The 288,358-nt window shown below is 41.3% G+C and overlaps 1 protein-coding gene across 1 annotated transcript; it reads right to left on the reverse strand.

The window, feature by feature from the left end:
- Window positions 1-31,117: 31,117 nt before the first annotated feature.
- Window positions 31,118-195,277, reverse strand: LOC102458957 (sodium channel protein type 2 subunit alpha-like). Its single transcript, XM_075933532.2, has 27 exons — window positions 193,702-195,277; window positions 137,334-137,615; window positions 134,933-135,051; window positions 133,739-133,828; window positions 132,601-132,729; window positions 131,763-131,854; window positions 130,312-130,548; window positions 128,089-128,152; window positions 124,871-125,012; window positions 124,185-124,391; window positions 121,519-121,791; window positions 118,258-118,626; window positions 115,350-115,482; window positions 114,021-114,259; window positions 108,285-108,458; window positions 106,611-106,967; window positions 100,622-101,074; window positions 85,295-85,412; window positions 77,057-77,211; window positions 71,726-71,899; window positions 60,928-61,050; window positions 50,328-50,609; window positions 45,101-45,154; window positions 42,013-42,150; window positions 35,890-35,994; window positions 35,219-35,489; window positions 31,118-34,769 (listed from the first exon to the last, which is right to left on the reverse strand). The coding sequence occupies exons 2-27, from the start codon at window positions 137,604-137,606 to the stop codon at window positions 33,586-33,588; spliced, it is 5,955 nt and encodes a 1,984-aa protein (XP_075789647.2). The 5' UTR covers window positions 137,607-137,615; window positions 193,702-195,277; the 3' UTR covers window positions 31,118-33,585.
- Window positions 195,278-288,358: the final 93,081 nt, after the last annotated feature.

Here is a 288,358-nt window from a genome sequence, read left to right on the forward strand (position 1 = left end):
CAGGTAAATAAAAGCAATTGCTTTAGTTAGAATTGCTATAGTTACAATCATGAGGGAGTGCACAGCACAACCAAGGAAACCCATGAGATAATCTGTAGTTCACAGTATGTAAAGTTTGACACTAATGCTGGGGTCTCAGTGTTTTTTGATGTTCTAAATGTGGGTCTTCTTATCAACCTAGCAAGGAGAGTAGTGCCTGCACTGTGTAGGGATATTTAAGGAAGATTCAAATTTCACCGCAACAGCACAAGATGGACTAAAACATCAATTCTTTGAAAGAAGAGAAAGTAAAAGGAGAAAAAGTTAAAAATGTGTTCTTTGATATTGTTTTTAACAATTTTGTCTTGACATATCAGGCATGGGTTCCAGTTTGCTATTATGCATCAAAACTGTACACAAATGAGATTAACCAGTGAGGCAAGATGGACAAAATATTAAATATAGGTAGCACTTCAGAAATTTTGAAAATGTAGACTTTCATACAGCATGTATCAATAAACCAGTAGATAATTTTCTAAGGCAGTGGTCCCCAATGTGGTGCCCGCGGCCGCCATGGTGCCTGCCAGGCCATTTGTGTGTGCCCGCCGAGGGATCAGGGCCGGCCTCGCGCCCGGGCCCGCGGCGCATGGGCATTGCCGGCCCCTGGGTACATGGCACGTGGCACAGGGGCAGCGCTGGCCCTGGGCGTGCGGCGTATTGGCGGTCCTGCCCCTGGGCGCCCGGCAGCCCCAAAAGGCTGGGGACCACTGCTCTAAGGCTATGTCTACACTGCACTGCCATTTCAGGATATCAGGGTATCCCGAAATAGTTGTCCTGCATCTTCAAATCAAGCCCGTTATTTTGAAATATAATGGGCTCACTATTCCAATGTCCCTGTAAACCTCATTCCATGAGGAGTAGGAGTTGTTTTAGAATAGCAGGTTATTTCAAAATTTGGTGCTGTGCAGACAGCGCCAAATTACAAAATAAGCTGTTTTGAAATAAGATTGAAATAAGATATGCAATTTGTGTAGCTCAAATTGCATATCATATTTTGAGCTACGGTGCAGTATAAACACATCCTAAGGTTGTAAGGAGGTTTAGTGGTGATGGTGGTTTTTAGTTCACCCAGTTTTTTGCTACAAACACTCACCTATATTACTGCTATCACCATTAACATTGAAGAATTCTCAGTCGAGCCTTTCTCTCTATCTAGGAGTAATTGCAGTAGCTCTGGCTAGTGTGTACATCAAGCAGGTTTGTTCTTTCACCTGTTCAGGAGTTCAATACAAAATATGATTGCTTTCAAGAATCCTTGCAAACCTTGAATAAGAGCAGTTGGATCCTGTTGTTCAGAATAGTGAAATCTCTTCACCTTGCATATAGCTATCTTTGATCTGACAGTTCTCTCACTCTGAACAGGGCAATGTAAAATCAGCAAAGAAATATGGATCTCAATTTACGTAAGATTATATTATGTTAGGTTTTAGAGAATTTGAACAAAATCCAAGAAAATTTTTATTTCTTATGTGGAGGATAGAGTGTGTTGGTTTTATTTATCTTTTCAGGGAAGTGCTGTAGGCCATGGACTATGTCTTTGTGTCTTCTGCCACACCAAGTATACTGTGAGCACTTAAGGATGAATAATAAATAAATGTAATGCTTGTGAGAGGTGCCAGATTGGCTTCAATAGAGAACAATCCTATCTATTTATATACACAACGGGTGCAGCGTCAATGCAGGTTTGCCATCTTTGCCCCACCTATTACTCATATATTTTAAATGGGCCACTGAACAACTGTCAGATAGTAACAACTATCAGTCATGAAAATTTTGGGAAAGAGTTGAACCTGTGACCTCTATCTGAAAAGCTTTGTTTGTAGCTCCTTATCAAATCACCTGACCAATTTTAAATCCTGTATTTGGCTCTTCTTCTTATGGATTTGATTGGCTCATTCTGGTTTATAAGATTTTACCAATAATAGATCCATCAGTTTGCTTTATGTCCCCTTATACATTTTTGGCTAATTATTGTAATCTTTGTTTTCTAGTTTACGTAAAGATTATTTTGTGAAGTATTAAGATACTCTTCTCTTAGTGTAACTGACTGTGGCAGTGGCCATTTTATAGGACAAGTTAGTCTATTTTCAGAGTGCTCAGTTCAAAATACCTTCTCTTAAAAGTGTGCTTATGAGAAACAGTGAGGAAAGCAGGGGATGCCTTAGTCAGCTAAGTTATTTACACATTGATTCTTGTTGTAGCAAAACTGGCAGGAATAAGATAATTCTGATGAGTCATGAACTTAATGCCAGGAAAAAGGAGCTTGCCAATGGGATTTCACCCCAAATAAAATACTGGGATTTATTCTAGTCAGAATCAAAACTGAAAACTCTAATTTGCTTTAGCTACTACAGAGTACAAACAGGAGCAACAAGTTTTGCAGAGAGCAACAGTAACTTTTGCAGTTACTAAAACCATATTCTTATGTTCTCATATAAATTCTTATATAAATCTGGTTTCTACAACATCCTTTGGCAAGGAATTCCACAGGTTGACCATGCTCTGCATGAAGAAAAACTTGCTTTTGTTTGTTTTAAACCTGTTACCTATTAATTTCATTTGGTGACCTCTATTCTGATGTTATAGGAGCAAGTAAATAACTTTTCCCTATTCACTTTTTCCATACCTGTCACAATTTTATAGACCTCTCTCATATCTCCCCTTAATCTCCTCTTTTCTAAACTAAGAAGTCCCAGTGTTTTTAATGTCTCTTCATATGGCATCCTTTCCAAACCCCTAATCATTTTTGTTGCCCTTTTCTGAACTTTTTCCAATGCCAATATATCTTTTTTGAGACGAGGCAACCACATCAGCATTCAGTATTCGAGATGTGGGTGTACCATGGTTTTATACAGAGGCAATAAGATATTTTCTGTCTTATTTTCTATCCCTTTGTTAATGATTCCTAATATTCTTTTTGCTTTTTTGACTGCTGCTGCACATTGAGTGGATGTTTTCAGAGAACTATCCACAATGACTTCAAGATCTCTCTCAAGTGGTTATAGCTAAACTAGTCCCCATCATTTTGTATGTATAGTTGGGATTATTTTTTCCAATGTGCATTACTTCGCATTTATCAATATTATAATTAATTTTCCATTTTGTTTCCCAGTCACCTACTTTTGTGAGATCCTTTTGAAGCTCTTCATAATCTGCTTTGTTCTTAATGAACTTGAGCAATTTAGTATCATCTGCAAATTATGCCACCTCATTGTTTACCTCTTTCCCCAGATCATTTATAAATAGGCTATATAGGATTGGTCCCAGTGCAGACCCTTAGGAGATACTACTTGTTACCTCTCTCTCAATTCTGAAAACCGATACTTTTTTCCTTCCCTTTGTTTTTGTCCTTTAACCAGTTATCAGTCCATGAGAGGACCTTCCTTCTTATCCCATGACAACTAATTTTATTTAAGAGCCTTTGGTGAGGGACCTTGTCAAAGGCTTTCTAGAAATCTAAGTACACTATATCCACTGGATTCCCCTTGTCCACATGTTTGTTGTCCCTCTCAAATAACTCTAATATATTAGGAAGGCATGATTTCCCTTTACAGAATCCAACACATTTGGATGTTTTCCCCAACAAATTATATTCATCTATGTGTCTGACAATTCTATTCTTTAGCATAGTTTCAACTAATTTGACCAGTACTGATGTTAGACTTACTGGTCTGTAATTTCCAGGATCACCTTTAGAGTCCTTTTTAAATATTGGGATCACATTAGCTATGTTCCAGTCATTAGGTACAAAAGCAGATTTAAAGGATAGATTACAAACCACAGTTAATAGTTCTGCAATTTCACATTTGAATTATTTCAGAACTCTTGAATAAATGCCATCTGGTCCTGGTGACTTGTTACTGTTAAGTTTACCAATTTATTCAACTTCCTCAATGACACCTCAATCTGGGACAATTCCTCAGATTTGTCACCTAAAAAGAATGGTTTGGGAATCTCCCCAATATCCTCAGCCGTAAAGATGGAAGCAAAGAATTCATTTAGTTTCTCTGAAATGACCTTATCGTCTTTGAGTGCTCCTTCTGCATCTTAATTGTCCAGTGTCTCCCTAGTTGTTTAAGCAGGCTTTCTGCTTCTGATATACTTAAAAACATTTTGCTATTACTTTTTTTAGTTTTTAGCTAGCTGTTCTTCAAACTGCTTTTTGACTTTCCTAATTATATTTTTACACTTAATTTGAAAGAGTTTATGCTCCTTTCTATTTTCTTCACTAGGATTTAACTTCCACTTTTTAAACTATGCCTTTTTATCTCTTGCTGCTTCTTTTATTTGGTTGTTAAGCCATGGTGGCACTTGTGGCCTCTGTTTGTCAGGGGCTGGAAATGACAGGATCACTTGATTACCTATTTCTGTTCACTCCCTCTGGGGGCATCTGGCACTGGCCACTTTCAGAAGACAGGATACTGGGCTAGATGGACCTTTAGTCTGACCCAGTATGGCAGCTCTGATGTTCTTATATATGAGGCTTCTGTCTGCTAAAGTTCCCACAGTTTAAGATCAGTCTTCTGGAACAAGGGTTAGAGGATTTTTTTGAAGTCCAAATGCAAGCAAAACAGAATCAGAAAGCAGACAAGTATTAGCCCCATCTAGGATTCCAAGACAGTATCATTAAGAACAAACCTTTTTTGCTGTCACACATGTATTTAAAAAAAAACCAAACTAAAAACTATATTAAATAGAGATGTTAAATTGTATTTAACAAGGTAATCGAGTAGTCAATGGGCTTTCCATCAATTACTTGATTAGTCAATAAGGGGGAAAACTGCAGAGCTGCAGCAGGGTTACTTCCCAGCCCTGGAAGCTAACCTTGCTGTGACTCTGCCTTTTAAATGGAGTAAGAGCCACCTGGCTCAAGCCTGGTCCCCCATTGTGCCTCTGCCTTTTACATGGAATAAGAGGCAGTCGTTTCTTACTTCATTTAAAAAACAGAGGCGCAGTGTCTGGGATCGAGCATGATCTGGAACAGCTGATTCCCAGCTCGCGCCTGGTCCCCTGCCCCTGCTATGGGGACAGTGCTGAGGGGAACCGGCTTTTAAGCCAGCTTCCCCATCTTGCTGCCTGATAGAGGAAGCAAGAGGGGAAAGTGACTAATCGAGTAGTGACTCGACTACCCAATAAGAGTATGCTTACCAGATAGTCAACTACTCGACTAATTGCTTACATCCCTAATATTAAGAGAATATTACATTTATATTACTAAGAAGTCCACAGTCAGTAGAGGCCTCAATTACTGATAAGATTCCACATGCAATCATAACTCTGTCTTCTTGAATAGACGCAGTATGATGCAATCTTCAAAGACATTTGTCATGGGTCAGGACTTGCTATATCCCAGAGCCTTTTCTATTTCTCAGCGTAACATCTTCAGGTGTTAGGATTCTTGCCGTTACCTCTTTTGTGAATCTCGTTACCTCTTTTGTGAATCTTGCAGTTTTCTAACACTCTTGACTGGGTCATCAGTGTCTACCACATTGTTTGCTGACTATGATTACTTAACAGGCCCAGCTGGATTCAGATATCATGCAAGATTTCCTTTGGGATTTGTAAGCAGTGCTTGCCTTTTCCCACAACCATCAACTTGCTTATCAGGTTGACCCAAAACTTAAGTAAGCCTTGTTTATTCAAACATCCCAAAGCAGCTTCTGCCTCCCTCCTAACCTATCCTTGCTATAAAGTGCATTTCTTTATTCACTCCCAAAGTTCTTTATTTCTCTTGAACTTGGTTTCTCCAGAAGAGATAGACTTCCAAAAAGTTGATTGTCTACACTGACCTTTAATTATCTGGCAATGGGGGCAATGAAGAAATTTGTTTGTTTTACTATATGCATCTCATGTCTGTCATTTCATGCCTGAATTAACCTCTAACAATCTTATAGTGAAGAACACAAACAAGCAGCTGCAATACATAATATTCATAAAATATGACAGGCACCACCAAAATCCTTCACATCACAATCATGTGTTTTTTCTCAAATAATGGTCTGATATTGTTCCCCCCGCCCCAAAAAGTGCAAAGATCTTCCAGAGAATTAGAGCAGGGATTTCCCCTGAAAACCTCTCAAAGGCTGTGTCTAGACTGGCAAGTTTTTCCGCAAAATCATCTGCTTTTGCGGAAAAACTTGCCAGCTGTCTACACTGGCCGCTTGAATTTCCGGAAAAGCAATGATGATCTCATGTAAGATTGTCAGTGCTTTTCCAGAAATACTATGCTGCTCCCGTTCGGGCAAAAGTCTTTTTCTGAAAGACTTTTGCGCAAAAGGGCCAGTGTAGACAGCACAGTACTGTCTTCCACAAAAAAGCCCCAATCGCAAAAATGGTGATTGGGGCTTTTTTGAGGAAAAGCGCGTCTAGATTGGCCACGGACGCTTTTCCGCAAAAAGTTCTTTTGCAGAAAAGCATCCTGCCAATCTAGATGCGCTTTTCGGAAAATGCTTTTAACGGAAAACTTTTCCGTTAAAAGCATTTTCGGAAAATCATGCCAGTGTAGACGTAGCCAAAGTGTACAAGAGACCCCTGTAACTCCCCTGCAGTTTGAGGATGATGGGTGCTTAAACAAGCAGTTCACAGGGTCCTTTGCTTAGAAATTGCACAGTTTCACTATGCACATGCCATTTGGCTTTCAACAGAAAAAAATCTATTGTGCATGCACAATTTCTATTTTCAGCTGTCATTTGGTCAAATCAAAACCAGATTTCATGGAATACTAAAAAATATTTCTCCTCCATTAAGGACTATGTCCATACCAAATTTCAACTTTCAAATCTCCAGCTATTTAGGATTAGATTTGTTCAAAAAATCTTGTAAAAATGTATTTTTGTGAATAAGTATTTGTTTACTTCCTTATCACTCCAAACTAGCTAAACTGTTGTTCACCTTCAGCAAGGCTGAATAACTCCAGACTAATTGATGACAGTTCCAGAAGGGACTGAGTAATTAAGTGCAGCTAAAATGGAAATTAAATAATCTTATCTACAACAAGCATGGCTACACAGGATAACCAGTCATTAGTCAGAGGCATGAGGACATCTTTGACACAAAATTACCCTATCCCTCATTATTAAGCACTCCTGCACTTTTTTCTAAGCACCATCCAAAACATAGTCTAGAATGCCTAGCACAGAATTAAATATTTTTCTAACATTTAACCTGAAATAATTAACAAAAACAGTAGTAAAGCAACTGGTGTTACGGTCCCCAGTATATCCTTAATTTAACATTATGCCAGTTAACAATGCTTTGTTGAAATTTTTTTGCCCACTAAAATGCATCAGTAACAATCTTTACCTTTTCCTAAAGACAAAGCTGGTGGCACTACCAATGTTTATTGTTACAATAAGACAGAATTTCCTTGGGCATGTAACTGCGGAATATATGGAACATGCCCATGTTTGTCTGCTCAGGCCTCTTGATTTCATATTGCTGGTTTATAGCTATCCACACTCTGAGGAATCAGGAATGTATTGTTTTTCTCAATATGCTTTTAAGAAGTTTCAGCAGAAACTTTTAGTGGATTACTAAAAGCTTGAACCCCAACAGACTGTTTCCTTGTCCAGAACCTGCAGCTGCTTCAAAGTATTCTGGCTGCCTGATACAAAATTTTAAACCACTGCTTCTCAGGCATGGTGAGCAGCTAATCCACTTTGTCTGCTGTTCTGATGGACAAACCAGGATTAAATTTACTGAATGAGTCTTGGAAAAATGGCTTTTTCCGTTTTGCTAGCATTAGTGGAGAGACAGGTAACATCTAATTTTAAATCCTACAATCTAATTCTTTGCCACACATCGGAAACTGGGCTGGGAGCCAAGAGATAATGCAACATGCCTCTACCCACTGTCAGGAAACTACTGGTTTGAGTTAACCCTTTAAAGATTGGGAGAGGGATTTTATGGATTTATTACAGTAAGATGCAGAGATAATATATAGATACAGCCATGGCATGGATTCAGTTCTGAAATTATTTTCAGACATCCAGAAAGCTGTTTCCCCTGAGTTTTGGGAAAATTTATACTGGAGACACTTAGAGGTTATGCAAAGAAACAGGTGTACAAATGCTCCCTATCAGAAGTGAATATCACTTAGACCAAATGGATTAATATACTTCTAAAAAATCAGTATTTCTATACACAAGTAGTTAAACTTGGATTTTTTAGAAGGGATTTTTGGTCTAGTATATGTGAGATAGGCATTGTCTTTAGCAGTCAGGATTTTAAGGCAGAGACTACTTGGTAGGCACTTTGCCTCCTGAACTTAAAAAAAACAACAACAACAAAGAAAATGGAAAAAAAGGCATTCAGCAGATGGAAGAAAATGGAAGAAAGTGTTTTGCTGGTCCCCATTCAATCTCCTTCCGTAATATTTTTTCTTTGTCATTATGCTCTATATGACATGGCATTCTACTACAAATCATGTATTCTCACTCAGTGACACATAGCATTAGTGTAGGCACTTACTAGAGGACTTGCTTTTATGTGATAAACATTTATTTACATCTACACTAACTGTTGTTCTTTGGGATGAGTTGGGCACATATAGGTTCCACTTGAGGAGTATGTGCACACAATATCAGCAGTACCATTAGGGGCTTCATGAATTACTGTTGTACTTGTGCACTAAGTTGAGAGCATGAAGGAGTCTGACTGCTATCTCTCCATCCATTCCTTCACATTTCTGTGATCTAATACCGTAGTAGCGGAGAAGGTGGGAGGGTAATGGAGTGTATATGTGCCCAACTCATTGCAAAGAACAATTATTATACTGTAAGTCACAGATTTTTCTCCTTGAAGATGTAATTATTACCCAAAAATATCCTATTGTTTTAACTGACCACAGCATCAGAGATGATGTCAAAAGGTTCAAGGAGGAATCCATTAGGAAAGAGCATACTAAATTCAGGTTCCATAAAGGTACTGGATGAGACACAGGAGTGTACATGTAAGTCTCTTTGAAAATCTGGACACAAAAGAGATACACGAAGATAGAAAACTCATCTACTGAGGTGGGCAATGCAGAGATAGATGTTGGGTTGTGACTAAACTAAAGACACTAGGTAGAGGAGGTAATATGTTTTATTAGACCAACATCTGTTGGTGAGGGAAGACAAGCTTTTGAGTTTACAGAGAGCTTTTCCTCAAGTTTCACTGAATTGACAAAGCAAAATACAGGACTATGTAGCACTTTAAAGACTAACAAGATGGTTTATTAGATGATGAGCTTTCGTGGGCCAGACTCACTTCCTCAGATCAAAGTAAGTGGGTCTGGCCCACGAAAGCTCATCAGCTATAAACCATCTTGTTAGTCTTTAAAGTGCTACATAGTCCTGTATTTTGCTTCAGCTACACCAGACTAACACGGCTACATTTCTATCACTATTCTGAATTGACAAAGACAGCAGAGGTTTTCAGATACAGCAGGTAGCCTAGCATATATCTAATCTCCCAAGGTGTCCGAAGTGCTTGAGCCTGGAGTTGACCAACTATGTCTCCTATCTTGTGGTGGATTCATCTGTTAGTAGAGTGATAATCAGTGCTTTTTATTATAAGAAAAAAGGTGCCAATACTCCAGGCTCAAAGTTGTTGAGCAATAAACAAATAAATAAATAAATAAAAGGTGTGCCGGGGGCCCAAATGTGGCCGTGTCCCCTTTAAGAGCTGCATGTCCCGGGAGCACTTCTCGAAGAGGAATGCAACGTAGACATACCCTAGCTAGAGGCCTGCAATAAAGAGGAACATTGCAGCAAGCGGGCTATAGCCATGGAACGTGACATGATGTTGGCCATGCTGTAACTGCTTCGAAGAACTGCTCTTTTTACTCTTTGGCAATTTGTCTGTAAGCTTTGTTAATGAAAGTGTATTTGGACAACAGTGCCTGATCATTTGAATACTCATAGTGATATAAGTCTGTCTGCGATGAAAATATAGTTTCTTATGCTCTTCATCTTTCAGGGTAACCTTAAGGTGAGACTGCCTTGGACACGCATTGGTCATTGTGAACACTGGAGCATCTCGAACAGAGTGAGTAAATAAATAAATTCCTACTGAGTGACCTGGTAATCTCTGTCCGCACATTTGGCCATGGATAGAATGGAGATTGTTGTCTGTCTTCCCAGAACATGAGTTTACAAGATATCTAATACTTTTTTTAGCTGGTCTTGCACAAGTTCTGCCTGCACCTTTACACATATGACCTCGTTCCACAGGAGGCTCTGAAATACTTTAAGTCCTCATAGGGCATTGATGCCAGTTTTGGAATTATCTTAGCCAGAGAAGAGGAAGATATATGGGGTAGGTAAAATATCAAAGAGTTCTGCTGGACAGTCTTTCCTAGTAGTCAGTGGTAGTGCAGAAAGAAACTGCCTCCTATGTTGTCTCTCTGATGGGCACTTAGCTGTTCTTGCAGCAATCCAAGATGCCTTATAAGGGTATTCCTCTCTTTGTACAGCCCATGGTGGTGAGCCCCAAACAGGGTGTCTCTGTAAAAAAAAAAAAAAAAAAAAACCTGTTCTTGGCCTATGGTATGGATATTCATAGAGTTGACCAGTATGGTGACTGGTGACTTGAAGGATCTTGAAGAAGGTACATCTATTATGGTCAGAATCTGAAGAGGAGGAAATATAGATCTTAGTAAACGGTGGTGCAGTGCCATTAGATGCTCCTGGAGGCCTTAGCACCAGCAATACAAGGTGCTGCCCTAAAGGTGCCAACATCAATGATGTATCTGATAGAGCTGCTGGGAACAGATGAGGTAGTTAGTAGGCAGAAAGGTAAATTAATGTGGACTGTGCCACATTAATGTGCTGAGCTGATGTTGAAGGCTACATGGACAATGCCCATAGAACTGCCGGTACAATGGCAGCATGTGATTTTGATGGTACAAATGTGATTGAGACTGGGTGATGTAGTAAAAGGAGAGTCCAGAAGAGGAGAGAAAACATCCTGGCACTGCAAAGACCACTTACAGGTTCAAGAGAATGACTTTTAAAGACAACTGTTTGTTCCCAATAACAGCGGTATTGGACTCAACATTGTGAGAGCTGGGAATCTGCCTGTGAAGGCACTGGTCTCAATGGTCCTGCTGGAGCAAGAATGGTCAGTGACACCTCAGATCAATACCATTGAATGCCAGTGTATGCGACCAGACTGACTTAGTACCCTCATAAGTATGCTGGATTCTAACAGATGGATGATTTACAGAGGGCATGATTAAGGTTGATGGCTTTAAAAGGCCACAAAATGTGAAAAGTTATCTGAGGACTTTTTTTTTTTTAAACAGAAAGAAATTATGGAGAACTAGAAAATTGGAAAGCAAGACCATGAGTATTTGTTTAATAAATTGTTTGTTTTTTTTAAAAAGACTACCAACCCATACCACATGGTTTTTGCTGTATAAGTCAAAGTTATCAGATACAGTCTCAGGGACATGATACGTAGTCTTGCCACAACTGTATTCTTCAGAGGTCCACATTCCTTAGGCTTCTTGGGATAGAGAAAGAGGAAAAACAGCATACTTAGGGTGGTTTAATGAGCCTGGGTCTCTAGTCTCCCCACTTTTACTAATACAATTGCGTATGCTAGGTCAGTGACATCTCATCTCAGAAATCTTGTTAACATGAAAGCACCAATTTAAGTGAAATGTGTCATTCTCTGCCCTCCCTGAATAATACAATTTAAATAATTAGAATAAAATTACTTGTTTTTTGTATTATATTGGGTTAGACTCAATAGAATCCTAAGAAGTGTGCTGGAGGAGCATTGCCAGAATCAGTGGCCACCTACCTACCTCTTCTGGCCCCAATTTTTTAGCCCAATGAAAACATTGGCTGGCATCCTATCTACCCTTGGCTCCCCTGTTGCTTGCAATGCAATCTTGACTGCTTCTTGAAATTATTTTTATTGGGAAATTTGTATAAAATTACCATAGGAAGCATTATCATTAAAAATGCAACCTGCTTCAAAACATTTCGTAAAAATCAATGCCAGTGTTAGATGTTTCATTATTATTTATGTAGCAACCACAGTCTGTGAGGGGATTTTCAAACGGATAAAAGACAAGCCGCAACATAACCAGGGTACAGCCTAAATATAAAACAGGCAAGGGAGAGGAGGCCAGTGACACTGCAGTGGATCACAAACATTCATTCCAAAGTGCTATGATCTGGATGCTTCGTTTTTAAAAGTAAACATCCATACACGGGGCATAGGAAATGCCAGAGGAGATATCTTTGGAGAGGTGCCTTTGGAAGAGAAGATGGACGAGGAGAAAGAGAAGTTGTGTCAAAAAGGAGATTCCAGGAATATGGGGCAACATGGGAAAAATTCAGTAATGGGAGCGGAATCAGGACATTCTTCCCTGGAGCATTTTGGTTATAGTTCAGATCTGAGTATTACTGATATATTCAGCCTGTTAAAAGCACATTTCAAACTGAGGAACATCTGCAAATTATTCATTCTGCTTACCAGCAGGGGATGTTAACACCAGATACACCAGATTTAACTTCATGGCTTGCTGGCTGGGTGCAGCTATAGCCGGAAACACATTCTTCATCTCTAGCAGACAACATTTTCATATGCTCCTATCAACAAGGAGCTAATCACAATGATCCACTTTGGTTACTTCAACGCTTGTCTACTGTAGAAAGCAGAAACCACACTGAAGCAGCAATTTACATAAAGCTTGGTGCCTCATTTCCTAAGACAAATAAGTGAACAAAACTACTCTGTTAGTGTTCCACAAGCTACTTTGCCTCTTACTAAGTATTGGATTCAATTCAGGGTCCTAGTTTTCATCTTCAAAGATCTTCATATGTTATCGATTGGATTTCTGTAACACAGCTTCTCCCTTTGTATCCCTTCAAGAACATTACCATCAGAAAGGTGGTATGAACGGTACCTTGTATGAATGCCTGAAGTAATAATTCCCATTCTTTTCAATGCTCACAATTTATGGTTTATATTCTTCTAATAGTTATATGGCTTATTTAAGGATGCTTACAGTAAAGTAAGTATTGAAGTTGCTTTGCCTAAAAATACCATTTTTGGAATTAAACTGTCCCAACTGTTTAATGCTGCCTTTCATTTAGGACCATGGACTTACTGGAAAATATGGATACTGGATGGGAAAATAATCTCCTCTTCTTTATTATACCCCTCTATGCATGGTTGATACCACGCCTTTCTAAAATTTGCCTTAGAAGTTTCTTGTAGGACTTATTCTTCTCTCCTAGAATTTTGGGAGTCAGGGTGACAGAGATGCTGTAATAGATTTAAAGTACTTTCTTCCCATGAGGATGGGACTATAATGGACAATGACTATCTTACGTGTTGCAGCTGTTAATATGTACTTACCATCACCTCAGCTCTGAAACTTAGTGTGCAGATATGTTTTCAAATATTGACTATTCATAGGTGGCTATTATTCTGGAGCATCCAAGTAGTTAGATGATGTTTTCTTGTATTTTTTAAGATGTGTTAATCATAAGGGTTTTTTAAAAAATCAGCACAAGGAAATCTAATACACCCTAGCACTACCACAACGTCATGTCAAATATGTATCATTTATTTTATGCCAACAATTTCACTCATGAGGATAGATGCCTTTCCTAATTTCTGCTTTATTTTTCATTCTTTACAATTCTTTTTACCTCATCATGTTCCATAATACTGAAGATTCCCTCTGGAAAATAAGTTTTACATAAGTATTGTTCTTTTTAAAAGTCTAACTGAAACCTAGACTAACTTCTTTTATGCATATTTTAATCTTTAGACGTAGCAGTTGATTTTTATAGTTAAAAGAACACTCTCATAAGTAATCAGCAATCAAACAGTACTGTGGATAGTTCAGGTAGTTTTGCAACCACCTTTTTCAGTCTCTCCCTTGTCTGGAACTTCCAAAATACACTTTATTGCTAGGATAGGTTTGTTGCTTATTAAAGTTTTCACAGACTTGGATGCAACTGTAAACATTCACAGCCTAATGATCTGTTTATATGAACTTTGAAGTGCTGGTCACTTTAACATTTAGGTACTGTTATAAACCAAGATTTGTATCAAGCTATATCCAAAACAGAATTTGAATTCTTATCCTTCCCTTATTTTAGCTAATGGTGTCTGTCTTCCGGAAGAACACTGCTGTACTATTCTTCCATTCCATTACTGTATAAAACTGATTAAAGAGAATGAAACGTTACTTGCTTTAATTAAGAGAAAATGTTCTCTCTCTCTCGATGATATAGTTTCCAGTAGAAGTGTACTGGCTCTAAAAGAAACAGAGCACTGAGATTTGGGTTGTACAGCTTTTTGAGTTACAGGTGATTTTCAGTTTTCATTATTGGTATAAAGTTTTTTGGATTTTGAACACTGAAGATAAATTTCTACACTAATCTTTTGTGTGGTTGTGTGGAGAAGGTTTCTCTCACAATACGGACTTTGATTTAGACTCGGATATCTAGTTCTTGCTCTAGAGATCAAGGAAGACAAGGATATTACAGAAAAGTTAGATGATGTATTTGCATCAGTGTTCACCACAGAGGCTCTTGGGAGATTCCTACCTTAGAGCTACATTTTATAGTTAATAAAGTTGATTCAGAGATTAAAGGTGTCAAAAATGCTATTGGAAGTGCTGGCCCTCATTTGTCACTCTGCACTAAATCACTAGGACCAGATGGAATTTAGCCAATAGTTCTGATGGAATTCAAGAATTAAGCAAATGAGTTGCAAATATGTTACTTCTTATTAAAATAAACCACTGCAGGTAGCCATGGCTGCACCTATTTTATAAAAGTCAGAATTGGTAGACTTGTCCCATAAGATTATAGCCTAGTGTGCCTTACTTACATATCAAGTAAATGAGCTGGAAAAAAAATTAAAAACCTCCCTAAAATGCCTAGCTGAGCATACATCTGGCTGGAGGCAGACAAGGAAAGGACATTTCCCTCCATTAAATGTTTACTATTCAAGTTGCTCAAAGCAGAAGTCCAGAACATTCAGCTTCAGGACACACACAGTAAAAGATGGACTTTTGTCGAAAGCTCAGGCACTAAAATCCTCTGTACACCATTCCCGCTCCTTGCAGCAATATTTGGCAAGGTATTTATATGAGATTTTCACTCAGAACAATATAATTGGTTGAGATCATTTTACTTTTTACCACAACAGTGTTAGAGTATATTTTCATCTTTATACTGGCACTCCAAGGCAGCAAACTTCTACATCAGTTTCTTTGGCTGTCGTCCAGGAACTTCATCCCACAAATGCTAAACTAAGAAGTTATCTTGTTACTGCTGCTTTGGCTGTGGTCTCAGTGGAGAGGGTAGGCCCATTTTTCTTATACATCTATATCTATACAGAGATATAAACAGGTAAAAGACTGTCTGCAATGTTATTGGCAATAGACAGGTTTACATAGTTTGAGCTGTCAACATGTCAGTTTATTTAGTCACTTTTTAAATTAATCATCTGTACTTGAATATGGTGAGATCATGTTATTTAATCTGAACATGAAAGGCCAGATTCAATCCAGGTTCATTATCAATCCTGTGGAGAGGTTCTATAAATGCAGTCTGTGAGGAGGAGGATTTACTTGACTACTCTTCCACCTGGAAAAGTAGGGAGAGGGTTAGAGCTGGAAAGGAATCAGCAGTAATTCTGAAAAATCATGCAAGGAACACAACATTACTTTCCGCTGTAAAAAGGACTCAGATTATCATCAAAGCTATATTATGTATAACCATTTATGGTAATCTGTTACATGTAATCTGATTACTTTTTAGAGTAATTTTTTATTGTCCCTTAATGTTCCCATCAGATGCATAAAATAAACATGTTTATATATAAACATATTTCTAACATACAGATGCAATACTGAGAAAAAATCCCAAAGTAGTCTATCCCTGCTTCCCACTCTCAAACACTGGGTTCTCTCATACATTATTCACTACTCATTCACAACCAGCGCTTCCCCACCATCCCCATCATCCTAAATAATTTTTTTGAGGTTCACAGGATCTTTTGCAAAAGCCTGTCATTTCGAAAGAACTGTATCTAGACCACGGTTTTACTTTCGAAATGGCGCTTGTTCGAAAGAGCGCCATGACGCGATTATGCAAATGAAGTGTGAGATATTGAAATCCTTGCTTTATTTGTACTTTCGAAGTGTCTAATTTACATCCCTCTGTTGAAAGAGGGAGGTAGTCTAGACACAGCCTTAGATCCCACTGAAGTCAATAACAAAACTTTCAAGCAACCTATTGCTTGTAATACTGCTTGCAAATATTTTGCCATTTAACTTTCTTTAAAACAATCTAATTACCTTATTGCTGCCTCTTCCCTTTTCCTTTCACTCACCTTTTATCCCTTTCTTTTCCCTCTAACTTTTCTGTTCTATCTTCCTGCTTCTAACCTCTTCCTCATTCCTATCTTGCACTAGCTCTAACCCTCACTGCCCATTCTATTCCATTCCCTCCTCTATGCCTCTCCTCCTATTATAGCTTCCCTTCTGAGGTCTTCCTGCCATATGTCCTTCACTCCCCTCTCCTTTTCTTCTTGCTTTTCCTCCCCTTATCACCCTCTCTCTTCTTTCCTCCTACTTCAACCCACCAGCAACCTTTCTTCCCCTGATTTCCACATCTCTCTCTCGTATGTCTACACTGCATTCCTCTTTCGAGAGAGGAATGCAAATGCAGCTGAGCAAAATTGCGAATGAAGTGCGGATTTGAATTTCCTGAACTTCATTTGCATGATCGCATCCGGGCGCTATTTCGAAATACCCTATTTCGAAAAAAGAAACACTGTCTAGACACAGTTATTTCGAAAGAAAACCCTTCTTTCAAAATAACCCTTAAACCCCATTTTATAAGGGGCTCCCTGCAGCTGGATCTGATGGCTTGACGGATCCAGATCCTGCCTGCGGGCCATATTTTGCCCAGGCCTGTTATAGTTGATTGTCTACTATTACCAAAATATGTTCATGTTCCTAAGATAGTCAATTTAAAAATAAAATTATCTTCTTTCTTCATCCTTTAATAATTTTTTCTGATTGCAAAGAAATCTATTTGCTAATAAGGTTGTTTGTACCTCAATTCACTGATGCTACCACATGAGAAATGTAATTAATACTGTTGATCCAATTACTATTTAGCTGCAGTGCCTATAAAATCTGCTGCAGTAGAATGCTTCTTGGTCTTATTGATTGATACTTAAAAGGCAGATCTTTTGCTTTCACTACTCAAGTGGAAGGGAAAGAAAAGGATGGATGTTGTGTTCTATTTTAGTGAGCCTATAATTAATACATCAAGGGCCAAATTCTTCTTGCACTGAAGCCAATGAAAAAAGTCTGATTTCAGTAAGACCAGAATTAGATTCTTAGACATGTTGCAAAAGGAAAAGTACACTGAATGCTTCTAACAAGATGGACATTAAATCACTTTTTCAAATCAGCTGGTAAAAATATCTCTCAAAATTTCAATAGCCCCATCCCCATGACTAAGAATCAGAATCACCGAAGATGGAAAAGACCTATTAGAATTGTTTTAAAAAATTTCAACTCAATTGCAGCGTTCTTCATCTAATATTTCCAAACTGGTATTGGTCATGGCACTTGATCCTGTTTGGAGCAAAGGCATCATTTGTTATTGGGTGAGGGGCAATTTCCCTCCCCCCTTTTTATAGCTCCTCACCAGCTAGCACCACCAGCTAGTCTCCACCTTGCCTGTTGGGGCCACTGTTGAGTGGGCCAGGTGTTGGTACCCACTAACTGAGTTGTCAGTGCTTCTCTCCTTTCCCCACTAGCTGGATAGGAAACAGCAGTGGCAGCCTCACTGTAGCCAAGTGCAGAGCAAACCAGGCTCGAATTCCTTGAAAGTAGGAATAAGAGATCCTCCGGAAAAGGGCTTATTTTCTGGAGAATCACGTCTAGACTGGCGCTTTTCTCCGGCTTATCCCCCAAGCCGGAAAAAAGCAGCAGCCATGTAAATGCAAATGCCGCGGGGGATATTTAAATCCCCCGCAGATTTGCAATTGCAATGTGTCTCATTAGCATCCCTTTTCCGGAAAGGGATGCCAATGTAGACACAGCCTACAAGTTTATTTTGAAATAATGTTGAGCTGGAAGACTTCTTACTCCGACTCCTGTAACCCTCTTTTTACAAGAAGTAAGGGAAGTCGAAGGAAGAGTGTTTTTCCTTCGACTTTCTGCTGTGTAGACAGCACCTAAAGACAAAAGCTATTTTGACTTAAGCTATACACTTGATATAGCTGAAGTTGTGTAGCTTAATTCAACTTTAGCCTTGATGTGTAGACGTACCCTAACAGACCACTGGTGAGAGATAGCACCAGAAGAAATACAGTACATTTTTGGAAAAAAAGGAAGAATGTGAAGATGTAAGAGTTACTTGCTAATTCTGCTTTACCCCTGCTCCCCATAAAACAAAGGGACAAAGAGAAGAAAGCCTTAACTGCCACAAATGTTCATTCTTGGCACCATTTAAAAGTAATGTGAAAAAATGGTTATATTAAAAGTGTACTAATATTTATTGTATGTATATTTGGTATTCCGAAGCTTCCTATGAAACCTTTCTGTGCTCTTAGCCTTTAGCATTTCAATAGCTATTTTGTTTTTCTGCATGACCATATGAGAAACAGGAGAAAAAGTTCAGTGGTGCAGAATCTGTCATTTCTGCTTCCATGATAATTTATATTTTCTTCATTGCCATAATCCAGGGGTTGGCAATAATTTTTGATGGGTAGGGGGCAATTAAAAATGTGGAGAGTGGTCAAGGGCTGCACCCTTCCATATTAATGGAGGAGATGTGGGGTGTGGCATGGAGGTTGGGTACAGAAGGGAGCTTGCAGTAGGGGATTTGGGTGCAAGAGAAGGTATGGGATCTGGGAGGGAGTCTGGGTGAAGGAGGTGGTTGTGACCTGGAGCAGAGGAGTGGAGTGCAGGTGTTTGGGTTGTGACCTTCGGCAGGAAGGTGTTGTGACCTGGGGCAAAGGATTGGGATGCAGGATGGGATATGGGTGCAGGAGGGGGGAAGAGGGTTTGGGTTATATGGGGTAGAGGGTTGTGGTGCCAGAGGAAGGCTCAACCCAGGAGACTTACCTGCTTGACTCCTGGCCCTGCCTCCCCAACCCTGCACTGGCTGCAGGGGCCATTGGTCTTTCTATAGTTTGGGGCCTAAGGGGAGGAGGGAAGGGTGCTTCTCAAGTTGCCTGTTAAAAATACGCAGTTCTCATTGGCTGGAAACCTGCCAATGGGATTGTGCTGAGGGTGGGAGCAGTATGTAAAGCCTCTCCTCTCCCTCAGGCTTGCAGCTGTTCAAACAACAACCTCACAGCAGTCACTTTTCTCAGCAGTGTTTGCGGGGTGGGTGGGGAGGCAGGGAGCCTGCCTGAGGCTCCCCACTGCATCCACAGGCTGGATCTGGAGGCTTGGTGGGCCACAGACCATATTTTGCTCTGCCCTGACAAAATCTCTCTTTGAAACATTCACTTGGAATAAATGACAGCCATAAAAATGTTCTAAAGAATCTGCCTCCCCCCCCCCATTAACTAATGTAAAATCTTTGCAAGAAGTCATAGGAGATTTAAAAAAAATGCAGAAGACTTGGCAACTAGAAAAAATTGTTAATAATTAAAGGATGGCAGTCAGACTTAAGTAAAGTATCATAGTGATAGAAACAAATTGATTTTCTGCTGATATGGACAACAACTTATCATGAATACCTATATTACTGTAATATTCTTACTTTTCACTGTTTCTGGTTTTTACCTTTTGCACTTTGCTGAATTTGTTCCTCTCACTTTGGGGATTAAAACAAGGTGAGTTCAACAGTCTCAAAAACACAAGCAGAAAAATGCAAACACTTCATTGTTTGCCCTTCCCAAAACTGTTATCCACCATCCTTTGAACAAGAGGTTATGAATAAACATATTTCCTTGTAATTTTGATGTTTTGATAAATAACAGGAAACAGAATTCTAAAGCTAGTTCAGGACATAGAAGATTATAAATACAAACAGCAAAGCTGGTACTATGAATAGGTTAAAAAATGGATCCCAGCTTCAATATAAAAAAAGCTTGTACTTTGGGTGTTTCCAATTGCCTCTCCACTTATCTGTTTCCCTATAATCCACCTCTCTTCTGCCATTTAGCAGCCTCATTCATTCTGTGGTACTTCAGATGCATTTTGCTCAAACATACCTGGTACATTTCAGCACTATAAACAGGCACATTCCACCTTTAAACAGAATTTGCCACATTCTGCAGCAATCAAGTTAAAAACAGTGGAAGTAATAGGACAACTCATGAAAGGTGTACGTTTTGAAAAGGGAATACTAAATCTTTATATACCCTGGGTAACACACTCATGATTTTCTCTTTTAATTGCATGCCCCTTGTTTGTGGATAGACATGTAGGACTTACTACACCTCTGCATGTATATCTGTGTTGAGAGTAATGCAGGTGCTGCTACAGCACAGCACTCCAGAAATATTGATCTGGATTCTTTTTATAGACTTGTACAGAAAAAAGGCATATAATTCCAAAGCTGCTTATGGAGATGCATATTACAGGTATTTCATTACTTTTAAAAATTGAAAACACATTTCATTCAGTCTGAAAAGAAAATTCTTTGAATTACAACAGTTTCCCTTTTTTAGCCACCAGATTTATAAAAATACAATGAAAATAGCATGCAGTTTTAAAAAAAATAAATAGAAACAAATCAGAAGACAAACTATTCTAAATCTATATATTTACTAGATTAGGTAGATAAAACATTTGGATACATAGATTATGCAGAAAGGCAATTTGTTCATAGGACAGACAATAGAAAATATAAATGGAGAGACTGCTTGGCATAGCTGCCTTTTTGGCTGTTATAAATTGTTTATGAAATGTCTTTCACTATTTCCATCAAATTTTGTTCTTGCAGCAGAGATCATGTGTGCTCCTGCACGTGATTTCCCCTCTCTCCTGAGAGAGGAGAATGTGCCGCAGTTTACTTTGCTTGGGTTACACTGCAGTATGATCTGTTTTCTTGTGCAGGCACTATAAAAAGTCTGTGTTTTATGCTGCAACAGCTCTCACTTGATAGTGGAGAGAGACAGAAATATGATAAAAACCAGGAAGGTGGCACACTAGATCACAGAGATAAAACTTAGATGTGTCTGAGAAGGAAATAGATCAACACATTTGTACCATCCCCCTCTCACAGAGCATTATGTTAATAATGCAGAGGGTTGCCAGCCATTAGATATTCCTGAACTATAGATATGTCAGCAGTTTTCTCTTACCATATTGTATACAGCTACAGATTCCTTTCTGGTTGCATAGTGCGACAGCAGTTCAGTAATTCTCTAGTCCCACAACAACCAATAAACAAGCATCTTTATTAGGAATGTTTTAATTTTGTGTTATAAGAACATAAAATGGTCATACTGGGTCAGACCAAAGATCCATCTAACTCTGGGGTGGGCAATAATTTTTGATGGGGGGGCCACTCCAAGATTTTGGAAAAAGTGGTTGAGGGCTGCACTCTTCCATGATATTAATGGAGAAAGTGTGGGGTCTAGAATGGAGGCTGGGTGCAGAAGGGAGCTTGGGGTAAGGGATTGGGTGCAGGAGGAAGAGTGGGGTCGGTAAGGGAGTTTGGGTGAAGGAGGTGGTTGTGACCTGGGTCACTGAACAGGCTAACTGCTCATTAGAGGATTTAAAGTAACATTAATTCAGAGAAACGGCTGAGTGGACAAATAAGGGACTGTAGGTTTCTGACCACTGAGAGCTCTTGCTTATATGGATGCAGGAGGGGGATAGAAGGCTTGGGTACGTGGAGTGGGGGGCAGAGGGTTGGGAAAGGGAAGGGCTGGGGTGCCAGAGGTAGGCTTGAGACCCCCAAACAGCCTGCTCTGCTCCTGCACAGGCTGTAGGGCCATGCTCATGAGTGAATAACTATGTGTTGGAGGGGAGGGGGCCCGTGGTGCTTTGTGTGTCACCTGTTTTTCAAACAGGCAGCTCCCACTGGCCGATTTCTGGCCAGAAACCAGCCAATGGGATTGTGCTAGGGGCGGGGACAGTGTTTGACACCTTCCCCCATCCACTCTAGGCTCTCCGTTTTTAAAGATTTACAGCCTGGCAGCTGCTTTTCTGAGTGATGTGCAAGTGGTGCAAGTCAAGCAAGGAGCCTGCTTGGGGCTCCCTGCACCATCCACGGGCCGGATCTGGTGGCTTGGCAGGCCGAATCTGGCCCACAGGCCGTATTTTGCCTAGGTCTGATCTAACTCATCTATCCTGTCTTCCAATACCAGGTGCCCCAGACAGATTGAACCAAACAGAATCATCAAGTGATGTATTCCCTATTGCTCATTCCCAGCTTCTCACAGTTTAGAGACACCATTGATGCTCACCCTGGCTAATAACCATTGATGGACCTATTCTCTGAGGGTATGTCTACACTACCCCGCTAGTTCGTGGAACGAGGTGTACCGGTAGTTCGGAATAGGAATCCTAGTTCGAACTACCTAGTTCGAGCCCCATGTAGCCGCGCTGCACGGGGTTCGAACCAGCGGGGTTTTAAAAATGGCGGCTCCCCGCTTATGCAAATGAAGCCCAGGAAATTCAAATCCCGGGCTTCATTTGCAAGTGCGGTATGCCTACATTACCCTCCTAGTTCGAACTAGGAGGGTAGTGTAGACATACCCTATGTATTTATGTAGTTCTTTTTTTAACGCAGTTAGTCTTAGCCTTCACAACATTCTCTGTCAAGGAGTTCCACAGGTTGACTGTGTGTTGTATGGAGAAATACTTCCTTTATTTTAAACCTTCTGCTTATTAGTTTCATTTGGTGGCTCCTAGTTCTAGTGCAATGAGTAAACAGCACTTCCTTATATATTTTCTCCACAAATCATGATTTTATAGTCCTCTATCATATTCCCCCTTAATTGTTTAAACTGCAAAGTCCCAGTCTTAATCTCTCCTCATATGGCAGCTATTCCATACCTCTTATAATTTTTTTTGCCCTTTTCTGAATCTTTTCCAATATATTTAGTTTGAGATGGGGCAACCACATCTGCACATGATGTGAGCATACCATGGATTTATGCTAGAGACAATGATATTTTCTGTCTTATCTATCCATTTCAATCATTTACAACATTGCTTGCTTTTTTTGACTGCCACTGCACATTGAGTGGATGTTTTCAGAGAACTATCCACAATGACTCCAAGAACTCTCTCTTGAGTGGTAACAGCTAATTTAGTCCAAGTCATTTTATATATACTTATGGATTATGTTTTCCAATGTGCATTACTTTGCATTTATCAACATTAAATTTCATGTGCTACTTTGTTGACCAGTCACCCAAATTTGAGAGATGCTTTTGTAGCTCTTCACAGTCTGTCTGGGACTTAACAATCTTGAGTAGTTTTGTATCTTCTGCAAATTATACCACTTCACTATTTACTTCCCTTTCCAGACCATTTATGACTATGTTGAATAGGGCTGGTTGCAGTATTAACCTCTGGGGAACATCACTATCTCTCTTACTTCATTCTGAAAACTGGCCATTTATCCATACTGTTTCCTATCCTTTAACCAATTACTGACAAGACTTTTGCTGTTACCCCATGGCAGCTTACTTTGCTGAAAAGCCTTTTGTATGGGACCTTGTCAAAGGCTTTCTGAAAATTACAGGCTGAACCTCTCTAGTCCAGAACTCTCTGGTTGGGCATCATTAGGGACCCCAAAAGTGCTTCAGGAATGGGGAAAAACCAGTCCATCAGGACTATGGATACTGCTAGACCAGCGAGCCAGGCCAGCGGCTGGAGGCAGAGCTCAGCAGCTGGGGCGAAGGCCATGGCTAAAGATAGAACCTGTTGGCCTGACTGGAGGATGGGGAACTGGTGGCCAGAAGCAGAGCCCAGTGGCTAGGAGTGGAGCCCTGAATCTGGCAGCAGAAAGGCCCATATTGACCTCCCCTAGTCCAGCAAAATCCCTGATTTGGGACCAGTCAGGTCATCAGGATGCCAGACCAGGGAGGTCCAACCAGGATTGCAAATCCACTGGATCCCCTTGTCCACTGCTTGTTGACCCCTTCAAAGCATTATAGTACATTGGCGAGGCAAGACTTCCCTTTACAAAAAAACATGTTGACTCTTCTCCAATAAATGAAGTTCATCTGAAGCAAAATACAGGACTATGTAGCACTTTAAAGACTAACAAGATGGTTTATTAGATGATGAGCTTTCGTGGGCCAGACCCACTTACTCAGATCAAATAGTGGAAGAAAATAGTCACAACCATATATACCAAAGGATACAATTTAAAAATATGAATACATATGAAAAGGACAAATCAAATTTCAGTACAGAAGGGGGATGGGGGGGGAGGTGAATGTCTGTGGGCTAATGATATTAGAGGTGATAATTAGGGAAGCTATCTTTGTAATGGGTAAGATAACTAGATCCTTTGTTTAGACTCAGACGTAAAGTGTCAAATTTTAGGATGAATGACAGTTCAGAGGATTCCCTTTCAAGTGCACCTACAACCCCCAACTTAAACCTGTCCAACACATTATCAATAAACTACAGCCTATACTGGAACAGGATACCAAACTCCAAGAGGCTCTGGGAGACAGACCCATAGTCTCCTATAGACAACCACCTAACCTCAAGATGATTCTTACCAACAACCACAGGACATACCACACTAATACCAACCCTGGTACCTTTCCTTGCAACAAGCCCTGTTGCCAGCTTTGTCCACATATTCACTCTTCTGATACCATTATTGGACCTAACTAAGTGAGTTATAAGATCAAGAACACATATTCCTGCGCATACAGAAATATAATTTATGCGATCATGTGCCGAAAGTGTCCATCTGCTATGTACATTGGACAACCGTCTCAGACACTTCGCCAAAGGGTCAATGCCCACAAAACAGATATCAGACAGGCTCACAAAGAAAAAACAGTTTCTTGCCATTTCAACCAGAAAGGACACTGTCTCAAGGACTTAACTATCTGCATCCTGCTACAGATCTTTTAAATCTGCACTTGAAAGGGAATCCTCTGAACTGTCATTCATGCTAAAATTAGCCCACAGACATTCACCTTCCCCCCCATCCCTCTTCTGTACTGACATTTGATTTGTCCTTTTCATATGTATTCATTTTTTTAAATTGTATCCTTTGGTATATATGGTGTGACTATTTTCTTCCACTATTTGATCTGAGGAAGTGGGTCTCCCACGAAAGCTCATCATCTAATAAACCATCTTGTTAGTCTTTAAAGTGCTACATAGTCCTGTATTTTGCTTCAGCTACACCAGACTAACACGGCTACATTTCTATTGAAGTTCATCTATGTGTCTATTTTGTTCTTTACTATAGTTGCAACCAGTTTGCCTGGTACTGAAATCAGGCTAACTGGCCAGGAATTGCTGGGATCACCTCTGGAACCCTTTTTAAAATTTGGCATCACACTAGCAATCCTCTAGTCATTTGGTACCAAAGCTGATTCAAATTATACGTTATAAACTACAGTTAGTAATTCTGCAATTTCACATTTGAGTTCCTTCAAAACTCTTGGGTAAATACCATCTGGTCTTGCTGACTATTAGGCTACGTCTACACTGGCCCCTTTTCCGGAAGGGGCATGTAAATTTCACTAGTCGTCGTAGGGAAATCCGCGGGGGATTTAAATATCCCCCGCGGCATTTAAATAAAAATGTCCGCCGCTTTTTTCCGGCTTTTAAAAAAGCCGGAAAAGAGCGTCTAGACTGGCCCCGATCCTCCGGAAAAAGTGCCCTTTTCCGGAGGCTCTTATTCCTACTTCAAAGGAATAAGAGCCTCCGGAAAAGGGCACTTTTTCCGGAGGATCGGGGCCAGTCTAGACGCTCTTTTCCGGCTTTTTTAAAAGCCGGAAAAAAGCGGCGGACATTTTTATTTAAATGCCGCGGGGGATATTTAAATCCCCCGCGGATTTCCCTACGACGACTAGTGAAATTTACATGCCCCTTCCGGAAAAGGGGCCAGTGTAGACGTAGCCTTACTGTTTAATTTATCATTTTGTTCCAAAATTACCTCTAATGGCACCTTAATATGGCTCAGTTCCTCAGATCTGTCACCTAAAAATAGCAGCTCAGGTTTAGGAATCTCTCTCACTTCCTTAGCCATTATATGTTGGTTTTGCTGTTCTGTAATCTTATCTAGCACAACAGGTACTTGTATACTGTTATTATAAAAGGTGGGAGTCTATTCTTTTACTGATGCACATTGTAGTTTAATCGTATTAATACAAACTGAAGCACAAAATGAGCTCAATCTAGTTAGAGACGTAAAAGGTAACAAGAAAACATTCTACAAATATATTAGAAGCAAGAGGAAGACCAAGGACAAAGTAGACCCATTACTCAATGAAGAGGTAAAAACAATAACAGAAAATGTGGAAATGGCAAAGGTGCTTAACAACTTCTTTGTTTCAATTTTTACCAAGAAGGTTGATGGTGAATGGATTCCTAGCATAGTGAATGCAGGAGAAAAGGAGGTACGTTCAGAAGTTAAAATAAGAAAAGAACAAGTTTAAAATTACTTAAAAATTTTAGATGTCTTCTAGTCACTAGGGCCTGATGAAATGCATTTTAGAAAACTCAAGGGGCTAAATGAGTTTTCTAAAATGCATTTCATCAGGCCCTGTTCTGATGAAGGTCTTAAACTTCTGATGGCACGACAAGAAGCAATGGGCTTAAATTGCAGCAAGGGAGGTTTAGGTTGGATATTAGGAACATGCTACCAAGTGTCAGAGTGGCTAAGCACTGAAATAAATTGACTAAGCAGGTTGTAGAATCTCCATTGTTGGAGATTTTTAAGAGGAGATTAGACAAACACCTGTCAGGGATGGTCTGGATGGTGCTTGGTCCTGCCATGAAGGCAGGGGCCTAGGCTTGATGATCTCATAAGTATTCTATGAATAAATCTCATATCTAATAGAGCTCAAATCCTCTTGTACCCCATCCCTTGTAAAATACAAGTGGACTCAATTTGTGCATATAGCACTACCAAAAGACAATGTGTGCATATAGCACTACCAAAAGACAATGAGTGTTGTAATGTATGTGAAATTCAATAATGGGAAACGGTAGTAAGTCCTCAGAACCCAGAGCTGAAAAAAATAAGGGTTGAAATCTGCCCCCATGGAAGTCAATGAGAGTTTTGCTGTGGATTTCACCTTAATTTCATTGCAACTAATAAAAAGAGAATACTGTAGGAATTTCTGGAATCTTGCTAGTTCATATAGATAAGACCCTAATGGCCCCATTATGCTAGCGCATCTCCTTACTACTTTAACTTTTTTAAAGAACAGGATATTATAGTCTAAGGAGAATGATTGAGATCTTTGGTCTGCTGTAAATCCAAATACCTTCTAGGTTGCCAGAGTTACTCCAAAGAAAGACAGTAGGATATATTTCTCTAAATGCAAATGTACTTGCATAGTGTGAAGGCTGTTCCCCACTCTGGCACTCCGAGTGCAGAAAGTGGGGGCCCACAAGAGACCTGAAATATCTTGCTTCTATGGGCTTCTGCTTAAAAAAACTCCCTCAGGTTACAAATTCTCTGGCCTTGAGAGAGAGGCTGCCACCATCACATGTAAAAAACGCCTTCTTAGATCCAGGAAGGAAACACTTGAACTTCTTCCAGATGGGTACCCCCCCCCCCCCCCCCCCCGCTCCAAAGATCTTTTACCACAAGAGAGCTTGGAGAAGAGTAAAAAAACATCAGTCTCTGATAACTGACCTCTCAGTCTTAGGCATGCATACACAGACCTCCTGATACCTTCCAGGACACAATAATCAAATCGTCACCTTGAAAAAAGGTGATTTTATTAATAAAACAAAAAGATATATGTGCTAAAGCATACTTGGTTGCTAAGTGTTACAGAGCAACTGAGAAAAGAACACAAAGAAAAATGGTATCTTTGGGTGCACCTTAGATAGAGAGAATGGGGGGGGGGGGGAAGGGGAAGCACATGGACTTAGCACAGACAAGTTTAACTGAACAACAAAATAAAGAAAATACCTGATTGCGACTAAATATACATTTTTCCTATCTACTCACAATCAATGCTTCTAGGTCCAGTCCATTTCCGTGCCCAGTACTCCTTGTAGGCATGGTAGTTCTGCCTAGTTCAATTCGTTTTCCCCAGCTCCTAGCTTAAAAAACTCCCACAAAGAAAATAGCAAGCATATATCTTTCAATTCAAATTTCAATATCCTCTGCCATTGCAAACACCCCCACCTGAGTTTAACCCTTTAGTCATCAAATACTGTTGAGCACTCCTCCTATCCATCACACATACATACTCCTGTTACCACTAATATAAAACACACAGCAGAAATCCACCCTCCTCAGAGACATTTCACTGGAATAAAGGACATAGATGTTTAGAATTGGGGTTATAAGAAAATAATGCCTATTTAAGTCTGATTACAATTTCAATAAACATCACAACAGCATGTTGCCGGCAAGAGTAAGTCTCAGGTTTGACACTGGGTTCTCAAAGTACAAAGACATGCTACACAGGTATCTGTCAAACACAAGCAGTTTATTTTCTGACAGCTATCAGATGTTCCCCTTAACTAAAAGAACAACATGATAGGAAAAGCGGCATTCTTATATCCCTTCTGCTAGCTGGGGAACTCCGTTTCAGCTGCAGATGAAATGGGAGACTGTCTCAGCTTCCAAGGCACCGGTACCCAAAGCCCATCGGTGAGGTCCAAATTGCTGTGCTCTGGTGCAGCTTTAAATACTGTGTCTCTACCTTGTTTGTGGCTGTTTGGAAATTTCTGGGGATTACTCATGGCTTGTTACAGTATTGCTCAGCTGTACTGCTTGTCCTTTGACTTTGTTTACATGATCAGTACATTTAGGTAAACAGGATTGTTATGTTCCCACCCTTATCTACAATTCGTTCTTTGCTACAATGGCTCCACTTAGGAAGGAACAATCAGTTCCATACATACAAGATGGGAAGCGACTGTCTAGGAAGGAGCATGGCGGAAAGGGATCTAGGGGTCATAGTGGACCACAAGTTGAATATGAGTCAACAGTGTGATGCTGTTGCAAAAAAAGCAAATATGATTCTAGGTTGTATCAACAGGTGTGTTGTAAGCAAAACTCGTGAAGTCATTCTGCCGCTCTACTCTGCACTAGTTAGGCCTCAGCTGGAGTACTGTGTCCAGTTCTGGGCGCCACATTTCAAGAAAGATGTGGAGAAATTGGAAAGGGTACAGAGAAGAGCGACAAGAATGATTAAAGGTTTAGAGAACATGACCTATGAAGCCAGGCTTCATGAACTGGGCTTGTTTAGTTTGGAAAAAAGAAGATTAAGGGGGGACATGATAGCGGCTTTCAAATATCTAAAAGGGTGTCACAAGGAGGAAGGAGAAAATTTGTTCCTCTTGGTTTCTGAGGACAGGACAAGGAGTAATGGGCTTAAAGTGCAGCAGGGGAGGTTTAGATTGGACATTAGGAAAAAATTCCTAACTGTCAGGGTGGTCAAATATTGGAATAAATTGCCAAGGGAGGTGGTGGAATCTCCCTCTCTGGAGATATTTAAGAACAGGTTAGATAGACATCTGTCAGGGATGGTGTAGACGGAGCTTGATCCTGCCTTGAGGGCGGGGGGCTGGACTCGATGACCTCTCGAGGTCCCTTCCAGTCCTATGATTCTATGATTCTATGTTCCTAGAGGCTTGCTTCTGGCTCATCAGTAGTAGGGAAGGGGGGAGGCAAAGAATGGAAAAGGGGGGAGAATGCAGGCCTCACCATCCCTATACTTCACACGTACAGAGTTCTTCTGCAATTGACCCCTACACAGCACAAGATTAATGATGACAGAAATGTGCTGGCACGCTTATAGGGTACGAAGGTGTTACTAATAACCACAAACAAATGCAAGTTTATGCTAGTATGTGACAGTAGAAAATACACCGTAAAAAAGAGAACTATCATTCCAGTGTTATCTTCAGAAAACAACATAATGTAGGTTTTATACACTGAAAAAGAGTGCATCCAATACAGTAATCAAAAACAGTAGTTTTGTTTTGAACATGCAATCAGTGGTACTGCACAGCTGAGGTTTTTTGAAGTTTTTATAGTTGTATTGATAATTTTTTACAATAAATATCTAATTTTTACTATGATACAGGAATTTTAAAGCAAATTAATGTGTGAGGAAAAAACTGAAACTCCATTTAGGTAATGAACATCTGGGAAGTTCTATTAATTTGAGCTAATTAAAAATGTTAAACTCTGAGCTTAAATTTTAGCTCTAATTAGTTGAAATTCATTTCTATGCAAGGTCAAAAAGTGATAACTCTCCAGCCCATTATGTTAAAGAAGAGAGAAAGAGTAGATAATAATAATAAAAAACCCCTTTAAGATTGAATTATCCCTCTCTCAGGGTACTATGTTTCCATCCATGCATTTAGATGCCAAGAACTTCTGTATTTTGCTCAATGCCAAGTACAATGTCAAAAAAAAATACTGATAACTTTCCAAGAGCTATATGTTCTATGAAAGTTGTAAATATCTAAAATAACTACACAAATGACAAATATAATTTAACATTTGTTATTTTTATGGCAGTTGAATGCTCTATTTTCTAAATTAAATTTTCTTGTTTTCCTTAACAGTGAATCTAATAATTTTGTGGAAGATGCTATATAGTGTTGGAGGTTGGAATCCTCTTTAAGTTCACAGAATGTGTGACACCTGGGCATCAGCAGCACACAAAGGACCCCACATTGTGCCAGTGCCTCAGACATCATCTAGCGGGACCTGCGAGAGTAATATGGTAATTAAAATCACCATCCCCATTGAGTTCTTGGACCACATGCTATAATACCCTGAACAAGTGCCTCTTGTTATTGTGTTGTGATGCTATTTACTAAAAATTGAATTGAGACCACTAATTCTTTCCCATAATTTAAAAACAATCAGATAGTAACAAGTTCCTATCAATACTGACTTGAGCCATATTGTAATTAGTGATCTAATTACAATAGACCCTATTTCCCCATCATTAAAGCCATTTTCCTTTAACTTTATGAGAAACCCATTTAACATTGTGTATTAATTTTACATAATAAAACACAGATTAAACAAACACATATGATAAAAATGTAATCTTTATTCTTTCATCTGGTTAGTAATGTAGTTTACTGTTATTTATGGGGAAACATTTTCCTTCATGCAGTTTACCAGTACACTACACGTGAATAGTTTTAGTAAAAGAAGGAGTCTATGTTTAACTCCACTTTGTGTAAGAAACAAAAAGGTCCTGATGTGATGCATTACACAAGTTCACTACTTTGTTCTTGTTTGTATGAAAAAGACTGTGAATCCTATATTATATTTTGAACAGTTCTAGTGCATCATGAATCAACAAGAATAAGTCTACATAAACAGACACTGAGAAAGATCAAGGAAACTTCAGATGCAGGCAGCTAAATTTCTCCATTCTTTTTCCACATACAAAGAACAACCTATTCAGAGGCAAGTGAACTGTGGTCCCCACTTTATTGAAATCATTTCATTATTAAAGTATATTCAAGTATAATTAGAAGCATAAGCTTACAACTACTCATTTCATGTTTTAAGTTTCTTAATAGAAAATAAGTGGAAATAGAAATTAACAAAAACCTGTTTTCTAACCCCATACTTTCAACAAGTTAAGGCATTTTTTACACATCCTGTATAGTCCAATTATACACCCCCTCCACATAATATTATCTTTTTAAAATTAAAAAAAGCTCTTAAATAGCAGCAAACTATTGCTTACTGATATGAGGAATGTCGTCTGGTTGAACAATTTGTTTCGCTTTTCCTCTGACAATGGCTTCCCATATTAAGACTTCCGAACTTCGGAAGGCATAAGATACAGCAACAAGGCGTAAGATACAGATAACATGCATCAGTGACAGCCTTCAAATTATTTATAATAGTACAGAATATATGTATTACCTGTTGAAAGTCTCCAAACTAGACTTATAGTGATACAGATCTGATGAAATAAATACTGAGCTCAGGTCATTATTTGCTTGCTTAAACCACTGCATGCCACTGTGTCAAACAATGATTTAAGTATCAAAAGCCATTTCACTGACAATTACAACATCAGCCTTGCTGAGAACAGATGCATTTAAAAATACTGCAGGATAAAGCAGAATAGCTACATCTATTTGGTCATTTCAGTGTTTTGGGAAGATTCATTTCCTGTAGCAGAACACTTGACAAAAACATATGGGAACCAAATTCCTCCCTGATTTACACTTCTCTTGCCATGTCTCCCTTGTGCAACACTATTGGGAATTGGGTTGTTCGCATGAGGTATAAATCAAGGCAGTACATAAGAATGGCCATACTGGATCAGATCAAAGGTCTATCTAGCTCAGTATCCTGTGTTTTGACAGTGGCCAATGCCATGTGCCCCAGAGGGAATGAACAGAACAGATAGTCATCAAGTCATCCATCTCCTGTTGTCCATTCCCAGGTTCTGACAAACAGAGGCTGGAGATACCATTCCAGCTAATGGCCACTGATGGACCTATCTTCCATGAATTTACTTAGCTCTTTTTTTAACAGCGTTCAAATCCTGGTCTTCACAACATCCTATGGCAAAGAGTTCCATAGGCTGATTATGCATTGTTTGAAGAAATGCTTCCTTTTGTTTGTTTTAAACCTGCTACCTATTTAAGTATTTGTCCCATGGGTACTTGAAGTTCCCATTGATCTGAACATGTTACTTCCTTTATTTTAAATGAGTTTTACTCACATGAAAAGACAAGCAGAGACAGAATGTAGCTCCAGAACTTAGAATAAAATATGGAATACAGTGTTTAAATTTAATTTATGTTAAAAAAACCCCCATAAAAAACAACTACCCAACCAACCAAGCAAGCAAAAAAAAAAAGGACTTCAATTTTTGGGTATTCTTTGTGACTTTATATTTATGTTTTTGCTGGATGTTCTATTTCATGATAGTCAAAATACTTCAAAATTAAGATCCACCCTGAAACCTGGAAATAGAACTCTGCTGCTCTTTGTAACATCATGTTTTCCCCTGAATGAGCTCTAAGTACAGCCTGCCTTCATGCAAATCACTTCTGTATGAACACACATGTGGTTACAGAATTATATATTTGCACCCTTTCAATGTTCCTTACAGTCTAAATAGCAATGTTGTGTCTCCTCTTCATCAGTACCAGCTGATAATGGAAACCGTATTCTCTTAGCAAGGCTGTTATTCTACAGTCACAGTTTGATTTAGGCACTGACCTTAAGATAGGTGTGTGTGTTTGTGTGAGACAGAGAGAGAGAGAGAGAGAGAGAGAGAGAGAATGAATATATATATACACACACACACACGTAAAAACTCTCAAGTTTGGCATAGACGTCCTTCAGCAGCCCTATTGACATAAATGTCACTTTTTCAGGTTGTAAATAATTTGTCACAAATGGAATTCTTTGTTTCCTTTTATTTTTTTCTTTCTCTGATGTCCTTACTTTTGTCTTCTTTTTCTGATTTGTCTTTTTCATATTTGTCTTTGTCTGGCTTTGTTACACTATCGTAGGAAGGCGGAGAGGTTGTGGAGGGGGTCCTATCTGTTTTTTCTGCAGATGAGTTTTCACTTAGCTTATCCAGAGTCATATCGTCTTTGATATGCAGATCATGCTCTTCTTTGCAAGACATAAATGAAACTTTTTTCACTGTTTGCCTTAAATGGTAATGCCTGTAAGCTCGCTGAATTATAGTAGCAGACACCTCCTGTTGTTTTCGTTTTAATGTGGTTGTAATTGGTTCATAGGAGACTTTAGAAGGGTTGGCTGCCATAAACCGATCTTCCATTTGTATTCGAAGTGCATCCATCTCATCACTTTCCCCCAAAACACGCTTGGTAAAAGCAAACAGGATGTCAAGGCAGTGAATTCTGTCACCACTCACCAAGGGCAGATCCATTGCAATAAGCTGAAGAGTGTTTGGTTTTGCTATAAGAAGAGGAGGATCCAAAGAGGCTGCAAAATCAGACAATTTACTGTATTCTATAAACTGGGTTGCATCTGGATCGTACTTTTCCCAAACCTCATAGAACATCTCAAAGTCATCCTCACTCAAAGGCTCGGCACTCTCTTCTGTAGCGACACTGAAGTTCTCCAAAATAACAGCAATATACATGTTTACTACAACTAAAAATGATATAATAATATAACTGACAAAAAAGAAAATCCCAACTGAAGGGTTACCACAGTCTCCTTTAACAGAGCTCCCTGGGTGAGATTTATTAGGGTCACAGTCTGGGTCTCCACTGTTAAGAATTGGTGACAGCAAACCATCCCAACCAGCAGATGTGGTAATCTGAAATAGGCAAATCATGCTGTTGGGAAAAGTTTCAAAGTTGAACATGTCATCAATCCCAGCTTCCTTCTTAACATAAGCGAACTTGGACATTCCAAATATAGCATAGATAAACATGACTAGGAAAAGCAGGAGACCAATGTTAAACAAAGCTGGAAGAGACATCATCAAAGCAAAAAGCAGAGTGCGGATCCCTTTTGCACCCTTGATCAGACGCAGGATTCGACCTATTCTGGCAAGTCGGACAACTCTGAACAAGGTGGGGGACACAAAATATTTTTCAATCACCTTGTCTAGAAACATACCTGTAAAAAAAAGAAAAAAAAAAAAGAAAAGGATAGTCTGTTTTATAACAACTTAAATTTTCCATATCACACAGCATAAATGAAGATAGACCATATCTATGCTTAGTGGAGATTCTGAATAGGGAGAGAATCATAATGTATTTTCTTAAATTTTGCAGAAGAGCTTCTATTAAAAGACAGTGCATAGATGCTATATTTGTTTTGGCACTTTTTACAGTGGGGTATGAAAAACAAACTGACATTAAAATACTGAAATACTAAGAAAGCCTATTTCTTTACAGATTGCTGTAAATGTTCTAAAACATGTCTCCTGTTTATAGTATAGTTAGGGGAAGCAAAAGCTAAGTAACCATCTGATCTTATAAATATTTCATTGTTAAACCAAATATGCATAACAAATATTTGTCCTTCAATTCATTACATTCCTTTTTAATGTGATTATTTCTTACCTATTATTGAGAGAATGACAACCACAAAATCAAATATGTTCCAGCCTATGGTGAAGTAATAATGACGGAGTGAAATTAGTTTGAGGACACATTCTCCAGTGAAAAGGACAATAAACACCAGGTTAATCCAGTATAAAATATCTTTCATCTCATCACTCTCGTCATCAGTTTCTACCATCATTGTGACCATGTTAAGGCAGATAAGGACCATGATGCTGATATCAAATGCTTGTTTTGTTACAATATCAAACACAAAACCTTGGAATTTGTTCTGAAAAAAAAAGTAATAGTGAATCTGCTATTATTAAACATGTGTACGTGCGCGCGCACGCACATACACACACACACACACCCACACCCACACACACACACCAGCCTTTTTGCAGTTTATTTCTTTTTAAAGGAAGGCTTTGGAAATCAGTGAAACATAAGATTTGAGAGAGAAGAAAATAAGTGTGCTAGTCTAAGTTTCCCCCCAGGAAATGAATTGGTTTATACTCTTTCATATCTGAGAGCTATCACATGAAGAGAATCAAAGATTCTACTGTGACCACATATAAACATGCATACATTTTCATTTCCGACTATAACATTCAGAAATGTTTGACACTTAGCTTGTCATTGTGTTTTGATCAAATTCAAATGAATGTAAAATAATATAAAATTCTTACCCTTGGCCTAGGTATAGGTTTTTGTGGTTTCTTAGATCCCAACTTTTTCATTGCATTGTAATATTTTTTCTGTTCTTCTGTCATGAAGATGTCTTGACCTCCAAAGTAAAGAAATAAAATAACTGTTACAAGGTCCATCAATGGCTATTAGCCAGGATGGGTAGGAATGGTGTCCCTAGCCTCTGTTTCTCTGGAGGTGAAGGAGGGATCACATGAGGATTACCTGATATCATCCCTCCCTCTGAGGCATCTGGTATTGGTCACTGTCAGCGGACAGGATACTGGGCTAGATGGACCTTTGGCCTGACCCAGTATGGCCGTTCTTATGTTCTAGGATTAATCATGCTATCAGGGACATTATTTCACTCTGTTATTCAAATATATAATAAGTACAGAATTTACTATATAGGCATTCATTCTTTCATAAGATATTCAGGAATTAAAGCTGTACTAGTGATGTCAACATCTGTAAGTCAGCTATTAACCAAAAATGAGTTCTGAAGCTAGAAAAAGAATTTAATTAATAGGTCTTCAATTACAACAGATTAGGAATAACTAACTTCTGAATATTTGTAGACGTTAACAACTTCTGCAAGAAGAATAACTAACTTCTGAATATTTTAACAAAAATTTTCATAAATGTTATTTTATAACTTTTCAACTCCAGCCATGTGCCAAATTTATTTCTAAACTATTGAAGTCCAATTTAATTTCCCATAATCCTCTGACTTTATTTTAAAAACTAAACAATTTACTATCCCTATCAAATTCCAACATCTTGCTTCTTACTGAAAAATCTTTACCATCTTGTGGAGCATTCCACCAAGAACCTACTCTCCATTAGAGGACTGAGCAATAATTTCAGGATTTGGTATCTCTGATTTAGTAATTTTGTATCTGATAAAATCTTCACTGTTACCTTATAAGATTTTCCCTTCTCATGTTCACTCTTTCTAGAGTCAGGTACCCTCTTCTTCCTATTTCTCTTTTTTTTGTTTTTAAATACAAATGGCTCCCTGCAATTTCCCCATAGCTGTGTCCCCACACTAAAACAAAAAAGGAAAACACATGCTTTCTGCAATTGGAAAAAGCGCTACTGATAATATTCAGATATAAGTTTATTTTGGAATTCTTTAAATTCTTTTCCTCTTTATTTGTAAAAAAAAATGTTTTAGTTGTTTTCAAAGGAATGTTTCAGAGGAAACTATTTCCTTAATCTAGCCAGTCAGGCTAAGAATCTGCAAAAGAAGAAGCCACCTCTTGCCTTTGCTTTAAAAAATAACAATTCTTAGAATGATTTCTTTAAAGCTTGCCACTTGGTACAGGCTGTCAATGCCTCCAGGACCTGCTCATTAACCCAACAACTGAAATGAGACTAAAGTATTACAGCCCAAACGAGTCTAAACTATTGTGTGCGACACATAGAGATAGGAGGCATTGAGATGCACTAGTGCTTGAGGCCCTTCCACGATGGCAGGGAAATGATTAAAACAGAAATGCCCAGATAATCCTGCACCGACATGCTACAGAGGAAGACAAAAATCCGCCACCCTCACTGCCATTCTGACTTGGGGGGAAATTCCTTCCTGATGCCACATATGGCAATAGGTTTGATTCTAAGCATGTTTGATCCTTTCTCCTTACCCTTATGTCAGAGACCAACCTTGTATTCTCAAAGGCTAATATGGGGTTCCAACATGTTGACCATGGTTCAACGTAGAACAATCATTAGCTTTCTCAATCTGAGATCACACAGGAAGATCTGGGTGACCTTAAAGACTGGAGTGACAGAAATGAGATGAAATAAAGTGGGAGAAAAGCCTGTTGAGAGTCTTTGGATTAAGTTTAGATGCGGGGGTAAAAAGGGTGATGTTGTGATGGTTGTCTCTTATAGATGAGGCCTTCTTCAGACAATTAACAGAAGCTTCCAAATCACAGGCTCTTGTTCTCATAGGGCCGTGGTCCCCAACACGGTGCCCACGGGTGCCATGGCGCCCGCAGGGGCATTTCCATGCGCCCGCCAGGTGCTCGGGGCTGGCCTGGCACCGGGTGCACGGCGGGGGGAGCGTGCTCGGGGCTGGCCTGGCACCGGGCGCATGGCGGGGGAGCGTGCTCGGGGCTGGCCTGGCACCGGGTGCACGGCGGGGGGAGCGTGCTCGGGGCTGGCCTGGCACCGGGCGCATGGCGGGGGGAGCGCCGGCCCCGGGCGCGCGGCGCTTGGCAGGGGGAGCGCCGGCCCCGGGCGCGTGGTGCATTGCATGGGGGGAGCGCCGGCCCCGTGTGCGTGGCGCATGGCAGGGGGAGCGCCGGCCCCAGGCGCGCGGCGCATGGCGGGGGGAGCGCCGGCCCCGGGCGCGCGGCGCATGGCGGGGGGAGCGCCGGCCCCGGGCGCGCGGCGCTGGCGGGGGGAGCGCCGGCCCCGGGCGCGCGGCGCTGGCGGGGGGAGCGCCCCTGGGCATGCGGCTATGGGGGGGGCCGCCCCCGGGGTGCAAGTGTCCCCGCCCCCTGGCGCCCGACAACCTTGAAAGGTTGGGGACCACTGTCATAGGGGACTTTAATCACCCTAACATCTGTTGGGACACCAATACAGCAGTACATAGACAATCTAGGAAGTTTTTGGAGAATGTTGGGGACAACTTTCTGCTACAAGTGCTGAAGGAACCAACCAGGGGCCATGCTCAGCTTGACCTGATGCTTACAAACATGGAGGAATTAGTAGGAGAAGTAGATGTGGAAACCTGGGCAGCAGTAATCATGAGATGGTTGATTTCAGGATCCTAACCAAAGGAAGAAGAGAGAGCAGCAAAATACAGAACCTGGACTTCAGAAAAGCAGACTCTGACTCCCTCAGGGAACTGCTGGGCAGGATCACCTGGGATGCTAACGTGAGAGTAAGGGAATCTAGAAGACCTGGCTGTATTTTAAAGAACCTTATTGAAGGTGCAGGAACAAACCATTTCAATTCATTGTAAGAAAGCAAATATGGTTGGCGACCAGCTTGGCTTAAGAGTGAATCTTTTGCAAACAAACACAAAAAGGAAACTTACAAGAAGTGGCATATATTAGGGAAGAGTATAAATATATTGTGTGGGCATGCAGGGGTGTAATCAGGAAGGAAAAAGAGCAACTGGAATTACAGCTAGCAAGGGAAGTGAAGAATAACAAGAAAGGTTTCTATAAGCATGGTAGCAATGAGAGAGTGGTCAGGGAAGGTGTGGGATTTAATGAGGGAGGTAAGCTAGTGACAGATGATGAGAGAAAATCTCAATGCTTTTTTTGCCTCTGCCTTTACAAATGGGATAGGCTCCCAGACTACTTTACTAGGCAGCTCAGTATGGGCAGCCCTCAGAAGAGAACAAACAGGTTAAGAACTATTTAGAAAAGATAGACATACACAGATGGGGCCAGATCTAATGAATCTGAGGGGGCTGAAGGAGTTGGCTGATTTGATTGCAGAGCTGTTAGCCATTATATTTGAAAACTCATGGTGATCAGGAAAGGACCCAGACAATTGGTAAAAGGCAAATGTAGTGCCCATCTTTAAAAAAGGGAAGAAGGACAATCCAGGGGACTACAGACTGGTCAGATGCACCTCAGTTCCCAGAAAAATCATAATAGGGATCCTCAAGGAATCCATTTTGATGCTCTTGGAAAAGAGGAAAATGATCAGGAATAGTCAACATGGATTCATCAAGGGCACGTCATGCCAAACCAGACTGCCTTCTATGCTGAGGTAACTAGTTCTGTGGATATGAGGAAAGTGGTGAACATGATATACCTTGACATTAGCAAAGTTTTTGATACCATCTCCCACAGTATTCTTGCCAGCAAGTTAAAGAAGTATGGATTGGATAAATGGACTGTAAATTTGATAGAAAGCTGTCTTGATTGTCAGGGTCAATGGGTAGTGATCATTGACTCAATATCTGGTTGGCGGTCTGTATCAAAAAGTGCGTCCCAAGGGTTGGTTCTGAGATCAGTTTTGTTCAATATCTTTATTAATGACCTGGATGAGGGGATGGATTGCACTCCTAGCAAGTTTTTAGAGGAAACTATGCTGGAGGGCATAGATAGGGCCAGCATGACCTAGGAAAATTGGAGGATGGGACCAAAAGAAATCTGATGAGGTTCAACAAGGACAAATACAAAGTCTTGCACTTAGGATGGAAGAATTTCAATCACCGCTACAGGCTGGGGACCAACTGGCTAAGCAGCAGTTTGGCAGAAAAAGACCTGGGGATTACAGAGGATGAGAAGCTTGATACAAGTCAACTGTGTGTCCTTGGTGCCAAGTAGGCTAATGGCATTAGGGTGCATTAGTAAGAGCACTGCCAGCAGATGTAGGGAAGTGATTATTCCTCTTTAGTCAGGACTGCTGAGGCCACATCTGCAGTACTGCATCCAATTCTGGGAACCAATTACAGAAGGTAGTAGAGAGGGAGGTAGTAGAATTTCCATCCCTAGAGGTTTTTAAGTCCCGGCTTGACAAAGCCCTGGCTGTGATGATTTAGTTGAGATTGGTCCTGCTTTGGGCATGGGGATGGACTCGATGACCCCCTGAGTTCTCTTCCAACCCCATGATTTTAGGAAATTAACTCTCTTCAGAAGATCCCAGTCTAAAGAGAATGTTTTCTTGAAAACTCCATTACAGATGACAAGCCGATGTCCATTTATTTAGCATGTGTACACAGTAATTAAAAGCCTGTGTGATCTGACTTGGGCTTGCAGAATTAAGGTTGGGGGCAATTTTAATTGCAGCATAGACTTCAGTTTTGGGCTGGCCAATGTGCTCTCAGACCCTGAATGGTGAAAGGGTCCCAGAGCTCCAAAATCTATACTGTAATTAAACAGACCCACAACCCGAACTCCTGAGCTCACATCAGATGGGTATGGGACAGCCATGGCTGTCTAGTTGCAGTGAAGTCATACCTTGAAAGCTCCATGTGAGAAGGAGCTGGTAACAGACTTAGATCTAATGATATAAGGCCCATTATCACTTTATGAAATATGATTAACTGTTCATCAGCAATTACCTATTCATATACTTCTACTCACTCCTTGGGTGTGTCTAGACTACAGGGTTTTGTCGACAAAAGTCCACTTTTGTCGACAAAACTATACCTGCATCTACAGTACCACCAAGTTCTGTCGACAGTACGTGGCAGTTTTGTCAACGGGAGGTAAACCTCATTCTACGAGGAATAACGCCTTTTGTCAACAGAATTCTGTCGACAAAAAGTGCTATTGCATCCACACTGTGCTTTTTCAAAAGAGAGCATTTAGACTCTTTGTCGAAAAAGCGGCTTGTTTTGTCGACAGAACTTGCTGTAGTCTAGACGCTCTTTGTCAACAGAGGCTTTGTCGACAGATACTCTGTCAACAAAAAAACTGTAGTCTAGATATACCCCTTATGACAATTATTAAGAACAAATTTGGGTGATGGTCAGTGCTCTCTCTAAACTGTGGGACAGCACAGCTTCACAGGTGATTAAACAGCCCCACCTAGTCAGAGGCTCAGGGTTCTGTGCAGGGAGCTGACTGGGTGGGGCTGATTAATCACCTGCGAAGCTGTGTTGCCCTGCAGCATACAGGGAACAGTGGTGATTAGTGGTGGGATCACCAGGGCAAGTACATGGTCTGGAGCAGTGCCCAGACACCTAAAGTCACAATCTGCTTTAACATTTCTTATCAGTATGGGTATGTCTACACTAGCTCGTTAGTTTGAGCTAGGTAGGCAAATGAGGGCAAACGGAGTTGCAAATGAAGCCCAGGATTTAAATATCCCGGGCTTCATTTGCATGTTCCTGGGCGCCGCCATTTTTAAATCCCCCTTAGTCTGAACTAACTTCCCGCGGCTAGACACGGCAGTTAAACATTAATTCGAACTAAATCCTTAGTTCGAATTAACTGTTACTCCTTGTGGAGTAACCCTATTGCACTTAATTTAGTACTTGATCAAGTTATGCATTCCCAGATTCAAATATGGCCCATGTTCCCTTTAGCTGTGATGAGAAAGCTAATATAATGATTCTCATTCCCTACACAAGATAATCATTTCAAGTTCAAGTCATTTATTTCATTTTCATCTCTTCCTGATGAGTGACGAAATGCTAGAATACTTATCTTCTTTTTTTGTTGGTTGAAGTTGTCTATGATGACACCAATGAAAAGGTTCAAAGTGAAGAATGATCCAAATATGATAAAGATGACAAAGTAAAGGTACATGTACAGGTTTTCTTCATAACTGGGCTGTTGTTCTGTCTACAAAATAAAGAGAAATAGCAAAATATCAGCATTAAATAATAAGAGCCCTACTCTTTGAAGATGATGTTTCAAGTACCTCCTAAAATTCGACAATTATTTGTGCACTAGAAGATTTACCCGGCATTCCTTGGGTCCTTAATTCAAGTAAGTTTTGTTTTTCTTCATTTAAAATCATGGTTCTGAGGTGGGGCTGGGGATGAGGGGTTCAGTAAGTAGGCTGTCCTGAGGAGAAAGGACAACCACAGCCCTATGTCTCGTGGGAGAGAGATACACAGATAGAGGCTACGTCTATACTGCAGGTTTGTTTCGGAAGAAGCTTTTTACGGAAGAGATGATCCGAAAAAACTTTTCGAAAGAGCACGTCCACACACAAAAGCACATAGAAAAAGCAATGCGCTTTTTCGAAAGAGAGTGCCCAAACTGATTGGATACTCTCTTGCATAAAAGGCCACCCAGAACCACTTCATCCAGGGTTTTAGGTCACCAGTTGCTTCTGAGTGCTGGTGCCCAAGTCTCGCAGAGACACGTGCTTAAAGGGACCCTCTAGACAGCCATTTCTCTCCTTCTCCTGCATGCTTGCTACCTCTTTGAGGGACAGCAAAGCTCTCGCCGTGTCTGCTGTGGTTGCCCTGTTATTTTTGGATGCCAGAGCTTTTTCCTTTGTGCCATGGAGCTGGAACTGCCCCTGGGCGTGTGATGGCCCCTGACAGTCATGCTACAGTTTTTGCAGCACTTTGTGCCAGCTGCCTTTCTGGTCCTGCAACAGCTGAACCCTGAGCTCATTCTGGGGAACCTCTCCTTGGGTGCGGGTGCTACACTCTGGCAACTGCACCCCACTGTGGAGGGGCATTTTTGGAGGCTCAACACTAGTTTGGTCTGGTGTCACCAGCTGGTCATGGAGCATTGGGACGACCAGCAGTGATTTCAAAACCACTTCTGCATGCGGAAAGCCACCTTTTGGAGCTGTGTGTCTGGCTCACCCCTACCCTCCAGAGACGTGACATCTACCCGTGGCCTGCCATCCCCCTGGAGAAGCGGGTCGCAATCGCCCTCTGGAAGCTCGCCACCCCAGACAGCTACTGGGCGGTGGGCAACCAGTTTGGCATGGGGAACTTCACTGTCGGGGCCCTCCTCATGGAGGTAAGGCACTCTGGAGCTGCAGTCCCTGTATTGGGGGTGGGGGGAGGAAGAGAGTCCTAGAAAAGGGGGTCCCTCGGGAAAGGGAGGTTGGGGGGAAGCCCCATCCTCGGGGGCTTGTGCCATCCCGCCTTCACACAGTCCTGATGCTGAGGGGGGGCGGCCTCATAGCGGGTGACTCTTGTGGTGTTTGGGGGAGGAGGGCAAAGGAGGGGAGTCAGACATGCACCTCCCAAGGGCTTAGGCACTCCCTCTCTCATTCTTTGTTTTGTGTGTTTGTTTGTCTCCTTCTGCAGGTTGTGAGGGCCATCAACACGATCCTGCCATGGAGGGTCGTCTGTCTGGGAGACCTGGACATAACCGTGGCCAGATTTGCTTCCCTGGGGTTTCAGAACTGCAGGGGAGTGATCGATGGGACCCACACCCCAATCCATGTACCGGACCATAGAGCGGCCCAGTATATTAATCAGATGGGCTACTTTTTGATGGTAGCCCTCGGCATGTGCTCTGAGTATCATTGTGGTCCCGGGGCTTCCAAAGTTGAGTAGCCCTGCCATTACTGATCAATGGGAGCTGCAAGAGTGGAGTCTGCAGGCAAGGACAGCCTGTGGAGACCCCCTGTTCTGCCTTTCTCAGGGGCTGCAGGGATGTGCCACCCACTTCCAGGAGCAGCAATTCCCATAGGGATAATTACAGTACTCCATCCACAGCAGGTTAGGCATTTTAGAACTCACTACTCAAAGAATTATATTTAAGTGTAAGAGAGAAATGAAAATTGTGAAATGCACAGACTAGTCAAAAACTAAAACTAGCACACTTTGCAACCAGTACAAGAAGTAACAACAACCCCCCATGTATGTGTTGGATTGGGAAACGTGAGTGAAGGAGAGTGTGTGTTTGTGAGAATGACAGACACACGAACAGTGTGTGAGAGTGGCAGGGATTTGTATTGACAAGCTTCCTCCATCTCCTTCTCTCTGAATGGAGATAGGGTACAGAAGTGAGGGGATGAGGACCCTGACATTAGCGACCTCCGTCTTCTCTCTACCACACCCTGCACAGCAAGCAGGAGGCTCCCAGGGGGGCAGCTCCAAGACAGAAGAAAGGAGCAGTATGACAGTGGGTGGAGGGGCTACTAAGTGCCAGAACTTGATAGCTTCTTGGCCAAAACAGTCAGGATCACCTGTCAGAGGCTGCAAGATCTACCAGTAGATCCTGATAGTTCTATACAGTATAACTACCAGATCCAGGCACATTCCTTTATCTTGCTTTAAGTTATTATAAGAGAAAGCTGCATACCAAATTTGGTGATTCTAGTTTTTACCATTTCGGAGGAGTTCTTGAACAAATCAGCTCATAGAAAGACAGACATTTCTAAAATATATAGTAAGATTTCAGTAGACACCAGGTACACAAAGCTGGTAAATGCATATGTAACACTTGGTATATTAAAATGCAGGTTGTCTATGCACACTTCCGAGTCATACATGAAAACAGGATGCAGAGTGACAAACTTAAGTAACCAAAAAGCTAGAAAGCCATGAATTTGGTAATTCTTGAGCAGTATTTAAACATTCTTTGTTAGCCTTTATTAATCTATTTTTATTCAGTAAGTAAAATGTATTGTAAACTACTGTAAGAATTGCTTCATTTGAAACGTGCACTTCATTACTTTATAAATTTAATCTGAATAGAATATTTGCCATGTTTTAATCTGTCATTTTCACTGCCATTCAAGTTAGATATTTATGTGTACCTTAGAGTCCACCCACTCTAAACAAATAATCTTGGAATATGCTCTTGTACTTACATCAATGGAATCAACAGCTGCATACATGATATCCATCCATCCTTTATATGTAGCCTATGAAAAGGCAATGTGTTAAAATTGTGTGTCAAATTTCAGATCAAACCATATATTAACTATTTTATAATCATATTCTTATGAATGAAATAACCTCATTTCCCACACAATGTACAGTAAACTTCCGATAATCTGGCACCTTTAGGACCTAGGGGGTGCCGGATTATCAAATATGCCAGACTATAGAAAAGGGGGGACTATGAGAGGTCTGGGGTGGAATGGGGGGATGCGCCCCTCGGCGCTGTGGGACCAACCCGGCAACACCCCAGTTGCTCTACCCCAGGCATCCCCAAGTCAGCCACTGCTGAAACTGACCAGCGGCTGACTCGCGAAGCCAGGGGCAGAGCAGCTCCAATTGTCTGGCTGCCAAGAGCACTTCTGGGTTCCAGATGGTGTCGGACCATTGGATGCCGGACCACTGGAGTTTTACTGTATTTGCATACTCATAGAATAAACTAGTAATACTTAAAGCATAGCTATGATAATTTTTTTTGCCACAATTTTTGGGACAAAAAATGTCAATATGGCAGCATTGAAGCATCTCACAAATTCTTGTCAGTTTTGCCAAATTGTTTCTGTTCAATAATTTTTTTACAAATAAAAAATATTACATTTTGACATTTTCTAAATAAAATGTTTCAATTTTTCCATCCAAAAAAACTTTTCATGATCAAATCTACTTTAATTTTATCAGATATGCAACATGTTTTAAAAACTAAAAATCAAAATGAAATGTTCTGTTCAACACAAAGTAAATTTTTCTTCAAATTTTTGGTTCCCCAAAAATTAAAAAAAAAATTGTTTGACCCAACTTCACTTTTTTTTTTTTTTTAAGAAGTGACTTGTTGGTGAACCAATTAATTTCATACTTGTAGAGCTCTAATTTAAAGCTAGCATATTGGAAAGTGATGAGAAACAACAAAACAATTTCCTAATTAATTCAGTTGCTTTTTTTATGATCACAGAATATCTCTAAAGAAATTCTCATTGTCTGGATGTGTTTGTTATTTGAATTATTATGCAAACACTTCCTAAATCCAGAGATGAGCTCAGCTGTGATTAACATCTGAGCTAATCAATCATACAACATGGTAATGTTTTTGTTTCCACTTTATGACTGTTACAAATATGAAAAATGTTTTCATAGACCACCGTGTCTTTAAAGGATTGGAGCAGCATACAAAGAAAAAAGTAAAAGTAAAAGCAAGCAGACATGGGAAATTTTATGTATTTTGTAACTTTTCATTTTGAGACACACAGGCTTTGCGGTAAGCTTCATCCCTAGAAAAAAAATCTAACGTTTATTGGCTGAAGACAATTTTAATTAAATTTTCTCTTATCACATTCATATAAAGAAAGTCCTATTTGGAAAAGCTGTAGTCAAGTTTCTGTAATAGCTTCTCTTGTTCCAGGTCTGGAAACAAGTTAATTACTCTACAGTTGGACAGGCACTGTCCTCTTACCCTGGATAAATAACTGAACTGCATTTACTAATCTCTGTTTAATTTTCTGTCTGGCATTCCAAGATTTCTTTAAAAGCCACTCTGCCAGGGTTCAGGACAGCAGCATTGGGAATGACAGGTAGGTCTTTATGGCGTGTTAATGTTGCAGCAGCATCCCAGAACTAATAATCTTTTCTGGTCATTGGCATTCACAGTAAATAAGGTAAAGAGTTATATAAGTAGAGAAGGAGAGAAAAAAATGCTAAACATGTTACACATTATGTAAATGCAAGAAAATCATCATAGCTTGGGCACTCAATATAATAGCACTAGAGAGAAATAGTTTGTTTGGTTGTGTGCAAAACTCAATGAGCAAAACCAGCCAGGTAGGGAGTTTACAGATTATAGAGGATCTGGCATAAGCTGTTGCCCAGATAGAGAATGGTGCACAAGATGAAAGTATATCTGAAAAAAAGAAGAGTTGAATTATTTTGGAGATACTACATTTCATGGTTATTTGTCTTCTGAGGTAAAAATGTTGATCCTCCAATGTTATTCTCTAGGATTAGAGGAAAGGGAACATGAGGTTCATTCTGTAGTGAACTGCAAGGTCAAATATACTAATGGGCAGGATAGAAACTGCCATTGTATAAATAACATTTTACTTCCATAGTTTCCAAAAAAGAAAGCGTTCAAGAGACCAAATATGGTGCCAGGGAGAAACACACTAAGATGGAGTAAGAGCAGCTGTAGGGGCCCAAAGTTATGGAGAATCTCAGGGTACTGCTATCTCTGCTACTCCATACAGGTCACCAGAAGTACAAAGACAGCATCTGAAAGGAGGAAACCATGATTGTGGAACTTCTTTTTTCCACTGACATCAGCTGTTCAACTAGTTTAACATTTTTGGGTCCTAAAAACAACACACAGCCCAATTGCTGCAATGTATATACTGTGCAGAAGAGCCACAGTGCAGAGCAACATAGTTAAGATGGAGGGAAGCCTCTTTAATAACTACATAGTGCGCATGGACTAGGGATGTGAAGAACTAGTTGACTATCCGATAGGCAAATGCTTATTGAATAGTTGACAGGTTAGTCGACTAGTCGCTTCCCCTCCTCCCCACTTGCTGCCTCTATCAGAAAGAGGCAGCATGGGGAAGGGAGGAAGAGGAGGAGTTATTTCAAAGCAGCAGAGCCACTTGGAGCCTGGGGCCAGACCCCAGGTTCCACACAGAGCTAGTTCTCTGAAATGCAGGGTGCAGCCAGAGGAAGCTGGGGTGTCCCCAGGCTCCTCACGGCATTTCAAAGCGGTAGTGCCACGTGGAGCCTAGGATCAGCTGGCGACTCCCCCACTGACCCTGGGCTCCATGTGGTGCTGCTGCTTTGAAGCACCACAAGAAGCCTGATGCCAGGCTCCCTGTAGCGTTTCAAAGTGCCAGTGCCACACAGAGCCCTGGATCAGCAGGGGAGTCTCCAGCTGACCCAGGCTCCACATGGTGCTTTTGCCTTTGAAGTGTAGCTACACTTAAAAGGTGGAGGTGCTCTACCGACTATTCGATTAGTCAATATTTAATGCCCCTAGTATGGACAAGTACTCTCACTTCAGAGTCAGCAGAGTAGCTATAGTCCAAGAAAGAACAGCTTAACCTCTGCAGGAGGACTGTCTTCATATGTAGAAGTACTTCCAAACACTGGACAACGTTGACCATTGTTCTGTCTCTGTCAGCAGCTAGTGCTACAAGCTTCAAGGGAAGGTACAAAGAATTGATTGACAGCAGCCCTGATAGCAGGGCTGGAGCCAGGCCTGCAGCATTCTGGGCTAATGGGGCCACAGCAGCACAGCGGCGTGGCAAGAGAGGTGGGTCATGGCACCCCAGCAGGGATACAGCTGGGGCTGGCAGCTAGGAGGGTCGGTGGGGCTGGGCGGGAGGAACAGGGCCCAGGACCTCCCCTGGTCTGGCAAATTCCCTCATTTGGGACCGGTCAGGTCCCAAGGGTGCTGGATCAGAGACATTCAATCTGTAGTGACATATCCATTAGCACAAACTGCCCTTGTCTTAGAAGCAGCTGTGGCATGTGCCATTACACAGTACCATGTCAATGTGAGAAATGTCACATTGACACCAATATAGTAGAGAAACTGAATAGTAAGAGGATGAGCTCTTCCCTTCTTTCTGGGCTCTTTACTGGAACCTTCTTATGCATTTAGCCTCTCTGTAGTTGAAATGACTGTGAAGTGAAATCACTTTCAGTGAACATAAATGTGAAAAAACCCAAACCTCTGTTCAAATAGGCAAAGACCATCCTAGTGTGACCTGGGTTGATGCAAGCTGAGTTAATTTAAAGGAAATTATCATCTGGCATTTGCTCAACTCTTCTGTTAATAACTACTTATCGGATATAGGAAAACTGGTACTTCAAGAAAAGATAAACACAATAGTAATGCTTTTTGTTCTTAACACTGTAATCTCTACTATATAAATAACAAAATTGGGTAAAAAGCAAACCATACAAAAAGCAAAAACATCTAAACTTTACTAGAAACAATGTATCTATTAATATGCTGAATATATGTTAAATTGATATTCAAATACACAGTCGAACCACAACACATATAACAAAGGCAGACACACCCCTGTACTCCAGATATTGTTTATCCCTCCTTAACATTAAGTGCAGATTCTCCCAAGATCAATCTTAATGGAAGCCAGCCAGCAGAGGGCTACCTGCTACAAGCTCTAGAATTTGAGAGAATAATAATTAGCACATATTTATGTGCACAAATGTTTTCCTGGAAGCAGCCTGTCAAGCGAACCTGATTAGATATGCATGTTCCTGTCTTAATTGATTTAATTCTACAGATGGTCTGCTAGGGAAATACTTGTGTTTGGAATCATGACACTAATCGGTTCTCCTAAAAATAGTTGGCCTAGTGTTAAACAAAAGCCCAGAAAGCTTGGGTAATGGTTGGAAAACACCTGAACTGGAAGAAAAAAAAAATCAGGAGAGAGCATACAACATGGAAAAAGAAAAAGGTGTTTTATCACCCTTTTACTTGGTTTCTAATTTTAAATGACTAAATTTATGCCCCTTCATAATATTTGCCCTGAAAATTGGGCAAGGTCTTACAGTTTGCCTACAGGGTTACCATAGTAAAAAATCACATCTGTCTACTCCCTGCATAATTAGATAGTGAAATTTTTTAAAATAATAGGCAAATTTTATTAAACTTGACTCCATGGTATTGGAATGTTTTATTGAAATCTGTAGATACCTGGGATGAGCTTTAACTTCCTCCCCTCCCTCTCCCCACCAGATCTTTCATTTTTCATTTAATATATTCTGGCTGATATTAAATATCCCTCCTTTTACAAAACTTACATATTACCATGCCAAAGTGATTACAAATACAAGTATTAAGCTGCTTGCATGGAACATCATCAACATGTAAGTAAGCAAGCCCGCCATTAATCCCTGATAAACGTCCAGAATATCTGCTTTGGAACTGCATTTTTGTAAACTCCATGGAAACTTGCTTTTGGACATCATAAAAAACAGTTTCCTCCTCAAGACTCCCAAATTTTTATATTTTAAATGCACAAACAGTTTCTATAATACATTACTTATGACTATATGGCAAGATAATGAAAATGAAGAGATCCAATTTCACTTCTATAAACCATAGACTTGAAATTAAACTATAAAAATATACACCAAATTTTCACTTACTACTTGAAGTAGAGAAAGATAGCCAGCTCCAACATTATCAAAGTTTACTTTCACATTTTTCCACAGGACATCTTTACTGATTTTCATAAGAGCCTCACAAACAGTTTTATTCTCAACCTCTTTTCTTGGAAACTGGTTGCCAGTTGTGGTGTTAACACAGTAGAAAAACTTGCCAGCAAATAAATTTACTCCCATTATGCTGAAAATCAGCCAGAATATAAGGCAAACCAGAAGTACATTCATAATAGATGGTATTGCTCCTAAAAGGGCATTCACAACTACCTAATAAACAAATAGAGAGAAAAACTTGTAAGAAAACTTATGGTAGCAAATTAGGCATTCTTTGAAAATGGATAACAGCAAAAATATTTTATTACAAAATGTAGTTACAAATTATCTCATTTTTCAAATATTAATAACAAACCACACAATGACTAGACATGAAAAAGGTAAAGACTAAAATTTTAATATGAAAAATAAGTTTTTTTAAGTGGCAAGACAGAATCATACAATGTGTATGCTCTTGGGGAAAAAAATAATACCTGTTAAAGAAATATAACAGTCAAATTAATAAATGTGACAAATCATTACTGATGAACATAATGACAGATAAGGACTGATTGAGCTATAGATCTTTGCAAACAGTACAGAGCTTACTTTACAAAATTAGGATTTCAAGAATTGTAAAACACATATTACCTTTACAGTATATGTATTCGTACATTATTATTTTACTTACTGAAACAGACCACTTTGTATTATATATTCATTTGGATCACAAGAGTGCCTTTCAAGCTCCATTTGTAATAATCTTATTAGATATTTCATATGAAAAATATGATTTTCTTTTTTCAAGTGTATATAAAAGCACATAAAGACTCACTTTATAATACGATCAATATATTTACCATTATATTATAGGTAATTAGCATGGCAGAAAGAAGAGTGTCCCCTCCTGGTAGAATAATGAACCTAGTATGGTATCCCCATTAAGGCTGTTAAAGACTAGTCGACTATCCGATAACTATTTGCTTATAGGATAAAATAGAGGCAGCAAAGCGGTGGGGGGGGAAGGGCACTTCAAAGTGGGCGCTGCACAGTTGATCCGCAGATCATCTATGCGGCAGGCTGCTCCTTTAAAATGCTACCTCCAGGCATTTCAAAGGGGCAGCTGCTGTGAAGCCCAGGGTCAGCTGGGGACTCCCAGTTGGCCTTGGGCTCCCCGCAGCATTTCCCCATAACAGGGAAGTGTTGCGTGGTACCTGGGGATTCCAGCTGACCTGGGCTCCTAGCAGCATGCAGCGTAGCATGGAGCCTGGGGTCAGCGGGGAACTAAAAGTCCCCCGCTGACCCCAAGCTCCATGGCTTTGAAATGCACAAGGGCCCCCATTGGGGACTCTTGTGCATTTCAAAGCAGGCATGCTGCGTGCAGCCCGGAGTCAGCAGGACTTCATGCTGGCCCCAGACAGAGTTCCGCATTCCTCCTTTGAAATGTACAAGACCCCAGTAGGAGCTCTTGTACATTTCAAAGTAAGAATGTGGAAGTGCCTATCCACTAGTCAACTAGTCAATTGTCAATTAACAGCATTTTAACATCTTTAATCCCCATGAGAGAATAGTTTTGCCTCTTCACTCTCAATCATTACATTTCTACAAAAACTTCTACATTAGTTCTAACCATTGGGATTATCACTCCTTTGTGCAAGAATCCCCAGAGAACTGAAGAACCAATTTAGAATGTTTAATGAAACTGGAATTTTTTCCACCATACTCAGCCTTTAGGAATCTTTCTGCCCAGTATGTGTTGATCTGGTGGTGCACTATGATACCTACGGGCAGCAGTTGGTTGTAGAGCACATACACTCCAGTCTTACAACATCTAAATCCATCTTGCAAGTGAGAATATTGATACTTTAAGTTTTCTGCATATCTGGTGAAACCTAGAGAGATGCCTGGTGATTGTCTTACACTTAGCTTCATTTCAGATATGTCAGATGCTTTATGCTTCCAATTTGCATCTTAGCTAATTCTCTTGAAGTAGGGTGGACCAAAATGTTAAATGATCTCCTGACACACATGAAACGTGGAATTTTCTTTAATGATGCAATCTGCACAAGCATTGTGCCATTAATTATAAGTTTTCTAATCCGATAGAATTTTGAGATGCTGCTGCTCTTCTACAAAGTGTCAACTACAAAGAAATGATTGTACATAAATAGATGGCATGTGGAAGAAGAAAAAGTCCTCGAATGGACTTAAAAAATTAAGCTAAAGTTTCCTATGGAAAAAAATGAGTCTGATCCCAGATTTAATCAGTTGCTGATTTTGAACCAACAATAATGTTTGTAGAGTTAAGCTGTTTTCAGACCTTCCTCTATGTCTTCCTGAAGGTAATCCAATCTGGCTAATATCTGTGACTTACAGGGATAGATATTTATGACTTAACTCTCCAAAGGGTAGTCCATATTCCCCAGACCATAGTTCCTTAGCAACTAAAGTCAAAGCTAAATTGATGGCTTCCCCTTCTCCTTGATTTGGGATATTATATTTATTTCAGTTATTTATTTTAGGAACTTCAAGTAAGTTGGAAAAAGTCCACCCTATGGCATGTCGTTATCCATCCTCAGGTTTTGGATTTGCTATACCAGTGGAAAAATAGTTTTATTTAAGCTAATTGTATAATCATCTTCCTGGAGAGGGGATGTGTATATAAACTCTTGAAATGAGATTGCTTCTATTGGAATGTGAACCAGATACCGAAGGTCTGTATCTTTGTACATGACCTAAAAGCTGACAAACTGAAAAAAGTGTTCTGTAGTGAAAATGATGTGTCCTTAAGAAATCTCTGGTGACAAGAAGGAAAATCAAACAGTTTCCTGGAGATGTCACAATCATTGTTGAAGTCAGGATTTTCATAATGGATTTTACCTTCTTCATTCATTTGTTGTTTGAGTTCTAGGAGTGACAATGAAGTAGAGAGAGGACTAGCGGAGATTTTTATTGCTTAAGAAATCATATTTCTGATGTCTGCTAAAAGGCAAAAGGACCTATATCTGATCTGAGGAAGTCAGTAATATAAGGCTCTAAAATATACGTGCCCGAAAAGTGTGCCAAGACACCAACTGCTGATAAGAAGCCCAGGGAATATTTGTAACCTAGAAACCTCAGAGGGGAAAAGAGAGGGAAAACTTTGAGTACTGTGTATCATTTGAGACTCACAGTATATGTCAGTTTCAACTGGGAATGAGCTGGGAATTATGCAAATAGGTCTTAGGCCAGTGCACTAAAAATGGTAGTGTGGACATTGCAGCTCAGACTGGAGTTCCAGATTGGAACCTTAACAGGATGTGTAGGTACAAAAACTTGTCTCTCTCACCAACAGAACTTGGTCCAATAAAAGATTATTTCATTTCCCCACTTGTCTCTAATATCCTGGACCAATATGCCTACAACACTTCATACATTTATATGGCATGCTATTCTGCTTTGTATACAGTAGATGGCATGAATTAGCTACTCTTGGATCCTAAAGAATTTGTAGCATCCTAGAGAATGTTTTCAATTTCCATCACTGGATGATGATTCAGTGATATAGTCCACTTTGTAAATAATTTGTTTTGAAAGATAACGGGGTACACCTGGATATCAATGAATGTGCCAAGAACAAAGATCAACAATAAAATTAAGGGTGTTGGCACTTCAATTAAAGGAATTAAGGATTAAGCTATTCAGGCTGTGCATATTTAAGTATATTATATGAATGACATTCAGAAATATTCAAATAGCTATTGACAGCATATGAGTCCTATTTTAAATAAATCAATTTCCTTAGATGATTAAAACTAAATATATTTTAAAATTCAAATTTACTTTTCAATTTTTATATTCTGTGTACATTTCACACAGTGGGTAATGACAATAATCTGACTAATTTCACATTTGTTTCATAAGTTTGGTATTTTGCCTTCACAGGTCAAGGATTAAATTAAAAGTAAAAACAAAAATATCCCAAACTATGAATATATTTTCTAATAATAATGAGATCTGATAAAATTTGCTGTCCTCATAACAAAATGTTAGGTTTTAGTTACGTGTGTCTACGAAAAAGTTGGACAAGGCATGTTTCTGAAACACAAGGAGAAAAGTAAAATGTAAAATTCTATTTTCCTTGGTATTACCCACAACTGATGGAAATCAGAAGCAGGTTGAAAGGAAACAAAATGGTTATGTCAGATTTGGGTGTTTACATTATCGGGATTCTTGCAGGAAAACAAAGCAATCAGTTGGTGAGAAACAATGACTGTATAGAACAGGAAATAAATAGTTTTTCTACAATAATCTTGTTATGTCTTGCAGTATAGTGGCTTACAGTGTACCTTTTAAAGCAAAACTACCAGATTCACATATGTAGGGGTACATCTACACAGCTCCATGTAACTTGAAATAAGCTACGCAGTTTGAGCTATGCAAATTGAATAGCTTATTTTGAAATAGACCACTATTCAGACAAGTCCCTCAATCCTTGTGGAATGAGGTTTACTGGGACATCGGAATAACAAGCCCATTATTTCAAATATATTTTGAAATAACAGGCTTGTTGCTAAGATGCGGAAAGTTCTATTTTGGGACACTGGATGTATCCTGAAATAGTGCCACAGCCTAGACATACCCTCAGTGAGCTATATTATAGAGCAGGGGTCTCCAAACTTTTCAGCCCGAGGGCCGCATTAACTATCAAACAGCAGTTCGGGGGCCGACTACACACTTGAGGTCCAAATAAAAAACAATCAAAACATGGATGTTGTTTTTAATTATTTATTTAATATTATTTTATTCAGTTATTATTTAATAACACATTCATACACTACACATGAACACCTGTATTAGTGTGAATGGTGAAATTGTTTCCTGGATGCCAAAATAGCAGACATTTCTGGCTTTAGATTTGTTGTCCCTAACATCAACAGTGACCTGAGATTATCATCGGACAAGTTTGTTCTCAAATTGTTCTTCACGTATTTCATTCTTGAAAATGTTTGTTCACACAGGTATGTTGTTCCAAAGATTGAAAGGTACCTTGATGCAAAAGTTTTGACATTAGGAAAGTCTTCCTTGGGCAAAAACTGGTAAAAACCCACCAGTCCTATTTTGAACTTGTCCCTAAGGAGGTCATTTGCTTGCAACTCAATGACTTCCAGCTGCAGTTCATCTGGGCAACTGGCCACATCTGCTTCAAATGGGTTTTGAAACAATCTCACTTCTTCTGCCTTTGAATCCAAAAAGGTCTCCACGGGCCGGATGAGAGGGCCTCGCGGGCCGCATCCGGCCCCCGGGCCGTAGTTTGGAGACCCCTGTTATAGAGGGAAAGACTGAGTGGGGCTTCAATGGTAAGTGGGACAGGTTAGTGGGGCCATAAAGGAGGAATGAAAAATTCAAAGAGACCATGGCTCAGGAAAGAACTAAGGAGTCAAAGACTTAAAGGCTAAATTGGGGGATGGGAGGGATATTCGAAGCTGCTAAAATAGAAACTGAAAAGGATTTGGGGAAAGATTAGAGTGAAGGCTGAGATAGCTGTAAAGAGGAGATAAGAGTCTTGGAGCAAAAGTGAAAATGGCTAGGAATTCACTTGTGCGTACAAGTCTACCAGAAATGTCACAAAACTCATGACCTTGGAAAACCTTGTTTGTCTGAGCTTGCTGTCAGAATTCATTGATGCAGCTCTAGACAGAATACAAATCAAAAGATGTTAGTAGGACCACAGCAATTGACTATACTATTTTAGGTGATGTTTTACTCATATTAATATAATATAAATATTATTTCATTAATTCATGTGCAAAAGAGAGAAATGCAATTACCTCAGTCTGTAAGTATCTGTACTATGTGAGCAGAAATGAAAAACTAGTGAGTTGGATGTTTTTTCTCACTAAAGAAGAGACTTTAAGATAAACTGGAAGTGGCATTCATATTTCTGGGGAGACAAACTGTTTATACTGATATGAAGCTCTAATGTGAGTTACCTTTTTGAAATTAGAATAATTGAGCCATATTTTCAAAAATTAATGCCCATATTTTCTTCACACAAATTTTAGGTACAAATAAGTGTGGGACAATCACATGTCCAAAACTATTCTAATTTGAATAACTATTAATTCTATTTTAGACAATGACTTGTGGACACAACCAGTTGCTCTTGTGTCCAACTGACTTAAGCTGTGAGGTTATATCTACAATACAGCACTATTTTGGGACACTTGAGGTATCCCAAAATAGCTATTCCGCATCTTTTGAGCACTCCCATTATTTCAAAATATAAGGTGCCCGCTACTCAGATATCCCTGTAAACCTCATTCCACGAGGAGTAAGTGATGCTTTGGAATAGCAATCTATTTTGAAAAATATGCTGTGTAGACAGCGCCAAATTTCAAAATAAGCTATTTTAAAATTAACTCAAAATAACGCTACGCAATTTGTGTAGCTCAAATTGAATAGCTTATTTCTAAACAAGGATACAGTGTAGACTCACCATGAGTGAAAATAAGGACAGGTGAACACCAGGCTAATGATGTGATAACCCGCTTAAGAGTGAACAGGGAATATATTAATATACAGACTAAGTTACCAAGGAAAATATAGTAAACTAACTAATAAACATGTTATTTACTTTAGATATATTCCACTAAGTGCAATTTGTGCTTCACAATACGTAGATTGTACTAACTAAAGAGGATGCTCTGTCCCAAAGATCTTATAATCTAAAAAGACGCACGTGGTTACAACACAATATTTAAAAATACATACAGGTACCATATAGGCAAACACGGAATGATGTGCCATCATTGAAGCTGGAAGGCTTCACAGAAGGTTTTGATGAAGGACTCAAGGGAGGAGAGTTACAGCAACCTGTAAGAGTGGTTCACAACTAAAAGGATTATGGAGAGATATTAGTCTATAGTTAAGGCTGCAAGCAGATTTTTCAATCCATATCTGATTTTGCCTCATAATCTTACTTTTCAAAGGGGTGTTTTCATTTACTATTTAGTATGTATGGTCTTTGGTCAGAGGCTAATATTGCAAAGTGAAGTAATTCAAAACTTAGGAAATGCCAGAATGAAGGCTACCTGTTCAACCTTAATTCTAGCCCCTTGTGCATGTGCACTATGATATATATTTGTTGTGTTTTTTTTAAACAAATGCATACTACTTTTTTCCAAACAAACAAACAAACACCCCTTTCTAGGCACCTAGAATGGAATATTTCAGTTCACACTGTTAAATTTTGGCAAAGTTATACACAACTGAAAACAGCTTAAAATAGGAAGTGTTGGGTAATCCTAACTGCAGATACTACTGCTTGTTTCTGCCTTATCAGTGGGCTAAATTTTAGATCAGGTCTTGCATAAGCTGTTTCTTTTTCACTTTTTAAAAACAAATAAAAGGAAACTTTGTTTGCAGACATGTTTTTTATTTCTCGTTTTCTATTATAGGATCTGCATAGGAATTCTCTTCTTCCTCTCCCTTAAAAACAAAAAAACAAAAAAACCCACCTCCTCCCTGCCACCAATCTTCCATACAACTTCTCTTTCCTTTCCCAGAAAAATAAAGAACATTTATTAATTTGTTGATATTTTAAGGCAGGGATGGGGAACCTAAGGACTGAGGGGCTGGATGAAGCCCCTGGGTTGCCTGGATCTGGCCACCGAAGTGTAGGGCCTCCTTCAGCATAGGGGAGCGTGTGCTGGCACTCCAGCATCCCCGCTGCCTCCCTGTAGATCCCTGGTCCCTGACTGCTTTTTCTTGGGCCACACAGCCACATGGCAGGTGGCAGGAGGCTGCTGGGGTGGCAGCCAGGGCTGGAGAAGCCGCAAGCCATGTGGTGGGAGGCTGCAGCAGAGGCCGAGGCTGGAGGAGCCACAAGTCGCATGGTGGGAGGCTGCAGCAGAGGCCGAGGCCAGAAGAAAGAGGCTGCTGCGCAACCAGGACCGGAGGAGCCATAAGCTGAATGGTGGGAGGCTGTGGCGGCAGCTGGAGGAGCTGCGTGACAGGATGTTGTGGTGGTAGTCAGAAGAGTCACAAGCCGGATGGTGGAAGGCTGCTGCACGGCCATGACCAGAGAAGCCATGAGCTGCATGGGAGTCTAGGCAGAAGAGTGGTGAAACAAGTACTGAGGTCATAACTTATGGGCCTAAGACTGGGTGGGGAGCAAAGGTACCAGCTGTCTGTAGTGGTGGGAGGTACCAGGCAAATAAATGCCAGTGGGGGGAGGGCAAGGTGCAGGGTCAGACACAGGTCTCTGGACAATGTGTGTGTGTGTAGGGAACTGACAAGATGTGGGGCTGAGTCCAGGTCTCTGGGCAGTGGTGTTTAGGCTGTGGGCCCTAGGCCCAGGTCCTGCCTGTTTGTGTTTGGAGGTCAGATAGCATAGCCCTGGCTTATATACTGGTGGCAATGTAGGGGCAGATTACATGATTGGGCACAACTACAGGGTGTGTGTGGGGGGGGGTAGGCAGCTAGCCAGGTCTATACAGCTGGCTGCATGTGGTTCTGATGGGGGCACAATGTGTGTTGGGGGCAGAAGCCAGCAAGTTGGGTGGTTTTCAGGGTGGGTAAGGTGCAGGGTCATGCACCTTGTTAATTATCTGTTGTTTTAGTATTTTGTTAGTAACTGGTGGATGTCATACACCTAAACAAGTGCACATGACATCAATATTGTTGCACAAGGCAAAACTCACTCTGCTCACGGATGGAAAATCTTAGAGGGAATACTGGTCCTAAACAAACTCAATAGATCTCTGTAAGAAAAACGATATGAACACACTTTCTTCCTACAAAGTATAGGCTAGTAGATCACAACAGGAGAATCAAGAAGAATCCAATGAAGAATATCCCATTCTATCATAATTCAAGTTAGGTGTTTTCATTAGTACAAAGAATCAAAAGAAGTTCACATAACTCACATCCAAATAGAGGTTCCTTGCACTAATATAAGATTCAACTCACTTTTCTTATCATAAAGCTTTTAACTATTCCTCTGTGGACCTCACCACCATAGAAAGTGTACATATCTAGTCCTCAGCTGCTAAGGACCAGGTATCCAGAAAGAGCTTATAATGATGAAAAAGTGGAAAAGTTTTTCAGAAAAACACACAGTCATGTGCATATGATGATCACTAAATAAATCCTTCTTCCAATATCCTAGCTGCAGCATTCCAACTTTCACTCTCCCTTCCTCCACGCAATCTGAATCTTCACAACATATATAAACGTCTGCACATTCTCGTCTGGTTCACCTTGATCCCCCTTTTTTCTCTCCACTCTGGTACTGACATCTCATTTCAGCAAGAGAAACATTCTCTTCCTTCTCCCACAATACAAGAGCAATTCTTCAGAAAATCCTGGAAGAGCACTGAAAGTATTCTTATTGTTTTATGCTCACCCAGAACTTGATGCTTCTGATGGCAGTTTAGGATTTGATGATGAGGTGATGGCTAGAAGGTGTTCTCAGAGTTGTGCAAGGGAGAAAAGGGCTGGTGGAAATGGAGGAGCTTGTTTATTCTCTGCTTTTGAATGTGAAAGCAGACAAGGATGCTGCTGCAGAAAACCTGTGCTTTTTTTTAAAGCAACCAATCTAATGCAGCCAATATTTACCATCCATTACAAGTTATTTCATGTTCTTTTTCTGATGCACTTGAAAAATACACTTCCTCTTTGAACTCTTGTGATTGAGTCAGAGTTCTATATAAACTAAAGAAACATCCAAAGAGCAAAGAATAAAATAAGAATTATATTTTCCACACCACTGTCATAAAGAGAATGACAGTAGTTATTGCAAAATTCGTAAAAGCACACTGAATAAGTATTTCAACATAACTTGTAAGAGGTATGTTCATGAAACCTTAAAAAAGAAAAACATCAACAGAAGAAAAATACTAATCAAATCTATATTTTCCCATGTCAAACAGGTATTATACACTAATTCAATTTCTGTAGAAAAGAGAACCAAATATATTATGGGTAGGGAAGTATTTTTGATAAACATCTCTTACTGCAATCAGGATATTTTAGTTATTGTGATTAACTTCCTAATAAAGTAAAAGGATCATTCTGTAGTTTATTCCCTATAAATTTCCTCTGACAGCTAATAGATATAAAAACTAGATTTAAACACTTCTCATTCTACTTAATGAGTTTAAGAGGCTCCTTTTCTATACTGACATCAAGCCACTTTGCACACTATATATTTTGCATAGTTTATATACAAAGTAATTTAAAGATTCGACTATAAAAAGTATACTTTGAAAATAAGCTAATTATGAGAAAAATACAAATAGTATTAATTTACTTTTACATTTGTAACAGCTAGGAATCGACAGTTAAAAATAAACTTCTCAAGATTAGAGATTTACTGTCCCAAATAAACACAGCCAATACATAAAATTGCATATGACTAGAAACACATGAACTGTAGTTCTGTAGAGCTCAGTAACAGATGTGCAATAGAGTGAAGACAGTATTCTATTTTTTTTTATTTCTTGTCATGTTTGTACAAACTGTTGCTTTTTCTGAAATAAAGATTTCTGCTTCTTTTATTTTATCTTACCCTCATTCCTTCAAATCGTGACAAGGCTCTCAAAGGTCTCAAAGCTCGTAGTGTTCGAAGTGATTTAATTGGACCAATTTCAGAAAAGCCCAAAGCATTAGCTGTTAAGCTAACCAAAGAAACCTGCACAAATAAAAAGAAACAAACAAAGAAAAATTATTTGCATATACCTTGTATAGCCCTTTAGAAAGAGTCAAGGGCTGTGTCTAGACTGGCCAGTTTTTCCGGAAAATCAGCCGCTTTTCCGGAAAAACTTGCCAGCTGTCTACACTGGCCGCTTGAATTTCTGCAAAAGCACTGACGATCTCATGTAAGATTGTCAGTGTTTTTGCGGAAATACTATGCTGCTCCCGTTCGTGCAAAAGTCCTTTTGCGCAAAAGGCCAGTGTAGACAGCCCAGATTTGTTTTCCACAAAAAAGCCCCGATTGTGAAAATGGCGATCGGGGCTTTTTTTGCGGAAAAGCTCGTCTAGATTGGCACGGACGCTTTTCCGCAAAAAGTGCTTTTGCGGAAAAGCGTCCGTGCCAATCTAGACGCTCTGTTCCGAAAATGCTTTTAATGGAAAACTTTTCCGTTAAAAGCATTTCCGGAAAATCATGCCAGTCTAGATGTAGCCAAGATGTAATGTCTAAAAGGAGGAAAAGTTCAGCCTGGAGATTAGGAAAAGATTCTTAAATATCCTATAGTTCAAACAACGAGAACAACTGGATAATGGAAAAAAAATGGGGAAAAAAGAGAAATTCAATTGTTTGTGAATCTCTGAAGTTCTTAGTCTCTTGAACTATGATACTATCATTACATACATGCATACATTCATGAACAGGTTAGAAATAGGAAGTACAGGTTGAACCTCCCTAGTCTGGCACCCTTGGGACATGACCAGTTCGGAACCAGAGAAATGTCCAGAACATGGGAGGTCAATATTGTCTAGTAGGATTACCAACACATCCACTGCTTATTGGGCTGTTAGAAGACATTTAGGGGTAAATTAAGAGTTAAATAACAGTACAGAACACTGAGAGCTAAGAATGGTGGTGGTACACAAACTTTCTGAAAAGTGGGCATCCAGTTTATTAAAATCATTCTGATGATGGATGTATCTGGACTGGAGAGTTTTGGACTATACAGGTTCCACCTGTACTTTAGCAAAATACAAATTGTGAACTAGACTAAATAACACAAACAGTGCTTTTCTGACACTTCTACCCTTGAGAAATAACGGTCTGGATGAATCATAACATTCCTAGGAAAAATAGTAGAAGATTGGATGGTTTTCTCCAAAATTCATACGAACACAATATTTTGAATGTAACAGTGTTACTACCTTACTCAGTAATGTTTCATAAAGGGCATCATAGAGAAATTCTGGCACAATTTCTCATATATAAAGTTTGTTACACTGATGAAATCTTGTAACCTTTTAAACTTACTTTGCTATAAATTAAGCTGGAGAGAAGCTACACCAAGTAGAAAGAATCTTCTGCAAAGCAATACAGATCAATCTACACTTTTTGGTCATGTATGTATTTTACCCATTTGCCTTAAAATCATACCGGAATCTTACCACTCTCAACCAAAGGCCTTATCTGGAATCAATGGGAATTTTGACATCAGCTTGCATTGTAAAAGGATTAGGCTTAAAGTCCTTACAAACTCATAACAGTCATATAGATAAGGCCCAGTATCCTGAAGTCTGTTGAGAATTCAGGATACTGCTAATCAAGAGTTGATGTGTCAATACGTCAATACTTAGTTTGTTCAATCAAGCTTGCATATTATTAAAGACTTTATATAAAGGAGCTTGTGCCAAACTCGTTTATATAAAGGATGCTATATATTGAATTCCATAGCATCTTTCACAAGCATCAATGTACACTAAAAAGTAATCAGTTGTAGGCTATTCGGTGCAAGAAAAGGAGTTTCTTTTTCTCTATAAATATTGCTTAGCTCCGTAGAAGTCTTCCTGTTATAGGTTTACCTCCATTACCTAGACAGAGGACTGTCAGAGTAAAGCTGCTTAGAATGATCATTCACAGATCTGATTATTAATTTATTCATGGTAGGAAGTACTCCCCCTCCCATTGCCAACAGCCAATACAACAAGAAAATTCTTTCAAAAATTTTCTCAAAAATTGTTTTCAATAGCTGGGGCAAAAAAACGTTGTTTAGTTTTGCAAAACCTTGGTTAGACATAGGATTTGGAAAACCATAAATAGAAGTGGTTTGGATCTTACTTCCATTGTTATCAGCACGATCCAAGTTTATAGGGGATGAAAGACTTTAGGTTGGCTCAACTCTTTACTAAATTCAAAAATCAAGCCACAGAAGATGTCAAGCACCTGTAATTTTCTACCAAATGTAATCACAAGGTATAAGTTTAGCAGAATTTGACAATAAATGAATATATGAAGCATTAGAAAATCAGGAAACTTAAAGAATCTAAAATAACCTTCATTTAATTGAAAGATTTTTTTCCACTTAGGTTTCATTAGTTGGACTGAAAGTATTTTTCAGTTAGTTCAGAAAGCAACACAATCAACATAAGAACATACTGAAATCTGAAATTACTTTCTTCCAGAAAAGAAAAAGCTTATTTACTTTTCTAATGGGCAAGACTGTTATGGAAATTACACTACCTTAAGTATATTACTGTAGGAAATAAATATTATAATTTATTTACACAGAAACAAAATAGAATATCATTATTTCTGTTGTTATAACATAGATTGAAATTATCTGTTCACAGCCTAAATCCTTCATGAAGTATTTTACTCTATTACTATGACAGTATTGTAGTTGTGACAAAATGTGGCATAAGGAAGTTTGTTTTTGTTACTATTTCTTTTCTGGGAAATAATATTCTACATTATAGTACAGATTTGGAGCAATTCTTAAGACAGCTCTTCAGGAGAGAGCCACAAGAAGTATTAAAGGATTTGAAAATAAGTCTTTCAATGATTTGATCAGCCTGTATAAATACGCACATAGAGAACTGAAATTAGATAATATAGGGCTCTTCTAGCTAGCAGACAAAAGGCATATTTTGCTGTTACTTAACTTATAGCAACTGGAGTTTCTCAGGATGTGTGGTTTCTATGGCTATGTCTGCACTACGAGTTTTCTCAGCAAAAAATATGCTAATGAGGGACTCATTTGCATGAGTCATGATCTCATTTGCAAATTTTCTGTCGATCCATTTTGGGCTGGGGTTTTTGCGCAAAAAACAAGCAGTGCGGATGTTTTCTTTTTGTGCAAAACACCTTTTTTCACAAGATTGGTATACCTCCTTTTTTGGGGCATAAGGATCTTGTGGAAAAAAGGAGTTTTTGCACAAAAAGAAAACGTCCATACTGCTTGCTTTTGTGCAAAAATCCCAGTGCCAAAACAGATAAGATAAGGGAAGAAAATGTCACACAACGAATGCGTTATTGCTAAATGAGAAAATCTCCATTCTATCTCATGACATTTGCAGCAACAAGAAGTATCCAGCAATAAAGAATAGAAGAAAAGGTTCCACAGCCAAGATTAAAATAAAAATATGTAAAATTATGAGATCATTGTGTTTCAAAAATTTAACAGCTAGTTTTTTTTATCAGATAGTTGTACTGTGTCATTTGGTGAGTAACCAGGATCCTTAACCTATCTGGTTTTCTGGATACATGCTCTATCCTATAACACATGCTTTTTTTATGAGAATTCTCATCCAGCTACAGCAGAAGAATCTATGATAAGATGACTTCTTTTGGTTCTACTGTGAGAAGTATAGTACTGCTGACAAGTTTTATTTGGGAGCATATCAACTACTGAGTGATTTTAGTGTTAAAACTGATAACTTTCTTATGTGGTGTTAAGTCTATGGTGGGACATCAATGCATGAAACTCAGGTACAGTTGAGTTCATAGCTTTATTGTGGATTTGGAATAGTATAAAATTAAATTTCGAATTTTAGAATAGACCTGAGATGTGCAAAGACTTCTAGAAGGGGAAAAAGGCCAGCACGGGAATCCCCCGATGCTATAGAGGTAAGCAATGACTTTCAAGCTCTCTCCACAGGCTCTGCAGTGCTGAAAGCTCTGGAAGGGACCTCACAAGGAAGAAACCAGAAGGGAACACCATCTACTGGAAGGCATGGGATGCGTAGTCCTACGGATGGGGGTTCCACGGCCACCACCCCCAAAAGGAAATGACGGGTGGTGGTGGTCGGGGACTCCCTCCTAAGAGGGACTGAGCCATCCCTCTGCCGTCCGGACCTGGAATCTTGAGAGGTGTGCTGCTTACCGGGAGCTCGCATTCAGGATGTCACTGAGAGGCTTACCAAGCTGATCAAACCTTTGGATCACTACCCCTTCCTGCTTCTCCACGTGGGAACTAATGATACGGCCAAGAATGATCTTGAGCGTGTTACTGCGGATTATGTAGCGCTAGGAAGAAGGATCCAAGAATTTGGAGCGCAAGTGGTATTCTCCTCCATCCTCCCTGTTGAAGGGAAAGGACTGGGCAGGGATCGTCTAATTGAGGACGTAAATGCGTGGTTGCGCAGATGGTGTCGCAGAGAGGGCTTTGGTTTCTTCGACCATGGGACTCTGTTCCGGGCGCAAGGATTGTTAGGAAGAGATGGGATCCACCTAACGAAGAGAGGAAGGAGCATCTTCGCGGGCAGGCTTGCAAACCTAGTGAGGAGGGCTTTAAACTAGGTTCGTCGGGGGACGGTGACCAAAACCCTGAGGGGAGTGGGAAAGTCGGATACCGGGAAGAAATGCAGAGAGGAAGGGGCAAGAAAGGAGGACCCGTGTTTCGAATGGAGAAGATAGGACGATCAACTGGTTACCTATGGGGCTCGTCTACATTGGCCCCTTTTCCGGAAGGGGCATGGTAATTTTTGAAATCGCAATAGGGAAATGCGCGGGGGATTTAAATATCCCCCGCGGCATTTAAATAAAAATGTCCGCCGCTTTTTTCCGGCTTTTAGAAAAGCCGGAAAAGAGCGTCTACACTGGCCCCGATCCTCCGGAAAAAGCGCCCTTTTCCGGAGGAGCGCCCTTTTCCGGAGGATCTTATTCCTACTTCAAAGTAGGAATAAGATCCTCCGGAAAAGGGCGCTTTTTCCGGAGGATCGGGGCCAGTGTAGACGCTCTTTTCCGGCTTTTCTAAAAGCCGGAAAAAAGCGGCGGACATTTTTATTTAAATTCTGCGGGGGATATTTAAATCCCCCGCGCATTTCCCTATTGCGATTTCAAAAATTACCATGCCCCTTCCGGAAAAGGGGCCAATGTAGACGTAGCCGAAGTGTTTGTACACTAATGCGAGAAGCCTGGGCAACAAACAGGAAGAACTGGAGGCCCTGGCCCAGACCAAGAAATATGATTTAATTGGGATAACAGAGACTTGGTGGGATGACTCGCATGACTAGAGCGCTGTCATGGAAGGGTATAGACTGTTCAGGAACAACAGGCAGGGGAGAAAAGGAGGAGGAGTTGCACTATATGTAAGAGAGCACTACGATTGCTCTGAACTCCAGTATAAAGAGGGAGAAAAACCTGTTGAGAGTCTATGGGTTAAGTTTAAAGGAGCAAACAACAGCATTGATGTTGTGGATGGTGTTTGCTACAGGCCACCGAATGAGGTGGATGAGGTACATGAGGCTTTCTTCGGACAACTGAGCGAAGCTTCCAGATCGCAGGCCCTGGCTCTCGTGGGGGACTTTAATCACCCTGACATCTGCTGGGAAACCTATATGGCAGTACACAGGCAATCCAGGAAGTTTTTGGAGAATGTTGGGGATAACTTCTTGACACAGGTGCTGAAGGATCCGACCAGGGGCCGTGCGCTGCTTGACCTTCTGCTCACAAACAGGAAGGAACTAATAGGGGAAGTGGAGGTGGATGACAACCTGGGAAGCAGTGATCATGAGATGGTAGATTTCAGGATCCTGACCAAAGGAAAAAAAAAGAGTAGTAAAATACACACCTTGGACTTCAAAAAAGCAGATTTTGACTCCCTCAGAGACCTGATGGGCAGAATCCCCTGGGATGTTAACATGAAGGGGAAAGGAGTCCAGGACAACTGGCAGTATTTTAAAGAAGCCTTATTGAAGGCACAGAAATAAACCATCCCGACGCGTAGCAAGAGAGGCAAACATGGTAGGAGACCGGACTGGCTTACAGGGGAAATCCTTGGTGAACTTAAGCACAAAAAGGAAGCTTACAAAGAGTGGAATCTTGGACAAATGGCCAGGGAGGAGTTTAAAGGTATAGCTCGAGAATGCCGGGGGGTTATCAGAAAGGCGAAAGTGCAAACGGAATTGCAACTGGCTAAGGATGTGAAGGATAACAAGAAAGGTTTCTAAAGGCATGTTAACAAGAAGAAGGTGATCAGAGAGGGTGTGCGGCCCCTAATGGATGAAGGAGGTAACCTAGTGACAGATGATGTGGGGAAAGCTGAAGTACTCAATGCTTTCTTTGCCTCTGTAATCACAGACAAGGTCGGCTCCTGGACTTCTGCACCAAGTGACGCAAGATGGGATGAAGATGGACAGCCCTTGGTGGGTAAAGAACAGGTTAGGAACTATTTAGAAAAGCTAAATGTACATAAATCCATGGGCTTAGTGCATCCGAGGGTACTGAGGGAGTAGGCAAATGTCATTGTGGAGCCTTTGGCTATTATTTTTGAAAAGTCGTGGAGATCGGGAGAAATCCCGGATGACTGGAAAAAGGCAAATGTAGTGCCCATCTTCAAAAAAGGGAAGAAGGATGATCCAGGGAACTATAGGCCGGTCAGTCTTACCTCGGTTCCTGGAAAAATCATGGAAGGGATCCTTAAGGAATCCATATTGAGGCACTTGGATGAGAGGAAAGTGATTAGGAATAGTCAGTATGGATTCACAAAGGGCAAGTCGTGCCTGACCAATCTGATTAGCTTCTATGATGAGGTAACTGGCTCGGTGGACATGGTGAAGTCAGTGGATGTTATATATCTTGACTTTAGCAAGGCTTTTGATACGGTTTCCCACAATATTCTTGCCAGCAAGTTAAGGGATTGTGGATTGGCTAAATCGACGGTAAGATGGATAGAAAGATGGCTAGAAGGCCGGGCCCAGCGGGTAGTGATCAATGGCTCGATGTCAGGATGGCGGTCGGTTTCTAGAGGAGTGCTCCAAGGTTCGGTTCTAGGACCGGTTTTGTTCAATATCTTTATTAATGATCTGGATGAGGGGATGGATTGCACCCTCAGCAAGTTTGCGGATGACACTAAGTTGGGAGGAGAGGTAGATACGCTTAAGGGCAGAGATAGGGTACAGAATGACTTAGACAAATTGGAGGATTGGGCCACAAGAAATCTGATGAGGTTCAACAAGGACAAGTGCAGAGTCCTGCACTTGGGACGGAAGAATCCCAAGCATAGTTACAAGCTGGGGACCAACCGGTTAAGTAGTAGTTCTGCAGAAAAGGGCCTGGGGGTTACAGTGGATGAGAAGCTAGATATGAGTCAACAGTGTGCCCTTGTAGCCAAGAAGGCTGATGGCATATTAGGTTGCATTAAGAGGAGCATTGCCAGCAGATCCAGAGATGTCATCATTCCCCTTTATTCGACTTTGGTGAGGCCACATCTGGAGTACTGTGTCCAGTTCTGGGCCCCCCACTACAAAAAGGATGTGGACGCATTGGAGAGGGTCCAGCGGAGGGCAACCAAAATGATTAGGGGGCTGGAGCATATGACTTATGAGGAGAGGCTGAGGGACTTGGTTCTGTTTAGTCTGCAGAAGCGAAGAGTGAGGGGGGATTTAATAGCAGCCTTCAACTTCCTGAAGGGAGGTTCCAAAGAGGATGGAGAGAGGCTGTTCTCAGTAGTGACAGATGGCAGAACAAGGAACGATGGTCTCAAGTTGTGGTGGGAGAGGTCCAGGTTGGATATTAGGAAAAACTATTTCACTAGGAGGGTGGTGAAGCACTGGAATGGGTTACCTAGGCAAGTAGTGGAGTCTCCATCCCTATAGGTGTTTAAGTCTCCGCTTGACAAAGCCCTGGCTGGGTTGATTTAGTTGGAATTGGTCCTGCCTAGAGCAGGGGGCTGGACTTGATGACCTTCTGAGGTCTCTTCCAGTTCTATGATTCTATGATTTGATGACAGAAATTTCAACTGGGACTTCTGAAATGTTTCTTCCAAATTCCATTTTTGGTAGAATCAGAACAATAATGGTATATTTATGTTAGATACATTTATTAAAGGACCACCAGTTCCTGATCTGTTCAGAATTGTGGAGAGAATTATTATGCTTCCTGTTTTCCAGCAGCAGTCAATGTCAGGGACTTCAGAAGGAATTAAAAGAACAGGATATCTATCTCCTTTTACCCATTCCCACCTTCTGGGCAATGTAGGGCTAAGGACACTCAGAGCAGGTGGGATCCCTATGCATCCTGACTAATTGCCACGGATCTTCCAGGATCATGCCATATCTTTGAAACATTTTGGTCACTGGGTTTCTGAGAAGCCACCATGTCTTTTTCATAAAGGAAGCTTCATTAGTTTCTCAGAAATTTAATTATATGGCACCATATTTTCTAACAATTGGCTCTTTCCTCTTTGTCTTAGTTTTCCTGTTCTGAAAGAGAATGTCTTAAAAGTGCAAGGGTAGGGACAGACTCCGTATCATCTTCCTACCAAAGAATGTCTCTGGAAAGGGACTTTTTCTTTATGAGATGCATGATGTAATTTTTTTATAGACAGAAATATTAATTCCAAACCTGTGTTGGGGCTGGAAAGGAGAAGAGATTAGTATCTATTAAAAAGCAGGTCTTGATGGACAAATAAAAATGGCAAATTAAAAGTCATGGGTTTCTGGAAATACAGTGTGATATTTAGTCATGACACAGCAATCCCAGCAGCTAGAGATACTGAGCCATGGATAAATATAGCTGGGAAACCACTAGCTTCCTATTACTTATGAAAATTACCCAATGTATTAATTTAACATTTTAGTTTTAATCAGCAATCTCCACTTGGACTCTTCAAAGGAAGATACAAGGAGACAGGTTTCAAATTTTGGTTGAAAACAGTTTTCTTTATTTTGAAACCTCCTTTCTCTGCTTTTATGTTGTTATAGCATGCGCTTGACTGTCCAGATCTTGTGATCATGGTGTATGTGGTCTTCCTCTGCTAAAGAGCAGACCTGCTGGAACAGTAAAGAGGGAAAAGAGTCACAGCATCTGTTTTAAATTTCTTATGAGCCCCTGACTCCCTATATCAGGAGGGGGAGTTGGCCTTATGCTGTTTTTTGCAGTGGGGAGGGAGGGACTTTACCTAAATTGGTAGGCAAAGGAAACAGAGTAGAGAAGGTTAGTTTTTCAATGCTCTAATGCCGTGGTCCCCAACACGGTGCCCGCGGGCGCCATGGCGCCCGCGGGGGCATTTGCATGCACTCGCCAGGTGCTCGGGGCTGGCCTGGCCCTGGGCACATGGCGCGGCGCTTGCGGGGAGCGTCGGCTCCGGGCGCGCGGCGCTTGCAGGGGGGGGGGGGAGCGCCGGCCCCGGGCGCGCGGCTCTTGCGGGGGGGCCCCAGCCCCGCGGCTATGGGGGGGGTGCCCCCGGACGCGCAAGTGTCCCCGCCCTATGGCGCCCGGCGGGCACCAAAAGGCTGGGGACCACTGCTCTAATGTTTTTTCAGCTGAGGAAAAGGATAGAAGAGTTAGAATCTGAAATGCGATCATTATTGTATACAAATTAACAAAAATTAAAATTCTAAAAATAAACAGGTTGGGAGAAGTAGCACTACTACTTTGCTTTCTCTGTAGAAGCAAAAAAAAAACCCATATACAAACACACAAAAAGAAAGATCCAACACCTAAAAACCAAAATATTTACATGAAAAAAACAGATATGCTTAAACTGCTGATGGTGGCAGATTTAGAACTTTTGGCAGAGTACGTGTGATCTTGTTAGTTTGAATTTTTCCCAGTCTCTACAAAGACAAAAAGAACTCATGGGTATGGATTCACGTAAATGCTGTAAGACAAAATATATGCATCGGAATTTTGAAAGTACTTATGTGATTTTGAAGTGCAACTCCCATTGATCAGTGCTCCTAAGTGAAATAGGATTGAAGAAATCGAGTATCAGAGGGGTAGCCATGTTAGTCTGAATCTGCAAAAGCAGCAAGGAGTCCTGTGGCACCTTACAGACTAACTGAGGTGTTGGAGCATAAGCTTTCGTGGGCAAAGACCCACTTCGTCAGATGCCCACAAAAGCTTATGCTCTAACACTTCGGTTAGTCTATAAGGTGCCACAGGATTCCTTGCTGCTTTTGACTGAAGAAACCAATCTAAGATTTTATCATAGCTAGCAGTAAAAGAGTAATTCTATTACCCATACAAATAGATTACTTCTGTTTTAAAGTATAGTATTCAAAGAGACAAATATAGACAGAAGCCTTGCCAAAACTGAAATTGAGGACAGAAACCAAGCAAAGCCAGAAATGAGAAAGATTTAGTTTCCAATATAGTCATACAAGCGGTTGAAAAATGGGAGGGCTATATTTAAAGTTGTCTTGCAACCTCATCGAGCAGGAGTACTATAAAAATCAACGTGAAGATTACTGCTGAAAACATAACATACAAATGAATTTTTAGTGAGTCATTAAATAATCACAAGGCATCAGGGAAATGTTCACCAATCATATGATATTTTTGGTCATTTTTAACCCAGAGTACTATCCTCATTATACATATGATTAACAATGAATTATGTAGAATGGCAAACTTACAATACAGTAAAAATAGGTTATTAATAGATTACAATACATACATCAACAATCAGGAAGTCCAGCCAGCACCAGGCATTAGTGAAATAGGTTTGAAAACCATAGGCTATCCATTTTAGCAACATTTCCAGAATGAAGATGTAAGTGAAGACCTTATCTGCATATTCTAGAATGGTCTTGATAGTCTTGCGCGTTTCAATATATATATCTTCAAAAGCCTGTTAAACAAATAGTATTCAAGTTCAGTATTTATTAACCATTGCAAGTTACAATTTAGGCTGCATGGGCTGATGATAAAAAGGCAAAGATAAATTGCTTTCCAATTCAGGATGTTTTCTGAAAATAGAACTCAGCACAAAGTATATTTCTGAGATTTGAATCTTTGATAGATGATGATTGGAGTGACTACAGCAATCCTCAAAAGATTTTTAGAAAATATTCTACTGTCTTCTCAGACATAAACCCTGTGACTCAAACAAGGCAAACCTCAATTCAGTGTACCAGGCAATAGTAAACAGTAATATTTGTAGCTCGCAAAGTTATGTGCCAAGAAGAAATGAGCACAGTGACCCAATACTGGATCCTGTAACTGACACATCCCTAACCCTCAAATGACAGAGCTCATGCAGTGAATAATTACAAGAAATATAAACAAGACAGATTTCCAGGTGCCTCTTTTTAAACCACAAGCAGGATACATGATAGAGTGTCAAAATAAATGAAAAGCTTAATGGTTAGGGGATTTTGGCTACAACCCTAGAGAATTTTTAAAAATGTAATTTGGAGAATTTTGCCAGACTAGACTGAGTATCAAGGTGTGTGAAAATAACGGGCAAGTAAACATCTAATTAAAATGAAACACATATGGTATCTGTTCAAAGAAATTAGGACAATAATGCACGTAACATTGGTTTGTCTTTATACAGCATGGATACACAGATCTGTTTCTAATATGTGAATGAAAAGTACCATCTATTAGTCAAAGTTACTATTTACACAAACAGAACTTTTCATACAATAAAATTCATTTGATAGCAATTAAGTGGCTCAAAGGAGAATTTATTAATATGGTGAGAGCAAGTTAATGCCCTGAATCCCATGAGTGGATGACTAGCAAGCAGACATGGAGTCTAGACTCAACACATCAGAAATGTTAATTTTAAGAGATACACCCTAAGAAAGGTTGGGATTATAAGAAATATCAATCAGTGTAATATGTACTATAGGGACTGAAAGTTCACAGGGATTCTTTGTCTAGAGTTGCTACACCATTATGGGATTTTCTTAAGTGTTTGCATTGTTCCCTTAAAAGTGTGTTCTTGTTGCTGTCTAGCTTTTTCAGAACACAAAATAAAATTCTTCACCTGTCATCCTCCCATGTCTACCCATGCACTTCTGCTCCAAAATGGAAACAGACAGCCTACAGCCCATTAGTCTTAGTCTCAAAACCAGTTCTCCATTTATGCACAAATCTGCAGGTTTTTATATCAAAAGCTCTCTCCCTCTTTTCTTCATCTTGCAGTCCAACCACTCATCTAACCTACTATCTACCAATTTGTCACAATGTCTCAACAGCTGATTTTTCTGCCAGTACATTATCCAGTATTCTGTGTACAGTGGGAAGGGATAGAGCTGAAGGTAATCTGACAAATTAAAAAGCAACAAATATAAGGCACATGTTAAAATCTGTAAGAACTGTTATACTGGATCAGACCAAAGGTCCATCTAGCCCAGTATCCTATCTTTTAACAGTGGCCAATGCCAGGTGCCCTAGAGTGAATGAATAGAAAGAACACAAGCAACAACAAGTGATCCATCTCCTATTATCTACTTCCCATCTTCTAGCAAACAGAGATTGAGGACACCATCCTTGCTTACTCTAGCTATCAGCCATCGATGAACCTATCCGCTATGAATTCATCTAGTTCTGTTTTGAACCCTGTTGTAGTCTTGCGTTCACAACATTCTCTAGCAAGAAGTTCCACAGGTTGACTGTGCATGCCATGAAAAAATACTTATTTTTCTTTGTTTTAAACTTGCTGCTTGTTAATTTAATTTGGTGATCCGTAGTTCTTATGTTAAGAGAAGGAGTAAATATCTTTCTTATCTACTTTCTCCACATTCCAATCATGAATTGATAGACCTAAATTATATCCCCTCTTTGTTTTCTCTTTTCTAAGATGAAAAGTCCTAGTTATATTAATCTCTCCTCATATGGCAGCTGTTCCATATCCCTAATTATTTTGTTGCCCTTTTCTAATTCTAATATATATTTTTTGAGATAAAATGACCACATGTGCACACAGTATTCAAGATATGGGTATACCATGGATTTATACATGTTTTTAGAGAACTACAGGCAGTCCCCGAGTTACGCGGATCCGACATATGTCGGATCCGCAGTTACGAATGGGGATTTTCTCGCCCCGGAGGACTGGAGCGGTGGGATGCCTGGTCCCGCCGCCCGCCTCCTCCGGGGCGAGAAAAGCTTCTCCCCGTCTCCCTGGTCTGCTGGGGGAGCCAGCAGACCAGGGAGACGGGGAGCAAAGCGGCGGAGGACCCGGGCCGGACCCGCGGCGCTGATCTGGAAGTGCCGCGGGTCCGGCCCCGGGTCCTCCGCCGCTTTGCTCAGTGTCTCCCTGGTCTGCAGACCAGGGAGACGCTGAGCAAAGCGGCGGAAGAGCCGGGGCCGGACCCGCGGCGCTTCCAGTTGATCTGGAAGGGCCGCGGGTCCGGCCCCGGGTCCTACGCCACTTTGCTCAGCGTCTCCCTGGTCTGCTGGCTCCCCCAGCAGACCAGGGAGACGGGGAGAAGCTATTCTCGCCCCGGAGGAGGCGGGCGGCGGGACCAGGCAGACCAGGGAGACGCTGAGCAAAGCGGCGGAGGACCCAGGGCCGGACCTGCGGCGCTTCCAGCTGATCTGCAGACCAGCTGATCTGGAAGCGCCACGGTCCGGCCCGGGTCCTCCGCCGCTTTGCTCCGCGTCTCCCTGGTCTGCTGGGGGGGACGCACCTAGTGCCCCCGCCCCAGCAGACCAGGGAAACGTGGAGCAAAGCCCGGGGCCTGTGGTAGAGCAGGTGGGGCGCTGCCGGTTGGTCCCGCAGCACCGCTCCTTGGCGCTACTGGACCAACCAGGCAGCACCCCAGCTGCTCTGCCCCAGGAGTCCTGATTCAGCCGCTGCTGATCAGTTTCAGCAGCGGCTGAATCAGGACGCTTGGGGCAGAGCAGCTGGGGTGCTGCTGGATTGGTCCAGTAGCGCCGAGGAGCGGCCGCACTACTGGACCAACCCAGCAGCACCCGAGCTGCTCTGCCCCAGGCGTCCCCAAGTCAGCCGCTGCTGAAACTGACCAGCGGCTGACTACAGGAAGCCCGAGGCAGAGTTGCTCTGCCCCGGGCTTCCTGGAATCAGCTGCTGATCAGTTTCAGCAGCAGCTGACTTGGGGACGCCTGGGGTTCTTAAGTTGAATCTGTATGTAAGTCGGAACTGGTGTCCAGATTCAGCCGCTGTTGAAACTGATCAGTTTCAGCAGCGGCTGAATGTGGATGCCAGTTCCGACTTACATACAGATTCACCTTAAGAACAAACCTACAGTCCCTATCTTGTACCTAACCCGGGGACTGCCTGTATCCAGAATGACTTCAACATCTCTTTTTTGAGTGGAATTTAGACCTCATCATTTTGTGAGTATAGCTGGGGTTATGTTTTCCAATTTGCAGTATAATGCATTTATCAGAACTAAAATTCACCTGCCCTCTTGTTGTCCAGTCACCCAGCTTTGAGATCCCTTTATAGGTCTTTGCGCTTCTGCATAGGACTTAACTATCATGAGTAGTTTTGTTTCATCTACAAATTGTGCCACCTCACTGTTTACCCCCTTTTTATGACTATGATGAAAAAAAATGATCCCAGTATGGACCCTGGGGTACATCACTATTAACCTCACTACATTCTGAAAACTGATAATTTATTCTTATCCTTTGTTTCCTATCTTTTAACCAATTACAAAACCAAGAGAGCACCTTCCTTCTTGTCTCATGACAGTTTACTTTGCTTAAGAGCCTGGTGAGGCTCTCTAGGCAATGAAATCCACCACAAGGTTGGGACAGGTAAGAGGTATTTAGCTGGAGGAATCTATAAAGGTATGTGGTCCAAGAACCTTGATAGAGTTTTTACATTTCATTTTACATTTTCTTTTTCACCTGATCAAGCTCTTATGAAATCTGGGTTTGACCACCATTCCCATTTTCCCACAAAGAGAATAAAAGATAGATTATGACTATCCCCAGAGAGGTGCCCAAAAAAGGAAAGAATTATACACATAGGTTGCATCTACACTGAACCGTTATTTCAAGGTAACTAGCATTGTTTCAAGATAACAATGTGAGCATCTACACTGCCATTCCCGTTATTTTGAAATTATTACGAAATAACAGACAATTTATTCAGAAATCTGCAAACCTCATTTTATGAGGAATAACACCTATTCTGAAATAGCTACTTTGAACTAAGGTGTGTGTAGACACTCCACTGCTGCTATTTCGAAATAGAATAGCCCTGGTGAGGGGCTAAGTTATTCCTCCCTAATGCCTCTGGGGCTCTAAATCCAGATAGCACATCTACATTAGGGGAGCCTGCTCGGACTAATTTTGAGGCTTCCCTGCAGTGTAGATGTGCTATCTCCATTTAGAGCCCCAGAGGCACTGGGGAGGAATAACTTAGAATGACCCTGGTGAGATCTCAAACCAGTTGTGTTCAGCTATCTTGTAGCAGGTTTTTCGAAGATTCCACCAGGTTTTCCCTTTTTTATCTTCTAGGCTGACTTGACCTTCCATACACAACCTAATAATCAGGACATTGAATTATGACAAATCAATATGTAATATTATCCTGAAATAGTAAATAATTCCTCACAAGTTAATTTTTCATACTTAGTTTCTGCTATTCTTATTTTAAAATAAGCTATTTCAGAATAACTATTCCAGGATAGCTTACTTTGAAAGAGCCACACAATGTAAATGTACTCATAGGGTAGCCACATCTCTGCTACAGTGTTCTCAGCACCCAAAGGACAGAGCTGACAGAGACTTCAAAGTGGATACGGCTAGAGTAGTGACCAAGGGTTATAGCAGAAACAGAAAGCAGTCTAACAAACCCAGATCACTGGCCAGATCAGTGTGAAGATTAATCTCAGTTAATGCTAGTATAAAGCAATTCTGGGTGTCCATATGACATTCCAGTCAGGACATTTTCTATTAATATTGAAAAACCAATTCTAGTGTAAAAAACACTGTGCTAAACATTTATCTTTGATTAACTACTTTTCTAAAGACATTTTCTCTCAGAAATAATATACCAGTTATACATTTCACTTACCAGAGCACCACTGCTAAGGAGAATCATGAAGACAATGAAGGTCTCAAACCAGTTGTGTTCAACTATCTTGTAGCAGGTTTTTCGAAGATTCCACCAGATTTTCCCTTTCTTATCTTCTAGGCTGACTTGACAGCACTTGAACTTCCGTACACAACCTAATAATCAGGACATTGAATTATGACAAATCAGTATGTAAGGGCCCAAAAGTAAACAATTCCGCTGTGTAGGAAAGATAGAAAATATGGCAAAAGACCAGCTTGGCTTAACAAAGAGATCTTGCATGATCTCAAAATAAAAAAGGAGTCCTATAAAAAATGGAAACTAGGACAAATAACAAAGGATGAATATAGGCAAGCAACACGGGAATGCAGGGGCAAGATTAGAAAGGCAAAGGCACAAAATGAGATCAAACTAGCTACAGGCATAAAGGGAAACAAGAAGACCTTTTATAAATACATTAAAAGCAAGAGGAAGACCAAGGACAGGGTAGGCCCACTGCTTAGTGAGGAGGGAGAAGCAGTAACAGGAAACTTGGAAATGGCGGAGATGCTCAATGACTTCTTTGTTTCGGTCTTCACCGAGAAGTCTGGAGGTGTGCCTAACGTAGTGACTACAAGCAGAGAGAGGGTAAGTTTAGAAGATAGGATACACAAAGAACAAGTTAAAAATCACTTAGGAAAGTTAGATGTCAGCAAGTCACCAGGTCCTGATGAAATGCATCCCAGGATACTCAAGGAGCTGATAGAGGAGGTATCTGAGCCTTTAGCTATGATCTTTGAAAAATCATGGCAGACAGGGGAGATTCCAGAAGACTGGAAAAGGGCAAATATTGTCCCCATCTATAAAAAGGTGAATAAGAACAACCCAGGAAACTACAGACCGGTCAGTTTAACGTCTGTCCCAGGGAAGATAATGGAGCAGGTAATTAAGGAAATCATATGCAAACACTTGGAAGGTAATAAAGTGATAGGGAATAGCCAGCATGGGTTTGTGAAGAACAAGTCATGCCAAACTAATCTGATAGCTTTCTTTGATAGGATAACGAGCCTTGTGGATAAGGGAGAAGCGGTGGATGTCACATACCTAGACTTTAGTAAGGCATTTGATATGGTCTCGCATGATATTCTTATTGATAAACTAGACAAATATAACTTAGATAGGGCCACGATAAGGTGGGTGCATAATTGGCTGGATAACCGTAGCCAGAGAGTTGTTGTTAACGGTGCTAAATCCTGCTGGAAAGGGATAACAAGTGGAGTTCCGCAAGGGTCTGTATTGGGACCCGTACTGTTCAATATCTTCATCAATGATATAGATATTGGGATAGAGAGTACGCTTATTAAGTTTGCAGATGATACCAAACTGGGTGGGGTTGCAACTTCTTTGAGGGATAGGGACATAATTCAAAATGACCTTAGCAAGTTAGAGAAATGGTCAGAGGTAAACAGGATGAGGTTTAATAAAGAGAAATGCAAAGTGCTCCACTTAGGAAGGAACAATCAGTTCCATACATACAAGATGGGAAGCGACTGTCTAGGAAGGAGCATGGCGGAAAGGGATCTAGGGGTCATAGTGGACCACAAGTTGAATATGAGTCAACAGTGTGATGCTGTTGCAAAAAAAGCAAATATGATTCCAGGTTGTATCAACAGGTGTGTTGTAAGCAAAACTCGTGAAGTCATTCTGCCGCTCTACTCTGCACTAGTTAGGCCTCAGCTGGAGTACTGTGTCCAGTTCTGGGCGCCACATTTCAAGAAAGATGTGGAGAAATTGGAAAGGGTACAGAGAAGAGTGACAAGAATGATTAAAGGTTTAGAGAACATGGCCTATGAAGCCAGGCTTCATGAACTGAGCTTGTTTAGTTTGGAAAAAAGAAGATTAAGGGGGGACATGATAGCGGTTTTCAAATATCTAAAAGGGTGTCACAAGGAGGAAGGAGAAAATTTGTTCCTCTTGGTTTCTGAGGACAGGACAGGGAATAATGGGCTTAAAGTGCAGCAGGGGAGGTTTAGATTGGACATTAGGAAAAAATTCCTAACTGTCAGGGTGGTCAAATATTGGAATAAATTGCCAAGGGAGGTGGTGGAATCTCCCTCTCTGGAGATATTTAAGAACAGGTTAGATAGACATCTGTCAGGGATGGTGTAGACGGAGCTTGGTCCTGCCTTGAGGGCGGGGGGCTGGACTCGATGACCTCTTGAGGTCCCTTCCAGTCCTATTATTCTATGATTCTATGAATATTATCCTCAAATAGTAAATAATGCCTCACAAGCATTATTTTTAATACTTAGTTTCTGCTATTCTTCTGATGCTATATCAAACAGGGAATTAGAGACAATGATCTATCTGAGCTTTCATCTACAACTTTAAAAAAAATGTACATATAAAACCAGGAACAATTGTAGTTAGCAGAAGACAGAGACTAAATCACTGATCTTGTAGATATTTACATATAACTTTACTCATTTGAATATATTCCACATATCTATGTTTTCTAATAAAAAATATAACAGTATTTTCATTAGAATAGTGTAATTATGTACAGGATGGACCTCTCTTGTCCGGCACCGTTGGGACCTGACTGGTCCCAGATCAGGAAACTTGCCAGAAAAGGGGAGGTTACCTGATACCATCCCCTCAGCCCACTGCTGGCTCCTTCAGTGTGGCTGGGCTGTCTGTAGGCCAGCCCTAGCCCTGGTTTCACTGTCGGCTGGCCAGGAAGCTCCAGCTCCACTGCTGAATGACAGGTTGTCCAATCGGGTTACTGCTGCTGCAGCCACAGCCCCAGTCCCACTGCTGCACAGTGCACAACTCCAGCCACGCTGATTCTATCGGGCTGCTGCAGCCAGCTTCCCCTCCCAGGCTGCTGAGGCTGCAACCCCAGCCATGATGTCGGGCAGCAGGCAACCCCAATCATGTTGCCACCACCGCCGCCACCCGGGCTGCGGTGGCACCACTACCTCCCAGACTTACGTGGCCCAGTCAGACTGCCCCTGTTGGGCTGCTAAGGTTTGGGGCACACTGCCAGGAAGCAGACAGTTCCAATTGCTCTCTCTCTCCAGGTCTGCTGTGACCCCACTGCTAGTAGATTGGCAGGGTTGCACCAGGCTTCCAGCTGCTGGCCCTCCTGGCCCGGGGCTCTCTCATCCAGCAACATCCATGGTGATGATGGACCACGGATGTTGCTGGATGAGAGAATCTCAGATTTGGGAGGTGCAACCTATACTAGGATACTATAAAAGTAGTTTGGACTTAAAATATAGCTTGGAGAGGTAATCTGGTTTCTGTATAGCTTAATAGGAAAACAAGTTTTCTTTTGTTGAAAAATTAGAGTAAGAAATAAATCAGATTTTTAAAATGCTGTTTTAATACTACCCAATATATTTAAGAACCAGATGAAGCAGTGAGAGATAAAAAGACATTGTTTAAAAAGAAGGAGTTAAATCCTAGTGAGGAAAATATAAGGGAGCATAAACTCTGTCAAATTAAGTGTAAAAATATAATAAGAAAAGCCAAAAAGGAGTTTGAAGAGCAGCTAGACAAAAATTTAAAAAGTAATGGCAAAATCTTTTTTAAGTACATCAGAAGCAGGAAGCCTGCTAAACAACCAGTTGGGCCCCTGGACGATCAAGATGCCAAAGGAACATTCAAAGATGATAACGTTATTGTGGAGAAACTAAATTAATTCTTTGCTTCGGTATTCACAGCTGAGGATATTAGGGAGATTCCCAAACCTGAGCCCTTCTTTCTTGGTGACTAATCTGAGAAATTGTCCCAGATTGAGGTGTCATCAGAGGAGGTTTTAGAATAAATTGATAAATTTAACAGTAACAAGTCACCAGGACCAGATGACATTTACCCAAAAGTTCTAAAAGAACTAAAATGTGAAAATGTGGAACTATTAACAGTGGTTTGTAACCTATCCTTTAAATCAGGCTCACCAAAGGCTCTTAAGAAAAGTTAATTTTCATAGGTTAAGAGGGAAGCGCCTCTAACGGATTGATAACTAGTTAAAAGACAGGAAACAAAGGGTAGGAATAAATTGTAAGTTTTCAGAATGGTAACTAGTGGTGTCCCTAAGGGTCTGTCCTGGGCCCAATCCTATTCAACCTATTTATAAGTGATCTGGAAAAGGGGGTAAACAGCGAGGTGGCAAAATTTGCAGATGATACTAAACTGCTCAAGATAGTTAAGACCAAAGCAACCCCAAAAAGAGCTTCAAAAAGATTTCACCAAACTAAGTGATTGGGCAACAAAATAGCAAATGAAATTTAATGTTAATAAATGTAAAGTAATGCACATTGGGAAAAAATTTCAATAGTACATATAATATGGTGTGGATTAATTTAGCTGCAAGTACTCAAGAGAGATATCTCGGAATCACAGTTCTCTGAAAACATCCACTCAGTGTGCAGTGGCAGTCAAAAAAGCAAACAGAAGGTTAGGAATCATTAAAAAAGGGATAGAGAATAAGACAGAGAATATCTTATTGCCATTATATAAAACCATGATATGCCCACATCTTAATACTGCATACAGATATAATCATCTCATTTCAAAAAAGATACATTGGCATTGGAAAAGATTCAGAAAAGGGCAACAAAATTATTAGGGGCTTGCAATGGGTCCCATATGAAGAGAGATTAAAAGACTGACTTTTCAGTTTAGGAAAGAGGAGACTAAGGGGGATATGATAGAGGTCTATAAAATCATGACAGGTGTGGAAAAAGTGAGTAAGGAAACATGTTTAATTTGTTCTCATAACATAAGAACTAGAGGTCACCAAATGAAATTAATAGGTAGAAGGTTTAAAACAAACAAACGGAAGGTTTTCTTCATGTAGCGCACAATTAACCTGTGGAAATCTTCGCCAGAGGGTGATGTGAAGACTAGGACTTTAACAGGGTTCAAAAAAGAACTAGATAAATTCATGCAGGTTAGTGCCATCAATACTTATTAGCCAGGATGAGCAGGAATGGTGCCCCTAGCCTCTGTTTCTCAGAGTCTGGAAATGGATGACAGGAGAGGGATCACGTGATGATTACCTATTTTGTTCACTCCCTCTGGGGCATCTGGCATTGACTAGTCAGAAGACAGGATACTGGGCTAGATGTACCTTTGGTCTGACCCAGGATGGCCATTCTTATGTTTTTATCTACAAATACTTTCCAACTTATCCTTTATAGTGCTTACTACCATATAAGTATTCTACAGGCAGATTACTCAATAGCAGCAAACAGTGCACTATTTATCCCAACAAATATTTATTCACATAAGTAATCCCAATGAATAGAGTTAAATTTTGTATGGCACAATTCTTTGAAGTATTTGATTTTAAATGAATAACAATGTTTTATTTCAAAAATTTTACCTTGGTAGTTCTCCTTTTAATTTCTATGAGCTTTTCCCCCCTCAAATCTCCTTAAACAGGTTTATTTGAATGTTACAATTTGTAAATAAAAAATCTGTTGTACATGTAATCGCCACCAGGCAGATTCAAACCTGGAACCTATGGAGCTTACTGCAGGAGCCTCTACAGCTTGAGTATAAAGCCAGCAGTCTCTCAGCTTAGGCTTCACGGCTTCACTCATTCTTATTTTTTGCTGTAAGCAGTCTAAGTGCCACTACATGGGACAGTGAACCACACCCACTAGGTGTGTGGGATACACACACACACACACAATAATAGTGATATTCAAATTACTTTTCAGTGGGGAAAAACAGAGTTTATAGACACATACTAATTATGGTTTCTCCACATCAGGGAATCTTACCAAGGTGGGTAATTAAAATATTCAGTTCCTGTCAAGAATATTTAATAGACTCCTGCATAGCCTTCCTTATTACAGATATCAAAGGTAAATGCTGACTAGTGTGAAATGTGAGCATCTGATCCATCTTTTGGGGGATTTCTTTGGAAAATCCTATTACTTTGAAACTTATGACACCCTTTTTGATGATTTAGGATTGTTTCTGCCCACTTTTTCACTTATACACGTATAATTTAGACCTCTATTGTCCAGATTTACCTTGTCCAGCAACATCTGTGGTCCTACATCCCTGGGATGCTCCTGGAGCACTAATGAGGAAAAGAAAGGGGCCCTGCACTGAGCAATTCCCCCCACCCCAAACTTCTTGAATGCCTACAAGAGCAGTAACAGTTCCCGAAAAAGAGGGCAAGTTCTTTCGGAAACCCTATATTCCTCATTTTATGAGGAATAAGGGCTCTTCCAAAAAAGGAGGTTTTTCCCATGTTTGGCCCCATGAAGATGGGACAAATGTCGGAAAAGCCTCTTCCGAAATAAAAGCGCAATTTGAGTATCTTTTTACGGAAAAAGATCACAGTGTAGACATAGCCAAACTGATCTAAAGAAGGTGTATGTTGAAATTTTGGAAATTTGTCTTCTGAGTATGGTATCCATACTGCAAGGCTTGCTTCCACTATGAGTATACAAGGGTCTAGAGTGGAAACTGGGTTGACTTTCGGCATGTTATTTGTACTTACCTGTTTCATCATCTGAGAATGACACCTACTGCATTGCAATGGATTAGGAGAGTGGTTCCAGAAATTTAAAAAGTGATTATGAGAAGCTGATTTAGGGAATAAAACAGATGATGGCACCAGCAATCCTAGCCTTTGAAAATAAGAGGTTATGGATTACCTCTGCCAGGTAATCATCAATGGAATGAAATTTGGGATCTTTGCAATTATTTGTAGTTTTGGTAAAATTATGACCAGCTATGTCCGTTGGTGTTTTGGATTCAGAAGCTCTTCTTTGATTTTGAAGAACTGGTAGGTATGCATTCTTTCCGTTAGCTTTCCAGTTATGGTCAGTCTGTTTCTCTGGGCAGGACATTGATATGCCTATTGTCTATGTAATATAGGTGTTTAAATTTTGACCTATACCTTGTTGTGAGTACTACTAGCTGTTACTTAAAACTCTGAGTACAGAAAAGGTGGATCCCAAGGCAGAGTCTTGTACAGAAATTGTGAGCTCTTGTACAGAAATGCTCATATTGTCTTTGTCATGCTGAGAATACTGTTAATTTGGAGAAAAATTTATCTAGGTTTTCTTTGAAGCTTCTGATGCAGATTTCTCTCTCTGCCATGGTAACAGTGACTGCCTGGGCACCCTTGCTGATGGTAGACACTAGCAGATTGCTATGCTGACTTTGACAGTGAGGGCAGAAGTCTCTCCGTACTCTCAGCAACTAACTTAGTTTCCCCAAATTGTCCTTTCTCATCTGTGCATTGAGATGTATAAGGCAGTGGTGCGCAACCCGTGGTCAAGTCACAGCGCCGGGCTAGGCACCATTTTGTTTTCCTGGCTTGGCTCCTGTCATACGTGCAACAGGGGCAGCGGACCAGAACTTTAAATTAAAGGGGCCACAGGTGGGGGTTTTTTTGCTCAATAAAAATTTTCCCGGCCCTGGGGGTCGTGAAAAAAAAAAGGTTGAGCACCACTGGTATAAGGCATCTGTTTAGGATGACTGATTGCTACTAATGGATGTAACATCGGTTTCTTGCAGCCAGCAAGTGAAAAGCCATTGATCTTAACACAAATCACATCAAGAATTTGATCAGCCCAAGATGACTCAAGGATCATACCCCTGGATGATAAGCTACTCAGTAGGCTTTTCTTACTAAATATATAAAAAAACCTTTGGTCTTAATGCTGAGAGCTGAAGATTTGAAACTGCTATGTAGTATGTCTCCACTCTTAAGAGTTATGGGGGATTTTGGAAGAAATTTTCCTTCTGAAAGTGTTTCACTGGTGAAACTAGTACTGCACCAAACTTAGGTTCCCAAATCTTATGAAATTTCTTTGTTTTCATCACATTTTAGTTTAAGACTTGGTTTTAAATCAGATGTCCTCATAGAACACATCAACTGAAAACTACATATTTAATATTGTTTGAAAGGGAAGATTTCTACTTTTACTGGAGTGACTGAGAGTATAAACTTTATAGACCCAATAATCTTATCTCGAGTTTATCCAAAATGCCTCATTAATGAAAATGGTCACTTCACCGACTGTTAGCAATGGGTAAAGTTAAGTATATGGTTAAAATTTTGGGGGGGGGGTCAAGGCCTTGAGAAGGTATCCTAAAATTATGAACAACCTGTCAGCAACCAGCCCTCTTTAGCCCCTTCTGATCTAGCCTAATTTAAGCCTGGAGCATAACTGCATCAGCCTGCACTACTGGGAATTGATAACCAAAATGTTCTTTCCATACCTTCTGTAAAACAGGCCTTTGGTTCAAGTGCTTCTTCTGAGGCAATATCTGCTTTTTCTTCTCCAAGGGAAGCTATATCAATTGTACTACCGTCAGATGAGCTGTAAACATTTAGTTTCTGAAAATAAAACCCACAATATAGATTTTATTTATATCAGTATATTTATTTTGAATTTTAATTAATATTAACCATGCAACATTATGTGCAAGGAACAACAAACATTGGTATATGTGGCCAAAGAAACCTCCAGTCTCCTCCACACATACAACTAGCATTCACACATACAACTAGTAAGTGTGCAAAGAGTGCATCTTTATATTTGTAAACCCTAAGGCATGCGATCACATGAAACTGTAAAATATTTGGAGTAAAAATAGTAAGCAATTATTTTTGAACAAATGCTAGACTGTTAGTGAGTGGCCTTTCTGATATGAGGCCCACTTGAGATTTATCATTTGCTATTGTTTTCCTATTATATTTTGCTCCTGTTACATTTTGTATTCATACAAATTACACTGTGTGCTTCAGGATCATTTAGAAACCTAAAGATGATAGCAGCTTTCATCATAGCAGGCTCTGTAACCATAACATTGAAGATCCTGATGATAGACTATTAGGTTGCCAGCCATCAGGATGAAATTGTTCTCCAGAAAAATCTGGTATATATAAAACATTTGTTGTTATGTTGCTTTTTTCTGACCGGTATAAATTATTTTTAATTTTTTATACTATAAAAAGAAAAAATAAATGACTTTTACTGTAGTTTTTCCTACTATTTCTTGAACGTCAGGGTGATGTAGCTAGAACATTTATTAATGGCTTATAAAATAATTATTCATTTTATTGAATACCCCATCTCACAAAATTAGAAATAGCACAATTTCCCCTAGTGGAAACAATGTAATTTGGCATGTGATTTGGCTACTATGAAAAGCAACTTAAAATATATTGAAAATAAGCATCAATAATATTAACAGAGCATTTTAATTATTAAAATTATTCTCTCACTCTGACTATAAAACAGACCATACTTTGAATGGGACATTTTTCCCAGCATTGTGACCAAACCAACAGACACAACAGAAAGATTTGCACAAACAGAAAAATATGAATTAATAGCTCTTAATTTAAAAACTTTTTTCTTAACCCAGAATCACTGATATGTAATCACGTCTTATGATTTTTCAACAATACCTTTCAGATTTCTGAAATTTCAGAAGGGAAAAAAAGCACATTAATTTAATTTCAATAGCCATTATTTCACATTCTCTTTTGCTAATGCACATGCGTTTTCCTGTGCATTTTGAAACTACTTGTTACTCTGGTACTCATACCTGTCCTGTAAGTAAATAAATACATAAATAAATTTAGAAAAGCTAACAAAGTAACAGTAGTAGTAAAGGAAAGAGTCATAAAACTAATGTCTGAATTTGTGTTCCCCCATTACTGCAAGACCATTTATCCAAAGAAATCAAAAGCCTGTATCCTAATAATTTAAAAAAACATGGAGATGTTCTCAATAGTTAACCTTAGACAAAGTTGAGTACCAAACAAAATTAAAGTAGTTTTCAACATATCATTCTATGCCTTATTGCAATGTCATTACCATTACCATAACATCAGTAATGACTGCAATGATACATAGCTAAATGTATGTAAGGAATGATGTAAGCACACTTAGCACAACAAAAGTCAGTTGTACAGAACTAATATTAATGAATGTATGAAGACTTGTATCATTACAAGAAACTTTCTATACCTGAGAAGTGCTTACAGAAGAGTTAGAGGCATTATTCCAATTCAAGATAATTTTTAAACAAAATTTCATGTAAGAAAACAGACGTAGCAAGCAAATTATATTCATACATTAATTTAAACAAACTATGAAGATAATATTGTCTCCAGGTATTGAAGGATAGCTATGCTTTCAACAGATGTAATTAAGTTACAATATTAGACTATTTAATGGTCAGTCTGTGCTGATGCTCCAGCCTCCTCTGACCACCTGCCCTTAGGACTGGAGCACACAAAAATCTTCAAGCCTGGGCCCCCCTAGGGTCTAGTGTACAAGGGGAATGTGGGGAGTGTCTCTCTCCTCCTCAATTGGGAGACACATCAATGAGATTTTTTTTCTTTTTGGTTGCCACTTGTGTGAAGCCCCCAAAAGATTTTTTTCAGTGGTCAGTGGCCCCCAACCCAAAAAAGTTTCTCCACCCATAGGCTAGGGTATGTTCAATAGAAACCTGATTTACGAAGATATAACAGGATGCCCCAAACCTTTGTAAATATATTGTTTTTCAAATGCTGGGAAAGTTAACTTTGCTGTATTTGTGAGAAGATATAAAGAACTTAATGACAGGGTGTAGAGCAGTGGTGGGCTATCTGCAGCCCACTGGGGCTCCACCTGCAGCCTGAGGATCCCCTGGCAGCCTCTCTCCCCCACATGCCTCTCATGCACTGGGACACGGGAGCCCCACACTCCCTACACATCCCCTCTCCCTCCCAGAACTTTCAGAGCTTAGGAATCATCTGACATACACTCCATCCCCACTCCTCCTCCTTCTCCCTCCATAGTTGGAATGTCACAAATCAGTAGTTCACGGTGATCCAGCTCTGGGAGGGAGAGGGAAGAGCAGGGATGGAGCACAAGTCAGGTGATTTATACACTCCAAAAGTTGTGGGAGAGGAGCAGGTAAGTGTGGGGTTCCTGGACGTGAGAGGCACAAAATGAGGGAGGGTGCACAGGGAGGGCCACAGGTGGAATCCCAGTGAGCCACGGGCTGCTGCAGCCCACACAGGTGAAGGAGAGCCACTCATGCGGCTCACTACAATTTGTGGATGCCCATCACTAGTGTAGAGAAAGGTACTTTGATACCTTTTACTAACACAATTGAATCAGTTATTTCCTATCTGAATATCTGGAATATTGTCTCAACTATTAATATTTATATAATGTAGTATAGGTGCCTATTTCAAATTTTTATAAGAGTATTAATTAAAATTGTAAGCAAACAGCCCAATATCTACCTTTTGTCTACAGTGTTTCTGAAAACTGAAGAAAATACTGTTTCTTTACACTACAGAATTAGATTAAGCTATGGCTTTCATCATTCCACCATGGATAGCATTTATGTAGGAAAATGCTGCAGCAATGACAGGATTATGAACTGGATTATAAAACAAATTAAAAATCTTCAAAAGTACTGATCTATTGTTTTTAAAAAGTAGAAAGTAAAATGAGAGTCGTGAAACTGTGTTGTCATAGTATATTATCTATTCACACCATTTAGCAGAAAATAATTACAACCTTATATAAATTTCCTGTCACTGGAACTGTGAGTTGCTCATTTAACTACTTTAATAGATAATGTTGAATTAAAGACAGATAATTCAGGATCTCAAGCATCAACACAGGACAAGATAAATAATCATAATTATAAAGAGTATATCTATGTACATGATATTTGAGTTTAATTTATGATAAATTAATGCTAGAGAGATTACTACTTAAATGTGGGTGGTGTCTTGATTAACCCTTATTCACCAAAATAGCATACAAACATATTCTATGTAATAAGTATTGGTATAAACTGTTTTTGCACCACAGATGGCTTTATGGCTGACTTGCTTTCCTTTCTGTGGAGACAGGATGGAATAAGCCTTTTTGATTACTGTGTTTGTTACAAAAGAAGTGAGATATGATACATATAATTAATAATGAAATACTTATGTTATGCGAACATTTCTCAGATATACAGCTATAGTTGTAGAGCCTCAGAGTTATGAATACTAGTGTTACAAACTGACCAGTAAACCACAAACACACAGTCCTAGGCCACCAGAGACAATACAGTATTTTGTTAAATGTTTAATAACAGTTTGTAAAAGGTAGGAAAACTGGGTTTGTATTTGTTTCAGTTTAAATTAAGATGGTTAAGTGGCATTTTTCTTCTGTAAATTTTCAACGTTGTATTAAGTCTATATTCAGTTTTGAAATATACTTTTGAAAACAACCACCATAATGTTTGCTCAGATGTACAAACATTTCAGAGGTGTATGTAACTCTGAGGTTCTACCATACTAACAACGTAAAGTAACAAACAGAGCACAACATTCCTATATCATGTGAAGAAACAAAGTCAGACTTTCGGTACTGATTGATAATTGAACCAAATAGCTTTTAGGGATGTAAGAAGTTAACTGGTTAACTAGTTACCTGGTAAGCAGGTGGCTTATTAGCCTGCATACTAGGTAACTGGTTAATTGGCTGGTGGGATGCTGGAGCAGCCCCTGCCACCTGTGGACATAGTGCCACCAGGCCATAGTAGCCACCCTCCCAATTAACCAAATCATTTAACTTGTTAACTCTTTTAGGCAGTTTTTACATCCCTATTTGCTTTGCTTTCTATGGATTTTACATAGGGCTAACTATTACTGCAGAACATGCTTGTAATTAGGTGGTCTAGGAACTGTAGGTAACTAGCATATATTGCTGCCCATGTGGTTTATAGATACATGGGGTCATACCACTCGAAGTTACCAGGAGTAGGGTCTGCTTAAAAGCAATGCTCTCTAGTTTCAAAAAGTAAGGAAGAATGTTTTCTCATCTAATGTTTTCCATGCTCTTACTCAAAATGTAGCATAACAACATATAAAGCCTCTATGTTGAAATATACCATCACTTTTCTTAATGCTTTAATCTTTAACTTTGCCTCACTGTTTGTAGCATGGAGAAATAGCATATATGATGAGAAACCAAATATTCATGTGTTTTAATTTCCAAAAAGTCTTGCTAATATTCCCATTTCATAAAGATAAGTATTCTTTCTGAACATTTCACACATTAGCTAGGTCCTCTATCTTAGCATAGTTAGTTCATAAACATTTGCCTTCACATTAGAAGGGTCAGGAAAATGTGTGTAAATTTCTTGTCTGAACGGAATTCTAATTTTTACAGGATATGGTGGTTAATCCCCATACAGAATACAACTATTCATTAAAGGTTTTAACTAATTTCTGTTTAAATAATCAGATGAATATATTTACATCAAACACTTTAAAGAATTCTTTATTTTTATGAATTTGTTCACACAACTGTTGCCATTAATGTCAGCACTTATTAATAGTCACCATATAGTGGTTCCCAAGAGTCTGGAAACTGAATTCTTACCTTAGAATAAGGAGCAACAGGGTGGAGTAGTTTAAATGAAGGCTATTTAAATAACCTGAATTTATTTTCAATCAGATTGAGCCTTTGTAAAATTAATCTGAAATTAAGATTAAAATATATGATGTAAATAGTGACTTTTTTTAAGAAGTGTAACTGCTAACAGAATCTTTTATTTGAATTTACACAACTGCTATATGAAAACCTCACAAACTGAAAATGAATCCTATAAACATTAAAACAGTTTGGCTAGGTCTATACTCGTGGCTTCTTGCACAAGTATTATGCAAATGAGGCTAAGCGTGGAATATCACCAAGCCTCATTTGCATACCTAATGAGCCACCATTTTTTTCAGAAGAGGCTCTTGCGCAAGAAGGTGCGTCTACACTGCCCCTTCTTGCGCAAGAAAAACCCTCTTGCACAATGCTGAAAAGTAATAGGTGTAACAGCATTGCATAAGAGGGTTTTTCTTGTGCAAGAAGGGGCAGTGTAGACGCTCCTTCTTGTGCAAGAGCCTCTTCTGAAAAAAATGATGGCTCATTAGGTATACAAATGAGGCTTGGCAATATTCCACGCTTAGCCTCATTTGCATATTACTCACGCAAGAAGCCACGAGTGTAGACATAGCCTATACTGTGTATTGTTTTCCTCACATCAGTAATGCCATTAACAACACCAGTCGTTACACTGATGTTTAGCCCTCCTTAATCTAGAGGATGGTGCCTGCAATAGGGGGGAAAGGAAACTATTTAAAATGGGAAATATATATCCAGGGGTTCCCAGAAGAAATGCTAAGGACCCTTCCTGAGAAATACAATAATATACTGTAAGTGGAAACAGAAATGGCACACTTAGGGTATGTCTAGACTACATGGCTCCATTGACGGAGCCATGTAGATGAATTTACTAGCCATAGCGAAATGAAGTGGTGATTTAAATAATTGCTGCTTTACATCAAAATGGCCACCACGCTGTGCCAATCAGCAGATTGTGGGCACAGAGTGGTAGTCTAGACGGGGATCAGCCAACCCCAGAACCCTTTGTCGTCAGATCCTTTATGCTTCATGAAACAAGGCTTACAGGATCTCACGACAAAGGGTGCTGGAGTTGGCTGATCCCCATCTAGACTACAGTGCTGTGCTGACAATCAGCTGATCGGCACAGCGCGGTGGCCATTTTGATGTAAATGAAGCGGCAATTATTTAAATCGCCGCTTCATTTTGCTATATGTAGTAAACTCATCTACATGGCTCCGTTCTCGGAGCCATGTAGTCTAGACACTCTTAGGGTTTGCGTGCATTGGAAATTGAGCAACAAGGATTTTGTCATTCACAGGGGTTTAAACCTTTGACAAAAGCTTTGATGCAGCAAGTACTAGTGAAAACAGTGCAAAGCAAACACCACTCATAGGGGCTGGAAGGTTTTTGTTAGCAGAAGTGCCAACAAAAGGTGTTTACACTGCCTGACTTATAGCAACACAGCTGTGTTGCTAAAGCTGTATAGTGTAGACACACCCTCAGAACGCCTCTCTTTCTCTCTCCTCTTTAGAAAATATTCCAAGGGTGGACAGTCTTACTTATTCAGAACACTGTATTTTCTGAGGAAAATACTTTTTCTACTTAAAACATTGAGCTGCTATCACAGGCAGTTTCTAATTGATGAGACTAAATGGAAAGACATGACACAAGTGAACCATTTATTTACTTAGAATCAGAATTTGCCACCCTGAGCAGTACTTTACACCATCTTTTAGCCTAATAGCTAAATAAGGTACTAATCAATATAGGTAAATGTAACTGAATTGGGCCTTCAGATAGAAATATTCAATTGATACATTTCTTGAACATTTTGATGAAAGAGCTAGAGCACTATCTCTATAAGACATGTTGTAAGACATTTTCCATTCTAAGAGAATCAGATATAGGATTTTTAATGACACAGCCAACCATATACAAGTACTCACAAAACCCACTCTCAAAAGCTAAGTAAACTGCAGTCAAAAAATGTTATGAAGTAGGGATGTAAAATCCTGTTTAAAATGTTAACCTGTTAAACTATATGTTGACTGGTTAACTGGCGCACAGCTGTGCACACTGTGGGTGGGAGGGCTTCTCCAGCCTGATCTGGCGCTGGTTAACCGGTTACCCTGGTTAAACGCTTATCAGGTAACCGGTTAACTCTTTACATCCCTATTATGAAGAGATATATCTATTTACCAATGTAACTTCAACAAACAAGATTAACAAGAGAAAGATGGCAAGTAATTAGGAGTTTAATATTAAAAACCCAAATGTTTGTCAAGAAAAGAATTGCAAAGCTATAATTTATAATTTCACAATTCATTGCTTGGATTCCTCTGCATAACTGGCATAATTCACCTATCACCACCACTGGGAGGTCCAGAGCTGGGTAAAGCTGCCCACTAAAGGATGAGACCAAATAAGGAGACACTTAGGAAAGGAGTTGCATAGAAATCTTCCTTTGCTGGTGCTTCCATAAAGCCCCAAATTAGAAATTAAAGTGAATCTTTGTAAAATATTGTTTTGCACCTGCAGATGTGAATCAAGACCATTATCTTCTACATATACTGGATTAGACTTCTACTTTATAGATTTTGTCAATGTTGATCAATCTTAATTAGATTTATTAAAAATCCAGTAATGCAAAAATGCCAGATTTATAGAACTATTTAGTAAATGTATCAATTACAATGGTAACTGTTGGATTATCTGGATCGGTATTCACAAACAATTTTCAGCTACAGCCATAAAGTTATACTCTCCCTAAGAAGAATGTACGTGTTGGTAAACTTCAGATCTTTGCACTAATTACAGGAAGGATCTCACTTACTTAAGAATGCTCCAGAACACAAAGTTTCACATAATACACAAAACCCTGCCCTCCCACCTTGCTTCACCAGTGTGGCTGGATTTCATACTATGGCCTACTTTAGTGCATCCCTCAACCAAAATTGTTCTAAGACTTCTTTAAAAGGCAGTAAGTGGTCAGTTCTATACATGCTGGCTCCTGAATTCCATTCCCGCTGTCCGAGTCAGAACAACAACAATGGCTGCCCGTTGCAGGAGAGCCATAGCCTGTCATACATCTAAGGCTGGTATAGGGGGCTCTGTCTTTGAGGCAGAGCGCTTCCCATATAAGGGCATGTAAATTACTGATCTTCCCCTGCTCGCTCCACCCACTGCAGTGAAAGATCAACCAAAGAGCTGACTTGTGGTCAGGCCTGCTCACTCCACCCACTGCAGCAAAAACCAACCTATGGGATGATAAGTCCTCAGGCAATAAAACAGGCAGCCGAACCCTCTCACACTGGGAATCACATCGTGTCAACGCCTGGCCTGATCACCCAGTCGCCTTGCACCCCCCGCTCTCGAGTCTGTTTGAGCATACCTCGAGTTGGTCGACCTGAGTGGAGACAGTTTAGGAGCATGTGGCTGGTACTCGTGTTCCTGCTGTCTTCAGAATCGGTATAACCCCTCTCCCCCGCGATTATCCCTATCCCAATTGATTTTTGAGTTCCCCTCATTGCTTAGCACGTAACAGTAGTTTAAGAGTTATTGTGTTAGTTCTTTTAATAGTGGTTGTTAAGGTTCTTAACTGTTTTTTGTGTAATATAGTGTAAATAGTTAGACTTATGAACAACACCAGTGTGAATTCAAGTGTTTCTAACCCCTGGGCAGTCATTGGGAATTATTATGATTAAGAAAAGCCTCAGGGAATTGTTTTATATTGTTTGATGGTTTGTTTGTTTTTCATTCCGATGATTATCTGGCGACTACGCATGTGATTAGGCGCCAGAGTCATCATCAAAATAAAATCAGTTTTTATTTTTTAAACCCCCAGTCGTGGTCCCATTCTTTCCGGCATCCCTTCGAACCTCGTGTATTGCGGGGACTGACACCCACAAAAATCCTTAAAAGTTACAATTGAGATTCTCTCTGTATTCAACATAAACCAAAAGGGTGAGTGCACAGAAGTTCTGCAGGATTGTACAACCAAAGGCTATGAGCACAATTCTAAATTGTACTTAAAGTTCCATCAAATGGCAGCAAATGAAATTTCCCCACCATTATGGAAAGGATGAATGAGGGGGGCACATAGCTGGGTGTGCTGTTTTGTGCTGTGTCTTCAACTATTGTTATATTATCAGAATTTTAGGGGCTTTGACCTACAACCTTTTTTCCTGACTCTTACATATTTGCTTATAACTTAATTCAATCTCATTCTCAAAATTATTTATAATTTGTATTATTGTAGTGCCTAGGAATCCTAACCATTGACCAAGATACCATTGTGCTAGGTGCCACACAAACACAAACACATTGTTTCTATGTTCACACTCAGTGATGATGACAAACAAAACGAAGATGGATGTTTTCGTAGAGACTTAGGTTTTGATCTTGCAAACATTTTTATACTTGCTCAACTTGGTGTGCTGTGCATCTCTCTGAGCTCAGTGAGACTACCTACATACATAAAGTTAGGCAAGTGTGTAAATGTTTGCAAGACTGGGGCCTTATTCCTAAATTTTTTCTTAAAAGAGAAAACTACGTGTTAAATTATAAAAGTTAAAGCAACTAAAAAAATTCAACATATACTACCAAAATTTAAGCAGATTTTAGCAATTAAATAATTAACACAAGGAAAAATATTTACTTAAATATGCATTACAGGAATTAATATGATCTGAATGTTTGTAATTTAAAGATATCTAAAAGACTGTTAATACAAAGTTAAACAATTTCAAATATATTTTTAAAAAAATGATAATCTCTTATTTAGCATTCTTGTCACTTTATAATCCATTTTTTTAAAGAACCTACAAAGCATGCATTTTTATATCCCTGAAGTGTGATACATTAAGTACCAAGACGATGTAACAAGAGAAAGATAATCAAAAAATGTTGGGGTTGCCCCCGACCATGCTGTGATATGAGTCACATGACTCAGCTTACAGAGCAGCTGTGCATGTTTCTCCAGTATTGCAATGGATGGCGGGAAGGAATATATTACAGCTGAGAAGCATGCAGTCAATATTTATTTAAAAAGTAATTATATATGTATGATTTTTTAGGTAACCTGTGTAAGAGTGCTGACCCGTAGCTCTGCCTGGTTAAAAAGCACCAGAGCTGCATTCTTGATTGATCCACGTTCAATCTACTCCTGTGAGAAGTAAGAATGGTAGGAAATGAAGTTCAAAATACAATACCATCATTTTTTGTGTGCTGGAAACAGTTCAAATATGGCTTCCAAAATATTTAAAAATACATTTTTTAGCTATGTTACAAATATTCAAAACATAAAATTTACACATTGAGTGATTAGTGACTTCTGCAGACATATATATACAAAGACATATTTAAAGAAATAATATCGGCAGACTGACACTGATAAATGTACCTTAGACTCAATAGATTTAAAAATTATGACATACCTACGTCTATATTGTTTGCAAACATTTTCAGAACATCAGCAAGTGCTACACACTAGGTCTTTAAAAAATAAATCATTTTATTCTTTCATTTCTCACCATTTTATTCTATTCACTACAATTGTATTTAATACACAGTTTCTGAAAGTGACCACAGAACAGTCACAAGAGACCAAATTCAAAACCTCAGGTATTAATTTTGCCTATTACCATATTTAGTATGCAACTGCATTTTTAAATTATGTAATTGATAGAAAAACATGTAAATACAAAATTTAATTCTATAGTATAACAAATGAAGAAGACAGTTAAAATGAAAGTCTATACCTATCGCTATATCAGTGATCCTCTAATGCATTGTCTCTTTCACAATAAATAGTCTGCTGTTGCAAATCAGATAAAAACAAGGCAAAACCCCTCTTTCATAGGAACCATCCAGTAGCATGGAGCTACCAAAACTCCTCCTATGGAACCTACTCTCTGCCATCCGAGTATGTAGTGTTACAGGAAAAAAGATATGTAGGTTGGACATCTCTGCACTCTGTGTGCCAGATGTGACATAATATTTCCGTAAACTCTGACTAAAAGACAACCTATTTCCTTATTGACTGAAAGCATATTGCGTATAGAAGATATGATTCAGTGAATTTGTGTGTCTCATCGGCCGAGTCAATTATCCGAGTCAATTTCCTCGATCTGACTAAATTAAAAGAAAAGCAGATAATAGCACTTAAGAGTAGCTTACATATGTTTAAACTTGAATATCAGTGGAGAGCAGCTCTGGAATTTGTTACCCAAAATACAAAAGGTGGTTAATTATGACCTGTGCAGTGGCTTAGGAAAACAATTTCCACAGTGCAGTTATCAAATTTAATAAAATGACATCAGCACGATATCATTACACCTGAAAATATCCAACACTCCTTCCAAGAAAACACTAACCAATATCTAACAAAATCCATGTTAATAATATATAATATAGTTTAATTTATGTAGCACCTAAAACTAAAATATTCTAAACACCATAAAAATATAGTATAGTTAAAATATTAACATGTGTTATAACTTTTAAAAATAAAAAAGTCTTTGGTAATTTTCATGCAGGGGTACTGTATCTTGGAGGGTAAAAGCGGAAGGAGCAAAATTATAGGCCCTTTTAATTTTATATGACCATAAATTAAAACACACATTTTCATTTGAGATGTGAAGATGATACACCGGGTGTCATATGCCCCATAAAATATATAGAACAAGTCAAGTTACGGTAATGAACATAATAATATATCATCACTGTGCGCTAAATCACAAGTAAATAATAGAAACATGTACAAAACCTTTCATTGTTTAGTCTTTCAAATTACAGGACTACACCTTGATACAGCAAATGTATTTAAAAAACTTGTTTTAAAAGAGCACAAACTATTTTTACATAAAAAATCATTAGATTAAAATAATCTGTGATCCACAAATACTTGAAGTCAAAGATTTTAGAGTACCATGGTTAAATCTGGACAATTGTGTTCATCAGTTCAGAGCGGGTGCACATGACAGGCAAGAAATTATTTTAATAGTTTTTATTGCTATTTGTCATTCTTACCTAAAATTGTATTGAAGATATTCCAATTATAATATTTGTTTTCTTTCAAATATTTTTTCAGGTATAACACTAGGAACAGAAAAACTGATAATCAAATACTGAAAAAGCAGCTCTAGTTCATTGTAAATCATTGATGCTGTGATTGACTCCAACTGACCTCACAGGTCCGTAGAGCAAAAGTTTTAATAATTTTCAGGTGTTTTAAATACATTAAATTATTTTTTTAAGTGATAACCTTGTTGACTTCATTGGATAATGGGAAGCAACAACACACAAAATTGGTTTCTATTCTAAGGGCTAGAGAAAGAACTTTGTATTTTCTACTCCAGTCCTTACATACTGTGGGAGAAAAGGCTGAAGTACATTATAGTGATGTTAACTATCGTGTATTTGTGTAAACAAGTAACTTGCTTAAAATTTTAGTGATTACACATTTACAAATGGGGCGAGAGGAGGTGGGAGCTTGTGCCAGCTGCCCATGAGCAATGACTTTCACCTACTTCCCGTCCCACGCTGCCTCTGATAAAGAGGCAGCAGTGCATGGGGCAGGCGGCTCCACGGGAGCCAATATGCATGGGGAGCCGGCTTGGAAGCTGCTTCCTATGTGTACCGGCTCCTGCCTGCTCCATTTTCCCCTATGCTGCTACCTGTCTATCAGAGACGGCAGCGAAGGGGGAGCAGGGAGGGTTGGGGTAGGCAACTCCACAAAAGCCAGCATGCACAGATTGGCTCCCACCTCCCCCCCTTGCTGCCTCTGATACAGAGACAGCAAGGAATGGGCACATGTAGTTGTTAGTATTAACTGATAAACCCAGGCTTATCGGTTAATTGTGTAATTGACTATACACTTACATTCCTAGTATGTTACTGCTCATCATAACCAATATTACTTGAAAAAGTCACTGCAGGGAGCGCTGAGGAGCCAATATGCCTGCATCAGGAACTCTGTAATAATTTGTAAGCCCTTAGAGCAGGGCTGCTCAACTTTGGAAGCCCCGGGGGCCACAATAATACTCACAGCACATGCCGAGGGCTGCAACTTAAGTGTGGTTGCATATATATGCAAATAGCTTATTTCATACTGATGGGTATGAACACAAAGATTAAGGCAAGACTACACAACACACAGGCCCTATTTAAGTCAGTTCTGTTGATATTAATAAAAATTTAAAAATATTTACCCGATTTCTACCCAAATGGCAACATTTTTCATGAGCAATGACAGTCCAGAAAATTTAACTCCTAAATGCATCTCAATAGAAGACCATTTTATTGACTATTTTTTTGTTTTGGCTCCCACCCAAGGGCTGCATGTTGAGCCCCATGTAAACCCAAACTGCACTGCAGGCCACAAAGAAACAGGCCACATGTTGAGTAGCTCTACTCTAGAGGATATCACAGTGATAAGGGATAATCAATTTGTATTTGTCAAGAACAAGTCAAGCCACGCCAACCTAATTTCCCTTGCTTTGTCCTAATGTAGACGTAGAATCAGTAGACATACTCTAGCCTTATTTTAACAAAACTATTTGACACAGTTCCTTGTAACAGTCCCATAAACAAATTAGGTAAACAATGTCTAGATGAAATTACTATAAGGTGAGTACAAAAACTAGTTGAAAGACCATTTTCAGAGTGGTTATCAATGTCTCACTGTCGAAATGGGAGGACATATATAACAGAATCATGCAGGGATCAGTCCTGGGTCCAAAAGTATTCAATATTTTTATTAATGACTTGTACAGTAGAGAGGAAGATCTGTGGATGACACCAAGTTGGGAGGATGGCCAGCATTTTTTCAGTGAGGATTAAAAGTCAAAATGACCTTGATAAATTGAAGAACTGGTCTGAAGGCAAGAAGATGAAACTCAAATTTCAAATTATAATATTTAAGAAGGACAAATCAAATGCACAAATGTAACTACATGGCAAAGTGGTAAGTACTGCTAAAAGAGATCGGTGGGGGGAGGGGTTGTAGTGGATAGCAAATTGAATGAACATCAACCATGTGCTACCATGGGAAAAAGAAAAAAGTGTAATTCTGCAGCATGTTGTATACAAGACATAGATGGAATGGTTTTGCTCTACTCAGCACTGAGCTGAAGTACTGTGCCCAGTTTTGTGTGCCTCATTTCAGGAAAAATGTACACAAATTGAAAAGAATCCAGAGAAGAAGAACAAAAATTATTCAAGAATTGGCTTACGAGGAAAGGTTTTTTAAAAAACCTGGGCATAATTAATCTTGAGAAAAGAAAACTGAGGCAGGACCTGGTAACAGTCTTCAACAGGAGGACAACTTCAAAAATGTTTGAAAAGGTCACAGGCCTCCTCAGAAGGGGCGGAACCTTTAAATAGCAGGCGATGAAAGGGCCCACACCTCCCAGGCTTCACGTTAACAGGGGGTGGGACCTGCAAGCCCTTTCAATGCCTGTTATTTAAAAGGGCTTGCTGCTTCCAGCTTCACTGCTAGCAGGTTGCCTGGGAGCTGGGGACACTAAAGCCCTTTCAACTGTTTTCACGCCTTCCCCGTGGCTGTTGCCTAGTGACCATGGAGAAGGCACGAGACCTTTAAACAGAAGCAGTTGAAAGGACTTGCGCATTTCGGCTCTCTGGCAACACATTAGGGGGTAGGGCCAGAAAGTGCTGCATGGGCCAGATAAAAGAGCTAGGCGGGCCAGATCCAACCCACTGACAGACTCTTGTCCACTCCTGGTCTTCAAGCATTTTAAGGGCTGTTAAAAAGAGGAAGATGATCAGCTCCTCTCCATGTCCACTAAATGTAGGATACGAATTAATCATCTTAATCTGTAGCTAGATAACTTTAGGTTAGATATTAGGATAACTTTCCTACTATAAGGATAATTAAATCTTGGAAAAGGTGCAAAGGGAGGTTGTAGAACCACAAATCATTGAATATTTTAAAGAATGGGTTAGGCAAATATCTTTCAGGAATGGTCTAGATATACTTGGTCCTGCTTCCATGCAGGAGAAGGAGTAAGATGAACTTGAGGCATGCAAAAAACAATGTAAGCTATAACATGAAAGAGTAAAATTGATGACAAAATTGAAGGCAACTCATATACTTATTGGTATAAATATTATCAAGTCCTACCTCTTTGCTTTCCTCTAGCTCTGATTCACTGCTAAACTCTTCTGTATTTAAATGTTCAAAATCCGATTCCCCAACAGCAATTGGTACAGTCACAGTAAGGCTTGGGTTGTGTATGAATGATGCAAAATCACGGTTGCCTTTAACACCAATGCTTCCATTCTCATCTTTGCGATTATCCAGAGTTCTGTTCATTTCAGCTACAGTACAGTTGGAAGTGCAGTTGTCTTCCCTGTTGTTTAGCTGACTCACTGATTTTATTTCATCTACATCTTTTAGTCCTCTCATGAAGATTTTTTGGGCACATTCACGTGCTTTTCTTTTCACATAATCTATACCCCTCTGAATCCTTGCCATAGCAATCTGAAGATTGTTTGTTTCATTATCATCATCAGTAGCAGTAAGGTTGTCTGAACTAAATGAGCTCAGCAGCAAGGCCAAAAACAGGTTCAGTACCTAAAAACAAAGAGACACTGCTAGATCTTTCCTCTCTCTTTTTCGTATTAATAAAAATTACTTTTAAGCATACTTCTTTCATATTACTGATAAATATTTTAGGGTGTGCAGTGATTTTCCAATAACAGAACAGTTGTATGTCTAAATTAGGGATGTAAAATCCTGTGTAAAATGTTAATTGGTCCTGTGCACATAAATTAAAAAAGAAAAAAAAACATGATCCTTTTCAACTTACGGCCCTCCATATTAATGTAAATTTTTTTAAATGTTTTTGTGTCCACACACTAATAGTCTTGGTATTTTCTTAATCCTATTATACCATGTGCCTTATGCCACAAAATGCATTAAACTTCATGAAACAAACAAATAAATAAAGACCATTAGAAAATGAAACTGGATAATAATATAGACTGCTGTTCTAAATAAAACAAATGATGTACAAAAGGGCAGGAAATCTGTAATTGCAAGTATTAGTGCTAACTATCACCAGTTCTTTTGATGAAACACAAATGTTTAGAACTATGAAATCTCGAATAGAATTATAGGGAAATTAATTTATATAAATATTAAGTGGAATATTTTGTCTTTTCTTGATTTATTTAATGTAGGAAAACAGTTTAGTTTTGTTTAGCTTTGAGCAATTTTGGCCCAAGAAGGAGAAACAAAAAAAGCACATTAGGCATGCCCATTGATTCATATACAAATATCCAGGAATGTTTATACTACCATTACACCTCTCCAAGACTTTTCATGACATTTAACTGGTAATCTGGCATGCCTGTTGATCTTTTCCCAGACAAAAACTATATTAAACTGGAATTAAAGTGATAGTACATATCTGTAACAATGATAAACACGCATTACAAGCATGCTACAATTACCCCCAAAACCTGTGTTCCAAACTCCAGAGAGTTAAGGTTAAAGCTTAAAGAAATTCATCCAGGTTAATGTATGGAAATGCACAACAACCTTGCCTTTGCCTAAGTAAAATCAAGATGAAGAAACACACACACACACAAACCTTAATCTGATTTTAAAATTCAGTTTCATGTAATCACATGGTTACGACATGGCATCATTAACAGTTTGGAAAAAGACAGAGGCTTATGGGCTTGATCCAAAATCCACTGAAGGCTGCAGTGAGCTATGGATCATGCGTGTAAAGCTACATTTCTCTTTCCTACTAAAAATACATTTGCAAAACCAGAAGCATCTTTCTTTTGATTCTGATGACAGAGAAGTTTTTATCTTCTTTGGGATTTAACAAAGTAATGTGGTAGCTGAACAAGGAAAATAACCTTTTCAATTTCCTTGTTGCAAAAATTGTTATAGTTTATAATCCCATTTTTGTCTGAATAACTGTCCTGCACCTTTAAGCATGGGTGTGTGTATTTGACTGACTGGTCTAATGAAGGAAATAGGACTTTATGGCTGGGGGTGGGGGAAGATGAAAACTGCTGCACAAGGGTCCGCATGGTTGCTGACTCATCTCCGAGTAATGCAGAGTTTAAAACCGGCAGCTCTATGCCTGAAGCCTTCTTTTTACATGGAGCAGGATGAATCAAGGATATACCCTCTCCACCTTTTTAAGTGGTAAAATACCAGGCTTTATCAAGACCTGCTGTGGGCATTATGCTAGCTGTTCCTTTTACAGGAGGGCTGAGAAGGAATTTTTCTCTTACCACCATATTAGCTTGAGTGCAGTTGGGGTTTTTGCTTTGTCCACAGCAGGTTCAACAAGGGCTCTGTTCATGCATGTCATGAAGAGTGGTAGGTCATATATCACTACTCATCATTTAAGTGTAGGATAAATGTCCAGTGCAGGTGCTCCAGAGGAAAAGTATACAGTGACTAGATAAATAGCTTGGAAAAGGACTTAAAGAGGTGTCCATTAAAGGAACAGAGGGCATTTGGGTATTGGTATGGTAGGGAGCCAACCTCCCATTCTTATAGCATTACTTAATCTTCCTATGAGGCGGGTGGATGGTATGGTCCTAGAAATAAATTTGCTAGAGGGACCTGGATGGGGAAAAGATGGGGAGGTGGTAAAAGCCCGCTGGATATTTACAGAATGGACATAGGGTTACTTGCACTGTACCTTTTTATCTGCCAGGTAGTCCCAGACATCTGATTATAACATTGAAGCCTGATTAAACCCATGGCAAAGGGTTCCTGTCCTTTCAGTATAGCTAGACAAAAGCAATTTGCAGCTGCATTACTACATGCAGGCATGTGTGTCTATGCATGTATTCTGTATCCCTAAATTTAAAAAAACCCATCACTTTTTGGAGATCTTTTCATGTCAGCCATCACAATGATAAATTGGAATTGTCTGTAGGCATATTAAATTGAGTTCTATAGTCTGGGGGGGGGGGGGGGGACAGGATGTATTAGGCAGAGGTCACCCTGCTGGAATCCTCATAGTTATACCACTTCCAGAAAGGAACAATGGAGAAATCATCTAGGCCAGTGGTTCCCAACATTTTTTATACTGGGGACTGACATAGTTTTATTTGCATATTTGTTATGTAAACAGTGAATATGCAAGTATGCAAATAAAGTTACCTGTCCGCTCACCCACTTACCCTGTCTTGTCACTGCACATCCCTTTTCCTCCAACCCCAGAATCCTCTAACCCCATCCAGCCAACCCTGGTACTCTATGTCTCTGTATTATTAAACCCACCAAACCCATCATCTGATATCCCCTATATCCCACTAACCCCATTACTTCACAAGTCTCTCTTGCCAAGCTTGTCACCTCAGTGCCCATCGTCTCCTGCTTCCCACCACCCCCTGCTGCCAACTTCCTTTTGTCAACCACCTCTGCCTTGCCTGGAGCCTGTCCTACATCTGTTGTCACTGCCAACCTTGGCAAGCTGTGTCCCAGTGACCCCTGACTTAAACTGACAAACTGTCATTTCCCCAGCTCCTGCTCCACCACTCCCAGTGCTCCCTGATCCTGCCCTCTACCCCTGGTGCCTCTTGCTCTACAAACTCCATGACTGCCCATTGTGCCAAACTCTGATCCTGCCCCACTGACCCTGCAACTGACTCTCCCACAAGTTCTGAGGCCCCCAAACCTACTCAGACATCCTCAGATTTGCTGCCCCCTGAGACAGAAGCATGAGCTGTGCTGCACCTGGCTCCATACCCACTGACCTACTGCAACCCACCCCCTCTTGTCCTTTGACTTCTAGTCCCTGCCCTCCTTTAGCCCCAGCCCTCCTCCCTTAACCCCTAGCCCCAACTCATCTCCTTGCTTCCCAATGCCTAACACCCTTTGACCCCAGCCCTATGCCCCATGCCATTTGACCCTTTAACCTCTGACCTCTATAGCTCATGCCAACACCTTGTTCCCCAGTGACCCCCACGACACACTCACCCAACACCCCTTTGGCCCCACACTCCCTAGAGTGAGGCTGCCCCTTTTAGAGAGCATGGCTGTTACTGCCATGCTGGCAGGGGAGCAGCCATTGGTGGTGCATGTGCCCTCTACTTCCCCAAGCATGTCTTGTGCTTGGGTAGAGATAGGGGGGTGGAGTACGGAGCCCTGGCTGGATTGTCATCTTACCTAGGTGGGAGGCGCCTTCTACCAACACCTTAGCCCTACTGCCTCTGCTCAGCAAAATCAGTCGCCACAGCTGCTGGAGCTGAAGCCGGTTGTTGTGTAGTAGCTCAAGGTTGGCTTCAGCTCCAGCAGCCACCATGACCCCTGCACCAGTCCGTGGACTGGCGGTTGGGAACCACTGCTTTAGGCTGCTCCCTCCATCCATTAAGAGAGGTTGCAAGGAGCAGACAATCAGGGTCATCCAAAAGGAGCTGCAGCAACAGAGTCAGTCAATTGCTATGTGAAGCACAAGAAGAGAATCTGTTTCTGGATGGCCAAAAAAGCAGCAGGACCATGGACAGGTTCAGTGCTGTCAGAGAACGAGTAAGGAAGAGAGAGCTCCTGGCTGGCTGCTGAACAGAACACAAGATAGTTTGCTGGCAAAGAATATTTCAGGTATGACACCTGCTCTTAAGCACCTGGAGCTAATTTTGATGGTTTTGCAATCACATTTTCTTGCCCTTTAAAATGTTCTTTGCACCTATGTATGACTGGCAGAACCTGAACAAGATTTCTCCTAGGACTGATGTTTTGATGGGAAGAAAGGAGTGCAGGTTAAAATGTTACTCCTCTGGCACAATAGACTTTTCTACAAGGGTAAAGCGCATTTATCCAGTGTACAGAACTTTCTCAAGGGTTGGCCCAAGATTATAGCTATTATGATATAAAAGGGACACAAACAACCCTAGCAACAGGAACCAAGGACCATCACATACCCTCTACTTTCTGCTTTAAGCACTAGGCATATTTCATTGACCTTGCCTTCTCTAACAAACACAAAGCAGTGTGTGTGTGTGTGTGTGTGTGTGTGTGTGTGTTTTATATATATATGTGTATATATATATATATATATATATATATATATATATATATATAAATAAAATACACACACACACACACACGGCAAGTAGATTTCAGCCCGACGCCCTGTTTACCAGCAGTGCGCGCATGCGCAATGCGGCTTTTGCGCATGCGCAGTGCAGGGCTGGCAAGCGGCTTTCGCCGCCGTTTGTCAAGCCCTGTGTATATATATGTGTATACACACAGGGTTTGACAAACAGCGGCGGAAGCCGCTCGCCAGCCCCGCGCTGCGCATGTGCAAAAGCCACATTGCGCATGCGCGCACCACTGGTAAATGGGGTGCCGGGCTGAAATCTACTTGCCACGGGCGAGTAGATTCAATAGTCTGTCGAGTGTAGATATAAATATATATCTATATATACATATACACACACACACACACACACACACACACACACACACACACACAGGGCTCGACAATTACTGTAATCTACTCACCGGCATAGCCATGCTGCCCAGTCAGCACATGCGCAGCGTGCTGAACCGCGCAGCTGGCGAGCAGGGCTGGCCGCCACTTGGCGAGCCCTGTGTGTGTATATATATGCTACACTATCTACATATCTAGTGATATATAGTTTTTTGCATGTTATTGTTGTTTTTGGTGTGTGTGTGTGTCCCCAAAACACTAACAACAACCCTTCCACTGAATACTCTTCTCCATTAGGAAGAGGATGAGTGAACTGATATAATAGATCAGGTGTGAGCAAAACACCCTCCACGGGCCAGATCCACCCCACCAAGCCACTGAATCCAGCCTATGGATGCAGCAGGGAGTGTCAGGCAGACTCCCCTACTTGCCCCGCCCCTGCACATTGTTTAGAAAAGTGGCTGCCGGGCCATTTGTGTTCCAAAAACTGTAAGCATGGGGGAGGAAGAAGTCACCCACAAACTACTTCCAAAGTGGCCCGCCTTCAAAAATTATTGTCCACCGCTGCAATAGATGGAAGGAATTCAGGTACTATGGTGATATGCACAGCATAAAAATCAATGTAGAACAGAATAGCTATCAATAAAAAATATACGGTACAGATCCTGTTCCATCCCTTGAAAGGTGTATGTTACATACCACGAGATTTCCAATCACCATGACCATCATGAAAACAATAAGGCACATAGCTTGGCCAGCAACCTCCATACAGTCCCACATAGTCTCTATCCATTCTCCACACAACACTCGGAATACAATCAAGAAAGAGTGGAAGAAGTCATTCATGTGCCAGCGGGGAAGTTCACACTCCTCGGAGATCTTGCAGACACATTCTTTGTAGCTTTTGCCAAACAGCTGCATACCAACCACAGCAAAAATGAAGACAATGATGGCGAGCACCAAGGTCAAATTTCCCAAAGCCCCCACTGAGTTACCAATAATCTTTATCAGCTTATTTAGTGTGGGCCAAGATTTTGCCAACTTGAAAATTCGCAACTGGAAAACAATAAAGAAGCATCATTAGTAGTAATTACAACAAAGCTGTAGAACTATTCTTTAGACAATAGACTGAGTAGTCCCTTAATACACAAAATCTTAATGGTTATCTTTGTGGTTTTCAGTAATTTAATACTGTACCACCTATAAATGATCTTCCAAGTTGATAATTAACTTCCAATTAAGTCTTGTGGAAGTCCACAAAATTCTATAGATTTGCAACTCACCTTTCATCACCTTGTCTGCTGCAGAAGCTAAAGTCATGCATCATTCCACTGCCCAACTTGACATAGCAAATGGAATACCCATTAATATAACTGGCAGGGCTAGTGAATATTGAGCATGATTGGCTATTAGCATCATATAGGATGTTGGTGGAGAGGAAACAGAATATACCACACTAACCGACTAAGGCCTGTTAAGTGATTTGGGGAAATTTTCCCTAAGATAAAAAATGTTGATTAGAGGAATAATCCTCATACAATGTAGAAAAGATCTTCACGGGGTAAGTCTGGAATTAAACGCAACATACAAAACAAACAATATTTGTAGATTTGAGGAAAAACATAAATGAGAGATCTTTGTAACATATACTTCCTAATCCAGCAAAATTTAATAAAAATATTTGATTAAATTCACTTTTATTCTCAACCACAAAAGATCATGTTCATGTTATGTCACACAGAAAAAGGAGCCTCAGTCAATAATGCTTCATTTACTCAACTGCTATTCTAAAAATGAAATATTATTCTCTCAAAATACACAGCTGATAAATCAGTTTTTTAAATATTTAATATTAACTTTTTATAAATTGTAATTATTGGACATAAATACAGTATTTGAAAAGAAGAGTTCTATTCCTTTGATATAACAAAATGACATGAAGATAAGTAAGAAATGTAAATAATTTCTCCCTAATTTCTTACTTATATTTTTGTCCAACATACACTAAATAGTCAAGAACATAGAATACTTATTTTCTAATCTGTGAGCTATAAAGGTAACAGCAGTGAATTGCACAGTTATGAAGTTCTTATATAGTCATGTTAAATGCAAATCACTCTGAAATTACAATTGCCTTCATTTGAATTACTGTTTAACTGTTTCTTAACCATAAAAAAATACATATACTACTTTGGAATAATAAGGTAAACAACTTTTGGTAGACTTGTACCTAGAAAGATGCCTCTTTTTCCACTTCAGAAAAATTACATGTGCAGTGAAAATGCTTCTAAATTATATAGAACAGACAAATACTGAATTGCAAACATAATGTATTAACTGTAACTGTAAATTATTGTTTACTAATATATTTACCAATCTGAATGATCGGAGAACTGATAGTCCATCCACATTTGAAAGAAAAAGCTCCACCAAACTAAGGGTAACAATAATCCCATCAAAAATATTCCAGCCTACTTGGAAATAATAGAAAGGATCCATGGCAATTAATTTGAGAATCATTTCTGCTGTGAAAATTCCAGTAAAAACCTAAACGGAAAATGTAAATTGTTGGTGTTACACAACTGGAGAACAAGTAAAATTAGAAATAAAGAGAAGTGATATATTTTTTATAGTAAGGTGTCAGTAATAAAAAAAAAAATCTCCCAGCAAATACAAGAATATTCTGGAACAAATTAATCCCTGGTGTAATTCCATTAAGATTAATGGAGTTACACACAGGCTGAAGTTAGCCTGCTACAAAAAACAGCACAGATGGAATATTCATTGTTTTCATTACAAAGGTATGCAGGAATTTTAGTAAATCCCTAATTAGTAAAAAGTGGTTGTCCTCATTCTTCATAAAGAAAATCTATACAAATCTATTCAAGAAAGTATTTTTTATTGTTTTAAATAACTAAAGTTGACTCATTCAAACTAGGAAGGTTAAAGACCTTAATAGAAATATTCTTTTGATTATATTCTGGCCCCAGTGAATTCATATTAGTCAGTCATTATATTGATATCTCTCTCTTTAGTAACTATCGACAAATATTAAAAAGTATAATTTTAAAATACTAACTGCAATAGTAAGAATTCGAGATGTATTACTGAGACATAAAATGTTTAATAGGTAATAACTTACATCAGAATCTATAGGAACAACTTAAACCTTCCTCCCCCCCCTTTTTTTGGGGTGGGGGTTGAGTTCACTCCTGGCATTGGATGACAGAGGAACACAAATGGAGAGCGCCTAAAATGAACTGGCAATTATGAGGAGAGGAGAAGTGAAGAAACAGCTGAAGTTGAATGGGCAGGCTCAAAGGCAGTAGAGCCAAACTTTCACCTTTCTTCTTTCAAGCACAGGCTGGAACATTATAAGAACTAGCCATAGGAGGGAGCATGACTCAAATATTGGAGGTAGGTAAGTTTGAAAGTATGTTTGAAAAATTATTCAGTCAAAGCACAAAATGAGAGTTGTGACCAAAATGTGGTTGATACAAATATGTTTGGTTACCCTCCAATTCACTCCAACAATTCTTAATTACTTATTGAAGATGGCATTGCACAGTACCTAATATAGGAATGTTCCACAAAGCCATATCTAACATAATTAGAGTTCTTTGAAATGGCTCTGCATATTCCTGCTAATGGGTACTATGCCTATTTTAGCAAAAGTGTTTTTGCAACTCCTCTTCTCTCCTCAGCATCACAATATACAGAAGGTGAAGCTACAGAAAGGACAGAGTGCTATCCCCAATTCAGTTCCTACCACTGCAAAGCCAGGAACACAATAACAAGGACTCTGACAGAGAGGGGAAGGAGGATGGGAAAAGTGACAATGCAAAGCCCTATTGAAGAACTACAAGTAAGTGACATGCATTCATCTTCAGCTGGCTCTGTATATTCCCCACTTACAGGAAATATTGATAAGCCATGCTGAAACTAACTTGGAAGGGGAACAGAATACACATAGAAGCACTTGCCAAATCTAGCATCTGCTCTAGAATACAAATCCAGAGCAGCATATGATGAAGGTGTATGCTGAAGTTACAGGCACCTGCCTCAGACAAGTGAAGAAAATAACAACAGCTCTAGTAGAATGTAACAGGTGAGAGCCCTTTAACCATTGAATAGATGAAGAACAGATTCTTATTAGAATGTGGCTCCGGGAGAAATGCTAAATTAACAAATTAATGTAAAAATCAAACACCACCTTCAATAAGAACTGACAATCAAAAAAAGTAGTAAAATGTGGATCTGCCATAAGTACACTCTGCTGGCTAAAGTCATTGCAATAAGGAAGGTCTTTTTCACAGATAAATGATGAAATCAAACACTCAGCTAATGGCTAGAATGGAGTTTTTGCCCTAGAGATTCAGGTTTTGATGTTATGACTTTTTAGTTTTTGTAATTTTTTTCACTAATGAAACTCTCCCCTTTAAAAGGACACTGTTCCTGAAATCATGGCTGATACTAATGCTCTGATGCTATGGATTATGCTGCCAAAGGAGGGAATATTTGGATACACTCTAATCCTCCTATAAGATGCTGGCCAACCTTCTTTTGTTATCAGGCAAGCCCTGAACAAAAGGCAACATTTCTTCCCAAAAACGGAATCGATAATATGCCACGACTGCCTTATAACTGACCATCTTGATACAAAGAGATTATGAGAATGGGAAGTGAATCAGCCTTTTCCCTCCTGTATCACTAGGAATTGAGTATGATTGTCTGGATCTTTCCCTATCGCTGGCAGCAGCAACCACCAGCAAACCGGACTGGATTGGAACACACAGATTTGGCCAGCTGTAACATTCCATCCAAGATGGTGAATAATACCCTATTCTTGGCAGTAGCACTGAGAACATCAGATACTGGGTGGAAAGTTTCTTCCATCAGTACTAGGGATGTTAAGTAGCTAAGTTAATTAGCTAATTGAGAAGTTGATGGAAACTCAGTCAATAAGGGGAGGGGGAGCTCGCTATCTGCTTTGCAGCTCTGCAATTTACAGGCAAGTAAGAGCAAGGTGCACAGTCTGCCCATCTCTTACTACATTTAAACAGCAGAGCCACAGTGTGGTTAGCTCCCACAGGCAGTGTGATCCGGGACTAAGAAGTCTGCAGGACTGCTGCAGCTCTGCCTCCCCTGCCTGCCCCTCACCACAGAGCCGGTGCTGGCAGGAATCAGCTTTTAAGCTGCTTCTCTCCCCTTGCTGACTCTGATACAGATGCAGCTGGGGGGAGTAGGGATGGGGAGAAGTGAATAGTTGAGTAGTGACTCGACTCTCCAATAAGCCTAAGCTTATCGGGCAGTCAACTACTTGAGTAGTAGCTTAGGGTATGTCTACACTACAGTGTTATTTCAAAATATCTTATTTCGAAATTGCTTATTTCAACACAGCGCATCTACACACAAAATGCATTTTGAAATAGCATTTTGCTATTTCAAAATAGCGTGTCCACACTGAGCAGACTCTGAATCGCATTTAAGGCTGGCCGGAACCAGTTCCAACAGGGCACCAGGTCAGGACTTACTGTGTGGGACTGCTGCCTGAGGCTATCTGAGGTCTGTGCTTAAAGGAACCCTCCCTTCCCTCCCCGAACAGCCAGTTCTCAGGTTTCCCTGCTTGCTTGTCTATCTCGATGAGGGACAGCAAAACATTTTGTCTCTGTGTGCTCTCATTGCCCTCACTCGGGACACCACAGCACTCTGCAGCATGGAGCCAGAGATGCCCCTGGGCACTCTGGTGCTGCGAGCCTGGATGCACTTTCTGCAGGCTGCCATCTGGGAGGTCCATCGAGGTGCTGTCAGTATCTAGGAGGCCCTGCGTGAGAGCTTCCACCCTGAGGAGCACTAAGAGCCTCCCTGGTCTGCCCCACTGGGAGCTTGTGCCTCATTCCTCCCTCACATCCTACCACGTCTACACAGCACTTATTTTGAAATAGCTATTTCAAATTTGGCATTATTCCTTGTAGAATGAGGTTTACCAAATTTGAAATAAGCGCTCCGCTATTTCAAATTTATTTCGAAATAGTGGTTTGGCTGTGTAGACGCTAGGAAAGTTATTTTGAAATAAGGGCTGTTATTTTGAAACAACTTTGCTGTGTAGACATACCCTTACATCCCTAATCAGTACCACAAAGAGATCCATGTGATCTATCTTATGTGAGCTACCAAATTTTGAAGCTGCACAATAGGGACCATCCCCACAAGTTCATTCAGTGATAGGCCAGGCCCAAAGTCTGTTTCTAAATGCTCCTGTCCAAAGATAGGAACGCTCTTTATCTCTCTCCTCAGACAGAGCCTCAGGAATCACTATCTGTAGTACAAACTGATCCAGACACATCAAATAAAAGGATCTTTGAGTTCTCCTGTAGATAAAGTGTCACCTTTTCAACTAAGTGGGGTACAAATGAAGAGTTCATGAATTAGCTCTTAATAAGGTCATAGACTCGAAATTCTGGTCTCTCCGACAACTGGAAGTTTGTCACATGCCAATAGGGGGCACATCTAACAATGGTTCTAACTTCGCTACAGGACTCTGCATTATTCCCTTCTCTCCCTCTGCTATGGTCTTCATACCCTTGTCAAAGAGAATCTGCTCTCCTGCACCCAAGGTGCATGTACACAAGAATGGATTCTGTGAAAAGTCCCTCAGAGAAAAAGATACTCTTAAAAACAAAAAGTCAAAGAAATCTAATCACTGGAACTCAAGAAAGGAGACCAGCTACAGGTTAAATACTACAATTCTGAAGGAAGTCTAATCTGTTAATAATTTCAAGAGGAATACAGAACCAAGCAACAAATCACTCACAATTATTGGTTCTAATTTGAAGAAATGCTGAATCTACAGCTCCACTTAAATTATGTTGTGGGTGATCAGCATTTCAGAGTATCAAGCCCTATCTTTTAAAATATAGTGGAAGTAATTGTAACAGGCTCAGCCAAAAGGAAATCACAGACTATCTAATACGTATAAGTACAATGCAAGATATTAACCACTGTTTTAGCAATAAAGGATGAAAAAACCTTTTAAAAGAGTAACGGGCAGAAGAAAACTAGAATATTTATGTGCTACAGGGTTTTTTTTTAAAGCATTAAGAAGCATACAATTCACAAATTAAACCTGTAATGGCTGAGTTTTAGCTGAGTGGGTGTAAACATGGAACCCTAACAGTATTATAAAATGCCTATTTTTGACTGTCTCAATTACATCACACTCAGCTGTTACTTTTAGTAGGTCTGTTCAATGAATAAATGATCTCTGGGATGTCTATTTTCTGAATTCCGGACAGACACAATCATAGACAATTTGTGACAACTGTTATCCTTCATTATTTTTCTTTTCCTCAGATGAAATCCTTAACCTCTATTTTAGGCTCAATCTGACTACCTCTGGAAAAGTTGTTACTTTAAATGCAGGACAGATGGCTGTACCCTGTCTACGTTGGATCAGGGGCATTACGTTCATGCTCAGCAGTTCCAGACCTAGAGCCCCAAAAATTCACAATTTACAAATACAGATGTTATTCAAGATTCAAATATTCCAAATTAGAGTATTTGTGTGTGCTCCAAATGGCAATTTGTTTAAGCTATTTTGCTGCCCCAAATTGCTTATCACATTGAGAAAAGATAGAACACAAAAATCAAGAATATATTTTTCCTCTGGTTCCAGCAACAGTCTCTTCTTTTGTGAGGCCTCAAGCTTGCTCAGGGTTCTCTCAAACCTTCCTGCCTGGAGTTTTGCAATATTTTCCCTGCTTTTTTAGGATTCCCTATCTAAAAGAAATCCTGCTTATCTTCTATAATAGAATCACCCAATCCCTCTACTTTTGCCAGTTTAGTAACTCAAAAATCACTAATTAATTTTCAAGAACAAGAACCACTGAAAGTGAAGTTTTTATAAATCTTACTAAACAGCTAACACTTGTAACCTATGCAAACATATGGAAATCATATAGTTTGTCCCCAAAAATGCCTTTTTAGAGCTACTTTTCAGAATGTAACAATCACTTAAAATGTCTTTTGTAGGATAAAATAAATCAGAAATGACTTCTACTTTTAATTAAAGTTATATTCACATATCACAATTCATTTTGACAGACTTACCAAGTTTCCTACAGAAAGTACATGATGGAAGCCTTCAGTCATTGGATAATATTCCATGGCCATAAAGAGTGTGTTTAAAACAATGCAGATGGTAATAGCGAGATCAACAAATGGATCCATCACAATCAAACTAACAATATGTTTTACTTTTAACCAAGGGGCGCAACAGTCCCAGATCAAGAAAGTGTTGGCAAATTTATACCAGCATGGTGGGCATTTTTGCCTGGATTCTTCAAGTTCTACAGGAAAAGAAACATGTAAAAACAAAGTTAAGAGGAATAGCTGCCGATTATACTTTTTATATCTCAATTTAAGGTTTAAAAGTGGGGAAAATGTCAATGAAAACTATGGGTTGAAATTTACAAACTAAATTCACATTTTTAAGCCTTGCATATGTTGAGGCTTACCTTTTAGGGCTTGGCATGAGATGTGTGAATGAGGAATTGTGTCATTCTAATCAGTAAATGAAAATATTAGAATCAGGAAAATAATAGTACAAGTAGCAATATTGTATGTTGAGGATGCTGCAATGCTCAAAACAAGAATACAGTGATAAGTTCAAGAGGTAGGTTGGAGAAACCTTGCTAGGTTTTGAGTATGGTATTAATGTTGGAAAAGGAAAAAACAAGGAATCTGGAGAAAACCATCTTAAATTAATCTTCATTGAAGAAACTTCTGTTTTCTTTTGAGCTTCCCATTTTTGTTTTCCTTATTTTACTTCAATTTCAAATGTTCTTTCATTCTTAGACTAAAATATTTCAAAACCAGCCTCCAATACTGCAATCCATTCAGAAACCTTAAATTACCTACTTGGGGGCGGGGGGAAGGGGAATCAAAATAGGAAGTAGGGCTGGATTAACTTCACTGAATTTTGTAAGCCTTTACATTATTTTGGGGACTTGCAAAGCTAGTTTAATTTAACTAACATCTTAGTCCTATTGCTTTAATCCATTTTTAAAAAATTTTCAAGAATATATTTAATTAGTAGAAACAAAACTTTTCTAATTAACAGGAATGTTGTGCTAAATATTAGGAGCAGACACTATACCACGCCAATAACTAGGCTAAAAGAAGTAGGTGATCAGTATAAAGAAGATATGCTTTAATCTATTTCCAATATTTTTCTTCACCTCTGTATCATTTTCCCTGTATCCACTTTTCACTACCTTCATTTCTTTTCAAATTGGATATTTCTTCTCTGCCCACCCTCTTTTTACAGTCTTCCCAATGATAACCATAAACATAGCACCTTTCAGATGAGTCTGAAATTAAGCAAAGTAAATTCAGCCATTTGTGGTTTTATTTATGGGTTTTCTTTTTAAAACAAACCTTCCATTGTGTTTGTGATTATGCTGGCTATACTCATTGCTCTTTGCCTTAGAGTTGGATCTTCCAGCAAATCCATTGATATTTTATAAGAACTTGACCTCCTCTTCTTTATTTCTGTTCCTGTCGGGGAGCTCTGCAAATTATAGATGAATTTAATTAACTTTAGAAATGATATAAACAGATCTCCAAGACATTTTTATAACAAATTTGAGCTCCAAGGAATTCATGCTACATGCACCTTCATATCTATGCAATGTATTAGGGCAGACTTTTATTTGTAATATGAATCTATCATATTAAAAAATATTTTTCAATTATTCTAAAGTATATTTCTGGACACTACTAATACTGTGAACTTATATAGCACTTCACATTTTTAAAGTGCTACACAATCATTAATTAATTCTGAAATCATAGAATACTAGGACTGGAAGGGACCTCTAGAGGTCATCGAGTCCAGTCCCCTGTCCTCATGGCACTGTGGATCAGCATTGTGAATCCCAGCTGGCAGTTGGGAAAATTGTAACAGAAAGAAGTTAAGCAATGTGATTAAGGTAACATAGCAAGTCAATGGCAAAGCTAGAAACAGAAGACCTGTAGGGTTCTGGCTCCTAGTTCCAGGCTTAGTGCACTAGGTTAAACTGTAACACTTTACTCTACATTTCCCAAGTGGCTCAAAATGCAAGAAACTAAAACCTCATGTAAGCTAACTTTAAGACAATAATTATTTTCCTTGCAACGAAAATTTGTAAAAAAGTTTTTCTGTCTGGGTATGTCTACACTTGCACCCTCTTTCGAGAGAGGGATGCAAATGAAGACATTTGAAATTGCAAATGAAGCCGGGATTTAAATATCACGTTATGACGCTATTTCAAAATAACAGATGCTGTTAAGACGTGGATATTTCGAGAGAAAACCCTTCTCTCTAAATAACTGGTATACCTCAAAATAACTGTGCCTTAACAGTGTCTGTTATTTCAAAATAGCACTATTTCGAAATAGCACCATAATACAAATATGCAAATGAAGCATGGGATATTTAAACATACCCTCAGTGTTATTGCACTCATGACTCGGGCTCTGTCAGCGGTCGCGGAAGTCATAGATTCCATGATTTTCTGTGACCTCCATGACTTGTGCAGTAGTCAGTGTGATTGAACCCAGCGCCACCTGAGCAACAGGCCCTAGGAGCTAGTTGTCAGGCAGCCCCAGAGGTAGCCACGCTGGCTGCTGCTGAAGTGGCTCCACAGCTAGTTGCACCAGGTAGTCCCAGGTTCAGCTGCACAGGTCACTACTCAGGCAACTGGCCCTAGAGACTGCCAGGCCAGCAGCCAGTGGAGCTGGCCCTGGAGACTGCTTGAGAAGTGGTCCTGGGGGCAGTAGGAACAGTGATGGGTGGCTGGGTGTTCCAGACAGTGTCCTGAGCAGCTGCTGCTTAGTGATCCTTGGCATCTGGTGTTACTGGGCTCAGTGGCCCCCAGCAGCTGGTGCCATTGGGCTTTGGACTCCCTCAGAGCAGCACCCACCAAGCACTGACCCTCCCCCCTGCAGCTAAGATTTTATCAGGGGTAAACTGTATAGTACAAGTCATGGACAGGTCATGGGGCCTGTGAATTTTTATTTATTGCCTGTGACCTGTCCATGACTTTTCCTAAAAACACATAACTAAACAGTAGTCTTACTCGTGACTGATTCTTCTTATGAGATACTCATGGTGAAGGATATCTATCTACTTTTTATTAGCTCAGATTCAATTACCAATAAAAGTCTGACTTAACTGAGCCCAGGCATTCCAATTTATTTTTTAAGTAAGGAAGGGTACAGAGGACAAATATTGACATTAACAGACTGAAGGTGTAGCTGTACTTGCAGTCACACCTTAACTATACATATAATGAGATATTCTGTGTGTGTGTGTATGTGTGTGTGTGTGTGCAATATGTTTACAATTTTCTTCAGTAAATAAAGGCTGGCAGAGTACAGGCAGTCCCCGGGTTACGTACAAGATAGGGACTGTAGGCTTGGTCTTAAGTTGAATTTGTATGTAAGTCGGAACTGGTACATATTGTAGGGGAAACTCTAGCCAAACATTTCTCCAGAGCTCAGTTGTATTCTCCCACACCTCACTTCCCTCAGTTCTTTATTCTCAAGCTGAGGTGTCTGCTGAGAAAAGCTGCTCCGCGTTTCCCTGGTCTGCTGGAGGGCGGGGGGCGTTAGCTTTGCGTCTCCCTGGTCTGCTGGGGGGAAGCCGCTAGTGCGGGGTTGCCTCACCCCGTTTGTAAGTAGGGATCCAATGTAAGTCGGATCCATGTAACCCGGGGACTGCCTGTAGACGCACACTATGTTATTTCAGAATAATGTCAGTGCTGTGTAGACATAGCCTATGTGTCTTAGCCCACAGACATGGTAAAGAAAAGGTAAGTCAGAGGCTTGCAAGATGTTCGTCAGGAAACAGAGGCAGATGGAGTTTAAGAGTGAAGAAAATAACTGGACAGAATAGGAAGAAGGGAAGCAAGGGACACACTAAATGTCCAGGAAGTTATATGTCTAAATTTTGGGTCCTGAAACAGAACTAAAAATAGCACATTCTTCATGCTACTTTGTATTCAATTCTGCGTACATCGTTACTGCATACATAAACACTAAATGTTCACATTTTGCACTTTTAGTACATTTGTTATTTCAGCCTATTGGTTCAAAGTGTGTTTGCAAGTACATATAGTAAGTTCCAGATGAATAAATAAAATAATTTTAGGCCTATTTTATTATAATGAAAGTTATTTCAAGATGCATGAACGTTCACAGTTTGGCAGCCAGGGATCATTCCCAAAGGATTCCATTCTGTAGAAACACAGGCTGGTGCAATAGCAAAACACCATCATGCCTGAACTGTTTAAAACTTCCTTACATTGTCATCGGTAGTTGCTTTATCTATGATCACCTCTGGCAGAAGCTGTCCAGTAGGCGACAAGAGTGATGTATGTCCACCAACCAAGGAAACCACTCCATTGCAATCCACAGTACTGTGCATCTTCCCATTCATTGGAAGTCTCCTAGATGACCTGCTGCCCTGACTAATGTTACTATTGTGCCGTTCATGTCTGCGTGGCACAAAAAGAGAACCCCTTCTGCTATCATTATCTTCTAAAGTGCTATGTTCGTCATCAGCAAAGTCATTTTCTGATCCTACATCCTTTATACGACCCCTGAAGCTGAAAAGACTCGTTCTACTGTTGCGCCTTGGGGAAAACAGGGCATCACGAATGCTCAACAAAGACTGTAGGAAAACAAAATTAAACATATTATTTCAAAACTTTAAATATATAAAAACACATGTTAAGATAAAACCAGTTAATATGACCTCAAAAGTCTTCTCAGACAAGTTTTTTTTTTTAAAAAAAAGCCCAACATTTAATGGGAGTTTGAAATAAAACAGAGAAAGAGTGCAAACCAGGGATGTAAAAGGTTAACTGGTTATCCAGTAAGCATTAGCCTTACCAGCATACTTACCCAGTAACTGGTTAGCTAGAAGCTAGGCACAGCCAGGACAGCTCCCCACCCATGGCCCGGAGGACCTGGCCAGAGCATCTCTCTACCTACAGCAGGGTGTGGTGCCTGGCTGGGTTGGAGCAGCCCTGCCCATAAAGGGCTGGGCTGCAGGAGGACAGGACCTTGGCTGTATGGGCCCCTGTGTGGAGATGGGGTTCACCTATTGAGGAAGGGGAAGAATAGTATCTCTGGATGCAAACTGGTTAACCTAGTAAAGAGGGATTTAAACTATGTTTATCAGGGGATGGATACAAAAGCCCACAGGCAAATTCAAGACATGGAGACCTGAAAGGGTTAGAATCTGGTGGGTGGGAGAGCATGGATCATTATAGCAGGGACATGTGAGAGAGAACATAGTGGGAAAATTACATCAGTATCTTAAGCTTCAGAGGGCTAGTCGAGTTAGTCTGTAAAATGAAAAACTTAAAAAACATCAAATAGTCTAGTAGCACCTTAAAGACTAACAAAACATGTAGATGGTATCATGAGCTTTTGTGGGCACTACACACTTCTTCAGGTGACAGAAGTATTAGAAGTCCAGATCCAAGAATAAATAAGGGAATGGGAGAGGAGGGAAGGAGGAAAAAAAAGAAAAAAAAAAGAGAGACTGTCTTTATACTAATGCAAGCAGTATGGGGAACAAACAGGAAGAACTAGAAATACAAATGAATAAACACAACTATGACATAGCTGGTGTCCCAAAGACTTCGTGGGATAGTATACATGACTGGGTTAAAGGTACTGAAAGGTTGCTCAGGAAGGGCAGGTAAGGGAAAAAAAGAGAAAAGGTATTGCTTTGTCAAAGGTGTATACACTTAGACTGAGGTTGAGAAAGAAATAGGAGACAGATGTCATGGTAGGGATCTAATATAGACAACCTAACCAGAAAGAAGAAGTTAATTATGTTTTTTATAACAACTGACAAAATCATCCAAAGCACAGGACTTGGTGATAGGGAACTTTAACCTTTTAGATATCTGTTAGGAAATAATTCATCAGGGCACAGATTATCCATAAGTTGGAGAAAACAACTAGGGAAGAGGCTGTTCTAAATTTGATTTTTGACACACAGAGAAGAACTAGTTGAGAATTTGAAAGTAAAAGGAATCATGAAATGTCAGAGCTCATAATTCTAAGACATGGTAGGAAGAAAAACAGTATAATAAAGATGATGTATTTCAAGAAGGCAGACTTTAGTAAACTCAGGCGATTGGTAAGTAAATGTATCTTGTAGTAAAGGTTTTTGATACTGTCTTGCAATACCTTCTCATAAACAAACTAGGGAAATACAGGCTAAATGGAGCTACTCTAAGGTGGATGCATAACTGCTTGAAAAATCCATTTCCAGACAGTAGTCTCACAGTGATTGGCCCTGACTCTGTTCAATAATCATTCGTATCTTCATGAATGATTTAGATAATGGCATAGAGAGTACACTTTTAAAGTTTGTGGGTGATATCAAGCTGGAGGAGTTGCAGGTACAAAAGAACAGGATTACAGTTCATCATGATCTGGACAAACTGGAGAAATGGTCTGAAGTAAATAGGATGAAATTCAAAAAAGGACAAATGCAAAGTAATCTAGTTAGGAAGGATCAATTGCATACATATCAAATGGGAAAGGACTGCTTAGAAGGTCTACTGTGAAAAGAAATCAGAGGGTCATAAAGGATCACAAGATAAATATTAGTCAACAGAATGACACTGTTCTCAGAAACCTGAACATCTGAAATATATTATCAGAAGAGTTGTAAGTAAGACAAGTGAAGTAATTTTTCCACTTTATTCCATGGTGATAAGGATAGAGTATTGTGCCAGTTCTGAGTATCACATTTAATGAAAAATGTGGATAAATTGAAGGAAGTCCAGAGAATAGCAACCGACATGATAAGAGATCTAGAAAACATGACTTACGAGGAAAACATGACCAATTAGATTTGTTTAGTCTGGAGAAATGAAAACCAAGTGTGGGACATAATAATTGTTTTAAAGTACATAACAGGTTATTACCTGAAACAGCTGTTCATTCTGTGAAAGTGAAATTATGCATAAAATCCTACCTATGTTAAAGTGGTAACTAAAAGTTGAACAAAAGAGAAAACAAATAACCTTCCTAGGTATTCTGAGGTGAATTACCTCAATATAAAAAATGAATACATTTCCATCATTCCATTAACTTTGTGTATATGGAATAAGGCCCCATTAAAATAAAAACAAGAAAAGGATTGACAATGGTTATCAACAACTAGCATTAGATACTACTACATTATCCTAGACTAGAAGGACTCTAGAATGCCAAGAATGAACAATTCCTGGACTACCTTTTAAAGCACACAAAAGCACAGGTTAGAAAGTTCTAGATGTGGGGAAACATAGGTTTCAGTGGCCCATATTTCTGTTATCATCGCATCAAGATACTGAACAGCTATTTTTTAAATATTTATTTTGGGGAATGTTTGCAGGATTTCTTAAAGTAAAACAAAAACTCTCTCCCTTAATTATCCCTCCCTTTTGCAATCATGCAGTGAAGTCACAATGTTGCACCTTAGATATTATTACAATTTTCATGCCGAACCGATCACTGTACTAAAAAATTATAATTGCATTAGTTATAACAGTACCTGGTCAGGAGAAGTGAAACGCTTTTCATATGAAGAGAAACGGAAACCTTTCTTTCGGATACTGCCTTCTGAATCAGATTTGGGAAGCTTTTCATCATCCAACTTGTCCTCTCCTCCAGAAAGCTCTCTCTGTCTCCTTTTCTTCCTTCTGTTTCTCCTTTCTTTAGCACTCTTTGAGCTCAACTTCGATGCTTCTGAGGAACTCTCTGAGAGCCTACAAATCCTATCTTCAGCACCAAAATCTCCTAACTCAGCTGCTGCTTCTGCTATTGCCTGATATAGCAAAAGGATAACTACTTATTAAAACACTAAAATATCAAATACGTAATTAACTACAAACTCCTTTACTACTTACTATAAAAAAGCACTATTGTTTTAAAACAGTCCAACCTTGTTTCCACCAATGTATTCCAAGTGGCTTTTATTTATATGGCCAAATCCTACTAATTTCTGCAAAAAATGTCACTTGAAATCATGCTAAGTGAGGAAAACAGGATAAAACCATAATATATTATGATAGTGCTGGTCACAACTCTATAGCTAAGGTTGAGTTCCATTTTTCACTTAAAGCAAGGACTTATTCTCTTTGCTCTGTATGAAAAATACAACATCTCCTCTCTCACCTCAAGACTTGCATACTTGATTTAAAGAGTATTTTCTGAGAATTGATTAATATTGTACAATTAGATACAAAGCTGCAAATGTAATTTATTTATAAGCTGATTTCTTCAAGAATAGTCTATGCATAAGGTTTCAATTAATTTTAACTATGAGAGCTTGAATTTCTGCATTTTTTTCATTGTTAACTTCATCAGAATAAAGAAAATACCAACACAGATACTAAATTTCTTAAAGGACATCTAAGTTTGAATTAATATTAATCAATTCCCAGAAAATACTCTTTAAATCAAGTATGCAAGTCTTGATTTGAGGGAGGAGATGTTGTATTTATCATACAGAGCAAAGAGAATAATTCAGCTACATATGCAGCTCTATCTAATTTTATCTACCATTGTATGTGATTTTTATTATTATAAATAACACTCTGGTAATTTTTAAGAGCCCACTTTGTGATATCAGAGGAAACTCTACCTATCACCATCATTCCTCTACAGCTAATTTTGATTAATCAATTCTATCTGTTACAAAGAGTCAAGAAGTGAAAGACAACATATATGCCAGGAATTCTCACTGGTTGATTAAATAGCCCCATTGTCACCATTCTCTAACATTTCTGTAGCTGCATACTATCTTAAGTGCCAAGTCATTGCTTTCTTAGCTCCACTGTCCATTCAGACAGTACTGCTGGAGGAATTGATGCAGGTTCATCTAAAGAACTCTTAAAGCAGAGACCTTTGGACACAGGGAATGGGTTCACCTTGTCCTTCCTCTCTTTTCACACTGCTTTCACTAAACTAAACTAAACGTAGCCTACTAAACCTGCACCAGCCTGGCCCCTTCTCCCTCCTCCCCCTGCGAGCTAGGGTCCCTTTCGCTCTCTCCCAAACCCAGTCCTAACCCCGGTGGCTGGGGAAGTGCAGGGGAGCCTGCCCACTCCGCATGGGGCTCTGTGAGGCTCGGGTAGTGCCATGTGCACATGGCACTCCAGGGCACTGCAGCCTGCTGAGGTAGGGAAAGCAGCAGCCTGGGAGGGTAGGGGGTGCTGTCCCGGCCTCTTCCCCATGTGGTCCCGTCTGCACTGCTCACTGCCCCAGCCCTGCCCACAGAGCCCAGGGCCATCCATCCGTCTGCAGGGAGTGGAAGGGAAGGAGCAGACAGGTTGGTGTGGCAGCTCCCCGGGGAAGCTCCCCCGGGAGTATCTGCAGGGGCAGCTGGATTCCAGGCAGTCAGGCCCCCCAAGAACCCGCTGCTGGCACAAACCCAGCTGGGAGCCCTGCTCCTAGCGCCTGTCTCTGGTCTGCTGTCCCAGGCAATGCACACACCCTTTCCCCCCCGGGCGACAACAGCTGCAATGTGCGATGCTCCAGTGACTGTGCCATGTTTCTTGCCGTTGAAAGGGGGTGGAGGAAGAGGAGCAGGGATTTGGTTTAAAATAGTAATTCCAGTCGTATGGGGAAGCGGAGAGGTCTGGCTTGAGCTGGGAGGAGGGGGGAGAAGGGAGAGGGAGGAAGCAGGAGGGACACAGAGCGATGTGATAACATCACTCTGTCATTCTGCAGGAAAAGCTTTTTATAATATACTAATACAGAGAGTTTGAAATTAATGAACTCATAGAATGGTATAATAACTTTTTAAGTTTCTTTCTTAGTGTGCTCATTTATGGCAATTTAAAGTGAAAAATATTATAGTGAAGTTTTAATTATTCCAAAATGAAGCATCATAAATTCAAAAAAATCAAAACTAAGGTTACCATACAAAGAAATCTAAAAACAGTAAGATAGTGAACGTACTGTTAAGGAACACCACTTATTTTTGCTCATTTTTAATCTCCATTAAAACTTAAATGTTAGAAATTACTTGAATAACAAGACCCATTTCTAGGTGTATCTCAAGTACTATCACAATGCATCTGATACAGGCTAAAAAGAAAACAGAAGCTTTGTTGTTTTCCTAGCTTCCATTACATTATATACTATGTTTTACTAATTTATATGTACAAAGTCATTTTTTTTGGTAAAAGAACAATAATGTGTGAATACAGATACCTGAGCTTCTTCTTGTTGTTTTTTCAGCTGTTCAAGCATCTGCTGAAATTCTGCCTCTTTCTGCTCTGCCTCTTCTAGGGTTGCTTGATTCTGTTCATCATAGGCCATAGCAACAACAGCTAGGATCAAATTAATCAGATAGAAAGAGCCAAGGAAAATCACCAGAACAAAAAATATCATGTATGTTTTTCCAGCAGCACGTAGTGTCTGGGGAGGAAATGATACCACTGATTAATTTGAGAATTATACAGATTTTGAGGATTAGGAAAGTGATTATGTATTTATGTTAAAGTCTGTTATTCATATTGAATATGACGATATTTACTTTATAATCCAAAATTAAAATAAATGCAAAATGTGTGCATATGTATGACAGAAAGAGAGAAAGGTGGTTATATTTTAGGAATCATGTTTTACTTATGGGATGGATATGAAATTTCAATAATCATCTCAAAGAGGAGTACAGAGTAAATAATTAAAAATACATCTGTGTGTGTGTAACTTTTAGTTGTGTCTCCCCTTTTGAAAATTCTATTGGTCTACAATGTTCCCTAAGAACATTTTATGATTGGGCTTCTTAATTTTAATACACCATTATGTGATAAGAAATGTAAAAACCTTTCCGTCTGTCATAATTGATTTCAGATAATTAACATATCAAAGCATAGTTTTCACTACATTCTCACCAGTTGATAAAGGTTTTCCCAGTAATCTTGAGTCATCAGTCGAAACAGTGACAAGAATGCCCAGCTGAACGTGTCAAAGCTCGTGTAGCCATAGTCGGGGTTTCTACCCGCTTTTATACATGTATATCCTTCGGGACATTGACTTAAAAAATAATTAATTTAAATTAGTTTATTTTTTAAACAATCATAAAGAGTAAAAATTATCTTTCAACTGAATAACTGTAATGAATAGGAGACTCATTATGGATTACTAAATTTTACAAGTTAACAAAGAACTAAATGGGAAAGAGATTAAAGACATTGCATCATAAATTGTACTATGTACTGCTCCACACAAACAAACTTTTCCTCTGCAGCAATGATAAAAGTCACCTGCCTCTATCTGCAATCACAGAAGCTTCACCCAGCTACTGCACACTTCTCCCAAAAACTCCATGATCTCTACAAGGACACTAAAAATACAACTTTATGCCTTTACCCAGGAATTAAGTAAAAGATGCTACTGCTTCTCTAAAGAGGACTACAAGGGACTCAGTGGAGGAGAGTATGTTTTGTAAATGTAATGAAATCACAGTTCTATTAGATCATATTATAAATATTTAATGCTGAATTTTGACTGGAAGGGGAGATCGACAATTAAATTTATTTGCAATTTGTTGATCAGTCAAACTGGAATTGGTGAAGTTCTTGTATTTCAGAACTGGGGAACAATCTGTCCCACCTCTGAATTCTCTCTCTAGAACCCTACCTGTCTTCCTAGAGGGTGGTTCCTCAGATAATAGCCACTTGAGGCAGTCCAACTGTTTGCTATTAGCTTGTAGGGGAAACTTTCTAGATTGTTGGCTTCAAAACCTGAAAGATCCTATGTAAAATTTTAAATGTGCCATTCAATTCAAATCTTTTGCTGCAGAGGCTTGGCACAAAATTTAAAGATTTTCCTAGAGCTTTCAAATTGTTTAACCAGGCAGCAATAACTAGAAAAAAATCTCAAGAAGAAAGGGTCAGACTGGAAGACATGGAGGTTCCTAGAAAGAAAATCAATAAACAACAGAATTTTTATTTTTCTGTCCCTTCCATATCAGTCTTCCTACTGGAATATGGACATCAGTAGATTATCCATAAAGAGGGGATATAATTTAATTTAACCATATAGAAAATTGAAAACTAATTTAAGATTACTGGGTACCATCTTTCTCAACATCTTTCTACCAAACACTGCATCTGCAGAGAAGAGGATATAGACTCTACAGTATAAGAAACTACAGTATAAGAGTACTAAACATATGGGCTGTGGTCCAAACCCAGCATGACAATCAAAAAATCAGAGATAATTTAAACTATAAATATGTTTCTACTCATCACTACCACAGAAATAGCCTTTGAACAGAAACAGAACATAAGCTGACAATGAAATAAGTTGGAATCTGCAAGAGTCAGAAACAATGAGACCAAGGGGGTTATCTCGATGTTCCCCTATTGACTGAATTAGAGCATCAGCTGTAAAGCTCAATGATGACCTTTCCTTCTCAACATTAACTCTTTCCTTTTTCATGTTCCAACTGAATCTCGATGAAAATGGGAAGGCTGATCCAGATGACATTCCCTGGAACCTAATGCATTGTCCTGAACCAGTAGATCCTTTTCCTTTAACATGCAGAAGCATGAGGAACAGAATAAGAGCTTCTGTTCAGACCATAAGCAGACGTACCTTTCCTGAGTTTTTCTGCCTTCTTAGCAGTTCATACACACCCTTTTTTTTTTAATAAAGAATCATTCATTAGAATAGGAAGAGTGGCAATGATGGATCACAGCACTAGACAAATTATACTCCATGGGGAAATCCTGGCTTTTTCTCAAGTCAATATGGAGCTTTGCCACTGACTTCAACAAAGCCAGGATTTCAACTCATGCCTCTTTCTTGGATCACAGCCTTTAAGTAATATAGGAGCCCTGAAGTATCTCCCTTAAATGGACTCTAGAATCCTTGCCCACAACTAGTTTCTCTGAACATAGTATCAGATAGCTTCTACTCACTAGTAACGATGAATGTGTAAACAGAGGATAAAGGATAAATTTGTCCCTGGGACAGTGACTCTATAGAGTATCCTCCTCTGATAACTGAGACTGCTCAAATGCCTCAGTATAGGCAGTGCCAGAAGAGATCTTCATCTCTGTTTAAGCAGTTGCCTGGTATATGTGAGGATTTGTTTTCTTGTGATGTCTGTCTGCCATTTCTGAGGGGGAGCAGAGGTACTGTCCTTCAAACCCTTCTTGGGATGCCAAAGGTAAATATATTTTTGTTTTAACAGTTTGGAGGAGAAAAACCTTGAAGGCAGTAAATAGTTAGTTATAAATCTTTAAGGGTATGTCTACGCTAGCTTGTTAATTCGAGCTAGGAAGGCAAATGAGGTGACTGGAGTTGCAAATGAAGCCCGGGACTTAAATATCCTGGGCTTTATTTGCATGTTCCCGTCCGGTCAGCATTTTGAAATTTCACTAGCACAGCAGTGAAATTAGTTCGAATTAACTGTTACTCACGTGGAATGAGGAGTAACAGTTAATTCAAACTAAGGACTTAGTTCGAATTAACGTTTCACTGCCGCATGTAGTCATGCGGCAGTGAGTTTGGGCTAGTGAAATTTCGAAATGGCGACTGGACGGGAACATGCCTATAAAGCCCAGGATATTTAAATCCTGGGCTTCATTTGCAACTCCAGTTGCCTCATTTGCTTACCTGGCTCGAATTAACGAGCTAGTGTAGACATACTCTAAGAAAACCTGTGAAAACTCTGCTATAGAAGGAGGCTCAGAGCCTGACGTGTACAGATTTGAGGCTGGGATTTCTGCAAAGCTCTTTCTAAGCCACGGCTCATAATAATAATCTGAACTCCCATTAGCTGCTGTGGAGATGGGGAATGCCCACTATGAAGACTGTCTAACAAGGAAGAAATGAAGACAAATATTTTAAGTCATTCATAATACAACTGGTGTCAGCTGAAATTGATGTTTTGAGTCCAATACAGTCCACTATTTTGAGTCCAATATTTTTATTCTTAATTTTTTTACCTATTTAGTTCAGATGTTTTGTAATGAGAAATAAAATAGGTTGATTGACCATGGTACTAACTAGCTAAATGTATTACTGTATTTAGATTGTGCTATCAAAATGTTACATCTTTTTTATACAGAACCACAGTATAACTTACAACATTTCTTACCCTGCGTCGGAGCTATTACCACAAAGCAGGGCATCCTTTTTTCCTGTTATAGTATAAAAATGGCCTATCAAGAAACAAAGAATTTTAAAATGTTATAATATTTAACTAAAGGAATGTTGCATCTAGTTACATTGCTAAGTGCAGCTATGATAAACATCAGTAGCTGAAAAACTATTTGCTAATAAAAAAAATTGACATTAAATCTAGCTATTTACACATAAGAGAATAGGCTTACTTTCAAGATAAGATTTTAAACTAGTACACTTTAATCAACAAGAAAATAAGATAAATGTTTCTACAACTGTAAATCTAGCTTGTTAATAGTCTATAATATTAATTTCTCATTTCATTCTGATCTACCAAAAGGCATGCATGGTAGAGAGGAACACAAATATACTCATATATAAAACATACTTTTGTGTTGACTAATTCTAGTACATTATGTTTCATAAACTCTTTATACAACATATATAGTGAGCCACAAAGGCCTTTTCCTTAAAGGAAAGGACTCTGAAACTGAATACTATATTCACTAGCATTCAAAAGAGTTACTTTAATGGGACTATTGGGTAGACAAGTTCAAAAGGGGCTCATAACAAACAAGATAGCACAGTTATAATTCAGGTTACCACACTTTATGACAATTATAAAAGTTTTATTGAGAAAGAATTCCAAGTTCGATGATAGATTTTCAGGGAATCTGATCTTTATGTCTAGGAATACTGGTACTTCTGTTCTTTCTGCTAAAACATACTTTAAATCACAATCCTCTGTAACATTAGAATTCACTGTCCTTAAAAGGGTTATGATGCCACAATTATAGCTTCTTTTAAGGATGAACAGTAGGATAACAGATTAACTCTAAAAATAATCTATTTTCATATTAAAATTCCCTAAGATAAAACACATTAACATTATTAAAATCTTTATTATTTTGCCTTTGCTTAATTAACACTGACACTGTACTGCACTATTCCCCATATAGAGCAATGTATGTTCAATTTGCAGTGTTAAATACCAGCAAATAGCAACTGTAAAGATTTCTTATGATGACCACTGAACAGTAAGCAGAATTCTCTGTACAGAATTTTTCAAAACCCAAAACATTTACTATGAGGCAGTATGGGGTTTCTGACAAATATAAGTAAGGGGTTTTTGTTGTTGGAGTGTTTTTGTTTCTAATCATTATTATTACTGCTAGCCTTAAAAAAAAAAAAAAAGAGAGAGACAGAGAGAGACAGACAGACAGACACAGAGACAGAGACAGAGACAGAGACAGAGAGAGAGAGAGAGAGAGAGAGAGGCTGGAAATCTCCAAATCTTGCCGTGCTCACTTTTATGGTAATCTTAGATTACAAAAAGAAATAAGTCTCTACAGCTGATATTTCATCTAGTTTAAAAGCTTTGTTTTCAAATGATATTTCCTGGTACTTAAAATGTTAAAAAATGAACAGTGATACTTCCTCTTTTTAAGTGCTCTTGGATCTCTAAAAATCTGTAATATTAAATGGTTTAAATTCTATCTTATGGATGCCCAAATCCTATCACAGTTGATGAACTACTCTCCATCAATTTACAGAAAAATGTTAGCACATTACTTTCGTAATATTTATCTTAAGAGGTATAATTTATCTCTGACAGCCTAACCACAAAATTTCATATACCAACTTTCCCAAAATTTGGAGGCATGTGAATCCAGGGAATTAGTTTAGGTCCATCTTTAACGGCAGCAAATGAGCTGGTTATTCTTTCCACTAAAAAAGATGCTGAGTAGTTGCTTGGGTCAGACACTAGAGGTTATTGTGATACACGGATGCCATAAGATTATAGCAATGCAAAGTACACAAAGGCAGGTTTTAGAAAGATTTGGGACTGACCACAAATATATAAAAGACTGAATTCAATCTTTCCTTTTAGCCCACCTTAACCTTTTTCATGGGAAAGGGAGGATGGAAGGCCTTAAACAATGTGTGGGCTGAGGGACTTGGATAGAAAACAAGGGAAGCTGGCAGAAACACCTGGGCAGATATTGAAATAACTGTGAAGTTATCTGCACGGTACACTTTTATCTGGTGGGTAGTCAATAATAAAGTTATGACTTGATTTAAACCGTATTAAGCATTTCCTGCCCTTTCAGGATAAATGGACAATATTTACTATTAAAAAGTATTCTTCAATCATAAACATTTTAATAAATGATAGCACTGAAAATAAAATTCTTACTGTTATTCTCAGTATATGCTTTCCAGTCAAACACAGTGTCATTAATGAAGAATGAAACAAATCTATTTTCAGAGGAAGATATATTTAAGGGCCACAACAAACATTTATTCCTCAAGTTGCCCATGAACAATTGCAGCCCTATTAACGCAAATACACTCAAACAAAACACAGTCAGGATCATGACATCTGAGAGCTTCTTCACAGACTGAATAAGGGCTCCCACAATAGTCTTCAAGCCTGCAAAGGGAAAGGGATTTTTACTGTGACAGAGAACTTTTATTTTAGACATCAGTTAATATGAGTTCTTCTAACATTATTAAAGATTTCATGCATCATTTTACATCAGAGCTGGCAACAGACTTCGCTGGGCCCTGAACAATGGAGGTGGGAGGCTCCTGGCTCAGCCTTCAGCACCACCTGGACCAGACTGCACAGGGGTCTGGCAGTGATGTAAAGGGTCCAAAAATCTAGCTGCATCCACTGCCACGGTAGTAGCAGTGGTGAACCGAAGCCCCGGGCCCTTTTAAATTGTCAAGCCCTGGGGAAACTACCTCCTTTGCCACCCTCACCCCTATCAACCCTACATATATGGTTGCAATGGTTTTTTAAATTAAAATATTGTGCAATGAGTCTCCCAATCAGTAAAAATGATTAGCAGAATGTTGGTTAATTTGAAAGTATGAATGGAAATTAGTAATATATATTCCAAAGCACTTGTTTACACATAAAAACAAGAGACTTATTTGTGCTTAACATTAATTCCATGTAACGAAAAATCTTTCTGATTTTCAATTTTTTGCTGATGCATCTCGCTCCAAACCTTTGCTAAATTTTTGATGACACAATACATTGGCATAGCAAACGTAAAGATCTTGTTATACTGCAAATTTTAGCTCATGTATAATCAAACTGGAAATGGTTAGTTAAAGAAAGTCATCTTAAGGTAATAAATATCTCATGCAATGACTATGCTAGTCTTTATTAACTTATTCCTTTGTCTTTATTAGTGATTCAACTTTTTTAAAAACTGATTGAAATTTTCAATCCTGAGTATCTGCAATAAATGGTAAAATTCATAGTAAGAATGAATAAAAATAATTAATTTGGATTCTAATGCAGGAGAGAAAATTTAACATCATAAGATGCAAATTAAACAGGCTCCCTATTGCACTTTTCTCATAGAAGAATTTGTTAAATATAAAGGCTGATTGTTCAAAAAATATTAGAAAGGCATGGAATATTTAAGCCAAAATTAAAATCTAGATTCCTCTTTTTTGTACGTACAAAAAGTATAAAGGCCAAGAAGCAAGAATACATAAGTTAAAAACATGAGAATTAATAAGGACAGTCACTCAATAACAATAATTTTAAAAGGACTGTCTTTACTGCTAGAAGAGCAAGTGTAATAGAAAAGCCTTCAAGTCAGCTTCAGTGTTTGACCTAGCTCTCACCTGGAATGACTGATATTGTTTTCAATGCTCGGAGAACTCTAAATGTTCTCAATGCTGAGACATTACCCAGGTCCACAAACTCTGTCAGATATCTGTAATAGGAGAGTTCGCACACAAACACAATGACAGCAGACACAAAATTAAACAGTTGGAGATACCTGGTACCTGACACCTAATACATATACTTAGAATCATAAAATCGTAGGACTGAAAGTGGCCTTGAGAGGTCATTTAGTCCAGTCCCTTATACTCATGGCAGGACTAAATATTATCCAGACCATCCCTAATACATTTTTATATAACCTACTCTTAAAAATTACTAGAGATTCCACAAACTTCTTAGGAACTACAGAAATAGTTTTCAAAACTCCCAATATTTTGAAAGTCCAAATAGCTGAAACAGGTTAACTAATTCTGTGATATGCATGTAAGATTCCATCAGTCTTATTCAGAATTTAGACAGTACTTATGCTACTTACCTGGGACTTTCATCTAGACCTTTTTGGTGATCTTAAAACCAATGAATTACATTCATATATTCTCCTTTCACTGAGTTTGTCTTACATTAATAAGCTCTTGTCAGTGACTATCAGTTAAACATGAATTTCAAATGAAATGGACAACACTGATTTTATTTTTGAAAGCTTAATTAATGTAAACTAGGTTGGCTATATTGTGCAGTGCAGATAGAAAGATGACTTCCATTTCTGCTGTCCATTATATAGGTGTATAAAAATTGTAAAAAGATTTGGTTATTTTAAATACAACAAAAACATATTTAAAAAAAGCTAACTGACATTCCACAGTCACAATTTTTTAAAATTGTTACTTTACTTACGCAAATATAATAACAATAAAATCAAGCCAGTTCCAGGGGTCCCGGAGAAAAGTAAAACCATCTATACAGAATCCTCTTGCAAGAATTTTTATAAGGGATTCAAATGTATAAATTCCAGTAAAAGTGTACCTGAGAAAAAACATTTAAGCAAGAGTTAACGGCCCTAGTATTATCAATCAATAATGTGACCATGTAATCACCAGGAGAGTCATGCAAAAATATTATTTTTTAATGCACTGCCTTTGGTGCTACTGGATCAAGTTTAACAGACAGTCATAAAACCTTCACTACAAGATTCCAGTACATTCTAACTGACATCACTTTTTGACTCTTGCATTTAATTTTTTTTAAAGTTAATTTAGAGCCCAAAAATGGTCAGTGTACAGAAAATCTGTTTATCTAAAGAAAAGTTATATGCTGGGCACCTGCAGTACAAGTCTGCATGCATCACTCTGTCTATGAGATACAACTCTTTTTACGGTTATTTAATAATTGGCCAGGAAACACCCTGACTACACTCCTACATCTGCACTGTAAGAGTTGTCATGGACTTGAAACAATATAGAGGCAGCACAGTCAGCACCTAATGAGTTGGGACAATTATATTACTCTTCAGTGACCTCCGCAGCCAAACAACGAAGAGCATGGATGGATTGCAAAGACAGCCCCAGCCACAAAATTTGTTCACACAATGCAGAAGGACAAAAATTCTCTCTAAAAGTTACATCTATCTATATACTGTATATAAACTTGTAGGAGAGCCAGTTTTCTCAACAAGAATTGGTGCCTATGACAAAACCTCAAGTGAGAAGTTATGCAGGTTATCTGAGACAAGTGAAGATAAAATATTTATACTCTCTATACAAACATATACTGTCTATGATTAAACATATTATAGAAAATATTTTAGAAATCGTAAAGAAAATTTACATTATTTTTTATGTTGCTATTTTCATCTATATCTGTCTGTACTTAGTTAGCATAAATCTAACTGTATGACATTACAGGACATATAATAAAATAGAATAAAGATTCATCTATCAATACCTCATGTTAAATTTTCAAAGCACTATGTAAACATTAATTCTCAACATCTCTGTGAAGCAAATATGTACCTTATAATATCATTTTTACTTACTCAACAATCTTTGCCCAATCTGGAGGGTTACTCAATGTCATAAATACACAATTTGTCAGAATAGTGCACATAATAAGTATGCTAAATAATGTAAAATTTAGTCAAGGATCATGGGGTGACAAGTTAAATACAAGAAACTATATCACACAGACTTTAAGGCCAGAAGGGACCATTACAGTCTAGGGATGTTAAATTTAGATTAATTGGCTAATCAAAGAGTCAGGGTTCTTGATACACTTCAAAGGCAAAAGTGCTGCAGGGAGCACGGAGCCAGCGGAGGACTCAAGCAGCCCCCTGTTGGCCCAGTGTTCCCTGCAGCATTTCAAAGCAGCAGTGCCACATGGAGCCCAGGGTCAGCTGGTGACTCACCGTCCCCAGCTGATCCTCATGTTCCATGTGGCAGTGCCACTTTGAAACATCGCGTGCAGCCTGGGCCAGCTGGGGACAGTGTCCGGCTCTGGGCTCCATGCAACGCTGCCACTTTGAAGCACCTCCCTCCCCTCCCCCGCACTGCCTCTTTCTGATAGAGGTAGCAAGACGCGGAAGCGTGTAGACTATCCAATAGGCATTTGCTTATCAGACAGTCGACTAGTCGTTCACATCCCTGTTATGATCATCCAGTCTGACCTCCTGTACATTGCAGGCCACAGAACCTTACCCAGGAGTTAATACATTCAAGTATTAAAGTAACTTAGGTAGGGTATTTATTCTCAAGATAAATATTAACATGAAATGCAAGCTATTTCCCATGATATGGACATTTAATAAGTATTTGGTACTGTAATCCAGAGGCTCTGAGACCTCTAGAAAGAATGAAGTGTGCTCCACAACCTTAGCTAAGTATCAGCAGGCTTTTAGCTCATGTCTTTATCTCCTAAGATCCCAGGTTCAAGCCCACCTGGGAGGCCAATGGCATTAACAATACAAATTAAGAAATTTCATTAAAAGTAACAATCAATTAAATCTATAAGCAAAATGTTGAAGCAGTAGCCACAAATGCTAATTCTGTAATTTAGTAGTATACAGCTTCTCTCTCTTTCACTGAATTTATTCAGTGGTTCAATCAATGTGATTAACTAATGTGCTGTGAGGTGAGGAATTAAGAAGAGAAACATTATCTAAATTTTAAAACAACCCCATATTACTAATTATTAAAAATAAACCAGATTTAAACAAACCACATGAAAAGGATATGAATGAACCAAAATTTTAATAGCCATTTTCCTAAGGGGATGGAAAGGAGATAAAATGTACAAGGCAGGTGTGGCACTGAATCGGAAGATGGCCTTCCCTTTATTCAATACTATAAAAGTCTGGAACACAAAATGAAAAATATACATTTAGAAACTGTGAATAAACATTTTCAATTAAACATTTTCAATTAAACACTTTTCACTGTTATGTTTATGTTGCCTGATATACTGCATTGCTGTAAACACACAGATTTGAGTCTGCTGCTGTTATTCATGTTAGTCATCTCGTTTACTTTTCATGGTTTAATGGAAATACACAAACAAGCATCAAGTCATCAATTTCTACATGAATTAGGGATGTAATTTGTTCCTGATTATACACAAGTCCCTCTTCCCCACATGCTGCCTCTGTATCAGAGGCAGCACCAGTATGCACGGGGATCAGTCTTTTAAGCCAGCTCCCCGTGTGTACTGGCTCCCCTAGAGCTAGATTGAAAAACTGATTTTTCTGACATGTTATTTTCTTAAATACTGGAATTATATTTTTCCTTTGATCCTTTATGTTTCCCTTTTGATCCAATAAGATTATTAAACTCCAGTATTGAATTGTGAGGAAGTAATTCTTTTTCTTTATTTATTTTATGTGGTTTATATCTTCTTACTTGTACACTCCATCCTACATATGGTATATTGATCTAATTATTGGCTATAACCTGTTACTAAATTATAAATTTCCTCCTCCTCCACAGGATAATGCTTTATTCTATTCATTTCTTCCTGATTAAGTATTTAATGCATCATTTTATTATTGTGTTCATTTGTGCACAAACACAACCTTGGTTTTTTGGGGTTTTTTCTTTTTTTCAAACTGATTTCAGCTTTGTTTCATAATCTTCTGCATCAACTCCCCTCACCTGCCCATCTCATCATCAGTCTATGGATTCCATAGTCACCTTCATAATTTTCATCTATTAGTATTATTTTTAATATGGGAAAGTCAATTTCCCAGTTGGAAATGTATGTTTAAAAGAAATCTTCACATTTCCTCTTCATAGGCCTGATCGTGCAAACACATTCAAAGATCAGTTAATTTACTCATATTTACTTGTGTAAGTATTTTCAGCTCTGCCTGTACAACTAAATCTCTTATTTCACCATTTTAACCTCAAATACCTTTATGTAAAGAAAATAGCAGCTAGCTGATACAATTCTTTTACTGAAATTATTCAACATATCTATAGAAACAACAATAAGTTTGGCAGGAAAAATGTCTCTAGAATCAGTAATCCATAGACTACATCCTCCCCCACCACCCCAGCTCACAGCTCTCATTAGGCACTGGAAGCTGCAAGGGCCGATGCCACATATGGCTGCCTGCAGATGGTCAATGTCATCAAAATGTCTTGTGGCCTGCAATCAGATTACCCTGGGAAGCTGCATGTGGACTGCAGGTTGCCCACCACTGACCTAAGTTATGGAACTCTGGCACAGAAAAGAAAAATAAAGGTGCTTTCAATCTTTAACAGTTTTGTTTGTTTTTAAATTTATGCAGCCTTAACATGATCCTGTCAAGTTCAAATTTAGCTAAATATTTAGTAAAACAAGTATTTATAAAACTGAAGATCAACAGCAACATTTAGTAACAGGTCATGTTGGCTGGTCTTTACATACTTACAACAGAGTATATACGAAACATTTTAATAGGGCTTAGTAGAAAAGAAGGAAATTTCTTCATTGGTGTCAGGCTTTTATACTGATCCCAAACCAATTAGGTTATTAACCATTCACTTTCATATACCTTTATATTAATTCATGAGGGAATGAGGCAGAGGGACCCTAACGCTTATTTACTTTCACTCTCTATGTAGAACAAACAACAGTTAGTTAATAAGTGTTCTTAATACCTCTGAAGTTCATGTCTCTTTACATACACAATACACTTTATTTGTTCAGCCTGTCAATTTCATGGTAATTACTATGAACCAGTTAAGCCAGCGAAAGCCTGAACAAAATATAACTATCCAAATGGAAAATATATAGCACCAGGCCCTGAGAAGCAGCATACACCCCAACACTAAGTGTACAGCCCATACCCCGCAACTGGAACACTGAATCCTAGCATCAGGAACCAGGAAATAAACAGGAACAGATCCCCTACTCCAGATGCCAAGCACTCAAAGAATATATGACCATCACCAAAAAGCAGTATATCCTACCAAAAATGGAGCTTTTACAAATAAATTCAGACTGTGGCCACAATACTCAATTCGTGCATGTAACATCGTGGGAAATTTATAACCTTAATTGAGGCTGCAAAACTGGCCACTTCCAAGTTACAGGTTTTAAAGTCTAAAGTTTTAAAATTCAGAGGTGACATTCAAATAGGCTTAAAAAATAGCTACCTTTTTATTGATGTAATATGGGTCCAGGTCCTCCAATGGTTCAGACACCATTCCTGGAGGTATGTCGCCATAAATAAATGGAAGTGTCTTTCCTGCTTCCAAGTCATTGTTTGGCTTTGGGACATTTTCTTCATTGACATCATCATCTTTATGGTCTTCTTTGAGAAGATTAGCCTTTTCTTCAGCAATACGTTGTTCAATAGCTGCAAGAGACTCTCTAGTGAAGTAAAAGAAGCTGTCACGTCCCGGTGGTACCAGCACTGCCTGTGCCATCTTTTCATCCTGCAAATTTTAATCAATGTTTAGCCTTTTGTATAAGAATGTTTTAGGGGAATAGAAGACAAAAATATTGAGGAAAAAAGAGACTACAACAGGAAGAAAAATCAAAACACTCCCTGGGGTTTATGTAAAGGCTTCTCTGGTTTTACCTACCAGCAACTGAAAACGTATGCTATCTATAACATTAAGATAGAGCTTTTTCCAAACACACCCAAGGAAACTGGGAGCCTAACTCTCATAGGTGCCTTTAGAGAAATCTGCATTAGGATCCACTTCTGCCACAATATCAATGGGATTTCTCTCTCGAGGAATAGACCCGGAAGGATCAGATTTAAGAAAGAAATCACAGTCTTGAAAATAATGAAGATTATGCCAGTAATAGATAAATAGGTTTCAGGTATATATGTTTGTTACCTGCTTACAATATGAATGGACAGCTAAAAATAATGACTAAAATCTTTAAAATTACTGTTATCTGCCTAGTGATAGAAATGTAGCCGTGTTAGTCTGGGGTAGCTGAAGCAAAATGCAGGAAAATGTAGCACTTTAAAGACTAACAAGGAAGTGGGTCTGGCCCACGAAAGCTCATCATCTAATAAACCATCTTGTTAGTCTTTAAAGTGAACATTGTCCTGCATTTTGCTTCTGTTATCTGCCTCTTACTTTCTTCTAAAGCATTGTACCATAAGGTTACGTCTACATTGCGGCGCTCTTGCGCAAGAACATATGCAAATGAGGCACAGTGTTGCATATCGCCACACCTCATTTGTGTACTTAATGAGCCGCCACTTTGTGCAAAGGGCTTTTGTGCAAGAAGGGAACCCCCCTCTTGCACAGGAGCCATTCTGCCTGAAAATAAGTGGCAGAATGGCTCTTGCGCAAGAGGGTTTTTTGTGCAAGGAGCAGTGTAGACTGCTCCTTCTTCCGCAAACGCCCCTTGCGTAAAAATGGTGGCTCATTAAGTATGCAAATGAGGCACAGCAATATTCATCGCCACACCTCATTTGTATATGTTCTTGCGCAAGAGAGCACAATGTAGACATAGCCTAAGAGCTTTGAATTATTTCACAGCTACTTAATAAATAGCTAGCCATATACACTTTTTCATTGTAATCAAATTGGCATAATTTGACCAATTGACCAAAGTGACACCAATTCTTTTTGGCAAAACTGGAGAAGTAATAGAGACTTCACAGCTGAAGCCACTGAAATGAACAACAGACTGTGGCCAAATTTGCATGAAATGTATTACTTCATCTGTCTGAGGAAAACCCAAGACAAAACAAAAACACTTTTTTTAAAGTTGGGAAAATTGAAACAAACACACTATATGTGCAATGTCCCTTGCTAGTTTCACGGCTCCTTGATCTTTCTCTACAGACAGCCTCCTAGGCTACAGTAAATTGTGCTGTACCTTCTGCATATACTTTGGCCTGATTTTCACAAGTACTAACTACCTGCAGAATAGTGATAGAAATGTAGCCGTGTTAGTCTGGTGTAGCTGAAACAAAATACAGGACTATGTAGCACTTTAAAGACTAACAAGATGGTTTATTAGATGATGAGCTTTCGTGGGCCAGACCCACTTCCTCAGATCAAATAGCGGAAGAAAATAGTCACTGGCCAAGAAACACTGGAGACATTCCACAGAGATTTCAACAACCTACACCCCACCATCAACCTCAGCCTGGACCATTCTACACGAGAGATCCATTTCCTGGACACGACGGTACAAATCAACAATGGAAAATTAGACACCACTCTCTACAGAAAACCCACTGACTCATACAGTTACTTACACGCTTCCAGCTCCCATCCAGAACACACCATACGATCCATCATCTATAGTCAAGCCCTTCGATACAACCGCATCTGCTCTAATCCCACTGACAGAGACCAGAAACTTCAGGATCTCTACCAAGCATTTATAAACCTCAACTACCCACCCGGAGAAATAAAAAAGCAAATTGAAAGAGCCAGACGAATACCTAGAAACCATCTACTTCAAGACAGACCCAAGAAAACCAACAATAGAACACCACTTATCATCACCTACAGCCCCCAACTTAAACCTGTCCAACACATTATCAATAAACTATAGCCTATACTGGAACAGGATACCAAACTCCAAGAGGCTCTGGGAGACAGACCCATAGTCTCCTATAGACAACCACCTAACCTCAAGATGATTCTTACCAACCACCACAGGACATACCACACTAATACCAACCCTGGTACCTTCCCTTGCAACAAACCCCGTTGCCAGCTTTGTCCACATATTCATTCTGCTGATACCATTATTGGACCTAACCAAGTGAGTTATAAGATCAAGAACACATATTCCTGCGCATCCAGAAATATAATCTATGCTATCATGTGCCGAAAGTGTCCGTCTGCTATGTACATTCGACAAACGTCTCAGACACTTCGTCAAAGGATCAATGCCCACAAAACAGGTATTAGACAGGATCACAAAGAAAAAACAGTTTCTTGCCATTTCAACCAGAAAGGACATTGTCTCAACGACTTAATTACCTGCATCCTGCTTCAGAAGCCTTTTAAATCTGCACTTGAAAGGGAATCCTCTGAACTGTCATTCATGCTAAAATTCGACACTCTACGCGCGGGTCTCAACAAAGATCCTAGCTATCTTACCCATTACAAAGATAGCTTCCCCAATTATTACCTCTAATACCATTAGCTCACAGACATTTATCTTTCCCCCTCCCCCGCATCCCCCTTCTGTTCTGAAATTTGATTTGTCCTTTTCATATGTGTTCATTTTTTTAATTGTATCCTTTGGTATATATGGTTGTGACAATTTTCTTCCACTATTTGATCTGAGGAAGTGGGTTTGGCCCACGAAAGCTCATCATCTAATAAACCATCTTGTTAGTCTTTAAAGTGCTACATAGTCCTGTATTTTGTTTTAACTACCTGCAGTTCTCACTGGTTTCCACAGAAACCATGGGTATGCAATTCTTCTGAGAAGCAAGCCAATTCCATGTAAGGAACACTGAGAAAATGAGAAAAAGTTCTCAACTTGATTATAAGCTTTAAGTTTTATAGTTCCGAATGTTGGAAACGATAAATGCAAATGCCATGAGTTTCCTAAGTGACCTAATCATTTCATCAGTCCCATTAAGAAAAATAATCTATTACAGTTGCTATTGGTGAGATCCCAATCGCACAAAGATATTTAAATATTTAATTGTACAGAGTTGTTCCATTGACATCAGTGGTATTACTCACAGTGCATAAAGCTAAGCACATAGTTAAGTCCTTGTCAATTAGGGCCAAGAGCTGGAAAATAGCTGGGCCAATGAAGCCCTGTTTTTATGCCCTGGTAACTTCCTGGGAGATGCACTAGGACTGAATTTGTGTGTGTGTGTGTGTCCACACGCTAGACCAAAATTTCCTGCTGCCATTTTTGAGCAGAACAATGGGAAAAACAAATTATCCTCCCCACACAGACACTTTCCTCATGAATTTTTAACCACATCTTTTATAAACAGAGTTACAGCAAAAGTGACACAAATTTGAAACTGGGCACAGATAAATTTTAATTGAGGATGGGAAAGAGAGAGAAATAAAAAGGAAAGTTACAGTTCATTAATACAGCAGTTCCAAACCGCCGGTCTGTGGGACCAGTGGCGAGCCACAAACTGCTGCTTCTCAGGCTGTGCCATGCCTCCAGGCCGTGCCATGCCTCCAGGCCACACGCCACTCCCTCAGTCCTACCCACTGGAGAAGTGCATGGTTAGTGGCACAGCAGACAGGTTCTCCAGGAGTCTGTGCTGGGCCTGCATGTGTGTGCAGCCCCGACCAGCATGGGGTGCAGGAAATGCAGGGGGTGGCTGGGTGGGGGGCGAGGGGACTCTCATGCCTCATAGCCTTGGGATAGGAGCTGCCCAACGACATAGGCTGCTCCGGGAGATCCGGAGCAGCATTATCCAGCCATCGAACGCATGCACAGAACAGGAAGTCTGCCAGGGGAGGCGGATAGGCAAGAGCCCCAGCCCCAGAAGCGATCCTGGTAGCTTGGGCAGCCATGGAAACAAACTTCTTTTCTTTTTCCCCTTCCCCTCTAAGGCCTGTAAGTGACAACGTGGGGCTGGGCAGCATAGTTCCCTCTAAGTTGCACACTTGCATGCGCAAAGGCAATTTCTACCTTGCCCACCTCCTAAGTAGAGCCACATAGCAGCATGGCGGACAGGCAGGCAGCTGCTCTGGCTGGCCAGGCTGGGGCGGAGGAGCTGAATGGCTGGCAAGGACTGCAACAGTGGCCGTGTGGTGGACAGCTGCTCATTAATGTTCCCACATGCAACATTCTCCTTCTGTTCAGAAATGTTTGAATGATAAGAGTGGAAAATGGTCAAGTAACACAGAATAACAGTTACAGCAGCATGTGTTATCAAGGTGACTTATTTCAGCGTGTCTGTTTGCAAGTGATTAAATTTTTAAGCCTAAAACCTTTGTGTGAATGGTTTTAAACCAGAGCATACTTATGGTTTTAACTGATTACTATTGCCATGAATAATCATGCTGTGTTACCAGGATAGTTTTTGTGCAGGAAACAGGAGGATCTATTTTCAGATCCTCAGGTTTTCCCCTTTATTGTGTGTGTACAGATGCAATGCAAAATAACACGACTGCTTACCATAATGAACATGCAAATGTTCAAATAATTTATTTACCATAATGAATATACAAATTTTTCTATACCGGTCCGCCAAAAGTTTTTCAATGAGTTTGCTGGGTCCAAGGCATAAAAAAAGTTGGGAACCGCTGCACTAATAATTGTGCTCCTATGCAGGTTCATCAGTAGGCATTTGTGTTTTCCAATATCAACTAAGCAAGGAATATTCCAGCCCAAAAGATAAACATTTTGAAAAGTGCACCATATGATAAATGAATTCACAGCTACACAGTTTATAAGAATAAGAGTTTGGATTAAAGTAATTTCAGCTATCACAGCCAAAATATACAAAAACTATTCAGCCTTGCAACTCATCAATAGTCAGCAAATCAGGGGTTAATAAATTCATTGGTTTCAACTGCAATAGCCTCTAAACAACAGTAACTCTGAAATAATGCAAAATCCAGATGGACCAATGAGCACAATATGAATGAAACAAACAAATCAAATTAAAGGAAAAATCTCCCATTTTCCTAAAGCTGGAAAAATGGTAGATTAAAAAAACTCATTATGAAAATAAATGCAAAATATAACTGCAAATTAACTGTATCATTATCACTGGAATATCCGAGCCTATTTGTAGTGCCCAAGTTGTGTTTTTGTGAAGCTTTTTATTTGTGACACTGGACATCCATTGTGTATGATGTATTACTTTCTACTCTGCTTTTTAAAAAGTATTACTGTACAGTAAACTTCCGATAATCCGGCACCTTTAGGACCCAGGGGGTGCCGGACTATCAGATATGCCGGAGTACCGGAACGGGGGGGGGGCTATGAGGGGTCTGGATGCCACCCCAGACCCCCTCATAGCCCCCCCTTACAATAGTCCGGCTCTGCCCCAGGCATCCCTGATTCAGCCGCTGCTGGTCAGTTTCAGCAGCAGCTGAATCGGGGATGCCTGCAATAGAGCAGCTGGGGTGCTGCTGCAGCGCCGAGGGACAGCGCTATGGCACCAACCCAGGAGCACTCCAGTTGCTCTTGGGGACGCCTGGGGCAGAGCAGCTGGAGTGCTGCCGGGTTGGTCCCGCAGCGCCAAGGGACGGCGCTGCAGGACCAACCCGGCAGGACCCCAGCTGCTCTGCCCCAGGGGTCCCCGATTCAGCCGCTGCTGAAACAGATCAGCGGCTGATTCCAGGAAGCCCGGGGCAGAGCTGCTCTGCCCGGGACTTCCTGGAATCAGCCGCTGATCTGTTTCAGCAGCGGCTGACTTGGGGACCCCTGGGGCAGAGCAGCTGGGGTCCTGCCAGGTTGGTCCCGCAGCGCCAAGGGGCGGCGCTACGAGACCAACCCCGTAGCACCCCAGCTGCTCTGCCCCAGGTGTCCAGATTCAGCCTGCTGGTGAAACTGACGCTGCTGGTCAGTTTCAGCAGCGGCTGAATCCGGATGCCTGGAGCAAAGCAGCTGGGGTGCTGCCGGGTTGGTCCTGTAGCGCCGCCCCTCGGCGCTGCATGACCAACCCAGCAGCACCCCAGCTGCTCTGCCCCAGGGGTCCCCAAGTCAGCCGCTGCTGAAACAGATCAGCGGCTGATTCCAGGAAGCTCCGGGCAGAACAGCTCTGCCCCGGGCTTCCTGGAATCAGCCGCTGATCTGTTTCAGCAGCGGCTGAATCGGGGACCCCTGGGGCAGAGCAGCTGGGGTCCTGCCGGGTTGGTCCCGCAGCGCTGTCCTTTGGCGCTGCGGGACCAACCCGGCAGCACTCCAGCTGCTCTGCCCCAGGCGTCCCCAAGAGCAGCTGGGGTGCTGCCGGGTTGGTCCCACAGCCCCGAGGGGCAGCGCTACGGGACCAACCTGGCAGCACCCCAGCTGCTCTGCTCCCGGCTTCCCTGATTCAGCTGCTGGTCAGTTTCAGCAGCAGCTGAATGGAGGAAGCCTGTCCGGCTGCCCCAGCACTTCCGGGTTCCTGATGGTGCTGGACCATCAGGAGTCCCGGAGCATTGGATGTCAGACTAATGGAGTTTTACTGTATATAGATTTATGCTGAGCCAATACTAAAGGCTTGTCTACATGAACATCTAGTTCATGGGAAGCTGGGATGTGAACATGCTGCACTCTAACTTCCCTTATAGACCTTTCTGATTCGTATTAACAGTTTAATTGATCTAGTCCAAGATCCAGAAGACTAGAATGAAGACCATTAACAAATTGCATAAGCCAGGTCCACATAGACAGACTGTGGCAGGCTAGTGTGGATTAGATTCACTCCCCAGCTGCAAACGGTGTAGTTATACCCCAAATATTCAAATACATTTAACTATTCATCATGAGACATACTTCTTAATCTTTCATGCTGCCTGATAAAATGAAAACAGTACCTTTTTTGTTAATCATGACCACAATGAATGATGAACGCCATAAATTCAAAAATGAACTGCTGAACATGCACAACTGCCAGAAAACAGGAAAAGTTGTCTATTTTAGTAATTAAGAACAGCTAAATTAAGAACAGCCATGTCCATTCAAGTGGCACACCTGAAGTTTTCTGCAAGCCTGTTAACAGTAATGTGTAGGTGTGGCCTGTGCTTGCTAATGTAAATTTCCTATTGTCAGGCACCACAGAAAGAAATATAAGACACCAGGAATGTGGTTTTACTTTGCAATCATGCTGCAATCATTCATCCTTCTGTTCCACCTAATGGAGGGCTGCTTCCAGCCAGCCAGTTACCTATCTATCTGGTCAACCTGTTCCAACACTGTTGCTGGGAGCCCACTTTCCTCCTCTTTTACCAGCATTAAGGCAGCAGGGAAGAGGGAATTTTCAATGAACTGGACATAGGAGCCCCATCCCCTTCCCAAGTTATATTCAGGGAATCAACCCACTATGGAGCAAGCTGCCATGCTGATCCTGCCCTCTCTGCCTTGGAGCTGCCCCCCTGGGAGCCTCCTGCTTACTCTGCTGCGTGTGGAAAAGAGAAAAGGGGGCATGCTGATGTCAGGGTGTCCCTCCTCACCCCACTCTTGTACCCTATCTCGATACAAAGAGAAGAGGATGGAGGGAGGTTGGCAATGCAAATCTCTGTCACTCTCACACACTTTGGCTTTGTCTACACTACAAGTTTTTGTGGCAGAAAATATGCTAATGAGGGATTTTTTTGCTCAAAAAGAAGCAGTGTAGCCACTTCCATTTTGCGCACCCCTCCCTCTTTTGCGCAAGATCCTTATGCCTGTCCTGGAAAGATCTTGCACAAAACAGGTTTTGTGCACAACACAGAAATGGCCACACTGCTTCTTTTTGCACAAAAACTCCTTGCTGCAAAACTCGCAGTGTAGACATAACCTGTGTGTGTCTGTCATTCTCTCACACACACTGTCCTTCACTTTCATCTTCCAACCCAACACATATGTGGGTTGTTGTTACTTCTTTTACTGCTTTCAAAGTATGTTATTTTGGGGTTTTGACTAGTCTGTGCATTTCATAATATTCATTTCTCTCTTTCGCTTAAATGTAATTCTTGGAACAGTGAATTCTAAAATGCCTAACCTGTTGCTGCTGGAGTAATTATCCTTGTGATAATTGCTGTCCTGGATGTGGCTGGCATGTCCCTGCAGCCCTAAGAAATGCAGAGTAGGGGGTCTCCACAGGCTGTCCTTGCCTGCAGACACCAGTCCTGAACAACCCCATTGCTAAATAACGGGGAACTGTGGCCAGTAGAAGCTGTGGGCTGAGTGCCTGTAGATGAGGGGCAGCACACAGTGCCATGGAGCCATTGCATGACAGCTGCTTTCAGGAGTGGTGCAGGGCTAGGGCAGGAGTAAGCCTGCCTGAACCCTGCTGCTCCACCCCCTGAAACCCGTCTCAAATGGTGCCCAGTGTGATGGGGAAGCCGATCCCCGCACTCAACTGTCGGCGCCGACAGCTGGGGAGGACCAAAGGCGGCTGTAGCGGGGGCACGGCAGACCGAGGACCTAGCCCTGGCGAGTCTCGGCGGCGCGCTGTTGCCCGCAGGTGGGGAGAGTGCCGCGGCCGCCACGGGCAGCCCAGAGCTGACGACTGGCGCAGCTGCCAGCAGGCGGGACTCCAGGCGGGAGGGCAATAGGACCCAGGAGGGGCGCCCCAGCGCAGTGAGCGCAGGAGGGTAGGGCACCGCCCGGGAAGCCCAAAAGGGCGAGGTTGGGAACCAGGTGGGGGGGCGCGGCAGATACGGGCGGAGACAGTCAGCAGCAAACACCCAACCCGGACGGGCCCGGCGCCGGCTGGTAATGGGCCAAGGAGTCAAGCAGAGGCCGTGGGCATGACCGGTGACCCGAGACGTTGGGCGTGAGGCGGGACTTTAAGGGGAAAGACTAAGAGAAGGGGAGGGGGTGCCGTAGGGACGGACGGTACGGACCTTGCCACACCCAGCCAGAGCCTACTTCCTGAACTCATCCCAGCCCTGAACCTCCTCCTACCCCCAACTTCCTGTCCCAGACACGAGTCCCCCTGCACCCAAACACCTTCCCAGAGCTTGCAACCTGAAACCTCTCCTGGATCCCAATCCCTCATCCTGGGCTAAGCCTGGAGCCCCTCCCACACTCCAAACTCCTTGACCCAAGACCAGAGCCTGCACCCCTTCTCCCTACTCCCGCCTGGTGAGAGCGAGTGAGGATGGGAGAAGGGGAATGGAGTGAGCAGGGTGAGGCATCGGAGAAGGGGTGGAGCAGGGGTGGGGCCTCAGAGACGGAGTGGGAAGGAAGTGGGACCAGGGTATTTGGGTTTGAGGTAGATCTTACATTGCACTTAAATTGAAAAAGTGATCTTGTGGTTAAAAAGATTGGAGATAACTGGTCTAGAGAAAGGATAGAAGGTATTGTGCAAACCTTTATTCACCGCACACTGCTTGTCTGCCCAGTAAGCCAGTGTGACCTTAATATAGTATCTTAAATATTTGAACTGCTTTAAAAATAATCATGTTATAAAGAATTTAAAAAAATGAATGTGCCTTTCTCCTAGTATAATGTATTGATTACCAGAGATGCAAAGGAAGCAACCCACTGCAATGGAAGTACTGTTTGCACACTGTTCTATACAATGTGTACTATTAAACAGTCTCAAAAACCTACTCTGATGCAGATTTTCATAACATGGTATTAATCTGCAGCACTATATTTCATATTTCATGTATTACACTAACAGCATAATAATTTGCTGTGGTTTTAAAGGTAATTTGTGTAATAACAATAAATCTATCACCTTTTTGGGCTCTTTAAAAAAGAATTCCCTATGGCCTTGTTACTCTGAATGACTGTTATATAATTTTTAAATTTCTTTCTTTGTCAAACATATATAATCATTTGACAAACAAAGGAGTTTAAAGAGAAAATCCTTAGGGAACAGCTTAGATTTGCCTTGGTTTGTCATGGCAACACTTTCACCTCCCTAGTGGCAATCATTCTTTTCCTCCAAGGGATGTGTAATGTCTAGATTTGTACAGGTGTGATGATAATAGCTAGTAATCTTTAAAAAGAAAAGCCAACATTGTTCAATCTAAACTTCCAAAGCAGGATCAAGTACTGTAATTCCATTTTGAAATATTTCTAGTAAAAATGGGATCCTCCTGCTAAAGAACAGAATTTTTTTAAAAAATGTATATAAGAAAAATGAATGTGTCATATTAATAGGTAGGAAACAACAGTGAAAGCCTTAATGCCCTGATGGCAAGTCACCAGTACACTTTTATTTAATTAAAAATGCATGTCCTACTAGTATTTCTACAGGAGAAAGTGATTTTCCAGACATTCAAAAGAATCACAAATTATGTCATGATGATCAATAGGATTACCTGATAAGAACTCTCCATATAAAGTGGTTAATATTTCCCTTCATAAAAGATTATGAGTCAGTGTCCATTTTTCCACTCCTGATCTACCATTCCTGAAAAGGACATACCTAAAACCTACTTTGTCCTCACCCCAAGTGCTTACTGTGGAATATTCTCTGACTCTTCTATCTGCTTAGAGCTAGAAGTAATACTCGGATAGCTAATATAAAACAGCAAACTGTCAAAACAGAGGCATTTGTTTATTTATTTGAGAGTATCTTCTATTGGCCAAGATCATTAAGAATTTTCAGCTACATTGATGTGGTCAGGCATGTGTTCCTTTAGAACCCTAGCTGGATTTTCCAATACATTTGATACTGGCATTAATTTCAATACTCTTAATCATAAAATAGGGCCAATTATCAAAGTAATGTTACAAGTAAATTAAATAATATGCATTCATATATTTCATATATGTATACGCATTCATATATTTATATCCATTCATATATTTCAAAATCATTTAATAAATCTCACTTTGGCAGTGAACAAAAATTACTTTTCAGTTTTGCAGATTCACCCGTCACAACTTGACTTGGCCAATGTATGCAAGTGCCAAAATACCACTGTAATCATCTTTATTGGATAAATTAGTGGCTATCTTACTTATCTCTTCACTGCATGGTTTCACTCTAGTAATGAATTTTTATGTGACACCAATATTATTTAATTTTAATTTATAAAAACACTCCTCATTTATTTCCATTAATTGTATATAATTTAAAATTATGCAAAATATTAAAGATTAAAAAATAAGATTGTATGGTCAACTGAATTAGATTGAACCCCACTGATGTCAACAAACCAACCAGACAAAAGCTGTATCTATCTTCATTTTACCCTACAAAAAAGTCCTTGCATTTAACTCTCACTCTAATCACCCCCCCCCCCCAAAAAAAAAGCTTACTGCATGTCTATTTAGGTGAAGAAACTTAAGTATTTCAGAAATATGAGGTGAGGAATGACTAAATTCCGAAGTCATCATCCCTTTTTAACTTGGGGAAATGATGCCTCAAGTATCTCCGCTAATCACAGGAGTGGCAGTATTACAGGGCTTTATAATGTGAAAAACTGCATCTTAAAATTCCACCTAAAAACTGACAGGCAGGCAATGCAAAATTACAAAACACGATGTACCTTCAGTGTGAAACATTACCAAAAGGCTCATTCTGCACTACCTTACATTTCTGAACTGTTTAAAGATGTTGCCTTACACCATGCACCTCATGATAGTGCAACATCAAAACTAAATGTAAAGCAGCTTATACTTTAAAGTCCTAGATGTAATATATAATGCCATAATATTTCCAATCCAGACAATTTCTAATTAATTTCCAGTTAAGACAGGATCACTATATCAGTGAGTTTACTTATGTTAAAACTTAGGATGAAACTAAGTAATCTCACATTGTATAAATTTGCATAGAAGAATCATCAGCCCATTTAACTTCAACAAGTTACACAGTCAACACATTCAAACTTTTCATATCCCCCCCCAAACAGATCCTAGAAACAACATGAAGAAATCTGATTATTTTCTGTTTCAGTGATTAAAAAAAAGTAGCACTGAGTCAAAGACAGATCTCTAATACTGATATGGTCTAACACTGTCAGGAACAGAATGTCTGCTGAAAGTTTTCACTGTCACCTCAACCTGTATTGAAAGTGTTCAGTACCTTACAGAATCAGTCCTTTAATGAGAGGGGAAGTGCAAATCTGTAAATCAGCTTATAATGTCCACCAACTGGCAGTAAACACTAGAGCAGACTCATATAAATAGTGGGATACTTCCTCCAGTGGCTGAATCTATCCTAGGTGTGCTCTGCACATTAGCCCTGCAGAAAGGCACAGATCTTCTAGGTAATCCTAAATGGACATTCCACTAGCAACTCTAACAGTAGCTGCACTAAAATGATCTCAACTACCAGGTGTTTCTTGCACATATTTCTTGGCTCTCCTGTTCTCAACATGGATCTAAAACAGTATTTCCCTGCAGTAGAAACAGTAACATGTGGCCATCGCTATGTTTACACATCAGGAGGAAATAATTTGTTCCCCTTGCTATAAATCGTAAAATATAGGGGCAAGGAAAAAGCCTATCTGAGTTAAAGAATTATTTTGCACCAAAACTTAAGCGCAAAATAAGAGCTACAATCGTGAGCTCTGATCCAAAACAATGTAATATGCTTGAAGCACAGAACAGCTTTTACATATGTGAACAGACAGACAACAGCTCTTGAACAACTGTAGTTCAGGACTTCCATCTGTAATAACCGAGGAATTAAAAATAAAGTTCCCTCTGGCATAATTATTTAAAAGACAGTGTACCAAATTCATTATTGGTGTAAAATAGATGCAAAAAGTGGAATGAAGTGGATTTATACCAGCTTATATCTGAGCCTGAATCTGAGCCTAAAGTCTTTTTTCTATTTTCTAAAAATAAATGTTACCAATATTTCAATTTTATAAATTATTTCCCCAGTGTTCAGATATTAATACAATTCAATGCATTTTCCTCCACCGTCTGTTCCCAATTACAAGTCTATACAACAAAATGTATTCTCCTACTCACTGTTTTCCTGTAATTTTAGACTTCTCACTTGCCCAAATTCCACTCATAACTCTTTTTCATTCAGACGCACCCTTAATTTTACTTCAGTTCTCTGCAATAGTGTCCTAATCATTTTAACTCTGGCTCACCTCTCCCTCCGAGCACCTTCTCTTCACTCTCTACTTCCCCTTGTAATCTTTTCTCCCAAACACCACAAGCTCTGTACAAGCTTCTGAAAATTTGTTGCTGAGCAACAAGCAAGCAGGACTAGGATGCAGCTCTCATTTCTTAAAGGTGCAACACTTTTAAAGATGAGCATTTTACATTTTCCCATCTGACTCTGAGGGATCACCATAATTGGCCTCTTAGGATACTATCTATGATTAGAAATACAGGTTGAACCTCTCTAGTCCAGCACCTTAGGGTTCTGTCTAAGGCTGAACTCGAGAATTTCCTGGACCACGGGAGGTCAACTAAGGCCCGGCCTCTCTGTGGCTGCTCCTGGGGTCCTGGCTGCCAGCCCCAGGACTCAGTAGCCTGGGGGAATGAGAACTGCAGAAAGAGGTAAGGGGGGGGGGGGGGTCATGCAGGAAACTTGGCCCCACCCATGATAATCAGACATTCAGCAAACTAAAAATCATGACAGATCACAGATGTTGCCAGACCAGAGTGTGCCAGACTACAGAGATCACCTATACCTTATAATCCATACTGACACCAGAGAGTTCCTCTTCTTAAAAATCCTACATATAGACAATAGTTACTCCAAATCTTAATGCTGTTTACTACAAGGAAACTACAACATGTTCTCTCTTCTGGGGAGGCATTAACATTGTGATGGATCAACTGAACTATGATGGGTCAAACAAGGGTGGTGTGATCAGTCTGCTTGCCATCATGCTGCTGCTATTTTCCTTTGGCAGGGCAAGACTTCATGACACTTGAGGGGAATGCATTAAAGAGGCAATATGTTTAGATTGTGGCTGGAGTACAGCATTTGAAGGTAACTGGGAAATAGTATTGGGTGTCTGCACGCTAGTACAGTAGTTGAAGCATCTGTGGTGTCAAGGCAAAGTTTGGTATTGCAGCATGATAAAGAATTACAAGTGATTAGCTCAGTTGCAGTAAAATGGACAGAAATAAAAAACCCTTGTGCTATCCAGTTACCAGATAATTCATAGTGACTAGAACTTAGATCCTTTAGTTTCATAAAGGCCTCCACAACTTGAACTAAAGCTAAAGCTCTCCCCCCCCCCAAAAAAAGTATCAGGGGGTTATAAATCATAGAATACTAGAACTAGAAGGGAACTTGAGAGGTCATCAAGTCCAGTCCCTTGCACTTTCAGTAGGACCAAGCACCATCTAGATCATCCTTGAAAGGTGCTTGTCTAACTTGCTCTTAAAAATCTCTAGTGATGGAGATTCCACAACCTCGCTAGACGATTCATTCCAGAGTTTAACCACCCTGACAGCTGAGGAAGTTTTCCTAATGTCCAACCTAACCCTCTCTTATAGCAATTTAAGCCCATTGCTTCTTATTCTATCCTCAGAAGTTAAGAACCACCATTTTTCTCCTTCCTCCTTGTGTCAACCTGTTAGGTACTTGAAAGCTGTTGCCATGTCCACTCTCAATCTTCTCTTTTCCAAACTAAACAAACCTAGTTCTTTCAGCCTCCCCTCATAGATTAAGTTCTCGAAACCTTTAATCATTCTTGCTGCTCTTCTCTGGACATTCTCCAGAGCTTTCTCAAAATGTGGTGCCCAGAACTGGAATACTCCAGTTCAGGCCTAATCAGCCCAGAATAGAGGGGAAGAATCACTTCTCATGTCTTGCTTAAAACATGCCTGTTCATACATTTCAGAATCATGGTTTGTTTGTTTGGTGTTTTTTTTGCAAGAGTGTCACACAGTTGATTCATATTTAGTTTGTGGTCCCCTATATCCCTTTCTGCAGTACTCAAGTCCTAGTCAATCACTTCACATTGTATATGTGTGAAACTGATTGTCCCTCCTTAAGTGGAGTACTTTCATTTTGTCCTTATTGAACTTCATCCTATTTACCTCAGATCATTTCTCCAATTTGTTCAGATCATTTTGAATTATAATTCTATTCTCCAAAGCACTTGCAACCCCTCCCAACTTAGTATCATCCTCAAACTTTATAAGCATACACTCTATGCCATTATCTAAATTGTTGATGAAGATATTGACCGCAAGTGGTCCCAAAACTGATCCCTGTTATTTTTAGTATGAGGACATTTAGTATGTGTTTGTTGGTTACACATTTATTTGATGTCCTTGATTTCCATACCATTCCCTTTTCTTAGTTTACACACCAAACTGGTTACAGTGGAGTTAAAGTTCAAAATATTTTCAGCACCATGGATGGGGGGGGGGGGGGGGAGAGAGAAGGAAAAATAGATATTACAAATAATGTATCTAAAAATGAATCTTATCTGAACCACATGCACTAAAATGTCTTCCAAGAATACTGGCACTAGCAGCATGGCTTGAAAATTCCTAGCTTTCTGACATATCTCAATTTTATGACAAATAACTTGGGTTCTTAAGAACATAAACTTCAGAACAAGAAAAGCTGTTTGGCACATATCCATAAGAAAAAACATACAATCAATCTGACCTGTAGTGATGCCATAAATGATAAAATTTCCCATCCAACCTACATCTGTAATGCCAAAATGAAGATAAAAAAGGCCCAAGGACTGAAATGCTCTTTGAGGGTTTCGATTCTAATATTGCTGAAAGCTTAATATACGAACATAATCAATAAACTAGGCAAATACAACTTAGATGGGGCTACTGTAAGGTGGGTGGATAACTGGCTGGATAACCATTCTTAAAGAGAAGTTATTGGCAATTTACAGTCATGCTGGAAGGGCAAAATAATTCTGTAGGAGTCTGGTTTTGGACGGGTTCTGTTAATATCTTCATCAATGATTTAGATGATGGCACAGAGCATACACTTAAGTTTACAGAAGATACCAATGGAGATACATCTCTGTATTAATCATAAATCTCTGTATTAAACATTTTCTCAAAGTTTTTAACTTTGTATCAAGTCCATTTATAGGTCCTTTTATGTAGCACTGTCTTAAGTCCTTTTACATAGAAACTTTGTATTTTTTCATATAGAACATAGAAACTTCTATTAATTCTTTTTACATAGAAACTTTGTATCTTGTAGAATAGTTCCTAAAAATAAGGTAAAGAGAATGTCTTTGTACCCCCTTTTATATCATTGACTACCCTTTTGAGTGAATGAGATGTGAATGGATAAGGCGTGAAAGGCAAGCACCTCTAGGCACTTGCAAGGGTTGGAGAGAGGACAGAAACCAGATCCAAGAACAATGAGAAAAACAATGAGACCTGTGAGCTCACTGAAAGAAAACTGGACATATGGACACCAGGGAGTCAGCAGCAAGTGCCTGCTTTTGGAAGCACCCTCCCCTAAATTTATTCATCCAATCTTAATTCACATACTAAACAAATCCAACTCTTTCAATCTTCTCTCATAGGTTATGCTTTCTAGACCTTTCATCATTTTTATTTTTCTCTTCTCTAGACCTTCTTGAATTTGTGGTACCCAGAACTGGATAAAATACTCCACCTGAGAACTGATCAGTACCAGTAGAGTGGAAGAATTAATTCTTGTGTCTTGCCTACAACACTCCCTATTAATACATCCCAGAATTATGTTTGCTTTTTTTTGCAACAGTGTCACATTGTTGATTCATATTTACCTTGTGGTCCATTATAATCTCTAGATCTCTTTCCCCAGTACTCTTTCATAAGTAATCACTTCCCATTTTGTATTTGTGCAACTGATTATTCCCTCCTAAGTGCAGTGCTTTGCATTTGTCCTTATTGAAGTTCATCCTATGTACCTCAGAACATTTCTCCTTTATGTCTCTAGCTAGCTTGAACTTGTTTTGTGTCTTGCCCTTTCTAATTTTACCCTCTGAATGCTTAAGATATTTGTTTGTATTCATCCTTTGTAACTTAATCTAGTTTCTACTTTTTGTAGGACTCCTTTTTTATTTCTAGATCATTTTAGATCTCCTGGTTAAGATAAGGTGGTCTCCTACCATATTTGCTATCTTTTCTATGCAGAAGAATAGTTTGCTCTTGTGCCCTTAATAGTTTATCTAGTTTGGTGTTTTGTGCAGCTCAACCCATTAATATGTATATGTCAAGTTCTAGGGTGATCCTCTAATGAAACTGCACTTAAATACAAACAATTATACAATGACGAAATACATATTTAAACACTTTTTTTTTCCTGGAGAAGAAAGTATTAGGAGCTACGCAAAGACAAGGAGCTAAGGCAGCTTTACCAGAGAGTACTTTCTAGTAATCTGGTTTGTAACCATAGGGAACAGGCACCAGGAGAATGCAAACATAATGATGCAATCCCCAGATCACACAAAGCAGACAGTTATACTAGTTTATATAAGCATGCATTTATGAGTAAACTGTGAAATTAAATAATGAAGTGGCTCACACCTGGTATAATTACCTATGTCCAAGCTTCCAAGATGTTCAATAGTGGCTGGAAATGTGAAAGGGAGAGCAAGAACAAAACAATGAGATGTTTTGCACATCCTAATTCTGCTTATCTGCAAGACTGTGCTCTTACTATTTTAATAAATTTTACTTTATTCATAAGCTTTCTTTTCTATAAGCTTCCTAAAGCTTTCATAAGCTTTACATCCAACTAATTATGTTATGAAGCCTAAGATGAGGATACATGTTTTTATGTAACATGAGTTTTTTCTGCTGCATGATTTAATCTTTTACACAGCTGAATGACAAATGCAGTGTCATCAAAAGACTTTGTATCTATCAGTTTACACACTTACAGACATTACTCAAGAAGGAATTCATGCATCTACTGAACTATTTTAGCAGAACAGATAAGAAAAATTTGGAGCAAAGTTTGTAGTAGTTTAGTCAAGCAACATCTTTACCTTAAAGCTGAAATCAACTCAAGTCATTGCATAGGGACTACAGACTTGCTGTTGCTATGAGTTTCATCTGTAAACCGTGACTCCCTGGTCTGGCAACATCCATGGTCTGGCAGGACCACAGATATTCCAGGACCAGACAGTCCTGGCAGAGGGTTGGCAGTTGGGCTTCACACAGCTGGACTGCCTGGCACCTCGCATCTGGACAGCCAGGCACAACCGAGCAGGGCTGCCAGGAGGAGCCAGGAGCCCACTGTACAGGGATCTGGACTGGAGCTGGGCTGCTGTAGCAGGGAAGTGAATGGGGGGACTTGCAGGGCAGTGAGGCACAGGGGGAGCCAGCAGGAGACCCGTGGCTGGTCCATAGCTGCAGGGGTGATGGGGGCGATAACAGGGTTGCCAGATATGTCCTCCACTGGTCTGGCAAAATCCTTCACCTGGGCCCAGTCTGGTCCTGAAGGTGCTGGACCAGTGAGGTCCAACCTGTAGTATATATGGGCCAGTGGTGAACTGATATACTATTGAAACATTCAAAATTAAAAATTAATTTGGGCAACTTCTACTTAAAGTTTATTATATTAGCAATTGTTTCACAAACATTTTGATTATGAGTAAACTATAGCTGCTGTTTCTGTCTGTCCACTTATGAGAGAACCATTATTTAATAGAATAATGAACAGTTAAAAGCTGCACACTACCATACACTGCAAGGTAGCATCTCTGTCTTAAATTATAAATCTTTCATGTACCCCAGCAAGTCTTGAATACATAACTTACACAGAGGTATGCCTCACATTTGGGGATACTTCCTCACATTTCTTATATTTTTTCACTTTTCAAATAGTTAATAAATGTTGACATTTAAAGTAATATTACAGGCATCTGAGGTTAATGTCCATCAAAAATGAATAGGCCAGTTCAAGCCTCTGAAATATTGTTTCAGGCTTTCTGCACACTCAGATATCTCTATTAGTTAACCTTCAATATGTGAACTAAGGATTTCTCCAGAATCATACTAGCTGTAAACTAACTTTAAAAAAAATTAAAGCAGAAACTGAGAGGTCTAGCCACAATCCCAAGCTAGTTTTTTATGTCTTTGACACCCACAGGAGTGTACTCTACACTTTAGGAATTACTGAGTTAGAGTATTGATCTCTTAGAAAATAATTTATACAGACAGCATGTTCACTGACTGATAACACAGTATACAGTTCTATCAGGCACATGCTCAATAAATGTCACTAATTTGTTGTGCCTGTCTACATATTCAGCTTAAATGTACTCTAATTTTATATATTACAAACTTGTAATGTTACTTGACTACTCATTTTACTAAATATGGCCATGGCCTTGGCCTTACAGCAGTTCTTTAGAATTATTATAGATGCAGTCAGAGAAAATCAGGATTCCTGCTGAATGTTTCTACTCCACTGCTTTATTAACAGTGCTTAAATGGTATCTGCAGGGCTGAAATGAACTCCAGTCTTTGGCTCTAGAGGCACAATGACCAATAATTATAGCAGATCCTTCTGAGTTAATAATCAAATAAGATGATGTATTTTTTGCAATGCGTAGTAGGAAATGAGTTCAATTAATGATTTATTCCAGCAGACCAACAATAATCACTACTTGAAGCAAGAACATATTGGTTAAACAAGTCATAAATAAAAGTTTAATTATATATTTTAAATACTTTAAAATAATCTTTTTTATTTACACACACAAGAGTTTGTTTCTATCAAGTAATTTTTCTAAGTATAAATGTCATAGGGCCGATAGGATCTATAACACTATACCAAACAAAGACAATATATCCCAAAAGAGATAGAAAAAAGAGTGAAAAATGTGGAAGATATCTAGATTAATTTTATTCATTATATATGATTTGGTGTTTATTATGGTGCTAGCTGAAAATTAACTAAGGGTTTATCAATACTAGAAGTCACAGGGAAGACAGTGAAAATGTCTACTGTGTTAATTTAAAGTACAATAGATATTCCATGCTAGTTCACTTCTAAAGTGAATTAACCTAAACTTCACAAAGATGCTTTTAAAGCAGTAGCTGTTCTACCTAGTTGTTCTAGGCTCTCTCCCTTTACTCAAGCCCTAAAAAGGTTAAATCAGTTTTAGTTAGACAAGTCTGCAGAAAATCAAAACAAGATCAGTGAACAGAAACCAAAGGACCAATACTAAGACAATAGAAGTGTTTATTCCTTTGAAATACACTGCCAGATAAGTGAAATCCAGGAGTCTGGCTGAAAAGGGGTGGTGTAAGCTTCCACTTTGAAACCTCTGGGGAATTCAGATAGGAAATGCAAAACAAAGAGCTTGAAAGCGAATACAAATAAATCTGAGCCCATGATGAGATGTGTGAGGCAGAGGATCTGCAGAAAAGCAGACTGCAACTGGTCCCCCAGAGAACCAGGGTTGCGAGGGAAGGGGGGGGGGGGGGGACACATCAAGACCAGGACAGAACTACCTACTTGCATGATGTGAACACTAAACGTAAAAGATATGTGTTTAGATTTTTGTTGTTTAAATCCTTTCCTCTCTGCTTATTATGTTCCTATAGAAAAAATAAATTATACTTAATTAAGAATAATTTGTTCTTTCACAGCAAAAAAACAGGTATAACTCCAGGAAAGAAGTCTATAGACTTGTCTTTGCTGCTTAGTTCAAAATACTATTTGACTTTAATAGGTTAAACAGATAAACAATATGTTTAACTGATTAAGCAATTAAAAAGGATTTTACATCCCTAATAACTCATGCTAATTTGAAGTGTTTGGACTGTTGAGGTGATACAGCCGGTAAACACAGGGTTGCCGGTTTTCACCCGGACAGTCTGGTATTTGCGGGCTCCGTCCGGTAAACAAAACAGGAAATACCGCACATGTGCAATGTCCGGTATTTCCTGTTTCCCTGGGTCGGAAGCCCGGCGGGAACAATTTTCCCCTGCTGCGTCTTGCGGGGAGCAGGGGAGTGAGGAGTGTGGAAGAGTCTAGCAAAATGGGGGCAGAAGGGGGCAGTTGCTGGGCGCCATGCTAGAGAGGCACTAGGCTGGGGAGGGAGCGGAGCGCACGCTCCTCTGGTCCACTTGACCAGCAGAGACCAGGAGATGGCCACGTGATGCCTCCCTCTCTCTACAATGCAAGCTGAGGCAGCCGGCCAGGCAGCAGGAGCAGCCACTTTAAAAGTCAGATTGTTCCTCTGTGGCTGGCTCTGCAGGGGTGACGGGGAGATTTGATTGGAGTGGGGGCTCCCCATTCTGGGGATGCCTGCCTCAAGGGAAGGAGGGAGTGCACTGGGATGAGGGGGGATGCTAGGGGGACCTGGGTCTGAGGCAGGGATGAGTGCATTGGGATGGGGAGACTGGGGGCCTGGATCAGGGGCAGGGGTGGGTGCATTGGTGGTTAGTGTGTGGTCCCAAACTGGAGGGAGTGGTACAACTTTTGCTTAACAACTTTGGTGTCCCCCCCTTTTTTTCCCCCTGGACAGAATTTTTTCCCGGTGCTTTTTTTTGGGGGGGGGGGGGGGTAGCTGCAGATCCAGTATAAAAGTAGTGTGAATCTTGAGATTCCACTCAAGGAAGTTCAAGTGCAGCCTTGTCACTTGAAAAAGGAGCGCAGATATGTGAAAAATCAAGTATAGCTCACCCCAGAACCACAACAAAATCCATGTAGTATTAAGTTTAAAGAATAAACTTTTGATTTTGATTAGGCCTGCAGAATCTGACCTTTGTGTAGCCTACTCTGCCTTTCGTAGTACAGGAACTCTGCTCTTATCCAGTAAATAATAGAGTTTAATAATATGATTTACTACAGTTGGCAGTGCGCACTGCAGCTGCTAGACAGTTTGTACAGAGAAATCACAAGGTGATCTGGGAATAAAAGCATAAAAGGGTTAGAGAAACTTGTGTTAGTCCTTCCCTAAGTTTAAAAAAGGGTGAAAATAGATGCTACGCAAGTGAGACATAGCAAATATATAAAGCTCCTTTTCTCTATTACCATAAACAAACAACTTCTAACCTATTATGGCCATCTTGTGCATGAAGGTTTGCACACAATATGTCCTCATTTAACAGGAGAGAAAGAGCAAGGCACAGAAATGAAGCATTACAGAGGGCTGCTGCCTACTATTATTTACATATTCATTATGATGAGTTGATTTAAACAATAAATTTATGTACTTTGAAATTATACGTATGCAGAAAAAATATTTTAATTAATGAAAAGTTTCTGATTTATGTGGTTTTATAAAAAGGTGACATACAGTGCATTACATAGATTAGATATCTGAATGGATCACTGTTAAAATACCAATTTTAACCAAATTCTGTGAAATCTACACTTAGCCCTGATTGTTTTAATATTGATGGTAGCATGGGTAGAACTCTCTCAATTTTCTGAAGACACACTTTAAAAAATCTCTTATTTTCAATATATTAGCACTTTTGTGCTGACAAGACAAGAAAACATCTTGCACCTATCTTTCTGTAGGCATTTACTAGTACAGGATCTACAGTATACATAAAAAGAAATATGGCAAACTACATGGCAACATACCTATAATTATCTTTCAGTAATCTGGAATTGCATTTCTCATAAGTAAGTGAAACATTAATGTTTATTTTATGCTTTTGTCATTTTATTTACACTTTATATTTTTGAAAGATTATGACCCGATAATATGCTTCTAGTACTCACCTTTCTTTAACAGGAAGATGAATTTGCTCTATTACACTGAATTTTGTTGTAGATTTACATCTAACAGGAAGGCTCTGAAATTCAAATCTGTGGCAAGTTATATTTTACCAATAACCATTTTAAATAATTGGAAATTCTTCTACCCCAGCTCTGAATCTACGTTCATTCATTTATTTCAATACCAAGCTACAATATGATTTTTTACCTTATTTAAAAGATGGTCAAGTTTGATGAATTATTAACACTCTCATAAAAACAATTATCAAAGGCTTTATTAAAACTCAAATATATTTTTATCTACTGTCATCCTTTCAGCCATAAACAGTGTGTCAGATTCTGCCATGTTTATTCACACTGAGCAGCACAGTGCACACAAGTAAGTACGCTGAAATTAGTAAAAGTTTGAGTAAGGCACTTAGCATGACTTGACTTTGTAATTCTATTTTTAAGAAGTATGGTCTGGCAATATTTCTACCTTTTTTTAAGGAATAAAAAAGAACATAAGAATGGCCATACTGGGTCAGACCAAAGGTCCATCTAGCCCAGTATCCTGTCTGCCTAAAGTAGCCAATATTAGATGCCCCGGGGGAGGAATCACAATAAGTAATCCTCACGTGATCCCTCCCATCACCTACCTCCAGAGAAACAGAGGCTAGGGATACCATTCCTACCTATCCTGGTTAATAGCCATTGATGGACCTAACCTCCATGAATATATCTAGTTCTTTTTTGAACGCTGTTAAAGTTCTAGCCTTCACAACATCCTCTGGCAAGGAGTTCCACAGGCTGACTATGCGCTGAGTGAAGAAAAACTTGCTTTTGTTTGTTTTAAAACCTGCTACCTATTAATTTCATTTGGTGACCCCTTGTTCTTTTATTGTGGGAATAAGTAAATAACTTTTCCTTATTCACTTTTTCCATACCAGTAATGACATTATAGATTTCTATCATACCCCCCTTAATCTCCTCTTTTCTAAGATGAAAACTCCAAGTCTTTTTAATCTCTCTTCATATGGGACCCGTTCCAAATCTCTAATAATTTTTGTTGCCCTTTTCTGAACCTTTTCCAATGCCAATACATCTTTTTTGAGATGAGGTAACCACATCGGTATACAGTATTCAAGATGTGGGCGTGCCATGGTTTTATATAGAGGAGTCTATCCCTTTTTAATGACTCCTAATATTCTATTTGCTTTTTTGACTGCCACTGAACACTGAGTAGATGTTTTCAGAGAACTATCCACAATGACTCCATGATCTCTCTTTTGAGCAGTTGTAGCCAAATTAGTCCCCATCATATTGTGTGTGTGTGTGTGTGTGTGTGTGTGTGTGTGTGTGTGTGTGTGTATATTACTTTACATTTATCAACATTACATTTCATTTGCCATTTTGTTGCCCAATTGCTTAGTTTGGTGAGATCTTTTTGAAGTTCTTCACAGTCTGCTTTGGTCTTAACTATCTCGATCAGTTTGGTATCCTCTTCAAATTTAGCCACCTCACTGTTTACCCCTTTCTCTAGATCATTTATAAATAAGTTGAAAAGGATGGGTCCCAGAGCAGACCCTTGAAGGATCCTACTAGTAACCTCTCTTTACTCAGAAAACTTATTTATCCTATTTATTCCTACCCTTTGTTTCCTGTCTTTTAACCGTTATTAATCCACAAAAGGACCTTCCCTCTTATCCCATGATAACTTAATTTACTTAAGAGCCTTTGATGAGGGACCTTGTCAAAGGCTTTCTGGAAATCTAAGTATACTATATCCACTGGATCCACCTGGTCCACATGTTTGTTAACCCCTTCAAAAAACTGTAGCAGATTAGTAAGGCATGATTTTCCTTTACAGAAACCATGCTAACTTTCCCCCAACAAATTATATTCATCCATGTGTCTGACAATTTTATTCTTCACTATGGTTTCAACTAATTTTTCCGGTACTGACATTAGACTTACCAGTCTGTAACTGCTGGGATCGCCTCCAGAACCCTTTTTAAATATTGGCATTACATTAGCTATCTTCCAATCATTAGGTACGGAAGCTGATTTAAAGGATAGATTACAAACCACAGTTAATAGTTCTGCAATTTCCCATTTGAGTTCTTTTAGAACTCTTGGGTGAATGCCATCTGGTCCTGGTGACTTGTTATGGTTACATTTATCAATTTGTTCCAAAACCTCCTCTAATGACACCTCAATCTGGGACAATTTCTCAGATGTGTTACCTAAAAAGAATGACCCAGGTTTTGGAATCTCTCCTAAATCCTCAGCTGTGACGATTGCAGCAAAGAATTCACTTCTCCACTATGACTTTATCATCTTTGAGTGTTCCTTTAGCATCTCAATCGTACAAGGGCCTCACTGGTTGTTTAGCCAGCTTCTTGCTTCTGATGTACTTAATAACATTTTACTATTACTTTTTGAGGTTTGGGCTAGCTGTTCTTCAAACTCCTTTTTGGCATTTCTTACTATAGTTTTACACTTAATTTGACAAAGTTTATGGTCCTTTCTATTTTCCTCACTAGGATTTGACTTCCACTTTTTAAAAGGTATCTTTTTATCTGTCACTGCTTCTTTTACCTGGTTGTTAAGCTGCGGTGGCACGTTTTTGGTTCTCTTACTGTGCTTTTTAATTTGGGGTTAACATTTAAGTTGAGCCTCTATTCTGGTGTCTTTGAAAAGTTTCCATGAAGCTTGCAGAGATTTTACTTTTATCACTGTTAGTTTCTCTTTAACTAACTTCCTAATTTTTGTGTAGTTCCCCTTTCTGAAATTAAATGCCAGAGTGTTGGGCTGCTGAGGTGTTTTTCCCACCACAAGAATGTTAAATTTTATTATATTACGGTCACTATTTCCCAGTGGTCCTTAAAAACGTACGTCGTTTACTATTCACTGAAACCCAATCCTGCAATATTTACACAAACAAAGCTTCCAGCAGAAGAAAAGGTATATTCAGTTCTACTACTTATCATTATTAAGCTCACATACCAGAGAATTTTCAACATAAACCCTGAAACAGTTTAATAAATTAAACCAACACAGAAAATATTTGTTGATCAATAATAAAAAGCACAGTACTCTAAAATTTTGAATGTATTTCCTTTATAGATGTTTATATTATGCAGTGGCATGTCCAGGGCCAGATTGGGGGGGGCGAGGGCGGGAGCTAGCCAGGCAGCTGCCTGGGGCGCCAACCTCTGGGGGGCGCCTGATTGAAGTGATAAGAGGCGCTGCATGCCTGGGGGCCGGGCTGCGCATACGCCGCATGCCCGGTGGGCGCGGCCATGGATGTGCTGCTCGCCTAAGGGCGCGGCGCCCCTTACCATGTCAATCAGGCGCCGCACACCCAGGGCGGGGCTGCACATGCGCCGCGTGCCCACTGCCCAGGGTGCAAGTATGGCTCGGTCAAGCATTGGGCATATCTATAAGAACAAAAACATTTCTTCATTATTAATTAATCAGAGCATCAATAAATTAAACACTATGGGCACACTTCACCTTTGGTGCATCTCCACAGAAGCAAGTGGTAATAAATAAATAAATTTAATTTAATTTAATTTAATAAAATTAATGAAGATTGCCTATCTCCTAGAACCGAATGGGACCTTGAAAGGTCATCAAGTCCAGTCCCCTGCCTTCACAGCAGGACCAACTACCATCCCTGACAAATTTTTACCCCAACTCCCTAAGTGGCCTCCACAAGGATTGAACTCACAACCCTGGGTTTAGCAGGCCAATGCTCAAACCACTGAGCTATCCCTCCCTGATGTGCAGGGATTAACTACACAATTGTTTTAAAGTGAAAAATTTTGTCTTCCTATTTAATAGCTAATAGTTCTTTTCTTTATAGTTTACACAAGTGACTCAAATTCATATGAACATCTGTTAGATCTATTTTGTGTAGGGAGTACTTAGAAAAGAAAAGCTTCCCCACATTGCAAATCCATTGTTGCCATGTAACTCCCCCATAAATGGACTCTCCTGAATTGATCGGGTACAGTCAAAAAATTTCAACTTGTAGTAAGATCATTTAATTTATTTATGAAGGTTGCCACCCTACATTCCTATGTTGCAGGACAGAAAGCTGTTAAAAAGCTTAGATATGTGATAGCATTTAAACCACTTCCTAATGTTGTCTGTCTTAAAATGAAGAGACTTCTTTTACATTCTTCATTTTTGGGGAAAGAAACTGTGACCAACCAAGGCTGACTGCCCTATTTCCTGATACCATCTACATGCTTTGTTAGTCTTTAAAGTGCTACCAGATAAAGACTATTTGTTGTTTTTTTAAGTTTATTCTCTTAATGTTAGCAAATCTAAATTAGTGACTACCAATCACTGACCAAAGCATTAAACCAGTTACAGACATGTCAAATTAAGGAAAACCAGAACTGTGCTAGTGCATATTTTATTATGCATATATGTGAATTATTAGTAATCATAAATAAGTAATATTGTATCGATATATCAACTTACATTCTATAATTGCAAAGAGTTTTGAAAACATTAATTAAGCTTTACAATACTACAATATTAAACCTATTTTGCAACTGAGTAAACTAAGGAACAGATAGAATAAAAAACTTATCCAAAGCCACAGTGAGTCTGAGACAGGGCCGGGAACATTTCTTACTACTATTCCTATGCTGTGAGCCTTGCACTGAGTAGTCTGTTCACTATAATATACTCATGCAAGTAATTCTTTAAAAAAGATCCAGTTTAGTGCTTAATATACCACTAGTTATAACCTGTCATTCACTGTCTGCAAAGGAAAACACCTATTAGGATTTCACTTTTATGCAGCTGTGGCTCATCCTATGTTTCTTAAATATACCAAAAATTGTGCCTGAAAAAGTTATTTACTGATCCTGATTCTAGCATGGCACAGATACACTTTAGAAATTGATATAACACATGAAACTGAAAATCTACAGAAAGAAAGAAGGTATTCCATTGCCTTCAATAATCAAGCTAATGCAAATAATTTTAATTTCCAACTACTTTAGTACTGGGATGACCTTCTTTTTGGTGGGTAGATGAGTTGCCACTTTTAGGGATGTTCACCTCCATGCGAAGAAGTGTAGGGTTATGAGCCCTTATGGCAGGAAAAGACCCTTAAGACTTTCTCCTGGCCCCTGGAGGTGGTTTGTCCTTGACACAAGGCTTTCGGCATTTCTCTTTACCCTTGGGAGGGATGGAAGTGAGGATTATGTCCCTATATGGCAAGGCTGTTTGGTAGGGAAGCCTGGGCTCCTCCCACTCCACTGGGCTCCAACCCAGGTCCCAAGGAGACGCAAACTGTATCAGGCATCTGGGCGTGTCTCAAGATTTCCTCCCTCGGCCACTTAATTCTCCTCCACACTCTCAAACTCTAACTTAAGACAGCAAAGTGGCGAGGGGGGAGGGGACCCAAAAGAGTAACTGAACCATCAGCCCAGGTGGGCTCAGCTGGCAGTCTCTTCCGCCTCAGCAGAGGTTTCTATGATAGCTGAGGTTAGGGGCTCTTACAGTAGATTTGACCTGTTCCCCCATCTACCCTATCTGAGCCGTGTGGTCCTATTTCAAGCTCTTTTCTCCCACTGGAGCATCCTCAGCAAAATTTCTTTTTTGTTACTAAAGCTCAAGGTAGTAAATTGCAAGTCTTGGTGAAAGGGGATACAGGAAAGCTTGGCTGGATACTTACACAATGGATCCAGAAATTGTTAGTTGGTTTTCACACACATGCACAAAGAAATCCTAAAATTAGCCTGACAAGGTGTTTTAATGTAGTACCACTGCACATGTGTACTTGAAAGTGCACAAGGTAACTAAATAATTAAGGACAGAATTTGGCTGTAGATCTTAATCAATAATTCTTATTTCATTTTTATATATGTTCTGAGCTGTTTACAAAGTTATAATATCTATTCAGTTTATCATTACTTAATACATTAGTGGAAGATGCACAGATACAATGATGAGTGCAACATATGAATATATATAGAATAAAATCAATGCTAAGGAGGTGCAGAGTATTTACAAACTAGGTTTGTCTTAGCCAACTAAGTCTTTCATGAGTAGATAATGGAAAGAAAAATTAAAGTTTTAAAAAATGGTAAGGCTCTTCCATACAGTAAACATTAGAACTATCCAAGTAATTAAATATTAATTTAAGGTGCCTGAAGGCCACTTCTACACCCAGAAGGAAGTGGCACTCAAAGTGATAAACTTTATTTTCATTTTTAATTAATGAAACTATGGTCATCTGTACAAAAAGAGAACTGGGAAAGTCTGCAAAAATGGTGGTATATGTCACAGCTAAAAATAAGTCAACTGGAGTGACATGTATTAAGGTTTTGTTTAGAGGTGGTGTAGTAGGTGAAGATTGATGATTTTCTAGCAGATAGATTTTTAAAGCACCTCTGAAACTAAAATTATGTGGAAAATGCATTTTTCATGTTGATACAACACCTTTGTTCTGTTACAAGTAATCTCACTACAAAGAAAAAACCCTGCCATGCCTTTTTGGGACCTTTTGATGCTAAAGAACCACTCAACAAGTATCAATTTCAGAGACTCTGGTCTTCAGGAATACATTTAATTAACATACACTGCTTAAATTTACAAAACTTTATACACACCATATGCCCAGAGTCTTCCCTTGGGTACGGAGAACTGGAGCAACCGGTCTGGACCCCGTGCTTTGGGGGCCCTGCGAAACAGTGCAATTGTCTACCCATGGTAGGTCCCAAAAATATAGGCCTGGAAACTAGGGATGCAGAATGACGGGGTGTCTCATTCTGCCAGTCCCAAGTGCTGAGGCCTCTGAGCCCAGAGATCTGCTGTGGAGTGGGGTACCCACATTCCCATTGCATGTCCCTATTTTACAGGTCCATTTTACACATCCATACACACATAGTCAACTATTTAAAAACACATAAATGGCAATATAGACATCATTTATGAAGACAACAGATTACTGAATGCCACATTTTGAAATAGTGTGAAAATAAGCTTTTGCAAAGCAGGACAGTGTATGACCATATTCTATTAAAAATGTAATTATTTAATTCCCAATGTAAAATGTAATGGTATCGTTTTGTCTAATGAATGTTGAAGTAAAATTGGTTAGCTACTTAAGCGGTATTATGCCTGAGACTCTATTATGGAAGAGCATTCCAGTCATATATTTTCCTAATTTAGTCCTGTGGCAACAGGGGCCTAGATGCACAATGCATATTTTCATAGTTGTATACTGATGGAGAGGGGAAGCTATTTCTAATATGTTTGGGAAAAAACTGAATGTCACAAATCACATGACATCCAAGAAACCTACAACAGACACTCATCTGTAATGATTACTGACCTATAGAATTCCAAGCGGCACAGAGAGAAGGGCTACAATATACGCCAGCCAGAAACAGCTTAGTCATAAGACAAATGATTTAATGTTCTGAAGCTGGCTTCTGTTGGGAGCTTTAATTTTTTTCTAACTTGCATCGATGAACAATTGGCAGCCATCCAGCAATCCAACTTGCACAGATAACTTTAATTTAAGTACATGGTCTCTGTAAATTCTATCAGCAAGTGAAATAAAGAGTTCCATTAGTGCTGATGTGTTTCAATACTCAGCCATTAGTATCAATAGGATAACATATATACTAATATAGGATATGGAATGTATTATTTTTAATACTTTGAATTTGTTCTGTCAGAGAATGTCAAAACATTTTACAAACAGTCACAAATTTAAGCCTTATCTCCCTCTGAGGAATGCAAGTTTAATTACCAAGTATCATTATCCTCATTTTTGCTGATGGATAAACCATGACACAGAATAGTTAAATGATTTTGTCAAGGTGACTCGCAAATAAAGCCTAGGACAGCTTTGAATACAAGCAAAAATCTAAGCTTTGAACTATATTCACAAGACCATCCTTCTCCTTCTGTAATCATTCAAGTTGGGATTTTCAAAAACACTCAATGCTGGCCTAAATCTGTTCCCACTGCTGAACAGTGAGAAAAGTCAAGGCAATGCTAGCACTTTCAAAAATTTCATCCACAGCACATTTGAAAAGGAAACATTTCAGTCTAATAACACAATGTTTTACATTGCTACAAGTAACTTTTGTTTTCAGGTAATTGATGACCTATTAGAAAACCTGATATCATAGCACTCTTACCAGTGAGTTAAATTAGTATGGATTGGCTAAATGGACTGTAAGGTGGATAGCAAGCTAGACAGAAAGATCGTTGAGCTCAACGGGTAGTAATCAACGGCAATTGGTATCAAGCAGAATGTGCCATGGATCGGTTCTGGGGCCAATTTTGTTCAACATCTTTATTAATGACCTGGATGAAGAAATGGATAGTACCCACAGCAAGTTCACAGATGACACCAAGCTAGAGCAGGGGTGGGCAATAATTTTTAATGGGGACCACACCAAGATTTTAGTAAGTGGTCAAGGGCCGCTCTTCTGTGGAGGGGGCATGGAATCTGGGTCAGCAGATGAGGTGGAGAAAGGAGCTTGGTTTAGAGGATTAGGGTGCAGGAAGGAGTGTGGGGTCTGAGAGTGAGTATGGGTGAAGGAGGGTGTTATGATCTGGGGCAGAGTCTTGGGGTGCAGGGTCCAGGAGGGGTATGAGTGCAGGAGAGGATTCTAGCCTGAGGAAAGGTATAGGAGGGGTGCAGGGTTGGGAGGGACTTGTTACCTAGAGGAGATGGGGAGAGGGGATACAGAGGGTTTAGGTGGGGGCATAAGGTGGGTGGTTGGGGGCAAAGTGGGGATGGGATGCCAGAGGCAAGTTCCTGCTGGGAGACCTTTCCTAGGCAACTCCCAACCAGACGCTCTGCAGGAGCCTGGGACAGGCTCCCTGCCTGTGTGCTGGGTAGACTGCTCCACATGGCTCTGCTCCAGCACAGGGAAGGAGGAAGGGAGGGAGTGAGGAGGCTTCATTCACTTCCCCTGCCATCAGCAAAATTTCTCAGCTCCTATTGGTTGAACACTGGCCATTGGGAGCTGAGGGATTTTACTAGGGGGCAAGGTCAGCACAGGAAGCTTTCTCCTCCCTGCCCAGATTGCAAAGCAATTAGCAGCCTGCTGTTTAAAGCGGCTGCAGCTGCACTGTAGTAAGTATGTTAGAAAAGTGTGGCAAGGTATCCACAGGCTGGATCCGACACCTTGTCAGGCCAAATCTGGCCCACTAACTGCTTCTTGCCCACCCCTGAGCTAGAGGGAGAGGTAGATACAATGGAGAGTAGGGATATGGCCCAGAGTGACCTAGACAAATTGGGACAAAAGAAATCTGATGAGGTTTAACAAGGATAAGTGCAGAAGTATCCCGAGCACTGCTATAAGCTGGTAAACAACTGGCTAAGTAGCAGTTCTTCAGAAAAACACATGGGGATTACAGTGGATGAGAAGCTGGATGAGTCAGAGTGCTTTTGTAACCAACAAGGCTAACAGCATATTGGGGTACATTAGTAATTGCCATCAGATCTAGGAAAGTGAGTATTCCCCGTTGTTTGGCAGTGGGCAAGGAGTATTGTATCCAATTCTGGAGTATTGTATCCAATTCTGAGCCTCCTATTTCAGAAATAGAATGTGGACACATTGGATAGAGTCTGGCAGAGAGCAACAAAAGTGACTGGGGGCCGGATCACATGAGTTATGAGGAGAGGCTGAGGGATTTGGGTTTATTTAGTCCACAGAAGACAAGAGTGAAGAGGATTTTGATAGCAGCTTTCAACTACTTGAAATGGGGGGGGGGGTCCCAAAGAGAATGAAGCTACACTTTTCTCTGCAGTGACAAATGACAACAAGAAGAAATGGCCTCAAGTTGCAGTGCGGGATATCTAGGGTGGATAGTAAGAAAAACTATTTCACTCGGAGAGTGGTGAAGCACTGGAATGGGTTACTTAAGGAGGTGGTGGAATCTCCATCCCTAGAGGTGGTGGAATCTCCATCCCTAGAGGTTTTTATGTCCTGGCTTGACAAAGCTCTGGCTGGAATAAGTTAGTTGGGATTGGTCCTGCTTTTAGCAGGAGGTTGGACTATGACCTCCTGAGGTTTCTTCCAACCCTATGACTCTATGTAGCTCAATTATATATTTCTAATAATATAATTGCTTCTATAAAATAAATAAAAGTTTGACATACTAAAAACAGAATTTACCAAAAAAGCTTCAGATATTTAATTACTTTGTAATTAAGTAATTGTGCTCAGGTAAATTATGATCAGAATAAACAATATGCTTAGAATAAGTACTTTACAGTTTCTTAGAATACAAAATTCTTATGTATAGAAACATGTATTCTCGTATAAAAAGCAACAGTATTTTAAAAAGCAGAGCTAACAATCCCTGAATCTACATAGGGATTTCATAAAAAATCCGTTCCCCCACTTTTGCTGTTTTAAAATAGCCTTGCTACAATGCAAGCCTCCTCCCCTCCCCCTCACACCAACACTCTAAACTTAATATTTGATCTAAAGATATGTGGATAATGAATAAGTTTGTGATCTAAAAATTAAATTAAATACATAAAATCCTAAGTGATTTATAATGCTAATTGGGAAAACTCCAGCTAGAAAAATGAGTTGTCATGCTCCCATGTCATCAGGTCTGCAAGAAAGTGAGACAAAAGCTGACATATGAAGGGGAACATCTTATTCTATATCAAATGTCGATATTCATTTCTGCTCCAGATATTTCATTTGACAAATATGTGATATACTGAGATGAAGTAAAACTCTAGCCAGGCCATCGTATCTAAGGCCATATTTACACTATCAGCTATGGATGCAATTCCCATACTCATGTAACTAAGACTTAGACTACGTGTAGACTGCAGGCTTCTTTCAGAACATGTTTTTTTCGGAAGAAATCTTCAAAAAAAAATTATTCTGAAAGAGCGTGTCCACACACAAAAGCGCATAGAAAAAGCGATGTGGTTTTTTTTGAAAGAGTGTCCAGACTGATTGGATGCTCTCTTGCATAAAAGGCCACCCAGAACCACTTTAGCCAGGGCTTTAGGTCACCAGTTGCTTCCGAGTGCTCATGACGGAGCCTTGCAGAGACATGTGATTAAAGGGACTTCCCTGGACAGCCGTTTCTCTGCTCCTCCTGAGCGCTTGCTACCTCTTCAAGGGACAGCAAAGCTCTTACAGTGCCTGCTGTGGTTGGCCTGCTTTTTTGGACACCACAGCTTTTCTCTTGGCTCCATGGAGCCACAGCTGCCCCTGTGCATGTGATGGTTCCACACGGCTACGCTGCAGTTTTTGCAGCACTTTGTGCCGGCTGCCTTCCTGGTCCTGATCGAACTCGATCCTGAGCTAATTCTGGGGACGCTCTCCCTGGGTGCAGGAGCTACACTTTAGCAACCGCACCCCACAGTAGAGGCCTTTTTGGAGGATCAATACCAGTTCGGACTGGTGGGACCGGCTGGTCATGAAGCATGGGATGACCAACAGTGCCTCCAAAACTTCTGCATACAGAAGGCCACCTTTTTGGAGCTGTGTGCCTGGCTCATCTCCTGCCCTCTGGAGATGCAACACCCACCTGCGGCCCCCCTCCCTCTGGAGAAGTGGGTCACAATCGCCATCCTGGATGCATTTAACATAAAAGTATTCCATTCCATTATGACTGATACATTCAGATTCCTGTGAATGGAAGTTATGCAACACTGTATTTGTATTGATGAAAGCTTGTCTTAGGATGACAAAATATGTTTGTGAATTGCAGAGAGAATCTAAAATAATTAAATTTTAAAAGATCCTCTCTAAAATTAACATTGTCTGCGTCCCAATCCCTGAAACACAAGTTACAGTTAAAGTTTGGTATTTAAGTCATTCAATGAAGAGGTTTTAGGAAACAGTTCTGGTATGCCCTGTGTCGTAGGCTCACATTCAATAAGCCATAACCAGGCAAGAAAATAAAAGCCCCTTTCAATTATCTATGATCCCTACAAAAATACTTACCCTATGAAAATTAAAGTTGTGTATCACTGTGCCTCGCATATTTGTTAAAGACTAAGAGTTGTCTAGGTGCAATTGATCTGCCCAGGAACACCGATCTTGGTTTGGAATGAAAGGATTTTTAATGGACCTTCAAAAATGTTGAATGCTTAAAAATATGAAAAATACTAGACAAAATATAAGTAGTTACTTGTGTGTACACCTCGTCACAATATGTAACTCCTCCAACCCATGGTTTAGTGAATTACTGCATAAAGGTTTTTGATCAACACTTGAGGGATGGTGTTCATTTACAGATTGTTGTATAATCAAGATTATTGATACAGCTTGCAAACATCCATTGTCAGGGCAGTCTGGCCAACAGGTTCACTTCCAGCAGAGGCAAAGGGTCCAGGAGCTAGTTACTTGGAATCAGTTTGCGTAGGAATCAGTGGCATAGTGAGGGAGAGTGGGGGGGCAATTACCCCCAGGTGCCACGCTGAGGGAGGGCACCAATTTAGTTCCCCTCCACTCCCCGTTATCCCTCGGCTCACCTGCTCCTCTTCTGCCTGCTGCCATCAGCTGGAGCCTCCTCCCCGCCTCTGGAGGGGGTGGGGGGAAGACACGGTACAAGCTTTCCCCTTCTCCTCCCAGGGTCAGGCTCAACCGGGCGCCAGGTTCAAGGGCCCACCAGAAGTCGGCGGTGGGAGGCATACATTTTTCCTTTGCCCCCAGGCGCATAACACCCTCGCTATGCCTCTGGTAGGAATGACAGGAAATCAAAATCAAGAGACAAACTGGAAGGCAGGGGGTCAAGAGTCAGTTATCAAAAATTGGGATAAAGTGGCAGGGACAGGTCAACAGCAGAACAACACTCCGCAGTAAGGTGAAACCCAGCTGTACAGACTGTTTCCTGTTTCCCCTTCTGGCATAAATCAGAAGCCTTACAGCCAAGGCTGGTCCTAAGCAATTGGCGGCCCCAGGCGACCACCCGGCTCACCCATAGGGTTGCCAGATGGTTTTAAAAATAATACCAGACAAAAATTTGTCATGCAAAAAAAATATATAGATATAAATATATATATGTCAGGAAGTAACCAGCTCTGCTTATAGCTTTCCCACCCAGAGCACAGGGGAGAAGGGACTTGTAGGACAGTTGCACTTCAGGGAACCCAGGCTCCGTTGTGTATTGTCCTGGGTAGAGGACTGGTAAATAGAGACTCCCAGGACTCCATATTGGGGTTTTCCCTGGCAGAGACAAACTGAGATTTAAAATAATAAAATATAAAAGAAATAAACATTTTGATAATTATTCCACACTATCCTTTCTCTTTTAGTGCAGCCATAACTACTGCTTTCCATCCCTCCCATTGACTAGACAGGGCTCTGTATACTTCTGCTTAATGGTTTCATTAATGTAATCCGAGTCTACTTATTCTGCCTGGCTAATTTTCTAGCAAGGCTCAGCTACTTTATGCGCATCTTTATAGGGTCTGGGCTGCCTGGCTAGGATCAAGGGACAAGGAAGCAATATTCCTAAACTCTTCCTACCAGTAGCCTATGGCAGCATATATACATCCTGTGATCTTGTACATTAACTCTAGGGAGTTCCACCAGCATGTAAAGAAGAAAGTAGTTTGTTGGAAGAAGGTTCTCCTGTCGGATCCCAAAGGGCTTGTACACCCAAAATATGCCATTCAGTTTCATATTGATTGGTAAATATAAAGCTATAGTTGTTCCTATTTGAAAAATAGATACAAATATGGAACTCATGAGTTAGCAGCTAAAGGGCCTGATCCAAAGCTCTTAGAACTCAATGGGAAGATTCCCACTGGTTAATTTTAGAAGCTAGGATTAGGCCCCAAAAAAGGAGAAACAGATTTTCTATTCTGTTGTTTTCCAAATAAATGTATTATAAAAGGTATTTTAAAGTCTGTATATCTACAGTCTATAACTTTGACTGAGTTCTAGTTCCAAGTGTGCTTACTTATTTGCGGCCTTGGACAGATTGCTTTAAACTAAAGCCCCTGTTCTTCCATCTGAAAAAACAGGAATATTACTACTTTTCTGACCTTATAAAGTACTTTGGAAGTCTCTGATGAAAGGTGCTAAATACAGTAACTGAATTATATTCATATTTAGACATATATATGGACACTAATCTGCTTTTAGTACAAAGATTTTTAGTTCACCTTTAAGACTTAACACACAGCTGTAAAATGTCAGGAGTTGTATGAAAATAATTGGTATCTGAAAGGAATATTTTGACTAATATCACTCACCGGGGCAATGTATGTAGATGATTAAACCCAAGATAAATGTGAATCTTCACAGAGCTGACTGTAAATAGTAATAGGGCAATTAATTAACCATTTGCTGCACAAGAAAAATTGAGGCACTCGTCCAGTTTTTTTTCCTGAGTCACAGAAAAAGATATTCACAGATTGTACAGAAACTGGAACTGATGCCTAACAACCAGAGATTTACATCAGAACAGTTCTGCAGACTAATTACAAGATTATAGGACACCCACATAAAGATCAGAAACAGTAACATCCAGTTTAAATTCCACTGTCATGTACCATGAATGATGAACAAAAATATTAACATAACATGTCAATCCTGCCATTTTCATGTTAGGCCATCTTGCCTGACAGATTTAATATGGTGTGTGTGTGTGTGTGTGTGTGTGTAGGTCTGTAATCTGATTGTGGTTTGAGTGTAAAAATTGTGCGGTCTCTTCACTTTGGCACTGCTAACAAAGCTGAAAATCTTGAGCTGAAAATCTCAAGAGATGTCAGGAAAAAAAATATTCCCCTTCTCCCAAAAAGTTAATTGGTATCAAGCTAAAGGCACCAGCTAATCCTGGGACCACAGCTTGGTCACAGGGTTGGCACTCACCTTTGACAAGCTCCTCCTTTCTCTGGCCAATGTGCCCGCAATCACAGTTCTTTTCACCAGACAGCACCTACCTCTCACAGGAAACCACTTTGGTGAGATGGGTGTGAGCCTGCTTTTTGGCTTTGGTTCTTGCGTCAGGGTTACACCTGCCTCTTGAGTGCCCCCTGGGCAACGACTCTCTCAGGGAGTTCCCCAGTGACTCAGCCCTCCGACTGAGCCACATATGCTATTCCCCCCACCCCACTTCCAGGCTATACGGTCCCAAGTTCTTATCACAGCCCTGCAGAGTGCTGCAGCGCTTAAGCTTCTTCCCAGAGAAGCTTTTTTCAGCCATCCAGCTGGCACCCATCTCCATACCCTCAGCTGGTGTTCTTTTCGGCAGCTCTCCTGGGGCTCAGTCTCTGCAACCAGACCAGCAGGACCCACAACAGCATGTTCATCTGGTCTGGCCAGGTTCCGTGCTCAGTACCCAGGGCTCACTCTGCCCACACTGACTTTTAAATGGTCCTGTTGCTCTTCTATAGAGCCAGCCAGATACCAGGTCTTTGGCAGCCTTCCCTGAGCTCCTTTCTCTCTGAAGTGAGCTGTCCATGGTGCTGCTATTCATAAAGCCAGCCAGGCACCCAGTCCTCCTTCATCAGATCGCACAAAGCAACTAAAGCAGGGGCAGGAAAAATACGCTCCCCACTAGTCGGAGCCTTAGCCAGGCTCCCGGCCTGTTCTATCCTCAGGGATGCGCAGAGCAGCAGGCTGTGGGAGCCATCTGCTTCTTTGAATACTGCAAGCCTAGGACAATTTGTCAGCTCTCATTGACCGGCGTTTGGCCAACAGGAGCTGGCCATTTGCAGGACAGACAGTGTGTGAAGTACCCTTTCTCCTTGGCTCACAGTGTCCAGAGAGAAACATGGCCCCTGAAGCCAGCTGCTCTGAGTGGAATGCAGGTTATGAAAGGTAGGAAGCCTGGCTGAGAGACTTGCTGGGCTGCTAGCCAAGAGCCACCCATGTAAGTGCCTCCTGGCTAGAGTCTGCCTCTGGCACACCAGCCCTATCTCTTCCCAACCGGCAGCAGCCTGGGGGCAGGGAACCACTGCAGAGCCGGTGCTGGAGGAAACTGGCTTTTAAGCCAGCTTCCCCAAGTACTGGCTCCTGCTTCCCCCCCTTGTTGCCTCTGATATAGAGGCAGCAAGGGGGAGGGGAAATGTACATAGCTGACAAGATTAATCCTAGGTTTATCAGTTAGTCATATAGTCGACTACACGCTGACATCCCTATCCTGAACCCTTCACCCCCTCCTGCACCCCAGTCCCGTGCCCCAAGTCACAATACCCTCCTTCACCCAAACTCCCTTCCAGATCCCACACCCCCACCTGCACCCCAATCTCTTACTCCAAGCTCCTTTCTACAGCCAGCAACCCAGAGCCCACACGTCCTCCATTAATATGGAAGAGTGCAAACCCTGACCACTTACCAAATTCATGGAGTGACCTCCCCCCAATCAAAAATTATTGCCTACCCCACTTTTCAAACTTAGCAAAAGAGATAGTCACTGCTTGCTGCAGAAGGTAAAAAAGCACAGCTTGATCGGAGTTCAAATTGAAGGACACAATTTATTTTAGCATATGAATAGACTGCCATGCTTCAGTGATCAGCTGTGATGTAACAGGTGAATGAATCAGTCACAGGTACAAAAAGGCTGTACACAAAAATAAAGACTTAAAGGCAAAGACTTTAAATCTCAGTACACTCTTTTTATAACCATGAGGACACACTACTTTTATAAAATCTCTTTGAATTATTATTTAATATTAATATTTATGGTCACATAAAAGATTCTATGTTACACACTACTTATCCACTTATTAACAACAACAACACTATTAATCTTATTTAAGAGATGAACTTTCCTTGCTCCCTTTGATCATGTTTAGCAAGTCACAGTGATTTATTATTTATCCTGTACCCAACTCAGGGATGTTCCAAAAACTGAACAGGAGATTTAGTAAGCCAAGAAGGCTGTTTGTACTCCTTCTCAAAATGATTTTTCGGAAGTCATATTGATCACACTAAAGTAGGCCAGCATTTATATCATTTACATACTACTTCTGCATTTACTTATATATTACTAGCCAATATACAGATCCATTAAATACACTTAAGCCCTTACCATCCTACATGGGGTAACATCACCAAATCACTGTTTTAATTCCATACATAAGGAAAGACATTCTTAGACAAGTTAAATGATCAGGGCCTGACAAAAATGCCGCCCCACAGTACTTAGGAAATGAACGAAGAGATCTTGGAGGACTCAAGGAAGCAGGAGAGGTCCTACCGAATTGGAAAAAGTGAAAGTATTCCACATTTTATAGATAGATGCTATAACAATAATCCCGAGAATTACAGACTAACCAGTTTAACTGGGTACCTAGATAGAAAATGGTGCAAATAATCAACTTTTAAGTTCCTAGAACAAGGATGGGTAACTACAGATACTAGCTATCATATAATTGATAAGTCATGTAACTGCACAAAATATTTTTGGTTACATGACTATTTGATAGACCCCGGGGTCAGCAGTCAGTGCACTCCCAGCAACACTGCCAGGGAGCCCCCTGCCACTCCATGCCGTTGCCTGGACCGGACCAGAGGAGCCAGTCTGCAAGGGGAAACCAGTTTAAAAACCAGCTCCCTTTGTGGACCAGCTCCCTGCCACTCCATGCTGCTGCCTCTGATGCAGCAAGCAGCATGGGGTGGCAGTAGCCCCTATCCGTGGGAGTTTGAGTTACCATGAAGCAGCCTCTGCCCATGACAAGCCCAGGCTAGCCGCAGACAGAGGCTGCTCCACGTCTCCGAGAACAGCCTCCATCCACGAGGAGCTCAGACCCCCCTCCCCCCCCCCGCCGGTGGACAAGGGCTGCTATCACAAAGCAACTTCTGCCAACCACAGACCTGGACTTGCTGTGGACAGAGCCTCCCCTACCCTACTCCCCCCACTGCTGCCTTTGTTAAAGGGAGGGATAGGTGGCACCACAGAGCTGGTGCTGAGGGTAGCCGGCTTGTAAGCCAGCTCACCCCAGCATTGGCTCTTGCTTCCCTACTTTGCTGCCTCTGATAATGAGGTAGCAAGGGAGGGATGGGAGCAGTCGGCGAGATTAACCAATAAGATCAGGCTTACTGGTTAATCGTCCAGTCGACTACTCACTGACATCCCTATGGGGAACGTTTTTTGGGTTGAGGACCACTGACCTCAGAAAAATCAACTGGGCTCCACACGCAAATGAGAAGCAAAAAAACCCAAAAATCCTTCATTCATCTGCCCCCCCAAAGAAAAATAAACTTAAAAACCTCACAGATGTGGCTCCCCAATTGAGAAGCAGAAATAAAAAAGACATTGACTTCACTACCCTCTAGTAGGGCCCAGCAGGAATTTGGGTCTGTTCTGTTCAATATCTTCATAAATGGTTTGGATAATGGCATAGTGAGTGCACTTGCAAAGCTTCCCAGGTTGCAGTCATCTGCAAACTTTATAAGTGCTTTGGAGGATAAGATTAGAACTCAAAACGATCTTGACAAATAGTAGAAATCATCTAAAATAAACAGATATCTTCAATAAGAACAAATGCCAAAAGCTGCACTTTGGAAAGAATAAGCATTGCACAAATACAAAATGGGAAATGACCGCTTAGGAAGAAATACTACAGGAGGTAATAGTGATAATAATCTGAAGGTTATAGTGTATCCCAAACTAAACATGAGTCAACAATATAATAATGTTGCAAAAAACAAAACAAACATCATTCTTGGATTTATTAACAATAGCATTGTAAGCAAAGACACAGGAGGTATTTCTTTCACTCAACTTAGCACTGATAAGTACTCAGCTGGAGAGAGTCTATGGAACATTTTGATTCATTTAAGATTTTTACTTCATTTGAGTCTATATTTTCTTTCATTCATGTACGGTGCCACTCCCTCACCAACGCAACCTGTTCTGGCCTTCTGATATATTTTGTACCCTGGTATGAATGTGTCCCATTATTATCCTCTTTCCACCAAGTTTCTGTGATGCCTATTAAGTCAATATCCTTGTTAAATACGAGACCTTCTAGTTCACCCATCTTAGTTTTTAGACTTTTCACGCTTGTGTATAAGCACTTAAAAAAATTGTTGCTATTTAGTTCTCGGCCATTTCCTGATTTATTTGAATGGCACTCTTTTTCATTTGATTGTTTCTCATCTGATCTTACCCATATTTTATCATCTTCCATCCTCTCCTCCTTACTAGAACATAGAGAATCTGTATTAATAGACTCTCCCTTAGGAAATGTCTCTATCTGATAAACATGCTCCTTCGCACCATTGGCTTTCCCTTAGTTTAAAAACTGCTCTACAACCTTTTTAATTTTAAGTGCCAGCAATCTGGTTCCATTTTGGTTTAGGTGGAGCCCATCCTTCCTGTATGGACTCCCCCTAATCAAAACATTTCCCTGGTTCCTATTAAATCCAAACCCCTCCTCCCTACACCATCGTCTCCTCCATGCATTGAGATCTGCAGTTCTGCCTGCCTAACTAGCCCTGGACATGGAACTGGAAGCATTTCAGAGAATGCTATCATTGAGGTCCTGGATTTCAATCTCTTTCCTAGCAGCCTAAAATTGCCTCCAGGACATCTCCTACCCTTTCTTATGTCACTGGTACCTACATATAACCACAACCACCAGCTCCCCCCCAGCATTACACATAAGTCTATCTAGATGTTTCAAGAGATCTGCAACCTTCGCACCATGCAGGTAATTCACCATACAATTCACAAACTTAGCTGTCTATGTTTCTAATGAACAAATCCCACATTATTATTAGTCTTTTCCTAATAACTGGAGCTTCCTCCCCTGGAGAGGTATCCTAAGTATACAGGATATCACAACATCATCTGGAAGGAAGGTCCCAACTGTGGGATCATTTCCCTCTGCTCCAGCTGAATGTTCTCCTTCCCTGAGCCTTTTACCCTCCTCAACAGCACTGGGGCTGTCTGACCGGAGGTGCGACAGTTCTACAGTATTCTGGAAAGCCTCATCTACGTACCTCTCTGTCTGCCTTAGTTCCTCCAATTCAAGCCACCCTGGCCTCCAAAGCCCATAGTGCTCTCGGAGGGCCAGAAGCTTCATGCATCGAATGAACACATATGCCACCTGTCCATAGGGAAGGTAATTATACACACTCCACTATCCTGCAATAAACAGGATAGCCTCCACTCTGATGCAGGGCTTCTGCCTGCATTCTCTCCTGCAATTAAAAACCCTATCAATACTCTAATTATTTAAATCAGGGAGTCTGGATTTAGTTCAGTTTAAAAGAATGTTAAGTTTATCTAGCCCCCTTCAAACTCCCCGCCCCCTGATTAAGGTTAGACCAGTGAACAGAGAGTTATAGAGCGGAGTGCCAGGAGATTATTGAATAGGCACGTCGAAATTGGGAAAAGTCAAGAGGAGAGCAACAAAAATGATTAAATGTCTAAAAACATAACCTACAAGAGAAGATGGGGGAAAAGTGGATTCATTTAATCTGGAGAAGTCTGAGGAGGGACATAAGAATGTGCAAGAACATAACAGTTTGTTATAAAGAAGATGGCAATGAAATTGTTTTCCTTAACCACTGAGTAAAGGACAAGAAGCAATGGGTTTAAATTGCAGCATGGCAGATTTAGATTGGACACTAGGGTAGTTAAGCACTGGAACAAATTACGTAGGGAAGTTGTAAAATCTCCATCATTTGAGAGTTTACAGAGCTAGTTAGACAAACACCTGTTAGGGATGGTTTAGATATGTGGTCCTGCCTCAGAGCAGGGAACTGGTCTAGATTAGTGATTCCCAACTTGTGGTACTGTAGAGGGCCCACACAGAGCCTCTTGCAGCCAGCACGTCCTTCAACCTGCATTGTTTCCCGTAGCTCGGGAAGCAGCATGAGCTGAGGGACATGCCGACTGCCAGCATGCAGCCTCCCTCAGTCTCTCAAAAAAACTTTACACCATTTCTTATGGTAAGATGACAATAAAACATGAAACAGCTGTTTCTCAGGATTCAGTAGAATCCTTTGATTGAGATGAACAAGATCATCATATATGCCGAAAAACAAATAAGGAATAAGGGATCTTTTGGAAAAAGCTTTATTTTCTGAAAGATCCCTGTCTAGACTGGTGCTTTTTTCTGGCAAAGCTTCCAGCCGGAAAAAAGCAGCAGCCATGTTTATGCAAATGAAGCGGGGGGATTTAAATTCCCGCTTCATTTGCAATTGCGATGTGTCTAATTTGCATCCCTTTTACGGAAAAGGGATGCAGTCTAGACACAGCCATACATAATAGGGATGTTAGATACAAATTAATTGAATAATTGTGTAAAGGCATCAAAACTTAGCGATTACATGATTATTTGATAGTCCCCGAAGCCAGGGCTAGTAGCCAGTGCACTCCCAGCCCTGCTCCCAGGGAGGGCCTTGCTACCATGTGCTGCTACCTCTGCATCCGAGGTAGCAGCACAAGATGGCAGGAGCCTCTATTTGTACAAGTCCAACCTCCATGTGGACAGAGGCTACACCAGCATCCCACAGAGCAGCCTCTGTTCACAGTGAGCCTAGGCCCGCCATGAACAGAGGCTTCTCTGCAGCAGCAGCCCCTGTCCACAGGGTCTCCAAGCTTCCTGCAGACAGAGTGCGCATCAGCATCCCACGAAGAGGCTCCCCAGCTTCCCTCACCCCAGCCCTTCTGCCTCTAATAGAGGTAGCGGTGCGGGGGTGGGGGGTGGGCTCAGCTCCGTAGAGCCGATGTTCATGAAGAGCTGACATTTAAGCTGGCTCAGATATAGAGGCAGCAAGGGGGGAGAGAACGCGTGTAGTCAATAAGCCCAGGCTTATCAGTTAATCATGTAGTCGACTACATGTTGACATCCCTGGTACATAACTCCTCCTATGATACACGTGCCTGGACTTCACAAGTGAAATAGTCTTTTTTCCAGAAAGACTATACTGTTAAAACATGAACACAATGTATGAAAAACATAACATGCAGTAAGATCTTTAATGCATTTGTCTGCTGACCTCCCGATATTATTTTTTATTTATGCAATGGTGTTATATAGAGAACTCACTGCGCTAGGCAAACAAGAGGTTTCCTGCCCTATAAGTGCTACAGTTTTAGACAAAGGCTGCATTATTATCTGCACAGCTACAACACAATTCAAGGGCAGAATGTCAGGTAGACATTAACTGAAGACAACTATCACAAAAAAGCAAACAGCCCAAGGTAGTAAATGAAATCAAGCCCTCAAATTAACAAGGGAATATTCCCTTATGGCAAAAGGCCTTTTTTTCTCCAAGTTAAAAAATAAAGGGCTGTTTCAGACTGGGCCACCAAGATTCTCTGTACTGCACAGTTGAAATAACTCTGTGCACAAAAAATAGCATATACTAATCACCCATGCAGAAGGAATAAATAATTTACTGAAACACTAATTATGGGAGGAAAAGATAGCCCATTAGTCTAAGCTGCCTCTTCCTTTCACCTCCTTAATCCCATAGATTTCTATGCAACATGAAGTTTTGACATTTCTTTCAGGCTGTATTATTTAATATATATATATTATATATATTTCATTGTGTAGTGAGAATTGAAGGTCCATGGGATTATATAGAACAGATGCTTCCAAGTATTTTAAAACTGGGGTTCTCTTCTTAGCAGTGCTCTACAAGCTTCACTGTGTAGTAAAGTTCAGAGAGGAGACCAAACAGACACTCTTAAATGTACTGCAGAACAGCAGTAGGTGGATTATTTCTAATATCCAAGGTATTATGCCAGTGATATATCCTCATGGGCGATATAATGCTGGAGACTTGCATCTTAGAAGACCACACAGCCTTGAAAGACAACCTAATCCAATCAGGGATGTAAAATCCTGGTTAACCAATCAAAAGGGATCCAGCTGCCAGCGCTCTCCTCTACTCCTGTGTGGGGCTTCTGCTGTTGGCACTTGGGGCTGGCTGCAGCTGTCATTCCCCCTCCCCGCAATTAGGGCAGCCAGCTCCCACCCCCACCCCCGACCTCTGGGCACAGACTGGACAGCTCCTGCACACAGAATGGCTGACTCCTGTCCCTTATCCCCTTCACACAGGATGGCTGGCTCCTGATCTGGCTCCTGCTCCTGGCTGTCCCCCTACATGCACATGATGCTTACACCAGTTAACCAATTCGCATCCCTAATCCAAATGCTGGTGTGAATGCCTGTGTACCTCTGGATGCAACTGTGTGTGTGTGTGAGTAGATAAGAAGTGTGTAACTGTGCTATGGAAACTAACTGGTGATCGGCATGTCAAATTCTTCTATTTTAGACAAGCCACAGATTACATTTTAAAATGAATCTAAGGCAGTAATTAGGCTAAATGATACCTGTGTCCCACAGAGAAAGGCCAAACCAGAGACACTTTAAACCAGCAAAAGAAAAACACCTGTGAGCATTGGGGTTGCCAGGTGTCCAGTATTCAACCGGATGGCTCAGCTGAAAAGGGACGCTGAAGGCTGTCAGTACTGCCAACCTGGTTGTGAGTTCATCCTGTCAGCTGTGCAGCAAGGCTAAGGCAGGCAGAGGGGCAACCTAAGGACTCTGCATGTTGCCTCCCTCACCCTGCCCAGAAGCCTGGCCCAATGCACGCTGCAGGGGCGGTGCCTGCCAATGGGATAACATGCACAGCTTCCTGACCACATCTCTGCATGAAATGTCACTGCTTCTGGGAGCTGCCTGAGGTAAGTCTATACCCCTGCGTGCCCCCTCCTGCACTCCAACCCTCTGCTCCAGCTCTGATCCTTCTCCCACACTCCAAACCCTCAGTCCCTGCCTGGAGCACCCTCATCCTCTGGCCTCACTACAGAGCCCTCAGACACCCCTGCACCTCAGCCCAGAGCCCCCTCCTGCACCCAAACACCTCATTTCTGGCCCAACCTTGAAACCTGCACCTCCAACCCAGAACCTGTACTCCTTCCACACCTCAACCTCCTGCCTCAGCCTAGATCTCCCTCTCATACTCTAAATCTCCTGGCTCCACCCCAAACTCGTCATTTATGGCCCCACACCAGAGCCTATACCCCCAGCCAGAGCCGGAGCCCCCTCCCAAATGCCAAGCCCCTGAGCCAGCTGGGTAAAAATGAGCCAGTGAGTGGGCAAGGGGAGAGTGAGTGACAGAGGGAAGGGCGATGGAGTGAGTGAGGCAGGGCCTCGGAGAAGGGATGGGGAAAGGTTGTTTGGTTTTGTGCAAGCAGAAAATTGGCAACCCTAGCCAGCATGCCACATACCTTTCTACTCCTTTATTTTTATGCACTCATATACTTCCATATATTGCCAAGTCTCCTGCGCCTTACTTCATCTGTATGAACTCACACAAATAGCCACATTGTAGGTCAGTATTGCTAAAGCTTCAAACAAATTTGTCCTGGATGTGAAAAATTATTGTATTAACTCTCTTACAATCTGATAGGGCACAATAAGAAATAGTAGATCTTGATGCCACAGATCACAAGAAATCACTCACTGAATAGAGGTTAAAGATATGATGAGGTTATATATTTCTTATACTGCATTTCAACTCAACAGTTAGGTATACGTTTATAGTTTAATACCACTTTAAGGGAAAAAACAAAAAGCAAGCGTCAGCTTTTTACACACTCCCATACTTGGAACCAATAAACAAACCAAACAACCAAAACCAAACTACACAAACTATCTCCTGGATACTCAGCTTCTTAAAAGATAAAATAAAAATTGAAGAGCCAACAGAAACAGGATGTTTTTGTTTTTGAATGGAAACACAACAAGGATTATTACTCAGCATACAAAACTAAAAGCATAGCACTGAAAAAAGTATGAATCTTAGAAAATTAATCCCAAGATATTTTGATGGCACATTGTAAACACCCACCTCTCTCCAAAACACACGGATTCACACACTTCAGTGATTTAAAAAAAAAAATTACAAAAAGAGGGTATTGTTATTATTAACTAAGGAATGACCATTGTAGCTAATTCATCTGCCTTGAAGCACAACTTCTACACTTCTTTAATTATATATGATATGCAAGGTTAATTTCAAATAATTTCCTCCTCCAAGGCTGGGCATTCAGCACAATTCCTATCCTGACTGACTGATGGTAGGTACTTAAGGCAAAGCCTTTCGAGTACTCCTTACTCATCACTTCCATTGTCATTACAGCTGTACCAGAACCAAATAATCAATTAAAACAATGGATTGGATCATCAAACATCTAGTAGTTGAGGTTTGGATTTAAATAATTTTTAAAATGATTAATTAATAACATCCTGAACAAATAATGATTTCAGTATTGCCAACCTCATGTTCAGAAATCATGAAACTGACTTAAAAATCATTAAAATGTAATAAATGTTGGATTATTATTTCCATCAGGATGCACTTTCCTATCAATTTCATGCTTTCCTCTGAAACCATGAGGACAATAAATGTTCCTTTTACTTAAAATAAAAGCTGGCATTCTCATTCAATATCAAGTTCCAGCAGCTGGAGCTTTATGAAAAAGCTGAGAGTCACAATAAAATCGTAAGAGTTGGAAAACTGGGATTTCCTGTAGTACGGTTTGTACTAGGGATGTGAATGACTAGTCAACTATCCGATAAGCAAATGCATTTGCTTATCGGATAGTCGACAGGATGGTCGGCTAGTTGCTTGCCCTACCCCCCTTGCTGCCTCTATCATAAAGAGGTGGGAGGAGAGGTATAGGAGGGGACCAGCTGGGGTGTCTCCAGGCTGCACACAACGTTTCAAAGAGGCACCAAGATGTTGAGCCTGGGATCAGCTAGGGACTCCCCCACTGATCCCAGGCTCCGTGCACCACTACAGCTTTGAAACGCTGCGTGAAGCCTAATGCTGAACTCCCTGCAGCATTTCAAAGCAGCAGTACTGCATGAAGCCCGGGGTCAGCGAGGCCCTGACATTTTGAAACACCATGAGGAGCCTGACGCCAGGCTACCTGTGGCGTTTCAAAGCAGCAGTACCACCTGGAGCCTAGCGTCAGCAGGGGACTCCCCCCGCTGACTTCGAGCGCCACATGGCGCTTTCACCTTTGAAGTATAGCAACAGCTACACTTCAAAGGCAGAGGCGCCCTAGTGACTAATCGAATAGTCAATGCAAAATGCATTGACTATTTGATTAGTCAATTACTCGCAATTTAACATCTCTAGTTTGTACATAGCTGGATTTTCGTATTTTCTAGATCTGTGACTCAGAATGAAATTATTAGATGCATTGCTATTTAATATTTGTTTATAGTACTTATTCAGGAAGATGTGACTTTTTATAATTACCTACTTTAGGCAGTTGTCAAAGCAATTCCTTTTAAAATGTATTAAGAGACAAACACCTATTTTTACTTCTGTCTTAGTAACTGAAAAGAACAGTTACAGTATTCTGCTTTGATACACGACTGAAGTCCTTGAAAAGCATATGCTAAAAGTGGTTACAATTAGAAGGAGAGTCTAGTATTTGGTATTCTATTATTGTTTAACAGTGTGATTAAAATTATGATTAATCACAATTATTTTAATCCAATTAATTTGTTTTGAATTAATTGTGACTGACAACCTTTCTAAACATTTCTTTGTTTCTGCAACTTGAAGCGTGAAGTAATCAAGTTGACACCCAAGCTCCAACACTTCAGTTCTTTAACAATATATCTAGATATATTTCATAGACCTTTGCTATAGTTCATAAAAATAGATAAGTAGCTGCATGCAGTCTCCAAACTGAAAAATTGTGTCTCTAATAAACAGAAAGGACCAACATTTTTTGTGCTAAAATAACTATTTATTATCATTAACCATTATTATTTATGAACTTCACAAATATGATGTCTGTCTACTCAGTGTGGCAACAAACCTCTTCAGAGCATTCTTTTCAATTTCTAACAGTTACAACACCACTAGAGAGAGGGAAAGAACACTGCTTGACTACAGTGACAAAACAAAAAAGCAGTAAAGAAGGGAAGAAAATATACCTCCAGAGACTGGGTGATAAAAAGAGAGAAAAGACAAAGGATACTTCATACTCCAGACAAATGTTTCATCTTTCAAAAACATGTTATGTTAAATTATTATGTTTGGTTAATCAACAAGATCTTCTTTTACATCACAGAAATCTTTAAATAACTCCTGGCTTCTAAAACTTCACTATGTGGTGCTTGTGCTCCATCCCTGCAGATATCAACTCTTGCAACCTCATATTCAATCGCTAAGTACTACGCACTAGAGTCATAAACATTTAACCAGTAACCATTGGGTAGCCAGCACCTGGCCAGCTGGAGCAAGCCCCACCTGTGGTTTTCTGTGGAGGGGGGTAGATGTCTGCTCCAGCTGGGCCCACTGTGATGCAGGCCAGTGGCTGCTCCAGCACCCCACTGCGTGCAGTGTGGTGCGGTGGGTGGTTAACAATTTACATGAGATTTTACATCTCTACTGCACTCTGGTATGGAGTTGATCATAATGTACCAAACTGGTGGACACGCAGTTATATGCCTCTATGCACATCATCTCTGGCACCCTGTATTCAACTACACTCCCATGACTTTCAGTTCTAAGCAATATTGTCCCTCCTCATATTTGACAAGACGTTTCCACAGGCAAGTTACTGGAGAAAGTGTGCATCAACCCAAGCCTGCCACTGCACAATGACATTTTAAACTGCACATTTGCCATCATGTCACCCATATGGCCTTATCTGCCATAACAGGATGTAAGGGCAGAAACACTCAGGTGAGAGGAATGCATATCTGCCATATATCCCAATCAGTCCCTCATCGCCAATCCCACAATTTGCCCACCAAGTTTTGACCTGCCCCATTGCCAGTGGTTCCTATTGAACAGGTTCTGGACTGGGCAAGGTCTCTGCGGCAACCAGTATTGCTGGGGCCTTTATGATAGCCCTTCGTGCAGCTGCCATGCAACACAGATGACAGCACACATTGTCAATGAATGCCTGCTAACAAGATTCAGCAGTGGTCTAACTGAACTGTATCATGGAACTGAAGATGCCATTGCTTGGCTAGATGTTCATGCTAAATAAATTGACTGTGATGGATTCTTATCATATAGAAAAGCCCCAGCATTTTTCACTAAATCAACAAAAACAAAATGTCCAAAGCATTAGCTTGGGAAAAGTTGCAAGAGACTTAGGATGTGATTGCAGAGATCATCTTCAAATGTCATTATGGATGTGCTAGTCAGCTAGTGCAACTCCCATAGTAAAGATTGAATTGAGTTTTTGTACTTTAAGGCTATGTCTACACTGGCAGCTTCTTGAGCAAGAACTCTTTTGCAGAGGGTTCTTGTCCAAAAACTCTTCTAGAAGAGAGCGTCTACACTGGCATGTGCTTTTGCGCAAGAGCATCCATGCCAGTGTAGTGCCTTGCTCTCTTGAGCAAGAAAGCTCTGATGGACATTTTAACCATAGGGCTTTCTTGGGCAAGAAATTCATGTTGCCTGTCTACACTGCCTTCTTGAGCAAGAACAGTTGCACAAAAGGGCTTATTCCTGAGCGGGGGCATCATAGCTCTTGCGCAAGAAGCTCTGATTTTATACAGTAGAACGTCAGTTTACTTGCGCAAGAACATACTGCCAGTGTAGACAGGAAACAAGTTTTTGCGCAAAAGCGGCCGCTTTGGCGCAATATCGTGCCAGTGTAGACACAGCCAAAGAGTTTAGATTTCTTTGTTATGTGAAAAATACAGCTGATTCTCCCAAAAATATCACTCTGAGTCCTGAATGACTCTTCGGATATTTTTCAATTAAATTCATTACCTAGTTTAGTTAAAATTAAAGGGGTCTTTTAAGAAATTTACTATTCAGCAAAAGACTTATGTCCCAAGTCAAGCAAGAAATGATGTACACAGACCCCACAAGTCTTCCATCTTGTTAAATCTCTGAAATCTCACACAGTGCACTAGAAGAAATTATGTCATCATTAAGATGTTATTTGCAATTGTTGTTCTGCCCTGTCTGTACAACCAGATACAAGAACTCAGGTCACTTATGCAGGGTCAATATGCCATAAGCAGTAATTCTGCCAGTCATGGCCCTTATTCTATAGCTAATTTCCATGTAAATTATTTTGGCTGACATGTGTGAGGGAGAATGAGGGAGACTAAGTACTGCTGTATTAAGGGTTCTCTTTCATAGAACCATATCATCTAATTATCAGTGTTCTTTAAAGATGCCATGACTGCACACTAACTTGGTTATCAGTGTTCGAAAGGTTCCCCATAGCACTGGCTGAGTCAGCAATGAGGGCAACACAATTAGGGTAGCTGATGTAGGAGCTCAGAGAGAGACCTTAAACATCAGCCTCCCTAACATAGTCCCCTATTCTAAATACAGCCCTTTTTCCTCCTCACACCCATGAAGCTGGGATGTGCATACTGTCCACCCTCATCTCCATTATTCCCTGACACTTTGGACATGCAGCTATTTTCCTTTTCTGTGGCTCCTCTGGTGTAGGATGCTGAAGTTCAAGCAGCTCAGAAAGACAGTGAACGGGGCTGCATGGGTCCAGGAGGAGAGTGTGTGACTATAGGGAAGGGTGGTAGAAAACAGATATGTACAAGGACCTGAATGAAGAAGCGGATGTGTTAGGGCAGAGGTGGAGACTAATTTTTGATGGGGGGAAGGCACTCCAAGAATCAGGTAAGTGGACAAGGGACGCACTCTTCTAGGATATTAATGGCAGAGGTGCAGAGTCTGGGATGGAGGCTGGGTGCAGAAGGGATCCAGAGTAAGGGATGGGGGTGCAAGAGGGAATGTGCGGTCTGGGAGCGAGTTTGGGTGAAGGAAAGGGTTGTGACTTGGAGCAAGAGACTGGGAAGCAGAGTTCGGGAGGGGGTATGGGTGCAAGAGAGGATTCTAACCTGGACATCTCCACATTAGCTACTAGAAGTGGGACTCACCCTTCTTGACTGAATTAACCTCAGTATCTCTAGCCTTATTCTAGCCTGCATATTTATACCTGCCTTTGGAAATTTCCACTACATGCATCTGATGAAATGGGTCTTTGCCCACGAAAGTTTATGCTCCAATACATCTGTTAGTCTATAAAGTGCCACAGAACTCCTTGTCGCTTTTGCAGATCCAGACTAACACAGCTACCCCTCTGATATTTAAGAGCATGTTAGATAAACACCTGTCAAGGATGGTCTAGGCTAGGTGGTGCTTGGTCCTGCTGTGAGTTCAGAGGACTGGACTTGATGATCTCTTGATGCCCCTTACAATTCTAGTATTCTATTATTGTACTATCTTAATACCACGTGGTAGCTATGCCTTCATTTGGGTTGAAATGTTTTTATAACTTAAGCTAATAAAAGTATTACTAAAGCTTTGTCTCATCCTCAAGTGTGCGTGTCATCTCTACTGTAGGCATTGGGGTTCCAAACCAGATGGTGAACTTAATTCTGTTGTGCCTGATTCTGGGACTGGAACCTTTAAATCTGAGACTAACTGGAAAACCTTACAATTTAGTACAGTATAATCAATAACAAATAGTCACTCAAATCAGGCAATACCTCCTGTCCTTACAAAGGCCATTGACAACTTAAACATACTTTAAAACACAATGGCTGTGTCTAGACTAGCCAGTTTTTCCGGAAAACCAGCCGCTTTTCAGGAAAAACTTGCCAGCTGTCTACACTGGCCGCTTGAATTTCCGCAAAAGCACTGATGATATCATGTAAGATTGTCAGTGCTTTTGTGGAAATACTATGCTGCTCCCATCCAGGCAAAAGTCCTTTTGCGCAAAAGGGCCAGTGTAGACAGCTCAGCTTTGTTTGCCGCAAAAAAGCCCCGATTGCGAAAATGTCGATCGGGGCTTTTTTGCAGAAAAGCGCATCTAGATTGGCACGGATGCTTTTCCGCAAAAAGTGCTTTTGTGAAAAAGTGTCTGTGCCAATCTAGACGCTCTTTTCCGAAAATGCTTTTAACAGAAAACTTTTCCATTAAAAGCATTTCCGGAAAATCATGCCAGTCTAGAAGTAGCGAATGTTATTACAACTGTTGCTACACTACCTTAGATTATCAAAATTGAAAGGTGTTTTTTTTTTAAATCCAGTGTCCTGCTTACTACTCATGTTATTCATTTTTTGCATTTCTCTCAGCTTGTACAAATGAAAATCAATGCAGGCCATTTCACTGTCTGGTACTCCACCCTGCAATATTTCAGAGGCAAACACCACAGAGAAGTATTCAATCTTTTTAAAAGCCTTTTTGTTGTATTTTTAAGACATTCCTGGACCCAATTCTATTAGTCCTAGTTTTAGAAAAAGCTTGTTTTTACGAAAATCTAAGGTTTTTGCACAAGTTTTACCTGACAACATCCCTTTAAGGGAAAATTAATAGAAATTTTTAAAAACTGTTACAGGAAAAAAAGCAAAAGAATGTTGTTGTGAGTTTGTCCTCCTAGAGACTTAGCATGTACAGGTGCATTCCAGAGACTAGGGGTGGACAAAGATGGCTTTAAACCAGGGGTGGAGAACTTCAGGCCCGGGAGATGCAGCCCCCACCTTGCCTAGATCCCTCTGGCCCCCAAGGCTCAGGGCTCCTCCCTAGCATTGGGGAGCCTTGGTGGCACTCCCCCTCCTCCACTGCAGGGCTGGAGCTCACAAAATCTACTAGCTTGGCCCCCTCCCCAGGCTCTGGTGTGAGGGCAATGTGGGAAGTGTTTTTTTCGCTCTCAGTCAGGGGCCACATCAGTGAGGACTGGGTTTTTTCTTTTTCTTTTTCTCACTTGTGTGCAGCCCCTGGCTTATTTTTCTGTGGGTCAGCGGCACCTGAACCAAAAAAAGGCTCCCCACCCCAGCTTTAAACCATTTTTGCACCATCAGAAAAGATGGGGCCAATATGATGCCCAGAAAAACTTGGAGCAGCCTGTGCATACCCCAGGCTTCTGAGAATTTCTATATGCTGTATGCTACAGAGTTCTCTCACACCTTTTCAGCCAGGGCCTGAATGCACTGGCACAGTGGTATCTAGAATTTGAAGCAGGGTAGAACGCTTCACCAAAATTTAAACAGAAAACCAAAGATGAATACTTTTTGGGGGGAGGAATTATCCAAGTTTTGCTTTTGTCAAAAAAGGGCAAGAACATATTTTATTAGACTTTGTGACCAGAAAAGAATGTTTCAGTTTCACAACAACTTCTTTAGCTGACAGTAGATGATGCAACTTTTACTCTAGTGAGCTGGGATTGAAAAATCAGCTTCACCCTTCTTACCTGTGAAGAGTGACTGAAGAAGCAGGAAAGAAAAAAACACCTTGATAACACCCAGTGCTTGGCACCTTATATGATAAATGCATATTATTACAGTAATTCATTTAAGTACTGAGCTCTTTAACATGACCTCATGGGCATGTTATCTATAACATTTTTACTCTAATACAAGAAAGCTTTGGGTAAGATATCCCTTATAGTCCTACTTAGTTTTCTTTTTTTCTTGCATTTCCTACTCCAATTAAAACTCATATCTAATAATTGTTCCATCTCAAGTGAGATATTTTAATGGAAAGAAATGTAATATAGAAAGTTCTTAAAACTAAAAGGAAAACCCTAGTTTGGGACTTTTCTATATGAAAGAATATGCAACAAAGCATATTCCAATGGATGGCTTCTCTTAAATCAGTTGTGCTTCTGTGTTATAGATGTTCACACAATGCGTCTTGTCTACCCAATGAGGATATTATGATTGTTTGCAAAAATTAAGCATTTTTCTTATTTATGCAGAAATCATTATAAACAAACCTAGGTACGTGACTCAAACCTGTTGAATGCCACAGGATAGGACAGCAAATAAACTTTTGAGGCTGACATGGGAAGTGGACCTGGATGGAATATTAAGGATAATTTACAGGAGAGCTACTCCTGCAACTCCTTGGCAAAGAAGGTAATTGGAGACCATATCCTGTCGTCCTTCCCATCGTTGCTCAGATATTTCTCCATTACTGTTCTGTCCACGTGCCTTGAATCTTCCAGTAAACAAGGTTACTACAAAATAGCAGCCCAACGGAGCCTGATAAGGAGAGGGGAGAATTCTCCACCAACATCTCATGCAAGCCTCCAGGGTTGCAAACTATAATTTCACAGGAACTTCTAGGAAACACTTTTGAAGAGCAGACTAAGGGCATTTTAAGGGAGGGAAGTTACTCTGCTCAGGAGCTCAGAGAAACCGATGTGATACGGAGCAGAAAAAAATCTTTAAACATCCGTGTGTATGGAGAGTATCGAAATACTACGGGGATGGGCGCTACTACATCCATGACAGCGAATACTACAGCGCGCACATTGGTTGCTAACCGCAGCAGCCCCGGGCATGTTACCAACTGAGGAAGACGCGGAAGCTCACTCCCGGTACACGCTTGGGCGGCTGAGAGTTCAGCCCCGGCCACCCCCCAAACACAGCAAGAGGGGAAAGCACTTACTTGCGGCCATGCCCAGGAACTGGTCTGGTTCTGAAATGCAGGAGCCGGCTGCTGCTGTTTTCTCTCCCCTGAGCCCCCTGTTGCCGCTTCCCTCCCGCGTGTCTGCTAGCTGCCGGCTGGAACGCACAGCTGCCCGCCAGCCCCAGCCGACAGAGCGAGCCCCGGTGAATGAAAACAACCGCGCCCGTCTCGGCAGCACCAGCGGCGCCCCTCCCGCCCCACGTGAGCTGCTGCCGCGGCCCCACCCGGGGAAAGCCGAGCGCCGGTGCCCTGGGCGGGCGCGGCAAGCGCGGGGGGAGGCGGCGTGGGGCGCAGGACCCGGACCCAAGCGCCCGCCCTAAGGGTGCGGTAGCACGTTGTGCCACTGCAGCGGCGCCCTGGGCTCCGCGGGCACGTGGGGTCCGATGCAAGAGCTTGTGTCGCCGGGACGGGCTCTCCGGGCCGGGGGAGTCGGCGCGGCAGGGGCGAGGCGCTGCAGCCCCGCGGGGTGGAAAGTTGGCAAAGCAGGGGGGTTGGGGAGGGGAGATGAGGCAGGAGTCCAGGGGTCTATGTTGGGGGGGGAGGAAGAGGCGGCTGGATGGCTACAAGGAGCGCTCCGGCATCAGGGCCGCTGTGTAGCCTATCACGGGGGCAGCACCCGGACGCTGTAAGTCCAGAGTGTGCTGCGGGGGGGGGGCGCCGAGCGTGACTGGCTCTCGAGGGCTGCTGCGGGCGGAGGTAAGCGGTGTTGCAAAGGGCGCGGGGAGGCCAGGTCTCTGGCGAGCTGGTGGAAGCGCGTCTGCATGGAGCCGAGGGAGCGGTGCAGCTGCGTGGGGAGGGGGGTGGGTGTCGCCAGGGATTTTATGGGGCTACGGAGCCCGGGGGGTGATGGCAAACAAAGGCCGTTAGCGGCCCGCCCCTCCTCCCGCAGGGGGAAGGAGGCTGCAGGAGGAGATGCACTTAGCGCGCGAGGAGTCGCGATTCAGGAGCCGCCCTTGGCTGGGCGTTGGCTCCTCATGCAGCAAAGCCCGGCGGGGGGGGGGTTGTTCCAGAGCAAACGATCCGGCTTCGAGGTTAGGTTTGCTGCTCCCGCTCTGTTGGAAAGCCCGATCTGTGGGGAGGGGAGTTGCTGGGCTTTAGCGTTGGGGGGAGAGGTAGGGGGGTAGAGGGAGGAGATGTGAAAGGCAGAGGACTGGAAAGGAAGCAAACAGACAACGGAGTTCTGGCTTTGTCTCCCTCGAAGGCCGGGCATGGCAGGAGAAACTTGGTGCCAGAGACAGAGGGGCTGAACATAGAGCTTCAAGCAGAAGACGCGACTGTGTTAAAAGGCAGTGAGGGCAGCGGGAGAAAATCAGGATTCGAAACCTAGAAAAAACATAAGAGGACAAAACGGGATTTTAAACATATAGCATTTATACTCCCTTGTTGCAGGTAATGAGCTGCGTTTAGTGATTTATACAACGAAGGAAACTATTATTGCTAAAGAAAATTATGCACCTGCCCCTTGCAAGTGAATTGCAAAATGTTACTTAAAACCAACTGATTCTTTTCTCTCTCACAGCTCAGTACCTCTTCCGCCGCCCCCCACCTTTTGTAATCCCACTTATGATTGCTAATAAACATTTTCAGTCCTTAATACCCATATTCTTATTTGCATTTCCAGTTTTCAAAAGTATAAAATGTGTATTTTCCAGGTTAGTTGCTACAGTTTAGCAATTAAAGTTGCCAAACATGGTGAGAGAGTAAAAAGTGCCATTCTTAGGAACTTCTTGTCACTTTCCCTGAATACTGACAGTATCATTGTGAGCTACTTTCCACTTCAGTTTTTCAAAAAATATTAAGAGACATTTAATCATTGTGAAATTGTTTTGTTGAATGCACAGAACAAAATTTCAACCCAGTTTACAGTTACACTGAATAGAGTCCTGTATCATTAAACACACTATTAATAATAAGGATGTGAAAGTGTACCTGTGAGCCCTAAAAGTCAGCTTTTTATGCACAGCAGCTCCCACAGATCCACCTCCTCCCTGGCATGTAAGCATGTAATGGCTGATTACACATTTACCAAAATAAATACATTTTAACATCCACTTTTTCATTTCAATGTAAAAAACATATAATCATAGAACTGGAAGGGACCTCAAGAGATTATCAAGTCCATTCCCCTGCCCTCACAGCAGAACCAAGAATGGTTTATGTCATCCCTGATACATGTCTGTCTAACCTGCTTTTAAATATCTACTATGATGGAGATTCCATTACCTCCCTAAGCAATTTATTCCAGTATTTAACCACCCTAACAGTTAGGCAGTTTTTCCTAATGTCCAAACTAAACTTCCTTTGTTGCAGTTTAAGCCCATTATTTCTTGTCCTATCATCCAAGGCCAAGGAGAACAATTTTCCCCCTTTCCCCGTTACACCCTTTTTATACCTAAAAACTGCTATCATGTCTCCTTGCTGTCTTTTCTTTTCCAAACTAAACAAGCCCAATTCCTTCAGCCTAGTCTCATAACTCATGTTTTCTAGATGTTTCATCATTTTTGTCACTCTACTCTGGATCTTCTCCACATCTTTCTTGAAATGTGGTGCCCAGAACTGGACACAATACTCAAACTGAAGCCTAATCAGCGCAGAGTAGAGTGGAAGAATGGTTTCTTGTCATCTTTCTTATAACACTCTTGTTAATGCATCCTAGAATCATGTTTGCTTTTTTTGAAACTGTCACATTGTTGACTCGTATTTAACTTGTGGTCCACTATGACCTCTGGATCTCTTTCTGCAGTACTCCGTTCAAGACAGTCATTTCCCATTCTGTAGATGTGAAGCTGATTGTTCCTTTCTAAGTGGAGTACTTTGCATTTGTCCTTATTAAACTTCATCCTATTTACGTCAGACCATTTCTCTAGTTTGTTCAGCTCATTTTGAATTATCACCCTGTCCTCTAAAGCATAATAATATAAAGCATGAATATTTGGATAACGTGTAAATGGACATGCTAGTGCAAACAGAGAATAATGGTCATCTTTCCCTCTAACCTCGCAAGTCATACTGCAGCGTTTTAAAATCTCCCCTGCAGAACCATATTTATAAAGGTTCTGTGAGAGGGCTGCAGAACTGGTGGTGTTGACTTGGAGCCTCTCATAGATGCTCCAGGATCTTCAGAACCATCTGCTAATTCCACTATGAAAAACAAGTGTCCTCTCCCCACTATAGATGAGCTTTGGGAACATTCTGAAATGAGTACTGTTGCATAAAAAAGCCTCCACCTGAGCTTATTTGATTTATATACATGGATTTTCTAAAGCTACACCAAACTGTAAGGTCTAAGGTTTTAAACTGCAACTCATTGTGATCTTTGTCAAACTTTGTAATCTTTGTAACTCTCAGCCATCTTGCTTGTAACTTTCCCTAAACTGCATTCTCCCCTGGGTGAATGGAGAGAGAGTGTGAGTGTGTTTGAAGAAGGCTTGGAACAATGGAGCACATTTCAATGAGTCATCACAGTATGGGCATGCTCCTTGCTGGATAAAGGGAAGTCTGGGCATGCTCCCTGATGAAGAGGTGAATGAATCATAGGGGCCATTCAGACACACTATAAGGAGAGGGAGCACATGTGAGACTCTCTTTTTTCCCTTCCCCTGCTCCTGAGAAGCTCTTCTCCAGTGTCTCTCCTCCTGACCAGCTTCCCCAGCCATGATGAGCAGACAGACCCTCCAGGAGCCACATGCTTTGGCTCCTTCTGCAACCCATATGTCTATGTAAATGTGTGAGTGCCTGAGGGAAGAAATGAATGGGCGGCTGCTTTCTCCTCTTTAGTTTTACCTAGTGGAAATAAACCCATACTAGTGTAACCCTGGGTGGTCTCCAGTGAGAATATTATTGGGGTAACAAGTACCTCAGTTTTCCTTTCATGGATTTTTCCTTGAAAAAAAATGCAACATGGCCCTAAGAACTTAGGCTATGTCTACACTGGCGCGATCTTGCACCAGTGATATGCAAATGAGGCTAAGCATGAAATATTGCTGAGCCTCATTTGCATACCTAATGAGCCACCATTTTTGCAGAAGAGGCTCTTGCGCTAGAAGGAGCTGGCTAAACTGTCCCTTCTTGCGCAAGAAAAACCCTCTTGCACAATGCTGCTACGCTGATTATTTTCAGGAAAAACAGCATTGCGCAAGAGGGTTTTTCTTGCGCAAGAAGGGGCAGTGTAGACATCTCTTTCTAGCACAAGAGCCTGTTCTGCAAAAATGGCTGCTCATTTCGTATGCAAATGAGGCTCAGCAATATTTCACGCTTAGCCTCGTTTGCATATCTCTGGGGCAACAACCTGCCAGTGTAGACATAGCCCAACAGGGTTGCTTGTTTTTAGTGGAAGGGAATATAAACAAGATGAAGTGAGTAAGGATAAACATAGGTTGAATCTCAGGAACATTTTCCCAATAGGTTTCTTAGACATTAGAACAGTCTATATGGCATGTTGGCTAAAGCCTAATCATGGCAGGAATTTACAGCTTATCAAGAATATACTGCAGAAAACAATCCTGCATTGGTGGAGGAATGGACTAGATTACATGAGCAAGGCTTTTCCATCTCTCTTTTCTATTGGCTAGTGTAGCCGGGTTGTCCATCAGGGGTCACGGGGCGCCCCCAGTTCATGGGCCCTTGCCCCATTCGGCCCCGAACCGCCTCTGCTCCCCGCCTCTACCTCTCCGTTCCCACGGTCCACTCTTTGCGGTCGACTCCCAACGAGCTCGCTGGACCCGCTGGCCGCTTCGGTCGGAGCCCGGATCTCCGGACCGCCGTTCCCGATTGTCTGTCTGCTGACCGCCACCGACACTGGGTCGCTCCGCTCCGTCCCACTCCTCTCCGGGCTGGCCGCCCGCGTTGGTTGCCTCACCTCTGGCTCTTGGCACAGCACTGCCTCCGGCAGGGTTCTTCTCAGGTCCTGCAGAGGAGGCTGAGAGCAGAATCTCCCCGGGCCTCCCCCCATCTCCTGCCCCTCCCTCCGCCCTTTTGAATTCCCCGCTCAGCATCCTGCCGGTCCCCGCCCCTCCTTGGGCTGCCCCTGGGCTCCTAGGTCCTAGCATCCGCCGGCTATCGCCCATGCCGCCTGTGCGCCGCCAGTGCCGGTTTTCCCCGGCTCTGCAGCCTGCCCCGCCGTGTCGGACTCCCGGTGCCAGCTAACTGTCCGCGCAGGGTGCGGGGCCTCGGCTCCTAAGGCCGGGAGTGTGGGGGTGAGTCCCCCTGTCACAGCTATGAAGAGTCAGATGAAGGAAATCGGTGTGCTTTAGGTACATCATTGTATTGAGACTATTGTGGCTATACCCTTGTTGCGGGGTGATGCACTCATCCCTCCCCCTGGGGCAGCTATTGCATCCTTGGGGTTCTTGGAACCATGTCCCAACCCTGTGCGTACTGGAATTCAACTGCAGTTCTAAATTCCCACCCCTCCCACTGGAGCAATGTGGCCTAGCAGCCGGAGTCTTTAGCAAACACCCCTCTCAATGGGGCAGTGCAGCCTAGCAGCCAGAGTCAGTAACACAAACCTACCGGCCAGAGTGTTAATCCGCAGATCCAACTGGTTGGGGATTAAGAAAGGGATAGGGAGACCCCGAGTCCTCCCTACTCTACTGATCCCAGCCCAGGGCCCTATGAGCAGAGTTGCGGTTCACTGATTGCTCAGAGGGGAATCCCACCAGAACACGCCACGCTCCTTGAGATACAATCTTCTGCCATGGACTACTTCCTACCAAGCTCCACTGGATTCCTTTCATGGTCTTTCCTCCAGATCCTCGGCAGTGCATCTGGGGTCTTGCTGACTGGTATCTTGGTTCGGTCCCACTGGTGGTTCAACTCCAGGAGCCATGGCAGTCCCTCCTTCCTCCTCAGGAGCCCACCCAGACTGAGCCTCTCTCCAGGCCTTTATATCTGGGCTGCAGTCTGCGTATGCTCAGCAGGGCTATGGCAGGTAAGAATCTTTCAGCCAAGTGAGCCTGGTTAGGCCTAGCTTCCCTAGGGCAAGACTGGTACACCCCATCACACACCCTCCCCCTTACAAGGGATTCCTGGGGGGATGCCCCTTCACTATCCTCCCCAGACCATGAAAAGAAGTCAGCATTAGCATGGGCCTTCCCTAGCCAGAGCACCACCTGAAAAGCGTAGGGCTTGTGTGACAGGTACCAGTGCATGATTCACGCATTGGTGTCTTTCATGGTATGGAACCATTTTAGTGGTGAATGGTCTGTGACCAGTGTGAATTGGCTTCCCAAGAGGTAATACCTCAGGGCCTCCACAGCCCATTTCACCACAAGAGCCTACTTTTCTATTGTGGAGTACCGACCCTCTCGTGATTAACAGCTTAAAGCTCAGATACAGAATAGGGTGTTTTTCACTTCCTACCTCTTGGGATAACGCTGCTCCTAGAGACTGACCTCCGAGACATCTGTCTGAAGGATAAACAGCCTAGTGAAGTTAGGCTGGATGAGCACCTGTTCCCAGGTCAGCCGCTCCTACAAGGTCTGGAAGGTGACTTTGCAGTCCTCTGACCATTCTGTTCACTGAGACCAGTGGTTCTTCATGAGGTCAGTTAGTGGGACAGCTAGGGTGGCAAAGTTCCATACAAAGTGACGGTAGTATCCCGCTAGCCCTAAGAACTGCCATACTTGCTTCTTTGTTGTTGGAGTGGGGTACTCTTGCAGCACTTGCACTTTGTCTGTCAGTGGCCAGAGTTGTCCACTGTAGACTGTGTAGCCCAGATAGCTCACTTCGTGCTGGCGCGAATGGCATTTGGCCAGATTCGCAGTGAGACCCGCCTTTGCCAAGGCTTGCAGAACTTGGGGGAGGTGCAGTAGGTATTCTGCCCAACTGCCAGTGTAGACCACGATGTTGTTGATGTAGGTGGCTGCATAAGCTCAGCACTTGGTTCATTAGTCGCTGAAAGGTGGCTGTAGCTCCATACATGCAGAAAGTCATTGTGGTAAACCGAAATAGCCCAAAGGGGATTGGAAACACTATCTTCTCCTTTGCCACTGGTGTTAGGGGATCTGCTAGTAGCCTTTGTTAAGGTTGAGTGTGGATATGTTTAGCCTAATCGCTCAAGCAGCTCATCTACATGAGGTATCGGGTACACATTAAATCATGATATGGCATTCACCTTTGTGAAGTCCATGCAGAATCTGACCGTCCCATTGGGTTTGGGAACCAGTACTTTGGGCTTTTCCACTATGCCCAGAGCTAACATCTGGTTCAGCTCCTCCCGTACTGTGTTCCACATCTTTCAGGAGAGTGGGCAATGAATGGTTGCCTCTTACCTTCTGGCCTGGGAGGGTGGCTATATGGTGAGTTATCAGGGTCATATTCCCGGGCTTAGTTGATAGGACATGTGAAAAGTCAGTTATTAACTCATGCAGCTGCTCTTGCTGCTCAGGGTTGAGTTCTCATCCAATGTCAACAGGTTGGAACTCCAAGACTCCCTCTGCTAAGAGTCCCAATTCTGGTTCTGGGAACAGTACAGAGTAATCATTGGGGCCTGTCACTCTTTCCAAGCCTTGAGGAGATTGAAATGATAGACTGGTGTCTCTCTCCACTGTCCTGGTAGCTGCACCTCATAATCACCTTTTGAGTCACCTAAAATGGTCCTTGCCGCTTCGCTAGCAGCTTCTACTCACATGAGGGCAGTAGTAGCAACACCCAATCTCTGAGCTGCAAGGTCCATGTCTTTGCCCTGAGATTGTACTGGGCAGCTTGGATTTTCTGAGCTTGCTTCAGATTCTCCCTGACTAAATGGCTTAATTCACTCAGACGTTCCCTGAGTCATAAAATGTACTGCACTGACCCTGGAGCATGAGTCTCTTGTTCCTCCCAGGTCTCCTGCACAAGGTCCAGAATCCCCTGGGAATGTCACTCAGAGAAGTTCAAAGAGCAAGAAACCTATTGAAGCCTGGGGAACTTTCTGCCCTAATGTTTGTGGTGAAGGAAGCATCTTATCCCAGTACTGGGGGTTGTCTTCCACAACTTTCAGAGCATTGACTTCAGAGTCTTGCTGAATCACTCCACCAACTCTTCTGTCGGAGGGTGGGAGACCGAAGTCCTGAGAGCGCTGATGTTCAATAAATGGCACAACTCTGCCATGATTTTTGATGTCACATTTGTCCCTTGGTCTGTAAGTATTTCTCAACGCAGTCCCACCCTGAAGAATATTTTCAGAAGTTACTCAGCAATGGTGTAGGCTGTGGCCATTCACAAGGGGACTGCTTCAGGGGACTGCATGGCATAGTCCACCACTACTAAAATATACGTATGTCCTGCACCACTCCTTTCTAGCGGGCCCACTAGATCCAGTCCAATCCACTCAAACGGGGTCTCTACTACCAGCTAGGGTACTAATGGGGCTCCAGGGACCCCCATGGTGCTGGTCTTCTGGCATTCAGGGCACAATGCACAGTAATTGCAGACTTTTTGGTGGATTCTGGGCCAGAAGAATCACCATGCTTTCCTCCATAGTGTCATCTCTCATCCCAGGTGTCCTGCCCAGGGTACTGAATGTGCTAAACATAACAATCCCTGTCAGAACTGTCACAGGACCAGCAGCTGGCAAATGTTGGCTTGGGTTTGGGGATCTTGGGCTAGGTGGTAAAGAAGATCCTGGCATATCTTGAACTAGGGTCCTTGGGGCTGACAGAGCGCCATATCCCCGTTTGTTTCCAGTCGTGGCTTGGATTGTTCCTCTGCTCTTGGAGGAAATCCCTATCAAGCTCCAACTCTACCAGTTTGGGTTACACCGGTGCCCTTATTGGGCTGGATTCGGGTCTGGGGGGCACAGAGTTTCAAGGGTCCTTCACCTGGGTCATCAGCCTGTAGTCTGCCTATCAGTGCTCTACGAGTAAGCATGGCTGCCTTTATGCTCGTGGATCAGGTGCTTCCCTCTCACAACAGATCGGTGAAACCGGGCCAATACTACACTAGGATCACTGGGTAGGGCAGTTTTGGAGCCACAACTTAACGCCATCTTTCCTGCAGTATGGGTCCTAGTGTCACCCAGGCCATTGGATAGGACCTCACATCCCCATTGATGCACTGTAGTTGTACCATGGCACTCTGTTGGTCACACAGCAGCACCACGCCCACTCGTACAATAGTCTGGCTACAGCCAGAATCTACTAGGGCAGTGGTGCGTGTTCCATTCACTTTGACAGGCACCACTATCTTGGTTGCATCTCTCTTTCAGGCCCTCCGCCCCGCCCCGCCCCCAGTACCTGCCCTTAAGTGCAATCCATGAGGGGACATTTCCTCTTGGCCGCACTGGTAACAGCTATCCCTGCTTTGCTTTATCAGAGGCGTCTCCTGGGGGGAGCTTCCCAATCCATTGGAGGGTCTGTCTCTCCTTGGGCCAGGGTGCCCCTAATGGGTTCGTTTACCTGGGTTGCCCTTGGTCATCGAGGTGGCCCAGTGTGGGAGGACCATGAACCTGTGTCTACTCTCTAGGGCCAACATACTTGCCATTACTCGCTTTCCAGTCCAACTTTGCTAGCTCTTCAGCTGCCATATAGTTCTCCATTAAGGAGACTTCTGAAGTGAGCGTTTTCGAGCACCCACTCTTTGCTGCCTTTTGACAGGACCTGCAGGAACTGGTCCAGGACACTGTCTCTGGTACTTGTGCCCCAGTCCACTGCTTGGGCTCCAACCATCACCAGCACAAGTCTCAGATCCACTGCGCTACAGCCCAGGTGCCTGTCCCCCAGAGGGAACCTTTCCTGGCGTAACCATTGGTGGTACATCTCTGGACACATCCTGGCTTGGTGTAGTATGGCTGCCTTCACCTTGAGGTATTCCAGCTCCTCTTTGGGGTCTAAATTCCAGAAGGCCGTTTGGACAGTTCCCATCAAATAGAGGGCAAGGATGGTGGCCCAGTGTTCTGCTGGCCACTGGATGGCAGTGGTGACCCTCTTGAAGGCAACCAGTTATACCGACAGATCATCCCTGGGACCCATCTGCATCAGGTATGTGGGAACCCTCAATATACTACCCCCAACTCTGTCTTCTGCCGAGTGGGGGACAGGAGCCGGCACAGACCGTGACAGAGCAGCCATCTACTGGATCAGTTGCTCCTGCTGGGCCTGCTGTTGAGTGACTAACTCATGGCAGCAGCTGCTGTTGTTCCTGCTGTTGTGTTGCCTGTCACTGCTGTTGGGCAGCCAGCTGTCAGAGCAGCTGAGTCTGTTGCTGAAGGGTGGCCTATTTCTGCTGGTTCTCCAGTAACCATTCAAAAAACTTGCTGGAACCCAGTTTTTTTCCTAGTTGCTTCTCTCAATCTCTTCCTGTGGCTCACTCTTCCCCTTATATCAGGGGTAGGATCATGTTAAAGTGCCTACATTCTCCACCACGTGTTGCGGGGTGATGCACTCTTCCTTCCCTCAGGGGCAGCTGTTGCATCCCTGGGTTTCTTGGAACCATGTCCCAACCCCGTGCAAACTGGAACTCAACTACAGTTCAAAACTCACACCCCTCTTGCTGGGGCAATATGACCTAGTAGCCAATGTCAATAACAAAAAATCCTCCCACTGGGACAGTGTAGCTTACCAGGCAGAGTCCTTAACAAACGCCTCTCCTGCTGGGGCATTGCAGCCTAGCAGCCTTAACAAATGCTCTTCCCACTGGGACAATGTGGCTTAGAGGCCAGAGTCCTTAGCAAATGCCCCTCTCTCTGGGGCAGTGTAGCCTAGCAGCCAGCATCAATAACAAAAGCACCTCCCACTGGGGCAGCGCAGCCTAGTGGCCGGAGTCTTAAGCAGGGAGTACAGGCCCCATGGATTGGGAATTAAGGAAGGGGCAGGAGGACCCAAGCCCTCCCTACTCTTCCTGGTCCCACCCTAGAGCCCTTTGAGCATGGGCACAGATCACTGCTCACTCAGTGGTGAATCCCACCGCAACATGCTGAGCTCCTAGGGATACAATATCCTGTCCTGGGCTATTTCTTACCAGGATCTTTCCAGGGTCCTTCCGCCAGATGCTCAACAGTGTCTCTGAGTTCCTGCTGGCTGATCTCTTGGTCCAACCCCACTGGGAGTTTGACTCCAGCAGCCATGGCAGTACCTCTTTCCTCCTCAGCAGCCCACCCAGACTGAGCCTCTTTTCAGGCCTTTATACCTGGGCTGCAGTCCGAGCGTGCCCAGCAGGGCTGTGGCGCTGTACTCCTTCAGCCAAGTGAGCCCGATTAAGCCTAGTTTCCCCAGTGTGGAGCTGGTACACCCTGTTACAGTCCTCCAATAGAGAAGCAGTGGAATGGGAACCTGTTCTCCCTCCAGGGTAGCTGTAGAGGAGTTTTCTAGCACTACCCCAGCTGGTTGCTTGAATCAGTTTGGATTAATGGACTGGGCTCATTACACTCTTTTCTTCCTACTTTACACACAGGGCGTATCTAGACTACGCTAGACTTTCGAAAGAGGCTATGCAAATACCACAGGAATTTGCATATCATCTTTCAAGCTTGCTTTTGAAAGCAGCACTTTCAAAAGTGAAAGTAATTAAGACACGGTTTTGTCAGTGAACCCTCCCGTTTGTCGACAAGTCGCTTTTCCTTAAAAAATGAGGTTTACGCGGCTTGTCAACAAATGGGAGGCTTCTCCAACAGAACCGCATCTTAATTACTTTCACTTCCAAAAGTGCCACTTTTGAAAGTGAGCTCAAAAGAAGATATGCAAATTCTGCAGAATTTGCATATCCTTTTTCGAAAGTCTAGGGTAGTCTGATACGCCCACTGGGTATGTCTAGACTCCATCCCTCTATCGGCAGAGGGATGCAGATTATGCAGGTCGACATTGCAAATGAGGCAGGGATTTAAATATCCCTTGCCTAATTTTCATAAAAATGGCCACCGCGTTTTGCCGACTCAGCACTTTGTCGGCCAAAAGCGGCAGTCTAGAGGAGGATCTGTCAAGAAAGAAAGCCTTTTTTGGCAGCTCATGTAAACCTCCTTGCAGGAGGCATAAGGAATCTGTCGAAAAAGGCTTTCTTTCTGAACAGATCCCCCTCTAGAATGCCACTTTTTAACCAACAAAGTGCTGAGTCGGCAAAACGTGGTGGCCATTTTTATGCAAATTAGGCACAGGATATTTAAATCCCTGCCTCATTTGCAATGTCGATCTGCCTATTCGGCAGCCCTCTGCTGTCAGAGGGATGCAGTCTAGACATACCCACTGAGTCCTCTCTTGGGGATTTTGTTTCAGTCTTTCTGCAGACTCAGTCAGATATCACTGCTTGCTTACTCAAGTTTTAGGTTTTTCTTTGCAATGGTGATGACTAGACGAAGATTTTTTTTAAATAGAATGTTTTTTTAAATATTCCAATATATTCATCTAACTCCATAAAGTTGGACCCTTTGGCGCAGACCTTTAGTGCCTCGGTCTTAATCAAGAACTAAGGCTTTATACTGCTCATCGAATACATTGACAGAGACCTCTACTGCATTTACTTACATGCTCTATCCCTCTGTTCTCTGAAATATATTGATGTTTGAGGTCAATATCTGCAAGAAAGTGGCTCACACTGAGATTAGTGGGTTGTATCCCCACAGGCTACGTCTACACTGGCATGATTTTCCGGAAATGCTTTTAATGGAAAAGTTTTCTGTTCAAAGCATTTTTGGAAAAGCACGTCTAGATTGACAGGACATTTTTCCGCAAAAGCACTTTTTGCGGAAAAGTGTCTGTGGCCAATTTAGACGTGCTTTTCCTCAAAAAAGCCCCGATCGCCATTTTCGCGATCAGGGCTTTTTTTGCGGAAAACAAATCTCTGCTGTCTACACTGGCCCTTTTGCGCAAAAGTTTTTCGGAAAAAGAATTTTGCCCGAACGGGAGTAGCATAGTATTTCCGCAAAAGCACTGACAATCTTACATGAGATCGTCAGTGCTTTTTCAGAAATTCAAGCGGCCAGTGTAGACAGCTGGCAAGTTTTTCTGGAAAAGCGGCTGCTTTTCTGGAAAAAGTGGCCAGTCTAGACACAGCCACTCAGTTTGCAGTTGTGTTTATGTGGAAATAACACAGGTATGGCGTATAATTTTGTGACTTCTTCCACTCCTACGTGCATGTACCTTGATATAACTTGAGTGCTTGTCCTGCACTGTACAGGACTTTACTGTGCATTATATTAATATGTCTGATTAGCATTTTTCACTTTGATATTAGCTCCACCAATTAGTGATAGTATTGTAAAAAATCCAGTATGAGCAGGGAGCAAGTCCAGGAAAACCACTCATGCTGCCTTATCTTCCAGTAAATTTTTGACAGTTACTAGATGACATGTCAGTAATGTGCAAATTGAACAAGAACAACAGATAAATATCTAGTAAATATTGTTTTGTTTACATTGTATATAGACTTCCTGACAAAACATCTGGAGTGATGTACGACAGAATAAAAAATGTAGGTAAAGATACTAGCATCCCAAAATGTACACTCAAAGTGAGATTTTTTTATTTAATGTGACAGGGTGTGGGAAATGGGATTGGAAAATAAAGTAGCAAAGATAGAGGCAGCACTGGTCATTCTTCATTGGACAGGGGAATATTTAAAATACTTCTTTATTACAGAGAGGTACTATTTAAGGCAGATGTCAGAGTGAAATGTACAGCCTTCCATAACTAAAGAATAATTTAAATATTAGAACAGCTTAAAGTGTATTTTCACTTTCAGATATAGTCTCCCTCTTTTGAACAGTAGTATATATTATATTTTATTACAGTTTTCATCATTAATATTATGACTGTCACTCTGTTTACCAGTTGCTTGACCACAACTCTATGACTGCATTCAAATTGTACAATATATAGCATATCTGAGCTTTATTTATTATAGAATTGCACTTAGAAACTGCATCTCTCAGCAAGCAAAGCTTCTTGAACACAACAATCTTCCTACAGATTGGAAAAAAACCCACATTGTACACTGTGACCAGTAGTCTACAACAGAGTACATCTCTGCAGGTGTAAAATTATCTTTAGGCATAGAATTCTGAATTTCTTTAACCGAAGAATGCGTACAGAATTCGATAGCTGTAATTTGACTACCCTGGAATACATGAACAAGAGTGCTATTGACAAGCTTCTCTCAGTCCTGAAAAGCCAGACTGCAATATTTCATGGCAGGAGAAAGCTATAAAATGTCTGCCTTTATTAAAAATGGCCATCACTGCTCATCATTTGTAATCAGATTGAAGAGACATGCTGCCCTCAACCACGACGATGATATAGCAGCCATTTTTTGGATGTGAAACTGTCCCTTAGATGCCACATCTCTTCTCCCTCTAAACCTTATCTCTGGATAATCTCACACACAAATACAAATTTAATTACTGTCTGTGTGTGGATGATTCACAGATTTCCCTCTCTGCTCCAGACCTGTCTCCTGTTCAAACTAAACTGTTGGCTTGTCTGAGTTCCTCATAGGTGTCTAGTTGTCAGTTCAAGCAGATGGCTAAAATAGACTTGCCAGGGAAACTGGGGGATACAGAGCATGACTATAGGGAAAGAAGGATGAGAGGAAGGCAGAAAGGGACACAGTAGACTGAAGAAAAAGGAAAAATTTAAAGAGCAGGGAGAGAGAGAGATGTGAGAAGAAGATTTAGACAGGACAAGAGGAGAGACTTACTGAAAGATAAGACAGGACTATGCAGCGCTTTAAAGACTAACAAGAAGGTTTATTAGGCGATGAGCTTTTGTGGGCCAGACCCACTTCCTCAGATCAAATTGTGGAAGAAAATTGGCACGACCTTATATACCAAAGGATACAATCAAAAAAAGTGAACACATAAAATAGACAAATCAGATTTTAGAAGAGAGGGAGGACGAGGGGGGGAGGTTGATATCTATGAGATAATATTTGAGGTGATAATTGGGGAAATATCATTATCTCATAGACATCAACCCTCTCCCCCCCATCCCCACTGTGTTCCAAAATCTGGGCTGTCTATTTTATGTGTTCACTTTTTTTGATTGTATCCATTTGGTATATATGGTCGTGCCAATTTTCTTCCCCAATTTGATCTGAGGAAGTGGATCTGGCCCATGAAAGCTCATCACCTAATAAACCATCTTGTTAGTCTTTAAAGAGCTGCATAGTCCTGTCTTTTGTGTCAGCAAGACCAGACTAACACAGCTACATCTCTATTACTATACTGAAAGATGTGTGCAGGAAAACTGAGGAGAGTGGATAAAAGGATGTAGAAAAAAGAACAGCGATAGGAGGACAGCTTCTCCCAAGATGGTAAAAGCAATCTTCCTCCTAGGTAGCCAATAATGGAGGACTGCAGTTTTCTGTATGTGTTTAAGGTTAAATTTTCAACCTGAGAAGATCACACAAATTGGGAGTGAAAATATTCCTATAATTAAATTGATATATTTATCAGAAGATACCAAAAGCATCAATTTTAAAACCATCAGGTCTTATAAATCAGTCACATGATTTTTTCACTTCAGAAATCTTTGAACTCTTAAGGGTAGACAGGTTGGACCTCTCTGGTGTGGCACCCCTAGGATCTGACCAGTCCCCAATGAAGGAATTTGCTGGACCACAGGAGGTCCCTTGCTACCAGCTCCCTAGACTACCTACCCCCCACCCACTACCAACCCCAGCTGCCCCTCATGCTAGTCTGCCGTGCTGCTGCATAAGAACATAGAAATGGCCATTCTGAGTCAGACCAAAGGTCCATCCAGCCCAGTACCCTGTCTGCTGACATACAGGTGTCTCAGGGTATGTCTACACTACCCTCCTAGTTCGAACTAGGAGGGTAATGTAGGCATACCGCACTTGCAAATGAAGGCCGGGATTTGAATTTCCCGGGCTTCATTTGCATAAGCGGGGAGCCGCCATTTTTAAAACCCCGCTGGTTCGAACCCCGTGCAGCGCGGCTACACGGGGCTCGAACTAGGTAGTTCGAACTAGGATTCCTATTCCGAACTACCGGTACACCGTACGAGGTGTACCGGTAGTTCGGAATAGGAATCCTAGTTCGAACTACCTAGTTCGAGCCCCGTGTAGCCGCGCTGCACGGGGTTCGAACCAGCGGGGTTTTAAAAATGGCGGCTCCCCGCTTATGCAAATGAAGCCCGGGAAATTCAAATCCCGGGCTTCATTTGCAAGTGCGGTATGCCTACATTACCCCGCTAGTTCGAACTAGCGGGGTAGTGTAGACATACCCTCAGAGGGAGTGAACTGAACAGGTACTGATCAAGCGATCTCTCTCCTGCAGCCCTGACAATCCAGACAACTAGGGTTGCTAGATGGTTTCAACAAAAATATTGGATACATTTGACATAACATCACAATCCACATTACATCTTATTTAGAAAATACCGGACATTTATATTTTCTCAATTTGTTTCCCGAATAGAAAGCTCAAATACTGGACTGTCCGGTTCAAAACCGGACACCTGGCAACCCTTCTGCCCCAGCCCCGTTATCGGAGCTGCCACATCTCTGGCCTCAGCCCTGCCACCGCAGCTGCCATCACTGCCACATCCCCAGCACAGCTACTAGGGCTTCCACAGCTCCTGCTGTGCTACCAGGGCTACGGTGCCGACCTCAGCCCTGTTGGGCTCCAAGCTGCCAGTCTTCTTGCTACTGGGGCTCCCAGCCAGTACTTCTTGGTCCAGGAACACCCATGGGCCTGCTAGACCACAGATGTTGCCAAATGAGGGAGTCCCGGTAATAGAAACATTTGCTAAGCAAGCATTTATGCTGTGTTCACCTCTGTAGTATTTCAGACCCCAGTGCCATGAACGCGAATTATGTTTGTTACAGAGCACGAGACAACAACATCGGTTACTAGAAAGTATATTTTTATTTCTAAATAATTCTCTAGACTTAGCAGTATGCAGGAGATCATGAAACTATATGAATCTTGGTTAAATAACTTATCTATCTAGACATATTGTTTGGCACATGTAGTAAGACAGTTGCTGTTTAATTTTACTGGCGGATCCTCTGAGATTTTCAAAGCAGTGCAATTTCTTTTTTCTAATTGGTAAACATGCTTTATAATTGCTCTGGGAAAAGAATTATGGTAATGGGTCAACCAAGCAACGACAAAGAATTAGATCAACAAATTCACATTGAGCAAAACAGGAACAAGTGTATTGGTTAAATGAGAGAGTTCATCATATTTATAAAGTTTAAGATAATGGATATTAAATAGTTGTGTAATGATAGTTCTTTAAGAATTATTGAGCATCATATTGTAACCCAGAATCACTGAGACCACTATCAAAGAAGAGTGAAGTCTGTTCTACAACCTTAACTGAGATGCAGTTGGCTTTTAGCTCATGCTGCAGAGGATAAGGTCAAAAGTTCAATCCCTTCCACTGTTCACAAGGTCTGTTAGCTCTACAGTATGATGCACAGATTTCTCTACTATAGAAAAGTTATTAAATCTTAACTTTATCATAATAGATTAGATGAAAGTTTTTCATGGTTAGGTCATTAGTACAGTATTTAGTCAGCCCTACAAACTATTTCTACAGTTTGTATGCTTAGCTAAGTTAAAAGTGTCCCTTTTCAATTTAATTTGAATTGTTTTTTCCAACAAATTACATTTAAATAGGACACTTTTAATCTGAATTAAGTGTCCACACAGACATTTGCACTGAAATAACTAAAAGGGTGAATTACAACCTATTCAGTTATTTCTGTTCCAGCTTGTGTAAAGACAAGGCCTTAGTCATATTTTATAAACTCCCTTTTGAGATTGTGCCAATTTGATAACCATTATTCATGAAGTCAAGAAATCAGATATCATGTTCATTAACTACTAAGTTAAGACAGAGATGAGTTTTGAGTCAGACAGCACAAATGTTGATCTCTTGATTCATTGTAAAGAAATGTAAAAGAGGAACAGTGTAAATTTCAAAAGGTACTATGCTAGTGCCACTCAGTGTTCAGACCTGGAATAGCTTATACAGTTTTAATTCTTATAATTATGTTGGCACTAGAAGTCACACCAAATGATTGCGCTGTTTAAGTTCTCATTAGTACAAAGTCAAAAGAGTAACTCTGAAAGTGATGAATTTTACTTTAAGGCAGCTAACTGTGCTTGTGTACCTAGAATTTGTAGTTGTGTCTATTGAACTGTATGGGAACTTTGGATGCAGAGGAAGCGCATGGCCCTCACAGTCAAGGTTGCATGCAATCAGCATGCACCTCTCTTCATGTCTCCTTGCTTTATGTGTGTGTCACTTAAGTAATACCAGGAGGAGAAAAAAAATGATGCAGACAGAAACCAGCTGAATCCTGCAACTCTGCCCATGGGCAATGGTAAATAAAATGTCTTGTGGGCTACTTGCAGAACCCCAATGGGCTGCTTGCAGCCTGTAGACCACAGGTTATCTACCACTGCTTTATGATATAATGTCTGTCAGTTATGTGAAACATGAAATTTTACAGCTGAAGAACAGATGGGCTGGATGTACATATGTTTGAGAGAAACATGAAGACTTTCTATCTGGTCAGAACAGGGTCTACTAATATATGTGGAAATACTAAATGAATTGAAAGTGCTTGCTGCCATTTACAACCTAGGCTTACTCATCCTTTTTCTTCAAAGCCAGCAGAGAATGTCATGACCCCTTGTTGATTGAGTCCATGTGGTCCTCAGCATGGACAGTTGGTGAAGATAGGGCTGGGGGAGGCAAGCCCCCAGTCCCCCCTCCAGCCCTGCCCCTTCTGCTGAGGTCCCACCCCCTTCTCATCCTCTACACAGGGAGCTGGGGCTGTGTGCCACATATGCACCTCTCCCCGCCCCATGCCAACCACCAGGAGGGGAGTAGGTGGATACCAGCTTGGCCCAGCCTCCCTGGCCCAGAGAACTAGGTAGGAAGGAGGGCACACGATGCAGCCCCAGCCCCCCACCCCTGGAGCCCCAGGGGAGTGAGGAGGGTGCATGGCGTGGCCCCAGCAGCCCCAGCCCTGGAGCCCCAGGGAGAGAGGAGGGTGCATGGTGCATCCCCAGCCCTGGAGCAGTGGAAGGAGGAGGGCACCCAGTGCAGCCACAGCCCCAGAGAGGGAGGAAGGCATGCAACTCCAGCCTCCCCGTCCCAGAGAAGGGGGAGGGCAGGTGCTGGGAGCAGCAACCCTCTATCCCAAGAATATCTACAGCAGGTATTTTGGTGGAAGAGTGTGGGAGCGGCCATGCCTGGCAGTTTGGCTAGGCAAAGCCTTCCCCCACCTAGGCTACTGGATGCCCATTGTCCTCAGAGAAAATATCATTACCAAATACTCTGAAACACAATGTGCATACAGTAATTCCTCATTTAACACTATTGATGCGTTTCTGAAAATGTTCGTGCTAAGCGAAAACGTACTATTCAGGGGCGATTTTTCCATTAAAAATAATGGAAAAGGTGCGGGTTGTGTTTCAGGTGGTGGTGTGTTTTGTTGGTCCTAGGTCATCAACGCCAACATTAGATATCTAGCAACACAAGATAACCAGCAACACAAGTCATCACGGTTTGTTAAAACACAGAGATAAACATGTGAGTGAGCGGAGGAGTGCTGTGACCATGTGTATTCATCTGCTCATGCATATTACCACTGTTTTCACCAACTTATACTGCCGCGCGAAGTAGTCTGCCACTTGATTATTTTCATGTTATTTCAGGATGGTCGTGTTATTTGAAAAACATTCCCTAAAAAAAAAAAATTGTGCTATTGCGAAAACATTTTAAGCGGGCATGTGTTAAATGAGTAATTACTGTATCTCATTCCAGCCTCAAAAGCAAACAAAATCCCATTGACAGTCCCAAGGTAGGAAAACAGCACTTGTACTAAAGCAGTGGCTCCCAACCTTTGAGGATATGGACCCCTTTTCAATCTATTAAAATTTTACAGAACCTCCTCCCACCCCAAACAATATAGCTGTGCCTACAGCTGTCATGTCCCTCAGCCCATGCTGCACCCCAAGCAGCAGTACTACCACAGACACAACAGGTCCACAATCCACACATTGGGAACCATTGTACTAATGGATGGCCTCCTCCCAGAGGGGATAATGATACTATTTGATCCTTCATCTCTCTTTGATATTGTCAATCAAGAGATATTGTTGAACTGTCTATCAGGAAATGATAGACACACATTAAGATGACCATGCTAATTTCTTTCCAACTGATCTCAAAAAAATAAGGTAGGCATCTTCCCCATCACCTGATATGCAGTGTTCCATGGAGTTTATTTCTGGCACTACTGTTTTTCTTTACTTTTTTTTAAATTATTTGTACCACACTGATCCAATCCCCATCGCCACAATCAGCAGTTGTTAATTTCCTTTAAAAGGTATACAGGTTTTTTTTCTTTTTTCTTCACCAGTCTGCACAAATTCCCTCACATGGAGGATTTGGGGAGATGAAGAGAACCAGGATTTGGAGATTTCTTCAGTGGCAATATTCTCCTTCTCGTTCTTGATTTAGCTGGGAATTATTTCTTTTTTCCAGTAGGGGAAGCCTTGACAGCAGGCCCTCACGTGGACCACATCCTACATGCACATTCTTACGGGAGTTCACAACAGTCTTCAGATTTTCATCAGGAAAATGTTCCAAAATGACGACGCACATTTTAAAGCAGAATTTAATAAAGACAGAAAGACCGCTGAAGAGACCAGGATTCTAAGATCATACACATTACTTAAAACTAGTCAATTTGAGTTAAGTGGCCTTTTAAAAAAAAGGCAATATCTAGTATAGAAATTTAGTCCCAAAATACACCATGTTTTTAAAAACCCAGGAAATATACAATGTTACGAAAGCTAAATATAAAATGATTTGCAGGAGTTCCTGCAGTATTATACATTAACACAATTGTAATGTATTGATGTCTGACAAGTTGACTAAAAACCCCAAGGTAGAACTCACTTTAGAAAGGAAAAAGGATAAAACACTATTTTTCTATTGAATAAGGACTTGTTTCCTATGAGAATAAGCAAGAAGGATCCACAAATTAAAACCTGGGTGTCCGGGGAAAACACAGCAAAACATGTCTAAAAGTCATGTTGAGTAGGACCTTGCAAAGGGAATTAAAACCAATAGTAAAAGGTTTTATAGCCATATAAATAAGAAGAAAACAAAAAAAGAGGAAGTGGGACCACTAATCACTGAGGATGGAGTGGAGGTTAAGGATAATCTAGGCATGGCCCAATATCTAAACAAATATAGTACTTTGCTTCAGTATTTAATGAGGCTAATGAAGAGCTTAGGGATAACGGCAATATAACAAAAGGGGATTAAAGATATGGAAGTAGATATTACCAAATCAGAGATAGAAGCCAAACTTGAACATCTTAATGGGAGTAAATCAGGGGGCCAAGATAATCTTCATCCAAGAATAGTAAAGGAACTGGCACGTCCATTAGCAAAAAAATGTAATGAATCTCTAAACTCAGGGGTTGTACCATTTGATTGGAGAATTGCTAATATAGTTCCTATTTTTAAGAAAGGGAAAAAAAGTGACCCGGGTAACTACAGGCCTGTTAGTTTGACATGTGTAGTATGCAAGGTCTTGGAAAAATTTTTGAAGGAGAAAGTAGTTAGGGACATTGAGGTTAATGGCAATTGGGACAAATTACAACATGGTTTTACAAGAGGTAGATCGTGCCAAACCAACCTGATCTCCTTCTTTGAGAAAGTAACAGATTTTTTAGATAAAGGAAATGCAGTGGATCTAATCTACCTCGATTTCAGTAAGGCATTTGATACAGTACCACATGGGGAATTATTGGTTAAATTGGAAAAGATGGGGATCAATATGAAAATTGAGAGGTGGATAAGGAACTGGTTAAAGGGGAGACTACAGCGAATCATATTGCAAGGTGAACTGTAAGGCTGGAGAGAGGTTACTAGAGGAGTTCCTTAGGGATCAGTTCTGGGACCATTATTATTTAATGTTTTTATTACTGACCTTGGCACTAAAAGTGGGAGTGTGCTAATAAAGTTTGCGGATGACACAAAGTTGGGAGGTATTGCCAATTCAGAAAAGGATCGGGATATCATGCAGGAAGATCTGGATGTCTTGTAAATTGGAGTAATAGTAATAGGATGAAATTTAATAGAAGTATAAGGTTATGTATTTAGGGATTAATAACAAGAATTTTAGTTATAAGCTAGGGACACATTAGTTGGAAGTAACGGAAGAGGAGAAGGACCTCGGAGTCCTGGTTGATCACAGGATGACTATGAGCCACCATTTTGACGTGGCTGTGAAAAAGGCTAATACGGTCTTGGGATGCATTAGGCAAGGTATTTTCAGTAGAAATAAGGAGGTGTTAGTGCCGTTATACAAGGCATTGATGACACCTCATTTGGAATACTGTGTGCAGTTCTGGTCTCCCCTGTTTAAGAAGGATGAATTCAAACTGGAACAGGTACAAAGAAGGGCCACTAGGATGATCCGAGGAATGGAAAACCTGTCTTATGAAAAGAGACTCAAGGAACTTGGTTGTTTACCTTAACCAAAAGAAGGCTGAGGGGAGATATGATTGCTCTCTTTAAATATGTTAGAGGGATAAATGCCAGGGAGGGAGAGGAATTATTTAAGCTCAATACCAATGCGGACACAAGAACAAATGGATATAAGCTGGCTATTAGGAAGTTTAGACTCAAAATTAGGTGAAGGTTTCTAACCATCAGAGGAGTGAAGTTCTGGAACAACCTTCCAAGGGAAGTAGTGGGAAAAAAGACCTATCTGGCTTCAAGATAAAGCTAGATGGGTTTATGAAGGGGATGGTTTGATGAGATAACATGATGTTGGCAATTAATTGGCCTTTCACTATCAGTGGTAAATAGGCCAATGGTGGGATGATAGGAGTTGCTATAGAGAACTTTTTTCTGGGTGTCTGGCTTGTAAATCTTGCCCACATGCTCAGGCTTCAGCTGATCGCCATATTTGGGGTCGGGAAGGAATTTTCCTCCAGGGTAGATTGGCAGAGGCCCTGGAGGTTTTTCGCCTTCCTCTGAGGCATGGGGCCCGGGTCACTAGCAGGAGGATTCTCTGCATCTTAGGGTCTTTGAACCATTGTTTCAAGGACTTCAATATCTGAGATATAGATGAGAGGATTATTCTAGCAGTGGGTGGGTGAGATTCTGTGGCCTGCATTGTGCAGGTGGTCAGACTAGATAATCAAAATGGTCCCTTCCGACCTTAAAGTCTATGAGTCTGTGAGTAAAATGGCCACCAATTTTAAAGATGGTTTTAAAATGCTGCATAAAAATATGAAGTTCTATATTCTAAAATATTGTCCAACTTCTTTAAAATACCTCATAGCCGACTATGACAGAGTGTGTCTAGATTATGGGCTTTTTTCTAAAAATGTCCCCTGAGTTTAGACTGCCGCCGCATTCTTTCAAAATTAAATTGAAAGAACATGGTGTTTTTTTCAACCACGGTAAACCTCATTTTGAATGCAAACAGGGCTTTTTCGAAAGAGAGCGTCCAGAAAGAGGCTTGCAGTCTAGACGTAGCCTTAGAGCCATGGTCACCAACCCGTCGATCGCAATCGACTGGTCAATTGGGAGGGCTAGACCAGTCAATCGCGAGGTGTTCAGAGGCCCCCTAATTCTCCCCACCCCCAAGAAGCCCCACTACCTATCTCCAGTGACAATGGAGGAAGTGCCAGCTTCCCGCGGGGTGGATGGAAGTCCAGCACCTGCGTGCCATTTCCAGGATTTCCAGAAGTGTACTGCCTGCTCCCCTCCTCCAGGTCTGTGGTGCACCGGGGACTTGCTGTGCCGGGGGAGGAGGTAGGAGTTAGGGGAAGACACTCTGGGGCTTCTCTCCTCTGCAGGGGAGTGTGGAGAAGTCCCAGTGAGAGGCGCACACTGGGGCTTCCCTCCTGGGGGAAGGGGAAGAGGGGTTAAGAGTCCCCAGAGGAGGCACGTGCTGGAACTTCCCTCCTCTGCGGAGGATGGTGGAGGAGTCCTGGAGGGAGGCATGCGACGGGACTTCCTTCCTCCGTGGAAGAGGGGGGGTCAGCCCCAAGGCTTCCCTGCTCCACGGGAGGGAGGAGGGAGGTGTTGGGCCCAGAGGGGGGTGCACGATGGGGGCTTTCCTGCTCCACAAGAGGGGAGTTTGGCCCTGAGGAGGCACGTGCATGGCCTTCCCTGCTCTGTGGGAGGGGGGCATCAGGCCTGGAGGAGGCATGTGACAGGGCTTCCCTCCTCTGGAGAAGGGGAATCCTGGTAGGAGGCTGGTGCAGGGGACTTTCTGCTTCCACTGGCACCCTGTCTCCAGCCACAGAACCCTGCCCCCACTGGCACCCTGTCCCGTCCCCTGTCCTGTTCTCTCTCCCCTACCCCCAGCCACAGAACCCTGCCTCCACTAGCATCCTGCCCCAGCACCCACTAGCAGCCTTCCCCAGTACCATGTCCCCTGCTCCCACCAGCACAGTTGGGGCCACATTAGTGAGGCTTGGGGGGGTGGTTGAAGGAGGGTTTTTTTTTTGCATCTCACTTGTCTGGCCCCAACTGATTTTTCTGTGGGTCAGTGACCCCTGACTCAAAACAGGTTCCCTGCCCTTCTCATAAATGAAGACAATGCAGAAACGTTTTGTGTTTGACATTTTATTTAAAAATGAAACCTGGCCAACACACCCCCAGTTCGGGTCAAGCCGCCATCTGGCCACAGCATCAGAACACTCCTGCACTCCCCCCTCTCTCAGACCCTAGATCTGAGCCTATCATACACTGGAACCCCCTGCCTTCAGCCCCTCACATACCCCAACCCAAATTCCTGAACTCTCACATCCACAAGCCTGTGGCTTGCTTAGTACCCCAACCCTACATCTGACCCCAACACTGCCCGGCCTGGAGTCCCCTCCCCCATCCAGCATCCCCTTCTCCACCTCCTCCTGCATCCAGATTTCCTCCCAGAGCTTGCACCTCTCTCCCCTTCCCACACCCAAATTCCTCATTCCCACCCCAGAGCCTACACATCCTGTCTCACCCCAGCAAGGGTACAGCTAGACTGCAAGAGTTTTTCAGGATTCCGGAGATATCCCAGAAAAACTTTTCTGCATCCAGGGATGCATTTGTTCTTCCGCTTTTTTTAGTGGAAGAGCAAACATGCTCTTTCGGTCACCCCATATTCCTCTTTCCATGAAGAATAGGGGAGCTTCCAAAAGAAGGGGTTTTTCTGACATTTGGTCCAGTCTAGACAGGCCAAATGTTGGAAAAACCTCTTCCTACAGAAGAATTGAAAAAATAAGCAGCAGTATAAGGGTTGAGGATAGCAAGTGATGGAGAGGAGGAGAATAAAGAGGGCAGGACTTCAAGGAAGGGGCGGGGTGGTAGATCTTGGCTTGTTCTGTCATTTAAAAAGTGATCTTGGGTGTAAAAAGGTTGGAGACCACTGCCTTGGAGCTTAGAAGAGAGAAGGCTTTTTTCATTGCAGAAGTTAATTCATGCTTTGCCTGTAACTTGAGTCCAATGCACATAAGAAACCCCAAACTGGAGCATAATGGTGCTTCTATCTTGAGTTGGCTGGCCTAATTGGGGGTCTGGGATAAAGGTCAAGTTTTACCTCAAAGCCTCAATTACTAACACAACCACACTTTGCCAATTGAATGTTATTTTACATTGTGACTTCTCTCACTAGAGCAAGATTAACTCAACATGAATTAATGCAAGTGTAAATAAGTCCACAGTAAAAATATTCCTACAACCCCAGTTTCATTGAATAGACGAGGCAATTTATTACAGTGGTTAACTTTTTTCTAATGTCCAGCCTAAATCTCTTTTGATGCAGTTTAAGCCCATTGTTTCTTGTCCTATCATCAGGGGTGAAGAATAATTTTTCGCCCTCTTCTGGCTGCAATAAATTATAAAGCCTCACATACATACAATGGATTACAAGCATTTAGAAACACTATCCCAGAGGATACCACAGCCAATCTGGTAGCAGACCTATGTAACTTTGTTCTCTCCCACAATTATTTCCAATTTGGGGACAACTTATACCTCTAGATCAGCGGCCCAGCCATGGCTACCCACATGGCGCCACAGTATGCTAAAATCTTTATGGCTGACTTAGAACAAAGTTTCCTCAGATCCCATCCCCTTTTATCCCTCCGAGTATGTCTACACTACCACCCTAGTTCGAACTAGGGTGGTTAATGTAGGCAACTGAAGTTGCAAATGAAGCCCGGGATTTGAATTTCCCGGGCTTCATTTTCATCTTGCTGGGTGCCGCCATTTTTAAATCCCCACTAGTACGGACTCTGTGCCTGTGGCTACACGCAGCATGGAGTAGGTAGTTCGGTTTAGGCTTCCTATTCCAAACTACCGTTACTCCTCATGGAAGAATTCCATGCCGCAGGCACGGAGTCCGAATTACCAGGGATTTAAAAATGGCGGCGCCCGGCAAGATGCAAATGAAGTCCGGGAAATTCAAAACCCGGGCTTCATTTGCAACTTTGGTTGCCTACATTAACCACCCTAGTTCGAACTAGCTTGGTAATGTAGACATACGCTCCTTTACTTACTCTACATCAATGACATATTTATGATCTGGACCCATGGCCAAGAAACACTGGACACATTCCACAGAGACTTTAACAATCTACACCCCACCATCAATCTCAGCCTGGACCATTCAACACAAGCAATCCATTTCCTGGACACCACAGTACAAATCACTAATGGAAAATTAAATACCACTCTCTACAGAAAACCCACTGACTGCTACACTTACCTACATGCCTCCAGCTTCTATCCAGGACACACCATATGATCCATCATCAAGCCCTCAGGTACAACTGCATCTGCTCTAAACCCACCGACAGAGATTAGAAACTTCAAGATCTCTACCAAGCATTTGTAAATCTCAATTATCCACCGGAGGAAATAAAAAAACATATTGAAAGAGCCTGACGAATACCCAGAAACCATCTACTTCAAGATAGGCCCAAGAAAACCAACAATACAACACCACTTGTCATCAACTATAGCCCCCAACTTAAACCCCTCCAAAACATTATCAATAACCTGCAGCCTATACTGGAATAGGATACTACACTCTGAGAAGCTCTGGGGGAGAGACCCATATCTCCTAGGGTATGTCTACACTGCCACCCTAGTTCAAACTAGGGTGTCTAATGTAGGCATTCCAACTTGCAAATAAAACCCAGGATTTAAATATCCCGGGCTTCATTTGGATGTTCCCCGTCACCACCATTTTTAAATTCCCGGTAGTTCAAACTACCTGCCCGCAGCTACATGCGGCACAGACTAGGCAGTTCGATTTAAAGCTCCTAACTCAAACTACCGTTACTCCTTCTGCAATGAGGATATTTAAATATTTGTTGACTGCTTCTGTCTTTTCTGCATCAAATTGATAATTTTACTATTTTTATCTAGTACAGGGGTGGGCAAATACTGACCCGTGGGCTGGATATGGTCCATGAGGGTTAGCTCCTGGTGGGCCCCCCATCACTACATTTACCCGCGCTGCTGCAGAGGCAGGGAATTGCAGCTTCTGTTGGCTGCAGATCCCTGTTCCCAGCCAATGAGAGCTGCGGGAAGTGGTGTCCTGGTCTGCACCACTTCCCATTGGCCTGGAATGGCAATCCACGGCCACAGGAGCTACAATTGCTAGTACCTACGGAGGCTCAGGTAAATACAGTAGTGGTGGCTTTGTTATGCTTATAAGAAGCACACGGGATCTTTTTCAAGGGGATAAGGCAACATGCCGCATTTATTGATAATATAACAAAGTAGCATTTACACACAAACACACACATCCTGCTGATGGAATAGTTACCAGTCTGTTGCTCAGCCCAACCTATTGGCCAGATAGGTCAGGTGCGAGGTAGGAGCCGGGTCCATGTCAGTCTAGACTGATGCCTCTCCTGGTCTTGATCTTAGCAGGACAGAACCCAAAGAACCATACAAGACACATCATCTTTTACAGGACTTTCCTTCCATGCAAGTCTATGCATTCTGCCTCATCAGGCCTTCCTCAGTCATTCAGCAACACAATCAATTCTCCTACGACATATGCTTATTGGAAAGAAGTTCTCACAGTCATCTGATATCAGTATGTTGACAGCCCCTCTAGGGTGTTGTCTTTCCAGTGAAAGTTATGATTGGTTCCCTCTCAGGGGGTGCTTGCCTCTAGCTTCAGGGTTTGTCAGTCTGCCCGCGTAGACTGTCTTCTAAATTCTTTCATTTCGTTGATAATTATTTGGTGCTTCTGAGTGCTCAGCCCCTCCTCTGACCATTTGAGCATGCAGTGGCCTTCACATTTCTCTCTCCTAAAACGTTATTGCTCTCATTCACACAAAGAATATTTTTACAGAATTGCAGCATGGAACAAAGGGGTACTTCTAAGTCACTTTAACAAAGTTACAAAATCTTTCAATGTTAAACTTTCTATCTACTACAAGGCCTTATCTAACACTAACATCACTATGTATATTACAATATTCAATTTCCTCACTTTAACATGCTAATATCAAATAGAGCTGGAGCTAAGTTAAAGCTGCCTGGCCCTGTGTGAGGCCTACATCTTGGATTTATTACAACTGACTTAGTAGTTACAAAATTCCATTCCAGTGCTGCAGCCTGCCAGGAGCTAAGTTGGTTAATTGTCACCGTTTTATTGCCCATACAGTCTAGTATCAAACCTCAACCATTTTTAGAGTTTTGTTTTTTCATGATATAAAAAAATTCCTTCTTATTGTCCTTTACCAGCATTACAGTTTTCACTGATACCACATTTGTCCACATTTCCTAACTGCAGATTTTTTGCTAACTGCTTCCTTATTTTTCCATTAAAAAAAAATTATTGTGGCTCTCTTTTATTAGAAATCTCCCTCACGTCCCTCAAGAATTTTTTTTTTTTTTTGTAATCTTAAAAAGCCATCTTTCATGCCCGTGGAATTTTGTTTTCTTGGGTATCCAGCAAAGCATTCTTAAGAGATTCTCAGGTTATTCATGTTTTTAGGTTTAAATATTTCTTTCCACTAAACTTTCTTTCCATTCAGTTTTGCTCACAATTATTTTCAGTTTGGGCATGTTGATCTTTCGTAAGCAGTAAGTATATGTTTATCAATGTCTGCGGCTATATCCTACCTGTATAAAATTAAATTGTGATCAGTTACACTTAGACAAATCAATTTTTATCTCTTTGTTCTATTCATCATAACCTGTCAGAATGATGTGGAATATGGAATTACCCTGAAGTGCTTTCAATACTTTTATATTAGAAAGCTCTCCAAGTTTTAGAAACTCCAAGCACATTTTACTTACAGCAGCCTGATATCTCCAGAATATGATCTCCAGATTGAAATCCCACATGATACACATTATATAGATCGATGACTGAAGAGCATCCTGTTCCCTTGTCTGATTTAGTGGCCCATAGAAGACACCTCTACCCAATCTTGCAATTTATCAGTTGGCAGATTGACCCATAAGCATTCCAATGCCCATCCTCCTGACTTGTCAGGAATACTAAAGCAGGTAATGGTATCTTTCATGGAGGGTGCCATGCAGACTCTATTACTTCCCATTCAGGAAAAATTGAGTGGGAGTGGGGAAGGGGAAAGAAGACTACTGAAAGAAAAGAGTGAACTCAAAAATAAAAAGGTAGTTAGCATTGTACATCTGTGGCAAGCTTGTGTGGAGAAAGGCTTTTATACAATCTATGGAACATTCCTTCAGTCTAGCTCCTAAGTCATTTCTATCCCTCAGAACTCAGTATCTCTATTTGCTCTCTTCGGATAGGTCACAAGTCCAGTGTGTTATACAACAATCTTTTGCTGTAGTCAGTCGGGCATCATCTATCCTGCAGATTTGTTTGAATCCAGTTTCAGATAGGGTGGATAAAAATAAATGATTTAATAAACAATTTTTATTTAAATTAAATACATTTGTGTTTTAAACTAAATCTATTTAAAATTAAATTTGATATTTATTCCTTAACATAAATTGTAATCTATTTAATTATTTAAATTAAATTTAAAAATAGCAGTACATGTTTGCTGTCAAAGTTTTAAAAATAGTCAAACCATCAAATTGGTGAAAATTTCTAGTTAAGTACCTTAAACCAGAGTTTGTTGAAGTGCTTTTGACATCAGTAGCGTGTTCCACATATTCAGAGATAATCTTTTCTTCATTTCAACTTAATAAGCTGTTCATTCAAAGTTAAGAAACCAACTGGGTGTTTATAAAAGGAAGAAAGATTATTTTCTTCCTCCAGTCTAAAATAAACACTGTGTGGGAGAATGAAAACTACAAGTGTTAAAATCTGGAAGGATTTGCTAACTAGAAGCTAATTCACTAACTGCCTCTGTTGAACAAATTGATAAGTTTGAAAATATATCAATCAACTTTTGTTTTGCATATCCAGCACATTTAAGGTAGTTTATTTAACCAATTCAAATTAAAATGCTGTTTTTACAGATTTTTAATTGAACTCCAATATCCATCTAAATAGAACTTGACCCAATGCAAGGGGAAAAAATCTGCTAAGTGAGAAAAAAATGTATGAAAATTTCTGTCATAAAATGGTAAAAATGAATAATCTGAACACATATATGTTTAGCTATGCAATGTATTAAATGCACACAGAGTGTATCCTCCTGGTAGTAAAAATAAATGCCAGATTTTGGTAACAGCTGTATTTAGTTGCAAATCAACATGTTATAATGGTTACGAACAAATCAGAAGCAACTTTTCATTAGGACAATAACTAAGAACTATAAATGGCAAAAGAAAAAGATTTAAATCAAGGTTTCTTGCTAAATCAGGATTTAAGTCACTGATGTATCTGAATCTACCCTGGTTAGAGTAGCTCCAGGAATGCATCCAGCAACTCTAGAAATCTGAGCAAAACTTTGCCGCGTATAGAACCTGACAAACCAATTTTGAGACTAACACAAAGGAACCAACACAAGAGGGCACTCTTACACAACAGCTGAATTAAAAAAAATCTGAAAGATTTAGAGGAAAAACATGAAGTTTAAAAACGGTGTAGTTATAATATTAGTATTGATAAATCCAGTCTGCTTATTAGTCTGTTAGTGGACATCAGGACATACTAGGGTAACATCATTTGCCTAAAACACTAGTTTGTAGAATTTTTCAACTGATTTAAAAGTTTAAGTAATTTCATCTAACAGTTCCCTTTGAAAACAAGACTCCAATCTGCCACAATGCCCAATCTGAAAAACTGGAGAAACCTGCCCTTCAGGGTCAACATGTTGAAAACTAGGAGTTAAGATGGGCAAAGTCATGTTCTGATCATTGGAGTCTTTGATGCATGGGACTCTAGTAATGAGTGAGTGTTGATGTGTGAAATCATGGTGTCAGATGCTTTCAGATGGTCTAGAGGCATCTGTCTACAACACATCAGCGAACATTAGCAATACCAGGAGGAATGAGCTGGAGTGCAGATGAGAAGCAAAGTCAGGAAAATAACTGAAGTACTTCCATGATGGAATGTATTTTCTAAGGTACAACCCATTCTAAATTCTCAATTATTGATGGACACTTCATGAGTGATGTACCTGAAAAATTGGATGTTAATACTTAAACTGTATCCCTGAATTTATTAACTTTATTTTAGAATGCTGCAGATTATGTATAATATGTATTTTATGATTTTCCAACCAATCTTTGTACTTTTGGATAATTTAAGCACCCAGATATAGACACTTTTCTTAATCTGTGTGTTATGTAATTTTAACATTAGCTTTATTAAAATTGATTGAAAATTCAATGGCTTAGCTACTAACACATGATTTTATTTGAGTTTTTGTCTGAATTAGCTATATTAGATAGAAAGCAAAATGGAGATCATCCATTAAGAATTTCAATTAAATTGAGTCTCTAACCATCATGACTGGCACTAATACCCATCTAAACTCCTAATAACAACAGCTGCTTTTAAAAATAGTCATTGGACTGGTTTTGCTTAGCATGGTTTGGTTAAGCAAAATAGCATTAAAGATGTACCACAAAGAATTTTTAAAAATTGGAATTAGTCATCTTTTGCTTCCTAATGATGCGTAATGAAAGCCTGAAAGGTTTTATTTAAAAAAGTATTTATTCCTTCTTACTTTTTGCCTTAAAAATATCAGAAATAATAAATCTACTCTTCTCTGATTTTGCTGGAGATCCTGCTAGAAACTGTATAGCAGTGTTCCTGAACTGGTTGAATTAGGCATCAGAAAAGTATCACAAAAGGCAGTCAGGAAGGGTACATCTACACTACATGGCTATTTCAGGATACTGGAGGTATCCCAAAATAGCTACCCCATGTCTGCACAAGCCCCCATTATTTAAAAATATTTTTAAAAATAACGGGAATGCTATTTCACCATTTCAGTAAACCTCATTGCACGAGGGATAAAGGATGGCTTGAAATAGCATGTTATTTTGAAATTTGGCACTGTGTAGACATGCCAAATTTCAAAATAAGCTATTTTGAAATTCAATTTGCGTAGTGCAAATTGTATGTCTTATTTAGAGTTTAGGGTGCTGTGTGGATTGCAAGCATTGAAAATTTTGTTACAGGCTAAAAGAAAGAAAATCTTACCCTCCCACACATCATCTCCTTCAAGGTCAAGTATTCCCATCAACCTCTAGAAACACAAGATGCACAAAACATATGCACGATAGGTTTCATTTATGCATTTTGATATATTTACTATAAAAGTAAGAGTAAGAGGGTCATGAAAGTTTGACCTGAAATAAGGGTCAGTGCGAAATACTGTCTTTTAATGTGCTTAATATGAGCTCTTGTACCTCAGTTGAAAGATTGGTTATACTGAATCTTTAAATAAGTGTCAACTAGCCATTGAAGTTAAACAGGTGTTATTGTGAAAAAAAGTTTTAAACAGTTTGATTAAAACCACTCTCCTTCTGAAATGCAGTGCTTTCCACTTTTCAAAAAAAAATATCACCAGTTCTCCAGTAATCTCACTAAATAGGCAAGCAAAATTTGAACTGATAAGTAGTATGTCAGACAGTTATATTTGGGAAGAGGTGCTAAGCAATAGTATAGACTGCAATCCTCAAGAAGGAGACCTGACCCCATGACAGCTATTATAATGAAGTAAACTATACTTCAACACCCTATTCAAATAGCATTGTGCATGAAGGTATGATTAAGTGATAGTGCCGAAGGCTATTGTTACACAAAATGGAGAGTGTATTTCAGTGCACCTATCAGAGAAAAGAAAATATCTTTTTAATATAGTGAGTGTGCAATATAGTGAGTGTGCAAAAGAAGAAGTTTGACTTGAGAAGTTTCCCATTTTGTCCTGTCTTAAGAGTGCTGTTCTTTGTTCCCTTAAAGAAAAGTACTGGACACCTCCCTCTAGCTGGTGTCTCCTTGTGGTCTAGTTTCCCTCTCTAGTCCAGGCCCATGTCATTCTTGGACCACAGCGTCCTCCAGCAGTGCCCACTCCAGTGTCTCTGAGCCCCCTTCCAGGGGTAGGTGTTTGTCCAGCTTTGTACTCCAGGGTCCTCTCCTCCCAAGGGACACCCAGTTCCCCTGTACCCCCCTTGCCTCAGTGACCCACTGCCAATCTTCATATAGCCCCTGCCTCAGGGGCGAACAGCAGTCTGTAATGGCCATTCATCACTGGCAAAGGAGTGTGGACCTGCTGTCTTTGCCTACCATGGCTGCTCCTTGCAGCCCTAATAGCCTCAGGCCTTGCTGCAGGCCCTGCAGCCTGGGAACTTTCTTGGTCAGAGCTTCCCCAACCCTGTTCCGCTCTACTGGCAGCCAGGTGCCTCCTGCTCACTATCCAGAGCAGCAGTAAGTTCCCCTCTGCCTCCAGGAGTCCTTCTTCATATAGCCCCCAGCTGGGCCCTCATTAGCGACAACTGCCTCAGCTGGGGCTTTGCTCTCAACCCACACTCAGGGCTGGGTGTTTGCCCTGAAAGGGCCAGTGCAGGACAAGTGCCTTGTCACACACCCCTTCACATTTGGAAGGATTGTTTCAAGTAACAAGTGGTTTCAGTAACATAAGGCCTTATTCCTATGCCCCTTCATCTTGTCAAGATGCACACCTCCACCATTTCCAATGGGTAAAGCACAACACAAGTGCCTCTCAAGTTTGGTCCATGTGCCCCTCCATAAATGACAAGCCAAATTTGATCAGTGTGGTGACCTAGTGCATAGCATTACAAGGCACTCACATTTGGCCTGGCTACTCTGATGGAGACAGTGGGTAGGAGGGCAGGCCAACCTGCGTGGCAATATGCCTTGTATGCCAGACTGCAATGCCACTTGATCTGGGGGACCAGAGTAAGCTTCTCCTTTTGCCCTTCCTCTCCCCAGGCAGCCCTGAATGCAAGGAAGTATTGACTTCATCAACTAGTCCAAAGGCATTGGGGTGTCAGCGCAGGGCAGTCCCACAAGTGTGGCATTACTCTGATAGAATCCAGCCTTCCTAGAGTTCTCTGGGGTGTTGCATGCATCATAACTTGTGGAGGTGGAGCTCATTGCACACATGAGTGGCTACAGTTTGGACCTCCCAAAACAGGGACATTCTGGTCTGGCAACATCCGTGGTTCAATGGGGAGCCCAGTGGCAGGAGGCAGCTGGAAGCCCTGCTGGGCTGGGAATCTGGCTGGGCTGGTGGCAGCAGAGTTGCTGGCTGGGATCAGAGCCAGAGCCCGGGTAGTGCAGCAGGGGCTGGAGTAGCCATGGTAACGGGACTGAGGCTATGGATACAGCAGCACAGGCTGCTGGGGTTGCAGCAGCCTGGCAAGAGAAGTGGGTCATGGCAGCCTGGTGTGGGTGCGAGGCTGGGGCCGGCAGTGGGGAGGAGCAGTGGGCTGGGGGGCCAGTGGCAGGGGACCTCCTCTTGTCTGACAAATTCCCTCATTCGGGACTTGTCAGATCCCAAGGGTGCCAGACCAGAAAGGCCCAACCTGTACTTGAATTACTCTTCCCTGCACATATCTCCAAGCTCTCTGTGTACCACCCTCCCATCCACCTCTATTCATGGACCCCCCCCCCCCCGCCAGGGGTTCTGTACATCACGCACCCACCCACCCACACACTTTTAACACTAGAGTCTATGATTTTCACCTCATGTTAGGGGCCAGTTTCAAACAAAGTGCTTCTTAGTGATATTTATATTTGAGATCTTTTAATTCATTTTAATTTTTTTTCTTAATCAGGTTTCTCTGGAAAACAGCAGCCTCAGGCCTTATTCACTGAATCCCCCTGTTATCTTTCTCTCTTCTGCCTCTCACTGCCTCACATCTCCCTTCCCTAGTAGTTTGTATTTCTTCCACTTAGGGTCAGATTCTGATCTCTGTTATGCTGGTAATCTCATTGAAGCCAATATCATAACTCCAAAGTTATGTGGTGTAACTAATTTGTAAAAAGTGATTCAGTTTAGCCATACTATTGAAATGCCAACGGGAATTACTCTGAATCACTGGGACACTCTTAGCTGAACTGCCAGCACTTCAAAGAAAAAAAACCAACATTGGTTTAAAGAAAAAATGTAATGATAAAATGACAATTTTTCACATGCTTGAGGTCACAGACATAATTCACCAGAGATAAAATTTTAAATGACTTATGTAAATAGAATGGCAAGTGGATTCAGAAGTTATTTTTTAATCAGATTGAAGTAAAAGCTGGATGACTTGACCTTGAATTGTAAAGTATTTTCACAATAATTTTAAAAGCATCGGCGACTATTTAATATTTGTTTTCAGAAGATGCAAGCTATATCGGCTGAACTTAATAAATATACAAAGCCGTTATAGTTTAAGGAAACTATTTTTCACTCAGACTGATATTTTTTCACTCAAGGACTGAACTCCAATAGCTGCAACTTATTGCAAGGAAATTTATCACATGAAGAGGACTTCAAGTCCCAATTGTGTTGAGCTGAGTAATAGCATCTCTAGCTTCTCATTCACCTTTTTGGTTGGATTTTTGTGTGCGTGTTTGTTTTTTGCTGCAGAGTTCTGTCAATTTCTTTTCCTTTTTTCTCCCTCAAGCATGGGGTGCCCTAATACCTCTTACACATTCTAGTTTTCATTAGACCAAGAAATGCATGAATGGTTTTATTTTGGGGGCAGAGGACAGCTTTTTAAGATTTAAGACAGTCCTTTCAGCATCCGGAATGGAAGAACTTTAATGAAGATTGAGGGAGAGACTAACTAGTATTTGGATTATAAAGAGGATAGTCAGTTATGATACAAAAATGTAATTTAAGGGCATTTGGAGTTGTGGGAGAAAGATTGACATATCCGAGATACGTGGGCTTTCTCAAAGTATTTACTTACAGACTCCTGCATTTTATGATTTATATTTTCTTTTGAGGAAAAGGTAGCAAAATAAGCCAGTATAAAGTATGACACTGTTGATTCCTGACTGAATGCTCCAGTAGATTATATTTAAAAATAGCAGTAGCAGGCAGCATATTAAAAGTAATAAGCCTGCTTACTGAAGCATACTCCATGTAAGTCTTGGGAATTACAGCAGTTTTACAGCTCAGTTAAAAAAAAAACCTAATTCCCCTTTTCTGATGACAGGATGTGGCTTGGAAGCCTCAAGGAGGAAAGTTAGGAATCTTCTGCTCTGCACACGCATGCTGTCCTATAGATGTTGGTTGGGCCTTTTCTCACCAGCTTTCCATTTTCTTAGCAGATGTTAGTACGGGTTCAATTACTTTTGAATAGCAATGGCATCTTTATTTTGTTTTGTCTGAGAAAAAACGAGTGCCAAAGAAGCAAGATACAAATTATTCAGAAAAGCCAATAGGTGGCAACAGGTTGTCTTCTCCATTTGATTGCACAACAAAAATAAAACAGTACTTTTGGCAAGGGCTGTACTGATAGGCCTAGAATGCTCTATCTCCAGCATGTGAAGCTTCCCCTTAACATGCCTCAATCAACATCCAGTCATTCTCTGGCTGCTGGAGTAGTATCAGGAATGGTTAATGGAGATGATGCTCCATTTGTGGTGTGTATGTTGCCACAGAAAACTAGCTTGCACTTTAGATGTAGCTATAGTCCATTTCACATAGGTCATCGTATAGGTGGATAGAACAGCACAGGAATTAGGCTTTTTTACTGATAATTTGAACATTTCAGTTTATGCTTTATAAGGCACAGATACTACAGCAGCAAAGGGTGTAACACAAATGTGAGTATTGAAACACAAACAAAAGCAACCAAAACTTTTTAGTTAAAATTGACCTGGTCCAAGTTTGAACTACTGACCTAGTGATCATGAATTTAGTATCCTATTATCCAGACCCAAAAAAGGATGAGACTTACCTAACCTGCAGGAAATCAAAATAAGAAACACTTTAGCCTGATAGCTGAAAAGAAGTGAAAGGTTTGCAGTAAAATTACAAATACTGGTATTTCAGTTAATCCTGTGTAATCAGATTCAGGAAAGCCAGCAATACCACTAGCATTTTGAGATGATTGAAAGGATTCATTTTAATTCAAACTTATGCTCTTAAGTGATTAGCAAAGATTAAAATGCTCTTAATAAATATGGGAAACATACATATACTGCATTTTAGTTGTTATGCTTATAAGAAGCACACGGATATTTTCATAGGAAAGGCAATGTGCTGTTGTGTGCATTCTGGCATGGGGTGAGGGGCTTCCAGTTGTGAGCTCTGGGCAGCACTCACCATGGGCTGTTCCCCACAAGCAGCAATATGTTTTTCAGCTCCAAGATTCAGGGACAGCCAGGGAGCTCTGCATTGAAGTTGCAGTTCCTGGCCAATGGGAGCTGTAGAGCCATTGCTCGGGTTGGGGCAAGGACAGTCCATGGAGCCCCCAATGGCTGTCCCCTTGCCTAGATGCCCAGGGATATGTCACCACTTCTTGGGAGGCATGTGGAGTCAGCTAGAGAGCCTGCCAGTCCCGTGCCAACCAGAGTTTTTAATGGTCCATTCAGTGATGCTGATCGGACCTGCCAGAATACCTTTTCAATCGGGCATTCTGGTCAAAAACTGGATACCGAGCAACCCTAGCTTCACTGTTTTGCTGAACTGGGGCCTATGTACCCATTCTGAATCTGAACTTTCTTCTACTTGGTAATGCACGAAATCTCCAAGTATATTTCCATTTTTGCTAAGAAGTTGATATTTCTTTTCTTGCTCTTACCATGGACTGTTGTACCAGAAAAAGCAGCGAGATGTGAGAATTATATCTATCCCTGTTTAATACACCATCTACATATTTATAATAGCAATTTAAGAAGTATTGTACACATAAACATTACATATTGGATAGTGACAAGAGAAAAGTATTACAGACAATAAACACATTAAAATGGGGTATGTTTCAGAGGAATGACTTCATGATGACATCCTGGTGTAATCTTTCATATTTATTCTTTATCCATGAACTCCATTTTAAAACTTAATAAATGAAAAGAAGATTTTTCTAACCAATAGTTGACTTCTCCTAACAAAGTGAAAATAAAACTCTGCTATTTTCAGCAGCTGCCTAGGAGAAAAAGCAGAATGTTGCCAGAATTTTTACTTTTGTAATGGACAATGGTCCACTTCCTGAGCACCCACAATTCGGCGGGAGTTGTGGTTGCTAAGCCCCTTTAGGATATGGCTTTTATTTCTATACTACTTTGTCATTTATTTAAAAGAGAACTAGAGAGTGTGGTAGAGATGCAGCCATGTTAGTCCGGTCCAGCTGGAATAAAAGACAGGACTATGCAGTACTTTAAAGACTAACTAAGACTTTAAAGCTTTTCCGGAAAAATCTGCCAGCTGTCTACACTGGCCGCTTGAATTTCCGCAAAAGCACTGATGATCTCATGTAAGATTGTCAGTGTTTTTGCGGAAATACTATGCTGCTCCCGTTCAGGCAAAAGTCCTTTTGCACAAAACTTTTGCGCAAAAGGGCCAGTGTAGACAGCCCAGATTTTACGCAAAAAAGCCCTGATCGCAAAAATGGCGATCGGGGCTTTTTTGCGGAAAAGCGCGTCTAGATTGGTACGGACACTTTTCTGCAAAAAGTGCTTTTGCAGAAAAGCGTCTGTGCCAATCTAGACACTCTGTTTCGAAAATGCTTTTAACGGAAAACTTTTCCATTAAAAACATTTCCGGAAAATCATGCCAGACTAGACGCACCCAAGTAGTTTATTAGACTGTCTAAGTAAATGCTGAATAGTAATAGAGAGGTAGCTGTGTTAGTCTGATCTTGCTGAAACAAAAGGAAAAACTATGTAGCACTTTAAAGACTAACAAGTTGGTTAATAGGTGATGAGCTTTCGTGGGCCAGATCCACTTCCTCAGATCATATTCTGGAAGAGAATTGGCACAACCATATATACCAAAGGAATACAATGAAAAAAGTGAACACATTATTAAACTGACAAATCAGATTTAGTACAAAAGGTGGGGTGAGGGAGAGGAAGGGAGGGAATAGCTATTTATGAGTCAATGAATGGCTAATCAGGGATGATAAGTGGGGAAGTTATCTTTGTAATGGTTAAGGTAATTAGAATCTTTGTTAAGGCCTATTCATAAAGTGTCAAATTTAAGCATGAAAGAAAGTTCTGAAGCTTCCCTCTGTAATCTGGTGTTAAAGTCTCTTTGAAGTAAGACGCATGTAGTAAGGTCATTAAGACTATGTCCAGGTGGGTGGAAATGAAAAGCAACTGCTTTTTCTTTGTGAAGATGTCTGATGTCTGATTTGTGGGCATTAATTCTTTGGCAAAGTATCTGAGAAGTCTGTCCAATATACATAGCAGAAGGACACTGTTGGCACATAATGGCATAAATTATATTTCTGGATGAACAGGAATATGTGTTAATGATCATATAACAGACATGGTTAGGTCCAGTGATGGTGTCACCAGAGTAAATATGTGGACAAAGTTGGCAATGGGGTTTGTTGCAAGGGAAAGTTCCATGGTTGGTATTAACGTGGTATGTCCTACACCCCACCAACAATTTCAACCTGGACCATTCAACACAAGAGATCTATTTCCTGGACACCACAGAACAAATCACTAATGGAAAATTAAATACCATTCTCTACAGAAAACCCACTGACTGCTACACTTACCTACATGCCTCCAGCTTCCATCCAGGACACACGATACGATCCATCGTCTATAGTCAAACCCTCAGGTACAACCGCATCTGCTCTAATCCCACTGACAGAGACCAGAAACTTCAAAATCTCTACTAAGCATTTGTAAATTTCAATTACCCAATGGGGGAAATAAAAAAAAACAAGTTGCAAGAGCCAGATGAATACCCAGAAACCATCTACTTCAAGATAGGCCCAAGAAAACCAACAATACAACACCACTTGTCATCACCTATAGCCCCCAACTTAAACCCCTCCAACGCATTATCAATAACCTGCAGCCTATACTGGACCAGGATACTACACTCCAAGAGGCTCTGGGGAACAGAGCCATAGTCTCCTATAGACAACCACCTAACCTCAGGAAGATTCTTACCAACAACCACAGGACATATCACATTAATAACAACTTTAAAGTGCTACGTAGTTTTTCCTTTTGTTTAAGTAAATGCTGTTCATTTGCCTGATAAGAAACCCATAAAGAAGGAATTTGCTATTCCTTGTTGCCTCCTCTGAGAATATTGTTATTGATCAGAAGTCACAGACGCATAGAAATCTGTGATAGAACAGATGTGTTATGTCATCCATCACCTTGCCAGCACAGATTCATATCCAAAGTACATTTTGCAAAGCTTTGCCCAAGTCAATTTTAAATGAATCAGGTAATAGAGCTCCCATCTCATCCCCTGAGAATCTAATCACTCTCACGGTTCCTGAAATATTTCCTGATATTCTAAAGATTCCTTTGATTAATTTAACCTCATTAAAGCTAGTAAATTGGATCATATGCTTTTGGGGTTTTTCTGGATTTTGTAATTAGAAGTGTTTTTAACATCTTAAAACACTGATTGTGGAAAAGAACTGCTTTGTTTTTTGTTCCTTAGTTTTTTCATGATCAGTTCTTTCCTGTTGATCTTTTTTTCTCCTCTCCTCTTTCTCTTTTTTCTGATAAGACTAAAGGTATATTCATTTACTTCTTCAGTGGAACTGAGAGTAAATCCTTTTTTTCATATATATTGTAATATGAGGATGTAAAGGCTATTTAGGAGTACAGACTTCTCCGAGCAGAAGGGGAAAAAGGACAGCACGGGAATCCCCCAATGCTATAGAGGTAAGTAATCGCTTTCAGGCTCTCTCCACAGCTCTGGAGTGCTAAATGCATTGGAAGGGACCTCACAAGGAAGAACCTGGAAGGGAACACCATCTACTGGAAGGCATGGGATGCGTAGTCCTAGGGATGGGGGTTCTACGACCACCACCCCCAAAAGAAAATGATAGGTGGTGGTGGTTGGGGACTCCCTCCTAAGAGGGACTGAGCCATTCATCTGCCGTCCGGACCTGGAATCTCGAGAGGTGTGCTGCTAACTGGGAGCTCGCATTCAGGATGTGACTGAGAGGCTTACCAAACTGATCAAACCTTCGGATCACTACCCCTTCCTGCTTCTCCATGTGGGAACTAATGATACACCCAAGAATGACCTTGAACGAGTTACTGTGGATTATGTAGCACTGGGAAGAAGGATCCAAGAATTCAGAGCACAAGTGGTGTTCTCGTCCATCCTCCCTGTTGAAGGGAAAGGACTGGGCAGGGATCGTCAAATTGAGGAAGTAAATGCATGGTTGCGCAGGTGGTGTCGCAGAGAGGTCTTTGATTTCTTCAACTATGGGACTCTGTTCTGGGCACAAGGATTGTTAGGAAGACATGGGATCCACCTAACCAAGAGAGGAAGGAGCATCTAGGAGGGCTTTAAACTAGGTTCGTTGGGGGATGGTGACCAAAACCCTGAGGGGAGTGGGAAAGTCAGATACTGGGAAGAAATACAAAGAGGAACGAGCAACAAAGGAGGACCCCTGATTCGAATGGAGAACATAGGGCGATCAGTTGGTTATCTGAGGTGTTTGTAGACTAATGCGAGAAACCTGGGCAACAAACAGGAAGAACTGGAGGCCTTGGTCCAGTCCAAGAAATATAATTTAATTGGGATAACAGAGATTTGGTGGGGTGATTCGCATGACTGGAGCACTGTCATGGAAGGGTATAGACTGTTCAGGAAGAACAGCAGGGAAGAAAAGGAGGAGGAGTTGCACTATATGTAAGAGAGCACTATGATTGCTCTGAACTCCAGTATAAAGAGGGAGAAAAACTTGTTGAGAGTCTACGGGTTAAGTTGAAAGGAGCAAACAACAGCAGTGATGTGGAGGTTGGTGTCTGCTACAGGCCACTGAATCAGATGGATGAGGTAGATGAGGCTTTCTTTGGACAACTGAAAGAAGCTTCATGATCGCAGGCCCTGGTTCTCATAGGGGACTTTAATCACCTTGACATCTGTTGGGAAACCAATACGGCAGTACACAGGCAATTGAGGAAGTTTTTGGAGAATGTTGGGGATAACTTCTTGGCACAAGTGCTGAAGGATCTGACCAGGGACCGTGCGCAGCTTGACGTTCTGCTCACAAACAGGGAGGAACTAATAGGGGAAGTAGAGGTGGGTGACAACCTGGGAAGCAGTGATCATGAGATGGTAGATTTCAGGATCCTGACCAAAGGAAGAAAAGAGAGTAGTAAAATACACAGCTTGGACTTCAGAAAAGCAGACTTCCAACTCCCTCAGACATCTGATGGGCAGAATCCCCTGGGATGCTAACATGAAGGGGAAAGGAGTCCAGGACAGCTGGCAGGATTTTAAAGAAGCCTTATTGAAGGCACAGAAAGAAACCATCCTGACGCGTAGCAAGAGAGGCAAACATGGTAGGAGACCAGATTGGCTTACAGGGAAAACCTTGGTGAACTTAAGCACAAAAAGGAAGCTTACAAAAAGTGGAAACTTGGACAAATGACCAGGGAGGGGTTTAAATGTATAGCCCGAGAATGCTGGGGGGTTATCAGGAAGGCGAATATGCAAATGGAATTGCGACTGGCAAAGGATGTGAAGGATAACAAGAAAGGTTTCTACAGGCATGTTAACAAGAAGAAGGTGATCGGAGAGGGTGTGCAGCCCCTACTGGATGAAGGAGGTAACCTAGTGACAGATGATGTGGGGAAAGCTGAAGTATTCAATGCTTTCTTTGCCTCTGTATTCACGGACAAGGTGGGCTCCCGGAATAATGCGCTAAGTGATGCAAGATGGGATGAAGACGGACAGCCCTTGGTGGGTAAAGAACAGGTTAGGAACTATTTAGAAAAGCTAAACGTACACAAATCCATGGGTCCAGTCTTAATACATCCGAGGATACTGAGGGAGTTGGCAAATGTCATTGACGAGCCTTTGGCCATTATCTTTGAAAAGTTGTGGAGATTGGGAGAAATCCTGGATGATTGGAAAAAGGCAAATGTAGTGCCCATCTTCAAAAAAGGGAAGAAGGAAGATCCAGAGAACTATAGGCCGGTCAGTCTTACCTCAGTTCCTGGAAAAATCATGGAAGGGATTCTTTAGGAATCCATTTTGAGGCACTTGGAAGAGAAGAAAGTGATTAGGAATAGTCAGCATGGATTTACAAAGGGAAAGTTGGGCCTGACCAATCTAATCAACTTCTATGATGAGGTAACTGGCTCTGTTGATGTGGGAAAATCAGTGGATGTGATATACCTTGACTTTAGCAAGGCTTTTGATATGGTCTCCCACAATATTCTTGCCAGCAAGTTAAGGGAATGTGGATTGGATAAATGGACAGTAAGATGGATAGAAAGATGGCTAGAAGGCCGAGCCCAGCGGGTAGTGATCAATGGCTCGATGTCAGGATGGTTGTCGGTTTCTAGCAGAGTGCCCCAAGGTTCAGTTCTAGGACTGGTTTTGTTCAATATCTTTATTAATGACCTGGATGAGGGGATGGATTGCACCCTCAGCAAGTTTGCACATGACACTAAGCTATGGGGAGAGGTAGATAACGCTTGAGGGCAGAGATAGGGTACAGAGTGACAGACAAATTGGAGGATTGGGCCAAAAGAAATCTAATGAGGTTCAACAAGGACAAGTGCAGAGTCCTGCACTTGGGATGGAAGAATCCCAAGCATTGTTACAGGCTGGGGACCAACCAGCTAAGTAGTATTTTACAGAAAAGGACCTGGGGGTTACAGTGGATGAGAAGCTGGATATGAGTCAACAGTGTGCCCTTGTAGCCAAGAAGGCTAATGGCATATTAGGTTGCATTAAGAGGAGCATTGCCAGTCGATCTAGTGATGTCATTATTCCCCTTTATTCGGCTCTGGTGAGGCCACATCTGGAGTATTGTGTCCAGTTCTGGATCCCCTCACTACAAAAAGGACGTGGACGCATTGGAGAGAGTCCAGCAGATGGCAACCAAAATGATTAAGGGGCTGGAGCATATGACTTATGAGGAGAGGCTGAGGGAGTTGGGTCTGTTTAGTCTGCAGAAGAGAAGAGTGAGGGAGGATTTGATAGCAGCCTTCACCTTCCTGAAGGGAGGCTCCAAAGAGGATGGAGAAAGGCTGTTCTCAGTAGTGACAGATGGCAGAACAAGGAGCAATGGTCTTAAGCTGTGGTGGGAGAGGTCCAGGTTGGATATTAGGAAAACTATTCCACTAGGAGGGTAGTGAAGCACTGGAATGGGTTACCTAGGGAAGTAGTGGAGTCTTCATCCCTAGAGGTGTTTAAGTCTCAGCTTGACAAAGCCCTGGCTGGGTTGATTTAGTTGGGATTGGTCCTGCCTAGAGCAAGGGGCTGGACTTGATGACCTTCTGAGGTCTCTTCCAGCTCTATGATTCTATAATGTTTTTCTATGTCTTATTTATTTAAATGTACTTCACCCGTAGCAAGCATTGCACAGAAGAATGTAAAAAAGTAAATTGTTAAATTATTAGTTATACAACATCACATGGTGTCAAAGCTATTTGAGACCTAGATTTTTCAAAATTGCAGAATTTCTCCAAAAAAGGAAAATTTTCCATTCCACAGTAAAACAAAACCAGAAATTTCTCAGATAATAAAATGCAAGGAGGGACTATTTCAGGTTGATCAAAACATTTTGTTCCAGTTTTGAGTTTTAAAATTTTATATAAAAACCATTGAATTTGTTCTAAAAAAAAAGTTCTGAAATAAAAAACTGAAAGGCTGCATTTTGAATATGTAGAAATGGGACTTTTTGATATTATTGAAATTTTTTATTCTGCTATTTATTTGTAAAGCACATGACAAGACTTGTCAAAAATTAAAAATGCAATTTGTCAAAATATAAATGTTTAGAAAAATGTTGGTTTCATTTAAAAAAATAAAATGAGTCCAGCTCAAAGGAGCTTGCAAATGAAGAGTAAAGTTAGAAGACTACAGGATGAGGGTTACAGTAGTGATAGTGGCCCAGATACACAAAAGTACTTATGCTACTAAGTCTGGGATTTGGGCACCTAAATCCCACAAAACTCCTGCTGAACCCTGTAGGCACCTAAACTGGGCCTACAGTTTCATGGTAAAAGTTCCTTTTGTGCCTAAGTTTCTGCCCCTGAGCATGCCCACTAGTTCCTATTCCCGACCTACGCCCCAAAGCAATCCACAAACTGGGAGAAAATAGGTGTTGTCCAATTAAATCGTATTTGACTAGTAGATTGGGACCCATTCAAAATTTATGCAGTAGTGGTGGGACCAGATGCAATGTTATCTTAGCTCAGTGTTTAGGGCACTCACGTGGGATATGGGAGACCCACAGTCAATTTCCCCTTCTGCCTGAGAGAAAGGAAAAAAAGATCAGAACAGAAGTTTCCCACCTCCCAGGAGAGAGCTCTAGCCAGTGAACTAGAAGTTACCATGGCTGGGTAGTGAATGGTACCAGCCACCACCTCTTTGGCCTCTGGCCATTCTGTATGGGTTGAGACTGGGGACTACCTCATTCTTGCAAGAAATTGTTTAGGTACTTAAGCCATCTGATTCCAGTAGAGGCATGCCTATATATGGATTGTTAGCAGAGATGGATGCTTCTCTGCAGCCTGGATTTAGGGCCTATGATAGGGGGAGGTGGGGAGCGTAGTATTCAAATAACTTGAAGGCCTCTCATGTTTAAATGCAAACAAGAACAAACTTTTCTTCTAGGGATCTTCCCCTTTTGAGCTCCACTTCTTGGTTTCCTTGCCTCATAAGAGGCTGTTCACAAATACTATCAGCTTAGGAAATACTTCTCTCCTCAGCTAGGTTGGTGGCTGCCAGCCAAGAGTGCTGGCTTTTGAGGTTCACATATACTAGGTGCCAATCTATAGCCATAATGTAGATAGTGAGCCTAGACTGTGATTTTCTAAATGCTTAAAAGTTAGGCACCACAGTGCTCATCACTGCAATACATAAGTCCCTTTTGGATCCAGACCAGAGCCACTAAGTTAAACAGAGAGCAGAAGAGTCAAGGCTACATAGTTGGGCCTACATAGGATGATGTGGTAGAAGTTGGTAGCCTACGTGTTCAAGTCTGTCATCTCCTTACCAATAGAAAATCCTCATTTTGTGAATTCAATGAGAGGCCTTTTTTTTTTTCTACCGAAGATTTTGTTTCAGAGATTTAACCAAGATGATGTTTTCCCTTGGGACTGACCAGCAAAAGACTAGAGGTATGTCTACACTACAAAGTTAATTCGAACTAACAGACGTTAGTTCGAATTAACTGTGATAGGCGCTACACATACAAACTGCTAGTTCGAACTTAATTCGAACTAGCGGAGCGCTTAATTCGAACTAGGTAAACCTCATTGTACGAGGACTAACGCCTAGTTCGAATTAAGGGCTGGGTGGCCACTTAATTCGAACTAGTGGGAGGCTAGCCCTCCCCAGATTTCCCTGGTGGCAACGCTGCCCCCCTCCCGGCCCCGGAGCCCTTAAAGGGGCACGGGTTGGCTACGGTGCCCGTGCCAGGTGCAAGCCTGCCAGCACCCAGCCAGCAGACCCTGCACCTTGCTCGGCACGAACCAGCCACCTGCTGCCACCCAGCCCTCTACCTCTTCCCGGGACCAGGCTGGCGGCTCCCGGGAGCCTGCCCGGATCCGCAAGAGGTGGGCGCCCACCTGGTCTAGTGCGGAGATCGTGTACCTCATCCACGACGTCCGCACTAGGCACAGGAAAGTGGCCGTCTAGGGCAGGATAGCTGCCAGCCTGGCCACCCAGGAGCAGGTTTGCATGAAAATCAGGGTGGTCCAGTGAGACCCCCGACCCTGAGCCCTGAGCTTAGAATGGCCGGACTGGGTCAGACCAAAGGTCCATCTAGGCCAGTAGCCTGTCTGCCGACAGTGGACAACACTAGGGACCCTGGAGGGGATGGACCGAAACAATGACCAAGCCATTTGTCTCGTGCCATCCATCTCCAGCCTTCCACAAACAGAGGCCAGGGACACCATTTCTACCCCCTGGCTAATAGCACTCCATGGATCCAACCTCCATGAATTTATCTCACTTCTCTTTAAACTCTGTTCTAGTTCTAGCCTTCACAGCCTCCTGCAGCAAGGAGTTCCACAGGTTGACTATTTGCTTTGTGAAGAAGAACTTTCTGTTATTAGTTTGAAGCCTGCTACCCATTCATTTCCTTTGGTGTCCTCTAGTCCTTCTATTATGGGAACTAATGAAGAACTTTTCTTTATGCGCCCTCTCCATACCACTCATGCTTTTATAAACCTCTATCATATCTCCCCTCAGTCTCCTCTTTTCTAAGCTGAGAAGTCCCAGTCTCTTTAGCCTCTCTTCATATGGGACCTGTTCCAAACCCCTGATCATTTTAGTTGCCCTCCCCTCTCCCACCCTCTCTCTTCCCCTCTCCCACCTCCTTTTCCCAGACTCCCTGAGTTTTGTTCAATAAAGAGAGTTTCTGTTTTTGAACACACGTGTCCTTTATTTTGTACATCAGGAAGGGGGGCTAGGGAAGTGTAAGTGGAAGGAGGTGAGGGAGGAATGGGGTACGAGCCCCCGATGGGGAGGACTGGGGTGGCTCTGCGGGCTCCTCGGGGTGGAAGCTCTCCTGCAGCCCCCCGATTGACCCCCCCCCCGGATGGCAGCCTGCGGCAAGTGCAGCCGGGCTGATGGCCGAGTGCTGTGATGTGCCCAGTGTGGGCACTCAGGGCACTCCAAGCCAGGACTGCTTTGCAGGTGGGGAACCCCTGAGAACTGTCTGTCCGGGGTGGGGGTCAGGACCCTTTAAGCACAGCCCTTGGCTAGCCTGAGACAGCAGCTCCACACTCTAAGTCCTAATCTGATGCCCTGCCGGCATTGCTTCCGGCCATCCTTAACCTCAGTTCAGGGTCCACTCAATGTGGACATGCTAGTTCGAATTAGCAAAATGCTAATTCGAACTAGTTATTAGGTCTAGATGCACTAATTCGAATTAGCTTAGTTCGAATTATTGCTGTAGTGTAGACATACCCTGAGGTATTACAAGTCTGGTGTGAGATCAGAAAATCTCCTACTGGGGTTTCTGAGTGGCTGAAGAGTCCATCTTTTACCTGAGCATCCAGATGAAACAAACGAATTTATTGATAATCAGGTCTGCCAACTGTCTGTCTGTTCACAGACTCCTCTAAAACAGTAAGAGCTAGGACCAACAAATTCCATATGCAGCTTCCTCTTATCATAACTTAAATCAAGATAAGGGTTTGGTTGTACCAGGAAAATTGGATGTGCCCAGAATGGGATGGCTTCTCAGAAAACCATACAGAAAAGAGAGAGACTCAACAGGCAGGTGAAAGCGACTGGTTGGGGGCATGTGCCAGCTGTCTAGGACTGCCCTCGTTCACAGCCTCCCGACCCCCAGGCACCCTTTATGGGCCACCCTCCAATTCCTACAGGAACCTTGTTGACCAGAGCAACAGTGGGTAAATCTTCTAGTACAGTATTTTATTTCATACAGTGAATGAGACTTTTTTGTTGTTGCTCAAATTAACACCCTGCACAGAACAGTCCATCTTTGATCTGCCTAATCTATTTGTCACAGACAAATCATGGTATATGCTTATTTTTATCTAAACTATTAACTCTTTGCAGCAGCCAAACTGTCTTATTTGTGTGCAAGTACCCTGCACATTTAATGCTGTAGACACATAAAATGTCACATATCTTGTTTTCTGTTTTTGAAGTATTCAGTATGAAAATTGGAATGAAGATCAGGGTGGAATTCATTGGAAGGTGAATATGAGGAGGGATTTGAAGAGAGAGAAAGAGAGACTGCATAGCACTATTGAGAGTATAGATGTGGCATGAGACAAACATTAAAATTTGTGTATTGGAACAGACTGGGATTGCAACAAGACAAACAGAAATAACAAAGATCAGGAACTAGAAGAGTGGGGATGAGCAATAGAGAACAGATCTGAACAGGGAACAGAACTGTGAAAGTCCTTGAAGAGGAGTTCAAATAAGTTGGAAGAAACAGAAAGCTAAAGCACATTCAAGTAGAGAAGTGACTTAATCAGAGCATCAGGTGATGTTGATTTGAGTGATAGTATATGATATAAACTCAAGGGACATAGCATGTAGTGCATAAGGGAGGAAACAAAAGAAGAGTAGCTTACAGTAATCAAGATAAGCGATGACTAGGCCGTGGATCAGAATTCTCACAATAGAGCCATGGAAAAAGAACTAGCTCCTTTTAGGAAAATTCTGCATTGGATTAGGAGAAAAACAGAGATCCATGGCCAATGGGAGGTGCAGTTGCCAGTACCTATGGAGGTACAGGTAAATATAGTGGCACCAGCCCATCAGAGAACCACCACCATTTTACTGCCCACCCCTCCTATAGAGCCTAAGTCACTATCTTATGACTGTACCTTGCTTTAATTTATACCTAGATAAAATAGAGAGGGTAACTATCTATACCAGTGGTTCTCAATGTATTTCATGTGTTTACATGGGTGAAAGGTTGAAAGTCACAATACCCCCGAGAGCCCAATGCCCAGCACTCCCCACACAGAAGACCCCACTACATTGCTCCAGGATTGGGGCTCATAGCCAGGACCCTAGGCATGGGCCCGAGAGTGGAGCCCAACATAAAACCCAGGGTTCTGGAGCACCAATCCATAGTTTGCATGCCTGTGCTATTCAGCACCTCACATCCACTCATTGTCCAGAGCTCCCCGCCCCTGCCCCTGCCAAGCCTCTCTAGAGACCCATTCTCCTGTCCCTTACCAGCGCTGCTGGCAGGAGTGCTCCAGGACAGCTGCCTGATGTGTCTCTACCACACACCTTCCAGACTGGAGTAGTAAATTTTGAATTTTTTTTTTAGCTGCAGCTGTGTAGTAAGCAGGCTGTATGCAGCTTGTGGCCCACAGACTAACAACCACTGATCTATATTCTCAAGGGCTGAGACCCCTGTGACAGTGTAACAAAACAGAGCTGCATAAAAGTCATAATAATTAATCTCCACATCACATCCTGAGGATGGGGTTAGGTGGGGAGGGAAGGGCAGTTCAGGCTGCATGACACCTGCTCTCTGTTTAACTAAATGACGATAGGCACTTCTATACAGAGTTAAATTGATTGTGTTGCTGATTAAACATTGAACAGTTTGAAGTGACTGCTTGAGCCACTTCCATTAAATGTACAGCACAGGATATAAAGAGTGAAAATTTATATATGGAAGGAAGTTTTCCTTTCATATGCTTTGCATGGAACACCTACGTCACACATATAGGATCTGTCTACACGACACCACTTTCAACAGCATATAGTGTATAGAAAGCGAAAAGTGGCAGCAGCAGTATGTTTAGTGAAAGGCTCTAGTAGAGGGGAGGCAGTGGGGAAAGGGTGGTCCTTATAAGGTCAGAGCCTTATACTGCAAAGAAGTGCTCCAGCCACAGGGTACAGCTGGATCCTTTAAGTGTTAAGTGTGTGTGTGTGTGTGGGGGGGGTCTTTTCCTGCAGAGTGAAAAGGTTCCAGCAGCAGGAAGCAAAGGGAACTACAATACTAAAAATAGCAGAATAGACAGGAGACGCGGCTAGAGCCAGTAGAGAACATCTATGGTCTGTACTATGAGAACATACCCACACCCTTCAGGTATATCTTTATAGGTTAATCTGTGCATCACAATTTACACTCCTCTTTATTCCCATGTTGGGATGCTACATGTGTATATGAAGTGCCACCAATAGAATCCTGCAGTGTATGTGTAACCACCACCAGGCAGATTTGAACCTGGGACCTCTGGAGCTGAGTATAGGAGCCTCTACCCGCTGAGCTAAAAGCTAACTGACTCCCAGGCCATGCTGTAGAGGTCTCTTGGTCTTAACTGTTGCTGTGGTCTAGGTACCACTTGCACTGCTGACTAACCACACTAGGGCTATGTCTACACTGGTGGGTTCTTACGCAACAATGGCCACTCTTGTGCAAGAATCTGCAGAGCTTCCACACTGCCTGACTATCTTGCACAAGACGACATGGTAAAAGAGGGCTTCTTGCACAAGAGCTATGCTGTTTTTTAACAGGTGTAAGTCCTCTTGCACAGGAGCTCTTGCACAAGAGGGAGGTGTGGACGCTCAGCAGGGATTTCTTGTTCAAGAAAGCCTTATGGCTAAAATGGCCATCAGAGTGTTCTTGTGCAAGAGAGCATCCACACTGCCATAGATGCTCTTGCGCAAAAGCACAGCTCACACATGGCAGTGTGGACGTTTTCTTGTGCAAGACTTCTTGCACAAGAACCCTTGTGCAAGATGTTCTTGTGCAAGAAGCCACCAGTGTAGACATAGCCTATGTGTAAGGGTTACATATGCACACATAATGTGACAACAGTGTTACAGCATGGGTACAAATGCATCTAGAAAGAGTTTCCAGTAAGATTTCCAGCAAATATTCAGTCGTGTTGGCACAGCACTTCCTCTCATTTCCTTAATTGCATTTTGAAAATTTTTGCAGAATAGAAAATATAAGGAAAAAAGAGAGAGATATTTAAATTTCCACTGGAAAAATACAGTATTCAGAAAAAAAATCAGGTAATTTTTTCCATGCTTATGCTATGAAGTCCATGCTGTGAAATAGTTGTGTGGGACTTGCTTTGGCAGTTAGATTATGCCATTTGTAGACACTAGAGCTGGTCCAAATGTTTGCCTTTTCAAGGAAAGCAACCATTTTTAATTCAAAAATATTCATTTTGGTTGAATTTATTCATTTTTTAATTTAAAATTTCAAAATGTTAAATTTTGTTTCATTTCAGCTGCGGAAAAAAAGACTAATCTTTTTTCTTTTTTCTGTGAGAAAAAGGTTAAAGAAAGGAGGAAAAAAAGTAAAGAGAAGGTGTTTGTCTTACCAATAAAAGGAGGAGAAGCAGGTGCTAGAGCGACACTAGGATACATGCTCTGCACCACAGTGTGCAAGTGGCCACATATGGCATGACCCTGGGCAAGCAGCTCCTGCTGGAAGTCCCTTTCGTCCTGCACCCACTGCTCCAGGGTGCGGTGCAGGTCTTGTAGGTGCTGCTCGCGGTACCCCTGCTGTGTTCAGGTGGTCCTCCGGTGGAGCCCTTGGGTGCAGGAGGTGGTCCCAGGTGGGATGCTGCACCCTGCATGTACCGCTGGTGTGGCTGTGGAGAAAGAAGAGAAGTGGTCAGCTCTCCCTGGGGACACAGTGGGTAAAGCCCAGAGCTGCTGTGCTTGCACAGTTGGATTGTCCGTCTATCCCCGGGAATGGGAGCTGCCCCGAGACCGCACCCAGACCCCTGTGCTGTGTATAGTGTGGCTGAGGGGTGGGGCAGATGTTAGAGGGGGCTTGTGAAGGGAAGGTGTCCTGCTGTGTCCTGCCCCGGGGTCAGGAGCATGTCAGGTCTCTTCACACACATGTGTGGCTATCAGGCCACGGCCCCTGTGTGGTAGGCAGCTGGAGCCACCTGCCCAGGGGTGGCATGGCAGAGCACTGATATAAACAATGTTCTGCCACTAATACAGATTTGTAAATGTGCACACAGGATAACAGATTGCCTATAGTAGTGCTTCTGATGAGAACATAACATTTCATTATTATATAAAATGTATTTAAAAAGAGTTATTCTTTTAATTTGTTAAGCATCCTGGAATTGTTGACTACAAAAAGAATATCCACTTGCTTATAACCTTTTCAAATTCAAAGAGTTTCTGATTCTTAGAAAATATTTGTTATTGCAACGATCAGACTATTTAACTTTTAAGTGGCAGATGTTATCTTGTAGCATGTATGTGCTTGGATATGCAGTGGGTGGGTGGAGGCAACTCTTTGGAGGGTATTGGAATAGATTCAATATTTTAGCAAGACTTGTTTGAGATGAACAAATGCTTCTTAATGTGGCACTGGCACAAAAGAATGTCGTTTACATAATGTATGTCCTCATTTCATTGAATTTTCTTGGAGGCTACATTTCTACACACATACACATGTTATAATAATAAGTCATTAGTATAAAAGTGAGTATTTTCATTTCATAACTTAAAGCTGTTTCTATGGCATAGTCATATGGAAATGCTGGGAAATATACAGTCTAAAGTACTTAACATTCATCTTGTGCTGGTCATGCACATAATTTGAAAAGTACAGTATGACACTTATAGAGGGCAGAATTATTAAGATTTGTAATGAAAACAGAATGCATTTATACCACTTACTGTACCCATCATAAATAGATAGAAAAATAAATGAACATGGTACCATTTCCTCCTGCTCTTATAATCCTTGTCACAATAATGAGACATAAGAATTTTTAATATTCCTTATTAGTAATGTACTGTACTACTCTGACCTTTACAAGTCTCTACACATGGATCAGTAGTCACTTCCAGTTCCCTTATTTAGAATTTCAAAGGCTTTTGAGGGAAAGAATGGAATAAGGTGCTGTTCAAAGCCTGGCATCCATTAATGTTTGAAGGTCTTATTTAGTATACGGTACAATCTGAGTCCATTTTCGTAACAATTGTTGTGAGAATGAGAAAAAAATCTAGAAGAGGATAGGACAGCCATGAAGAGGATAGAAATTACTTTATTGTTTGGTGGGTGGGGAGGAATAGTGGTAAACAGGGATGTTTAATTTGCAGTAGGTAGAATTAAACCATGATCTTAGAAATCATAACCATTTTAGTTGTATTTTTGTTCAGAGTAATTTATCATTTTGGATTTTTTTGTATACAGTTGCTGGAATTCATAATAGTGGAGAGCCAAACATTTCTATCTTGCAGTCTAATTTCCTCGGATAATGCGAGTATGCCCATGAAAACCATACCTGCACATTTCAAGTGTAGTGAAAAATGCAAGCAGAAGTTCAGCAGCTTTCCCGGAAGAAACCAAGCAGCTGCAGGTGGTTACACAAAACTAAGGGTTCAGTATTGACTCATAGCTACAAAGTGAACAGATGGCAGCAGATGGCCACACATTTGTGAAATGAAGTAGGATTTCAAAACTTTGACCCTCTGAACTACAATCCTAGTGGCACACAGGAATTAGGTATGGATTTGACAGTATCTCACCAAGGCTTCATGGACTATGTGCAGTTTTTTAAAAAAAAGTTTCTCCACTTTTCTCGCTTCCAGAGAGAAAAGAGCAGGAAAGTAAAAAGAGCAGCACAGATATGACACAAACTTGACAGAATGAAGCAGACATTCTGCATAGGATGCTCTAAGGATAAGTCACAGAGAAATCTTCTATAAAAAATTTAGGACACCAGTCTGCTTGTTGTTTTTAGAGCAACAAGGTGGGTGAGGTAATATCTTTTAGTGGTCCAACTTCTGTTGGTGAGAGAAGCTCTTGAGCTTATAAATAGTTCTTCTTCAGCTCCATACCTCTGTGTAGTTTGAAGGTTTGTCTCTCTCACCAACAGAAGTTGGCCCCAAAAAAGATATTACCTAACCTAGCTTATCTCTAATGTCCAGGGACTAACACAGCTACAAGAATATTGAATACAATATTGTTTTATAAGTTTTTGCACAGAGTAATTACAAACGTAGATAGTATATTGCTATTTCAATTTGATTTCACGTACACATGGATTCTTCTATTTGTAATCTGTTAGGGCTGACATGCAATTCCCAGTGACTTCAGTGGGCGCTGCACAGACACATCTGAAGGAAGAATTACATTAATCTGGTGCAGTTCCAAATAAATACAGCACATGTGTTTAGGAACATTCCGAAAGACTGAATGTCAGTCCTCAGTGCGCTTTTTGCAAAAAGTTTGCAGTAGAAGCCAATGATAAATCCCAATTGGCCAGAAACAATAGTTTATGGCAAAAAATTACAGTTCACTATTCCAACAGAAAACACATTGTTTAGAAATTACTTCAATACACACGAGGGCTAGGATATAAAGCTGTTGAATTTTAGAAGCTATAGCGCAAACAAAAATAACAAAATTCAGGAGCCTCAGTGCTACATATTCCTAAAGAATGCTATGCCCCTGGCGCAGTGAAATTACAACAGCAGCTGCCCCAAAGCAAAATTGATTCTGGTGCAAACAGGCAGTCAAAGTTTTCTGCAGTGCGGGTTTTTCAGATGAAGCAGCAATAAGTATGCATGGGGAAGGGGTCATATCGAAAGAGAGAGTGAAGACCCACATACCATCCAGGAAGAAGTACTCTGCATGTGTTCTGAATAGACCACCGAGGAGGTGGAGTATTGGGGATAAGAACATGGTCTTAGGCCGGGAATATGCAGGAGATCAGACTAAATGATTATAATGGTCCCTTCTGGCCTTAAAATCTAAGTGCAGCTACACATATCCAGTGATTCAACATCTATGCAAAGGGTGTGGAGGGGCAGTGCATCATCTTGTGGTTCACCCATGGGATGGAGATAGTAGTGGTCTATAGCTGTCCCTCCTTGTCAGCCTTGGACGGAGAACACACCATCTGTGGAAGCCAAGGGATTTGTATGTAGCCATTTTGACCTTTTGGTTAGCCTAACTCATGCTAACTCTGAGACCTAACAACACAGAGTACTGTGAGAGACGCTGTTTTCGCCTCTCTGTTTTTTGACTCTAGTGAAGACCTTGAGATAAGGTGGCGTCTGAAGGGAATTGTTATGGAAAGGGGAACAATTGTTTATTATTATTCTATATAAACAGACAGTATATATATATTGTCTTCCAATTGTTTTGTATTTGACGATCTGCCTAGCAGCAGCTTCTTCCCTTGCAATATTGCTCGAATAAACTGTCTCTGACTACTTGTTGCTTACAAATGCAGAGTGAAGGCCTGTTTTCTTCCACACACCTCACTATGCTGTGCCTAGAAGTACAATGCTTCACAGGGGAATTAGTAGTTTTGAGGGCCAAGCAACAAGCTAAAACAAGTTGTCCAACCCAAGGTGAGGAGGCTGCTACTCTACAGGTGTGGATGGAATAAGGGAGCAAGGGGCCCGGTCCCATCCCTTCCCACCAGGTTGCATCCCAGGTCCCTGACCGTGGTGGAGGGATCCATCACTAGATCAGCAGAGATCTTACTGAAACATGCTGACCTAGACTCTGGCAAAATGGCCGGACTATTTCTATCCCTGCTACCCCTTCCAAGTGTAACACTGTCTCCTGGGGTTCCTCTGTCTCTTTTGGGTACCCAACCAGCGACAATCCCACTTCTGGGCACAGGTCAGTCAACAGCCCTGGTACTTCTCTGGGTCCTTGGCACTGTAGAAGTCAGTCACAAGCACAGGACTTGGGAGCGGATGAGACAACAACTTCCTTCCTTAGCTCTCGCACAATTGCCCTGCAGGACCCACCTTATAAGTGTCTTCTCTCACGGTTCCAGAGTGGGTGTGTGGCATGCCTGGCTCCTCCCAACAATGGGTGAGAAGTGGTTTCTCTCCATCTGTCTTAGCAGGAGGCCACACTGCCTCACTGCAGCAATGAATTCCATCTGTTTCTCAGCCAGACAGAGTTCCCTGCACACACATACCTACCTTACAGGAACACCAGCTAGAAAAAGGGAGAGAGCAAATGGAACAGCTGCTCCAGGGCCCAGCAATTCAAAGAGGCCTACTGCTGCGGTAGCAGCAGCAACTGGAGCCCTGGGCCCTGTAAAATCACTGCCAGAGCACCACACAGCATGTGCTGGGCTTTGAGGCCTGGTGGGGGGCACACCGTGGTCCAGGCAGCATTGAGGGCTGCTGCTGCATCCCTGCCCCTTCTGGGAGTATGGAGATGCCCTTTTCCACCTTGCCCCAAGGACCTGGCAAAACTGTCAGCTCCCTTGCTAGAGGGCTAATGGGAGCAACTGCCCTGGGGTCCGGTGATTCAATAGGGTCCAGGGCTACAGGCTGCCACCGTTGGAGCTCCAAGCCCTTTAAATCACTGCCAGAGCCCAAGACGGTGCATTCCTGGTGGCACTGAAGAGCTGGCAGGCAGAAGTTAGCCCCATACTCACCCATTCCGTTTGAGGCCCTACTCCTTCTGGGAGTGCAGAGATACCGCCCCCACTTTCCCAGGTGCCTGGCAATTCTGTCAGCCGTCCTCCAACTGCAACAGCTACAAACACTAAAGAGGCTAATCTGATGTCAGGCTATCTTTTAAGCTAGTGCAACTCCATACCCGTTTGATTAAGGGCTAAATCCTACCCTCTTCTTATGTAGTGCCCAGGGGTTGCATCAGTTCATGGGAACTCCCCTTCCTCATCCTGCTCCTGCAATAAGGGAGAATATCTTCCTCCTGATGAACTAAAATAGCGCTGGGAAAGCCAGAGAGGCTGCTAACAAGACATCTTCAGACCATGTGGTCTCCAGGTTCAAAGGAGACATATTTAACTCTCAATACTAATGCAAAATGATGCCCCCAAATCCAGACTTTGTAGTCTGTCCCTAATACATTTTTACTGGATTAAATAATATGACCACATAGTATAAACTGCAGAACCGAGTGCTGCACAGACACAGTGGCTGCGTCTAGACTGGCAAGTTTTTCCGCAGCTGCTTTTGCGGAAAAACTTGCCAGCTGGCCACACTGGCCACTTGAATTTCCGCAAGAACACTGACGATCTCATGTAAGATTGTCAGTGTTCTTGCAGAAATGCTATGCTGCTCCCATTTGGGCAAAAGCCTTCTTGCGCAAATGCTTTTGCGCAAGAGGGCCAGTGTAGACAACGCGGTATTGTTTTGCACAAAAAAGCCCCGATCACGAAAATGGCGATTGGGGCTTTCTTGCGCAAAACTGCACCTAGATTGGCACGGACACTTTTCTGCAAAAAGTCCGTGCCAATCTAGACGCTCTTTTCTGCAAATGCTTTTAACGGAAAAACTTTTCCGTTAAAAGCATTTGGGGAAAATCATGCCAGTCTAGACGTAGCCTGTGGGTTAGATATTAAAACAGTAGCTTTCCCTTACGAAGACAAGGACAGAGAGATAAATTAAGAGGTACAGGAAAAGAAGCCAAATAGAGGTTATAGAATTGTATTTGGAAGAAGGTGGGAAAGTGGATGAGGTGGAGAGGTCCCAGGAAGTTAGCCTAAATCTCCAGTGTTTCACAGGGATGACTCATGCATAAACAGTGATGAGACTGTGTTACAGGACAGAAAGAAAGGCAGTGTTATGAGAGCTTTTGTTTAACTGGGACCCATGAAATGCCTTTGCCATGAAAATTAACCATATCCAGTGCTCATGTCCATTTCTATCAGCATATCAACACAAAAATGAGCCAGGAAGATAGTAATGAAAAGTTCTTTTCCAAAACAAGTCTAGAGTTCTGATCCATCAACATTATCCATGTGGGGGAAACATAACTCAAGTCGTATTTTGGGAATTCCACTTGCATAGCAGATGTAATTGTGGGTCTGGGGAATAGTGATGGGGAGATTGAATTTAACAAGGTGGCACATTGGTTAGAGCTGAATTCTTTAGCAGACATCTTATAAGGCATATAATAGAAAATTACAATTCCAGTGGCATTTCTATATTGGCTGCTAAATTATTTCTGCCAATCACAATAATGAATGCAGTGGGTTACATTTGTAATCCTTATTTATGTAGTTAGATTTAGAATCCCTATTCATAATCCTCATTTAAATTAATCCCCATTTAAATCCTCATTTTAATTGCACAGATGCCTATTTTGTGTTTAAGAGAGCAATCCAAAACCAAAACCATCTAGGATGCAAGAGCTCAGAAAAGAACATGCCACAAGAGACTATTTTGAATCATATTATTGAAAAAATACAAAAGAAGTATTCTTATTCTGTAGGTATCATATTGTAATTCTGACAAACTGAAAACTGAAACAGCCTCTATATGCTTTGTCATGAGAGTTATCCTAATTCTCCTAGCAGGGTAACACAATGTCTGAGAACAATGATGATTAACTTGCTTTGCTTAATGTCTTATATTTATCCATGGAAACAGGCTAAAAAATAAACGATCCTTTTAATAACAACTTTTGTACCTACTTCATAAGAAGCTAACATAATACAGAATCCTACCACTGTCCAAAATATAAGTCCCAAAATTTGATCTTGCATGGTAGCCAGCCGGCTTTTGTGTCTCAGCAGCTTTTGCTGTGGGTATAAGCATGACTGCAAAGGCTTCTGGGATGCATAAGATGACTGGTCAGCATGACAAAGGGCTAATAACACTGGAGCAGAACAGAGTTGTATTGCAAGGGAGCCATACTAGAGGCATGACAATTCAGTCTTTTCTGGTTGGTTTTGTTCCTACAGCCATCACTATGACAGTCTGCATTTTACTTTTTCCTTAAATCTTCTCTGTCAATTGTGGTCATGATCTTTCAAGGTGAATCTAGCTACCAATTTCCTTCAATCCTCTATATTTTATTTGGATTTTTTTTTCTTCTATTTCTACCTTTGGAAACCCCAGCAGGAATGACTAAACATTTAAAAATGCCTTATTTGTTTCTTGCTGTTCTAAGATGATTGTGTGTTTTTATCTAACAGGCTAACCAATGAGAGCTGAAACACTCCTGCTTACCCTTGGTATCCTTCCTATAGTGGAATCATGGCCAGGGGCTAGAGCTCTTTATAGTTGGGACTCTTAACCCCAGGCTTATGGTGTGTTGGATAACGCAGTTCTGGCATGTTTGTGATGATGTAAATTTAAAAAATAATGAGGGATTTAAAAAAATAATGGTGCTCAGTGAGCTGGTTAATTGCACCACATGTTATAGAATCCTTGGGCTGAAAGAGACCTCACGAGGTTCTGGAGGGGTTAATTTGAGGTGCTATGATGGACAATGCAATGGACAGTGCGACTTGGCTAAACTAGCTTTTCCCCGCCAGAGGACTAATTAGCATACCATCTTAGGGTTTGCACTCAGCACCAATCATCTGTTGCACTCAGAACTCATCTGTTGCACAGGACACCAAGCAGGATTGCACATGGCATCATTCCCATTTTCCTGCCAAACAGACTTTATAAGCCTGCCTCTTTGGGGACTCGTGTTCTTCATTGGTCATTTTGATCCCTTGTGTTCAGCAGTGTGGTGAAGAGACTCAGGTCTCTGTGGTTTTCCTCAGTGCTAGCTCTAGTGAAGGCTGGCTGAAGCATCTGAGTTATACCAACTAGAGCCTGTTGAATCTCACCATCCGCGGATAGCCATTTTGGGCATCTTCCACCTTACCAACTGAGTTTGTGGTGAAGACCCAGACAAGGAAGAGTGGAGGAGAAACCTTCAGGATGGGCTCAGCTGCTTGTAGTGAAAGCTCAAGGTTGCGATTAAGAACTGTTTTCCTGCCCACCATTAACACCTCAATACCACCAGTGTGGGACTATCTAGAGGTCCTCCCCAAAAGCTACGAGTTAGCTCTAGGGTTGTAGGTCCTAGGCATCACTTACCTCACCATCAACTGCCATCTGACTGTAAAGTATTTCTTTATTGTATTGGGACCTATATCTGGTGCATTGGGACCTATATCTGGTCGCTCATTGGGGCCTATATCTGGCTCCAGTAATAGTATTGAGACTACAAATTCTCCTTCTTCATAATGCAGGTTAGTATATATTGGTTGTTCCATTTGTAAACTATCAATTTCCTCTTTTCCGCTAAGGGGAAGATCATTATACACCTTACCTGACTTTTCTGTGGTACATCCCAGCCCCTCTTTGCTGATTGCTACTATTCTGTGACATGCTCTCATAGGGATGTTTACTTCAATTATGATTAAGATTGTTACATACGGAGAAGTAAAGATAACTTGTTACAATTATGTGAATACCTTTCCCTCCTTACCAATAACCTCAAACTCTTAAAATATTCTCAATGCTGCTAGAACAAAATCCACAGGAAAAAAATTCTGTTGCCTACATTAGCATTCATTCACATTTAATGGAAGAACTGCAGCTATGTTTTTTAATTCCTGGTAAATTCCAAGTATTTGATTACCGTAAGAAGTCTGGGTTTTTCAACTGTGATGACTTTAAAGCTATTTTTGCTACAAGCTTAAGTGAAGAAAGGTTGAGTGATGAATGTTATAGATAGATCTGAAAACCATCTAACAGGAGAATCTGTTGTTCTTGACTCAAGAGTCATCAGTAATATCTGGCTGTATTTTACTTTATATCCACTTGAAAAGGATCTCATTAGCCTGATCGGATTGTATTTTCCATTTTGGCTGTGTTCTTGCAGTAGTTAGATGCAATTTCCTTGTATTGCTGGAAAAGATCCAAAGTGGTCTGAGAACCTTTTCAAGACAAATTGCAACTCACGTTTAATTTTCTTCTGTGAATTTCCTCCATTCTTTTAGTCAATAACATTATTAAAGATTAAAATTCAAAATCTATGTACATTGAATCTTTTAAATGCCTACACTCAAGTAAAGGGGAATTTTCTTTTTCACCTCCACCTATTTGATTTATAGTTTTTATACCTCATTTCCATAGCTGAATCTTTAAATAATAATCTTTAAAGAATATTTAAATAAAATATTTAAACCCTTCCCCCCAAAAAGTCAGAAGATTGTTTAGCAATAAATAAGCCTACATAAAAGTAGCATCATATTTCAAAGTGCAATCTATCAGTCTACATACATAACTTATATAGGTCTCATCCCTGGCAGAAGTGGGACAGCTAGCAAACCCTGTCCCAGGGATCATTGGCGGAGTGCGGAAAAAGCAGGGCAGCTGGCAAGCCCTGTCCCCGGGATTCCCAGTCGGGCGGAGGAGTGCAGCAGCTGGGGAGCTCCATCCCCAGGGAACCCCAGTGGGCCAGAGCCCAAGTCCAAGCCCTGCAGGCTGGAACCCAGTGGCAGTGGGGCTGGAGCAAAGCCAATTGCAGGAAGGGGGGGTGTCCAGGCAGGCCAGTGCCAGGGGGCTTCCCCTGTTCCAGCAAATTCCTCATTCAGGGTAAATCAGGTCCCCAGGATGCTGCACAAGGGAAGTCCAAATTGTAATTTAATTAATGACTTCTGCTTCTTCTTGCTTTTCCAGAAAGCCTGTGACAAGGTACCTCACCAAAGGCTTTAAATAAAGTAAGTTGTCATGGGATAAGAGGAAAGGTCCTTTCATGTACTGATAACTGGTTAAAAGACAGGAAACAAAGGGTAGGAATACATCAGTTTTCAAATGGAGAGAGGTAAAAAGTGGTGTCCCCAAAGGGTCCGTACTGGGACCAATCCTATTCTCCTGTACTGGACTAAGAGGTAAATAATGAGGTGGCAAAATTTGCAGATGATACTCAACTGCTCAAGATAGTTATGTAACCCTACTGCCAGGTAGCACCAGCAGCAGCCAGGGCCAGGTTCAATATCTAGGGGTCCCTTTTCATCCATCTCACACACTACAGGCTCAAGCCCCCACCCAGTGGCTTGGAAAATTCACACACCCCTGGGTGCCTCTGAGAGGCAATGCTTTCCCACTCGCAAGCACAGAGTCTGAATGTAGAAAAGAAACTTTTAATGAAAGAGAGAAGTCACATGGAATTAGCTTGGGAAAATACCATAACCAGAGTTCATAACCAACCCACGAGTAACCATCCCAGCTCAAATGGATTGTGCAATGTCCTTTGCCTCTCAGGCTCACTAGTCCAACTATGTAAGGGTCCCATTCACTTATCCAAACTCTCTCCGTACCCCACTTCAAATGCCCCACTTACAGCTCTGTCAAGTCAGTGTGGACCAAGACACATCACCCTGATGACTCCACTCATTGAGCCTGAGGCCATGCCACCTTTGTGCTGCTCCTCTGGTCCTCTGTTCCACCGGCCACCCTGCTGGCCACCTGCTGTTTCTTCTACCAGCCACCTGCTCCCATCAGCCGCCCTGCTGGTTGCCTGATGCTGCTCCTACTGGCCACCCGCCAGTCGCTCCTGCCAGCCGCTTTGCTGGCCGCAATGGGTCTGGCTCCAGGCCAAAGCAGTGACTTCAGCTCCTAGTGATTTCAACTCTTTAGCCACCACCTAAGCTGACAAAAAGATTCCAGCTTTCACTAGAATAACAAAAAGACTCGTGATGGATTCTGCATTAGGTCTATCCTTAGAACAGGGGGGAAAGAGACAGGTTGAACCAGTCTTATAGCTCACAGCAGGCATGAAGCAGGCTGGCTCAAGCATTCCTCCCCCAAGCCCCCAACTCAGTTCACTCAGCTCTGGAAGGGGGAGGCTTGTTTACTGAGACCCCTTAAAATGATGGTGTCTCTCCTGCAAGCACCAGAGTTCCTACATTTAGGGGTAGCATGGTTTGTGACCCCACAACAGCCCAATACACCACATTCCATTGTAACAACCAATCCTCTGTCAGCCCTGGCTGAATTAGATTTCTGAATTGTGGATACTTCTCTGAAAACATCTACTCAGCATGCAGCAGCAGTCAAAAAAGCAAAAAGAATGTTAGAAATCATTAAAAAAGGGGATAGAGAATAAAACAGAGAATATCTAAGGGTATGTCTACACTACCCCGCTAGTTCGAACTAGCGGGGTAATGTAGGCATACCGCACTTGCAAATGAAGCCCGGGATTTGAATTTCCCGGGCTTCATTTGCATAAGCGGGGAGCTGCCATTTTTAAAACCCCGCTGGTTCGAACCCCGTGCAGCGCGGCTACACGGGGCTCGAACTAGGTAGTTCGGACTAGGCTTCCTATTCCGAACTACCGGTACACCTCGTTCGTTCGGAATAGGAAGCCTAGTCCGAACTACCTAGTTCGAGCCCCGTGTAGCCGCGCTGCACGGGGTTCGAACCAGCGGGGTTTTAAAAATGGCGGCTCCCCGCTTATGCAAATGAAGCCCGGGAAATTCAAATCCCGGGCTTCATTTGCAAGTGCGGTATGCCTACATTACCCTCCTAGTTCAAACTAGGAGGGTAGTGTAGACATGCCCTTATTGCCTCTAGATAAAAGCATGATACACCCACTTCTTAAATACTTCATATAGACGTGGTCACCTCATTTCAAAAGATATATTGGCATTGGAAAAGTTTCAGAAAAGGGCAACAAAAATGATTAGGTGTTTGGAAAGGGTCCCATATGAAGAGAGATTAAAAAGATTTGGACTTTTCAGCTTAGAAAACAGGAGACTAAGGGGAGCAGTATGAGAGAGGTCTATAAAATCATGACTGGTATGGAAAAAGTGAATTAGGAAGATTTATACACTTGTTCCCGTAATATAAGAACAAGGGGTCACCAAATGAAATGAATAGATAGCAGGTTTAAAACATACAAAAGGAAGTTTTTCTTCATGTAGCACACAGTCAACCTGTGGAACTTCTTGCCAGAGGATGTTGTGAAGACTAGAACTTTAACGGGGCTCAAAAAGAACAAGATATATTTATGGAGGTTAGGTCCATCAATGGCTGTTAGCCAGGATGGGTAGGAATGGTGTCCCTAGCCTCTGTTTGTCTGGAAATGGATGACAGGAGAGGGATCACGTGATGATTACCTGTTGTGTTCCCTCCCTCTGGGGCATGTGGTATTGGCCACTTTCGGCAGACAGGTTACTAGGCTAGATGGACCTTTGGTCTGACCCAATATGGCCATTTTTATGTGAAAGAGTAAATAACATTTCGTTATTCATTTTCTCCACACCATTCATACTTTTATAGATCTTTTTCATATTCCCCCTCAGTCTCTTTTTTTTTTAAGCTGGACAGTTCCTTGTTTTTCAATCTCGCTTCATATGGAAGCTGTTCCGTATACCTAATCCATATACCCGTCTCTGTGCTTTCCTCTGTGCTTTTTTCTCTTTTGAGATGGGGCTTCCAGAACTGCACTCATTATTCAAGGTGTGGGCATTTATGCATTTATATAGTGGCATTATGATATTTTCTGTACTATTTTCTGACCCTTTCCTAATGGTTCCTATCATTCTATCAGCTTGCTTGACTGCTGCTACACACCAAGCAAATATTTTCAGAGAACTATCCACAGTGATTACAAGTTCTCTTCCTTGAGTGGTAACAGCTATTTTATACCCTCACCACTTTGTATCTACAGTTAGAATTTTGCTTTCCAAAGTGCATTACTTTGCATATATGAACATTTAATTTCATCTACCATTTTGTTGACCAGTCACTCATTTTTGTGAGATCCCTTTGGAACTTTTCACCATTAGCTTTGGACTTAATTATCTTGAGTAATTTTGTATCATCTGCAAAGGCATGTATTATTTACTTGTAAAATGCTGTTAAGTTGCAAAAGCCTTCAAATTACTGAGCACAGCTGCTTGGTCTCGTGTGAAAGCGTACCCAATACTTTAAAAAGGTGCCAATATATTTTTGAACAATTTAAAAAATATCCACAATCTGAGACATTTATGTTAAATTTCAACTCCTATTCGGTGGTGTCTTAACCTATAGGACTTGTATTAGAAACCATTATTCGAAAGGTTATCTGAAGAAAACATTGTGTTCAGCAGGATATTTTTACTCTAAAGTTCAGGCCATATTTTCTCTGTTCAACCACTTCCAGCTGCTGAAGGCAGCATACATAAACATTCCCCTTCTTAAGTGAGATGCTACCATTTGAATTTCAGTTTTGTGCAAGTACCGTCACTGAATATCCAGTTACAGACTAGAAAAGAACTCTCCATACCAGAATGTAAAGTTTAGCTTTGTGCTCATGTAATTCTATGCAGTTATGACTGAGGACATATCCTCTACTACAGGACTTATATTTTCTTGGACATAGGATATAAAATCCTGGCCCCTTTAAAGTCTGTGGTAACCGCCTTTGAATTTAATGGGGGCAAGATTTCAGCCTTTGTCCTTTGAGTTAAAATTGGTCATGTTTATTCACATACTTGAACAGGGAGGAGACGAGGGTGAACAGATGTATATTTCATTTTTTTTACTTATTGATACTTTTCTGCAGCTAAATCTCAAACAGCTTCTATTCTCTTTGTAATTATTTAACACTCATGCCTTTATCATTCATGAAAAAAATATGATTTTCAGACAGAGTCACAACCATTTAAAATCAGCATACTGAGCTATTTAATTTTCCTGCAATGGTGCAGGCGCAAGGAAATAAATACTGCTGTATATTTAAGTGATTGCACATTCAAATACATAGGCATAGGAGATTGAATTCTATTGAATTCTACTATGACTTAAAGATTTCAGCACACTGAATTTATTCTGTGACTATACATTCTATTAAATGCGTTGTTAAAAAGAGATTAAAAAGACTAGGACTTTTCAGTTTATAAAAGAGGAGATTAAGGGGGAGATATGATAGAGGTCTATAAAATCATGACAGGTATTGGGAAAGTGAATAAAGAAAACATTATTTACTTGTTCCCATAACATAAGAAGTAGGGGTCACCAAATGAAATGAATAGGTAGCAGAATTAAAACAAACAAAAGGAAATTTTCTTCATACAGCATGCAGTCAACCTGTGGAACTCCTTGCCAGAGGATGTTGTGAAGACCAGGACTTTAACAGGGTTCAAAAAAGAACTAGATATACTCATGGAGGTTAGGTCCATCAATACTTATTAGCCAGGATGGGCAGGAATGGTGTCCCTAGCCTCTTTTTGTGAGAGTCTGGAAATGGATGATAGGAGAGGGATCACTTGCTGATTATGTGTTCTGTTTACTCCCTCTGGGGCATCCAGCATTGGCCTCTGTTGGAAGATAGGATACCGGGCTAGAAGGATCTTTGGTCTGACCAAGTATGGCCATTCTTTTGTTTATTAGAGACCAGAATGAGTGGCATTTTATAAATTGCTAGTAAGACAATCCAAGTCCCTGGGGGCCTAATCATTCTCTCCATTTGTGCTAGCAAATGAGACCCACATTAGGTCCAGAGGTGGTGAGAGGTGTCAAGGGGGCAAGCAAGAGCTTCACAGCATATTCCTTCCTGTGATTCAGTGGAAGACCCTCTGCAGGTACATCAGAGGGACAGGACTGTAAAGTCAGAAGCCCATGGAGATTAATGGAGTAGGTGCACTTGGCAGTTCTGTTCTACTTCTCCATTACTAAAGAAGCTGGTTTATTCCCTTTAGGAGTTTTCATGACCACCAAATGTAATGCAAACTTTAAGTCAATGTAACATTATTATTGACATTTTAAATGTTCTAATGCACCTATCCTGTAATGGGATCTGTATGGATGGATCTCATGCAAGTTCCCACTGTTCAGCAGGATTTATATAACTCATTGCTGAATAGTGGCTGAAATCAGGAAATGGTTAGCAATCACAGTATAGTCATAAATCAGCCACATTTTGGCTACATGCTAAAAGACGGAAAGTTAACACCATATTCACCAATACCAAAAATCAGTGGGGATCTAGAGAACCTAGTTCCATTCCTGACTTTGACCCTGACTTTCTATATGTCCTTGGATAATTCACTTGACATCTCTATATCTCAATGACCCAGTAGATAAAAAGGGCAAATACATATATACCTACTTACAGGGGTATAGTGAGGATTACCTAATACCTTGTAAAACAATGTAGAATCCTTGGATGGAAGCTGGTGCATAGGTGTTAGAACTAGGGGGTAAGGAGGTGATATCGCACCCCGTGGCATTATGTAGAGGGCTTATAGTTTGGTCCAATGGCTCTCAGCATCCCCACTCTAAAAAAGAGTTCCAGCACCCTGCACTGTTTAGTATCATTCTAAATATGTTCAGCACTGGGTAGTACATTTGTAAGGCCTAAACCATGTTACTATACAATGAACTTTTCATCACAGGGGGTGGGAGGGAAATGTATGCAAGCAATCATGTAAGACTCTTATTCCACTAAAAGGGATTGATAACAAAATGATAGTGTACTGTAAAAATCTGGGCTTTACATGGCATCATGGGCATTATGAGTTATGGGAGCTTGGGTAGGCTATGGAAGCTTCCTTGGTCTGTTCTGTAAAGCCACTGCACTACTCTATACTAGAATTCATGCGGTGCAGCCCTGTGCCTGGGATACATTGCCTATCCCCAAGGCACCCCACAGTCAGGGCTTGTAATGAAGCCCTTGAACGTCCTTGGAAGCATTATATGGCTTTCTTCCAGTGTGTCCACCCTGGGAGACCCTCTTCCAGAAGGAACTGAGCCATTTAAGGACCTATACACCATTCCAGCTCTTTTATCCACTATACAAGGTCCTGAGCAGGGTTAGGAGCTCATCAATGAGCTTGATTCGGTCAGGTATAAGGTGCCCTATATTTCCATTGAAGAGTTGATGTTTTTAGGACATAACAGCACTAATCACCTCTCAAGACTGGGCTAGAAATAGCAAGAATGATCAGGAATAGGAAGACGTTAAGACAACATTGTGTGACTATCACATGAAGTAGTTTAACAGGTCAAACTATAAAGAGACACACTAAAGCCCTGACAGAGCTCTTACAAGAGACATCTAATGAGTTTGCAGAATCCTATTATATGCAAAAGGTATGAACAGCTAACACGTTTCATCTCTACCCTTACTTCCCCAGGGCTAATGGACTGCGGGCTAGCAATGAAACAAGGGGGTGGTCTAGCATTGACACTCTTCTTGCAGGAGTGAATATTGAAGGAGAAAACCTTCATATTTATCCTGGGTCTAAGAAAAGATAGTTTGCATTTTACGTGAAATAGTATTTGACATCAGCGCCATACAATAATTGGTGATGCACATTATTTAGTCATGATAATTTTATTTTAAATTGATTAGAAGTGATTCAGTTTGCTGTCATTTATGAACTGCACCCACTGCATTGAGAGTGTAGGACTAATCTGTTTGTTTGGATTATTTTTCCACAGTTGAACTAGCTGGGCAGACGTTAAATGCACTTTCTGGCTTTTATAGATATGCAAGTTCAGGAAATCAATTTCTGAATTATAAGAGTGAATTTGAGATTACTCTCACTGCTATTAACATAGGTAAAAAGAGACTGAAGTTCCGACAAAGTGCCAGGCTGCTAGTACTTACCATTACTTATCATGATTCACAAATTGATTTTCTGGCCTTACATATCTATAAAAACCAGTTGGGCTTTTTAATACCATCATTTTTCATAAGCTGGTGAGTAAGAGTATGATTTACTGCCTCACAGCAAATATTCCTACTGCGAGCCAATTCTTAAAATGAGCACTATTATAATATGTAGTCTTAAATTTGTATTTTCTGCTGTTACTTCTTTGTGAAATGACAGAAAATGAACATTCATAGAAGTCTGAGGTTTTTTACGGATTCTTTCTCCTGTATCTGTGCCTGGAACACAAGACAACATGACTTTGCTTCCTGGATTTCCTTGCTTATATCTACACCATAAATTATGTCAAGACTACAGCTGTGCCATGTATTGGGGCAAAAAGCATCGGAACATGGGATACTTTCTCTGCATGAATTATTGGGTTTGATTTGAAGGGCATTTGAATACAAGATGAATCTTAAAATAAAGCCAAATAAAACAGGCATTCTTACATCTGTCCATCAAAAAATATACACAAAGTTCAAATCTCCAATCATTCAAAGTTCTGTGGGAGGCTTTGAGTTATTGGATCCTGTCTGGGTCTAACGGAGCAACTCTCCCTTTAATTTTTAAATCCCCAGAAATTTTTGGGAGTGAGGTCTGAAATCTTTTTTGAGAACTAGCCTCTCTCCCAATCTAAAATAAAGCAGTGTTAAGCGGCCCCAGTCAGTCGATTGCTTGGAAAAAAATGTCCCTATTTAAATTGTGACTAACCTAACAGTAAGCATTTCTCTGGCTGAAAGGAACAAAATGAGTTTAGGAAGGATAAAAAATGAAAGGTTTGCTTTGTTTTGCATTGTAATTTAGTTAATTCATTACTTTGGTTACAAAGGTACCAATAAAAAAAATCATCAAAACCTTTCCCATGATCTCTCTCTAAAAGAAATAATTCCTGATCTTGCAAACAGATAAACATTTTTATACAGTGGGATTATTTTAAATATCCACCTCTTGACAGGTTAGTTCCTTTAGCAAACCAAGTCTAAGAGGGAAATGACGCCACGTTTTTTGTTAATTTCTAGGCCATCTACTTAAATGTTTTCAGAGATGGTCGGATAAAATCAAAAGGACAATGCCAAATTGTAAGCCAAATATTTTGGTAAATAGCTGCCTGCTGTGACAGTTTGCCTGTAGGGTTATTATTAACTTTATTACATATTTTTAGCAGCTAAATAAATGCTTTTTTTATAGGCATGTGCATTTACTGAACCACACATTACCACTAGGTGTCCTCTCAGTAATTCTGGAGCATTGCAGAGTACTACATCAGAACATCTCCCCTTTGAGGAGGGTATTTTCCTCTATTAAATTGCTCTGTCAGCTTCTGAACCTAAGTGGTTCTTTAGTCTCTATTATACTCATTTTACTTACATCAAAAAAGGTGTTGGAAAGAGATAAGTCTCTTGTGCTATCTGAAAAATGATGTCTGAATATCTTAAAGGTTTTGGATTGTCACATCATTATACGTACAGTCATTTTTCATTGATTACGTTAAAATAAACTCCTTGGATTCTGTGGAATTTCTTGTGAGATTCAATTTCACTCTAAATCAAGTGTGTCAAACACATTGTGTGGAAATAGCTAAATTCCATTATAAATCAGTGGGCTGTGTATAAACACAGACTAAAATCACCCCACCACCCACCTAGGTGCTCGCCACCAATGTTGGGGAAAGGGGTACACTATGGCTTTTATGGAGTAAACCTGTATGGGTTGTACCTTTATGGTCCAGGACTCTCTCATCTGGCAACACCCATGGTCTGGCAGCACCATGGAGGTAGCCATACTAGAGAGCCCCAGCAGCAGAGGTTGCTGGCAGCTTGGAGTGAAACTGGCTTGTGGGACCAGAAGGGCAGTGAAGCCTCTAGGGCAGCAGAGCCCCCAGAGTGGCTGAAACCTGCAGGACCCACAGGCAGCAAAGCCAGCGGGGCTACTGGAGTTCACATGACAGGAGCCAGCATGGCTGGGCGCAGCAGAACCCGGGGGCCAGGGAGCAGCGCCCCCTACCTCCCTTGGTCCAGCAAGCTCCCTTTTCAAGTCAAGTCCTGAGGGTGCTGGACCAAGGAGGTCCAGCCTGTAGGTATTGTTATTCATTGAGTATCTTATTGTGGCATTTAATATCACTTCAGCACAAAATATTTATGTTGTTAGGATCACTGCTGTTTTCGTCCCTTTCTCCTCTTCCTTCTCCATCATCCTTTCTCTGTTTCTCTCCCTCTTCCCTGTACTTGTCTCTCCTCTGTTTTCCCAGGTGCATTTTCTTCTCTATAGCTATTCCCAACTCCCCCTGCTTCCTTCCTTCCTTCCTTCCTTCCTTCCTTCCACAAAAATGAATCTGTGATGCCACAGCAAGTACTGACACTGATGTTGACACTCCATGGGGATGAATACAGGTGAGGGGTTCACATCTTTCAGAGTCAGGCAGCCACACTGCATCCACTACTCTTGGCTCCCATCGAAAAGCTTTTTCCAGAAACTTCTTTTTAAAAAAGTGAAAGCTCAGATTGCACACAATCTGGATATACCACGAGGCCCACACAAATACAGCTAATAGCCAGATTTCGTTTGTGAGCCATGTGTTTGGCATTCCTGCTTTAAACATCTTATGCCCACTTCTCCTCCCATAACGTGTGCTGTGTGTTTCTAGATAGCTGGTAATTTCACAGCAGTAGAACTGCTCAGCAACATCTTTTACTTAAAATTATAGACTAGCCTACATAAATGCTGCCAGTCAGAACACATTGAGATGGACAGGGAAGACTTCTGCAGACCAATATAAATGGGAAATGAAGAGAAAAAGAAAGGACTAAAACAAGTAGAGAAGACAGATTTTAGAAGAGTGGGTATGAATTTTAGAAGTGTGTAAGTTCTTACTGTATCCATAATTTGTCACCCATCTTCCACGGATCTCTAGGCTCTTCCAAATATACAAATTAAGGAAAAAATTATCCATGCAAATTAAGTCTATTAATAACAGATGTAACATCATCTTTCATATTGGTTCTTCTATTCAATGTAAAATTATCCCGGTTATCCACTCTGTAAAACACAAGCAGTATAGAATGGCAGGGTAAACCTTGGCCATCAGCACTCCTCTTTCCTTGGATCAAGCTCATCTGCCTAAGGGGTCAGAAGATGTGCTACAAGTGCTATGCCTTAAGACAGCTCCCTAAGTATCTGGAAAAATATTGTAGCAAGATGTGACTTCAACTAAACCGCCCAATGAACTTAACTGGGATGTATAGAGGAAAATAGCAAGTAGGAGCAGAAGCAGCGAGACAGCTCAGAATTACCCTCAATTTAGCTAGCTTCTCCAATTGTCCCCTAACTATATGACACTAACTGCAGAATTGAAAGCGTCCTGGTTATTTATTTTTTGCATGTTAAATGGTTTTAAAACTTGTCTCTTACCTGTGAGCTATTTGGTGCCAATGTAGGAAAGTAGGTTGAATCTCTCTAGTCCAGCATTTTCTGGTTTGGCAACATGCGTGGTTGCCAAATTTTTGTTAGCCAGATGTCCACTTATCATGGGTGTGGCCAAGTTTCCCACAGTCCTATAGCGTTTGTTTATAGCCACCAGTCGTCTGTGCTGTTATTTAGCTCTAATTTACCTCTTCTTAGAGCCCAGCGAGCAGTGGAAGTATTGACCTCCCAAGGTTTGGCAAATTCTCTGGTTCAGCACTGATCAGTTCCTGAGGGTGCTGGAACAGAGAAATTCCACCTGCATATTCCAGTTATTCTACTGACAGTGGTGTGACCTTGTAGAATTCTTTCTACAGGCCTTACGTCATCCAGCCAGTAAAACTCAGATAACACCCATTTTGTAAAATGGTTGGGAATTGACAGTCCCAGACTAGCTGGCTGCCGCACATTGATGGAGTGAAGACATGCTGGAGCTTGAAAGAACTGCTTTCTTTTCTCTGAGCAAAGGAAAGCCCAAAACACAACTGCAGTATAATCAGGCAGGCACCTGGGATCAATTAGAGCTTGCTAGACACTACAGGCTGATTAGACACCTGCAGCCAATTAAGGACTCTGGTGCACTTTGAAAGAGCTCCACCCAGGCGAGGACAGGAAGGAATAGAGCCAAGGATAGGAAGTGCAGTGTGTGTCCTACTGGGCAGGTATGAAAGGAAAGGGGCTGGAAAGGAAAAGCTGCAAGATTGAGAGTGGCAGTAACCCTGCCTGTTAACATTGCCCCAGGGTCCCTGGGGTAGAACCAAGAGTAATGTAAGGGTCTGGGTTCCCCCCAACATCTCAACCTTTCCTCAAGCAGGGAGATCAGGGCTCCAGAGAGAATTTTACTCCAAACTTATGAACTTTACTCCAAACTTATGAATTAGTGTGGTTCAGTAGGCTGGGTCTCCTGCCTCTAGTAAAGAGAAAGAGTCCATGTGGAGGGCCACAGTGAGCCTCTGAGGCTTACACTACCAGCCAGTAAGGTCAGACCCAGGGGCTACATCTACACTGCAGGCTTCTTGTGCTAGAACTGTTTTGCACAAGAGTTGTGGGGAGAGGAATAACTCTTTCAGAAGAAGCCCTGTTTTCTAACACTGTACTGTAAATTTGCTTGTACAAGACTGTGTGTGCAGTGTAGACGCTCTGCAAGTTTTTGCACAAGAACAAGTGTTCTTGCGCAAAAAGCCTGCAGTGTAGACGTAGCCATGGAGAATAGCTAGAGCTTTGCCATGTGATCTACTGAAGTGAGGCAAGGCAGCTCAGTAACAGGTTATGTAACCATCTAGGGGCTCTACAGTTATCACTGTGATCAACACCATGGCTGCTTACAACTATGTAGAATCACCAGGATAGGGCTGAAAGGATCTTCAATAAGTTATCCAGTGCATCCCCTTGCAGTGAGGCAGGATTAAGTATATCTAGACCTGCCTATCTACTCATAAGCTTTCAGCTATCAAGACACAGTGCTTACATTATAAGGCATTTGTTGTCTAGATGAATATTGTAGAATACTAGAACTGGAAGGGACTTCAAGAGATCATCAAGTCCAGTCCCCTGTCCTCACAGCAGGAACAAGCACTATTTAGATCATCCCTGATAGTGTCTATCCAACCTGCTATTAAATATCTCCAGTGCTGGAGATTCCACAGCCTCTCTAGCCAACTTATTCCAGTGTTTAACCACCCAGACAGTTAGGAAGTTGTTCCTAATGTCCAACCTAACCCTCCCTTGCTGCAATTTAAGCCCATTGCTTCTTGTCCTATCATCAGAGGTCAAAGAATATAAATTTTCTCCCTCCTCCTTGTAACACCCTTTTAGTTACTTAAACCACTATCATGTTCCCTCTCAAGTCTTTTCCCTTCTAAACTAAACAAGCCCAATTCTTTCAGTCTTCTCTCATAGGTCATGTTGATCTTCTCTGGACCTTCTCCACATCTTTCTTGAAATGTGGTGCCCAGAACTGGATATCATATTCCAGTTGAAGCCTAATCAGCAAACAGTAGAGCAAAAGAATGACTTCTCATTTCTTGCTCACAACACTCCTGTCAATGGATACCAGAATCACACTTGCTTTTTTTGCAACAGTGTCACGCTGTTGACTCATATTTAGCTAGTGGTCCACTATGACCGTAAATCCCTTTCTGCAGTTGCTTCCCAGTCTGTATGTGTGAAGCTGACTATTCCTTCCTAAATGGAGTACTTTGCATTTGTCCTTATTAAACTTCATCCAATTGACCTCAGACCCATTTCTCTAGTTTGTCCAGATCATTTTGAATTTTGACCCTATCCTCCAAAGTACTTGCAACCCCTCCTAGCTTGGAATCATCTGCAAACTTAATAATCATACTTTCTGTGCCGTAATCTAAATAGTTGACGAAGATATTTAACAGAACTGGCCTCAAAATACATCCGTTTTGCCCTTCCAGCATGATTGTAAACCACTAATAACTACATTGAGAACAGTTATTCAGCCAGGTATGCACCCACCTTATAGTAGCCACATCTAGGTTGTATTTCCCTAATTCAGTAGTTCTCAAATTTTTTGGCCCATGGCCCACCTGGCTCAATACAAACCTTTCTGTGGACCACCAGCTGCTAATGGAAACTCACCATTAATTATATAATTATGCCCAAGCCATTTTGCTAGTGCTGCAGCTCAGGAGAACAGTTTAATTTTACCAGTGGAAATATTAAGTTAAATTATTAAACAGATTAAGCACTTTAACTTTCTCATGTTAGTTTATCTAACTTCATTTTAAATAAAGTAAAATATTAATTTATGTTCAACAGAAAATGTTTCAATGTTTTCTTTATGGCATGGGTGGGGACCCTTTTTTGTGTCAGGGGCCATTGATCAACAGAAAAATCAGTCAGGGACCACACAAGTGAGAAACAAACCCCTTCTCCCCCCAAAAAAACAGTCTCTACCAATGTGACTCCCAGCTGAGGCACTTCACTCCTCTAGTGCTCCAGCTCTACTGTGAGAGGAGGAAGGGCAGGGAGGACTGAGGGTTCAGGGCTTCTCATAGGACAGATTTACTCTTCTGGAATTCCAGGGTTAGTAGATTTTGTGGACCTCTCTAAGCTCTAGGGTGGAGACAAAAAATTAGGGATTTTTGTGAGAGTGACATATGTGACAGTACTACCAGCAGGAGTGTATGTGGCAGCACACAAGGCTACTTCTGGCTCTGCTTCTTCCCCATGAGCAGGATCGTGCAGCGAGGCTCAGGGCTTTCTCCCTCCTTCTCCCCGCTCCTTCCTCCATGGGAAGCCAGCGAGGGCACTCTAACCTCACGGGGGTAGGGGCATGAGGCTGGAGGACCAGCAGGAGCAGAGGGAGGCAGAGAGGAAGGTCTGAGCTTGAGCTTCGGACCACCTGGAATGCAGCACGAACTACCAGTGGTCCATGGACCGCAGTTTGAGAACTACTGCCCTAGTTTATTGATAAGAAGGTCATGAGAGACAGTGTCAAATGTCTTACTGAAGTCTAGGTATACCATGCCCACTGTTTCCCCCTTATCCACAATGCTTGTTATCCTATCAAAGAAAGTTATCAGATTGGTTTAACATGATTTGTTCTTTACAAATCCATTCTGGCTGTTACCTATCACCTTATTTTCTTCCAGATGTTTGCAAATGAATTCCTTAATTACTTGCTTCATTATCTTCCCTGGCACAGAAGTTAAGCTGACTGATCTGTAGTTTCCTGGGTTGTTCTTATTTCCTTTTTTATAGATGGGCAATATATTTGCCCCTTTTCAGTCTTCTGGAATCTCTCCCAACTTCCATGATTTTTCAAAGTTAGCTAAAAGCTCAGATATCTCCTTTATCAGCTCCTTGAGTATTCTAGGATGCACATCGCAGGCCTTGGTGACTTGCAGACATCTAACTTTTCTTTTTTAACTTGCTCTTTTATTTTAACTTCTAAACCTTCCCCATTTCCACTAGCATTCACTATGTTAGGCAACTTGTCACCATCCAATTCTTGATGAAAACCGAAACAAAGAAGTTTTTAAGCATCTCTGCCATTTCCATGTTTCCTGTTATTGTTTCTCCCTCTTCACTGAGCAATGGGCCTATCCTGTCCTTGGTCTTCCTCTTGCTTCTAATATATTTGTAGAATGTCTTTTTGTTACCCTTTATGTCTATAGCTAGATCTAGCTTGTTTTGTGCCTTTGTCTTTCTAATCTTGCCCCATGTATACCTGTATTTGCTTATATTCATTCTTTGTAATTTCTCTTAGTTTCTACTTCTTTCCACTGTGTAGGAAAGATAGAAAGTGTGGCAGGAGACACCTGGGATCAACCAGAAGATCTTACATGATCTGAAACTCAAAAAGGAGTCATATTAAGGGTCCAAAAGCAAACTTTTATAATGTCCTTTAAAAAACTGCCAACTCTCTTCAGTTGTTTTTCTCTTAGTCTTGCTTCCCATGGGATTTTACCTACCAGCTCTCTGAGTTTACTAAAATCTGCCTTCCTGCATTACATTCTCTCTCAGTTCTCCCTTCTACCATTCCTTAGAATTGTGGACTCTATGATTTCATAGTCACTTTTACCAAAGCTGTCTTCCGCTTTCAAATTTTCAACCAGTTCCACCCCACTTGTTAAAGTCAAACCAAGAACAGCTTCCTCCCTAGTAGCTTTCTCAACTTTCTGAAATAAAAAACTGTCTCCAATGCAGTCCAACAACTTATTGGATCATCTGTGCCCTGCTGTGTTAGTTTCCCAGTATACGTCTGGATAGTTGAAGTCCCCTATCACCACCAAATTCTTCACTTTGGATGATTTTGTGAGTTTAAAAAAAGCCTCCTCCATCTCTTCTGCCTGGGTGGGTGGTCTGTAGTAGACCCCTAGCATGACATCACCCTTGTTTTTTCCCGCTTTTTAACCTAACCCAGACTCTCTCAACAAGTCTGTCTCCTATGTCCATCTCCACCTCAGTCCAAGTGTATACATTTTAAATATAAGGCAATATATTCTTATCTTCAGCAATGCTTCTATATTTCTTTAATGGCATTAATTGATCTGTTTTGATCATGATGCAAGGTGTTTGGAATTTTCATTGACCATTAGCTAATCTCTGCTGCTGCCAATACTGATATTCCACACTATCTGCATATATTAACATGTGGAATATATCTCGATCGGGATCATCATGAAAATACTCACAGAAGGGGGCCGGTATGGGGGAAAACTGAATAGTATAACCAAGTCCTTGTGGAGTTTCTCTGGGATTATTGGTTTGGATGACATTTGGTCATCCCAGCTCAGCATCTAACTCATGGAATACATGGCTTCACAGGAACTGGTCTGATGTGGAAATGCCAACCAGTGACTACTGCTTTAATGGGAAATTTCCTGAACACAGAACTGAAGAAGTGTTCAATCATTCCTGCAGACTATTGCAGGGATACCGAATCATCAAGACCAAAGAATCCCTTGACATGTTCCACTCGCTCCTGATCATCTCCCCTCTGACCTGTCTGACTACTCTAGTATGGCCCTTGCATCAGGGCTTTGTACAGGGCCACCTGTCTGTCAAGCACAAGGACTGTTTCCTCAGAATTTTCCTCTTAGCTGGAGCAATGGGGCAGTAGAACAACTATGAACCTGCCCCACAGAATACAGTATGGCATTTTGGTGACCTTGTGGGAAAATAAGGTGTTCCCCTCCCCCTCAGTGATTCAGTATTGCTCAAAGCAATCCCCTCAGCATGGTGAGAAATGATAGAGCCATAATCTACTGAATTATTCAGGAAGGGGTTAATTAAGAGATCCTTTGATCATTAGGCCCTAGTCTACATTAGGGAGTTATTTTGAAATATATGAGACAGACCAGTTGCTAGTGGCTGCAATCCAATGCTCAATCAGCCTGACAGAATTCTTGACAGACTAGTATAATGCTACATCAATAGTACATCAGTAAATTGTAGTAAGTTTGGCCTAAATTTGCTATATTTTGAACTTTTTGAATAGGGCTAAAACTAGGAAATGTAATGTAGTACTCAGTTTTCTAGTACCTGGGCTGGGAAGGGAAGAGATATGAATGTGAGCTTCACATAAATCAAAGGCAACTTCTCCTGGACAACTTACATAGCAGCTCTTCTGGATTCCTTCTAGTGATGGAAGGAACAACTTAGCCTGAAGTTGATAGCCTCAACAAAGATAATAGAGAGGTCCTCAGAAGAGAAGTTCAGAATCTACAAGAATATCAGACCTCTGTCCCAAAACCAGCAAGGTTTTTAAGCAGGTGCCCAATTTTAAGCATGAGTCACTGGGTTTACTAATTCTTAGGCACATATTTAAATACCTTCCAGAATCAGGGGCCGTGGTATGAATGATGGACAACTGTGAGCGGGCACAGTAAGCCCCCAAATTCATATCATAATGGGATTCAATATTGCCTTGTGATTTCATACAATCCAACATGCATTTCTTTCCAGAACATTGGTAATGTTTTCCTTTCACTGCCACATTATTCCTTCATCACTATCTCTCAGTCTTCATGATAACTATTTTTCACTACTCTTAAATTTAATGGAAATCAATGAGAAGTCAATTTCCTCCTGCCAAATAAATAATTTAATAATTTAATGAAATCAAATCTCATAAATCTTTAAAACTGTTTTTAACCCTCATTAAATGTGGCTTTTTAGTTTTTTAAACATATTTGATTTGCATTGTGTAGGGTGCATCATGAGACTTCAGCCATGTTTATTTAGTTGATCACATTTTGATTTATGTCATACTCCTTGGTTTATCTAAAAGTATTAAATATTCACTGTGATTATAGTACTTTAAACAACCAGGGCTTCTAGCTCTGAAAGCTTCACCTCCCAGGATAGTTGGAGGGTTGTACTGACATGGCTCTGCTGATCTGTTAATTGGTTATTTGGAAGGGAACTCACTTCATGAATGAAACTTTTCTAGCTGGTGAATATCAATAAAACAAGAAGAGTCATTTTTTGAAAACCTCCTACTGAAAATAATCCAAGAAAATAAAGAAAACAAATGAGGGACTGTCTCCTAACCCTGACAATATCATTTTGTATGTTGTTCTCAAGTTGAAATGAGCACAATGACTAAATTTGCAATGCACATTGCCATTTTAACAACATTCATTGTGGATTGCTCACACATGCACCTTATTGTGACTGATTTCCTTTCAACAAAAGCCCTTTCTGGAGAGCACAGCAGTAATTTGGAATGTATTCCTTTATCCTATTTGAATTTTTGCATGAAGTTGAACTATTTAAAGCACCATTGGTGGGCATTCTAATTAACTCTGAAAAAATCACTCTACTGAGAAAACACGTTTAAACTACCCTTAATCAAAAAGGTGCAATCAGATTTCTTTTAAGCTTTGTGAAAGCTAGCTCATTACTTTGCAGTGTGGTATTGCTGACAATTACCATAGGTACTGTTAATCTGTTTTGTTTGAAGAACTGTACTATCCTATCTTCCTTGTGCACAAATGCTGTCAATGAAGGGCAGAGCTGTTTGTCCAATGCTTGACACCGGGTAGGGCATGCCTTTGCTTTCTCACTAGAGTAAAGCAGGAGCACCACATTTGAGATGCACAGAATGTGAGAGTGCAGAATTGGGGACACAGAATGCCTTTTGTTCAAAGATTTCAAAGTGATGAATAAATATTAAGAAATTAAGCTTCAAAAATTAATGTGAGGCAGGTGGTTTTATTTCCACCTTGCAGAGGAGTATACTGCACACAGAGAGATGATCTGATCATGGAAATATCAGAGCTGCTATAGGATTCAGGATTTGTGGTAAAGCACTGGTCGGGAACTTACAAGGCCTTGGTTCAGTTCCCAGCTCTGCCACTGACATCATGTGTGTCCTTAGGCAAATCACCCAATTTCTTTGGGTCATATTTAGAAACATGCCTGTATTCAGGCAGTTAAAGAATAAGACACACTCATTTGAAAATTCCACTAGCACCTAATGCTAATTGATTTTGAAGCAGGCCCCAGTTCTGTTGTGGTCGGTGGGCATTTACTGTAACTACAAAGATAAATAATAATTAGTCTGGGCTCAAATAACTCCCTGCTCTAACACCTAAACCAGCCGTCATGCCTCAACATCTGAATCAAGTAGCCAAATGAACACCTTGCTAATGGGGACAAATTGGTTTCCATTACTGTCAGGGTATCATCCACTAGTTATGGAAATGGGGGAAATTCTCCATGGACATATAACCTAAGGCTACTAGAATAAATATCACCACTTAATCATGATTGTCAGTTCATGGTTCAGGTTTCTGCATTGATTGCTGGAGGAAAAATGTATTCATATTCTCTCAAGAGAATCTGACTGGATCAGATATTGTAGAAGAAAAACAGGGCTATCAGCTTTGTGTCATGTCAGGATAAAAAAAATACTGACCAAAAAAGAGATTGTGATTCATGTTTCTGTATGAGTAACTAACTGCCATCTGGTCTACACAACGCAGTTAAGCTGCCAGCCATGGATCTACCTTGACCTAATGATGTGCACGCTACAACTTAATCCTGCAGATGTAAGTGTCATGCTACACTGACCTAACTCTACCTCTAGGATGTGTAAGGCTTATGTCAGCTTACTTAGGGTGAGGCATAGGACTACAATAGTGTAGTCAATTAACCAATAAGCAGAAGCTTATCGGTTAATGCTAAAGACTACACGCATTCCTCCTCCCTCCCCTCCCCTGTGCCCTGCCTATAAACGTTTTAGCAGGCTGGCCAGCAGCCCAGCTCAGTCCCAGCTTGTACCAGGTCCGGGACCTACCCCTGTTGCAGCTCTGTGTTTATAGTGTATTAGGAGCTGGGCAGGCAGGCACCCTGGCTCAGTCCTGGCTTGCGCTGGGCCCAAGAGCTAAGACTTCTCACAACATTCATTCTGCACATGGACATAAACAATTAGAGGGAACACTGGCCTGGCGGCTACCCAGTACCTGCCCTAGGAGCCAAGAAACCTGGGCAGGCACCGAAGTAATTACTGCAGTAGCTGATGGTGAAATTACCCTCCTTTGGTCACTGGTGTGCACCCTCACTGGGATGGCTTCCACCAATTGGAGAGGAACAGCATGGGGGGACTGAGAGCTAGGACACCACACAGCTCTCTTCAGGGAGCCCAGCTTCTCTGCATCAAGCAGGTCTCAGCTCCCTGCTTGCGGCCAGGAGTGGGAGAGGGCAGCCACTCGGGCTTCTCACCTTCATGAGTGGGGAACCACCAGGAAGCAGCCTGGCTAAGAGGGGAGCTGAGGACAGCCAGGCTCTAGCCAATAGCCTGTGTAAGTAACTGTCTACACAGACGCTGCCTTGCCCTAACTATGCCAACATAAGCCCAATGCCTCTGGTGGGGGGCAGGGTCATTATGTCAGTGTAGTAGAGCACTTACGGTGATGTGACAAAGCTGCAGTGTGCACAGTGACAGTTAGCTCAAGATAAGCTGCCTTGTCAACATAAGTACGTAGCGTAGACTATGCCTTAGAGTCCCAAGCCCCCTGCTGGTAAGAGGATTTAAAGTAAATCCAGATCATTGTATAGACTGGACTTACCACAAAAATGGGTAGACAAGCATGGCACCAGAGCTTAGTTGCTGCAATAGGAGACAGGAAGATTGCCCATATAACAAACACATTCAGGTACACCTGGAAGTACAGGGAGGCAACACAGACTATGGACTACTGGTGATACACACTCCAAATGGGTCACACACACCCTCAAGAAGTAAACCACTTTATTCTTCAATTGTTGAAGCTAGTAGAGTTCACTGGAACAATACAACTTTGAAATTAAAGATATGGGTCATTGCTGAAATGCAGATCAGAAAGCAATGGTCACATCTATCAGACACAACAAACAACTGAATCGGCTGAGAATCATGACATAGTGATGGATATAGAATGACTATGAGACTGTGAAGAATTAGGGGAGACATGTCTCTACATATTCCCCTAAATTCCCTTCTAGTTCTCGGTACACTCTTTCTGACATTTCCAAGTTAATCTCATGCCACTCTGTTCAAATTCAAGCTTATATCTGCCTAAGACGTCAGAAAAGCACTGACCATATTTTCCAGGTTTGACAGAAGCCTATGTAGATTTAAATGTTCAGTTCAAATGATTGACATTGTATGTCAAAAGGTGAAGAAGGGTAAGATGATGGAACCTTCACATATGAAAGCCCTGGGAGAAAAAGTACTAATTCAGTATAAGGCAGTATAATTTTGAAAAATCTCATCCTAAAAGCAGAATGCATTTAGTACTTTAGTTTGGTTACTCAGTTTGCACTATTGTTGAAACCTGTCACCTCTTGTAAACAACAACAAAGTTAGAGAAGTAACAGTCAGTAAAAACATGAATATTGTAATTAGGTTGCCACATCTCAATGGATTAAGTTCTTCCTTTCATTTCAGCTGCTGTGTCCTCTGATGCTTTCTGCCTATGCAGAATCTGTTGACTGTCACTATAATCATGCCCTTGTCAAAGATTCATATTGTACCTAGCTCTTTAATTTCCTTATGCAAGAATAAGTCATCCAGTTCAGAATAAACAAAATATTATAACCTAATACAAACAATACAACCAGAATTAGTAAACTGAAAAGGGATTGACTTAGAAAGTATAACCTTGTGGAACTGGATGTAGGCTTAATAATTTTCTGGAAGACTGAGTCAGATGGAGTTTAAAACAAATGAAGAGCTCTACAAATGACTAAAAAAATACTGTTTTGCACATTCAGCAAGGAGAAAACATTTGCAATATGGACTAAAGACATGCAAGTGAGGTGATATGGGACATTCCATTCATTAACAATAAGGCTATGACTTGACTATGGAGTTTTTCCGGGATACCAGTATCCCGGAAAAACTCTACCACATCCAGGGAATGTGTTCTGACATGTTTTCTGGAAGAGCAGATGCACTCTTTTGGAAGCCCTGTCTTCCTCATGGCATGAGGAAGAAGGACTCTTCTGAAAGAGGAAGTTTTTCCAAAATTAGGCCCAATGTAGACAGGTCAAATTTCAGAAAAGCCTCTTCCAACAAAACTATCGGAAAAAGGTATGCAAATTGAAGAGCGCAATTTGTGTATCTTTTTCTGATAAAAAGCGACAGTGTAGACATAGCCTAAATGGCAAGAAAAATCTAATACAGGACATAAAAGGTGGAGTTTAGAAAAGTTAAAAGTTTTTGACAATAAGTACGCATTCCAGTACTGTACATACAACATAAGCCCTTGGTCACCCACAGTATGTGCTATTCTTTCATCAGTAATTTCAAAATTAATAACTATAACACAAAAATAGGAATAATTTATATATTATTCGAGGGTCAAATCTTTCCTTATTATTGCTGATGTCAAAACTCTCACTGAATTCAGTAGGGTCAGTATTTCATCCATAGTAATGAAATAGTAAAAAATAGCGGCAACAGATGTTGTGTTGTGATGAAAAAATGCCTTTGTTAAGGATGCGTATTTGTTTTTATCTTGTCAGAATAAGATTTATGACCTCTGTCGCAGAAATTATCATCACTTTTCATTCAGCTGCTGGATTTTTCAATTGGTGTCATAGATAAGGACATTTTTTACTTTTTCATAGAATCATAGAACCAAAGAGCTGGAAGAGACCTTAGAAGGCCATCACGTCCAGCCCCCTACCCAAGGTAGGGCCAGTCCCAATTAAATCAACCCAGCCAGGGCTTTGTCAAGCTGAGACTTAAACACCTCTAGGGATGGAGACTCCACTACTTCCCTAGGTAACCCATTCCAGTGCTTCACCACCCTCCTAGTGAAATAGTTTTTCCTAATATCCAACCTGGACCTCTCCCACTGCAACTTGAGACCATTGTTCCTTGTTCTACCATCCATCACTACTATGAACAGCCTTTCTCCAGCCTCTGTAGAACCTCCCTTCAGAAAGTTGATGGCTGCAATTAAATCCCTCCTCGCTCTTCTCTTCTGCAGACTAAATAGACCCAACTCCCTCAGCCTCTCCTCCTCCTACGTCTTATGCTCCAGCCCCCTATTCATTTTGGTTGCCCTCAGCTAGACCCTCTCCAATGCATCCACATCCTTCCTGTAATTGGGGGCCCAGAACTGGACACAATACTCCTGATGTGGCCTCACCACAGCCGAATAAAGAGGAATAATCACATCACTAGATCGACTGGCAATGCTCCTCTTAATGCAACCTAATATGCCATTAGCCTTCTTGGCTACAAAGGCACACTGTTGACTTATGTCCAGCTTCTCATCCACTGTAATCCCCACGTCCTTTTCTACAGAACTGCTATTTAGCCAGTTAGTCCCCAGCCTGTAACAATGCTTGGGATTCTTCCGTCCCAAGTGCAGGACTCTACACTTCTCCTTGTTGAACCTCATCAGATTTCTTTTGGCCCAATCCTCCAATTTGTCTAAGTCACTCTGGACTCTATCCCTGCCCTCCAGCATATCTACCTCTCCCCCTAGCTTAGTGTCATCTGCAAACTTGCTCAGGGTGCAATCCATCCCCTCATCCAGATCATTAATAAAGATATTGAACAAAACCAGTCTCAGAACCAAACCTTGGGGCACTCTGCTAGAAACCAACCACCATCCTGACATCGAGCCGTTGATCACTACCCGCTGGGCCTGACCTTTTAGCCAGCTTTCTATCCATCTTACCGTCCATTTCTCCAATCCACATTCCCTTAACTTGCTGGCAAGAATATTGTGGGAGACCGTATCAAAAGCCTTGCTAAAGTCAAGGTATATCACATCCACTGATTTTCCCACATCCACAGAGCCAGTTACCTCATCATAGAAGCTAATCAGATTGGTCAGTCACGACTTTCCCTTTATGAATGCATGCTGACTGTTCCTGATCACTTTCCCATCTTCCAAGTGCTTTAAAATGGATTCCTTGAGGATCCCCTCCATGCTTTTCCAGGGACTGAGGTAAGACTGACTGGCCTATAGTTCCCGGGATCATCCTTCTTCCCTTTCTTAAATATGGGCACTACATTTGTCTTCTTCCATTCACCCGGGATCTCTTCTGATCTCCATGACTTTTCAAAGATAATGGCCAAAGGCTCCTCAATGACATTTGCCAACTCCCTCAGTACCCTCGGGTGTATTAAGACCCATGGATTTATGTACTTTTAGCTTTCTAAATAGTTCCTAACCTGTTCTTTCCCCACCAAGGGCTGTTCACCTTTGTCATTTAGCACATTAGTCTAGGAGCTGACCTTGTCCATGAAGACACAGGCAAAGAAAGCATTAATTACTTCAGCTTTCCCCATATCATGTCACTAAGTTACTGCCCTCATCCAGTAGGGGCCCTACATCCCCTCTGATCACCTTTTTCTTGCTTAACATGCCTGTAGAAACCTTTCTTGTTATCCTTCACATCCTTTGCCAGTCGCAATTCCAATTTCGCTTTCACCTTCCTGATAACTCCCCTGCATTCTCAAGCTATACATTTATACCCCTCCCTAGTCATCTGTCCAAGTTGCCACTTTTTGTAAGCTCCCTTTTTGTGCTTAAGTTCACCAAGGATTTCCCCGGTAAGCCAATCCGGTCTCCTACCATATTTGCTTCTCTTGCTACGCATTAGAATGGTTGCTTTCTGTGCCTTTAATAAGGCTTCTTTAAAATACTGCCAGCTCTCCTGGGCTCCTTTCCCCTTCATGTTAGCATCCCAGGGGATTCTGCCCATCAGGTCTCTGAAGGAGTTGAAGTCTGCTTTTCTGCAGTCCAAGGTGTGTATTTTACTACTCTCTTTTCTTCCTTTGGTCAAGATCCTGAAATCTACCATCTCATGATCACTCCTTCCCAGGTTGTCACCCACCTCTACTTCCCCTATTAGCTCCTTCCTGTTTGTGAGCAGCAGGTTAAGCTGCGCACAGCCTCTGGTTGGATCCTGCAACACTTGTACAAATAAGTTACCCCCAACATTCTCCAAATTCTTCCTGGATTGTCTGTGTACTGCCGTATTGGTTTCCTAACAGATGTCAGGGTGATTAAAGTCCCCCATGAGAACCAGGGCCTGCAATCTGGAAGCTTCTCTCAGTTGTCCGAAGAAAGCCTCATCTACCTCATCCACCTGATTTGGCGTCCTGTAGCAGACACCAACCACAACATCACTGCTGTTGCTCACACCTCTAAACTTGACCCATAGACTCTTAACAGGCTTTTCTCCCTCTATATACCGGAGTTCTGAGTAATCATAGTGCTCTCTTACATACAGCGCAACTCCTCCTCTTCCTGAACAGTTTATACTGTTTTTGAAACCTTAATTGGTTGTTCAAGTGAGGATTTTTTGTTTGTGGAATATAGCAGCAAATAAAATAAACAATAGCCACATGAAATTCAGAATTGTATTTCTAATGTAGGATAGGGAAGTTTGTATTTCTTTTGGTGACATTACATTATTGTTATAACTGACAATTTGTTAATAAAAAGAAAATGTTCCAACTGTTTGGTGTCCTAGTTGTTGAAAGATATGAAATCTAATCCTAGGTCTTAATTCAATGTATGGATTTATCAATAAAATCTATACTAATAACTTCAATGGGTAGGGGCAGGGAGAGGGATTAAACTGAGATTTTCAAAGCCGATGAAGGGATTCAGCCAGAAAATGTCCACTGGTTTCAATGGCTTCAAATAGTTGGCTTTGAAATGTCTACCAAAGACAGTGTCCAATATCTTACCTAACTGTAACCAATATATGAGATTTGTTATCTGGAGCATGAGCTGCTTAAGAGGCCATTTAATTATGTTTAGTATTTCTTCTAATTAGCAACAATGTGACATTCCCATTTTTCTATGAAATTAGATTGAAAATGTTTTTATCCATTCCCGTTCCTTTCAATCAGAAGCAACTTTATGGGAGCTGAAGTTAAAATAAACTGTCAAAATCATTAGAGAGAGAAAGGTGGGTGAAGGGGTATCTTTTATTGAAGAAACTTCTGTTGGTGAGACAAGCTTTCAAGCTTAGATAGAGTTCTTCATTACTTCAATGACTTTTAATGGTCTCTAAAGGAACTTCTGTATTATAGTTCTTTTCACTTGACCAGGGAACAGAAATTCCACAGGAAGGTACTCAACAAGGTAAAATTCCTGAACATGTATCTCCTCAAAAGCCATCTGTCTGTAACTTATGCATCTCTCTTCAACATGGAAAGCTGGAGTCACTTTTGAAGTACAAAGAAATTTTCACATATATTTTGTCTGTCTAGAATTACTGAGTATTATATTAAGGGTTTAAGCTTGATAAAAAAGAGACAGGAAAAGAGCAAGAGATGGAAAGCTGGAATGATTACATCTCTTTTTGCTTTCTCAAAGAAGGAAAATGAGAGGAAAAGCATCTTCCTGTCATTCAATAATAATCCTCCATCTACAAGAGGCTGAAAAATGGTGAAAAAAGAAGTCTGGTGGAGGCAGATCCCTACATGTAAATACCTGCAAAGGCCTGTTCTGTAAACACCCATGACAACCAGGGAAATACAGTAAGTAAAGCTCTTAAAAATTGTTTTTTTCCTATAGGAAAAAAATGACAAACTAATTTGTTTTTCAATCAAGATATCCCTTGGGATGTGTCAACATTTTAGGAAAACATCAAAACTCAAAATACTTTGGATGAAAACTGAAATCTCAATTCAGAATGGTTCTCCATGCCTAATCAGAGATACAGTTCAGGTGTTTCAAAAAACAATTAGGAGTCTTGTGGCACCTGAAAGACCAACAGATTTATTAGGAACAATGAGTAATCCTGTGACACATTAGAGACTGAAGGTATATCTACACAGCAAAATTATTTTGAAAAAACAGCCGTTATTTCAAATTAACTTTGATAGCATCTACACAGGCAAACCACTATTTCAAAATAAATTCAAAATAGCGGGGCACTTAATTCGAATTAGTTAAACCTCATTCTACAAGGAATTACACCAAATTCGAAATAGCTAATTTGAAATAAGCGCTGTGTAGATGCTTATTTTGAATTAGGGGGCTTCCAGCCCTTCCCAGGGGTGCCCTGCTGGCCACTCTGGGCACAACCAGGAAAACTCCTCTCTTCTCCCCCATCCCCGGGGCCCTTAAAGGGGTAGAGTCTGGCCACTGGGCATGTGCCAGCTATAGGCTTACCTGCACACAGCAGCATTGACAGCCCCTTGCCCAGTGGCCAGACCATAAGCTGGGCATCCAGTGGCAGCAAGCCATTCTCCGCCCAGTCCCCCAGCACCCAGGGGCCAACCAGGGGCTGTAGACAGTGCGCGTCCTCCTGGACTGGTGCAGAGATCATAGACCTCATTGAGGTTTGAGGGGAGGCCCCCAATGTCCATGATCTCTGCACCAGGTGCAGGAACGCAGCCATCTATGGCCGCATAGTGGCCACCATGGCCAGAAAGGGCCACAGGTGCACCCAGAAGCAGGTGAGCCTCAAAATCAAGGAGCTGCAGCAGGCATACGCCAGGGCCACGAAGGGCAGCTCTGCAGCAGGGACTGACACCTGCCCCTACTTCCATGCCCTTGACCACGTCCTGGGGGGCGGGACGGTCCATGCCAACCCAGGGGGCAGCAAGCTGGAGGGCCCTGACCTGGGCGCAGCAGAGGGACCAGCGTGGAGGGTACCACATCCCTGGGGCCCCCGAGTTGTTCCAGTGCTGGAGTCAGCAGGATCGTCCGGGGAGGTCACACCAAGTAAGTGCCATCACCATCCCCTACCCGGAGTAGGGGAAGGGGAGACCAGGAACCACACACGTGGGCCTTGCCTACCACGGATCACGCAGCAACCTGTGCACACGTGGGCATGTGCTGTACCACCCTTGGGTAGGTGGCTCCAGCTGCGTGACACACTGGGGCCATGGCCTGATAGCCACACACATGTGTGAAGAGACCTGACACGCTCCTGACCCCGGGGTGGGACACAGCAGGACGCCCTCTCTTCACACGCCCCCTCTATACAGAGGCAGGGGACATCTCCCCCTCACCTCACCCACACTATACACAGCACAGGGGCCTGGGTGCGGTCTTGAGGCACTTCCCACTCCAGAGGAGAGCCAGACATTCTGGTCATGGCCTCTGTGCAAGCACATCGGCTCTGATGGTGCACGGCATGGTCATCCTCACCTCGCAGGGGGGGCTGGGCTTCATCCACTGTGTCCCCAGGGAGAACTGACCACTCCTCTTTTTTCCCCACAGCCACACGTGCAGGGTGCACCACCCTGCCTGGAACAGTCTCCTGCACCCACGGGCTCGTCAGGACCACCAGCATGTGGCAAGGGTACCGGGACCAGCACCTGGGGGCCTTGCGAGCCTGCACAGCACCATCTGGGACTGGGTGCAGGAGGACCTGCAGCTTCAGTGGGAGCAGCTTGCCAACGGCAATGTCATCTGCCAACACCTGCAGGCCCTAGTGCAGAGCATGCTAACTCGTGCTGCCCCAGCACCTGCTGCCGCCCCAGCTTCTGTACCTCCTCCCACTCCTGTTCCCTCTCCTGCCTCACCTTCTACAACCTCCACACCCTCCTCCTCAATCTCCACACCCTCCATCTCAACCTCCACACCCTCCTTCTCATCCCCCCGGGGACACCGAGGCCCCCTCACCCACGGTGCTTGGAGACGGTTGGCCTGGTGAGACCCCCACTCCTGAATGCTAAGCTTCCCCTCTTCCTTATTCCCCTTGCTTCCCCTTTCCAGCTCCCTCCTCCAAGTTTTCCCTTCCCCTCTCCCACCACCCTTCCCCGGTCTCCCCAGAGGTTCAACCCCTCTCCCCCAGTTTTGTTAAATAAACAGAGTTTATATTTTTGAAAATACATGTATTTTAGTTGACATCAGGAAGGGGGCCTAGGGAGGGGTAAGTGGAAGGACGTGAGGGAGGAATGGGGCATGAGCCCCTGGTGGGGAGAACCGGGGAGGCTCTGAGGGCTCCATAGGGTGGACACTTTCCTGCAGGGCCTCCTGGATCCTGACAGCCCCCCAATGGGCCTCCTGGCTTGCAGCCTGCAGCAAGTGCAGCCGGGCTGATGGCAGTGACCCCACGAGATGCATCAGCGTGCCCCAGGGTAGCTCTGGCTCCATGTGGCCAAGTGCTGTGGTGTCCCAAGTGAGGGCACTCATGGCACTCCAAGACAGGAATGCTTTTCTGTCCCTCATCGAGGCAGACAACCAAGCGGGGAACCCTGAGAACTGTCTGTCCGGGGTGGGGGTAGGGTCCCTTTAAGCATGGAGCTCAGTTAGTCTCAGGCAGCAGCCCCACACACTAAATCCTAACTTGATGCCCTGCCGGCACTGGTTCTGGACAGCCTTAACTTTGGTTCAAGGTCCACTCTGTGTGGATGCGCTATTTCGAAATAGCTTTTGTGTGAAGATGCGTTAATTTGAATTAGCTTAATTCGAATTAACTATTTTGAATTAAGATAACTCGAATTAATGCTGTAGTGTAGACATACCCTAACAAATATATAAGATCATGGGCTTTCTTGGATAAGACCCACTTAATCAGATAAATGGCTCATTTACAGCAGTTGATGTGGAAATGTGGATGTCAAGAGAAGGGAAACTGCCTTTATAGTGTTAATTAATTAAGATCCTTATTCAATCCTAACTTGATAGTATTGGATTTGTATATTAATTCCAGGTCAGCTGTCTTCCTTTGTAATCAGGTTTTGAAATTCTTTTGTAGAAGGATGGCTACTTTCAAATCCATTACTGAATGTCTAAGGAGGCTAAAATGTTCCTCTCTAGGTTTATGTATGTTACCATTCCTGATGTCTGACTTGTGTCCATTTATCCTTTGGTGCAGAGACTGTCTGGTTTGGCAAAAACACATGGCAGAGGGGCATTGCAGGCACTTGATGGCATAGATTATGTTAGTGGATGTTTGTGCTTCCATTCACCTTTATGGGCCAGGCTTTATACCATTTATGATGCTCCCTCTCTACTCATTATGTCATGCTTTAATCTTCCTTCAGTCCGAGTGAAACTCTCTGAGGGGTTCTGACACCATATTGAAAGGGAATGGGGCTGCTAACTAGGGCCATTCTACTCCTGGCCAAAGAGCTGCTAACATGAACATCGTAAACATTGGAGAAATTTTGCTTTAATGCTCTAAAAATGGGACATGTCTAAGTGTCTGATATTTTTACTCTCTGTGGCCCAGTGGGGAATAACTCAAAGCCAGGAAATCTGATATCCCTATCATTGGCTAGCCAGCTGGCCATCACAAGACATAGCTCTAAAGGCATTAATGTCCATCACTCTAGAGTTGCTACTCACATATGAGATTATACTGCTCTGACATCATCTTGTTAGCCTTTTATCTTGCATGTCATTTTTCTTTTAATTTCCTGGAAAATATATGATCCCTCTTGGTCTAAGCTCTAATGATAATCTGTAACTGACCACAGGAAATTGTCTATTTTCGACATTAAAAAAGCCAACATTTTTTTCACCATCTTGCCTTCCCTGATTGACATCACCATTTGTTAAACTTCCAAATACTTGGCTTGCATGGTGTCAAGTATCAGAGGGGTAGCCGTGTTAGTCTGAATCTGCAAAAGCGACGAGGAGTCCTGTGGCACCTTATAGACTAACTGAAGTGTAGGAGCATAAGCTTTCGTGGGCAAAGACCCACTTCATCACATGCATCTGACGAAGTGGGTCTTTGCCCACGAAAGCTTATGCTCCTACACTTCAGTTAGTCTATAAGGTGCCACAGGACTCCTCGTCGCTTTTTCCAAATACTTGTTCTTGATTTAAAAGCATCACCTACATAAGAACAAATGATGGGACCCCCCATTTTAAAACTTGACAACAGTACATCAGCACATTCCAGGAGAGTCCAATCTTTATCTAGTCTAGGGCTGTGTCTGCATAATGTGGAATAGTTTTCTTCAGCCATTCTAATCCTTAATACAGAGATATGGCCCAAGGGGATTAAAAGTACAACCATACTACCCTCTTGATCCAAGTGAATTGGCTGCATTGTATGCTGGAAACTATAGTCCCTACAGACCTATCTTTCATATTGAAGACAATGGCAGGCCTGGTGTGCATTGAAGTATTCCATGATCATGCTTGATATATCAGATACCTCAGTCTAAATGCATGCATGTTCTCTAAATAAATAGTAAATGAATAATTAAAATAAATTAAGAAAAAAGAACAGGGTAATTTGTTTTGATAATATTTAAAAAGAAGCTTAATATTTATCTGTATTGTTTTCCTATTGCTGCTCTTTTGTTCTGGATGGATTACCTCTGAAAGCTTTGCAGAAATAAGCTTTTGTATGCTGGCAAAGAGAGGCAAAACAAAGCATCTTGATTAGTTACAGTGCAGATCAGTCCCTTCTCATGCTTACCAGAGCAAGGAGAACAAGTCATATGTGGTCCTAAGGCTGCCTGCATCACAAGCTAAGAGAGGGGTGAACTCCTCACTTTCATCATGTTTTCAAACAAGTTCTTAGTTGAAGAATTACCAGGTAACTCAGTTTTGTAATTACTTTGTTCAATTCTTTTGAACTAGTAACACAAAAAAAGAACACATAGACTTATTTGTCATGCAAGCATTAGCTGTCATAATTAATCTGTATGCTATGTAATAAAAGGGGAAGTTTTAGTTTCGTTCTTAAATTTAAAAATATCTTGCCTCTGGAAATTGAGACTATTTACTAGACAGTGTGCTTGGGTTCCCTAGAGCATCAGCCTTTTGCAAGCACTGATTAATGCTCACAGCTGCAGTTGTATCAACACGTGTTATTCTAACAACACCTCTCTCTCTCTCTCTCCATATATATACACATATGAAAAAGTGTGTATTTTAAAGGGTTTTTAAATAATAAGAACTGTAGTGCTGAATGACAGATCAAATGTAGACCTGTTGAAATACTCCAAGATGAGGCTTTAACAACTTCAAAAGCAACAACAGCTTTGGCCTTGTGCATCATATTTATCTGGTTATCTCATGAAGAAAGAGATGCTAATTGTACAATTAAGGTTGACACTGTTTAAATTTTGCACAAATATGGAAAAAGCTGCATTGTGACAGCCTCAATCATCATACAGTAATTTTAAACAGAACAACCCAGCAGCTTTCAAATGGTGCATCTTTGGTTGTGTATTGAACTGAACACATTGAATTTCTAATAATTATTCTGCCCTGCGTTGTCATTATGTATTACCTGCCAGTGAAAGAAATATGAAAGATCCATTTTCCACTTTTAAAGGTATGTTATAGATTTTATAAACCTAGACCAGAAATACATACTCCTCACTGCAGCTCAGCATCTACTACAGGGGTAGGCAAAAGGCTGCCAGTGGGCCAGATCTGGCCTGCCAAGCCACCGGATCCAGCCTGTGGCCACCCCTCCAGAATCCTTAAGCAGAGAGCAGTTCACACTTTTTAAAAAGCCAGATGCTCTCTGCTCTGGATAGCTGGGGAAGGAGGAAGGAGTTTTCAGCCAATAGGAACTGAGACTTTTTTCTGGGAGTAGGGGCCATGTGGGAAGCCTTGTCTCCTTTCTTCCCTCATGCCCAGAGTGGAGCCAGATGGAGCAGCCTGCAGAAGGCAGTCTGCCTAAGGTTCCTGCAGAGCTGCTGGCTGGGAGCTGCCTAGGTAAGCAACTCCCAGCCAGAACCTGCCTCTGGCACCCCATCTCTTCTCTCCCCTCTGACTACCTGCCCCCAGCCACAACCCAAACCCTCTTCACCCCTTTCCTCCCTTGTCCCAGGTCATAACTTCCTCCCAGACCTTGTACCCCCTCTTAGACATCGTCCCCCAGGCCAGAATCCTCTCCTACACCCATACCCCCTCCTGGACCATGCATCTCAAACCCCTGCTCCAGATCACAGCCCCCTCCTTCACCCAAACTCCCTCTCAGACTTCTCACCCCTCCTTCATCCCAGACCTCT

Source organism: Pelodiscus sinensis, chromosome 7, assembly GCF_052426305.1.
Source record: "Pelodiscus sinensis isolate ZL-2025 chromosome 7, ASM5242630v1, whole genome shotgun sequence".
Classification (NCBI taxonomy): Eukaryota; Metazoa; Chordata; order Testudines; family Trionychidae; genus Pelodiscus; species Pelodiscus sinensis.

What these genes read in the sequence shown, in the direction of transcription:
- LOC102458957 (XM_075933532.2), bottom strand. Translation starts at nt 137,606, where the DNA reads ATGGCACAGGCAGTGCTGGTACCACCGGGACGTGACAGCTTCTTTTAC. An exon ending in GATTGGGCAAAGATTGTTGA is followed by an intron (nt 132,730 to 133,738) that starts GTAAGTAAAAAT and finishes GTTTTTTCTCAG; the next exon opens with GTACACTTTTACTGGAATTT. An exon ending in TTCTCCGATCATTCAGATTG is followed by an intron (nt 106,968 to 108,284) that starts GTAAATATATTA and finishes ATTGTTTTCCAG; the next exon opens with TTGCGAATTTTCAAGTTGGC.